Source organism: Salarias fasciatus, chromosome 6 (genome assembly GCF_902148845.1).
Source record: "Salarias fasciatus chromosome 6, fSalaFa1.1, whole genome shotgun sequence".
NCBI classification, from domain to species: domain Eukaryota; kingdom Metazoa; phylum Chordata; class Actinopteri; order Blenniiformes; family Blenniidae; genus Salarias; species Salarias fasciatus.
This window is the reverse complement of record NC_043750.1, coordinates 29,680,733-29,949,916: the sequence shown is the minus strand read 5'-3', so window position 1 is coordinate 29,949,916 and position 269,184 is coordinate 29,680,733. Positions and strand designations below refer to the sequence as shown.

The following is a 269,184-nucleotide window of genomic DNA, read 5'->3' as shown; positions in this document are numbered from 1 at the left end:
GTGTCGTTTCGCACCACTGATGACTCGTACTGCAGAGAAATTTGCCCCCCAGGAGGAGCGTCGTCTGCCTGGGGGGCAAAAACTGGGTAGCTTTGCCAACTCCCCCTCCCCTTTCCCCTCTCTGACCCCATCCTTCCCCTCTCTGACCACACCCCCTCCCTTCTGACCCCGCCCCCGGTCCCGGCTGCACCGGTTTTGACCTCCAGCAGGTTCTTTGGAGCAGATCAGATCGATGAATCTGAATCTGGCTTCCTGCCTGAAGTGTCTGAAGGATTGTAATTTGCGTCATGGTGGTGCAGCCCCCCCCACCCCCACCCCCACCCCCTCCCCGAATCCCCTCAGATTGTATAAAACTTGTGAAACAGCACATCTTAGCAGCACAAAGTCTTTTTGTCTTACTCTCATCCGTCTCTTCGACGAGGTTTTTTCTCACTTTTTGGAAGAATTTTTGCCACATTTTTATCGTCTGTATTATTTATATGTGATTTTAGCACGGGGGGCTGGGTGGGGCGAGGGAGGGGGTGGGCGGGGGGGGGGGGGGGGGGGGTCAAACAGGGTGGGTGGGGTTGTTGTCACGTTTACATTTCCATGTGATGATTCTGTACTTCTGTGATTCCACACACAACAGACATATATACACACACACGCACACACACACACACACACACACAGACGCACACACACGCGACCTATTCATTCTGTTCTCGTCCTAACTGTTACATCCTGTCTGAAGTAACTCGACGCTGATTGAAGTTCAGGTTTTGTGGGTTTCGGTTGTGTGACGGTGCAGAAGAAAGCAGGTGAAGGCAGAAGTTTGGAGACTGGCCATTTTCAGTGTGTGTGTGTGTGTGTGAGTGTGTGTGTTTTCCCGGGGTGCTTGTGTGTTGGTAGGGTGGGCGTGTCCACAGTTTGTCTTCACTGCATCGCCACTTGGGACGTGATAAAACCTTGGAGGGTGTCTGTGATGTGAAGCAGGAGGACGCTGCCTTTTATTTGTGATCATCAGTGAAGCGGCGATCTTTCTGAACAGCTTGGATGTGAGCGGTGCTGCAGGTGGAGGATGGACTTCCTTCAGTTCTGCTCTTTCTGCTCTTCTTCTGCACCGAGGCAGACGTGCTTCATATGCAGCCTTTAAATACACTTCTGACCTGGCATGGTTTCCCTGCTGCTTTAGAAGCCTCTTCCTGAAGTTGCTTCTCGAAGGCTGTTTCCTGGAAGTGTGTGTGGAACAGGCTTGACGGAGGTTTGCGGCGGTTTGCTGTGTTTGTGTCGTCGGTTCAGTCTGTGTGAAGAAAACCAGAAAGGAGACGATTCTCTATCTGCCAGTAGAGACGGACGCAGGTCCTCCACAGGACTGAAGACGGTCAGAGTGGGTTCAATATGACCAGACACACACACACACACACACACACACACACACACACACACACACACACACACACACACACACACCCTCCATCACTCTGAGCCATAATTCTTTGCTCTTTTTCTTTTCACCAACAACATTGTCACTATTTTATTATCAACTTTAAATCTTTGAAACTTTTTCAATGTGAACTCATTTAATTAGAAAAGAAGAGGTGTGTTTTTTCTTTCTCTCTCCTTCCTGTCGGGTGTGTGTGAGCATCAGGTGAAGCTCTTCTCACTCTGTACAAAGATATACATATATGTGAAACAGTGGAGGAGCAGCCGGGAGAAGGAGGGGGTGGTGCAGGAGGAGGCGCAGTCCCAATGTCCTGAGCCTGCAGCTCCCTGCACACAGCTGCATGTACAAACACACACACACACACACACACACACATAAATATACAGCAAGGCTCATAAAAAAAATAAACCTCTGTTCAGGATATTCATACCTGATATGGGAGGTTTTTTTTTATTTAAGGCCTCTAAAGTTAAATTTTACAGATGAATATTTAAAATATTTAGTCTCATACAGAACAGCAGTACTGAGTGTGTGTCTGTGTGCGAGTGTGTGCGCATGCAGCTGAATGAGACGGGATCTGTTGCAGGGAGCCTCCTGTCAGGTGGGGGTCCCGGCTGCGTCCGGTTGGTATTTTTAAGGGTCTAGTTTTACAGTAACAGTATTCTATCATTTCATTGCCTGACAATGGATGTCTTGTCAGTGTTTTTAACCTCAGATAAAAGAAAAAAATAGTTTTTTGTGCACTTATTGACCATCGTGAGCTCTCTCTTCTTATTGGTGTGTAAGTGCATTGAGATCCCGCTGAGGGACCTGTGTATAGTCTTGCAGCATTGGTTATAACCTGAAGAAATAATGATGAAAACGAATGAATTCCTATTATTGAAGATAATCTTATAATACATTAAAAAAAAAAAGACAGTGAATCTAGTTGTTGTTTGTGGCATGGTTATGCATTCAATGGTCATAATTTATTGATGAAAAACAAGACAAAAAAATCTTTTCCACTGGCGCTGTTCTGCTGTTTTCTTTTCTTTTCCATCTTTCAGTGTGCAGTATTGCCGTTCCTGTTGCTAATGGTGTTGCTAAGCTAGCTTGCTTGCTCAGTTGTTTACCACCAGAGCAATATATTGTAGCAGTTTGACAAAACTCGAGGCGAGAGATCCACCCCTTCAATTCCCGGCATACAAGTGCATGAATCTATGATTGCAAGTCTTAAGTGATTCTATGATTATGGTGTTCTGTATTGTTTCTCCTAATAAAGCAGATTTGCAGATGTGGTGTAATGTATTGCTCTGGCCCCCATCCTCCTGCACGCACCTCTGCTCACATCCTCCTCCTCCTCCACCTCGCCTTCCTCACGATTGTCCCTCTGAGATAACTTATAAAGAAACAAACATTAGCTTGTATTATAAAAGCCAAGTCTTACTTATATTAAACAGTGAACCAGCAGTGACTCAGAGCACAAAGACAATAAAACTGTAATAGCATCTTTAAAAAGCTGCAGGTTTAAACAAGATTATGGCAGCTAAAGCTAAACTAAAGCAGACATGCTAGTATTTATTGAGACCTGTGCAATAAACAGTATTAACTTAAGCTAAAGCTGAATGAACCTTCAGGCGATAGTTTGACATTTGAAACTTTTTTCTGACTACTATTTGGTGCAGAAAACCGAGCTGACATATTTTCTCCACATTAACGTGAAAATAATGTATCTTGTATAAGTTGCGATCAAGCTGAAGGAGGATTGTCCTTCGCAGCTTCGTTTCGAGTTAACATTTGTGGTTTTCAGGTGAAATCCTGATTGCTCGAGACTCTTGACTTCATTTAGATGAGGCTAACAGCCACCAGCTCAGTCTGCAGAGAGCCAACATGAGCGCTAACCCGTGCTAACCAGGCTAAATACCTGTTCCGGGGCAGTATGAACGCTAGAGTAAATTCTAACGCTGATGGTGATAAGGGAGAGGATGTGAGCAGCTTGCTCTTCATTCGTTTCAGTCCCAACACCCCCCCCTCCCCTCCAAAATTGCCCCGCATCCTCTGTATCTGACCTTTGACCTCAGCTGGACACGGATCACGTGATCATTCCAGGATCCAGAGCGCTCGCCGCAGGATTCACCCCCGCACCGTGTCAGCGTGAACACATGAATCTGAGGGAGGGGGTCCCAGATGGGTCCATCAGGACCCGATCAAAACCCCCACCCCCTGATCCATGTGATGTGTCCGGTCGGACATGTTGGACGCGTCTTTGTTTTTTTTAATTTTCTGGTTTTATTTCTTTGGTTCCTCCACAGTACTTTGGACTTTTTGTACTTCACTCTGGTTATTTAATCTGAGTCACTCCTCCATTTTTGTACATATCTGTGCCAACAGCTTGGGCAGACAGTGGCTTTTTTATTTGTAAAGACATAAACTTGCTTGCATATATAAATAAAATGAAATAATACACTTGTGTACTTGTTAATAAGGGAAAACTCAGAGTTTGTGTCATTATTTCGCCTCAGCTCTCTTTTCCTTTATCAATGTGGTTCTAATTGTTTCAAGCAGGAGTGTTCAAAGTATGGAGCGGGCCCCCCTCTGGGGACGCTAAAGAGCTTCAGAATGAGAAACAGCAGCAGGAAAGTTCTGTTATGGAATTTTGAGAAGAAATCTGAATAAAAAGAAATGAGTGAAAGTGAAAGTTACAAAAAAAAGGGCATTTTAATACTGTGAAGTCAGTTTACAGAGACATGTAACCTGGAATAGTCGTATCTATTAACAACACAGGTAAATAAAGATGCCAAAACCCACTTGTTTTATCATTGCTGCATTTTTTTTAAAAGCAAATCTCTTAATAACAAGAACTGCCTATCACTGTCCAACAATAGAATGTGTTATTTACAAAAAAAAAAATTAAATGATTCATGTGAAGCAACTTTCTGTGCTCACATGTTCAGTCACAATGTTTTTGTATTTGATTGTATTTTCAACAAAAATGTATGAAATAATTGAAGCAGTAGATGCTTTTCAAATATTAGGAATATTATAAAAGCCACCTTGCATGGACATATTTTCCACACAACAGAGAAAAGTTCTTTAGCACAGTACCCAGTAAAGGTACAAGGTTACCTGTGTGCCGCCACGTGTCTGTGCAGTGGTTTTCTACAGCGCCCCCATGTGGACTCAACGTGAAGCTGGCTGTTTCGACCTAATCCACTGTTTGTTTGTTTTTTTCATTTCTGTTTCTCTGAGTTAAGTAATCTCAGGAAAGGTGCTTTTTTTAATCAGAACGCCCCCATATGGAGGCCGGCTATTAATGCAGTCCAATCATCCTGACACGCATGCACACAAACACATACACACACACACACACACACACACACACACACACACACACACACACACACACACACACACGAGCCTCCTCTCTCTTTTCTTGCTGTGGAATCTCTTCAGGATTTAACAGACAACATTTCGTACTATTTTCTCCACCATCATCTGCGTACATGCAGACACATGCCAAAACAGACACTGAGTGGACAGAAAAGAGGAGCTGAGTTCTCTCCACTATGTTTATGTTTATGTAGAAAAACACCAAGCCAGGCATCATTATTAAGTATAGGATGTTCTGAACCAACTCATGCCATTTTTTATGAGACAAAACATGCTATAAAAAACAAGGTAAATGAAATCTATTATCTTAACACTTGTGGTCTTTAAGGTTCTGGAAGGTTATATGAGTGTAACTGGTAAATTGCATTTAGGTGTGAATGTGAGAGTTGGACAGATTTAGGCATGTGTCCATCCCACAAAAACATCTGCTCTGTAATCTACGTGTTGGCTGAGGTTACATCAGACAATTAGAATTGATTACTACTGCGAACAGACTTAATAACAACTAAAACACTTTCTGACATGTGTGAGTGAAATGTTTCTGTATTTTCAGGCCAGAAAAGGTCCTTCCTGTTTTTTTTCAGGTTTCCGGTTTGATTGTGTTTCATTTGAGAGAAAAAAAAAAACTTCAAAGAAAACATTACATGTTTCTTTTTCTGAAAGTTGAATCTGTTTTTTCTCGTCTACAAAGTAAACCAATCAAATAATGCCGAGGTTCTCATAGATGACATCGTCATCATCATGGGCGGAGTTTATGGCGTTGGGGCTTGGGGACCGTCCTCTTTTGCAGACTTTAGCATAGAGGTGACTGAACGGGTCGGGCGTGGCTTGTTTTGCCGGCTCCTCGTTGTTGCTCATAGGATCGTCGTAGATTGGCTCTGCCGTTGGACGCCTTGCTGTTCCTTCAGTCGAGGACTCGGCAGGATTACTGCGGTTAGGACTGACCCTGTCGTATACCTCCGAGTACTCCGAGTCCATCGGTTCCCCCTGTAGGCCGAAAGGTGGAGGCTGGGCGGTGGGGAGGGAGGTGACGGCTGACCCCGGCGGTTTGAGTGGAAGCACGCTGGCTGGGTCGACGTACAGGGCCGTGGTCGGCTGGCGTTTTATAACCGACTGGATGCAGTCCGCCGGATCAGCGTATATGACATCCAAATGGGTATTCCGGCGACCCGCAGAGGGGCTGTCGTGTGTGGGGACTGATGGGAGGGGCATGAGGGTGATGGGTGCCGGCGCAGACTTCAGTGAATCTTTTGGAGTGTCTTCCATCACAGGCGAATTCCCATCTGGAGTCCCCAGCCTATTCTCCACCGGGACAGCAATGATGATGCCGTCGCCCTCTTGGGGGAGGGGCGATGAGGTTTTGCGTTTGATGAAGCTCTGAATCAAGGAGAAGATTTTCTCAGCCTGCGGTGTCTCAAAGGTGAAAGTTCCCGGTCCAGTTTCGCATCGTCGTCCAGCTTCAATGGTAAATGTTAGCTGGAAAAAAAAAAAAACCACCATAAATTGAAGATATTTAAAAATATAAATTTTCTCCATAGCTATCAGTGGAGGTTCCTTAAAGAGAACCAGATGCTTACTTTCAGGAGGCCTGTCAAAGAATAGATTAAAAACTATAAAGTAAAACGACTGTTCTTCTTGAATCACTTCTAATCAAATAAATCAGCAGAGACCAAACAGTCCTGATGTGGTCTCACAGTCAGCATGAAGATGTTCTGTTCATATTATTCTAGCCGCTTTAGTCCTGCAGTACCAGTTTGTACCAGCAGGTGGTGTATTTAGTTAGTCAGTTGAACGGTTGAAATATGCACATTTAGAATGAGACACCAGATTCCTGAAGACAGATTTAATTTCTAATGTCTCCAAGTTGTGTGTATCCGTAGTTCTGAGTGCCCAAAGAACAGAAGAAAAGATCACGTGAGGTGGAAAAACCAGAAAGTGCGTCCGAAACCGTGTGTACCTTATCTTTTCCGTATCGTCGCAGCAACTCGTATGGCCATTCCCTCACTATTTTCTTCTTCTGTGGTTCTCTAAGCTTTAGAACCTCCGGTCCTACCTCCAACCAGTACGCCCCCTGCAGGCCGCAGCGAGCCGCTGCCTCGGTTCTCTGGATCACTGTCCAAAAGTCGCCCACTGGGAAGAGGAAAGATACGATGCTGTCAGAGCTTCAGGTGTTCTTGCTCTGTAATGAGTTTGATTCTTGAGCAGAGGCAGAGCATGGGTCTCAGTACAGAGGAGGTGGAGCATTCTCAACAGGCCCTTGTGATAGTAATTTTACCATTCAAACAATACCTCATGCTACCATCAAACAACACACTAATTCACAAACTTGTTCTGAAGAACAAATACCCATACGCAAACACACACACACATACACACGCACACACACACACACACACACACACACACACACACACACACACACACACACACACACACAAACAAATGCAGCCTGACAGGTGTCAATCTCAGAGCGTCCGCTGTCCATGGTGCTGAAAACTCAGATTAAAAACTCACTGGCTAAATCTGTGCCATCTTTGATACAGCTTAAATATAAAATGAACACAGCTGGTCTAAAATTACACAATCTATTCAGATAGATATAGACACAGCTATCTAGTATATCTTTTGGAATTCAAATATATTAGAAAAAAAATAGACTCTGCGGCCTCTTATAGTTGAGAGCAACACAAGGCACATTTAAATAGGCAGGTGTTTAAGACCACAGCATTCTGATAAAGATAATATTTCTGAAGGTTTCACTGACTCACCAGTGGCTCCGATGTCAGGTTTTGGGTAGTACCGCTAGCGGCTAGCATAGTGTTTAGCATACTGCTGAACTTCCCTCCAAAGTTCAGAGTTCAGAGTTTAGATCAAGTGCAAAAGAAAAAACTTGTTTATGCCGCACAGCCAATCAGCGCTGGCTTACAGCTCTGATGCATTCATGGACAGTCGTAATGTAAGAATTGGCAAATTGGAGCCCACAATCATATGCGTATACCTTCTTGCACACACTGCACATTTTATTATAATAATTTATTTACGAGTAAATGTGAACACATCACATGAAACGGGGCCCTATGACCTTGTAGGCCCTGGGGCGACCGCCCCCTTGCCCCCACTCTGGCTCCGCTACAGGTCTTGAGCTTGTGGCTGAGAGTCAAACAAACTCAAATAAAACTACAATAATACAGGCTGTGTCTGCTGCCCCCAAGTGGGGACAAACAGGTACAAATGTGATTTATTAATGAGTTTATTGAATATTTTTTTCCCAACCTTAAAACTCAAGGGGATGCTCAATGGCAGGCACACACACACACACACACACACACACACACACACACACACACACACACACACACACACACACACACACACACTTCAATGATGTACCTCGGTCTGAGGAGGCGTAGATCTGGTTCTCCTCCATGTGGAGCTGGTTGGAGGAGCTGTGTCCTCCTTTCTGAAACAGGGGAAAACATGGTACATTGTACACATGGTAAATAAGTACTATGGCTGTTTCCAAAAAAATGCAATTTCTGTGGCTCCAAGCATCGCTGTCATGTAATCGGTCACCCAAAACATGACAAAAGTTTTTGGTTTTCCTTTGAAAGCACTGTGGTGTAAATGGGGCCTCAGTGGTTTGTGTGGTTTGCGTTCGATTCCCACCTGAAATGTGCAGTGACACAGTTTTTCCACCCAGAGCGCTGAATCCTTTTTTTCAGCCGCGAACACCAGAGTGTGCTCCTGCATCTCCACACAGAACGCAGACATGTTCTCCTGCAGACGAGAACAACCTGAGCAGGAGGAGCAGCAGGAGGAGCAGGAGCAGCAGGGTGGCTGCTTCTCCTCTTCAGACTGACCTCTGGGCAGGCCTCAGCGTGAGGAGGCAGTCTGAGAACGCTCAGCAGCTCCGACAGACGGACCACCTTCACTTTCTTCTCCCCATGAGGCCTCCTGGTGCCGTGATCACCTCCTGCTGCACCTCCTCCTGTTGGACAGGCGCAAAGCCAATTTCAACAAAGTAACACTGCTGATGAATGTGCAACACAGTTAGAAACATTTGACACCAGAATGGTCAGAACACAAATGTATAAATGCTGAGTTAGCTGTCTTCCAGGTGCACAATGTTCCTTTTTTTTAAAAACTTAACTTTCTGTTTTAACAATTTGAGAATATTGGTAGCACTTTACTTGAAGCCCCCCTGTATAACACATTATAAGTACATTAAAGCACTGTATAACTATAGTTATAAACACTCATAAATGATCACAATGCTTTATAACATCAGAACCTAACCCTAACCCTAATCCTATGCTGTATAGCTGTGATCATTTAGGAGTGTTTATAACTACTTATAATGTGCTATGCCGGGTGCTTCAAGTAAAGTGTTACCAGAATATTCATTGTTTCTCTGTGGTTGTTGGCATGTTTGGCATCTCAGCACATTTATATCTGGTATTATTTGATCTGTTGCAACACGTTTCACTAATGGAATGAGCAATTCTAACTGTCAGTTTATGATGTGAAAATATCAATGTTTCCTATTCATAAACTATAAACAGAGAATACTCCGTTAGCAAATCCTTTCGCTTGTTTTTTATCTGAGATATTATTCAAGATATTGTCTTTTAATATAAATGTATCATGATATGGAGATACTAAGACATTCACAGAGCATGTCTTAAAACATGTTGTCCAGCTGCAGTTCCTTCACTGTGTTTACTGACTGTGTCAGTAAATAAAATAATAACTCCAATTCATATTTAATGCTTCACTTCAGGCCGCTACTCTCAGCCACGCTGTATCAACATAAGTGATGCTAATGCTAGCTCAACTGGCTAACAGCAGCAGTGTCATCACCCCTCAGTCACAACCTGTCAATCAGTCTGCCAATCACTGACAGGAGCATGCCTTCCTGATGTGTGATAACAGGGCTAATCACTGCTCCACTGTGCCAGCCTTTGTATCGCTGTCAGCACTGGTGGGATTTAGGTTATGGGAGCGCGGAGTGCAGCGGATGTGTTTGCTCACACACCCTCAGGAAAAACACTGGTCTGAACTCTGCACATGATGCTCCCCCAACACAGGAGCGACTCATGTTCACTGGAGATTAAAGATTAATGATTAAGAATAAATGCTGCATGATACGTGTGCATGTGCGGTTCACACAGGCAATTCAGTTTGATTTCTTTATTTATGAAGCACCAAGAACAACGAAGTTGTTGGGTGTCTGTAAAAGAGTCTGTGGACGAAATATAAATAGAATTGCAACATACTGAAAAGGCTTTTAATTGAATTTGGTTTTAAAAGTAACCACCAGGGGGCGACATCCTCACAGTAAATACCAACACTTCCACCTGAACCTGTTTTCAGTTGTGATGCGCGCGCGCGCGCGCGTCGATTGTTTACTGAAACTGAGCTGTAATCTGTTGATCTGTATAATCTGCACTCTGTAATCTGTAATATTCACCGAGTCATTCTTATCTCACATTGAATTATTTCAGAAGTAACTAAAGTCCTCACATCTATTCCTGCAGCTCAGATCATTTTTATTAAATCCTCCTCCTGCTCTCTTCTTCTCCTTCTGCCACATCCCTCCCATCTCCTCCTCTCCTCCTGTTTTCATCCCATCTCCCCCTCATCATTATAATCTCTCCTCCTCTTCCTCCCCACTTTATCTCCTCTTTTCTCCTCTCCTCATCCTCCCCATCACCTCTCCTCCTCCTCCACCTTCCTCCTCCTCCTCCTCCTCCTCACTTCCTCACCTCCTCGTCCTGTCTTTGTCCCTGCACTTCAGAAAGTCTTCATGTCACTTTTTGTCGCGTGGATTATTCATGACCTCCGCTCTGTGTTGGATGTTCACTCAGCGTGCGGCACGTGAGAGCGGAGCAGAGGCAGTGCATCATGGAGCCGTCGACCTTATGTAACAGCGTGTTCGTGCTCCCGTGCTGATCGTGACACACATCCAGGTCCGCTCCTCCTCCCAGCAGCCACCAGGGGGCAGTTTGTCCCTGATGCTCTGTGACACCGCACGACGAACCTCCCCCCACTCTGCTGCTGGCCTCGTACTGCGCGCGTGCGTGTGTGTGTGTGTTTCAACAAAAAGGTCACAAACTAACTCGAGCTGACAAAAAAGCAACTCAGCCTGACAGGAACCCGAAAACAAAAAACAAAAACACAACAAAGAAGACAAAGACCAACACCAAATGAAGGAAATGTTTAGAAACCAACAAAAACAATTAAAAAATAATGGAGAATTTCAAGAACCCAGAAATGATGAAATAATAAAGTAAATTAAAAAAAAAAACATGTATTGTGACATTCTGAACTCTATCATGGTTTTGGGGGTTTTGTGTGTGTGTGTGTTTATTGTAGTTTTATGCTCTATCTATAGCCCACTCGGCTTTGTTTCACTTAAAATATTTGGAATACCCAACAAAGAGCAATGGAGGGAATCATGGCGTTGAATGAGAAAATTCTAAAATGTGTTTCCACTGACAGCATTCAGAGGTTGACTGAGGTTTGAGTCTTACTGAACATGTGGATGAATCTGTACCAAACACATGCTGGAGCTGTTTAGCCCCACATCAGGACATGTTCTGAAGTTGAGTACCTCCAAAGTATTGAATCTCCAGCCGGCCGACTCCACTGCTGCTGGCAGGAAACACAGACAACAGGACGGGCTTCCACTTCTGGGAGAGAGAGGAGACAGAGTCGGCAGCAGGAATCCACCATCTGTGAGTAACTCTGAAGACCGTTGTCAGTTAGCACTTCTGATAATGCTTGTGAAGACCAACGTGTGTGAGATAACCATCGTCTGAATGCTTCTGAAAACCATCGCCTGAAAACGTTTCTGAAAACTATCGTCTGTAAATGCTTCTGTAAATCGTCTGTGAAAACCATAACGAGAAAAAAATTCAGAACAACATAATCTATGAACTCTTCTAAAAACTATCATCTGTGAACACTTCTGAAAATCATAATCTGAATGTTTTTCAAAACTATCATCTGAGAACGTTTTTGAAAGCCATTGCCTTTGAAGGTTTGTGAAAACCATCATCTGTTCACGCTTCTGTAGACCATTGTCTGTGAACGTTTTTCAAAACCATCGCCTGAACGCTTCTGAAAGTCATCATCCGTGATCACTTCTGAAAACCATCATCTGTGAACACTTCTGAAAGCTGTCATCTATGAACTCTTATGAAAATCATTGTCTGTGAATATCTGTGATCATTTTTAGGGGGCACTTCAGAAAACCATTGTCTGCTAATGTTTTTGAAAACCACCATCTGTGAATCCTTCTGAAAACCATTGTCTGTCAACACTTATGAAAACTATCATCTTTAAACACTTCAGAAAATCACCATCTCTTAATGCTTCTGAAAACCACCATGTGTGAATGTTTTTGAAAACCATTGTCTGTCAACGCGTCTGTAAACCATCATCTCTGAACGTTTTTCAAAACTATCGTCTGAGAGCGTTTCTGAAAGCCATCGCCTGTTCACACGTCTGTAAACCACTGTCTGTGAACATTTTTCAAAACATCGTCTGTGACCACTTTTGAAAGTCATCGTCCGCGAGCGCTTCTGAAAACCACTGTCTGTGAACACTTCTTCGCGCTGTCATCCTTGTGATTCTTTCTGATCTGAAGTTGAAAAGCCTTCCTCTTGAGCTGCATAATAAATTTCACAAACTGCCTGCTGACCTTCACACAACATTTACTGCTTTTTGCTGCTAATGCAGAACTCCTCTGGAACCTGCTGCAGTTTGTAAATACAGTCACATGTTCGCCCAGGTGATTTGGTCTTTAGCATGTGAAACTGAATCTGTGATTATTAATCTATTTTCATGTGTTTTTCCTGACACCCGCTGACACACGCACACACGCGCACACACACCTCTATGTGAGTGACTGCAGGAATGCGTCGCTGTGTTTCGACTTGTTCATTCAGATTCCTGCTCTCAGTGTTTCAGTAAAGATATTTTCCCTCAGAGCAGCAGAAACAGTTTGAAACAAGGAGCAAAGAGCTGGAAGCAGCAGAGCTGTGGGAGTCCAAAGACTGAAGCTTCTCTGTGCCGCTGTCCATCAGCAGCATCAGTAATCTTCCACTCTCTGCGTCAAAGAGTCCACCTGACAGCTGCAAAGCAAGGCGGCGAATGGCTACTCACTTTTCCAGGTTTGTGTGACTGCAGGAAAACCTTCCCGGTCTTGATGTGAGAGTCCATGTCTGAAGGAGGAACTGCTCACAGCTCCTGTCAGCTTCTTCAGGTTCACAACGTCTGTGAGAGGAACGGGCGGGGCGTGTCTGAAACATGAGCCTCACCTGGTACACACACACACACACACACACACACACACACATACACACACACACACATTTGTACAGCATTACTCATGCGGCCCTCCTGTTGACATAACGTTGTACTTTCACCATTACAGTTAACCAAACCTTGGACTGAAACAGTGAGTGAACCGTCAGAAACATCCAGAATCTGAGGAGGGCACACATTCAAAATAAGTCCATGAAACCTCGTTTGGCTGTCAGTTTTTACAGAGCACACAGACAGAAGGATCTTAGCAGCAGCAATTAACTTCCATTCCATCCATAGCTGTGTCTGAAGTTCTATTTCAGCTTGTTCCATTTGCTGAATGAAATACTTTGAGGCTGAGTTACACCTGATTCATCAACCCCAACGTAAACACTCTGGCACTCCTTCCAGTCATCGCCAGTTTACCTCACACTGTGCCTCAGTTTCTTGGATATGTATTTGTTTTCTTGTTTCCTGTGATACTGATCAGCTGTTCCCTCTGTGGGCTGGATCTCTGGCCGCTCAGCCTCCAGTGTGGAAGACTCACCTGTCATCAGCTCGAGCCGCCACGCTTCGCTCCTTCAGGCAGCCGCTGGATCCCGGCCCCTTCAAGCCAGCCTGTCCCCCCCCCCCCCCGTCGAAAACTAGAGTTTCAAAATTGGCCGATGGTTATTCAAGACTGAGGGAATGCAAGGAATTTTCCGAATATCTGACATAACATCACGTCGAATATGAAGATGTTACAAACTGGTTCTGTCATTGTAACTACAGTCAGTCATAAAAAGTAAATACTCCAGGCTTGCTGAGTTTTGGGGTCAAGCGTCCTTAAAACTTTCTGAACATCTCTAACAGGAAAAGATAAATTGTCTCTATTGATGTTTGTCAGAGAGTCTGTTTCAGGAGAGGACCCTGTTCATTAAAACGAGGAAGTGTCTCCACTTTATCGGTCGCCTGAACAGACTTAATGGTGATACAAGAGCAAAGTCCAGAGCAGAGAGTATCAGAGGAGACAGACTTTAAAAACTGACAGGGATTTAAACCATTAGCAGTCTGAAACAGAATTCACATTGATCTTTCCTTAATGGTGACAGGATAATGATTTCAGAGCAGCCAAATTTGTAGAAAGCCCGAGTCTCGAGCTGACTCCTTTAGTGTGAGAGACTGACTTGTTCAGATGTTATCCCATCCCTTCACCCTGAACCGATGCATAGAATCAGGTCATACCCATCAATAGAATGAATAAAGCCATCACATGACAGATCAGTTTCATCTAATATTTTAAATTTGAACCCAAATGAATAACAAGAGGTCATTTTCACACACTGAAGCGGAGTATTATTGTGACATGAGCATTTATATGAGAAGTGGCCTGTTTCTGTTGTTTATTTTTTACTGCCTGTCTTTGACTGCGTCCGAGTGTCTCCTCTCCTGGTCTCACTGATGAACTTCTTCTTTCCCACAGAGTCCAAACAAACCGGAGTTGTTCTGACAGAAGTAGGCTGCATTAAGTCGTCACATCCTTTGTTTGCGTCGACCTCCTGCTAACATCTGTCTACGATTCTATACGTTTCCATAGGAAGAACATCTGAGGCTGTGTTCAGAGACGGCGAGTCGGCGAGGGGGGTTCAGCAGGGCACGTCCAAAGGCCCGGGGGCAGATTGAAGAACATCAGAGGGAGCAGAGCTGCAGATGAAACAGTTTATTAAAGACTCAACAACAACAGGAAAAAAAAAAGCCTGATATAAAAATAAATGCGAGTGTTCCATGAATCAGATGTAAATCAGAGCCTCTATTTACTAAAACACACATTTATACGAGAGAATTCATTAGAAGTGTGATGGTGAAAAATCTCAACGGTAACCAAGAGTCAAACTTGAATGACGACTTCTTCTTCTTATTATTATTCTTATTATTCATCAGGTCACATGACTCAAAAATCTCAAAGACAAGAATCCTTGTCCTCCACCTCCTTCTTCTCCTGAGGTCACCTTCACACCAGAGGCTGGATTTTCTCTTATCCAGGTAACTTCGAGCGATGCTGGTTCATGTCTTCCTGGTGTAAATCGCCACGGTAACCTGCTCCTGAGCTGGTTATTGGCTCACTGAATGCTTTGAACTCTGTTTTTGTACTTGTGCTGTCATAGAGAGGAATTAATATTCAATCACAAAACGTGCTCCCGTGGGGTGGGCTGAACTTCAAAAGAACTCCATGGAAGATGTAAACCAAAGGAGGAGCAGTGAGGAAGCTCTGGCCAAAATGTCTGTGAATTAATAAAGTGAAATTGCAGTGATCAGTGCATCCTGTTCGTGTTGTCCGATGATTTCGTTTTCTACAATATCAAAAAATTACACATTCACAGTCAGTGATTTTCTGCTTGCGTTCCTTCCTGGTTTTTTCAGCGTTGCTTTTGGCCTGGATGATGTTTGGATAACGGATATGTGGACGTCCATTCCCGTTGGTCTTTGCTGTGCAATGTGTGAACATGAGTTTGCGGCTTCATGCTGAAATGCTGTCAGATCATCCTGTGAACTCGGATCAGCCCTCCAGAGTTCTGGGTTGGAGCCACATGTTTGATGCCCCACAAAGTGTCCAGTCTGTGACGGACGCTTGACATCAGTGCGTCTGATTGGACGAGAGGTGCAGCTGCGGGAATCTGGTTTCCTGCTCCCACAGGCGAAAATGTGAGTTTCAGCAGCACAGCTGCTCCTCACAGGTGAGAGGAAGCGGCTTCCCGTTAACTATTCATCACGTCGTGTGACATTTCAGCTGCATGCATATTCAAAGACTAAAATATATCACTTACTCTCTTTGGATTTATACAATCTATTACAGTGTGAAGGCAGCCGCAGCCGCAAGGATGAAATATTCATACCCACTAATCCCTCCTGTCTGTTACTGCTGCTGCTTTCCATTATTAAACATACGTGCGTGAGCGCACACACACACAGAACCACACACAGAGAATGATACAAAATATAAAAAATATGTAGTTACTTCAAGTTTGAATTATAAATTACAAAGTGATTTCCCTTCCTTGTTCAACAAAAAGAGGGAAACATCTTCATATCAAGCATCCTGTCAGCTTAAACCTGCTCCGACTGGCCTTTCATGATACAATACTCTGTTTCTAATGGCCATTGTGTTTTGGTCCCTGTGTGAGTTGCATTTAGTGCCGTCACACACACCGAGCGGATGATGTGTGGCAGCTGAACTTACAATAGAAACCTTACTTGTTACTTTGCTGCTTCACTTTCTAATTAATTCAGATGAAAAATCAAGAATCTGCGTTGCATGGACATGTTCACAGCTGTTCTACAGATAGCAGGAGCAGAGGAATGTGGCTCAGTGTGTGTGTGTGTGTGTGTGTGTGTGTGTGTGTGTGTGTGTGTGTGTGTGTGTGTGCAGTGGTACAGAGTGTATTGGGGGGTCAGTGTTAGTTTGTTAGTTTGGAGTGACAGCAGCACAGATTGCGAGCATGAATGATTCCTCTCATCGCTTTAAAGTGGTCAGAATGTCACATGCGCTCGCTTGTCAGAGCAGGCAAACAGCTGCAGGTCACAGTTCACGTGTCCTCGTTAGCTCCTCCGAACCTGCTTCGGTCCCGCGGCTCCAGCTGAGCTCGTCCTCTTCTCACACCTCCAATAAAAACTCTGACAGCTTCAGAGAGACATGGACTCCGTCTTCTGCTCGGAATCAGCTGCTCACCGCGGGATTTTATCTGTCCGAGCAGCAGAAAGACAGTCTGGATCTTATTTGCAGACAAACCCAATCTGACATGTTTTCTAAACCCCGAATCCTCTGAAAGTCGGAGCAAAAAACAAATCAGACAGAGAGGAATGATCCGTCCAGTGAAACTTTTGGCTCCAAAACAACCAGGAGCAAAAAACAAAGGAGGCTGTTATAGAAACAGGCCCGCTGAGCTGCAGACAAGGCTGCATTTACACGACGTTTTCAAGTAAAAAACATTAAACTTTCATTGCATTTCCATTCTTCATTTACATGACTACAGCGTTTGGAGTTACTTGAAAATTGAACTTCTCGAAAAAGTAACAACCTTCTGAACTGAAGCTCCATCTTTCTTCCATCTTCTTCTTCTTCTTCCCATCAGCAGTTTTTTTATGCTCATGTGTGAGGAGATGAACAATAATAATATTTGAAGATTCAGAGAGACTGTGCTGCTCTCTTTGAAGAATTAATCAGCTCTTCTTCTGCAAAGTGAGCATTTCCTCCCATTTACTGTAATTCATCATCTGAGGCAGACTTCTTCAATCCAGATACGGAGTAACAGCGGACACTCAGAGACGAGAACCTGACAGGCAGAGGCGGAGCGTGGGTCTCAGCACAGAGGGGGCGGAGCATTCTCGACAGGCCCTTATGATAGTAATTTTACCATTCAAACAATACCTCATGCTACCATCAAACAACACACTAATGCTCACTTTTATTGAGCCAAGCAAACCTATATGCCTCAGAAAGCAGAATAAAGTGACAAACCAGTTCACAAACTTGTTCTGAAGAACAAATACACATACGCACGCACGCACGCACACACACACACACACACACACACACACACACACACACACACACAAATGCAGTCTGACAGGTGTCAATCTCAGAGCGTCCGCTGTCCATGGTGCTGAAAACTCAGATAAAAACTCACTGGCTAAATCTGGACCATCTTTGATACAGCTTAAATATAAAATGAACACAGCTGGTCTAAAATTACACAATCTATTCAGAGAGATATAGACACAGCTATCTATATCTTTTGGAATTCACGTATATTAGAAAAAAAAATAGACTCGGTGGTCTCTTATAGTTGAGAGCAACACAAGGCACATTCAAATATCCAGGTGTTTAAGACCACAGCATTCTGATAAAGATACTATTTTTGAAGGTTTCACTGACTCACCAGTGGCTCTGATGTTAGGTTTTGGGTAGTACCGCTAGCGGCTAGCATAGTGTTTAGCATACTGTTTAACTTCCCTCCAAAGAGTTCAGATCAAGTGCAAAGAAAAAACTCGTTCATGCCGCACAGCCAATCAGCGCTGACTTACAGCTCTGATGCATTCATGGACAGTCGTAATGTAAGAATTGGCAAATTGAAGCCCACAATCATATGAGTATACCTTCTCGCACACACTGCACATTTTATTATAATTATTCATGAGTAAATGTGAACACATCACATGAAACGGGGCCCTATGACCTTGTGGGCCCTGGGCCGACCGCCCCCTTGCCCCCACTCTGGCTCCGCTACAGCTGACAGGTTTACATCCTGCTATAAAACAGAAACATAGCACCCACTAGTGGACTGATGTGAAAACTATTGCTTTTTTTTAATTTCTTTGTTTATGGCAAAGATTTTTAAAACGCTTGAATGCAAAACATTTCAAACATGTGAAAAGTGTGCTGAAAGAGAATGAAAGTGTAAAGAGAAAACACACAAGAACAGAGATATTTTTCAAGATGTTTCTCAAGCCACACAGTGGACTGTGACGCTTCCTGTGCTAAGTTACCCTGAAAAAGGCCGAGGGAGCTTTGTAAGAGCAGAAGTCAAAGCTTAACCGTGGCTCTTTAATCCACTCCCATCTGTCCCACGCTTCTAAATTTTGGGCGAAATGCAGACGCTGCCTCACTATGACTGTACAGATACAGAGTGCTCAGTCCAGGTTGGGTTTCCTCCCACTCCATAAAAATGTGTTTTGTTGTGTTTATGAGCCAGAGTCCAGACCTGCAAGAGACATCGACCGTTGCAGTTCTGCCGTCGACTTGCTGCTTCCTCACATCTGTCACCCTTCAGCAGCCAAACGTGTTTTTATCCTGTAGAGACTGTGTCTGCTCCCATTTGATTTGAGACAAACTGAATTCCACAGGAGAGGAGTTAATCTTAGACCTTAATTAAAATCAACACCGCCTCTGGAGCAGAACAATTAAATTGAATTCAGTTTTTATTTATAAATACAGCACAGCCTTCTCAAGGCACTGTTACTGACAAACTGCACATGAGCAGGCACAGGAGACAGTGGAAAGAAGAAAGAAACCATATTTTCACAGGAAGAAACCCACAAAACAGAGACTTTCTGCTGTTCTGGGTGGAAGTTAGAGGTATATGTTCGTGTAAAGATAGATCTGTCTGGTCTGCAGACTGTCTTCATTTTTTTCTGTAATAGAATTTGACCTTTGAAGAAAATCAAAAAAATCATTACTGCTGAAGGTTAAAGAGACGCTCCAGAGAGACGTGACTTTTTGACGAGGAGGAATAACAGGCAGCTCTAATTTTGTTAAGAATTTTTTTGGTTAATTAAAGCTTCACTGTATTTCTTCTCAAAGTTTCATGCGGACATCCCTTGATGGATGGATGGATGGATGGATGGATGGATGGATGCTCAGCAGTTGTTCAGTGTCTCTCTGACAGATGGAGCTCAGTTCTCCTGAGTTCTTTTTTTTTTTTTTTCACACAGATTAAACTTCAGCTCCCTGAGCCTCAGAGGGGGAGAAGATCTCCGCGCTGCCTTCAGGCTCCACACGGGGCTCTGAGCTTTAACCAGCCGGCATATGATCCACAGTGATCCACACAGGCTCTTTTACTACAGGACCGCCTCCACACATGAGACCCTGGGTGATGCTGCAGGGGGGAGAGGAGAGGAGGAGAGGAGGAGCAGACAAGGAGTAGAACAGAGTAACATAAGGACTAGAAGAGTACTGAGTGAGTAAAGTATCGGAGGAGCAGAGGAGTACATTAATAAAGGAGGCGTAGAGGAGTATAGGATGAGTAGATCAGGAGTAGAGGAGCAGAATAAAGCATGCTGTCTCTGATTTGACGCCTCGGTAAATTTCTAATTTCAGACGTGGCTCAGCTGGAAAAATTAACAGCGAGGCCTCTGATTGGCTGAGCCAACGTGTCAATCACAACCAATCCCGAGTGGTGGGGGGCGGGACCTTGTTCCTCACGAGGGCTCAGAAAGAGCCGAGAGTGAGAGCCCTGACGCGCGCGCTCCGCTCTCACCGTCATCATCGTCATCTTCATCATCACCACTGTTGTGATTAGAAGTCTTGGTTTTTTTGTTTGTTTGTATTTATTTCCCTGCCTGTTGGATAAATGGAGCTGCGCGCGCCGCGTGTTTTCCCGGGAGTTTGGGGGTCGTGTCCCCGCGGTTCGTTTGTCTGACCTCCTCTGGCGCGAGAGCGGGTCGGCGGTGCTTCAAAGCGTCCAAGGAGGCTCGAGGAGCAGAGATGAACGTCACGCCGCTCCGCGCGGCGGGAAAGCTGCTGCTCTGTGAACTGCTGCTGCTCAGGTAACATCAAAACTTACTAACTTATACTCTGCTCAGTGAAAACACGCATTTATGTACTTTCTCACTGAAAGATTTATTTTATTTTACTCAGGTATTGTACTTGAATATATATATACTTCATTTTACTCAAGTATGTATATTTCATTCAGTAAAATGTACACTAAATTTTACTGGAGTATATGGTATATTTTCCTGAATTGTTTCTGTATTTCATATATATACTGCATTTATTGAAATATGCATAAGTTATATCATTTAATCATACAGATTAGAATTGAATAGAATCTTTATTAATCCCAAAGGGAAATTCTTACACATTTCTATATAAAATGAACAGAAGGTATCAATATTAAATAAAAGGAAAAAAATGTAAAAAAATATACTTAAATATGCACGTAGTTTACATAAATATTTTTCTTAATTAAATATTGCCTAGATGTTTACTTATGATGTTTAAAATTTACTTGTATATTTTAGGTGTGTGTGTGTTTGTGTAGGTTTGTGTGTGCGTGTGTGTATGTGTGTGTGTGTGTGTGTGTGTGTGTGTGTGTGTGTGTGTGTGTGGGGCTGTCACAAACATGGTCAGCAGCTATAAATAGAATCTTGTCTGTAGGTTCATAAATAAGTAAAATAAAAGCCAAAATGTAATGGTAAATGAACTGCAACAACATTGGATTCACACTGGTTCTCGGTCTTGAAATATTTATTTATTTTTTTTGTCATGCTGTGTCAGTTTCCTCTGAAGAAAACCATGTGTGTCTTTTTCACTGTTCGGAAAACAGACAGACTGTTATATCACTGTCGAGACAATTAGACCCCGCTACCCGGCCCTGCCCCCACCCCCCCATGGGTTTGGTATATTTATATTTGTTATTTCATGATGTGATTATTTAAATAAAGTCTGTTTTATTGTTGGATTTTTTTCTACTGAAAGCCTCTGAATTACCAGCATTTATTTAACTCTGATAATCTCTTGTTTATCACTCAGTCACGCTCTCATGTTGGATTCCAACAATAATACACAATAAATCCATCACAGCAATCACACACACACACACACACACACACACACACACACACACACACACACACACACACACAAACTGAGGAAGACTGTTCTGTGGCACTGATGAAATTTGATGTTCTTCAAATTGTTTAAAAATCAAACCATCCCTTTTCTTCTCTGTCTTTCTCTCGCCAGTGGAGGTTGTCAATATGTTTGATGGTTTTGTCAAGGAGTCTGAGGAGAGTTTCAAACATTTGCTCATGGAGTTTTTGGCAGTTGTTCAGTGGCGTTAAAGGACAGTTTGGAGCAGTTGTCCTTTTCGTGGTTTTGGTGTTGCCAGTTTGGAGTGTCAGTCATCTGTGACCGGCAGATTTTGAGAGGTCTTCAAGATGAATGGTGTGTTTATGTTCAGCCTGCTGGACAGAATAGACGCTGCACTCGCAGGACTGGACAGTTTGGAGCGCGCCAGTTACATTCTAAAACACCGGCTTTTCTGTTATTTCCGTATGAAGGTTACACTGCACATACATAAACAGAAATGTGTGTTCTTGACCTCTTGCATGTCTTGCAGGTCACACACACTCCGAGAGCTTCAGGCTGTGACTTTGTTTATCTCATGGAGCATATTGAAGGTCTTTACACACTGAAGGCTTCATTTCACTGGTCAACATTTTGGTTTGAACTAGGGCTGCACGATTTTGACAAAAAAACCTAATTGCGATTTTTCTGACCAATAATGCGATTGCAATTCGATTACCTAATGTAAACTAAACTGACAAAGCTTCAGGCAGCGGCAGCCGAGAGGCCACCATGCGTGTCTGCATCACGTTTGAAAAAAAAAAGAGTGCGTCGTTTTAATGAAATAACAAAAGAATCAAAACCCAATGCTGTAGAAATTGGAATTCAATACTGGTCTTGCTTGCATGGTTCACAGAAAATTACTTAGACAACAGTTTTCAACGTGAAATAAATGGAAATTAAAAAAAAAAAAAGAACCGCAAATAGGCACCACTGTGAAACCAACTTCAACTAGAAAAAAAAAAAGAAAAAAAAAGAACTCGCCAGCCTCTACAGATAAAGGGTAAAAAAATGAATCCGTGTTGCTGTAATATTCTTAGATCACAATCAGTTTAGTAATCCTACTCTGGGTCATCTTCCCTCACATTCTTGGGCTGAGATGAGAGCATCCACATGCTGGATGAAGGCTGGAGCTGTCGGGTGAGAGAGAGAATAACCTACGACTTGTCGACATTTCTGTAATGTGTAGCGGCGAGTCTTCAGGTGTTAGTACAAATTAGACATATTTCCTCTGGATCTGGCTGCTGCACAGCGACACAATCTAGGACATTTGGCTCCACGTCGTTTTTTTTCAAACCCAAAGTAAGTCCAAACAACTGAACTACGATTCTTTTCTAATACCAACTTCTCCGCTCCCTCTTCTGTTGTCATCTCAGCCATTTTCACACCGTGAACGAGTCGCACTGAAAACTTTTTGCTCCTCATGACACCACAAAGCACACACGCAGGGTTTGTTGTTAGCAACCTGATGCTAGTTAGCTGCAGCGGTGCAGTGCATACATACGTGCTTCCTGTTGTCATTTCTGATTGGCCGGTGGCCCGGAACGAGAGACTCGAACGTTTTGATTGGCGGATGGGTCTGTCACTCAAATGCCTCGAAAAACCTCAGCACTGTGTGGTTTGGTTACCGCAGTAGTTAAAACCTCAATTTCGATTAGGTGTCGGCTAATCGTGCAGCCCTAGTTTGAACATGACTGAACAGGAGTCGAGTTTCTCCTCACTAGTGACCAGGAATGGATCAGATTCATGGTCTGCGTAAAAAGAGATATCTGCTCTTCTTTTCTTTGTTCTTTAAATATCAGTCAGCATAATCTGGTACAGTTCAATTTCAACTCTATTTGTTGTGATTTGTTGTGCTTTTCATCGTGATCAATGCAGCAGAGACTTTTAAAAACTGCCAAGCTGCTAAAAACCCGTAAGAGTGTACGGAGCACAAAAAGTGGCTGAAAAACAGAGAGTCAGATCAGATCATACTGTGGTCATCAAATTGGTTTACGGACATAGATAGGAGAGGGAATTATTATTGACTGACAAACCTAAAGACAGATGAACGTAACGAGAGCTCCAATGAGTTAACATCCCTGATACTGAATGTAAAGCCAGTCTAGGCCGATGTAGGAGATTCCTGTGGCTCTCTTTAAGCAGAGGAACAACTGCGGGCCAGCCTGGACTCAGACTACCCAGAGGAACTGCTGTGTTTTCAGCATTATGTCATCAGTGTGAGGAAAAGATATCCAGAGCCCCCGAACCACAGAGGTAAAAACACACAGACTCCCCGAATCAGTGGAGGAAAGGAGGAAGTTGAGGTCACATACAAGAATACAAGAAAACTCCTCACCGTACATGGAGGGTTAACCCTAAGGACAGCATTCTCAGGGTATATATGAAGCCATAAAGAGAAGGCCAAGGATGAGTGAGTGTCAAAGCCACTCCAAAATCCAAGAATACATCAGGAAGATGGCCTCAACAGATGAGCTGCTAAGTGAGTGGCTCAGACAGCAGACATCTGATGAGAATGAGGATGAGCAGGTAACATGGAGAGACGAACCCCAACATGGCATGTACCAGATAGAAAAAGTGACTGAAAGAAGACCTACCAATGGCTAGAAAATGCTGCACTGACGGACACCACCGAGGCAATAATCACAGCAGCACTAGAACAGGCACTGAGCACAAGGGCCACAGAGGCAAGGGTTTGCCATAGTAGATCAGCCTCTCGGTGAACGCTGTGCAAAGATGCCCCAGAGATGTTCATAGTAGCAGAGTGTAAGATGTAAGCAGGATCGGGATACATGGAGAGACACAAGTAAGTGACCGGGATAACTTACAGGAACATCTGTACCTAGTATGGACCAGAAACCACCCAAATCCCAGTGGGACATCGGCTTGGAGTTGGTGGAGAACAGCAGGGCTGAGGTCCTGTGGGATCGCTGCTGACTAACCAACTGGACATCATGGTGGTTGACAATAAACAGAAAAGGGCAACAGTGGTAGATGTGTTTTAATGCTGCCGATGAATCTCATTTCTACTAAATATCAACATAAATATGAAAGCTTTTTTTGTGTTTCCGCTATTGCCACTATAATTGGGTTCATCAGTTGTTTCCCAGCTGTCCCTTCAGCTCCGCTCCATTTATTACAGTGTTCAGTGTTTTCAGTTCCACTTGAAGCCTTTAATCACAATCTTTATCAAACGTATGAGATTTGAAAAGCTGCTGAAGTTCAAAGCTCCTCTCTCTGTGCCGTCCTCGGGAGGTTTGCATTCAGCATTTAGCATTCACACACACATTGTTTATTTTAACTCAGCATATTCCATTTGCTCCATGAAGCCTTTAAAGCTTCAGTCAGTGGAGTGGAAGCGGATCGTTGCGCCCATTGTGGCGATGAGCTGTGCTATCCTCTCAGATCGGATCACGGCGTCTAAACGATGCCACATTGGCCGCAGCGAGGCCAGCAGCAGCAGGTTAACAGGAAGCGTTGGTCTGGACGTGTTTTGTTTCAGTAGAGACTGTAGGGCAGTTTTTCAGCCGCTTGTTTTCAGCTTCCACACTAAAGTTGTGACAAAGTGCACTGGTTTCAAACTTCAGCGTACTTGAATACTGCTGCGGGGAGGATTACTGCTTTGTGACACCTCGATCCGGGCAGCGAAATTAATGTTCACACACACACGCACACACACGAGTCGCTTGATGTGTGAGGTTTTGTTTCTGCCCTCTGCTGCACATGCTGCATTCATACGCTGCGTTCATCTCCCACCAGCTTCTGTGTTTCAGTGTCAGACTCTGAAAAATAAGCCGGCTCTTCCCCAAAAGTTTGAGCGAGCCACAGCTGAACAGATCAAAGCCAGCGCAAATCTTCTTAGAGGGTCATGGATGGATCCAGAGACAGACTTTAACAGGCTTACAGTGTGTGAGCTGGACCACATCCAGCCCCCCCAAACTCTCTGTCACACCATCATTTGGCTTTGTTTCCGCCTTTAGTTAAGACAGTGAGACGGTCAAAGCTCAGACACAAACATATCTGGTTCTATCATTTTTTTTTTTTTTAAAAAAAAAAAAGCTCCTCAGATCTGATATCTGCAGCCATTCGGTTGTTTTCACTTCTGATTAAAGTAACGAGTGACTGGATAGTTAGTTTGATCAGTTACTGGTGTGAGACTGACAGCGACAGCTGAGGTAACGTCCCGTGTTTCTTCATGAGTTACTGAATAAGACGGTGGTTTACTTTGATTTGAAAACATACAAATGAAAGATTATTACTTTGTGTGTCGGCGTTGGTTGGGCTGTAAGCAGCCGGCTGTGCCTCAGTGATTTGAGGCTTCAGGATGTGGATGTGAACATGATAAAAGCAGAGTTTAGTGAGGAGTTTTCTCTGCTTTCTGTGGGTTTGCTGCATTATGCAGCAGGCATGTGCTCACAAACAGACCTGGGTCTCTTTAATGTTTCAGCGTTTGCTTGTGATTACACAGCCTGTCAGGTCGGCCTCAGCGCTTCCCTCCACCCAAAATAACACCAACCTCAAAGACTCCAGAAACTCAGCAGCATGCCATGATACCAGCTGGTTTCTGCCGTCAGAAACACACCAAGTCATTCATTCATTCATCCCTCACTTTCATATTAACTTCTGTAACCTTTTGTCTTCTTCTACACTGTTTTTGGTATTTGCTCAGCATGCCGATTGAGAGCGACGCCCTCTGGTGGATCACATGTTCATGGAAATATGAAGGCAGAGAGGTTCACAGTTTGAAGAACAAGTTTCTGTTTTCATGCATACAGTACATAGACGATGAATGAGACTTAAAACTTACCTGTCAGACGGCTGATAAACTGAAACTCATCAGTGACATGCGGGATGTGACGGATGTTGTTTCACAGTGAAAATCACTTTTAGATGGATGGTTGGAAATAAGTTTCAAATGGTTTTATAGAATTGTTGAAAATGATTTAAGGGTGTTTTTTTGGTGATGTCTTGAGTGTTTTAGAGGTTTGAACAGACTTGAATCTGTTTTTTGAAGTTGTTTTTGTCTATTTTGAACTGTTATTTCTTTGGTTTTGGAAGAAAGTTGTCTCTGCTTTGTTCCTCACTTCTGAGAAGATGTTCAGCGTCTGTTCTTTCGGACTCGGAGGGTTTCTGCTTCTGTCCTCAGCCACCAGTGAACCGTCAGCACCAGTTAGTTTCAGGGCTTTCCCCCCTTTAAACATCCTTCCCAATGCAGGATTTATGCTCTCTGTCACGGTCGTGTGCCATCAGGCTGAACAGGAAGTACCACAAAAAAAAAAAAAAAAAAAAGAAGTGAAAAACAGAGCGTTTTGAAAATGCCTTGCTCATCCTCTGCATGTAACCTTCCACTGATGTTAGCTTTCTGGCACCGTCTTGTATGTCTTTACATCAATATAAAGTATAAAAGAAAGTATTTTTTTCAAGTAAAGAAAAACTTCTTTACAAACCAACAATAATTTTATAATATTTAATCATAAAAGAGATAAATTTGCTTGGTCAAAAACATATGAGATAATAAAACAACAGCGGTATTGTCTGTACAAGCAGTTTCTAAGGAATGCAGATCCCTGTCTGCTCAGTACAATTGTCATTATTTGTACCCTACATGGCACTATTCCCCCTGAGAACTTTGTTTCCAAGGTCATAGCTGCTAACAGCGAGTGTCATTTGTGATATTTTGACCTCGCGGTCCAGTCGTCATGTGGAGGATGAAATGTTATCCTTGGTTTTTCTCAGGGAATACGCTCTACTGGTGAACACCACTTCTATTAACATCAAACATGTCTTCTATGTCATTCCACATGTCCCCGCGGACGTTTTTTCATTCAGGGTTTGTCCATGTTTTTTATCATCAGTGGAAGAAAAAAAAAAAAAAGGATCAGAACATGTTCTGATGTCAGATATTCCTATTAGAGAAACCTTTGTGGTCCCAGAGGTCATTTTAATGACATTCTCTGCAGCGACTCTCCCGTGTAAGTGAGATATTACTGACAAACAAGAGGGAACACCGCTTTTGGATTTGAACACGTGTGAGTAAATTCACAATAACGTTGACGGAATCATACGTGCGACACTCACGCTAGAGAATTTAACAAATCTTCACCAACAAATAAATATTTCCTACCATTTAGTACACTATCATCTGCATATGTGGAGACACTTCGTCCATACAGATGCACACACATACTGATTGGACCAATACCAGAATGAAGGACGGAGGAAAGCAGCTGGCAGGTTTATATCCTGCCGTTCTGTCTGGTTGCATTACTGAAACACAGCGAGCACTGGAGGCCTGGCATTCAAACCTCTGCGTTTTCAGTGAACAGCGTTCATTTTCAAAGAGTTGCTGTTGGTTCACTCAGTTATTTATTTAAAGCAGAATGTGAAGTGAACTCATGTAAAAAAGTGAAACTGAAAGTGTACATGTCCACTCATTATAATCTTAACACACACTTATAAAAATCTACAAAACTTTGGATTACATGTCCATACTGGGGGTTAAACTCACCACTGAGTCTAAATTCCAGTTCTGGTGCTGTGTCACAGAGTTTATCCAGCCTGCTGCTTGTTTGAGGGGTTCCACCTTAAAAGCAATCATATCATCAAAAGAACTGACTCAAGAAAGAAAGAAAAATAATTCATGTACTTGTGCAGACTATGGAACAACAAGCACCCTAGAATATGTATTTCTCTTCTCTACCTGCCCTATGAACGTGGCGGGCTTAAGTTACCCAACATGAAATTGTATTATTGGGCTGCCCAACTCAGATCAGCCATGTACTACTTTCTTACTACGGAGATTCCTGCCTGGGTTCAGATAGAAAACAATGCAATAGAACTCCCACTGTCTCAATACCTCGACTCAGCACAAGCCAAGATACACAAAAAACACAAACAGAATCCATTCCTTAAAAACACTCTAACAATATGGCATGAAGCCCACACATTTTTAGATGACACCCCCAGACTTTCTTGTTTCACACCTATATGGGGAAATGAAAACTTTACCCCTGGGAGGTGCGATATGGGATTCAGACATTGGATGGAGAAAGGACTAAGCAAAATAAAAGATTTGTACGATGAGGGCACTTTAATGTTATTCACACAGTTAAAAGAAAAAATGAATTTACCTAGTGAGCATCATTTTAAATATTTGCAATTAGGAAGCTTTATATATTCCCAAACTAAAACAACCTCAGAACCCTTACTATCAACCATTGAAGAAGTTATGGTCAAGCATGTACATAATACTGGTCAAATTTCCACCCTTTACAGTCTGCTATTAACAACTTCTAAAGAGAACTCTCTTTCCTGTCTATCTGCATGGAAAAATAATCTACAGTCAGATATCAGTGTGGAGGATTGGGAGGAAACTTGCCTTCTAGCCCAAAGTCAAACAATAAATACAAGATGCAAACTTTTACAATATAAATGGCTGCTTAGGACCTATATCACACCTGTTAAACTACATCACTTTAATCCAAATATTCCTGATCACTGCATCAAATGTATGGATGAAGCTGGTACACTGTTACACTGCATGTGGAGCTGCCAGAACCTGCAGATATTCTGGAAAGAGGTTCTCAACTTAATCTCCGTATTTACAGGAAAGAATATTCCAGTTGAAGCTAAAATATGCCTTTTGCACATATACCCTGAAGATTTTCCAGCAACTGTAAAGGAACATAAATTAATCAATTTTTGTTTGTTACAAGCTAAACGTGCAATTGCTTTGAAATGGAAGGAGGTCCAGAGACCTACATCTGACCAATGGATCGCAGAGACGTCATCTAATTTGGCCATGGAAAAATTGGCCTATATAGCCAGAGGAAAGATGGAAGATTTTGACAAGCTGTGGTCTTCTTTCCAAGCCTTCATGAAGGGCCAAAATGTGTAAATACACAGAACTGGACAAGGACTGTTGTAATCGCTTTTATAGCGTCATAATATTCATCCATTTTTTAGTTCCATAGCTGGACTACTGATGAACCAGAACCAAAGATGAAGATGGTGACCGAACTATGGACTTAGAATGCAATGATCGACACATTTGTATACATTGTTTATTGAAATACATGTATGTTGAATACTTTATGCATATACTGATTTAATCAATATTTTATTTACCGCTGATCTTATTTAGGGTGGGTTTATTTTTTTCCTTTTTTTTCTCTTTTTCTTTTTTTTTTCTTTTTTCTTTTTGTGTTTTTTTGTCTTCTTATGTTTTCATTTTGTTTTTTGTTTTGTCTTGTTTGTTTTAGATTATTCTTGTGTTATTTGTGTTGTGCCTTAATTGTTTGTTGTCTGTCTGTTTCTTAAAATGGAAAATTAATAAACAGATTGTGGACTTGTGCAGGCTACCCAGGAAGAAGAGATGCAAATAAAATGAAGCTTAACATTTTCCAGCATCCCTTTTTCCATGTAATTACTGAGAATGACTGGTGGCGAACAAGCCAGGAGACACTTCCTACCATCTACAGGAGACCTGAAGCTGCCCAACATTTTTATTTTGAAAGCTCCTGGTTTTGTAGGTCCACCAGTGTTTGACTTCACTGTAAAGTTAAAGCAAACCAGGGATCATAAAAACTCAAAAATGTGTGTGCACAGTTGAGGAACCGTCACGATCCCCGGCTGGCTCGCCATGATGTGGTCAGACTGGCTTCCTCGAAGCGTCCCACAGGACGCCAGAGTGAGGCCACCTGAAGGTCATGAAAAGCTGCTTCCGTTTTTCCGTAAATAACATTTATCAGTGAAGCTAAACGTCATTTTCGCAACCAGTGAATCCAGAAAGAAAAAAGATATACATCCTTTTAATATTTCTATGCTGAAATTAGACAATCAGATATTTACATCAGCGGGATTCTGATGTTTGCACTGCTCACTGGATGGATATTTTAATATCTATTGTGAACTTTTCATCAGAATGCAGAGCAGTGACCCTGAACGCAGCACTTACAGCCGTCTGCGGCCGTGTCCAGACACAAAGCTCTGTGTGTGTGAGTGTGTGTCTGCGTTTGACAGATATGACCAAAGGAACACTTGTTACTGCTGAAGGAAACATGTGGCTGGAAAACACAGCTAAGTGCTGCAGTTCTCAGCTGTGTGTGTGTGTGTGTGTGTGTGTGTGTGTGTGTGTGTGTGTGTGTGTGTGTGTGTGTGTGTGTGTGTGTGTGTGGTCTCTACACTAAGTGAGTATTTGGCTGAAGGCGGTAGTCGACCCCGTCCCTGTCATAGTGCTGGGCTGTCTGAGGCTGTAATGCCATGAAAGACTCCAGGGGCTGCTGGGAAATGTAGTGTTAAAAAAAAGCTAATTGGGATTAAAAAAAAAAAAAACACACAAAGGAAGTGATGCACATTAATACTGAACACCTGAACAGAGGGGGGGGGGGGGTAGCAGGATCAGCAGGAGGAGCAGGAGGCAGTGTGCTTGTATGGATCATGTGCTGATGACGCTGAAAGGTGTTGAAGTGTGTGAAGTGTTCTGTGTTGAACTGGTGAACTGTTAAATTGGCATTTACAGTTTTGTTTTTTGTTTTTTTTATCCAGTCTGGTCACAGTGAGCAGTGTGTTGCCGTCCTGCTGCTTTACCGCTTCACATCCACACAGTCAGAATGATGGGATGGAGGGGTGATGAGGTGCAGTGGTCAGCTCTGTCAGTCCACTTTTACATGGTTCAATTCCAGGCTGTGAACTTAAGATGTTCTGTGTGAGTCTGTTTGGGATTGCAACGACTTCCCCCGACAGTCGCAGCCTGTTAGATGAAGAGTTGACTGAGTCAGGCCTGTTCAGTGAGCCTCACGCAGCCTCCCGGCCCTTTGCAGGAGAAACACATTTATTTATATATATATCTATTTTAACACATTTCAACAAGGCCCGCTCAAAGTGCTCTGCATTAATGAACATTAACCAAGATAAGTGCCGACGAGACTGTTGAAGGTGAATAAAAATGAAATGCCAGAACGGGAAAATATAAATGCATTTTTCAATATCGGACTCCTCATCCAGGTTTCTGTGCTCACAGTCATGAGGTAGAGCTCCATCTGAAGCCCAGGCAAGTTTTACTAATGTACATTTTCAATAAAGTCAGCGTTCAACGTGACTTTTAGTCAATGACCAGCAGGTCTTTGGATCGAGGGACAAAAACAGAAAAAACTCACCACACAGGCCCAAAGAAAACATGCAAACTTCACCGTAGGAGGCCACAACAACCAGCAGGTTTACGTGACACACACGAATGTGAGGTGACAGTGCTCACCACTGCCCCACCGTGTCAGACTTCACCCTCAGACGTCAGTCTGCCCTCACACACCGAGGACCTTCTTAAAAAAACCTCTGAGTCATCTGTGTGCAGGTTTACGGGTGATACAGGGCTGTCGGCTCTTCTTTACTCCCCCTTCTCCCCCTCCTCCTCTTCCTCCTCCTCTTCTCCCCCTCCTCTTCCTCCTCTCCCCGCTCCTCTTCCTCCTCTCCCCCCTCCTCTTCCTCCTCCTCTTCCTCCTCTCCCCCCTCCTCTTCCTTCTCCTCTTCCTCCTCCTGGCTCAGCCTCTGTCTGCTCTGAATTAGCTCGATTATGTCATGATCTGTCCTGGAGAGAACTGTGTGTGTGTGTGTGTGTGTGTGTGTGTGTGTGTGTGTGTGTGTTCTCGTATTTCTATCCTTGTTGGGGCCAAATGTCCCCACAAGGATAGCAAAACGTGGAACGACGTGCCTTGTGGGGACCTTTTTCCGGTCCTAAGTAGGAGAAACAGTGTTTTCTTGACCATGTTGTTGTTACTGAAAAAAGTAAAAGTGCAAAAACATTTCTTTAGGGTTAGGCTTTGTTGTGGTGTGGGTTAGGGTTAGGGTAAGGGTCAGGGTTAGGGGCTAGACATGAATGGGAGTCAATGGACGGTCCCCACAAGGATAGAAATACGAGACTGTGTGTGTGTGTGTGTGTGTGTGTGTGTGTGTGTGTGTGTGTGTGTGTGTGTGTGTGTGTGTGTGTGTGTGTGTGTGTGTGTGTGTAATGTTCAGACAGTCTGGTTCCTCTTCGTCCTCCTGTGGAGAGCAGAGCTCCTCTGGAGGAGGTGGCTCGGCGCACCGCTGCGTCCTCTCAGCTCCGCGGTTCTGTGTGCGGAGCAGCATTCATATTTCAGTCTGAACATCAGCTCCATTTGTTCTTTTTCTTCGGAGATGAAACATGGAAATGAAGCATCGGAGCAGAAAGGCTGCAGAGGACAACAATAAGCAATGAGACATAACAGCAGCTCACCCCCCCCCCCCCCCCCCCCCCCCCCCCCCCCCATTGCATTACTATTGCAACAACACATCATCAGTAGGGTAAAACTAACCTGTCTCACGACGGTCTAGCCAGCTCACGTTCCCTATTAGTGGGTGAACAATCCAACGCTTGGTGAATTCTGCTTCACAATGATGGGAAGAGCCGACATCGAAGGATCAAAAAATTTGACTGACAGCGTACTTCAACCAATCGGAGCTTCAAAACAAATACGCTGGCTAGCTTTAGCTCTTTAGCTCTAGCTTCTCTACACACACAGACACGCGAAAACGTCTTTTACTGTTAGAAACTCACCAAGCGCAGACCCTTCAGACCCTTCAGACCCTTCAGACTCTTGCTCTTGCTTGATTGTTGCTTTCAGACGATGGTTAAAGTTTATATCTGTAATCAGAGTTAGAAAAAAGCAGCAACGCTGATTGCCGAGGGCCTGCGGGAGGGGGGGCTCAGGGGAACCATCTTCACCGTGTGACGTGAACGTGGGAAACGGAGCGTTTTCATGGGTGCGGGAGGGGCTGCCTCTCTGAGCAGCACAAACATAAGGAAAGCTCAAACACGCAGACACGGAGGAAAAAAATGCTTTGGGGGTGTTTTTGGTGAGTACATAACTATATAACAAGGTTAAAACATACAAAAAGTGAATTTTGCATGATACAGCCCTTTTAAGTGCCAAAATTGTATGAATTTTATTGTGTTGAATCTTCATTGGAGCCTTTGTCTCTTGGTCTTGCTGTTTTTTGGGTTTTTTTTTTACTGCTGGTGGTTGAGCTGTATTGTAGGATATTGTTAAAGTACCTTTATCATGTTCACATTCATAAAACAATCTTTTGTGTCCCGTGAGGTTAAATTTCCCTACATGAAGAAATGCCCTGCAAAGGTCTAAAGTGCTTTAAATGTGGTGTGGCCTGTCAAATATTACTGTAGCTGAAAAAAAAAAGGTTTGATCTTTTTCAACTCATTGGTGTTTATGGCTGCAGTGAAACATGGCAGAGCATCTGAAGGACTTCAGTGCAGATCCTCCATCTTCCACTGGTGCGTTCAGAGGCCGTGGGACATCCTGCAGCTGAGCCACTCTTGGAAACTCAACTGTTTCAGAGACGAGCTGATCACAGGAAAAGCCGTCCTGGCTCTGCAGTTTGCGTCTGAAATCTACTCAGTCCGACAGTTTTCTGGTCCGACGTCAGTGAGCCGAGTGAAGAAGGTCTGTGAAAATGAAAATAGCTGGTGAGAGTATCAGGTCAGCACTCACAGTCTGCAGCGTGAAAATAAATGTAGTTGACATGTGTAGAGGCAATGTCTTTCTGCAGTGTGACCCTGAAGGCAACATCCTGCTGGTTTCCTGCAAAAACATCCAATCCGGCACTTCCTCTGATTTCTGGTTGGTTTTAGGGAACTAGGCAAGCTGGAAATGTTAAAAAAAGGAAATGTTAGTGTGCGACTGCAGCTGCTCATATGTTCCTCTAGACATCGTCGAAACGCCACCACATCAGAGAAAACCTTGAAAAACATCTAGAAACGCTTCAGAAAACAGTCTCAAATAAGGACAAAATTTAAATACTTCCCAAAATATACCAAGATTGGACCAAATGTAAGTAGAAACAGAGTGAACACTGTGAAAACACGTGCAAAAGTCCCCCAGAAAAAAGATTGGTTCTAAAGCAGCAACAAACTAGTTCAAAAATAACATAAAACCCCTGAAAAGTAGTTCAAATATAATCCGAAACATGATTAAATAAATGGCACAAATTATGACTAAAACCACATCAAAGTAAAACCTGTTCATCACCAGTTCACAAGTGGAACAAAAGTACCTTAATAGACCAGTAAAATGGAGAAAGTAGTTAACTAATCCAAAATAAGACAGTCCCACAAAACTAAAAACATCCCAGAAAATCTAAACAATTTTTTTCTCAGAACTCCTCAAAACTGTACTAAAAAGCCTTAAATCCACCGCTTCCTGTTTCCTTCATCACATTTGGAAGTCCTCAGTATTTTGTGTCTGTGTTCCACGTATTGATGAAGCTCCTCTCTGTGATGCATTCACTGACCTCAGGCATCACCGTTCCTCTCATTCAGTCTGAGTTTGACACCCTGTTTCTGTTATTGGGGTTTATCAGATGTGTAGCAACCAACCCATAGTGCATTGCTCTTCTGTTCCTTTGCTACTCAAACTGCTTGGTTGCTTTTTATACTCCAGACGAGCAGAGAGACCTGATCCAGACCCGAGTCCTCCTGAAGTCTGGAGGTGTGTCAGTTCTTCAAGCGAGGGCATAAAGCTCGGTCAGGCTGGGTCACATCAGAATGTCCCAGTCACTCGTAGGCTTCTCTCGTCTCCTTCAGACAGTTACAGAGGTCTGTCTGTGTACCGGGAATAAAAATACATTTCACAAAATGAAGTTAAGTCATAGTGGGGAAATAAGCTGAGTCATGACTGTGGTTAAACTGTGACACATCAAAACAAACACCCAGCAGCGCCTTCTGATGGACCAGCTGTGACACGTGTGTGCTGACGTTAGCCCGCTCCTCTCCCCGGTGTCACCAGCAGCGTCCCGGCTGAACATTCCTTTAGCATCTTCCTTTTCACGTGGCAACAGTTTATGTCTCACGAAGCGCCGTCCTCAGACTGAAGCGCTTTGTGGACGTGTAACGCTGGTTCACAGGTGGAGTTTTTATGTGCTGCCTTGTTATTTATTTCTAACATTACAGACACAAACTGATGATGATTTGACATCTGCACACTGATGCACAGTTCACACAGTTGAGTGACAGTTTGCTTGAGCCTCACACAGAAACGCTAACGACATGGAAGAGAAACAGGGTGGAGAAGAGGAAGAGGAGAGGAGGAGATGTGCAGGGAGACGAGGAGAGGGAGGATGTGGAGCTGACAGATCAGTGACCTAAGCAGCTTATCTTCTGACTGAAGATGCTGCGAGCTGTCAGAGTTCAGAGGAGGAGACAGATTTTATTCTGATGACACTCTGACTTTTATTGTGGAGGCTCCAGCAGCATGGTCAGCAGTGAAGCATGGACTTTCAATCTAAAGGCGAGGCGGCTGTGTTAATCTAACTGTGGTCAGCATCCACCTTCTGCGCCTCTTGACCCGGCTCGCAGTCTCGTGGTTATGGGCTGTGGAACTAAACTCACAGCCACACGGGGAGAGAACATGGAAACTCCACACAGGGAGAAAGAAATCAAACCCAGACCTGTGAGCAAACCACTATGACAAAACGCCTCCCACTGATTCTGCCCAAGCTTCCTGGTGCCCCTAAACCCCCCAACAGACACGCACACCCCCTGCTGACGGTCATGTACTATGTGCTGTGTCTGTGTGACAGTGTGGGCCGCTCTAAGGAGGCAGACATGGCGGCGAGGGCTCGACAGGCTCCGATGTCTCCGTCTGACTTCTTGGACAAACTGATGGGCCGAACGTCAGGATACGACGCCCGGATACGACCCAACTTTAAAGGTGTGTGTGTGTGTGTGTTTAACATGACAGAATGTGCAGTAGCATAGAGACGATCTTGGCAGAGAAGGAAAGTTTGAGGAAATATTCAGAGAAATTTGAGTTCTGATATTATCCAGGCAACTCTAAACTTTGAGTCCCCTCCCTCACACACACACACACACACACACACACGTACACAGCGCCCCCCTGAGGCTCCTGCAGTAAACAGCAGTGGTCCATGTCTCTGCTCCCCCCTCCCACAGGTCCTCCGGTCAACGTCTCCTGCAACATCTTCATCAACAGCTTTGGCTCCATCGCAGAGACAACCATGGTGAGTCCCAGTGACACAAGGAGACACGAGCATCCGCACCCCCCTCTGATCACTGCTGACAAAAGACTTTTCCCAGCATCTTTCCATTATTGATGAATCCTGACATTCAAAAATGTGCAGGACAAAACTCGTGAGGATCAGATGTGATAAATATAGACTCACAGTGAGTTTCACTGTCAAAGCTTCTGACTAGCTCTATCCCTTAGCTGGAGTTTGGATAAAGAATGCAATGTATTTACTTTGAAACTGGGAACCAAAGTATCACTAATACAAAAACATGTGTTGTGTAGCTGCAGTTCTATAGATCTTGGTTGACCTCATTGTGATTACTCACACTGCAGTAAAAGAATTCATCTGTTTAGATTTAAGGTTTCACTTACTTCATTACTTTCAGCAAGTTGTTGTCGGCTATACGATGCTAATGCTAACTGGCTGATGTAAACAGAGGATGGTGTGTATGCCCTGTGTTAAATGTGTACATGTTGTGTCGATGCTGGGTACGTGTCGTGGATGTGTTCGGAACAGCATCAAATTAATAATGTGCAGGAGGAGCAGAGAGGAGACAGACGTCCATAGAAGACGTTTACAGACTTAGTGGAGACTTGGGGGACTTTGGAGACTCAGTGAAGATTTTTATGTGACTGGAAGTCAGACCAGGCCACACACACACACACACACACACACACACACACACACACACATACACACAGCAGGATGATGGTTTTAGTGGTTGTATAGTTTGATGTTTTCTAACCTCAGTGTCCCAGAGTGACGTACATTTAGCCTGACTTTGAGGCTTTGCGTCTGTGTGTGTGTGTGTGTGTGTGTGTGTGTGTGTGTGTGTGTGTGTGTGTGTAGGTGTTGGGAGGTTAAAAGCAGCAGTGAGTTCTGGTCCTGTAGGACCGTGAGGAGCAGACAGAGGTCAGACTGTGGAACCATAATCCACATCACTGACATTTGCACTCAGCAAACACACCGTGCTGAGTTACTTCAGGAGTCACAGCAGTGCTAACATGGCTTTGTTATTACTCACTGAAGGTGCAATAAGGCAGAAATTTGCTATAAAAAGAATTAAAAACACTCCCATGTGTCACCTGTTCTTGAAAAAACATTACCTTTAAAGAACCTGTCTTCTCCAGTAACAGTGTCCTGCTCAAACTGTGAGGTACAGACCGGAACACCTTCAGGTGGGTGGGGCTAGGCTGTCGCTACTTCCTGGTTTCAGAGCCAATTATATTTGAGTTCCTGAAGTTGCCAAACAACAAGAACACCATTCTGTATTTTGTGATCGTGACGCCGGCCGTGCTTGGTGCGACACCGTCTGTGCACGGAGACAACAACTCTGCATCTCTTCACCTGTTTTCATCCAAAAAAATAAGCACTGAGACTGTAGCTGAGTAACTCACTGTATTACTCTTTATGAACAGGAGTGCAGAAGCTACTGGAAGATCTTTTCACATTAAGCGATCATTTTTTTAAAAGTTGTTCTGACGGGTGATGAAGTACAATGGGAGCAGAGCCGTTGTTGTTCAGATGAGGGTCAGAGTCAGTGCCGGGGATGCCGCAGAGCGTGTGGAAGCACAGTGGAGCCTGTGTGGAATCGTAACCGGACAGAAGGTCGAAAATATGAAACTCAGGGAAAAAAAATGCTGAAAAAGGGGAAAAAAAAAAACAACATGGATGAACTGGCAACAAGACAGAAGCCTGAAATACGAGAAAGCTTGAGATTTCAAAATAAAATAGGAAACAGCCAAGACAGAAAATGCGCACTCTGACAGTGTGTCGATGCTGGAGGGATTTATGGAGCAGCCTGTTTCCTTCCTTCCTGCTGGACTCATCTGGAATGAAAAAACAGAACCAAAAATGTGATTTTGATGTTTGGCTGCCACTGTGAACACACACACACACACACACACGCACGCACGCACACACACAGCCATGTATCAGTGTGACTTTAACCAAGTAAGTGTAAACCTGTTTAAAATTGAATGCAACTCAATGGGTGTGTGTGTGTGTGTGTGTGTGTGTGTGTGTGTGTGTGTGTGTGTGTGTGTGTGTGTGTGTGTGTGTGTGTGTGTGTGTGTGTGTGTGTGTGTGTGTGTGTGTGTGTGAGCGTGTGCGTGTGTGTGTGCGCGCGCGTAGTCGAACTACTCGCCATCGGTCGTCTGTGAGGACGAGTGGACGAATGATTGAAGTGACAAGGTCTAAGTGCTTTCTGCCCCGCTGGGATTGTGTGTGTGTGTGTGTGTGTTTGCTTGCCTGCAAAGCAAAAACTGTCACGAGGAATTTCAGAGTGTGTAATATTACTTTCATGTGACTTTTATTATTTATCAGACAAACATGTTTTTTTCATGACCGTGTGTGTGTGTGTGTGTGTGTGTGTGTGTGTGTGTGTGTGTGTAGGGGTGGGGGGATAAGCTGTAAACTGTATGAAAATGTAAAGTTTTGTCGGGTGAGGATTTGAATCAGAGCCACATGCCAGAGAAAAGGTCGCAGCAGGTCCAGAGAAAAAAAAAGAGATAATTTTACTCGAAAAGCTGCTTTGACTTGTAAAAATGTTCCTTGATTCTGCTTCTGAATTTGTTTCCACGCCGGATTAAAAGGCATCTGAAAGTCACATTTGTTTCCTAATTATGCGCTCAGTCACTGTGGCGCGAGTGTGCAGCGTATTGCATTTGTTGTGTCAGAGAAAACTTGCATTTAGTTCTTTACAATCTCTCTGTGAAAAGTTAATGACTTGAGTCAATTACTGAGTTTCCAGAGGATGGTGAAGGTGAGGAGGTGGAGGAGCAGAACAGTGTTGCGGCAGGCTGAGCACACACACACACACACACACACCACAGACAGAGATGCACAGGAGCCATATGTCACACCGGGATTAAGTTTTCACTCCTTTCACCATCTGTCCCCTCCCCGCCCTCCACCGTAAACATGACATAACCTCGGCGATGCTCCTCACATTAAAATGTGCTTCAGCTTCAGTCCTTCCTTCTCTCAGCAAGTATTTAGAATTTATAATTAGTGTGTAGTGATTATTGGGATTAGTTCAGTTGAATCTCTGTGTGACCTACAGGAGACATGATCTGTCTTTCTCTCTGACACACACACACACACGCACACACACACACACACACACACACACACACACACACACACACACACACAGCTGCTGCTCCAACTGAACTCACAGTGGAAACTTTACTTGTTACTTTGTTGTTTTGCTCCCTCATTAATAATAAACACAATTTCAAGAGGCTGCAATATTCCACACAGCTGTTCTACGTGTGTGTGTGTGCGTGCGTGCATGTGTGTTAAATGACAGTGTGCGCAGTAGTTTGGAGGGTATTCAGGGATCAGTGTGGCCTAATGACTCAGTAAATGTTCGTTTTCAGACGCTGAAAAATGCAGAATGGCAAACTGAGGCAGGAGTAGCGTCGGTGCTAACGTTACCCTGGACTGTTTCATGATGCCGATCTTTTCCTTTGTTTTTACGTGACAGGACTGAGAGAGAGCAGACACACACACACACACACACACACACACACACAGAAAGAGGGCCTTAAGCCAGGTTGGCCCTGTGCTACACGCTATCTATGTTGAACAGATTTACCCGTGTAAAAATCTTTTTTTTTTCATTTGTTCACTCACTCTGTCCATCCCTCTTAATCCCCCCTCTGTCTCTCTCTCTCTCTCTCTCTCTCTCTCTCTCTCTCTCTCTCTCTCTCTCTCTCTCTCTCTCTCTCTCTCTCTCTCTCTCTCTCTCTCTCTCTCTCCCTCTCTCTGATTTATTCACCAATTTATTCCATACAAAATGATTGACTGATGAGATGTGTAGTTTTGCAGTTTGGAGCAGCTGACAGGTTAATGAGTGAGCGAGCTGTGTGTGTGGGTGTGTGGGTGTGCGGACACACGTGCATGCGTACATGCGTGCGTGCACGAGGCCCCCGGGCAGACTGAATCACAGCACACTGGAGCTCTATTTCCAGCTCCTGTTAACTTTCTGCCTGACTGAACTGTGACACACGATGAATCTGATGATTCCTCGTCTGCTCTCCTCTGAGGCCTCATTGATGTCTCAGGTAATCACTCTTTTCTCTGATTCGAATAAACAAGCCTCATCCAGCAGCTGAGACGCTGCTTCCGTCTGTTTTCAGAGGTTTCTGTGGACTCTCTGAACGTTTGAATGAAATTCTTTCCGTTCTCTGTGATCAGAGAAACATTCTTGCTGAGATTTTTTTGAGATGTTTGCATCTGTGCATGCTGCTGCACATGCAGGGCTGAATAAACTGTTGAAGACTGAACAGACTGCATTACTATAGCCGTGACACCCGGACAGCTCCGAGCTCCTAATGTGATGGTAAAATATTCAAAAGGGTTTCTAGTTAGTCTGTGAGGAACATTTCAGCAAAGAGATGCTTCGTCTGTCTGTCTGTCTTTCAGAATAAAAGTTTTCTTTCATACACGGATATGGATGCGCTTGACAGGTTGAGAAAATAAAACTTTGTGTTTGTGTGTGCAGGACTACCGTGTGAACATCTTCCTCCGGCAGCAGTGGAACGACCCCCGGCTGGCCTACGCAGAGTACCCTGACGACTCTCTGGATCTGGACCCGTCCATGTTGGACTCCATCTGGAAACCCGACCTGTTCTTTGCGAACGAGAAGGGAGCGCACTTTCACGAGGTCACCACCGACAACAAGCTGCTGCGCATCTTCAAGAACGGAAACGTCCTTTACTCCATCAGGTAGGAGAGAGAGAGACAGAGAGAGCTGCCATAGATGAAGAGAAGTTGAGTAATTCAAAAAGTTCTCCCAGACATGTAAACCTACAGCAGCAGCACTGAGAAAACTCTCCAGTCTGAACTGGAAGCCTCATCAAAGAGGAGAGTTTGAAGTCTGATCTTCACGTAGAGACTGTTTTAGAGTCTTGAACGCAAACTGAGAGCTGCTTCAACATCAGAGGAGTCTGGGAACTCGGAGTAGCTGGATGAAGCAGCTCCGTAAGAACTCCCTGAATGAGGAAATATTCCAAACCATTAAAAACATCATTTTAAGAAAATAAGTTTCGATGATTTATTTTAAACAAGAAATGAAAAACAGTGTGACATGGTAAAAGGATTTTAATTTGAAATAAAAAGAGAAGCCTGCTGTTCTTGAAGTCCAGACATTTTGAGGAAGTGATGGAGCCGACTGCTTCGGCGGTGAGGAGGAGGGCTTTCCATCGTTAGTGTGTTGGTTCTGTTCATGAGACTCTCAATCCAGATGGAGTTCCTATAGGAACACGTCTGACTGTGTCCGTCTCTGCTCTCAGACTGACGTTAACCCTCTCCTGCCCCATGGATCTGAAGAACTTCCCCATGGACGTTCAGACCTGCATCATGCAGCTGGAGAGCTGTGAGTACACACTTCTCCTCGTCCTCCTCCTCCATACCTCGTCCCCGCGGGAGACCTGACACTGCACGCCACGGAATAATGTGATGGTGTGTGGATGCGAGCGTGCGGCACGTGTGCGCACAGGAAGTGATGGACATGCTTGTAACGTGTGGAGCGGACGAGAGGAACAATTAGAGCGCTCATCTCTCACTCACGCATGAGTCCCACTCCATGATATATTTAGTCTGTGAGGTCCCGACGGACACCGCAAACACTGCGTCGCCTCCGATCACGCCCACCCGATGACTCACCGTCCACCCAGCCCCCCCGACCCCCAAACACACACACGCACACACACGCACACACACAAACGACCCGAGGCAGTGCCACTCGGAAACCTGTTTTCACATATTTCCGTTTGTTGGATTATTTTAGTTGCGGTGGAGCCACCGTCTGTGATGTCACGCAACAGAAAAACATGAGCGCGCGCGCACACACACACACACACACACACACACACACACACACACACACACACACACACACACACACACACACACAGCAGAATCAGGAGGTATGCTGTTCCAGGGGAAACAACTGCTGCCTTCATCTTGCATCACCTTCATTTAATATCTAAAGTGTAACACACACACACACACACACACACACACACACACACACACGAAGGAGCTCACATATGCGTATAATGCAGAGCACTAAATGAAATTGGAGGATATCGTGATGCGCAGATTGTCTCTGCTCAGGTAATTTAATCTGACTTAGGGTTTTGCTGTTTTTTCCAGTGATGGCACATATAAAAACATATTCCTCACCTTCTGCAGTTCCTCACATAACAAACACACAATATCCTGCAAACTTTACATGTCTGTCAGCTTCAGCCTTCTCCGACTGGAGTGAAACACTTCGTACAAACATCATGCAGTCCTCAGACAAGACTCCTAATGCTCTGAGAGCCTACTTCAGGAGTGAGTGATTATGAGAAAAATAGAGGTATTCCGGCTCAGACGTCGCCGGGTCAACAAGTTCTGCGTCAGTTGCTAAGGAACCGGGGAAAATCTGATGCAAATGGATTACTGGAAGAGAGTAAACACGGACAGTACAGAACTGATGAGATACCACACGAGCAGTCCTTGAAGAGAAAGTAGGACCTGTGGTTGCTTTGAAACCCATAATCCATACTAACCAAGAAACATCTGGTAAGAACGTGTTGTTGTATCTGTGACCGCTAACTACTATATCACAACTAGAGATCAGTGTAATACAACAGCAGTGCTACTGATATTGGGGAACATGGCTGGACATGGCTTTATGGCTCTCCAAACAGGGCCAGACTGAAATGCAAGTGCCCCCTTGTGTCTGATGTTTATAGTGCATTTCTGTAAACTTCCCACATTCATCTCCTCCCTGCTTTCACATGCTATTTCTGTAGGAAGCGCGCAAAGATCTCTGATGTGTGTTTTTTTTTTTTTTTTTCAATTGCTGAGCATGTAAACACATGTGTCACCATGAGAACTCATACCAGCTCTGATTGGACGCTCAGAGACGTCGGTACAACCGGAGGAGGATTTAAACAATGAGCTGAGCTGAGTGCAGATGTTCATGTGGATGGCCGGAGGCTCCAGCTGCTGTTTGTTCTCTGCTGACACAGTTTCCTCCGAAACTCAATTCGCACAGATGAACCGTGAACACGTGGCGAGGCAGGGATGAGGGCTCCGACCAGCCGCTACCAGCTGGATCCTCACACCTGAACACACCCGAAAACACCTGAACTCATCTGAACTCACCTGTGCACACCGGGACTCAGCCGAACACACCAGAAGTCACCTGAAATCACCACCAACCCAGCTGAACACACCGAAACTCACATCAGCACCTGACCTCACCTGAACACGCCAGAGTAAACCTGGAAACACCTGAACTAATCTGATTACACCTGAGAACTCCTGAACACAGCTTAACCCCCCCTGAACACTCCCCCTGATCTTACCTGAATATGCCAAACTTTTCTTCGTCCTGTGTGCTTCCTGGCATATTTTTTGAACTGCACATATTACAACAAACAGGTTGGAATATGTTTTGTTTTGTTTTGTTTTTTTTTTTTTTGAGATGGAGGTATTCATTGGAAAACGTCCAATGCGTAATATCTATACAGTTTTTATAATTAATTATTTTATCAGACAAAGGAAAAGACTAAAGAACAGAAACCACAGACACACAATAAATACAAAATAAAACAGGTGCAGGTGTATCCTGCAGCAGGCCGTGATCCAAAACTACAGTATGAAGATGTAGTGTGTAGTTTCTTCTATAACTGATTTACAAAATAGATATTATGGTTAGTTTTTTTGTTTTTTTTTGTCTTTGAATTGAAGTGGTGGAGATGATGAAAAGTTGATTATAAATGTGTGTGACTGATTCAATTCAAAAAGGGAAACTGGGTATATCACATAGATTTATTCTAGGCTTTTATTGTTAAAGCTTGATGAGTTTGACGTGCAGCTAATGGAAACCCGAAATGCAGAATCTCAGAAAAATAGAATAATAATAATAATCCAGTCCAAGTCCAAGATCCAATTTAAGTAAAATTTAAAAAGGTGGTTGAGACATTTGATGTTATTGTGGTGGAACGAATGGAGGGCAGCCACAAACAGGTGACTGTTTGTCTCTTTGTATCTGGTTCTTCAGTCGGCTACACCATGAACGACCTGATCTTTGAGTGGCAGGAGAACGGACCGGTGCAGGTCGCTGAAGGACTCACTCTGCCACAGTTCATCCTGAAGGACGAGTCCGACCTCAGATACTGCACCAAGCACTACAACACAGGTACACACACGTACACACCTCACACCACACCACAACAAAACACAGGTACAGGTACACACTGGTGTGATGAGCCGTGTGTGTGTGTGTGTGTGAACAGGTAAATTCACCTGTATCGAGGTGCGCTTCCACCTGGAGCGTCAGATGGGTTACTACCTGATCCAGATGTACATCCCGTCCCTCCTCATCGTCATCCTCTCCTGGGTTTCCTTCTGGATCAACATGGACGCCGCTCCCGCCAGGGTGGCGCTCGGGATCACTACCGTGCTCACCATGACCACCCAGAGCTCCGGATCCAGAACCTCACTGCCCAAGGTGTGTGTGTGTGCACTTTTGGAGCTAATAGCTGAGTAATCGATTACTGTTGTGACCATGAGCCGACTTGTGTCCTGCATCATTACATTTTCAGAGCTGCTGCCTCTCTGTATGCTGTTCCTGATTCAGCTGTTAGCTTTAGCATTATCCAAAGCCGTTGTCCCAGTTTTGATTTGACTAAAGTTCAGTTTACCGAAGGAGAAGCTTCGTCCATCAGCCCTGCTGACAGGAACCATTGACAGGAAGCATGAGCGAAGCATCCACAGTGACTGTGATTAGCATTAGCATGTTGAAATAGCAGTTAGCATGTCTTTCTAAGAGCAGTCTGCCATTTCGCTGTTTGTCTCAGCTGTTTTGTTTTGTGTTGTTGTCATAAGTTGATAAATGTGTGGGTTTTTTTTTTTCAAAAGAGCTAACATTCAGATTAAACAGCATCTTCCTCCCACTCAGTGAGGGAACTTAAGCTGAACTTAATGAGTGACTCAGTCAGACTGACCACACTGTGGTCCACAGCTGTGTGACTGTTGATAATAGCTTTAACTAGTAACTAGTTACTTTGTATCTAGAGTAACTTAGTATCTGTGCTTCTTGCACAGACTGTGACAGACAGGAGGGAGAAAGCCATTTCTGTGGACTGTGAGCGCTGGATGAGATTTATTTCATCTTCGTCTCATCTGCCTGCATCATGATGGAGGAGCTGTGGTGTGAACAGGCCTGAGTGTGTGTTAATTACACACACGCCGTGTGTGCTGGAGCGTGAGTGAGGACGAGCCTCCGTCCTGCTCTGCTATCTGGTATGCATGAGAAGGAATCTGACATGGAGCGCCTCGTTACGTAACCCTGATTAACACACATACCTCCACGCTCCGTGTGTCTGCGTCTGTGTGTGTGTGTGTGTGTGTGTGTGTGTGTGTGTGTGTGTGTGTGTGTGTGTGTGTGTGTGGTGTGTGTGTGTGTGGTGTGTGGTGTGTGTGTGTGTGTGTAGGAGCTTTCTCATGTTTCTGCTGGATACAGAGCTTTGCACTCTGTTGTGTTCCATGTGTGTGAATAAGTGATCAGAGCGGAGGAAGCAGAGTGTTTCCTGCTCACACTCCAGGCGACGATCACACAGCTCAGTCGCTCTGTGATAAATTCGCAGACTGCGGCATGTACAGCCAACATTTGTGTTTGATATTCGTCAATCTGTCCACTGTTCCATTATTCATTCACTGTTTGACCTTTGACATCTTAAAGAGTTTAAAAGGAAAAAAAAAAAATCAGACGTTGATGGCTCCAGGGGGAGCCATCAACGTCTCAGCTGTTCACAGTTGTTCCACAGATAGCAGGAGCAGAACAGAGGACCGGAGATTACAAATTGGAATTTTTCAGATAGTATCCAGAATTTTCTGCTTCTGAGAATTTTGCCTGTTGAAAGTTTGCGGATGTGATTCACGCCAACAGATCACACTGCGCACTGAGCCGGTGATTTAACAAGAACAACAGCATGAGTGACCTTATAGACGCACAGGAGTGCTTAAATGAGGGTCTTACATGCTTTAGGCCTGTTTAAGTGAGACGGATCTGCGTTTGAGTTCTCCACACTCTGATTGGATGGAGCTCTGAGCTGCCACAGGTGTAAAGGAGGATTTACACATCTTTAAAGTGTTCAGAAACAATGGAAACTTTTTTCACCTTCTGTGCATTAAACTATCAGAATGAAGTCCTTCAAAGATTATTAACCTGTGTGTGTGTGTGTGTGTGTGTGTGTGTGTGTGTGTGCGTGCGTGTGCGTGTGCGTGTGCGTGTTTCAGGTGTCCTATGTGAAGGCCATAGATATCTGGATGGCTGTGTGTTTGCTCTTCGTCTTCTCTGCTCTGCTGGAATACGCTGCTGTCAACTTTGTGTCGAGACAACATAAGGAGCTGCTAAGATTCAGAAGACACAAGAGCAAGAGCAAGGTATATACACACACATACACACACACACAGGAATACACAGTTTGGGTAAGTGTTCCTTGGTGTGCTGCTGCCACCTGGTGTTCACGTGTTGTTAATACATTAATCTGCTGCAGCCTCAGACAGACTGGATGCTAGAGCTAGCTGATTAGCTTGCCAGCTTCAGTAAACACACAGAAATCAGTGGAATGACGTTACGACGTGTTCATAAATTCAGTTTCCAAACAAGCTCCAGACATTAGAAACACATCAGCTGATTTATGGTGTCAGTCCCTGAGACCACGCATGTCTCTGAGTCTGCTGACATGTGTGTGTGTGTGTGTGTGTGTGTGTGTGTGTGTGTGTGTGTGTGAGAGAGAGTGCATGATGCAGCATGATGTTTCTGCATCTGTGAGTTTTCTTCACAGCTCTGTGACAGGAGGCCATCCTCTCTGAGGATGAGCATGTGCATGAACAACATGTCTGTCACTCAGCATTCAGTCAACACACACACACACACACACACACACACCACACACCACACACACACACACACACACACACACACAACAAGCTAAAATATTGACTCAGCCTTTCAAACTGTAAAAGTTCTCCAAACTATCTGAATGTCTGCGTGAGACCAGCTGCTGGTTTCTGATTGGTTAGGGTTAGGGTTGACACTGTCAGCCAATCAGAATCGTCCTTATGGACATCAGCTTGAGAAAGAGCCCCTCAAACCAGCCAATAAGCTTCTAACTCGGGTTACCATGGTGATTCAGACAGTGAGCCCGCAAACTCTTGTGTGATTGGTCAGATTTTTCTTGTTTGCTTCCGCTTTCCGCTGGTTCGTTTCGACCAAAATGGATCCTCTGTCGCCTTTTCTTCGTCTCAGTGCCAAATCTTCCTTCTCCTTGGCTTCAAACCTCTGTTTCTCTCCCTCCTCCTCTTCCATCAGCTCATCCACTGCTCTCTCTGCCGTTGTCTCCCCCTCTCACTGTATCATGGCAACATCGGGAGAAGCGTGATCGCGGGTGTTTGTCCTACGAGTTCCCGCAAAATAAAATGTCCTGACGGAAACACTTTTTCTGCCGCTGACTGACGTCATGAAGCGAAATATGTTCTTAGTTTTGGAGTATGAAGAGGCACTAAGCTTCACTGAAACGGCCGTGCTTCTTCGACGACGCTGACCATTTTTAGGCCCTGTTTACATGACAGCGATTTCAAGTGAAAACAGTAAACTTCAGTTGTGTTTTGGGTGTCTGCTAACGTGACAACTGCGCACAGACCCAGTGAAAATGCAAGTTTTTGAAAATGCTTCGACTCCGTCTCCATGTAAACAGGTGAAAATGCAACTTTTCTGAAACGCTGCTACTGTGCATGCTCTTCATGCGCTAGAGAGTATTTTGACTCCAAGTCCATACTCTCCGGGGAATTGGTAGTTTTCTACATGAGAGTCACTCACGACAGCAATCCAAATTTGTTGTCTTTCCATAGGAATGTTTGTGGACTTGCCAATATTATTTTATATAGCTTAGTGTTCTCTGTTCACACGTGTAGTTTCATTCAAAAAGCAAACAACAGCACCCATTAGTGGCCCTGCAGGAAAACTACATTGTTTTCAGTATTTCTGTTGTTTCTATGTTAACAGGGCCTTAATGTGTTCAAGCATTTTAACAAATTGATGCAAATTAATTCAAAAGGAATGTTGGTAAAAGTGGAAGAGGACATCCTCTCCATCCCTTATCTTTTGCATTCACTGCTGATCACTGCGAGCGGCGCTGCCACCCGATGTTCCAACTTATCGAAGTTGTGCTCAGACTCAGTGAAACAGCGACTCCCAGTCGACAGATCTGGAACAGCTGCTTCCATTGAAAAGCTCCACTTGTGTCTGTAGTCCGACTCTGAGAGGTCTCATTCTGGCTGGTCATCATGCTCACATTCAGTTCGACACACAGACAGGCACAGACAGGAGATCACATGATATCATGATTAATGTTTCAAATGTTAAATATCACTTACTGACAGTCACACATCCACACGCGTTGACTGAATGTGTGGTTGCTCCTGTCTCTGGCCTGTGTGTGTGTGTGTGTGTGTGTGTGTGTGTGTGTGTGTGTGTGTGTGTCTCTGCTGTTCCTGCCTGTTGATCACTGGTCTGCATGCTCTGGCCGGTAGCACAGTGGAGGTGCAGTTGATCCAGAAGAGCTGGCTGAGTCGCTGCGTCGCATTAACACTGACAACGGCCTCAGATCGTCCCAGCCTCTGTACGGATCTATGAGCAACATCTACACCAGCAGTCACAGGGTAAATGGCACCATGCATGTGTGTGTGTGTGTGTGTGTGTGTGTGTGTGTGTGTGTGAGGGAGTGTGTACGTTTCACTGCATGACCTCACCTGTTACTTGTTAGCCATTCACATTGTTTAAAACGGAGGAGTTTATTGTTTATTGTCTGTGTGTGTGTGTGTGTGTGTGTGTGTGTGTGTGTGTGTGTGTGTGTGTGTGTGTGTGTGTGTGTGCGTGTGCGTGCCTGTGTTTTGGTGGGTGAGGGTGAAACGGTCTATATCAGATATCCTTTCATAGCTAAAACTGAATGAACTCATTAAAAAAAGCAAATATTTCATGTCAAAAACTGTACTAAAATGACCATGTTCTTAATGTGACGAAACCTTTTTGTGGGATTTAAGGCAGCAGATTGTAATGAACTCACTTCAGCTCAGTCTCTGTGACCTTCAAGAGGTCACACACACATGCACACACACTCATTCACTTGTTTACTTGTTACTTTGTCACTTTGCTTCCTGGTTAATCGTGGATAATATTTCAAGACACTACAATGTCCCACTGTGTGTGTGTGTGTGTGTGTGTGTGTGTGTGTGTGTGTGTGTGTGTGTGTGTGTGTGTGTGTGTGTGTGTGTGTGTGTGTGTGTGTGAGAGAGAGAGAGAGACATCATTAACACAAATCTTCTGGTCACTATGAATTCTTTGTATTTGGGACATTTTACAAGAGCAGAGCTTTAACTCCAGTGTATTCATGAGTCACTGAACGGAAAACCTCACTTAGACGGAAGTGATCACACCTTGGCTTCCTGCCTTGTTGTCGAGTCTTAAAAGCACTTCCTGGTTCTCAGCTTCAGTTCCTTCACCCAGAGGAAGACGCCATATTTCTCTGAGCTCACAAAACAACTGAAGTGTTGAAGCATTTTCTATCAGGCCACGGTCCACGTCAGGACAGTTTCAGTTCCTCACAGGGTCAGAAAAGACGAGCCGAGACGATAAAGCCGTGATAAATTGACCTTTCACCCCTCCACAGGAAGCGGAGGCGCATGAGAGCAGGCTGAGCTCCTCAGCGGCCATCACCTCCACCCCCAGCAACAACAAAGCCTCCAAGGCTGGCGCCAACAACACGGTCAACACGACAGGAACCGCCGGCAACGCCGCTACCCAGAATGCACCTGCAGCAGGCGGGGGAGGCGGAGGGGGAAAGACCACGGAGGAAATGAGGAAGTTGTTCATTGACCGAGCCAAGAAGATTGACACGGTTTCGCGGGCCGGCTTCCCCCTGGCCTTCCTCTTCTTCAACATCTTCTACTGGGTCCTCTACAAGATCCTGCGGCACGAGGACGTGCACAAACCCTAGCAGCACGCCGTGCACGTGCACGTGCACGGGCGTGTCCGTGTGCACATGTACGTTCACGTTCACGAGCCTCTTAGCGTGCACATGCGCGCCCGCGTGCACGAGCGTGCCCCGCTGTCCCTCACGGCCCGTGCACTGTGACCTGGAGACGCGTCCGTGTGACTGAATCCAGAATTAGTAAAGTGAATCTTCAACCGATCAGGGAGCGACTCTTCAGCCACTTTTCCAGCTGAGGAGAAGAACCACCAGTCACAGGTTTACGACCCCCACCCCCACCCCCCACCCCCACTTTTATATCAGAACTTCCAGGTTTTCACTTAAGTCACCATAAAGAAAAACAACATGGGGATTTATTGATTTATTTATTTATGCAGTTATTTATTTTTGCTTTTTTTATGAATTGCTTTAAATGTCAACTGTCTGAGCCTTACTCTTCATATAAACCCACTATGTGATGAAAAAAAAAAAAGATTCACTGATCTGCATCTTTCTCCTACCAACAACAATCAACATTGCATTAGTTTTTATAACTGTGACAGAAATATCAACATGCAGTCAGCTAAGCGGAACGCAACTGCCTGTAGCGAATTAAACATGAGAACTATCACTTGTCACTAACTGTAGCACTGAATTTTAAACCCTGTCCGTCTGAATCGACACGTTTGCGGTAAGTCAGTCATCAGTCAGTGTCATTCAAATGACAGTCGTTTGTAAATAAAGTGAAAAAGTGCTGACAGGAACCGAGAAACTTAAAAACAGGAACCCAGAGCTGCACCCTGTTGTACAACATGTGAAGAAGGAACGCTCCAAGAGAGAAACATGCTCTTTGTCTTTCAGTGTCTCTGCATTTTTATTGTCAGTCATTTATTTTTACTTCTCAAAATCCTGCTGCTATCTTTCCCTCAGTGTGATTCAAACTGTCAAAGCATGAATTCATCACCTTCATTTAATTTGATGTTGTCAGAGGTTTTATTGCTCTCAGCTAAACTTAAAATGATTAATGTCCTCCACCGTCCCTTTAAGGATGACTTTTAGCAGGTGTTTTCATCAAATTTCCGTTCTTTGGGATTTACTCCTCCCTCCTCCATCCCGAGTCTTAAACACGTCCGACACTGTGAAACACCAGAAACCCTGAGACCTGAAGGGTGTGTGGTTTGGTTTTTTTTGGTTTACAGAAACTTTTGGAACTAACAATATGAAAGATTTAACACAGATGAGCTGAACATGAACAGACAGACAGGAGGAAGTTCCTCATAGGTATTAAAAACTAACCAGGCTGGCTCACTGTGTGGCTCACTCACGTCTGCAGATCCTCTTTCAGCTTGCTCTCGTCACATAAGTAACTGATAAGCTGTGAAACACTCCCAGAATAACGCTTGCGACTGTTCACACCGACTGTAGGAGCAACACGTCGCTACAGTCAAACAGCGCAAGATATTCGACTGTTAGTCACACTGTTTATCGACTTATTTTTGGGTTGTTTTTTTCACATGAATCAACATGTACTCTGTGATCAGAAACACAAAGTTTGTAAATAGAACCCTTTAACCTTTGTTAAAACGGAGGTTAACTAAAGGATTTTTCAGATATTTCCAGCATAACTGTGTGATAGTTCTATCCAAGCAGCACGAGTCAGACAGTGTTTACAGCAGGGGTCCCTCAGGGATCAGTCCCGGGTCCACTTTACCTTTATCGCAAGGATGAAGGATAAAAACCAAATCATCTGCGTGTAAACCAGATTTACAGGTGGTTGACAGGCGTACATTTCCACACACACGCAAAAACATTCAAAAATATTTTTGATTCATATTTTCTTTCTTGTGACTTCACCTTCATGTGGGACATTGGTTCCTAACCTGGACCTTGTCTGCTCTGATGTAAAAATCTAATTCACACAAGGCAAAGAAAACCGGAAGAAGACACTTTGAAGGTTCCTGTTGATGAGATGGCGCGTCCACCAGAATGTGTCTTCACTGTGATGTTTCGGATTGTCCAAAGACTTCCTTCGAGGGAAACGTGTCTTCAGGAACACGGACAAACCTGACCTCCAGCAGCTTTGCGCCCTTGTCTGGAAATAATTTTACTTGGTGGTCTCAGAAAACAGATGACCAGCAAAAAATGTGTTTTCCCGGGAGGATGTGTGTGGAGCTCATGTCGTGTTTTTTATTTACTCCTCTGAATCCTGCTCAGAAACATTTCAAACAGACACTGACTCTTGTTTTCTTCACTTCCTGTCCAGATCTGCTGTTTATTACTGTTGAAAAGACGTCTGCCGCTCCTTCAGGGCCGAGTCGCACCCGACTGCAAAACCCAGGCACTGTTGGTAGACCGAGAAGAGACTGTGAGTGCTTTGGTCAGTTTTGAGTAGAATCATCAATCTTTCCGTTTATGCACAGCGACTTTAAGTTTACAATGATTACATTTCCTGCAGACGGACAAACCGAGTTAAATAGCAGCTCAGAACGAAGGATGAAGGGAAAAAAGTGACCTGACCACTTCAAGCACCACTTCATGAGTCACAACATTGAAACTCTTCATTCAGCTGATTCGAACTGCCTGAAGACTTTAAATTTTTACTGGAGGACTCTTTATTTAGACCTGACAGTTCCAAATAAATGAATGGAAGCTTTTTTTCATCCATAGTAACCTTATATATCTATATATACATATGTATTTGCTTGCATGTGCCAATAAATCCAGCTCTTGTTGTTTTGATGAACTTCTGAACTATTAGAAACCAAGATTTAACGCCTCAAACTGTGAGGGTGTGTATTTCTTTTAAAACGCAGTATCACCAGTACTCAAGTCACATCAGTGTTCGAGATTTACAATGAAAGCCAAAAAATCCGTCCAAACCCACCACACAACTTGTGAACCCATCCACCCCCACTCCTAAAAAAAACTCTGCAGCACACGTTAGAAGAGTTTGAGTCCGAGTCCGTGTTGAAACACGGCCAACAGGAAGATGTGAACCTTTTGTCTGTCCTTCATGGTATCGGTCCACTCAGTGTCTGTATGGAAGAAATGTGTCTCTGTTTTTGTTCGTCTACTCATAGATGAGCAGAGAAACTCTGGACTAAGTGTGGAGTACGTGCTTCGGAACTGTTGCAGTTTCCATGTTTACACAGAGACAAACACCGGAGCTTTCAAACAATGTGACACTCTTTTCATGAAGTTAAACCTTCTCAAAAAAACACCAAATGTTTGCTGTTTTCACCTAAGAGCGTGCAAACAGGGACTGAAAACATGACAGAAACAACCTGAAAACTCTGGAAATTATTTCAAAACCCATTCAAAGTTTGTTTTTTACCCTGTTAACCCTAAAGAACCTCTCCAAACGTCTCCAACTCCCATGTTCCAAGCAGCCCACCCAGGAGGTCCGGGCCCGGTTCTGGTGGAGCCTCAGAGTGAAACACTTCTGTTGGTCTTCACTGGTAGGATTCATTATTTCTCATCTCTGAGCTCTCCTGTGAAACGTGTGCTGGCTGAGGACCCTCAGAGTGAAGCATTGATCTCACACACTCACACTGACTTTCAGAACACATTTTACATGGCTGTTTATAGTCTCTGGTTCAATAAAGCTGGTCAACACTTGTTAACACTGAGAGTCCGCCTTTCTTTTCCCTTTGAGTAATCCAGAAAAGTTGGGACACAGAACTAAAGGAACAGGAGGCAACGATGTGGGGAATGATATTAAACAACTGGTCAGATACATAGAAGTTGGGTGTAAAGGTTCAGAAAAGTTAAGGCAGGAACACTAATACAGTTGTGTAAGTCAGTCAGGTGTTGCAATGAGGAGGAGTTCGTCACGCTGAAACAGTGAAACAACGCCACAAGAATGTTCTTCAGAACAGAGAGAACTGAAATAATCTCATTCAAATATTCAGGGGATCTACAGAAATCTCTGAAAACACCACATGGGTTGAAGAAGCATTGTCTGACAGCATTTTATAACAAGCAACAGAATCTTTACTGCGTAAGAAAGCACACCAAACTGCCTGCTTTCCCATTCAGGAAACCATGGGTGTGGAGTCTCTGCTGTGTCCTCCTGATCAAGCTTTTTAATGAGCTGAAGATGTGCTGCAGATGTTTCAGGGCGGCCCTCACTGTCCTCCATATTTAAATTGCATTTTAAACTCACATAATGCCCACAAAGACACAATTTCTCATGCACCCGACGCTCCACGGCGATCAGAGAGGGTTCCTCCTACCACCAAATGTCAAATGAGACAAAATAACAAAAAGAAATAATTCAAATGTTCAAAACTAACTGAAACTGCATGAATGGAAACGCTTTGGATTCCTGAGAGCCATCGTCTGTGAACCCTGCTGGAGGAAGCCCCAGGATGGAGCCCTGAGGGACACCATATCACATCACAACTTGTTTTTACCCGCTCTCGGTATTCCGTCGTCCTCACCTGGAACAGATGTAACTTCCTTTGGTTGCAGGTCACGGGGACAGGTGACGGCATCTCATTGGCTTGTCTGTGGACAGCAGAATGGAGGAAGGATGTCAGATAAGGAGGTCAGAGAGTCCTGGGAAGGAAAGGAGGGATGTTCCTGGAGCCGGAATGTCATCATCTGTCATCATTCCGTCAACAGAAACTCATTCTCTGCATATGTGGGGTTATTTCAGGGATGTCACATGGAAAACAGTTCCACACAGCTCCAAATCCAAACTGTTGCTCTTCCTCTGTGCACCCGGTTTATGAGAAAAACATAAAACTTCACATTTAAAAAAACCCTTTTCTTTACAGTCTCAAATCCTCAATACTGGTGATTCCCAACATGAGGTCTGCAACCCTCTTGGGGAGCAGCATAAATCACTCCGGGGTCCGAGGCCTTGTTTTTCACACAGAACACCAGCATAAAACACTTTTTACAATCAACAAACCAGGAAACTGCCTTTATTTTCCCCGAGTCTTTATCTTCATTGTCTGTTCTGTGTCTGTTCTGTATGAAACAGCACAACACCCAGTGGATATACGAGGAGCGGCACCAACATCTAATGAAAACTGTAATTACTGTTTACTTCCTCGTGACTTCATTTCCTCTGTCTGTGGCCAACAGGCCTCGTGATTGACAGGCCTGCCTATCAGTGAGGGCAAACCGGTATTTTGAGATGTTTGGTGAACGGTTAGCAGCCGTCAGCTCTGGGAGAGAAGCAACATGCAGAGACCTGACTGTAACTGGCTGTCCCAGCGCACAGCTCGGCAGGTTGTGTAACAACATCGCACAGGCACAAGGAGCCAGCAGCGGCGCGGCGGAGAGGTGGAAAAGCAGGGTGGACGGCTGCTTAAAGAAACTGCTGTCAAAACTTTTCTTTTGTTACTTTCATGTGGTGAAAGAGAAACAACAAAAGCTCAGGTGTGTCGCCCCAGAGGAAGGGGGGTGCAGGGAACACGAGAGCTGAACCAAACCTGCAATTATTACCCTACGGAGTTTACTTAACCACTCTCAGCCCTCCTCCCTCCCTCCCTCCCTCCGACACACATGCCGTGTTTGTATAGACTGATAAGGTGAGAGAGAGGGAGAGAGAGAGTGAGAGAGAGGAGGAGGAGGAGGCAAAAGATCTCAGTTAAACACTGCAGAAACACAAGAGTGAAAGGAATGTGTGACTTTGCAGAAGAAGGAGCATAAGAAGGAGCAGGAGGAGCAGAAGAAGGAGCAGAAACGGAGAGGAAGTACAGAGGGGAGGAGGACGTCATGTCTCTGGAGGGAAAGGTGGCTCTGGTGACGGGGGGGCGCTCAGGGCATCGGGCGAGCTGTGGTCCACTCTCTGCTGCAGAGGTCTGTTAAGGTCAGTCTGGGGGGGGGGGGGGCACAGGTCAATGTGAGGGGCTGGAGGGAGGTAAAGGTCAGTGTGAGTAAGGTGTGTGGAGGGGCTGCTGTCCTGCCCCTCTGCCTCTCTGTCTGAAACCTTCCAGCTGTTCTTTGTTTGAAATGTTTTCACCTCTGAAGCTCAAACAGAAGTTTTCAGGCACTTTTTTTTTTTAATAAGTAAGAAGTCAAAACTCAGCGTGGCAGAAAAATCAGCCTGTAATACTGCAGCAAACCACAGGAGGGTGCATCGTCCAGCGTCTGGTGTGTCTTGTGAGAAGAAGCAGAAGCTGCAGGTTGTGGCTCTTTGGGAGAATCTGAACCCCCCGAGGATGATAAGCATCATGAAAGCTGCTCTAAAAGCAGAGAGTAGCCTGAAGCCTGATCAATATCAAAGAACTGAACTCTCTTGAAAACATGAGTCTCAGTTCATATGAAGGCAGACTTTCAAGCAGATGTAGTGAGAGGATCTGATATGGAGTGCAATGCATTTTGGGGTGTAAACAAACAATCTAAACAGCACTAATCAGAAGAGCCATACGCACAAAGAAAGAGCAGGATAATGTCTCATGGGCAGAGGTGGAGTGGTGAGGAGGGGAAGTGCAGGAGCTGATTGCTGTCTGGGCAGATGACTGCACACCGTGGTTACCTGTCCCTTCACACCGGGGTGGGAAAGTACAGGTTCCATTTTGGGTATATATTTCTTCTTCATCAGGCTTTATTTCCTCTCTGATCAAGTGTTCGTTTCAGGCAACACCATCACCAAATGAGCAACTGTTGCCACTGGACCAGTTTACATTGGTGTTTCTTTCAGTCTGATTGAAAACAATGATATTAAACACATTTGCGATCCACATTCAAGCCTCGTTTACAAGGGCGCTGGGTGAAGCGGATTATAGGGTGTCCTCCAAAATGGATGACGTATCTGTGACACACGTAGGTCCTCTCACGGGATTTTCAGGTTCTGATGTTTAGCTTTTAAGTCAGCTGTCCTCAACGCCTAGCAGTGTGTTTTTATCGGATCAACCTGCTCAAATAGTGTCCAAACATTCGCACAACACTATCTTGCGGAGCTGGCCAGCCGCTCTTGTTGAAGTTACCACAGCTTCTTCTGGTGTCTTCACTAGAGCTTCCTGTCGGTAAAGTAACTTCATCTTCCTCTCTGGTCCAGCACTGACAGTGGCTCTCTGCTTCCCCCTGCAGGTGGCAGTGGTGGACCTGAACACAATCTGTGGAGAGGAGTGCAAAGCAGAGCTGGATGCAGAATTCGGAGAAGGGAAATGTTTGTTCATACAGTGCGACGTGTCAGACGGAGCCGCGCTCACAGGTAACCCTGAAGGACAACAGACTCACCTGAAGCATGGATGAATTCACTGCACAGATAGTTTTCATGGTACAGGTACAAAAATTCAGATTAAAGATCCCCCCCACCCCCACCCCGCCCCCAGTCTCACAGCGAGGAGGCTATGTCTGTACTGCAGACTTTGTGTGTGTCTGTGTGTGTCTGATCCAGCTTACAGGAACCAGATTATCTCGTTTACATGAATAACAGACAAATTAGACTGTCTGGGAAAACACCCGTTTGTGTAAACACTCTGTAATACAGCTCTAAGGTCAGGGGGAGGAGTCAGATTACCTGTGTGAATGTGTGTGTGTGTGTGTGTGTGTGTGTGTGTGTGTGTGTGTGTGTGTGTGTGTGTGTGTGCGCAGAGACCTTCCAGAGGACTGTGGATGAGTTTGGGCGTCTGGACATCGTCATCAACAACGCCGGCATCAACAATGAGAAGCACTGGGAGAAAACGATCCAAGTGAACCTGGTGAGCTCATCTGTTGTCTTCTTCATCCAGCTGAGTGTGACTGAAGGCAGGTTCATCTGACAGGTGAGCAGTGCACAAACACAGAGAGACGGTCAATCATTCACGACTGGAATACTTTGATCGCCCACATTCACATAGGTAGAGCATGCAAACTCCACATGGAGCAATCCTTCAGCCTGAACTGGAACCAGTAAGAAACTTGCTGTGAGGGGAGCCCGCTAACCGCTTCTCCAGTGGACTCTTAACGCCCCCTGCAGGACCAACGCGGCATTACAACAACACCGGTTGGACATCGGTGGCCCAGTTTACATGGATCAGTGGAGCAATGGTATCAAACCATTTGTGTGCTGCGTCACTTGTTCACTGCGTCACTATGTACAACGGAACACGTGCAGAATGAATAATCCACCGTATAATCTGTTTCGCTGTCAGCCACGGTTTATATGAGACACAAGCAGATCATTGATCGGTGTAGACTACCTCATACAATCGGATCCGAAATATAATCCACTCCGAGTGAAACGGATCCATTCAGGTGTTTATGTGACACGTTTACAATCCGATTATGAGGGGGAGTTTTTTTAGCCGATGTAAACGTCTCTAGTGAGTGTCACACTGACTCCCTGCAGGTGAAACAGAACATTTACAGAGTCACATTAACTGATCCCTGGAGTCTAGATGACTGCACACTCAATCATGTTAGACACACACTCTCAGGAGCCACATTCCTCTGTTCTGCCGTGGGTGTGTGGTGTGTGCGTGTGTGTGTGTGTGTGTATGACAGCAGCTTTTGGATGAAATGTGTCTCTGTCCTCAGACTTCAGTGATAAAAGGAACGTACCTGGCTCTTGAGCATATGAGCAAAGAGAACGGCAAAGAAGGGGGAACCGTCATCAACGTGTCCTCTATGGCAGGTATCACACACACACACACACACACACACACACACACACACACACACACACACACACACACACGCACACACACGCATGTTTGTACAGCTATATGTTGTGAGGATATTCATTGACATAATGCATTTCCTAGCCCCTTACCCTAACCCTAACCATCAAAAATAAATGCCTAACCCTAACCCAGACCCTAAACCTAACCTAAACCTAATTGTAACCCTAAACCAAAAATGAAGTCTTAACCCTCAAAAAGGCCAAAAAAGGTCTCTGAAATAGTGAGGACCGGCAAAAATGTCCTCACTTTCCAACAATTGTCCTCACTTGTAAGGTTAAAAACCCAATGTCCTCACAACATATAGCTGTACAAGTACACACACACACACACACACACACACACACAGACTTTATGACACAAACAGGACGGCCCACTTTGATGATGGAAAGAAAACCTACTTTTCACTTTTCTTTTGTGTGAGTCAACTCCTACATCTGGATCAGTGTGTGATTCTGTCATGGAAAACAGCAAAATGCTCCCAAATATCTTGGCTTCTCTCTCTCTCACACACACACACACACTTGCACACACACACACCACACACACACACAACACACACACCACACCACACACACACACACACACACCACACACACACACATACACGTTTTTCACAGAGTTGAGCTCTGTATTGCATTAACTTTGTGAAGATTCAGAGTTGCACCATAAACTGCAAACGGCCTTCAGCAGCACAGTAACGCTGCAGTTAGCCTTTAAAAGTAACCAATTACTGTCTTTCTTTATCAAGAAAGTTACACATTTACAATTTATGGTGCATTTGTTACTGTGACTTTTTTTTCTAGCTGAGCACATTGACAAGAAACTGGAGGATATCTTTCTCTAGACTGCAGAAGGCCACAATTATAATTAAAGTTCTTGTTGGACTGAAGTCCTGTTTACTGGAGCCAGAGCCTCATTAGTCCTGAACGAACTCAGTCCTCCTGACAGCAACACGAGACATGTCCCACTGGAAGTAGTACTAACATCAGCCTGTATCCACAGTAGCTGTGTGTGGTTGTGCAGCTGTGTGTGCAGGTGTGTTGCGAAGCGGACTGCAAAGGATGGTTGTGTCGTTTCGGGCATTTGAAGCTCCTGCAGACATCTGGTGATCATTTTTCACGTATCGCAGCTCCGATAGCATCTGTGTCTGTTTAAGTGTGTCTGACGTGTCCTAACATGGTCATGTTGAGGGCTGGCTGGCTTTGGGAGAAAGAATGTGAGTGAAGATTGAAAATCTGGATTCAACCAAAGCAGTTGAGTATACATCGTGAAAGAGAGCAGACGAGAGAGAGAGAGAGAAAGAGAGCACAGACTAATGAAAGACAGATTAATCCCCACTGTTGAAGGTTCCTCTAGTTCAGTGGTTGTCTAACTTTTCACAGTGTGGATGGAAGATAAATATCTGAGGTGTTTCGGATGATGTTCATATTCTACAAATGATCATATGTGGCTTACACTCCATATTTTCACTTCCTGTTTCAGCCTTCCTGCACTCGCCTCATCAGCCCGTTTACACAGCCACCAAACACGGAGTCATCGGCTTCTCCCGAGCGATGGCGGTCAGACTCGCACTCTTTTCACACTCTGAATGTTTGAAAGGGGGTGGGTCAACAGCTCACTGCCATGTCTGTGCAGGACGCGTCGGCTCTGGGCGACTACGGCGTGCGCATCAACGTGCTGTGTCCGGCCTTCGTAGACACGCCGCTGCTGCACTCGGTGGAACACGAGGATAACATGGGAAAATTCGTCAAGTTCAAAGAAGACTTCAAACGCAGCATGAGCAAGTTCGGAGTTTTAAAGTGAGTTCACCCCAAATAACCCCCGAAGCCCCTGATACAACGGTCTTCCTCCCATGTTGCGAGAAGGCGCTGGCGGGAATGTTTACGAGCTGCGTGTGCTCGCCTGCAGGCCGTCGCTGATCGCCGAGGGGATGATGAAGCTCATCACGGACACCACGCTGAACGGGGCCGTGATGAAGATCACCTGCTCAAAGGGAATCCACTTTCACACCTACGAGCCCATGTCCGCCTGAGCTCCGCCCACCTGATCCCCGACCCCCCCCCCCCCCCCCCCCCCCCCCCCCCCCGACCCCAGCCGACCCCAAACTGACCGCTGACTGACCTCCGCCAGCCCGCCGCCCAGCAGGAGGCTGAATCTGCAAGATGAACGATACAAACCAGCACTTCACAGCTGGTTTATATCATTTTTGTAATAATTATTAATATGTGTAACTGGAGCGACTGTTTAATACATGAAGAGGATAGAGGACATATTTATTGATTATTACATGTTGATTACATTACCTTTTTTAAAACTTTGTTCTTATATTACAGTAAACGTCTTAAATGCTGATGTGAAGTGATTTCTTTTGAGGGGTTTCTCACAAACACTGTTTACATCTCAGCTGTTTTGGTTTTTATTCTTTGTTCATTCTTCAGTTATTAGTTCATAAATCTGTCTCTTTCAACAATAAATCACATCCAGATTATAAAGTATCTTCCAGCACAAAAACAACCTTAGCCGTTGTTTTTGTGCTGTAGACTGAACATATTTCTATGATCTTAAAAGAGTGGAGTCTCACCTGGGTATGCTGTAGATTTTTTTAAATTTTATTTCCGAGTTTGTTTTTTTTGTTTTTTTTTACAGTTTGTTTCCTGTGTGTATATACATGCTCATACTTTGAGAAACTCAGCAGGTGTCCCACCTTTCATGATGACGAATGAATTTGTTAGCTACATTCTCATCACGTAACACGCTACGCTAAGCCAATATCAAAAGCTACAAAAGCTATGGTGGGAAACTCAGATGGCCACAGAGGTTTGGAGTGAAGACAACGCACAGCCGTCTTCCTCCCGGGTTAGAAGGGGTTGATGCGGAGTCCCGTTCCCAGAGGCGAGAAGGGGTTGACTTTAGCCCACATTAGTGCATCGTTGAGAGAGATGGCAGATTTACTGTCCTCCAGCAGGAACACTGGACCCTGAGGATGAACACACACATAGGAACAGTGGAGCAGGATGAGCGGAACCTGGCTGAAACACGACGGCTTTATTCTCAAACGTCTCTATTCTTGTTTTGCGGAACTTTTATGACTTTCAAGAAAATATACAAGAATGTGAATGAGATGATCAGGAAGTCACAGCATCTTCACCCACAGTCTGCTTTGCTTCATGGTTTCAAACTCTGACTGTTGATTATGGAGAACACATACACACACACACACACACACACACACACACACACACACACACACACACACACACACACACACACACACACACACACCTGTATCCTTTGCCCGGTGAAGCAGGACAGCTGCAGATCAGAGTGACTTGGCAGGTTGGAGCCGGTTACGTAGTCGACGCCGTGGAGAACAAACACATCTGAGAGAGGAAATCAGAAAATGTCAGAAGTGTGAGCTGAGCAGACTTTCACAGACTGACGCTTTGCTGCCACCTGCTGGTTGGAGATATTTTACCATTTGTTGGCTGGATTCTCTTCTGCAGGCGGCTGAACTCATCTCTCTGACTGTCTGATGGAGGTCTGCAGGACACACATGCACACACACACACATTCTTGAATTAACATTCTTTCCTTGTGAAATAATTTGAGTCGATATTCTGTCAAAGCTGAAAAGGAGAAAGGTTTTTAAAGCTGTGTCCTACATGTTGCTGGTCTGCGTGCACGCCCTCCAGGCATCCAGCTCCACAGAGAGCTGCTCGATCTTCAGAGGAACGGACACCTCCCGCCTCTTCAGCAACTGACTGAAACACAGAGAGAGGAAAAAACCATAAAAAAACCAGTTCACGTGAAAATTACACAAAAAAGTGGAAGTAAAGACAAATTTAGTCTCATCACACTAAATGATGCAATCTGGCCAGACTGAACAGAGAACCACGTGTCAATCTGCCCCCTGCCAGTCACTGGTCTGCAGTGATGGCAAGTAACGAAGTGCAAATACTTCGTTACTGCACTTAAGTAAAAATTTCAGGTACTTTTTATTTTTAGAAGTATTTATTATTCCGACAACTTTTTACTTTTACTCCCTACATTTTGAATCCGAATATTGGCACTTTCTACTCCTTACATTTTCCCAAAAGCTCGTTACTTCTTTAAATATACACAATGCTTCCATAACGCCGGCAAACATTTGATCAGGCGTTCACCTCCCCCCCCCCCCCCCCCCCCCCCCCCCCCACACACACACACACACACACACACACACTCACACACAAACACACACTCACACGGCGCTCCAGCTGAGCGTCAAAAAAGCAGCCGCGGCGCTTTTAGCGGTGAAACACGGTCCATTCCTCATTTTTTGCCATATTAACCTCGACCGAATTATCAGAAAAATCACGGGGAAAAGGCTGGTATGAGGCACTGTAGGCACAAATTGAAATAAGGAGCGCATATATGGCAAAAATGAAAGTGAAACTAAATCGCGTGTTTTGCCGGCTCGACGTTTCTGCCCGCTGGGCAATCTTCAGGCGCTGAAAACACGCAAAATAAAGTACATTTCCCTTCAACACACAATTTGGCTTAATAAAGGTAAGTATGAGGCACAATTCGGCGTTACTGAATTTATTTATTATTTTGGGGGGGGATCTTGGTAAAGACCTGGTATTTAAAGTTATTATAAATCATATTTGATGTCTTACCGAATTTTTGCAAAAAAAAAAAATAAAAAAAACAAAACAAAATCCCTGTCCCGGCAAGGGGCAGGATGCATTACAGAGTACTTTTGAATTCATTATTGTATTTTGCGAGTAATGTGATTAGTCATGATTAATCGCAGAAAAATTATGCGATTAATCGCGATTAAGACATTTAATCATTACCCAGCACTAATTTATTTATTTATTTATATATTTATTTTTTGCTGTGGTGAAAACTGGTTTCAGGGTACCACTAAAACTTTGAAAGACACGCATGACATGGCTGCCTTCTAGGGTTGCCAACTGTCCCGTGTATTTGAGTCAAAAGAGGCGTGTCCCGTACAGGACGTTGTTTGGCCGCATGAGTAAAAAGCAAAACGCATTTTTTCCTCTCTGTGTGTTCTGAAGGCTACGGAGCCCCGGACATGACATGGCATGTAATTCGAGGGCCCAGCCACCAGGGGCGCTAAAACCAGAGCAGTAGCGCACCAAGCGGAGTGAAGAAGAAACTCACTGTAGAGCTGCTCCGTTTGGGTCAGAAGAAGAATACTGACGGTGTCGCTGTGTGGAGTTTGATCCGGTTTCTCTGTCTGTTCGTTCAAGTTCAAGTTTTTATTTTTATCTCTTGATCTGCCGCTTGTGTGTGCGTTCATAGACATGTAAGTTTGTGCCGTTTCCATATCGGGTATGTTTTGTTTATTTCATTGATTTGTGTCTGCTGCTGCAGACTGTGGTGTGTTTTCAGTTTAGATTCTGCACCTTGTTGGTTTTTTGGTTCATAAGGTTTTTCAGTTTTGATCTTGCAGTTTTTTAGTTGAAAATAAAAAAAGAATATGTTAAAGTCCAGAAGAAACAGCAGCTGTTTAATATTATTTTGCACACTGAGCAATAAATATAGAATACAATAGAGTAGAAGACTTTATAAATCTCACAGTGGAGAAATCTCCAGGTGTATAGGCTCATAGAACCCACAGCGGGGTGCAAAAGTAATGAATGGTGCAATAATTAACAAATAACAGTGCAAATCATACTAGGACTGATAATAGAAGCCTAAAGACAATGAAGATCTAACTGTATGTCCAACCTGAATCTTAAACATATGACAGGAAATATATAATATATACAATATATACAATACAATACAATATGCAATATATAATCATACAGTATGATATATAATATGTACAATATGTTTTAGCGGAGTGAATGGATACAGCAGAGTGAATGGATGATAAAGTGTCGCTGAATTTCTTAAAGGGGGGGTGCAGGATACTATAATGTCCAGGATTATTGCACATATTCTACACAGTAGAATTGTACAGTCTGACAGCGGTGGGGATGAGAGACCTGTGGTAGCTCCTTCCTGCACTGAGGGTCTCAGTCGCCACTGAAGGAGCTGCTGAGCTCCTCTACCGTCCGGTGCAGTGGCTGAGAGCTGTTGTCCATGATAATGAATGATACTTGAGTGATAACTGTCTCACTGTGTGCCTCAAATACAAACTGATCATGAGTTATTATGATCTTGTTACTGTAGGTGTAATGCAGTAACCTAATGTGTTTTTATAGTCTATAGTAGGTGTAACTGTGGCAAAATGCTGTTATATATGTATTTTTGACCCCCCCAAAACCCAATTTTTTTCAGCTGCCCGCGAGAGGCATCCCTTATTTCAATCATTGGGAGTTGGCAACCCTACTGCCTTCCCGCCAGTCAGTCACATTTATGCTAGTTTCCATTTTACGCTTGAACAATTCTGTGGCACGCATTGGCACGAATCGAGTCGCAAACAGTCGCAAACCACTCGTAAAGTGGTGTGAAGTGTGCGTAAACCCGTCGTGACTGCGTGTCATGTCGGGACGAGAATTTTGAAATGTTCAAAATTTTAGGCACGACAAAATATCGCGACCGTGCCGTGAACTATGCGCCAACTGTCCGTGAACGCCTCGTGAACTCGCCAGGACAATGCGGGAGGATACGTGCCACGACTGGCACTGTTTGAATTACACAGCAAATCATTGCATTTTATGTTAATCTTATTTCATTTTGATAAAAAAAAAAAAATTAAAGCAAATACATTAATGTATAAACATGTACAGTGTTGCATTGATGTAGGCTACTATTAAAAAACAAGTTGAAGAGTTTGTCACGCCCTGTGCCCCTGTGGCCATGTGGGGGCGCTCGGGTCCTGATTTTGTGTTTGTCTGCCCTCATGTTCTCCTGCCTGGTCACCTGCCTGCTTCTCGTGAAGACTGTGAAGTGCTTTGCCAACAACAAGCCGTGGATAACATCTGAAGTGAAGACAATTCTAAACACAAAGAAGAGGGTGTTTGGGAGGAAAAATAGTGAGAGGATGAAGGAGGTGCAGAGAGAAGTGAAAGCCTGCTTGAAGGAGGCTAAGGAGGCTTACAACAAGAAGCTTGAGAGGAAGCTGAGTGATAACAACATGCGGGAGGTCTGGAATGGTATGAAAACCATTACAGGCTGCAGCAGTAAGAACAATGCTGGCTGTATGGACATACAGAGAGCTGAGGAGCTGAACACCTTTTTTAACCGCTTCAGTTCCCCACCAACCACCTGCTCACTCTTACAGCCTTCCTCATGCCATCCTGATCATCACCATCCTGCTTCTCCTCTATGTGCATCTCTCTCACCCTCGCTCTCGAACACCACTCCCACCTCAACTCTCATCACTACGGTCCAGGTGACAACTGAGCTGCGACGTCTCCATCCAAGGAAGGCCCCGGGTCCGGACCAGGTCTGCCCGAGGCTCTTGAGGACCTGTGCTGCTGAGTTGGGGGAACCTCTACAGCAGGTCTATAACCTGAGTCTGCAGCAGGGGAGAGTTCCTTCTGTGTGGAAAACTTCCTGCATCGTTCCAGTTCCCAAGAAAAATCATCTGTGGGAGCTGAGTGACTGCAGGCCGGTCGGATGCTGATGCTGAGTCTGTTCTAAGCTACTGTACATGTTCTAACACTCTATTGTATCGAGTGTTCTTTTTTATGCTGTTGTGTGCTGGGGGGCAATGCCAAGAAAAGGGACACCCTAAAGGCCTCAGTATGCTCCCCCGTCGCCGCCATGGTGTTCCTACGCCGGCAACCCTACGCCGCTACTGAACATGTCTTGCTTCGCCGTCAAGGGAACACCCTCCTCTGCCAAGCCGCTAGCAGTCACAACAACAATGCGGTTTCCGTAGCTCCGGCTTTACCTAGACATAGATCTGTAGCCATAGATTTCTAGACGTACGTATCTCGACACGCGTGCATTTACCAAACATATATCTGCATATATGACATATTTGGCGACACCGGGCTGTGGTGGAGGAGTGGTCTGAGCAGACCATGATGAAATATTGGTGAAACTAATGAGCTTTTGGACGATTAAAGCCGTTTTCGGAGCGGCTATACACATAGCCCCGTCTGCTAACAGTGCTAACACTGCTAAAAGTATAGGGATGTGCGCCGCTCAATTTTGGATCTAAATTTTTCCTGAAGCACTGTTCGGATCAGAAAAGCATTCCGTGTGAGTTCTACTTTATTCTATAAACAACGCGAAAGCGGACCAATCACAGCCCTCGACGTTCACGTCACCACGCGTCGCCTCGACGCGAAGTCACTTTTTTCGGGAGGCGCACATCAAGCCCCGGCGTAGCCCGTCGTAGGGCTACGACGTCGACGTCGTAGGAACGCCGTCGCGGCGACGGGGGAGTATACTGAGGCCTTAAGGCTGAACAGGCTCATAAGGAAAGCTGGCTCTGTGGTTGGACTCGGCCTGGACTCTGTGGAAAAGGTGGTGGAGCAGAGGACGCTCTCTAAGATCAGGGCGATCATGTCCAATCAGAGCCACCCCCTAAATCCTGTGGTCTCTGGGCAAAGGAAGTACCACTTGACTATTTAATGTTGGATTTATGTATTTATTTATTTGTTTATTTATTATGGCTGTTGCTTTTTGTCTTTTTAACTGTACTTTTTAACTTTTTTTCTATTTCTGGATTTATGAATGTGAGCAACAGACTACACAATTTCCTTTGGGATTAATGAAGTATTTATCTATCTATCTATCTATCTATCTATCTATCTGTTTCTCCATCTATCTATCTATCTATCTATCTATCTATCTATCTATCTATCTATCTATCTATCTATCTGTCTATCCATCTATCTATCTATCTATCTATCTATCTATCTGTTTATCTATCTATCTATCTTGTTCTCCTGTCTGGTCTCCTGTCTCGTTAACTCCCTAATGTGCTGCACCTATCCTGCCCTCTTTATAAGCCCCGCTCTCCTGGTGTGTGTTGTCGGCTCCTTGTGGATCTGTCTGCGTGCTTTGTGGTCCCTGCCTGCACCTCAGCTCTGCATGCCTTGTGTTCCGGTATCCTGTGTTCGTGGCAATAAAAGACCTTTTGAACTCCGCCTGGCTGCCTGCGCGTGGGTCCTTCCACCTTGGATCGTGACAGAAGGAGCCGACCATCTCTGGACCCAGCAGGCAGTAAGTCTTCAGCCTGTCGGTGGCGGTGCTCCACCCGCCCCGGATTGTCTGCCTATGGCCCCCCGCCGGCGAAAGAAGCTCGCCCCCGGATCGTGTGCCGGCGAAGCTGCCCGTCCTGTTCCTGTTTGCTGCCGTGGTGCAGTTCTGTTCCCCTGTTCCAGTTCCCGTTTCTGCTAGGTGCAGTTCCGTCCCGTCCCTTTGCCCCCGTCCGAGTCTGGTTTCTGCTCCCGTCCCGTCTGCCCCCCTCCTCTGCCCGGGAGGGTTGCCTCGTTGTGCGCCAGGAGGCGCACATTAGGAGGTGGGTACTGTCACCCCCTGTGCCTCTGCGGCCATGTGGGGGCGCTCTGGTCCTGATTTTATAAGCCCCGCTCTCCTGGTGTGTCAAAAGACCTTTTGAACTCCACCTGGCTGCCTTCGCGTGGGTCCTTCCACCTTGCATCGTGATAGTTAGGTCTATGAGCATGATTTTTGACACTACAGTTTAGAAACCAGGTCCATCTAAGTTTCATAAGTCAATATTGATACAATGTAGAAATGGTTTCTAACTTTGTAGTGAAGCGGGCAATAAAAATACTTTTTACTTTTCATAATACTTTTGAGTACATTTCAGGGCCTGGACTTTTTAGTTTTACTTGAGTGGACCAGTACTTTCATGTTTACTGAAGTAATTTTTTACACAGATACTTTTACTTCCACTCAAGTAAAGAATTGGTACTTTTGCCACCTCTGCTTAATCTCCCCCTTCCCCCCCCCTCCCCCCTCCCCACACACACACACACACACACACACACACACACACACACACACACCCCGACTGTGCCCTCGCCACTCGTCCCATTTGGGGAAAATGGAATCCCCTTTTTTCCTTTCACTGCTTCTTGCTCTTTCTGCTGTTTCCTTGCATTGCTAGTATTTCTGGATATGCTCATTTTTGTATTTGGGGATTCGGGTTCACCCCCTTTCAATTAAAACAACAAATAATTATACAAACTGCAAGACACTGCCGATTTCCCGGGGAGCTCCACTCCGTGCGTGTCTCACAACATGGTGTCTCCAGAAGTCAATCAGACTTCATTTGGATGACATTTTGGATCTTATCCTGCGGCAAAGCTTTGCACATTCATATGATACTGATGCCGCTACTACTGCTGTGACTATAGCTACCCCAAATGCTACTACTGCCCCTACTACTGCTGCGACTGCAGCAATTCCTACTACTACTGCTGCTGATGCAACTGTTATCACTCCCACTACTGCCGCCACTGCAACTGCTGTGGCTACTACTGCTGTTGCTGCCGACCCCGCTGCCATTACTGCATTGGTTGTCCATGTTGTTGCAATGTCTGTTTCCGTTTCGGCAACTTTTGTTTCGACCACTTCTGTTTCGACCACTTCTGTTTCGACCATATCCGGTTCGGCCACTTCTGTTTTGACCATATCCGTTTCATCCACTCCTGTTTTGACCACTTCCGTTTCGGTCACTTCTATTTCATCCACTCCTGTTTTGACCATATCCGCTTCGGCCACTTCAGTTTTGACCACTTCCGCTTTGGTCACTTCCGTTTCAGCCACTCCTGTTTTGACCACTTCCGTTTCGGCCACTCCTGTTTTGACCACTTCCGTTTCAGCCACTTCAGTTTTAACCACTTCCGTTTCGGTCACTTCTCTTTCATCCACTCCTGTTTTGACCATTTCCGCTTCGGCCACTTCAGTTTTGACCACTTCTGTTTCGGCCACTTCTGTTTCAATCACTTCCGCTGCCCCCACTGCCATTTCCGCTACTTCTGCTTCCATGCAAGAAGTGGGCTCGATGGAAATGCTCCTCGGTGTCATATCTTCTTTTATAATTGTGGTGATGGAATTCTGCAGTTCCAGACAGTCCTCTTCATAAGGTTTCGGTTCCCAGGGTTCTTCCACGTGCCCGGGAAGGCTCACCAGTGAGTCTCTGTCTGGGTTTGTTGTTCCCAAAGATGATGGCATGCTTTCAGATATTTTGAACAAAGTCTCCTAAAAATTAAACTTCAATGAGATAAAAATGCCTCAATCCAGTCGAAGGTTCTACCCGCTCTTCTGAGTTCTAAGTGCGTCTGTGAGTTAATGGCAGCTGGTACCCTCAGCTCTGAAATGTGGCTTTGATGTGTCAGGTTCAGTCACTTTGATGTCACTGGTGATGTCACTTTGATGTCACACTGTCACTGGTTGCTTAGCAACCATGCTGCTGCTGGTCAGTGCAGGCCAAGCCTGTCGAATGATTCTAGTAGAATAGCTTTTCATAGTTTATTCTCACACACACACGCCTCTGATTTGGAATTTTATACACTGTGTAAATAAACTGTTATAAATTCCCTGTTGGTTTTGTGTTTGATGTTGTCAATAGTTTAGTCGGGCATCCCAACTGAACAGCTGTGGGGTCCCAGCAGGACGGGAGTGTGGGAGGAGCTTATCTGGTGCCACTGCCAATTGTTCAGTACATAGTGAATGCATTCATGAATAGAGTGAGTTCATATAGTTCAGTGTCCCGTGCTGACGCGCTGCTGTGCAGCAGAGTGATTGGCTGATGGGAGAGGGGGGCGGAGCTGAGGCTGATTCCAGAGAAGGGTTCTGGTTTTGGAAGAGTGTGATGCCGAGCAGCTGTTTTATGAATGGAGGGTTTTCACGTAGTTTAACCACAGCTGTATCTACCTCGTGTATTCATAGAGCGCAGGCACGATGCTGGAGTATTGTCTTCTGATGGCCAGCAGCCCTCCGATGTAACCGCACAGGATCAAGAGCTCACTGCGGACTCTACGCACACACACAGATGAACACACACACAGTAGATGAATATAGTACAGTTGGTTTGTGGTATATGGTGTCAGGAGGAAACGTTCAGTGGCTCGTACTCTGTGAAGGAGGCGGTGGTGAGCCGGTCAGTTCGGATGTAGCTCATCAGGTCAAGGATTTGGTGAACGCCGTCTACCGTCCAATCAGAACCAGCCAGCTGCTCTGTGAGGCGGACATCACAAACTCAGTCACTGAGCCAGGAGCACACATGTAATGTAAAAAGTTTGTAGTATCTACGATTACGAACACGTTTCATAACTCCTGCTGATCAAATTCTGTGTGACTTCAGCTCCAGCGGACGTTCACTGAGTCCACTGTGTGATTCACTGAAAAAATACACTACAGATGACTTCTGACCAGACTGCTCAGAGTTCAGTCAGCAGCACTCAGTAGGTGCTCAAACATCCACAGGCTGTCAGTAGAAACAATCACATACATCTCAGAAAGCAGCACAGCTGTTTCGTCTGTGTTCGGTTATTTCTCTTCAGCTCTGCTGTGATTGATTCATAAGGATCAGACATTGACATGGGGCCTGCAAGACCCACCACAACAAGATCCCATGCACTTTGCCAGCCCTCCTGCCCCTCTACCCCCTTGTCTTCCCGCCCTCCTGCCCAGCGGTGGGTACCTTTGACATGCTGGATCCCGATGTGCAGAGCGTGTTCCGGCTTAGAGCTCAGCAGGTGGAACTTCACGGCAGCAAACAGATCACCGTCGCTGAGAGCCGCTTCAGCTAAAGAACCACAGTCCTCCAGAGAGGGAAGCTCACACTGAGGAGAACACACACACACACACACACACACACACACACACACACACACACACACACACACACACACACACACACACACACACACACACACACACACACACAACGGGTCCAATGAAAATGAGGTCAAATGGAAACCAGGAGACAGTGAGAACAGAGCGAGACAGGAGCAGCTCAGTGTGGTAAATAGAGAAGGATCTAGTTTGAATCTCGGCTCTGCTGCTCACTTAGAACACGTCTACAACTCATTTTGGGTTCTCCTACTTCAACCGAATTCATTTTGGTTGTGATATGTTTTATTTGATGTTTATTTTTCACTTCACTAGTCAATAAAAATGGTGCAGAAGAAGGAAGTTTTTTATCCCCCGGCTGCCTGGCAGGGTACTCACCCGCTGGTGCAGCTGGTTGACTTCAGCAGCACTTCCTGGATAAAACGCACACAGCTTGGCCAACAAAACATGATTATCAGGAATCATCTGCAGCAGGTTGGCTGACAGCTCCCTGAACACAACACAACACACAGTTTAGACTTGTGGAGCCTGAATTGGTGCGCCCTCTGCTGGTGTGCTTTCACACTACGGCCCTTCAGTGTGTGTTCAGTCCATCTGCAGGATCGCCTGTGCGTCCTGAACCAAGCAGGTGTGAGAGCTCTAATGCCGGGTTCACACCGGATGCGTTACGTCTCCGGAACAGAATTACCGCAACACCGTCCCTCACGCTGCCTCCGGCGGGGCTGCAGTCCGCTCTCCAGATCTCACTCACTGATTCCGGTGAAACCTGTTCAACTCAATAAAACCCAGCCCAAGTCTCAATCTCTGTAGAAACTCGTGATAAAACCATAAAACTCCTATTTGTATAATAAGAAAATTTATCATAAGCACACAACTGCTCCGAATAAACAAGCAGTAAAACAGGCTCCCGCAAACAGTGCAATCAGACAACATTCAAGAAACAATAGCAACCAATCACCTAAATCCAGCTTTCTGTAATGAAATAGATGATTAAAAAATATGCAGGTTGATTTGCAATAACCGATCTCCCACTCTCAACACACACACACACACGCAGGCATGTATACGCACACACACACACAAAACAGAAATTGAACCACAGAACCTACATAGAACCTGACTCCAACATGTGAGGGTGTGTTCCTACCACGTTGCCGTCGTCATGTATTTCCGGGCCAGCAGTTCCAAGCAGTAAGCCGTGCTCTGATTGGCTGCTTCACCGAGGACGATGCCCACACAGGCGGCCAGCTCCAGCTCGTTCCCTCGGATCAGACTGGACATGGCGAGCTGTAGACACACACACACACACAGTACAGCCTGACCGCTCCCTACCTACACACAGCTGATGGTGACACACTGATAATGGTACCTGCACATCGTCCACGGCGAGGTGGCAGCACGCCGCCAGAACTGAACATCCATCCTGAAAGTACCACTCAGCCAGCTCCTTACAGACCGACCGCAGGAGGCTGCAGGAGGAGTCACTGGTTAGATTAAGCGCTATTCTTGCTAGCAAAGAGAAGCTCTGTTACTATTTGATTAAACTCCTGTTTGCCGGAGGAGGAGCCTCATTACCTTTGGTACTGTTGTCTGTTGTCCACGTCGTTCATCGTGTGGTTGACGGAGGAGGTCAGAGGAGCACGAATGTTGCCTTCAACCGCTCCCTGAAAGTTGGAATTCTCTGTTATTGTTTTAACTGTTGTTTTATTAGTGACGTTCCCGCCGCCCACCCTCTACATCCACTCCACCTGCCCCCTCCTCATACCTGAGCGATCAGCACCGCCTCCAGCAGCTGACCCCGCCCTGTGAAGAACGCCACCAGCTTCTTAATGTCTCCGGTGGCAACGCAGTAAGGGATGGCATCGTCATTGTCCTCCGCCATGAGCTGGTCAGCTCTCCTACAACACACACACACACACACACACACACACACACACACACACACACACACACACACACACACACACACACAGTAATTTATACCTGTTCACATGTCTTTTTTGAAAGGTGTGTTGGTGTTTTGTTATCAAATTATTTAAAAATAGTTTGGAATGAAATATCAAATTATTGCATTTCTCTTATTTTGCTTATTTTTTCCAAACGTAATGTGACAGAGGTTGTCTTTAACTGGGTGGAGTATTTGGCTACAGTTACTGGTGACGTGAGAAGAGTGGTGAGAGGACAGGTTTACCTCTGCATGAGTTTCTTCCAGTATTTCATGGAGACTCCAGGAGCCACAGACAGAGCCTTCTCCCACTGGAAACACACAAGTCACACAGAAGCCAGGCGGCGGTCAAACTTCGGTCACACACGTACTGGAAGTCATAATCAGCGGTGGTTTCACTGGTCAGCACAGTCAGAAACAAGCTGCAGATACAACACACTGACCTTTAGCCTGCTGTAAGCTGTCTGAACGAACACTTCATTAAGACAAAGAGCTAGCTGTGAAGCTAAAACTCTTCTGGATTATTGAAAGAAAGCACACACACACACACACACACACACACACACACACACACACACACCTGCCCCAGCTCCACCATCAGCTCACAGTAGCGCTGGATCTGTCCCAGTCTCAGGTGAATATCTGCTGCTTCCTTCAGCTGCTCCTCTTTGCTCGGCGCTCCGATTCCCCCTCCAAACTTGGACATCTTGACGATGGTCAGCTCCTGAGCTTCAGACTGAAGCACACACACATCAGCAGCAGTGTTAGTCGCACCCCACACACACACCCACACAGATACACTGTTCTGCACAGAGAAACTAAATCAGAGTCAGAGAATGTGCTTCATCCCTGACAGTCGCTCTGCGCCTCTCTGTATTGTGTTTGTGTGGCAGTTTTGTGTGTGCGCAGTAGTTTTGTGGCACTAGTTGTGCAGCAGCTGTGTGGCTGTCGGGACTCACAGTCTTGAACTTGAGCAGGTGCTTCATATGCATCACTCCTTTGCTGTAGCTGTTGGGCAGCAGCGAGTCGTCCTGACCGTTAATCACGGAAACCAAATCCCACAGATTACTGCTGCCGCCTGGAGGCTGGGAGGAACACACACACACACACACGCACACACACAAACAAACACACACAAGTTCATTTGTGTATTTATGTAGTAACATGGATTACTCGTTAGATTACTTGTTGGACTGCAGTCACTGGGTTCTTACTGAGAAGCACTCGGAGAACCAGCGCAGCTTCTTCCCGCGGACGTCCAGACTCAGCTTGTCCAGCTCCTGCTTCACGTCTCGGGAAACTTTCCCACAGAGCAGCGGCGGCGAGCCGGGAACCATCGCCATGTCTGCAGAGTGACGCGGCGGTCAGACCAGGACAGGATGCGGCGGAACGGGAAAGCGGCGGGGGACAGGAAGAGGAAGCGAACCTCACCTGTGTTCCCGATGACCTTCTCCCACGGCTGCTCCGTCAGCACGTTGAGCAGCAGTGGCGAGATGAGCGGCGTCAGAGACCACAAACGCACCGTGCTGTCTCTGCTGCAGCTCGCCATGGTGAACGGACGCTGAGGGTGGCACGTCAGACCTACACACACACACACACACACACATCAAACACACATGATAGACACACATGTCAAGAGATACACGAACACTATCCGCGTGTCTCACCGTAAACGTCGGCTCCGTGGTCGAACACTGTGTCCAAACATGTGCCGTCTCTGGTGTCCCACACACGGATCGTATAGTCCCAAGAACCTGTGCAAGTTCAGACACACAGTTTTTTAATGCTGTTTTAGTATGTCAAAAGTTCAACCTGTGTGGTTGTTGTAATGACCCTTCTGTCCACTGGGTGGCAGCAGTGAGTCACATCATATCACCTGATCTCTCAGACTAAATGCAGTTAGAGTGACTCACTGCCCCACCGCTGATACAAAGTGAGAGGTTTAACAGTTAAACCATCAGTTAAACTTACTCATTTGACTGCGAACAAGTAGTAATAACTATACAACTTATTATATATAAACTATAGAACTTTGCTGTTTTACTTGTTTTACTGTCAGGAGGCCACAGAATTCCTCTGAGCTGTTCTACTGATAGCAGAAGGTGTGTGAGTGTGTGTAACATGAGAGTGTGTGCAGAAACAGAGACTGGTCAGTACAGGCTAAAGTGCTGTGAATTGTCAGTAGACGTGTGTTTTTACCTGAGATGAGTAGATACGGGACCTCTGTGTTCCACATCAGACCTCTGACAGGAGCTGTGTGACCACTCAGCACGTTGATACAGGCATCCTGCGTGTAGTCCCAGATACGGACAGTTCTGCGCGCGCACACACACACACACACACACACACACACACACACACACACACACACACACACACACACACACGGATGAACAGGCTGCTGTCTCTCCTGTGTTCTGTGTGAATCTGTTCTCCATGTTATTCATGTTTCTTTTCACCATTCATATCAGCTTTAAGTTGTTCATTTTTTATAAAACTAGTTCATCATAAACAGCAGAGAATTAATCAAACAATGTCTCATAGTGAGTGAATAATATTAACTACAATTTAATTCATTATTTTTCATCAATGAGCCCTGAAAACCAAAATATGCGGTGCATGGTCCACCTGGAGGGGAGAGCTTTAGATGGGGGCGAGGACACCGGGGAGGGTGCTGGAAAGTTCACAATCTATCTTTTAAAATTTTAGATTATAAATCTTCAAGTGTCTGAGTAGATATACAGAAACAATGGAGGGTTCACAGTGTTTTCGCTGCTCACTCTGAAATAAAAAAGTTGATGTTTGTAATGTTTGTAGGTTGGCTGAAAATCGCCACGCTCACCCGTCGTCGGACCCGGAGCACAGGATTCCCTCTCTGAGCGGAGACCAGCGGACATGGAATACTTTGGCCAGGTGTCCGGTGAAGACCTTCAGAGGCTGGTCCGAGCTGGTGGCCAGGTAGTAGACCCGCACGTTCTTATCCTCACAGCCGGTGGCAATCATGTCCCTGCAGAGTCAGGAAACACTTAAAACACACAGTTCTGCCCCTGCAGTTAGGCTTTGAGCCTGGCTGTGAGTGCGTGTGTGTGTGTGTGTGTGTGTGTGTGTGTGTGTGTGAGAGAGAGTGTGTTTGACTGTGTGGGCTCCTTACTTGTTGTTTTGGCTCCAGTCGCACCCGAACACAGCGGCAGGGTGTTTGTACTTGTGGAGGATTTTACCATCGATGGTTCGGATGATGCTGCGCTCAGAAACACAACATACACACACACACACACACACACACACACACACACACACACACACACACACACACACACACACACGAGTGAGACGGCACAGACAGAACAAAAACACCGTCACCGGGGCTCACAGCCGTCCTACCAGAATCCATCTCCACTGCAGGTGGCGATCCTCTTGGAGTCCTTGTGGCTCCAGGAGATGCAGAAGATCCCGTTCTTACCGTGCTGGAGGCAGAAAAACATGGAGGAGCACAGTCTGCATGTTACACATGAAGCTATCCAGAAACTCTCAGTCGCAGCACATTTGTGACCAATTCTAAAGGACGTGACATGAGAATGAATGCGAGTGTTGTGGGAATAACTACAGGTCGGAGTCACCTCGTTAAAGCGGGTGATGATTTTCCCCTTCCTCACATCCCAGATAAACGCTCCGTTCCGAGACGTCGCCCCGGCGATACAGTTCAGATCTCCTTCAGAAAAAAACGCCAAAACACCCGAGTCAACCCCCTCAACACGAGTGTGTGTGTGTGTGTGTGTGTGTGTGTGTGTGTGTGTGTGTGTGTGTGTGTGTATGTATTTAAGGTGATCATACCTGGAGCCCAGGACAAAGAATAAACCACTCCCTCGTTGCCGGGCGATGTGTAAACAGCTGTGAGTGTGTTGGTGTCCCAGATTTTGATCGTGCCATCAAAGCTGGCCGTGGCGAGCAAGTTTGGATCATCCGGCTTAAATTTACAGTCAAAAATGGTTTCTACATGACCCTGAAACACACACACACACACAAACACACACACAGACCCGGAATGAGAAAATGTATTCCTCTATCATTTCACGTGTCGTCTGTCTCAGTCTGATCTCACCAGGTCTCGCAGGAAGTCCCACTTCTTGGCGCCCATGTCGTAGAGGCCGACGCCCCCGTCCATGAAGCAGCAGACGGCGTGGCCCGGCGGCAGGGAGAAGGAGCGGTTCTGGGACAGCGTTGGAGGAGGGACGGCCTCGCTGGTGGAGCTGGTGTGTTGGCTTTTACTGGGAGAGATGGAAGTCTGTGCTTCAGAGACAGAGCACATGTCAGAGCTGCAGGGTCTGGACTCAGAGGAACAGGTCTTCCTGTGGAACGCTGGTCTGACCCTCCTGCTGCACACCCAGTCATCCCTCTCTCACCGATTTAGTCTATTCTCAAAGCACAGAAATCTGCAAAGTACCAATGTAATTTAATTGAACTGAATGATTTACATGAACTTGGCTGTTGAGTTTTAAGTGTTTTTGTTCTTTAAGGCTCAATCTTCATCTTCAGTTTTCTCAAACCTCATCAATAATGACTTATTTCTCTCCCTTTTCGCCTCATCCTCCACTTGGCTCCTCATCTACTCATCCTCCTCTCCTCCACCTACCTTTCTTGGCGAGAGGTGAGTTGAGGACGTGCAGAGCGTGAAACCCCGTTTTCTTCAATTTGAAACTGTCCAACGGAGTCGAGCGAGACACGTTCCAAACCCTCAAAACCCCGACTTGTGAGTCTGTAAACACACACACACACACACACAGAATGAATGAGCATGAGAACGTGTGTTTACCTCAGTGATGAATGAGTGTACCTCCGGTGATGAACATGCCCGGTGCTGAAGGGACCCAGGCCAAACACTGGACTGAAGCTGCAGCGGAGGGGAAGCAGAAGGACGTGATACAAGCCAGCGCTTCGCTGTCCACCAGCCGGATCCCGTTATGGAGGTTAGACACTGCCAGAAAGACATAAAGTTACAGTTACTACTGTCAAAGTAACTAGTTACTTTAGTACCTCAGTGTGTTCTTTTGGTAATTTTGCTCGCATAGCAGTGACTGCAACTGAAACTCATTTCATGACAGTAATGAGATAAATCATCAGTGCTAGAAGCGGTGGAGTAGCAGAGACAACAGTTTTTCATGTCTGGGAAGACGGTTCATTCGGTTCACTCTAACTGATGAGCTGGATACACAGAGAAACATCTTATTTCCTGGTTTGCTGTGTTTGCGTGGCTGACCCAGCAGGTAGTCTGTTGATAGAGGGTCCCACTCCAGAGCGCTGATGGGGTCTTCTTCATCCGTCCCCTCCAACGACTCGGGGCGCAGCACGTGTTTCTGACTCTTACTGCCTGAAGACAGAAGACCGGCGGACTGTTGGTGACTGACCACAGCACGCCACCACACCGGCACATCAAAACGCTAGCTACACATGTCAGTACTCCTGGGTTCCTACCCGGCTGGAAGACGGACAGGCTTCCGTCCGTGTGTCCGAACACCAGCTTCCCCTTCTTGGTGGGATGCCACCTGAACAGGCAGATGTCTGACAGGAAGGAGTGGGCCTCCTTGTGCACGGTGACGCCGGGGTCCGGGCCGCGGAACGCCCACAGATACAGCGGACCCCGCTGGGACACGAAGGCCACGCCATCGGCCGAGTTCCAGCACCAGCTGACCGACACCGGAACGCCTGAGGAGACGCACAGTGACAATCCCGCTCTCCTGACGTCCTCCTCCCGCTCTCCTCCCGTCCCTCACCTTTGGTGTTGTCCAGTCGGGCCACGGCTTTCTTCTCAGCCACGTTCCACACGATGAGCAGGTTGTCTGCGGAGGCGGAAACGAACAGGTCACAGTGATCTGGACTCCAGCTGAAGGCCGTGATGGTCTTCTTATGCTCTGACATGATGGAGCTCAGCTTAAACTCATTGTACTGCTGGTCCAACTGCAGAGGAGGAAGAGGAGGAGCAGGAAGACATCCAGAGGGAGGATGAGGAGGGGAGAAAGAAAGTTCAATTATGTTCCCAACACACACACACACACACAAACACACAGGCACACACGCACACACACAGACCTGGTAGATGTATATAGCCAGAGTAGCACAGTAGGCAAATCGGTCTCCGCTGGCAGCGCACACGTCTTTGTTCCACGGCTGACATCCTGCGGCCAACAGGCCCACCTGCTTAACTCTGGCCATCCTCACCTGCACACAAAACACACACACTTTCATCACAGCCGTGTGTGTTCTCTGTTTTCTGCAAAGCGAACAACAGTAATGATGTTTGTCAACACACTGAAAAAAGAAAACTTTCTCAAATCCTCAATTTGCACCTTTATCACTGATACATCTGAATTGTTTATCCTTTTAGTTTTTTTCACTCTTTTAGCATCAAGGCTAATTAGCATTAGCTCTAGAGGCCCGTCTTCGTATGCCCCAGACTAAATCCTCTGATACAGACGCCACTGCTGTGTTCATTACTGTGTAATGAGATTCATTAGGAGGAGCTTACAGATGTGTATCAGAGTAAAACCACTGATGACCTGTGGCTGCACTGCCCTCTACTGGATGCTTGGCTTACACATGGCATTTAAAACACACCTGCTGTGCATAAACAGAGCAGAAATGGGTCTTGAGGCTACCTGATTCAACATGAATGCTAACACCTATAGCCTGCAGACTCGGTTTATGGCTTGATTCTCAGTAGTTCTTATTCCTCTTACTCTCTCCATCAAACATCAGCAGATGTGTCGCCTCCAGCAGACAGCAAAGCCATCGACCGTGGTCAGGTGGATCCACAGGTTGGGCGTAAGATGATTACAGGAAGGATTGGATTAATCTGTGCTGCGATTGGTTCAGACTGCCGCTGAGCTGCAGTTGATCAGTACCAGTACTCAGTAAGAGTATAGTTACCTCGCTCTCCAAACAATGCTGGAGTCAAACTCTGGTAGTCACTGCAGATAAAAAGATAAAGAGTAGGGGGAAGATGCTCTATAATCACGATGTGAGCTAGTTTAACTTATTGCTAATGGTGGCAGATGTCTGTAATGAAGACATAAAAGTTATGGAACGTGCTCGCGCCACAGCTGTCATCTAGTTTCTATGTAAGACAACAATGTGAAGATCAGTGAGATTACAGTAACGGTAACTGAATGACTGATTTCATGTCGCAGCATCAGAGACAGGAGAGAAGTGGAACGCGTGTTTCCCTCTGGATGCTCCTGAAGCCTGACGACTGATTCTTCACCTGGATCACAGAGAGGCCGAGGAGAAGGAGCGGGCCGTCGCCATCAAAGCTCCTGTTAGCCTGTTAGCTCGTCCTGTAAGGTGCAAATGGGCTGATTTGCATAAACATTTGTTCTGTAGCTGAGATCATGGACACACTAATGACGCGCTGCCACAGAAACCTGAGAGCTCTGACAGAGGAACGGCTTCAGCTGAGAGGGGACGCTTTCCTCTGAACCAGCTCAAATAAATAAGGCTCGGAAACACTGATTCATGAAGACAACATATGTTTCTGTCTGCAGAATAAAAAGAATGAAACCCTTTATACACAAACACACACAGAGCTGCCTAAACTTACAGTAGAAACTACTTGCTGTTTTATTTCCTGGCCAGTTGTGGAGAAAACATCAAGAAGCTACAAAAAATACAATGTTCCTGTGAGGCGTTCACAGCTGCCCCACAGAGAATCCAGAGAAGGTGTGAGCATCTGATGAAGGTGAGACTGATCACAATTGATGACTGTGATAATAAGGCTGACTGTGGCTGATGGTGATGTTAGCTGTGATGCTATGGAGGATAGTGATTATTTTCACTACTGGAAGGACAGTGATGATGGTGATTACAGAAATGACAGTGATTAGTGATGGAGATGATGGTGATGATGATGATGATGATGACAGTGGCTGTTGTAACCATGCTGATGCTGATAACAGTGAGAAACCTGTTCCTATAACTTCAATCAGGTCTTTAAGTTTCAGTGAAGTTATCCATCCTACAAAGGTCCACTAAATAAAGCTGTCTGTAACTCTGGTTCTTTTCACTTCCAGCCCTCAAACTGAATTTCTGCCTTGAATCAAACATCCGTGTCTGGACCGCTGCTCTGGGAGAACATGAAATCTCCACACAGACAGGTCGCTGGTTCGAGCCCGCGTGTCGCCAGTGTACGCCTATGCACTGTCGCATCGGGTCGCGCGGTCTTCAACGTGCGTGACATGCGGTGCGATTCACATGTCGCCGTTTTGTGGACGTGATGAAGAGGAGCTGTCTCACCCGCCCACTGAGGCACGGGGGTGTAGAAATGAAGCGCCCCCCTACACTGTTTGACTCCATTCCCGATGTTATTATTGTCAATATTTATTTAATATTGTTGGGATCAACAGGTTTCACTAATCCGCGTGCACGCGGAGCTCTTCGGGGCTCGCGCTCCGGACACACCTGCGCTCCGTCGGCTCCGTGATTCCGCTCCGTGCTCGCGCTCACCTGCCCGGGGCGCCGGGCGGTCGGTGTCCGGCGGTCGGAGTCTCACCTGCAGCTCATGTGAGCGTCGCCTCTCCCCGCGGACAGGCTCGTGCAGGGCGGACAGCTCCCGGTGCTGAAAGGCGCTCGTGCGCTGCGTGCTGCGTGCGGAGGCCAGTGACGGAGGCTGTGATTGGCGGAGAGGAGGAGGGACGCCGAGCTGTGATTGGCTGAGCGGACTGTCGCTCAGTAGGAACATGATGTGTGACTACATTAGAGACAGCTCCATCTGCTGCCTCCGCAGGACTTATTATCACACCGCCGTCACAAAAAAACACGTCTTCACCTCAACAGGCAGCGATTCCTCCACAGAAACATCTCTTACGAGCAATTACCAAACTTGGGAGCTTTTCCCAAATGATTATTCTCTGCTTGATTTAGTGACTATTTATTTTATATTGGTGGAACGTTTGGATCGTTCCAAGTCATTTTGTAGTTCATTTTTTGTTTTTTTCCCCCATTTTTTTTTTTATATAATTTTCGATATAAACATTTTAACACTATTTTTTGCGGGTGCAATATTATCTCACATGAAGTTTGAAGAAAGAAAAATGTTTTGACCAATCCCTTTAACTTGTACACCACTTCCTGTACTGTTGTAGACTACTCCAGTTCAGTTTAATTCAGTTTCATAGATGTAACTCCAAATACAGTAAGGTCATCTCAAAGACACTTTAAAACAGAAATACCATACATTTCCCTTGTAATCCACTTATGTAACTTTGAAGTCTACTTCCAAGAAACATGTAAAGCACTTCTTCAATTCTTCCACCAGTTTACTCAAAACTGAAGAGATTTTTCTATTCTGCACCATTTGGTTATGCTCATTAGCCAAGTCACGATTTACATAAAACTGGAGACCACATCCTGGGAACTTGTAGCTTGTTGTACCTTCTCTGAAAACATCTGAAACCTTTACAGACCACTTCCTGCACCTTTGGACATCACACTCTGTAGATCTGTGAATTAAATATCATTTAAACTTTTCTTTTTAATATATGCATTTCATGTTATCTAGTTTCCAAATATAAAGAACTAACTTCAGAAATGTTAGAAACTGCAAAACTGACTATTGTTTGATACACCCATAATATTAAACCTCTGACATAGTAGTAGAGCTCCTTTAGGTATGCACTCACTTCAAGTTCTATATTAAAGTTTGAATGTCCTCTTGGCCTTTTGTATTATATGAACTTGTTGACCACTTCCTGTACATTTGTAGAGCACATCCTGGAAACTCAGTCCACTTCTTGTTCATTTTTTAAGCTGCTTCCTGGACACTTACAGCCCACTTCCTGGAAACGTCTTTAAGCATCACCTTCTGTACCTTTGTAGCATGTCAATTCATTTTCATTTATTTAGCAACAAATACAAGAAAGTCATCCCAAGGCCAATTTTACAGGGAAAAACCCAACTTCCTGTAGCTGTGAACACCACTTCCTGTATAGTTGTATGCCACGTCCTGCTTGCTTCTCAAGTCTGAGCTCCAAGATTTATCATTTAATCAACTTCAGTTTTGAACATTTCTCTTACACCATTGGCAGCCACCCCCCCCCCCCCCCCCTTTCAATATACATTAAAATGTGAATGTGAAGCTGTTTTGAGGCTGAGATGTCATTGACCAACATTAAGTTAAACTATTTTGATACCACTACATGAAACAACACCTGTGACTCAAATATCAAATTCAGCTTTAAATGTTTTGACTCCTTTTTCAATGAAATAAACTGAAGAGTATGACGTTTAGAAATCATTTTCAGGATCATCTGAAATGTTTTGTGAAATCCTCACATATGAACATTTTACTGAGTCAGACTCATTTCAGCTATTAAACACATTTGTAAATTGATTCAGACCGAAGTCTTTCAAAACTGAATTTAGAATATTTTCATTTAAATAAATGAATAGCATCATGGCTTTACAGCTGGTTAATACCAGTGGATCTTGTTTTTTGGTGTTTTAACACAGAACGCTCAAAAACTTGTACTCTTATCCTCAAATAGTGTTTTGCATCACACAAAGGATTAATATTGACCACAAATCTTCCAAAGCCTGAACAGTTTTCTGCAGCCATCATTGACTGCCAATCCTGAGCTTCTTTGGGGAAAAAAAGGAAGAGAAATATAATCAATATACAAAATTTTATTAGAAAAAAAAAAAACAGAAGAAAGTCATTCTACAGACGTGTACATTAAAATTGCTGCAAACATTTTACTCGGACTACATATAAACGCTGGCAGTAAAACGACAGTAGAGAACCAGCACCAGACTCAAACATGAGCGGTGCCTCCACAAATGATAACCCGACACCCCACCGCTGTCCACCGGCCGCACAACAAGGTCAGTCCACTGTCTGATCATAACACAGGCTGAGGGGGCTCTACCATGGAACACACAAACGGGGGGTTAAACTACATGGGGGGCCCCCCCCTCACAGCAGCGCCCACTCAGCCACACAAACACAAACTGGAGTTAAGCTCAACATCACTTTCTGTCGTCAGCCAAAATGCTCAGTCGTCATCCTCGTCATCATCATCGTCGTCCTCCTCGTCTTCGTCATCATCATCGTCGTCATCGTCATCATCATCTGCCACTTCCTGCTTCTTGGCGGAGGGCCTGCCGGGACCACTTTTCTTCACATCGCCCTTCGCGGAGCCGCTTTTGCTTTTGTATGCCGCCATGTCCTGAGAAAAGAAAGAAAGAAAAAGTCTGTTACAAACCATCATCATCAAAAAGCACAAATCAAAGTCCAGGTGGCGTGCGCGCACCTTCTCGTATTTCTCCTTGAGTTTGCCAGCCTTGGCCTCATACGGCCCCTTGTCTTTGGCGCTTAACGTAGACCACTTCTCCCCGAGCTTCTTGGCGATGTCACCGATGGAGATTCCTGGATACTCCTCTTTCACTTTGGGACGGAACTCAGAGCAGAAGACGAAAAAGGCAGAGCTGCAGAGGACACAGAGACACAATTTAAACCCGCTCACACACTCCGGACCACATGGAGTTGCAGAATTACACTTACGGGGGCCTTTTGGGGGCGTTGGGATCCTTCTTCTTCTTGGCCTTCTTGGCTCCTTTAGGTGGAACGTAAGACTTCATCTCACGGTCGTAACGAACTTTGTCGTTCTTTGCCATCTCCTCGAACTTAGACTTCTCCTTTGAAGACATTGTCTAAAAACAGCAAGTTTGAACAGAGTTGAAACTACAACCACATGTGGAGAACTGCATTGTTTTCCTGAGTCAATATAACACTTTATGAACCAGGCTGAAATTATCTCAGAAGTTTACCTTCCATCTCTCGGCACATTTCTTGGAGAACTCAGAGAAGCTGACGTTCGTCCCTGGATTTTTCTTCTTGTGCTCTTCGCGACACGTCGCAATGAAGAATGCATAAGAGGAGATTTTTCCTCGGGGCTTGTTTGGATCTTTCGCCATGGTTCCAGTTGACCTGCAAATAAGACATCAAAAATAAATAACAAGCACAACAACTAACACTACCAAACATTTATCAACTTCCTCATTCCTTCAGGTGTGTTTCTGTTTTAAGCATTACACTGTGAGGCCTTCATAAAAATTTTGAAATGACAATTACCAATATATTTTCAAGACACCAGAGGTTCAGACCTTTAAATTTACCACAGAATCTTTCAGTGAATAATCTCCAGACATATTTAAACAGCCGAACAGCAGTTTTGTCTGTTTGGTGTGCTTTAATTAAGGTACACAAACACTTAAGGCCAGAAATTTAGTTATTTCAATAGTTTTCAAGCGAATACATTAAAAAAGGATACAGTTTAAACTGCTGCTCGTTGAATGTGTTCGACTATTAAGTGGAGTGCTCCCACAGTGCTGCAGTAAATGTTATTAAAGCGTAAACAGGCCGCGGCTCTCTCACTTAATCCGATTTCAGACGCGACTCCATTTTCTATCTTCCCGCCGAAACACGACTGCGCCAAATAAACTTCTCCGACACGGTGAGGCGGTTTAAAACCCCTCGTTTGAGCCCAGCGGTGAGCATTTACACGGCTGTAACTCACAAGGAAAGAAAAATGCTTATCGGCCGAGTCCGAATCGAACTTTATGGAAACTTTAAAAGGCGGGCTAAGCTCGTGTAGCGGGCTAAGCTAGCCGACCCAAATGGCGTTTCAAGCGCGTGTTGCGCACCAAGTTTTAGCCCGAGGAAAGCTTAAACCTTACCGTGCCACGCAGGATATCTTCACAACCGGACGGGTTTAATCTGGGGGTTTTTAATATATAAAACCCGACAGGACATAAACGATAGAGACGCTGTACAATAGTAGTTACTTCATTAAATGTGCATTTTACTGCTAAATGGTACAGCCGACACGTCTGCGGAACATTACAATAAACTACCGGACGAAAACCAGGACATGTCAGGAATTAAAACAATTTAAAGAACGTAAAGGGAGCGCCGTGACCCACCTTCTCCGCTGATCAGCCTGTGAAGGAGTGAATGAGGAAGAAAGAGCGACTGTTGTTGTCCGTTCTTGTGGGAGAAAAACAAGATCCTAAGCCCCGCCCCTGCGCGCCTCTGATTGGACATGATGACAACATTTACGTTCAAACGTCAAGCAAACGCTGCTGTGATTGGAGGACACACGCGGACGCTCAGACGATGTGTGTGTGCGGCAGCCGGAGGATGATTGGCTACAGCTGGGATTTAAACGAAGAGCGCGAAACGGCTCTTTGTTTGAACCAAAGAAAAGATGGCGGGTATTGTAGCCCCGCTTCTGCTGCTGCAGGCCGCGTAAACCACTCGACCCGGCCTGAACACAGTCTGCTGGCATCACATTTAATGAATGGTTTATTTCTGGACATATATAATGCAAACACCAACAAATAACATGCTTTTAAAATTACCAAGAAAGGGAATAGACTGAAGCCACTGTTGTAGTTATCCTTATTTATCCTAAATTGTATGGAATAACCTACAAGATCTGCATCTGAACATAAACCCAAAACAACAATAAACAAAACCGTAAGGGCATTCGTTTAGTCTCCTCATCAGTCTGGTCTGTAAATCTTAATTATTCTATTTTGCAGCTTTTTTGAAAGTTAACAGCAAGTTACTGAACAAGGAGAAAGGCAAGAAGAAAAACCCAAAGAATAAATAAAAAGGAGATGGAGAAGAGAAAAGAAAACTAAGTGGGATTCAACCGCGGCAAAGTTAAATTTCATGAAAGGCATAAGTACACCGAGAGGCGTCTAAAGATTGATAATGTATCAGCTGATCTGGCGTATGGGTGCAAGACCTGAATGAGACCTGATGGACTGGAGACCACAGGACCTACTTGCTTGTTTAGATGTCAGCTTTTAGTTGTACACCATCTGTTGCTGATGTACTTGTCTATCATCTGTTAGCTATTTGTCTTACCTTCTCACTTGTTTTACAATTACTGTTTACAGTTACTGTTGTTCTCTCCTCACAAATTTCTCGTCGTTTAAGCCCTGTTTTTATAATGTACTCATGTTTTAATATAGTCTTTTCAATGTTTTTCTTCTATTCCTGTTTTTTATAAAACAAAATGCCGTCTGCAGTAATGTTCTTCATTCAGCCCTCTCAGCAGTTTACCATTTTCTTTCCTTCTGTTAATGCATGAGCATGACCTGCGGCTTTTCTTTTGACTCTTTCAGTTTCTGTTTGACCTAATTGTTGATTTCATTATGCTCAGAGTTCTGCCTTTTTCTGCCTTTGTCTGTTTAAGCACTCTGTGTCTGTTTTTAAAGGTGTTGTATAAATACTGTTATTAATTTGTTTATGATGCTCTTATGGATATGAATCTGAATGTGTTGTTTCTTTTCTATTCAAGGTCACTCCCAGCGTTGAAACAATGCCCCTCTGAAGGCTTGGGTGTTGGTGTAACGTGTCGTGCACTCATATTGGTGCCCTGCTTTTCAAAATCTAAGCAACTGTATGCTGCAGAGAAATGAAGGCAGGCATAGACCAACCTGCATACTGGATTCTGCCGAGTAATGTCAACAAAGTGAAGCCTTCTCCAGGTTGTGAGATGAATTACATTTACGAATTATGAATTACAATTTACGCTGCTTCATCCAGGAAGTCCTTGGATAGAGGACTGGATGATGACACTGACATCAGGGCTGGCTTAAAGACTCATTCAAGGAAAATCAGTACATTGGCACCTGAAAGTTCTATGCAGCTCTCCATAAGGCATGTAGCAAATCTGTCGTTTTAGGTGTGGTGAGGAGTTCAGAGATCCAGTGCAGCCTATCCATGATTGAAATCTCTTGTCTCCATCCGTGACTCTACTATGGATGGATGTGGCATTATCTGTTCGTGACCGGTGCAAATGACCAGTGTAATAAAATGAGTTCCAACAGACCTCAGGTTGCTCTGAAGATTGCTTGAATTATCTGAATGTACACATTTTGGTTCAGTCACATTTAACAAAATATGTTGATCAAAAAGTGGGAACATAGTTATTAAATGATACAGAAAGTTCACCCGATCATGCCTCATAATTTTAACACATTCAAAGTGTGCATCCTCTGTACAGAGGAAAATTAAAAATCTCTCTTGAACTAAATGACTGTAGCAACGGTACTGTGGCACTGCACAGGATAAAGCTGTATGTAAGATGAGTGAACGATAACATGTACACTGTTTCAAATGGGGTTTTAACTACTTTGTAATCAGTCAAAACCCTATTTATAATCCTTATAATCCTTATAAATAAGGTTTATAAGGATTTATACTGACAACACTAGTGTAAATACCATACAATCTTCATTTCAATTTCAAATTAATCAGAAAGTGGTACTTAAATCGTACAAAAAAGAGTTTTAAGCTGTTTTGTGTTGGTTATAATGTGTTTCATGAGGCTTAGCATTACAAACATTGATGGCTCTCCTGCAGAAAGTAACATTTCAGTGAAGACTGAAGTACACCCTCCAGTCCACCAGGGGGCGAAATGCTCTGTCTTACGGCTCCAAAGGAAGGAGCAGCTGGAGAAAGGCCTGGCGGGAGTTGTAGTCCTAACAGAGGAGCCGCAGAGTGAAGTAGAGTGAAAACAACACCAGGCACCGAGTCCAAAAACCACCGGGCAGCCCCTCTTAAAGGACCCCAAAACCCGGCACACAGAGGAGCGCACAGCCCGGCAAGGTTCGGTTCGGCTCAGACTGTTCCAGGATGAGTGAGTCGGTGGACACGAGCACGCTTTGTCTCTTTGACGTGGACGGCACGCTGACAGCCGCGAGACAGGTACTGAGTGTTTTCATTTCCGCTTTATAAACGTGGAAAAGGACCAAGTCAAAGTAACTAATTACGTCCCGTATCACTCAGCATTAATCTGCCAGAGTGGAATCACTGAGCGGACAATAAATCTTCATAAATCTCTGTGCTTGTGAGTGAAATCAATGGACAGCTGACTCCGTCTTCCGGTGTGGTTGCGTCACTTTCGGTACACGTCATTACGACCAAACTGTAAGATTTGTGGATGAATCTGGCTCCTACAAAATCATTAAAAGAGTAAAAGAAATATAATTATAATTTCTACATTGCAAATTATACAGAAAAATTTAAATCAGCCATTGATGTATTCTGCTCGTTTCGGGAACGTTCTACTGAAACAGTGCCGCATTTATTTCCACTCTGTCCTCACTGCAGACTGTGAGAAACATTTTTATAATTTCGTCTGTTGTATATTATCAATCAAGCTCCATTTATATTAGAAACAATTTTCATTTGGCCATCACCAGTGTCGCAACACAAATTCGATGGAAATCAATAGTAACCCGTTGCTCTTCATGTTGCTTCATAAATTTATTTTTTTATATATAGAAAACTCTCTTTTTAACTTTTCTAGTGTAGATCAAATATTGTTTGAAGTTTATAAATTTCTCTATAAATCATAAGACCTTGAAGTCTTTGCAGATCTGTGCCTGATATAAGATTGCTGCATTACACAAGTATAATTTGCTGATGGCACAAACATATTCGCTTCACATCAGTATCCATACTTGAATAAACCATAAATATCGAACTTGTGAAAGTAGACACCTGGTTAAGATGCGACAAACTTTTTGTAAATATCGATTTAAAAAGCTACATTGTGTTTCATACTCAAAATACAACTGATACTAAGCAAATTTCTCTAAACATAAATGGAGATTATATTGACTGGGTCAGCTCTACTAAATTTCTGGGGGTCTTCATCGATGAGTTTCTCAACTTCAAATGTCAATTCGTCAAACTAACAAAAAAAAAAACAGTCTAAATGTGCTGCTTTATTCTTTAAGCTCTGACATTTTCTCTGCTCTACTCACCCTGTAGGAAAATTAATTTGAGCCCCACTTACATTATTGCAATGTCATTTGATGTAACACATTCCCCACCCCTTTAAAATAGTAAGAGGCACTCAAAAAAAGAGTGCATTATCATGGTCTGAGTTGAATCCTCCAACCATTCACTCACACCCTGCATTCACACAGGCTTCCTGATGTTCCCTTGATTTCTCCCATCCAGGTACTGACCACACCTGACTTAAAAAAAAAAAAGATCTGATACTGATCTCCCTTATCAACCCTGACTTTTAGTATATGTTAGGTTATACTATGTTTTTATATAGCAGCACATCAGTTGTTGCTTTGTTAATGTCTTCTTATTTGTGTAAAAACTCTTAGTGCAAATAAAGTTGTTTTTTAAACAATGAAAATATAATTATAAAGTAATATAAATAAGATTCTAAAGATTGATATGTTTGATGAATGGAACAAATAACAGAAATATTTCATTTCTAAACATCCCAAAAACAACATGGCAAAGTTCTGAACCTTTCATTGCAGCTATTTATTTATTATAATACATTTTCAACTACAGGTTTCTAATAACACTTTGTATTGTATATAGCTGATTTAAAAAAGTTCACTCAGAAACACTGAGTGCATTTCTATTTTCCCTCCAGTGAAGCAGCTCAGTCAGTCCTAGAACATGTGTGCAGGACGTGTGGACCGTTACCACATTTCCTCTGATTGTGTGCAGCGAGCAGTGTTTCCTGAACCGCCTGCCAGCTGTGATCTCTGGGTAGCTGTTTGAAAACAGCAGGACGTCACATCCTCAGAGGGGTTAATATGTTCACATGTTGATGCAACACGTAAAAAATGGATCATTTAATGTTCGGTAGCTTCACTAAGACACAATCACAACCACAGGGAGCAGCCAGGGTTCTGTTGTAGATTTAACAGGAAGTCAGGGAAGAGAAGCTGATATTGGGGTGATGTGATCCCTTCTGCCAGCCTCGCAGATGCTTGGGGACAAATGTTCAATCGAAACCACTGCGTCTGCATATGTATTGTGCACGCTGTTTCATCACTGTGTGTGTGTGTGTGTGTGTGTGTGTGCAGTGTGTGACTCCTGACATGGCCGAGTTCCTGCAGAAGTTAAAGACTCGGGTTCGAGTGGGGGTGGTGGGGGGGTCGGACCTGGTGAAGATAAAGGAGCAGCTGGGAAACGATGGTGAGAAGCAAACGCACACACACACACACACACACACACACACACAGAGTCAGCATCTTTACATTTACAGCACACCCAGTGGTGCCTGTGTGTGTGTGTGTTTGTGTGCAGTGATTCAGAAAATGGACTACGTGTTTGCTGAGAACGGCTTGGTGGCCTATAAGAACGGAGAGCTTGTCTCTGTCCAGGTAAGACTGACCACGCCCTGACCCCCCCGACTCCCCCCCGACCCCACCCTGACCCCACCCTGCCCCACCCTGACCCTGCTGACTCAGTCCTCTGTCTGTCTCAGTCCATCCAGGCTCACATGGGAGAAGAGCTGCTGCAGGATTTCATCAACTTCTGTCTCAACTACATGGCCAAGATCAAGCTGCCCAAGAAGAGGTGAACACTGCCTCACTTCCTGTTTGTACTGATGTTTTCTCACAGTAGAGGGTGTTAAAGTAACTAACAACATTGGCAGACGACAGACAGATTACAGATCGCTCTGTCTTGTGTCGCCCTCCAGAGGAACCTTCATCGAGTTTCGCAACGGGATGCTGAACGTGTCGCCCATCGGCCGCAGCTGCACGCAGGAGGAGAGGAATGAGTTCTACCAGCTGGACCAGGTGAGGCCTTCACACCGTAGAGTGGGAGGGACGGGAGGAGGACGAGGGGAGGAGAGGAGGAGGACGAGGGGAGGAGAGACATGTACTGATGCGAAGTGTGTCTGGTTGACAGAAGGAGAAGATCCGTGAAAAATTTGTGTCGGTGTTGAAGGAAGAATTCAAAGGAAGAGGATTGACTTTCTCCATTGGTAATACACACACGCACGTGCGCACACGCACACACAGCCACACACAGTCTCACTCTCTACCTCGCTCTCTCTCTACCTGCAGGAGGACAGATCAGCTTCGACGTGTTTCCTGACGGCTGGGATAAAAGATACTGTCTGAGCATCGTGGAGAACGACAAATACTCCACCATCCACTTCTTTGGAGACAAAACCAAACCTGTGAGTGTGTGAAACACACAAACACCAGCAACCAGAAATAATAATAATATTGAAAACCTTTCACCTTTTACATCAAATGAGTTTAGAATGCTTCACAAAGAAAAGAGAATTGAGAGAAATAAAAACAAAAAAACCCACCAGAGCAGTGATAATGAAGATAAACTACAGTAAATCAAATGTAAAAACCAGTCGATTCTTCAGACAAAAGGGTCTCAGATACTTCTTCAAGTTCCTCAAACTGTTTTTGATTCAGGGAGGAAACGACTACGAGATCTACAGTGACCCCCGGACCGTCGGACACGAGGTCACGTCTCCCCAGGACACCCGCCGCATCTGTGAGGAGCTTTTCTTCTCCTGAGCGACGAAGAGGAGGAGGAGGAACCGTCCGTCCTGCAAAACCTGGAAATGTGTTGACGATTGCGGTGTTGAATAAACACCTTTGGTTGGACTTGAACCAGATAAAGAGGAGGAGTTTCTTGCACTAATGTGGCTTTTTTCATTCATCAAGTGTTTCTCTGGTTTTCTCTGCAGAAACCTGAGAGTTCAGAACTCTCGCTTAAGTTTCTGTTCAATAAAGTCACACAAGTGAAGCTCGACTCAGAGTTTAGTGGCAGTTAAACTGAAGTTTACCACCTGAAATACAAGATTTGAATGTATATGGGAAAAAATCCAGTAAAAAAACGGTGCAAAGTTTGAATTTTATGAATTTGGTCGTCTGTGGTTGTAAATAAACAGGAAGAAGGAAAATACTCGAGTTCCTGTTGTCTTTCTGTCATCTCCAACCAGTCTCATCTGACCCAATGAGGCATTTTATCCAGAGATCACTGGACTTTGTTTCTCACTAAATATTAATTTTCAAATATATAAACACTAAATCAAAAAGTCATCTCAAAGCAGCTATAGAAAAACCCAATTCCACATGAAAAAGCAGAGGAAATGGTGAAAGAGAGAGACAGTGTTCATGAAAAGCATTCTAGCTGGGTAATATGGGACTAACAGCTCTTTACATACGAGCTGACTGCAGGTGAATTTCACACCTGGACACACACACACACACACACACACACACACCTGGACCGTCCATCGCAGTCCCTCAGTCCACATTTACGTTTCATATCAGGACTGTAAACGTCTGTGACGAACCACACTACAGAATGTGCTGAAAGTTCACTGAGTTTTCATTCCTCAGTCAATCCAGGACAACCGTGTCCTCATCCAATATGGCGGACACACCGCAGAGGTCAGTGATGTGCCTGATTCCGACACCGCCCTTACGCCTCCTGCTAGTCGGTTTCTTTTGCTCTGCTGTGATTTTTATTGCAAACAGGTTTTTTAGGCATTTTATTAAACTGAGATGCAGAAAAAAAGGGAATATTAGTATGAAATTTTATTAATAAATCCTTAATTTCTCTGTCCGTCAACACTCAGTTTTTTCTCCGTTTGCAGACGAGACGTTTGAGTCCTCCGACAAAATAATAAATTAGAGTTTCTTGGCGAACTTCCTGCGGGAGTGAAACTGCTGCGTTTTGCTCTTGATGGATTTGACGAGCAGCGACACGCTGGGATCCATCGCCGCCTTCTTCGCCGTCGGAGCCTCCTGCTCCGATCCCTGCTGCGCCCCGGCCTCCTGCGGTGTGGGCGTGGCCTTGCTCGGTGTGGGCGTGGCCTTGCTCTTTGTGGCCGTGGCCTGCTGTGCCCGGCGGCGCTGTTTCTCGGCCACGATGCTCTGAGTGGATTTGGTCTTCCTGAAGCTCGGATGCGACGGATCCAGATTGAAGAGGTGAGACGTGAAGAGGGCCTGAAACCGGGAGTCTGACACGTCCACCTGCAACGCAACGGCAACAGCATCAGTAAAGAGAACGCCGGCACCACACTGCCCCCTCAGGTGCCGGTGAGAACTGCGGCAGTGACCTGGAAGCGGTCCTCTTCCTCTTGCGCCTCCTGCTCTCCTCGCTTCTTAAGCAGCTTCTTCTTCTTCTTCTTGCTCAGGTTTTGCTGCTCCACGATCTTGTCGTAGTTGAAGTGTTTGTGCTGGTCGTCCTCGTCGTCGTCCATCAGCAGCGCCATCTCAGCCTGCACACACACACACACGCACACACACACTGAGTGTGCTGCCATATTTATGTTAGTGTTTATCAACTCACTGAATCCTCAGACCTTCTGTTTCTGCAGCTGCTCTTCATCCTCAGCCGAGCGCTCCTCCTTCTCCTGCTGCAGCTTCTGTTTCTTTTTCCGCCCTACACACACACACACACACACACACACACACACACACACACACACACACACACACACACACACACACACACACACACACACACACACACACACACACACACACAAACACACAAACACACAGTTTCTTGGTCAGAGAAACAATGAGCGCTGGGGCAGACTGAAGCCGGACACATTTTCAGCCGTGTGGAGGAGATAAAAAGTGACCTGTGCCTCGGAGTTCCTCAGAGAAGAAGGGGTCGCTGAGGTCGACGTCGTCGGGAAGCTCGTCGTCGCTCAGAACGTCGTCCTGATCGGCTCGCTGAGGCCACAGAGACACAGCGGTCAGACCGAACCACCGACTCGCAGCACGAGCGCAGCGGTTTGTCACGTCACACCTGGCCGAGCTCACCTTCCTTTCACTCTTCTTCTTCTTCTGTTTGTCTTTCTTCTTCTGCAGAAACTCCTCCCATGGCGTCTGCTGCTCCTTGACCTCGAGTTTCTTCTTCACCAGCCGCTCTGTCGTCTCCTTCAGGCCTGAGCAGGAACGGCAGGAACGCCGCAGTGAGCGTGCATTCTGACAGAAGAGCCCCTCCCCCCACCACCTCCGCCTCCTACCTGGGACCCAGCTGATCTCCATCTCCATGTCTCTGTCCTCCTTCTTCTCCTTGTTCTGGAGGTCTTTGAGGAGCTCTCTGTACCTGGAGATCTGCTCCTCGCTCTTCTTTTTCTTCTTCTCCTCTTTGTCTTCTCCCTGACCTTCGGCCCTGCCGCTGTCGTCTTCCTCCTCCTCCTCTTCCTCCTCCTCGCTGGAGGAGGCCAGGTAGGCCTTGAAGTCCATGTCGAGCAGCTCGTCTTTGTTGAACTTCCGATTGAGGGCACTGACGCGTTCGTGGTCGGTTTCATCCCACGTGAGCTGGACCTGAAGAAGAGGAGGGGGAAGAAGAAAAAGTCGTCAGAAGGCTGAAGGAGAAACAAGAACTGTCAGCTGATCCCTGGAGACCGAAACACTTTGGTGAGCCAGTTTTTCGGCTCTAATTTCATTAATTGCTTCTATAAAACCACTTTAAAATATTTTCTTTTAAATTTTTTTCACTAATTTCTTGGATATCGGCCAAACTGGAGCTTTTTGTGGCCCAGTTTCGACCCAGGGGCCTTATGTTTGACACACCTACCTTAAAATAAAATCACATATTTTTGTTACTTGTTACTGGTCCCTCCACATGTGAGGCCCCGAGGATGCAGCCCAGGTCAGCGTGTGCGTCAATCGGCGCCTGGTCACGCTCCACCGATGTGACGCTGGTGTGTGTGTGTGACGGCGGCGCTCTGGTGGTGTTTCTGAACAAGAACGAGAGGATTGTGGGAGTCGACCCACCTTGGAGGTCGCCGTGGCGGACGAAGTGAAGAGTTTGGGCTCGTATAAAGACACGTTCACGTCTGACGCCGCGTCTCGGGGCTCCTCGTCAAACGTCACGTCGTCAGGGATAAAACTGTCACATGAAAGGTTAAAGGTCATTTAAAGGCAGTCACAGACTCTGCAGCAGGTGAATCCTGTGTGGGGAGTCCGTGTGTGTCCACACACACACACACACAGTGGGCGGTGTGGCGCTCCTACCGCAGGTCCAGGACGGAGCAGCTGCTCTCGTACTCGTAGCCGTCACATTCCTCGTAGATGCGGGCGGCGGTGTTGACGGAGTCGCACTCCAACACGGCGTAGAAATACTTCAGGCGCTTGAACTGGTAGTCTCGCATCTTTTCTCTGTAAACTCTGAGAGGAGCAAACGAAACAAAGCAGCTTCTACTAAACAGCTCTGAAAGCCATCAAAAACGTTTGTCCTGCGTCAGGATTCTTGTAGAATCACAGTGAGGGAGGAGTCTGTAATCGGACGACCTCCGGTTCAGCGCCTCTCTCCTCCTCACCTCTCCTCCTCGTTGTCATCCTCTGAGTCGTCGGGTATTGCCTTGAGCTCCGGTGGACCCTTCGTCTCCTCCTCCTTCAGCCTTTCTTTTCCAAACTGTGAAGGGTAGATCTAGACAACAGTACCCACAATGCACTGCTGTTAGTCTCTGTGCTGTTGTTTAGCTTCTCCTCTGTGAGTGTGTGTGCAGGTTTACCTTCACTGACAGCACAGCGCCTCCTTTCGGACAGAAGGAGTTGAACAGGACCAGCAGGTCTTTGGCCTTCATTCGATCCCAGTCCATGTTACAGACCGCCAGACGCACAGACACCTGACACACACACACACACACACACACACACAAAACCAGGCTATGTTGACCCTGATTTGGTTTGGACTTCAACAATTCAGAAAAGCAGGTATAAAAATGTTTTAACAAATTCGTCAGTTCTAACTTCTGTGACAATGAGAGAGTTTTGAAGCGAGGCGATGGCCGTGACACTTCAGACCTGCAGGGAGTGTTAACTTGTTGAATTTTGTGCGGCCTGTCGACTCCACGCTCGAACCTGTTGGCAGAATCTCACCTCATCGCTCCGCGGAGCGTCTTTGCACAATTCGCCCCAGTCGTGTTCGATTTCCTCTTCCTCTTTCCTCAAGATGTCGTCCACCTCGTCTTCATCGTCTTCGTCCGAGCTCGTCTCCACGTTGCCTTTCCCTCGGGCCAGATCAGGTTCGCTGTCCTCAGACTCATCGTCACTGATTTCCTCCTCGCTGCTTCCTCCCGCGCCAAACTGCTGCTGCTCCTCATCCTCCTCTTCTTCTTCTTCCTCCTCCTCCTCCTCCTCGTCGTCGTCGTCGTCATCATCATCATCATCATCATCATCTAGGGAAGAGAGGAAGAGAGTTGCTGCTGATACACTGAATTCATTTCTGTGAATAAACACTGAACCACTGGATCCTTACACAGCAGCAAAGTAACCAGGAAGTGGGAGGAGTCACATTCCAGGAAATAAACAAACAGATGCTTGAAGTGCTGGACACCAAAACTGGAACAGTATCTCCATTATTCATGATCACACAGTATTGTTATTGTGTTTGTGTAGTTCACCAGGGTTCAAAACCTTGGAAATGCATGGATTCATTCCTGAAATAGAGTCTGAGTGTGTCTGAGAGAATGTTATCGTTCCTGTCGAAATACTGGAAACACATATTTGAAAAAACTTGTCTCACCCTCAACTTCTCCTTTCCCATCATGAATTGGTGCTCTGCTCTGCTTCACTTTGCTCTTCTTGTCCTTCTCCTGGTCTTCCTCCTCAGAATCAGACACTTGGTAGAAGCGCTTCAGGTCATCGGTGGAGCTGTGGTTGATAGGGCGGCCCCGCTTGTCCACGGTGTAGGTGGTCTTGAAGCGGCGGTCGTGAAACATGGACTTGAAGCGCCGGTCGATCGTCACTTTACGCTCTCTGTCAGGCATTTCCCAGAACCGAGGGTCCTTCTGCACCCGAAGGAACCGCTCGTCCCCCGCTGATCTCTTGTTGGATGCCATCACGACACCTACAACAACACAGACAACCAAAACACTGAGTGGTAACCAGAGCCTGACACACAGGCATTGAGTGTCACATTCAGGCTGTGATTCTACACAGACACTCAACCTTAAAAAAAAAAAAAAATAAATAAATAAATTAAGTGAGATGTAATATCTACATATTCAAAGACAAGATAACATGGAATAATTTAGTTATCATAGCAGCAAAACGTAACGTGATGAATGTAATTCAATGAACTCTAATGTCTTGCTGGAATGTGATGGAATGGCATATATTAAATAAATTGTGACATGATGGAACGTAATGTCTTGAGTTGCACTGTAATGAAACTGTAATAAGATGAAATGTACCGTATTAAATTGTAATTTGATAAATCTGACATTAATTGTAATGGGGTCAAATTTGAAACCTTAAAATTTAACGCGATGTAACCTATAGAACTGGAACGCGATAGAAAGGAGCGTGAACTCAGTAGTAACAGCAGGCTCGGGCTCTGTTTACGTCTCCCGCTCACAGCGGCTCCTCGGCCGCAGGGAGCCGCCGTCTGGAGCTCGGAGCCGCTGGAGGAGCTCCGGGTCCCGGCAGAGGGGGGGCAGACCTGGGCTGAGGCACACGGTGCGTTTCTTTCTTTTTTATTGTTATTATAGATTAAAAATAAAAACTTTACCTGCACGCAGCTCTCTGTACACACGTGTTTTCCCAGTGTGCACCTCGGGTTGATCTCCCGGGAGCCCCGCCTGTTTCGGTCTACGGACAGCGCGGAAGGACAAAAGTAGTGAAGCGCGCAAATGCGTTAAATGAAGCGCTTCCTTCCTCCGTTTTACACGGAAATAGTAGAAACAGTTCTGTGGGAGGTAGCGGGCCTTCAGGATATTCCTGGATCCCGGTTTTGATTTATCAAAACCCGCTCCTCGCAGGTCGTGATCCGCTTCCGGTTTGAATGCAGGATCCAGGTCCAGGTTTTCCAGATTCCCCGACAGAGGTCACGCAGCTTAGAGATTCGGGAAGCCGCGGGGTCACGGACCACAACTAGGACCAGAACCAGACAAACCATGAGCAGCAGAGTGTGTTGGAAGCTCCTGCAGGAGGCCGGAGCACCTCCAACTGCTCTCAGTTGGATCTGCGCCTCCTCCTGCCACAGAGTCCCGGCCTGCCTCAGACCTGAACCCCGCAGGAGACTCTCCTCCTCCTCCTCCATGAATGTGTTCAACAGGGCGATGAAGAGGAGGCAGAAGGACTGGGCGGCCTCTCTACAGGAGCGGCATCAGTACGACTACCTGAGGGAGGAGGTGAGACCTGCAGCCGGGGCTGCTAGTCCGGCCTCCTGTTAGTGGGCCCCACTGAGGGGCCGCAGGTTAAAGTCTGTCACTTTTTCTCAAAGCTGTGAAATAGATGATGCTCTGCCTGCCTGTCAGCCTCAGTAAAGCTGGATTCTCTCCTCTGTGGTGGGCAGGTCGGCGCCCGAGTGGCTGATCGGGTTTACGACATTGCGAGGTGGGTTGATGGAGCAGCAGTGTGACAGTGTTCCTGTGGGGAATCGAACCAACGCTGTGGACTGTTGTTGTGTTGCAGGACCTTCCCACTGGCACTGGACGTGGGCGGAGGAAAAAGTCATATCATAGAGCACCTGAACGCGGTGCGTCTTCATCACATTGCTGCAGATCATCAAGCACTGCCAGAGAACAGAAAGGATTTAGAGAGACAACTAACCACTGCTCCACCGTACCATCCCCAGTGACATCACGATGTACTCCAGATTTTCATGGTGATTTAAAAATCTGACTGTGTGTGTTGATTCAGGATGTGGTGCAGCGTTTGGTTCTGACTGACGTCTCTCGGCAGACTCTGGTGGGTCCTCAACCAGAGCACTTCATATGAATCTGCTGTGTGTGTGTCAGTGTTTCACTGTGTGTGTGTGTGTGTGTTTGTCTCAGGCTCACAGGAAACAGACTGAAGTCTCCACTCTCAGCGTTCAGGCCGATGAAGAGTTTTTGCCCTTTAGAGAAAACTCCTTCGACCTGGTGCTGAGCAGTCTGACGTGAGTACAACTGGTTCGAGTCCACACAGTCCCTCCACTGCACCCTCTAAGCTCTGTATAGCACCAACATCTCACACTACTGTTAGATCTCAGTCCATTTACTGCTCTGGAGTTTGTTGTGGGTGTGTGCAGTTGTGAATTAATTTGCCTTACCCTGGGTACTGTCTTGCAGGCTGCACTGGACCAACGACCTGCCTGGCGCTCTCTCTCAGGTCAGTGTTTTTGTGTTTCAGGTCATTTGTTGTGTGTCTGTGATGGTGCAGCTCATCGTGTGGTGTGTCTGCTGACAGATCTGTGGCGTGCTGAAGCCAGACGGTGTGTTCATAGGAGCCATGGTGGGCGGAGAGACGCTGTACGAGCTGCGCTGCTCGCTGCAGCTGGCTGAGACGGAGCGTGAAGGCGGCTTCTCGCCGCGAGTTTCCCCGTACACCAGCATGTCCCAGCTGGGTAACCTGCTGAGCAGAGCCGGCTTCAGCATGCTGACTGTGGTGAGACACACACCTCCACACAGACACACAGTGATGTACACCAACACACACTCTGACACGTCGCTACCTGTGTTTCTGTTTCAGGATGTCGACGAGGTTCAGATTCACTATCCAGGAATGATGGAGTTGATGATGGATCTACAAGGTCTGTATCCACCTGCACCGTGGGCGGAGTCTGTGTAGTCATGTGGGCGGTGTCATGGATAGAGTTGTCATCATAATGTGGGCGGAGTTAGCAGTGGAACATTATGATGGGAGGAGTAACAAGAGTTCCAGAACTCCATGTCATTGCTTCCTGTTGAAAGAAAAAAAAAAGATTTACTTTCTCATGCAGCCTGTTACCAAACTGTTTTTTCTCATCATAACTTTCAGATGTCATCTAGTATCATCAAATTATTAGTGAACATAGTTTTTCACCGTCTGGTGATGAACTGTGACTGTGACTGTGCAGGGATGGGTGAGAGTAACTGTGCATGGAACAGGAGGTCGATGCTGCACAGAGACACCATGTTAGCAGCTGCTGCTGTTTACAAAGGTCAGAACACACACACACCCACACACACAGATCCAGATGAAGTAAACATCAAATAACTGCATGTTAGCATGTTAGTCTGGCTCAGATTTGATCGCCTCTGTGTTTCAGAGATGTACGGGAACGAGGACGGCTCGGTGCCCGCCACCTTCGACATAATCTACATGATTGGCTGGAAGCCCCATGAGTCACAGGTGAGGAGCAGTAAACTGATACTGTTGTAATGACCAGAGCTCATTCTTGCAGACAGACTGACCCCCGACTCTGGCTGTAGATCAAGGGTCTGGTTCCAGGTTTAGTTCCTGGTTCTGTATTCTGTGTCTGGTTCTAGATGCATTTCCTGGACTCTGTTCTGAGCTGTAATGACATGAATGTGATTGCATGGTTTCGTTTCTGTGGCTCAGGCCAAACCGGCACGGCGAGGCTCGGCCACGGCGTCGTTCGGAGACCTGTGGAAGGTGGACCAGCCAGGCGGTAGCCAGAAGCCCTGATGGCTTCGCTGCAACTTGGCTTCTTCAAGCCGAGCTCAGTTCCAGGATTTCACATTCATAGGCCTGTGGAATAAACAGCAGGGTGTGTGTGTGTGTGTGTCAGTGGGAGGCATCCAAAGACCAACAACAACCACATAAACAATGTGAAAAACACTCAGACATGAAACAACTTTTGTCTTCACCGTCCTCAACCTGCAAAACAAGCAAAAAGTGAAGGATGGAAGAGCTGAAAAAAAAGAATTTGGCATTTATTGTTTGTACCACTTAATGTATTGATTTGTCTCATGAGACTACAAACAGTGGGCCTTTCTCCTGAGTTTCGTCACACATGAGATGTTTTTTAATCATTCTGTTGTCTTCTGACTTTGACCTATTGTTCATAGGTCACATTTTGTGCACAGTATGAGGGCATCGCCTCAGGGGCTACAGTGGGATTCAAACCCTGTGCACACGTGTCCTTCTGGGTACCACTGATTGCTTTAGAGCTTATTTCAGTGGTAATAAATCATGTTCAGTAACTTTTGAGGATGTGAATGTTTATTTGTTGATAAAACATATTTATTCTTATAACTGAGTTTTATTTCCATACAGACGATGCAGACTTGAATAAAGTCACAATATGGATAACTGAAGCCTGTGGCCTGCATTCTGTCTTTGTAAACACAAAAAGTGGCTCGTTAGGGAAATGAATTGAAGATGAGAAAATAAAATCTCCAAACAAATCGTTTCAATTGAGAACAAAGTTGTAATAAATTTGTTTCAGAAAGAGACAAGCAGAAACGAACTGCAGACCGAGTGGTTGTGGAGGGAAAAACTCAGGACTGGTCTGGGAAGAGTTTGAGGAGGCCATGGAGGAGGACTACCGGTCGGCCTTGAAGAAATTCTGGCAAACCGTCCAGCCTCAGGGGGAAAAGCAGCTCTCTACTAACACTGTTTACAGTGGAGGTGGGGAGCTGCTGACCTCAACTGGGGATATTATAGGACGGTGGAAGAAATACTTCAAGGACCTCCTCAATTCTGTGGAGGAGTTGAAGTATCTTGGGGTCTTGTTCATGAGTGAGGGACGGATGGAGCGTGAGATTGACAGGTGGATCGGTGCAGCATCTGCAGTGATGCAGTCAATGCATCGGTCCATTGTAGTGAAGAATGAGCTGAGCGGAAATGCGAAGCTCTCTGTTTACCGATCAGTCTACGTCTCCACCCTCACCTAGGGTGAGGAGCTCAGTTACCAGGGAGGAGCTCGGAGTAGAGTCACTACTCCTCTACATTAAGAGGAACCAGCTGAGGTGGCTCGGGCATCTGGTTAGGATGCCTCCTGGACGCCTCCCTGGGGAGGTGTTCCTGGCATATCCCACCGGAAGGAGACCCCGGGGAAGACCTAGGACATGCCTCTTGGCTGGTCTGGGAACGCCTTGGGATCGTCCCGGAAGAGCTGGAGGAAGTAACTGGGGACAGTGAAGTCTGGACATCTCTGCTTAGACTGCTGCCCCTGCGATCTGGTCCCGGACAGACAATGGAAGATGGATGGATGGATGGAAAGAGACGAGCTGACATCTGAAGGCTGGTTCCACCTGGACATGACGAAAGACACACTAATGTCACACCTACAGGACAGTTCACAGCCTTCAGTAAACCTCACATGCGTCTTTTTGGACTCTGAAAGAATACACACACACACACACACACACAAACACATATGCAAAAAAAGGAAAGATCAAGTTTTATGTATGTCTACGTGAATACATTGGCGTCTATATGTTTATGCCATGTCTATACATACATATGTATGTGTTTTTTCCTGTAAAAGTTCGGAGATACGTCCATGCTGTATCTGATGCTATATAAATAAAGCTGCCTTGAATTAATTTGAATTGAAATTAATTGAACTGAATCGACGAAGAAAAGAAAAACACAAGAGCCACGTGACTGCGTTGCTATGGCAACCCCTCCTGTTAGCTCCGCTGGCTAAAAGCTAGTTAGCTCCGGTGATCCAAGCGGTGCCGCTGATGGTGGGTAAACTCTGATTATTATTAGCTTTAACTTAGCACCATTAGCTTCACGTGATGGACTGGCGTAGCCATTAGCCGCTGTGATGCTTCACAGATGATCTTTTTTTCTTTTTGGGTTTCTTTTATTTGTTTCCAGGCTCCGAAGCAGAGAAGCAGGAGAGCCAGGCCCCAGTCCTCCTCTGCGGTGATGGACGGACGGTCCACGGAGGACCTGTCCAAGGAGCAGGTCTGTCCCCCCACTTTCACAACACTGTTACACTGAGAAATCCAGGGACTTTCTGGATGTTTTTAACATCTGAAACTCTCTGGATATGATATGCACACTTGCAAATCCAACAGGGATCACGCTTTGCATTGTGGGGAGTGGCGGAGATGTTGGCCGCTCACTAGTGTAAACAAACATAACAAACCCAGACACGAGCAGGAGAAGGCGTACGATTAGAGCTGCAGAAAGCAAGAAAAAATGCTGAAATGCCGAAAAGGGTCGGATATATATCAGCTTACGCTTAATAAGGAAGCCAGGAGCCGTTATCTTGTAAAAGAAAATCGCAGTTATTAAAGGTTTGAACGGTTATCAACTTAGTGTATTTTCTTCGTTTGTGTTGTTTGCTGTGTTTATAGGATATATTTAGAAATGTTCTCCTTTTATATTTATATTCCCTCCTTTTATTCTGTTTTTCTGTTTGCACTACTGTTATTTGTGTTCCTTTTGAGAGTATTTTTACACATAACGGTGTCTTAATATGCACATTTTTTTCATGTCAAACATTTTGCAAGTTTTACACACACCCTTTTATGTAGTTTTAAAAAACTACTCTGTATTCTGTATTATTAACTTTATTTTCTCCTCTTAACATTATTATGTTTAAATATTTCGTTTGCACTATACGGTCATTTTGACAATATATTTATGACTGCAGCGCTGCATGTGTTACGAGACACTTCATTTCAATAAACACCAAAAAAAAAAAAAAAATCTGAAATACATTTCAGTGTGTTTATTTTAAAAATAGTGGGTAAGGATACAACAGACATTAACAGGTATTTATTTCAGCATGCTTGGGCTCATGTTTGTCAGCGCGCAACAGACATTATATTATCAAGGAAAGTCACATCCTCATCCTTGCAGGGCAAAACCATGTGAATTGTTGCTTTCACAGATAACATAGTGTATTTGTTGCGGAAGGTTCCGATTACCCTTTCGACGTGAACGAGCGCAATTTTTCTGGTGCTCTCCACATATCTTGCATCCAGCTGACGGTGGAATTTTGTGAAGACAGGAGTTTTTACCTCCGCGCACATAAGTCCCATATTAGAATGCAATAAAAGGTTAATTTTGGTCGTCTTACAGCCGCGATCCAAGCGAGACGGCGAGATTTAGTCAGTGCAGAAACTTGTTCTCCTTGATGGCGCTTCCAAGCAGGAAAATTATAAACACAAAGTCTGTTTTGGATCTTTTCAACCTGACGATCGTGTGTTCTGCTATCACAGCCGACAACACAACAACGTCTGGGCAGGGTTGGAATTGTAGATTGAAAAAATAGCGAATGTGTCCGCACGAGCGAGGACAACACACTGCGGTCAAGCCCGCCCTCATTTCAGAAAGCACGGTCAACCTAGCACTCAATTGACTCTGTGGTGCGCGCATACTCTGTGCATTACGGGAACAGCGTTTTCACAGTGACTTCACAATAAAAGTTGGGTTAAGTTGAATGAGATCTTCCTTTTGATTTGGTTAGCCGAGTTAGTTTTCTTAAGTTTTCACGACCTGGAGTGACAGGCACAGTGAAACTGATATTCTACTGCGACAATACAAAGTATCAAAATAAACACGAACACACACCAAACACGAACAGACGCCCAAAAAAAAAAAAAAAAAAATCCTGTTGGCAACAACCCAGTCCACTTCTCACTGAAAGTAGGCCCCCCCAGGGTGCAATTCACCAAGTGTCATCCAGATCTGATGTGTATTTTCAAAGTAAGAGCCCTCTGAAAAACGCATTTTTGACTCATCCAGCCAAATTCAAAGTTGCATTGCTCCAAAACGCCCTGTTGCCGAGCAACAGTTCCACTTCTCACTGATAGTCGCCCCCCCCAGGGTCCCATTCACCAAGTGTCATCCAGATCTGATTTCTAGTTTCAAAATAAGAGCCCTCTGAAAACTCACATTTTTGACTCATCCTACCAAATTCAAAGTTGCATTGCTCCAAAACGCCCTGTTGCCGAGCAACCATTCCACTTCTCACTGATAGTGGGCCCCCCCAGGGTCCCATTCACCAAGTGTCATCCAGATCTGATTTATAGTTTCAAAATAAGAGCCCTCTGAAAACTCACATTTTTGACTCATCCAGCAAAATTCAAAGTTGCATTGCTCCAAAACGCCCTGTTGCCGAGCAACCATTCCACTTCTCACTGATAGTGGGCCCCCCCAGGGTCCCATTCACCAAGTGTCATCCAGATCTGATTTATAGTTTCAAAATAAGAGCCCTCTGAAAACTCACATTTTTGACTCATCCAGCAAAATTCAAAGTTGCATTGCTCCAAAACGCCCTGTTGCCGAGCAACCATTCCACTTCTGACTGATAGTCGGCCCCCCCAGGGTCCCATTCAACCAAGTGTCATCCAGATCTGATGTGTATTTTCAAAGTAAGAGTCCTCTGAAAACTGACATTTTTGACTCATCCAGCAAAATTCAAAGTTGCATTGCTCCAAAACGCCCTGTTGCCGAGCAACCATTCCACTTCTGACTGATAGTACGCCCCCCCCAGGGTCCCATTCACCAAGTGTCATCCAGATCTGATGTGTATTTTCAAAGTAAGAGCCCTCTGAAAAGCGCATTTTTGACTCATCCAGCCAAATTCAAAGTTGCATTGCTCCAAAACGCCCTGTTGCCGAGCAACCATTCCACTTCTGACTGATAGTACGGCCCCCCAGGGTCCCATTCACCAAGTGTCATCCAGATCTGATGTGTATTTTCAAAGTAAGAGCCCTCTGAAAAGCGCATTTTTGACTCATCCAGCCAAATTCAAAGTTGCATTGCTCCAAAACGCCCTGTTGCCGAGCAACAGTTCCACTTCTCACTGATAGTCGGCCCCCCAGGGTCCCATTCACCGAGTGTCATCCAGATCTGATTTATAGTTTCAAAATAAGAGCACTCTGAAAACTCACATTTTTGACTCGTCCTACCAAATTCAAAGTTGCATTGCTCCAAAACGCCCTGTTGCCGAGCAACCATTCCACTTCTCACTGATAGTGGGCCCCCCCAGGGTCCCATTCACCGAGTGTCATCCAGATCTGATTTATAGTTTCAAAATAAGAGCCCTCTGAAAACTCACATTTTTGACTCATCCAGCAAAATTCAAAGTTGCATTGCTCCAAAACGCCCTGTTGCCGAGCAACCATTCCACTTCTCACTGATAGTGGGCCCCCCCAGGGTCCCATTCACCGAGTGTCATCCAGATCTGATTTATAGTTTCAAAATAAGAGCCCTCTGAAAACTCACATTTTTGACTCATCCAGCAAAATTCAAAGTTGCATTGCTCCAAAACGCCCTGTTGCCGAGCAACCATTCCACTTCTGACTGATAGTGGGCCCCCCCAGGGTCCCAGTCACCAAGTGTCATCCAGATCTGATTTGTAGTTTCAAAATAAGAGCCCTCTGAAAAAGCGCATTTTTGACTCATCCAGCCAAATTCAAAGTTGCATTGCTCCAAAACGCCCTGTTGCCGAGCAACCATTCCACTTCTGACTGATAGTGGGCCCCCCCAGGGTCCCATTCACCAAGTGTCATCCAGATCTGATGTGTATTTTCAAAGTAAGAGCCCTCTGAAAAAGCGCATTTTTGACTCATCCAGCCAAATTCAAAGTTGCATTGTTCCAAAACGCCTTGTTGCCGAGCAACCATTCCACTTCTGACTGATCGTCGGCCCCCCCAGGGTCCCATTCACCAAGTGTCATCCAGATCTGATGTGTATTTTCAAAGTAAGAGCCCTCTGAAAAAGCACATTTTTGACTCATCCAGCCAAATTCAAAGTTGCATTGCTCCAAAACGCCCTGTTGCCGAGCAACCATTCCACTTCTGACTGATAGTCGGCCCCCCCAGGGTCCCATTCACCAAGTGTCATCCAGATCTGATGTGTATTTTCAAAGTAAGAGTCCTCTGAAAACTGACATTTTTGACTCATCCAACCAAATTCAAAGTTGCATTGCTCCAAAATTCCCTGTTGCCGAGCAACCATTCCACTTCTCACTGATAGTCGGCCCCCCCAGGGTCCCATTCACCAAGTGTCATCCAGATCTGATGTGTATTGTCAAAGTAAGAGCCCTCTGAAAAAGTGCATTTTTGACTCATCCAACCAAATTCAAAGTGAGATTGCTCCAAAATGCACTGTTGCCAAGCCACCATTCTGACTGATAGTCGGCCCCGGGGGCTGCTGCGTGTGATTTTGCCTGCCGCTGCAAGGCATGATGGGACGCGGGACTGGGTTTTGGGCCATTTCTTGCCGGTTTGCGTATTCTGTGTGGTTTATTTGTGTTTCATTTATTATGCATGTGTTTTGTTCATTGTTGTTCTCTGCTGTTGCCGTGTTTTCCTTCATTTTGTGTTCCTTTTTGTGTGCACCGTGGCTCAGGGGGACCTTTGGGGGAGGGATGCGGCCTTCGCGCCGCTGGGGAGGGCCTGTTGCTTGTGAACCTAAAGGTCAAACTCAGTCTCCTTCGTTGTCTCCGCCGCTCGAAATCGCCACATTGGTGTCAGAAGTTGGATGGAGCCACGGCAAGCTTCAGATAGAAGACGCCCGGAGAACGCAGGAAGGATCGCCGCGCAGTGGGGGACTCCGAGCCGGCCCGACGGGTCCAGCGATCGGCCGAAGCACCGTCCAGAAGCGGCGAGGATGGCTGAGGACGGTGGCGATCGCGTGGATGCGGGAGCTCGCCCACCCACCGCTCCAGCGAGAGCCGCCGTCAAGCTGCCGAAGTATGATGGCGCCGGCTCACTGGAGCGCTTCATCAAGCAGACACGAGTCGCCGCAACGCACAACAGCTGGAGTGGCCAAGACTGAATAACATTCAGTCTTGGCCACTATGGTGCGGCGCTTCGGGCGGCGCACCATAGAGGCCGCTGAAAGGGAAAAGCTGAATAACCGCCGCCGTCGCCAAGGAGAAAACCTGGGCTCCTTCACCACTGACGTCCAGTTATTCGCACGGCAGGGCTTCCCCACCTTCCCCGTAAGCATGCTGGAGTAACTGGAGTAACTCCATGCATTCCAGCAAGGACTCCCGCCCCAGGCGGCTGCATCAGCATGTGCAGCTCGCTACACCACAGACCCTGGAGAAGGCCCTCTGGGAAGCAGAACTAACCGAGACAATCTCCTCCACACTGCGGGTCGGCGCCAAATCACCGCCGCCCCGTGTTCAACTGGCTAACGCCGCCAAAGAAGACGCCCTTCTCCTTGAAGGCGGTGGCGGTTATTCAGCTTTTCCCTTTCAGCGGCCTCTATGGTGCGCCGCCCGAAGCGCCGCTCGAGTGCGGTGATTAATGCGGCCAGGATCCGCTCTTGTCCGGGCACGAAGTCGAAGAGAACTTGCTGGGCCTTGCCTTCCAAGGCCAGGGCTCGATGCGCGGCGGTGTCTTGGCCACTCCAGCTGTTGTGCGTTGCGGCGACTCGTGTCTGCTTGATGAAGAGCTCCAGTGAGCCGGCGCCATCATACTTCGGCAGCTTGACGGCGGCTCTCGCTGGAGCGGTGGGTGGGCGAGCTCCCGCATCTACGCGATCGCCACCGTCCTCAGCCATCCTCGCCGCTTCTGGACGGTGCTTCGGCCGATCGCTGGACCCGTCGGGCCGGCTCGGAGTCCCCCACTGTGCGGCGATCCTTCCTGCGTTCTCCGGGCGTCTTCTATCTGAAGCTTGCCGTGGCTCCATCCAACTTCTGACACCAATGTGGCGATTTCGAGCGGCGGAGACAACGAAGGAGACTGAGTTTGACCTTTAGGTTCACAAGCAACAGGCCCTCCCCAGCGGCGCGAAGGCCGCATCCCTCCCCCAAAGGTCCCCCTGAGCCACGGTGCACACAAAAAGGAACACAAAATGAAGGAAAACACGGCAACAGCAGAGAACAACAATGAACAAAACACATGCATAATAAATGAAACACAAATAAACCACACAGAATACGCAAACCGGCAAGAAATGGCCCAAAACCCAGTCCCGCGTCCCATCATGCCTTGCAGCGGCAGGCAAAATCACACGCAGCAGCCCCCAGGGCCTACTATCAGTCAGAATGGTGGCTTGGCAACAGTGCATTTTGGAGCAATCTCACTTTGAATTTGGTTGGATGAGTCAAAAATGCGCTTTTTCAGAGGGCTCTTACTTTGACAATACACATCAGATCTGGATGACACTTGGTGAATGGGACCCTGGGGGGGCCGACTATCAGTCAGAAGTGGAATGGTTGCTCGGCAACAGGGCGTTTTGGAGCAATGCAACTTTGAATTTGGCTGGATGAGTCAAAAATGCGCTTTTCAGAGGGCTCTTACTTTGAAAATACACATCAGATCTGGATGACACTTGGTGAATGGGACCCTGGGGGGGCCTACTATCAGTCAGAAGTGGAATGGTTGCTCGGAAACAGGGCGTTTTGGAGCAATGCAACTTTGAATTTGGCTGGATGAGTCAAAAATGCGCTTTTCAGAGGGCTCTTACTTTGAAAATACACATCAGATCTGGATGACACTTGGTGAATGGGACCCTGGGGGAGCCTACTATCAGTCAGAAGTGGAATGGTTGCTCGGCAACAGGGCGTTTTGGAGCAATGCAACTTTGAATTTGGCTGGATGAGTCAAAAATGCGCTTTTTCAGAGGGCTCTTACTTTGAAAATACAAATCAGATCTGGATGACACTTGGTGACTGGGACCCTGGGGGGGCCCACTATCAGTCAGAAGTGGAATGGTTGCTCGGCAACAGGGCGTTTTCGAGCAATGCAACTTTGAATTTTGCTGGATGAGTCAAAAATGTGAGTTTTCAGAGGGCTCTTATTTTGAAACTATAAATCAGATCTGGATGACACTTGGTGAATGGGACCCTGGGGGGGCCGACTATCAGTCAGAAGTGGAATGGTTGCTCGGCAACAGGGCGTTTTGGAGCAATGCAACTTTGAATTTGGTTGGACGAGTCAAAAATGTGAGTTTTCAGAGGGCTCTTATTTTGAAACTACAAATCAGATCTGGATGACACTCGGTGACTGGGACCCTGGGGGGGGCGACTATCAGTGAGAAGTGGAATGGTTGCTCGGCAACAGGGCGTTTTGGAGCAATGCAACTTTGAATTTGGCTCGATGAGTCAAAAATGTGAGTTTTCAGAGGGCTCTTATTTTGAAACTACAAATCAGATCTGGATGACACTCGGTGACTGGGACCCTGGGGGGGGGCGACTATCAGAGAGAAGTGGAATGGTTGCTCGGCAACAGGGCGTTTTGGAGCAATGCAACTTTGAATTTGGTAGGACGAGTCAAAAATGTGAGTTTTCAGAGGGCTCTTATTTTGAAACTACAAATCAGATCTGGATGACACTTGGTGAATGGGACCCTGGGGGGGCCGACTATCAGTCAGAAGTGGAATGGTTGCTCGGCAACAGGGAGTTTTGGAGCAATGCAACTTTGAATTTGGCTGGATGAGTCAAAAATGCGCTTTTCAGAGGGCTCTTACTTTGAAAATACACATCAGATCTGGATGATACTTGGTGAATGGGACCCTGGGGGGGCCGACTATCAGTCAGAAGTGGAATGGTTGCTCGGCAACAGGGAGTTTTGGAGCAATGCAACTTTGAATTTGGCTGGATGAGTCAAAAATGCGCTTTTCAGAGGGCTCTTACTTTGAAAATACACATCAGATCTGGATGACACATGGTGAATGGGACCCTGGGGGGGCCGACTATCAGTCAGAAGTGGAATGGTTGCTCGGCAACAGGGCGTTTTGGAGCAATGCAACTTTGAATTTTGCTGGATGAGTCAAAAATGCGCTTTTTCAGAGGGCTCTTATTTTGAAACTATAAATCAGATCAGGATAATACTTGGTGACTGGGACCCTGGGGGGGCCCACTATCAGTCAGAAGTGGAATGGTTGCTCGGCAACAGGGAGTTTTGGAGCAATGCAACTTTGAATTTGGTTGGATGAGTCAAAAACGTCAGTTTTCAGAGGGCTCTTATTTTGAAACTACAAATCAGATCTGGATGACACTCGGTGACTTGGACCCTGGGGGGGGCGACTATCAGTCAGAAGTGGAATGGTTGCTCGGCAACAGGGCGTTTTGGAGCAATGCAACTTTGAATTTGGTAGGACGAGTCAAAAATGTGAGTTTTCAGAGGGCTCTTATTTTGAAACTACAAATCAGATCTGGATGACACTCGGTGACTGGGACCCTGGGGGGGCCGACTATCAGTCAGAAGTGGAATGGTTGCTCGGCAACAGGGCGTTTTGGAGCAATGCAACTTTGAATTTGGTTGGATGAGTCAAAATGTGAGATTTCAGAGGGCTCTTATTTTGAAACTACAAATCAGATCTGGATGACACTCGGTGACTGGGACCCTGGGGGGGGCGTCTATCAGTGAGAAGTGGAATGGTATCTCGGCAACAGGGCGTTTTGGAGCAATGCATCTTTGAATTCGTTTGGATGAGTCAAAATGTCAGTTTTCAGAGGGCTCTTATTTTGAAACCACACATCAGATCTGGATGACAATCGTTGAATGGGACCCTGCGGGGGCGGGGGGGGGGGGGGGGGGGGGGGGGGGGGGTTCTATCAGACAGAAGTGGAGTGGGTTGTTGGTAACAGGGTATTTGTTATTGGCGTCTGTTGGTGTTTGGTGTGTGTTGGTGTTTGATTTGATAGATTTAGTTCTGACATTGTCGCAGAAGATTATCTATTTTACTGTGCCTGTCAGTCCAGGTCGTGAAAACTTAAAGAGCGTAACTTGGTTAACCAAATCAAAAGTAAGATCACATTCAATTTAACCCAGCTTTTATTGTGAAGTCACTGTGAAAACGCTGTTCCCGTAATGCACAAAGTATGCGCGCACCACAGAATCAATTGAGTGCTAGGTTGACCGTGCTTTCTGAAATGAGGGCGGGCTTGACCGCAGTGACAACACGTCTGTACACGATGCGCTTGCGGTCCGAGTAAACAATGGGAGCGAGCGGCCAACATGGCCGCCACTCCAAGTGTTGACGTCACGATCCCAAGCCCTTGTAGTAACCAAATAACCCCCAGACGACTGCTTTTAATTCTTAGTTTTATTCTCCCATATTTCTTTTTATTTTACTTTCAGTCCCTCAGGAGGAAAAAAAAAAATCCTGGGATTCTAAGCACAGCATTCAGACAGAAACAGTCAAACTGTAAAGATCCCTTTTAAAATCAACTACAACCCAAAAATTGGCCAAACTACAAATAATCAGCAGTAAATAAAAGTGTCTACTGGAATGAAAGAATAAAATGTTCTATAAACGTGTTTGTTTCTGTATTTCATCCACTTTGGCCCTCATGTTTGTCATGATAAAGTAAGAAAAAAGCCCTGTTGATCACCATATGGTATTTCCTCTACCTGCATCACTTGCATCAAAAATACAGAAAGTCAGATGCAGCCAGTCACTGGTTTCATGCACAGTCAAAGCCAATGAGAAGCAGGACCAGAGGAAAAGGAGAAGCTTTTTACTGTTCAAATTCACAGTCATGTAGTCTGAATTCAAAGAACAGGAAAATAATAAAAACAAGAAACCCATGTATGTCTTTAGTTTTAAAAATCTTTGATTGCCATCTACACATGTCTAACACACTTGTAACATGTTTTTATAATTGTCTTTACAACCAAAATGAAGGTGGCAGAGCCTTAGCTTTCCTATGATTAAAATGTATTGTTTTGTATTTAAAAAACATAAGAATATTCTGAAACCTGACCGATGCGTGGCTGGTGGTCCCAGGACCTCCTCTGAAGCTTGTAGTCATGTTCTGTCTGCTCCACAGCTGGAGCACATCGTCCGGCTGAGGGAAGAGCTGGACCGAGAGCGTGAGGAGAGGAGGTACTTCCAGCTGGAGCGGGACAGGATCCAGGCCTTCTGGGAGATCAGCAAGAGGACTGCGGAGGCGGTGCAGGCCGAGCTGAGGAGGAGGAACCTGGAGAAGGAGGAAGCCGAGGAGCGCCACCACGTGGAGATCTCTGTGAGCCGCAGTCACATCCGAGCACGAAGTGACTCAACCTGAACTTGTTATCGTCCAGACGTGGAATGAACATCTGGAGACACTCAGCCCAACCTCGCTGCTTCAACAGGTCTACAAGCAGAAGCTGAAGCAGGTTCTGTTGGAGCAGCAGAACAACGTCACCGGGAAGCTGAACGCTGTGAACACGCCCTCTGCAGTCCAGAACGGACACACCGAGTCCTCGCTGGATCTCCAAAGAGACGGTGAAGCCCCGAATGGAGTGCTCAGGGAGAAGAAGTTCCACGAAATGAATCTGAAGGAGCTGAAGCTGGTGAGAAGTTTGAGATCATGATTCACCTGACAGTCAACGTCACTGCATTTTCAGTTTGATGTCAAAATAAAATAAAATGACATCTTTCATTATTGTAGCTTTCAGTCATTTTGTGCTTCATCATTCACAGAAACACCAGGTGGAGTTAATGGAGCTGACCAATGAGTACGAGCGCAGAATCCGAGGTAAACCTCTGGAACACCTGTAAACCGGCTCTGAGTCTGCTCCGCCATGCTCCTCGTGTCGCTCCTCAACACTCCTCTTCCTGGTCCTCCTCAGACTTGGAGGTGAAACATCACGAGAGGATACGCTCTCTGATCCGCACTGAGGAGAAGAGGCGGAGGATGGAGATGGAGGAGGTGGAGAAGCAGATGAGGAGTCGTGTGGTGGACGTGAAAGAGGAGCAGGAGCGAGCACTGCGGGGAGCGGAGGAGCGTTACTCTGCTGCTCAGACCAGGCTGCTGACAGAGCACGAGCAGCTGAAGGTGAGATGTGACCGAGTCAGTCATCAATGCACCGGTCTTTCTCTCGGTTGATCACCAAACACAGTCTTCCTTGTGTTGTCTTGTGTGTTGCAGAAGCAGCTGCAGGAGGCGCAGCAGGAGAACAAACATCTGACTGAAAGCCTGAGAGACGCACAGTCTAAACTTCCTGAACTGCAAACACAGCTGAAGCAATACAACCAGAACCAGGCTGCTGCAACTGTGAGTGTAACACATACATACACGCACACACATGCAGACACACAGATTCACATCTTAGTTCTGTTTGTGTCTCAGAGATGTCGAGCTCGTCTGAAGTTGGTTGAAGTGGAGCTCAAAGAACTGAAGAAGGAACATGAAATAATGCTGCAGGCCTTCAGGAAGGTGTGTGTGCTGTTGTTACGTACTCTGTCTGTGTATTTGTCATTGCCTACGATTTGTGTGTGTGTTGCAGGTGCAGCAGGAGCGTGACGAGCTGCTCAGGTCTCAGCAGTCTCAGGTGTTTGAGCTGCAGCAGCGTCGCAGCCTGAAGGAGCTGCTGCTTCAGTCCAAACTCTCCTCTCTCACACACACGCTGCAGCGGACGCAGCAGGAGCCGAGTGTGTGTGCGAGCAACACACCACACCAACCGGCCGACGCGCAGCCGCAGGAGGCCGCAGAGACGCGGCTGGACACACTCTGACGAGAGACCACCAGCCACCATCTCTCAGAAACACTTTACCACAGACTGTTACCGTGGTTACCATGGCGGAGGAGATGCTTCCTGGTTGGACATAAAACATCTCAGATTTTTAAAGTTTGTCAGCCAGTTTTTATGCCATTTCCATGGTGATGCTCGGCCGTCTGATGGTCTGAATATTTTTCGCTGACTTAATAAAATGTTATATTTTGATAACTTCTATTTGCAGCTAAAAATTTGAGTTTTTGTTTTCTGAGCAAAGAATATTAACATTGCTGATGTATGCCCCGGTCCAACCCCCGAGATCTGTTTGAATACAGCTTGCCAGTCTGAATTCTAAAATGTAAATGTGTGAAACATTTAAAACTGACTCTCAATTCCAAACTTCAAAGTTGCTCGAGAAATGAGTCTTTGTAATTTCATGCTGTTTATTCATCTAGGTGAACGACTGGTTTATTTCAGGCAGAAAAATCAAGCTTTCAGCAGAAACACAAGTCTGATCGATGAAAAATACACACAGACACACACACAAAAAAACTTTTTACATCCAAAAGTAGAAAATTTACAATCTGCAGCATCAAAAATAATTTGAAATAATTGGAAGAAGCAAGACGTCAGGCTGAGAAACCACCGAGCGCCAGCGGAGGCTCTGCTCTGACCTCCAGGCGGTCCTGTGTCCAACCAGACGGGACGCAGAGGACAGACTGGACGGTGGAGTGGAGGACACAGAGGAACCGAAATCACTTTTGTCTTTTACATTCAGCTCAGAGGTTATTGGAGAAAGTTGCTGAATCACAGTGTTTCCATGGCAACAGTCACTCAGGAGGTCAAGTAGAGTTCAGTCTTTTATTAGGTGTCTAGAGGTGTGCACTCCGGGTCCTGGAGAGCCGCAGTCCTGCACGGCTCCAATGCTCGCCTGCTCCGACACACCTGCATTTAATGGATGTATCAAGCAGCACTGCAGGAGTCCTGATGACGCAGCACTCATTACAGTCGGGCACACTGAAACCACAAGGGGCCGTGGCCCTCCAGGACCGGGAGTCCCCACTTCTCGGTGGTCTGTCAGCCAGTGCCGTGGCTGCTGGACTCAAACACGCCCTTCTTGAAGAACGGCGAGAAGTCGCAGATGTCTCGCTTGGACAGATGGAGCTCGCCGTCCTCAGATGGTCTGAGAGGAGAGGACGAAGATGTCCTCATCACCTGGAACAGACCCCTCAGGTAACCCTGCAGGAGGGAACAGCAGGAAGATCTGAGGAACCTGACATTTCCGCATCACATACTAGAACTTTAAGCTAGAAATACTGGAAGGAGTGAGCAGTGATGATTCAATCGAGCCTTGCATTTGGGGAAATGTTAACATGCAGAAATAATTTTGCAAAGAAACTGGAAAAGAAGACCCCATCTGTTGACTTTGCAGGGTTTCCAACTTTGTGTGTTTTGTCTCGCTGTGATGCTGCAGTCGTTCGTACCTCCAGCTGAGTCCGGCGCTCGGCCACCATTCGCTCGTCTTTGTTTCCAAACAGCTTCTTTGGCGGAAACTCGAGAGCGGCCAACTGAATCAAAACACAGCAAAGCAGTCATTGGGATTGTGTCTGGAGTGTTTTGTCTTTTTAAACCATTGTTGAGAACGCAGATAGATGTGGTGGAGGTAAGAGCATGTTCTCAGTGCACAGATGGTTTAGTTTCACATCCAAGCGCAGTCTGAAAACATACAAATGTTTTTCTTCATAGTCCTGTTCTCTGACCTTTGACCCTTAAAACTATCTATCAGCCAACTCACCTCTGGATATTTCAGTTTGAGGCTTCTGTGCATTTCTCTGAAGCGGCTGTAGCGTCTGAACACGGTCCATGTCTCATCCGCCACGCTGATCTGAGGGGATGCAAACACACATTATTCGGTTTTGTCCAAGTGTATCAGAGCAGCGTCCAGTGTGCGTCTGTGGACTCACCTTCACCTCAAACTCAAAGTGCTCATCCTTCCCCTGACCACGCAGAACGTAGCGAGGGATGCTCACTTTAACGTGGTCATGAGCGCCATCGCAGGTCGTCACAGGAAGCCGAGACACCAGGTGATGCTGCGTAAACAGAGTGAGCGAAAGGGAGGGAGGTGGAGAGTGAAAGAGGACACTGAAAACTACAGAAACTGCTGTAAAACTGGAGGGCCAGGGTCCTGCATGGTTTTAATATAAATGATTGTAAACTGCTGTGAAACTACAGTAAATCTAATGTAAAACCTCTATAAAACTACTGTAAACTACAGTCATTTGCTGATCAAACTACTGTAAAACAGTAAATCTACTGTAAAAATACTGTAAACTATTTTAAACCGCCGATGACTGCTGTAACCTGCTGATCAAACTACTGCAATCTGCTGTAAAACTTGAGTGAAGTGCTGCAAAACTATCAAACTGCTCATAAAGCCTTGGTAAACAGCTGTTAAGTACAATAAAACTACTGTAAAATAACTATAAAACTTCTGTAAACTTACCTATGAACGTCTGCAAAGCTACCACAAACGAATGTAAAAACTACCGTAAAGTGCCGTTGAAAAGGTCAAATCAGGACAAACATTTGAGTTTCTTGTTTATTGTTCTGTTCACATAATGCGGCATCACAATGTTTGATATTTTTTGATACATTTTTTTTTATTATAATTATTTTAGTTATATGCTTAAACAGTGAGTTGACAAAATGACTAAAAACTAAAACTTTATTTGAGGATTTTAACATTAAATTTAGAAACATTTCCGTTTGGGGACATCAGTCCACAGATGGTCCACGTGTCTCAGCTCGGCTCACACAGGTGACCGATCAGCTGGTGCGCCTCGGCCGTGCATCCGAAGGATAATTTCCAGGAGTCACTCTTGTGACCGGAGCCCCGCGGTTTTTTATGCTTGAAAACGATTTCAACCAGCAGACAGTCGTCCTTCTGCCGCACGAGCAGACATCTGATGCCAGAGCGCGGGCGGAGCTCCACTCCCTGAAACTGGGGCCAGGCGGGGACCAGAGCGGACCCCCGGGGCACTGGGTGGAAGACGGCGTCCTCTCGGAGAAGAGCCAGGTGAGAGTCAGTCAGGAGGAACTGGACGATGGTGTCCTGAGTCACACGGCTCAAGTTCTGGACCTTGATGCTGGCGTAAAGCAGAGGACGGACGTTGGCCAGGGGTGGTTTGACGGGACCCTCCATGTTCCCGTGGACGATGTAAAGCAGGTCTGCAAGGACCCGCTTGAATCTGGAGGTGACGCACAGGCCGTCCAGGATGATGTCGGAAACCTTGGACATCCAGTCCAGAGAGAGGACCATGAGGTCGCCAGACAGAAGAGGGTGAGCGAGGGTCTCCTCAGACAAACCCTCAGGACGGAGAGCTCTCAGTAAGGCCTTGCAGAGGTGCTGGCTCAACTCTTTGCTGTGGGTGAAGATGGCTAAGACTGAGCCCTCGGTGCGGCCGATTATCCGGACGTGCTGTCCTGCCAAACCAATCTGGATCTCTCCAATTTCACTGAGGCTGAATTGTTGAACCACAGTCAAGGTGTTTTCGGGGTCTGTGCCAGCTGAGACCACGGTTATCGCCTCCTCGGACAGAAGAAGACATGCGGGCTTTGGGATGGGCTGCTCACTGTTGGCCGTTTTCAGCCAGAAGATACTCAGAAGCTCATGACCTTGCATCTGGGGTGCCAGAGATGCGAGTGTTTCCTGTATCTGCTGCGATGAAGATTTCTGCAGCCGAGACAAAGCAGGCAGCTGCTGGATCAACCACTGATGATACACCTGAGGACTCGCGTTAGATAAAGAGGACACCGACCCCACAGGCCAAGCTGCAACTCTGAGGACCACAGAGCCGTCCTGGTTTTGAGGGACATCACGGACACTATCCCTGCAGAGATCCACCAGCTGAACTTTATTGGCGTCCTGGGTGTGAGACTCTGGTTCTTGGGGGGGCTGGAGCCGTTGATAGATCAGTGGAAGCTCTTTGGACATCATGGTCACATACTGAGAGAGGACCAGCTTCATTTCACCCACTCCAACGTGTCCGATGATGTCCCGTGTGCCCTGCAGCCTCCTCCCAGCATCTTGGTACACCTCAGACAGCTTTCCTGCCAAATATCCCAAAACATAGCTGCGACTGGTCGGGCCCTGGTCAGCTTCGGGGTTCTTCTGTGGCGTCATGTGATCAGCAGTAGGTTTGGAGGTAGAGGCGAGACCACCAACCAGAGTCTCTGGTGATTGATCTTTAGCAACATCATTTTCTGCTGTGTCTGTCGGACCAGATTCGTTCTGAGGTACTTTCTCTGAGCACAAAGGAAGCAGAGACTCATCTGTTTGATTGGCCGGTGCAGAGGAACCAGGTTCACCTCTGTGATCAGGATCACACATGTTTTCCTCAGGTCTCAGGGTCTCGGGGCTTGCTGAGGTCCCACGTTCAAAAACAGTTTCTACTGCTCTAACATCTGTGCCTCCTTTGTCACCACTGTGAAGCTCTTGCTGTTTTTCAGGCGAAGCTTCAGCTGTGAATTCCTGCATTTCTTCTTGGAGGTTTATGAGGTCGGACATGTTTTCCCAGAAGCTCAGAGGAGAATTTTCCCCAGACTGTGGGGAAGGCGGCTCACAAAACCAGGAGGCTGTCTGTGAGCACAAGGGGGGAGTCGGTGACTACATCATCCAGAAGGCTGTGTGAATTAAACTGAAGTCCATCATTCACCCAAAGAGAATTACAGCCGCCTCCATCACCAGGTGCACAGGTCAGACGTGATTCAAAATTAATAGATGAGGTGTTCATGCAAATTAGGTCAACAAGAGTTAAAAAAAAAAAGTCTTCATCAAACCTTCAGTATCAATAAAACAAAACAGTCCAGCAATCTTATGTTTCACAACAGCATCATGAACCATGTTTCTACAAGTTCATGTCAAAAACTCAGCTAAAAGATGGTTGAACAGATTCAGATTCATGGTGCAGGCCAGCAGCTTTTCATTTCCTTTGCCAAAAAAAATCCCAAAAGTTGCTGTAAAATTTGGTAAAGCTGCAGTAAACCTTTTAAAACCCTTGAACTACTATTGGAAAACTACAGTAAAACTTCTGAAGAACTAATGCAAGACTGCTACAAACTGCTGTAAAATGCTGTGAATTTCCCTTCAAGCTGAATTAAAACTCAGAAAAATAAAGATAAAGTAGTAAAAAACAAGTCATATCAGATTTCCAGTGATTGATAGTTAAAAATGCATAATGAGTGATAGATGGGCACCTCACCTCGTACTTCACCCTCCGGGGGTTCAGGTTCTGCTTTTCATCATCCTGAAAAGAAAATTGTACTCAGAGTTCCAGAAAATCATAAACACATCACAAACAGCCATGACCCCATCCATCTCACTGACTCTCCCTGATAATCCGATGGTCACAGATGAATCATGCTGACTGGCTTTCTCATGCGTGCAGAGTGGTTTCATCAGCGTAAAGTGAGACAGAAGAATTCACTGTTCCCTACAAGGACTCGTCCAACCAGAGGCTGGTTCAGACAAGTTTGGACCACATTCTAGGCCAATTTGGACGATATTCTAGATGAGTTTGGAAGATTCCAGGCTAGTATGGACTCAGTTGTTCCAGTTTGGACTCGTTTGGAAAAACTTTGGACCTGTGTGGATCATATTCTAGGACCTGTTTGTGACTTACGTGGCCCAGTTCTCTCACATTCCAGGCCAAAACGGACCCATTTGCTCCACTTTGCACCAGGTCTCAGGCCAGTTTGTACCACTTCTGATCAGACCCTAGGCTCGTTCAGACCATTTAGGAGGGAGTGGTTTGGTTCTTACTCTCAGAGAGTCGTAGGACTCAGACAGATGGATGCTGCTGCTGCTGCTGCCACCACCTCCGTTCAGGAGGTTGATCCTGCGCAGGCGGCGCTGCACTTCCTCCTCAATGTAGGCGTTGATCCTGATGGGAACAGCATTGTGTCAGCGAGTGAAGCAGACAAAGTGTTGGCGCCCCATTGCAGGCCGTGGGCGTACCTGTCGTCCGATAGCGGCAGCAGCGTGTTCAGACTCTGCGTCACCGGGGAGCTGCTGTGACTTGTCTTCTCCTCTGAACTCGTCGGCTGAATCCTGCTGTCCTCAACCTCAGAGATCCTCCGACGGAGCTGCTCGATCTCACGCTGAACCCTGAACACAACACAACACAACAAGGGTATATGAGTATCAATTTACAACACACACAAGCTACTAAATGTGATTTTAACAATAAGAGTAACTAAATAGATGGAACTTCATGATTGTAACTATAACTGATTGTAACTATAGCTGTGATTGTATCTATGGTTGAACATCAGACTCCTCTGACCTCTGCTGGTCGCGTTCAGCTTCTGTCCTCGGCGTCCTGCAGGTGGCGCTGTGGTGTCGGTGCTCCTCGGCGTCAGACTCCAGGGAGACGCTGCGCCTGAGGGCGGAGTGCCTCCTCTCCAGCCGGGCCACTGCCTGCTCCATGGCCTCCCTCTGCTGCTTCTCCTTGGACTCCAGGATCTCCTTCTCCTTGCGCCGGACCTTCTCCTCCTGGCGCGCCACGTTGGCGGTGAACTCGTAGGTGTCCTGCAGCTGCTGGAGCTGCTGCGCACTCTGCCAGTGCGCGCTCAGCCGCTCCTCCTTCTCCTCCAGCTCCTTCTCCACCTCGTACAGCGTGTTGTCCAGCCCCGGCGGGGGGTTTCCGTTGGCGGCTCCTGCGCTGCGCTCCAGGAGCTCGGCGGCGCGCTGCTTCTCCTCGGCCAGCGCGGGGAGGAGCGCGTCGGCCAGGCTGAGCAGCTGCCGCTCCTTGAAGTGCAGCCGGCGCTCTGCCTGCTTGAGGAGCTGCTCCTCCTGGCCCACTGTGGAGGCGTCCTGCGCTCCCCTCTCCTGCGCCTCCTTCAGCTGCTGCTGCCGCTCCCTCAGGCTGTGGGTGAGGAGCAGCAGCGCATTGCGCTCTGCGACCACCTCCTTCTCCAGCTGCTCCCTCTGTTGCCGCAGCACCTCCTCCTGCTGGCCCAGCTCCTTCACCTGAGCCTCCTTGAAGTCCACGTACCGAGTCTGGGCGGCGTGCGCCTCGTCGCCGGAGTTGTCCACATCGGGGCGCTCGGCGGCCTCCTTGGCGCGGAGGAGCATCTCTCTGATGTCGGCCAGCGCCCGGCGCTCCTCCTCCAGGCGGCGGGCTTCCTCCCTGGTCAGCAGGGAGGTGGCCGCCTCGTGTTTCTCCCTCAGCTGCTCCTCCAACCTCCCCACCAGATTCAGCTGCTCCCTCTCCTGCTCCTCCAGCCGCCGCCGCTCCACCTCCAGACGGACCCTCTGCTCCTCGCGCTCCCTCTTCAGCCTCTCCAGCTCGCGGTAGATCTCCGTCTGCTCCGCGGCCTCCTGCCGCCGCCGCTCCTCATTCTGCACCTCCTCCCCTTCAGCGTTCTGCTGCCGCCTGCGCTGCTGCCTGCTCTCTAGCTCCGCCCCCTGGATTTCAGAGCGCCGCTCCTCCTCAAAGCGCTCCTTCTCGGCCAGGAAGTCTCTCAGGCGGCTCTCGATGTCCTGGTTGCGTCGGCGAAGGCTCTCCTCCTGACGGAGAATTCGCTGCTGCACCTCTTCCGACTCCTTCCGCTGAGTCTCCACCTCCTGCTGGAGGCGCTGCAGCTCCGCCTTCTCGCTCTGCTGCTTTGCCTCCATCTCCTTGATCAGCCTCCTGCACACAAACACCTCACTTTCAAAATCTGAAGCTAACTTATCTTCAGAACCCAGCAAAAAAAGTTGGAATCAGATGTTAACGTCTGAAGAAAGCTACCGTTTCATCTCCAGTTTCTCCAACTCCTCACGCTGCTGTCGCTCGAACTCCAGCCTGAAGAAACAAAAACCTCTTTTAATGTCCTCCACAGGACAAAAACAAAATAAAAAAAAACAAAAAAAGAACACAACAAGAGGCCTGGGGAGCAATAAGCAGATGAAGACAGGAGGCAGATGAAAACACGAAACAGGTGAGGACAGGAAGCAGGTGAAAACAGCAAGCAGCAGGCATTAAAAAAAACACACACACTGGACAATTCAACACGTTACAAGTGTGAGGGTCAACAGGAACAGGATGGCTGTGGACAGGAAAGTCTACCTGAGGAAGATGGGGCTCTTCTCAGTGAGGAGACTGTCAACAGGACAGGTGGACACGGTTAACGTCTTTCATCACACAAATTGTGACGTCAGTGTAAGTCATCGCCGAGCTCCTGAAGGACTGTCCCAAAGATCCCACCGCCTCTCAGATCAATACAACCCCCCCGTCCTAGTCCATCAACGAGTCTCCATGGCAACGTGAAGACTAGATAAGAGTGATTCAGAGGTCGTCATCGTACTCTGCTTCCCTCAGTTAATCTGTTGTTCTCAGATTAACATGGAGATCTAACCTGTGAAGCAGGTCATGGACCTCCAGGAAAAGACCAAACCTTCTCCTTTTCTGTGTGGAGGAGCAGCTGCTCTCCTTTGCTCAGGGGGAACTCGTCTCTCAGATTTCTGGAGGACACCGTTCACTCTCCCATCATGTCCTCCTGACCTCAGATGAACACCTGCTCCCGGTCCGTGCAGATCCTGAACCAGAGTCCAGACGACACACGGAGCCCGCCTCAGGCTCACACCAAACTCAGCAGTTTGGTTCAACTTGCCAGCGTCTCATCTCACCCTCGCTATGAGGCGGCGGCCCATACAAAAAGTTCCACCTATGCCTTCGGGCCCCACTGGATGTGGTATAGTGTCCTGTTGTGTCGAATGATGGGGTCCTGTGTGGTGTAGTGTTGGACTCACCCGGGGTTGTACAGCATCACAGTAGAAAGGTTCTCACAGGACTTGGACAGATCGGTCATGGACAAGCTGAACGTCGACAGCAAACCGCTCTGGAAGGAGAAAAACACCAACATCCATCAACACAACACACACATCACAAGTTCCGGACTGTGGGATCAGTCTCACCTTACGTTTCTCTCTCAGCCGGGCTGCTTCTTTCGGATGGTTGAAGCGAAACATGTTGGTCCTTCCAAGCAGGATCACTGCACCTGCAGACACCACCGCATAACACTGCCCCCATCAGGCCACTCTAAGAACTACAACACTGTCCCCATCAAGTAAGTCTGATAACTACAACAGAAATTGGAATATGACATCTTAACAAGATGTATTTGCTGTATTTGTATGTATTGTATCGCCAAGTAGTGATGGATCTGACTATGATTAATGCCACAGCTTCAGAGCAAAGAACAGGTCCGTTTTTTTCTTGTCATCTGTACATAATTTGAGTTTGTTTTTTCAATGTGTTGTAGATCCTAATGTTGACTTCTTACCCTGGTTGAGCTGCGTCGGCTCGGCCACCTGAACGCCGTTCACTGAACACTGAGCTCCACCCAGCGGCACCAGAGTCACCGTCCCGTTGTGGTTCTCAAACACGCAGTGATCGCTCTCCAGGTCCAGACCGTGCAGGACTGAGGGAGGAAACACGCCGCAGTGCGATGTTAACAGTCTTCTCACGGAGAGTGTGATTGATAGCAGGGACAGAGTGACAGGCAGAGTGAGTGAGTTTCATTTACTCACTGATGTCCGGCTCTGAGGACGAATCCTCCCGACCCACGAAGGTCCGACCCTCCTGACACACACAGACACACACACACACTTTAATGAATTGCCCGTTTTGAGGCGAGCAGCTGGAGCCGGCAGTGATGATTTCATGACCTCTGACCTTCAAGTGGTAGAGGATGATGCCGGTGCTGAGCAGGTCGTCGTCGATGCCGATGAGGTGAGGGAGCTCAGAGTCCAGAACCACACCGATCCCCTCCTTCCTCAGAGCCAGAGTCTCCTCCTGCATACGAACACACACACACAAATGAGTGTGATCGTGGTCAGGAGGCAAGTCTGTTGGTCCCCCTGACCTCCAGTGTTACCTTCAGGATGTTCTGAGTCTCGTTCCATTTGTTGGTCCACTCTTTGGTCAACTCCAGCACCTGCAGTAATCACAAAGATCAATGAAGGTCACAGCTCAGGCCACTAGAGGTCTTTTAAGGCTGCGTCATGTGAATTAACTGTTTTGAAAGTAATCTTGGATTGGTGAGACTGACTCGGGCTTCGTTCTGGTGAAGTTTCTCCTCCATGCTGAGAGCGGTGGGAGAGTCCAGCAGAGCAATCTGAGGACGAGACAAGCAGAGACAGAACGTCAACAACAGGACAACCCAGCACGAAAGAACAGGACAAACAACAAGCAGGGCTCGTCTTTACAGTCACCAACCAGCTCTTTACTTTGATATGAGAATACATAAACCACAACAGTTCAAATTCAGTGATAAACTGACAGTAGGTCAGATTCGAGAGACAATAAAGAGAAAGCAGCAGCTGTTATCTGCATGATACAGATGTCTGACTGATCTCTTTTTTTTTTTTTTTTTTGGGCTACAGACATTTTCTCGGCAGGTGGGTGACCCCGCGTTTACCTTGTTACCCTGAACCAGCAGCGCCTTCAGCCGGGCAATCTCAGCTCGCAGCTCCCGGATCAGCCTGACGTTGCCATCCTCATTGATGGTGGGCTTGTTGATGATGTTCTTGGCTCGGTTGGCGTAGCGCAGGGTGCTGAGCGTCTCGCCGTAGTTGACGTCTGCCGGGGAAATCGCTGCAAAGAAAACAGTCAATATAACAGATCAGAGTCGTATTAATATGTTTATTTGTTGAGGTGATTATACTACAATGCAGAACAAACTAATAACGTTCATGTGCCAATATCTTAAAACAATGTTGATATAGAAATGGATTTTGACAATGTTGCAAATGCTAATGTGTTAAGATGTAATCCATTAAAGAGTTCATTTAGAAGGTTGTTAACATGTCTCTGTGCTGAAGCTCTGTGTTAAATGTGCTCCTGTGCGAAGAGGCTCGACTTCGTGCTCACTGGCGATCATGATGGTCTTGGAGTTGCCGCCCAGGCTGTCCTTGAGCAGCCACGTTAGCACCGAGTCTCTGTAGGGAACAAAGACCGACTTCTTCTTCAGGTTGGTGTTCACGCTGTCCTGCGCCATGTCGGCTGCACACAAACCAAAACACAGCCGTCACTCGCGAGTCCACAAAGACAACAATCAGGATCACCAAGGTGTGCAAACACAGATGGAAGCCAAGGCTTCTTCTATCTTTGATTATGACAATGACAACCGCAAAGGGTGGGGCAACAGTATTAATCCTGGTACAAAGGTCATACTCTTCACCGAAAGCACACAGAGCTACGAGAGTATTTAACACTCAGACAGACGGCACAGGATGATGATGGTGGTCCTACACTCAGCCCCGTCCCTGAATGCCTCTTGCGTTGCTGTCACACTGCGGCAGGTCTGGCTCCGCCTCTTCGCCAAGTAAAATGGTTTCTCACCTAAAGAGGAGATGACGTTGCCGAGGGTGACCAGGGACTTGTTGATGTTGCCGCCCTCCTTCAGGCGCACGCCGGTGGCTCCGGTGGCGTCGGCACGCTCGCTGCCGGCGAGGTCGACCAGGTGGATCTTACTGAGAGTCTCACTCGGCATCTCAGCGTCAAATTTGGCCTGAAGGGGTCAGGAGAACAGAGTTGAAGGCACATCACGGCACGTCTGTGTGTGTGTGAGGCCTCTGTTCGTGTGTGTGTGTGTGTGTGTGTGTTTCTGTGAGAGACCTGTGTGAAGTTGATGGTGAAGATGGCGTGGGAGCGGCTGCTGACGTCGTTCATGTCTGTGCTCGCTGTGGTGCGGTTGATGTTCCCGGCCTCCATCAGCTCCTCCACATCTGCATAGTTTTGCACCAGGTGCTTGGAGAGGTCTGAGGGTCGCAGGTGGGGGGTCACGATGGCGAATGGGTCAAAGGTCAAACTGCCACTGTGAGGCAGCTCAATTCATTGCACAGAAAACAGTGTGTTTGTTGTTTATTGTGTGTTTACCTTCCACATAGGGTCCGTCTTTAGGATGCTCACGGACTCTCAGGTTGTAGGTTTGTGTGGATTTCCTCCTCAGTAGATCTCTCACCCTCTCGTTGTAGATCTCCAGGTAGCTACATCACACAAACACATCTGCCTCACATCTCATCTCGTCTGCCCCAAGTCTGTCACATCTGCCTTCAGTCTCCCCCAGCATGCATCTGGGCTGCCTCTGTTCCTGCCTGTGTCTTGTCTGTCTCTTCTGCCTGTCTACAGCAAGATCTCACAGCATTCAAAGATTTGAAGTTTTATCTGTGACAGATCAAAAGACTGAAAGCTGCTGGAAACCCACACAAAGAATGATCTACTGTCAGAGTGAAGGAACGCTCACCTAACTTCAGTCCGAAATGAGGCCTCATCCCATCGCGTGGCCTCGGCAACACGAGAGAATAAACCCTCACAGATCCTGGGAATCAAACCTGCATCTCCCTGAAACACACACACCGCCATGTTTGGACTCTTTGTCTCTGTCAATGTGTCAGTGGCGAGGGGTCGATGGTTTTATCTTCTGCAGATAAGAGCCCCACGTTTCTATCGGTGTCTTTCATTGTATGTGTGTGCGTTCTCACTGGAGCTCCCATCATGGTGAACGACTTCCCTGAGCCGGTCTGACCATAGGCGAACACACAAGCATTGTATCCCTCGAACGCCGCCTTCAGCACATCGCAGCCGAGATCTCTGAAAACCTGCAGGTGAGAGCAGAAGACTCAGAGTCACAGAGACACACAGTCTCACTTAGTCATTTTAATTTTGCTCGAATTGAATGAGGTTACAGGGAGGAGACAGATCTGTAGGAATATTGTCCACGAGGGAGTGATTCAGATGTTATCTTTTTTTTTTTGCTATTCTTCTGATTTTCATGCAGATTTTTAACTTCCTGACTGAGTCGATAAAAGCGGCATTTTTACCTTTTCCTGAGAGACAAAAGTGGAGCCCTTACAGTCCATGGAGTCGTAGGAGAAGTCATAAGTGAACGTTTTGGTTCGATCCCTCACAGAATCTCCAGTGATGCCATCGGGAATCTGAGAGGAGACATGAAGTGATTCATAAGCGTGTGGAGGAGACGTGTAGATGTGTGGACGTGTGAGACTGTCGGAACCAGCAGGCACCTTCAGGTTCGTGATGGAGGTTTTAGTTCCTTCCATGCTGATGATGCATTTTGCGGTCAGGTCCTTCTCCCTGTGAAATAAACACATCCAGGCTGAATCTCTCTGCTGTTGGACTGCTCCTCTCCTGCCTCCAATGAAACATCTCACTCACTGATTCATCTTGTTGAACAACAAGCGTTCAGTTTAGATTAGAGTTGGTAATTGATCATCAAACTCAAATCTGCCACAGATTTCTTCTTAAAGACACTGGAGAAATAGAACTGGCAGCTTCAAGATAAGCAGCCCGCAGATGGACAGATCATGTAGTTTATCTCTGACTGATGATGAGCAGAGACTCAATCTGTTCCAAGTCCCCCTCTTTATCAGCACTAACCAGCTTCAAAGCTCAGACATTATCAATCCTGACATGTGAGTGACCACAAGAGCAACTCACACTGAAGACAAATCCGATGTTAAACTTCTTTAAATTTCATGAAACTCAACAACTACACTCGTGACAACTTATAAAGCTGAAGAAAAGCTCCAACAGAACCCTCCATTAGACTCTGCTGCAAATCCCTTTAAATCAATATCAGACTAAGTAAATCTCATTAAACTGTAACTCGGGGCTTTGTTTGTGGAGCTTTCCTTCCCTCCACGTCCCCCACACCAGAACCGTCTCAGTTTGAAGCTCGTGTTTGTCCGACACCGGCCGCTCGCTCACCTCCTGTTCATCGGCCGGACCCGCACAGCCACCCGGACCGAGGCCATCGCCGCCCCGCTGCGCCCCCCTCCGCCGAGCGGAAAGAAGACAAGAGAACCGGCTCTGGAGACGCCGGACCGGGACACCGCTACCCCGCGGAACCGGCTGTTGGAGTGGGCCGCGGGCGCACACGCCGGTGGTGTCGGGGTCCGGTGACACCGCGGCAGACGTCCCGGTACGGAGCGACACGGACTCCGGCTAGCCTGTTAGCCTGCTAGCATGAAGGAGACCGGCTGATAACAACAGAAGAACTACGGAGAGGCCGGAGGGACAAAAAGATCAACCTCGGGACCTTTTGCCACAACATGCGTCACTTCCCTTTTTCAAAGCGCCGTAATCTGACCTTTTATCATAATACACGTTTATAATACAGTGTAATCCCGCATGTGTTTAATCTCTCATCAATAACTTTAAAATTTCTGCGAATAAGTTTCCACCCATCTTTCATCCAGCTCATTCTCAGATTGATCCAAGCAGTGTGAAGGCAGGTTCACCTGGACAGGTGGGCATGTGTGCATTACACACATCTCAAATTCTTAACTATCTCACTTGATATGAAATAATGTCTAAAGGATCATAACTACGTCAATTTTTAATAAACCAACCTAGCAGAAAGTGTGTTGTAAAATCTTGAATTCTGATTGTTTTATCTATTGAAAGATCAAAGATTAGAAATTAATCTACCAGAGCAGAAACACAGTCCTCATCCAAGATGTTTGTTTCATATAATTTTATTATCAACATAAAGAAGCAATCACATCAGTAGAAAAAAACAAAAAAACAAAAAAAACAAAAAAAACACCTCTATTTCGTTGTTACAAATCAAATTCACACCCCTACAGAAAACAGAGGGGTTCACTCAGAGTCTTTGAGGTTCCTGGAGGCAGTTACTTCTTAGCGTAAGTGATCTTCATGGCACAGGTGGCGGTGATCCTGAAGCCCTGCAGGGCGTCTTTGGCCACGCCCGCCTGGGTCTCGCCCTCAAACTCCACAAAGGCGATGTCGTGCTTACCCGGAACCAAACGCACCTCTTTGAATCCCGGAAACCTGCCCAGGGCAACAAACACACCGCAGAGTCAGAAAACGGCAAGAAATACACTGTGAGGCTGAGAAAAACACTGGTGGACGACAGAAGGCGAGTAAAGGAGGCGACTGACTGGTTGAAGAGCATGGACAGCATCATCTCATTGGTTTCCTCTGGAAGGTTACTGAGGAACAGGATGTAGTTTGGAGGATTATCTGGAACCTGAAAAGACGACAAAAAGTGATGTTAGACAGGAAGTCATATCAGGCAAGAAGTCCTCCAGACCAGAAGCAGGGGGGCTGTAGACTTACCTGGACCACAGGTGAGAGCATCGGAGCAGCTAAGCCCTGCAGACAGGAAGCAAAGAGGGAAGACACCAGTTTAGTTTAGACTGGTTCCAACTAGTTTAACTAGCCGGTGGTGCGGAGTACTCCCTCTGATGCTGGACTCACCGCTGCGGGCTTCTTCGGGACGTTAGCTGCGAGCTCCTGAGCTTTCTTCTTCTTCTCCTTCTTCTTCTCCTTGTCTCCGTATGTACCTTTGACCTTGGCGATGACCTCAGAGTCCGTCTTAGCATACTGTATTCTCTGAAAAAACAACAGGAAACAAATCAAAGCTAGAAGATCAAATCTAATTCAAGCCTGATTTCGGCTATTAGAAAAATATTTTCCACAGCTTTACAAGGATGTGAAAAACGTTCATAAAAAAAGTTGAAACTGACACTATACATTTTTTAGGAAAATAATCAACCTAACATTTTTTTCCCATTTCCATTGTGTCTGTTAGTTTCAGATAACAGTTATGTAAGCTAGCGATATTGATGTGAGCTGCGGCCTACCATGGGTTTGTTGTAGAAGGGGAAACCCTGCAGCTGCCTCAGAGCGTTGGTGGCAGCGGTGAGCTCCTTGAAGACGACGAAGGCCTGCCCCCTCATCTTCATCGTCTTCATGGCCACAATGTCGACAATCTGCCCGAACTGTGAGAAGAGCGCGTAGAGCGAGCGCTTCAGCTCTGAGGGGCGGAGACACAAACAGTTATCACCCAGAAGCCTCTGTTTCATCTCAACCTTCCACCTGTGACCAAGGCTGACTGATCCCAGATCAGCTCTGCACCACACGCAGGGACCAAGCTGAGTTTGTGGAAGCCCTTCAGAAGGTCACTCACCTTCCTTCTTGACTTTGTCATTGATGTTGTTGATATAGACAGTGTGGTTGGGTCGAATGTCCATGATGGAGTCTGAGGAAACAGAAAAGAGAGCCTCTGATTGGCCAAAGGAGCCCCGACCAACAAAAATGATTCTCTGTCACACATGCAATCAATGGCAATCTAATTTGAACTTCCTGAAATTTAATAATAGTAGAAGCACAAGGGGGAACATGCGTGTCAAAAATTGGAAAGTTGTTAGGCAACGATATCCGTGTTTTCACTAATGATGGGGAAACAAACATTAAATTAAGATTAAATCTGAAACCCACTCATTTGTAGAGATGTGATCATTTGTCATATAAGTGAGTTGTAGTAATTTTAAATGGTTATAGTGCCTAACCAATTCAGAATTACATTTTTGAATACATAAAAAAAACAACTGTGATTATCAGAGGTTTACTTGTATAATAAAATACAAAGACATCAAATGTCATACCAACTCTGGAGGTTTCTACCATTACAATATTTGTTACAATGGACTCTTGGGTTGGACTATCCAAGGTCAGCAGAGGAATTCAATAGAGTTTTTAAGGTACTGGGAGTGGAGTACGAAGGAGATGGCTCTATCTTATAATTTAGGAGAGAGATCTGTCGATTTCTTTCAATGAACAGAAATGTGAGAAGTTAAGTGGCAGCTCTCAAATGATGTCAAGGGATCTGAAGGTGAGGGAATTCATAAGTTTTAATAGACACCAACTAGGCTACTGAGACTTGGACTAAAGGATACGGCTGCCTGCTGGAAGTGTAGTAGGGATGAAGGTAAACTAGTACACCGGCGTTATTAAAAGGGAGGTTTTGCTTTGTCCAAAATTTTGTTTTTGTAAGACTGTACAGTGCTGTCTTATTTCCCCACAATCACTGAAAACATTTGGCACAAAGTTACCAAGATTGGTTGGCATATCATCGTCGGGAACTGGAAGAAATCTGGACAATGACCAAATGCAAAAGTGGCTGCTTATGCATAAATGGATACTGGACCGAACAGTAAAATATTACTGATGATATGCAAATGTCACAGTAAATATCAGGTGGAGGACTACGGACGCCAACGAGATAACACTAGAGGTATTTTGTTCTTATTCAATTATTCAACATTCAGCCAGCCTATTTATTTTCTGTTGAGATGAAAACCACCTCTGGCAGCGGCTGACCCTTCTTGGCTGTGGGTAGGATGTCAGGAATTTGGTTTGATGGCTTGTATCTTTGTTAAAATGTTGTATTTGTTGATTCCACACTCAAAATATAAATAAAACTTACACGTCATTGAAAAATTCTATCAACATGAATCCAGCTGAATCTGTAAATCGTCTGATCAGCGACACTGTCCGGCGCCTTTGGCTGATAGACTCAATCTATCGATTACTATGAGCAAATAACCCCAGAGTGTTCTTCTGCAGAACCATCCTCACAGTGACTCTACGTGTGAAACATTTAATATAGACATAATAAAGTCAACAGCCCTGCTAGCACATGTTAGCCTAGCCGGAGTGTGTGCGTCCATTCATAGTGTTAGCAAGAAGAGCTAGCTTCTGTGTGAAACCCCGCGGCTCTTCAGGTCCACAAAGTCCGTTTGACTCATCAAACCGCCAGTAAAAAGTTTCACGGGCGGCCGAATCTGAAGCTAAACCCAAAAACACTCACCTGTTGTCCGCTAACAAACAACCCGCCGCTCCGCACACGCCGCTTCCGTTTCTTCTTCTTCTGCTACCCCGTGTCTCCACTTCTTCCGGTTTACAGCGTCCTGCACAGTCCCGCCCCCTACTGTTGAGGAGTGTAACTACAGCCCACGGTGGACGAGCGGCAGCGGCGATAGTACGTAATCATAGAAGCAGCAATATTTTTGATATACTGAGAGTAATCGTTGCTACTGATATTAAATCAATTCAGTGTTGTTTTATTTATAATGAGCCAAATACAAAACAATAATTTCTAGGCACTTTTAGAGAGAAACCCCAACAATTCCACATGACAAAATTTAGATGATGGAAAGGACATTTGAAAGAGAGAGAGAGAGAGAGAGAGAGAGAACAAAATGCAGAAGAGCTGGAGAACGTAGTGTCATCTAATAGTGAAATATTACTGGATGGAGATCAAAAAAGGAAAGAAGATCTCCCAGCAGTCTAAGCCTATAGCAGCTTAACTAGAAAATGATTCAGAGTGGCCTGAACCAGCTCTAACTGGAAACTTTATCAAAAGGTTTTAAGTTGAACCTTAAAAGTTGAGACTGTATGCTAAGGAATTTCCCTCTTAGAATGATGAAGTATATTCTATTCTATCCTATTCTGAGTAGTACTAATTTAAGCTATTCTTCAAAGTTTCCATCTGAAACTCAAGAAACAGAATGTGGACTTTGATCTTCATCCTTTACCAAAAAACAGCAGAACTATCTGAAATCTAATTTCTTTGGATGGCTACCAAGGCAACTTGGGGTCCAGGTCCAGACCCACATTCACATTCAAAGTTCTGCAGCTTTTCAGACCTCACTGGTCATCTAACATCAATGACGCCTCCTTTAAAGTGTTTTAAAGAAATACTTCATTACAAGTAAACATCAGAAAGCTGTTCATCGGCTAAAACAACAGAAACAAACAAATTGAACATAGCAAACATCAAAATGATCACTGTGGCTGTTTCTCTGTTTGACAGGAAGCTGCTCTGATATAAAATTATGTTCTCGAAATTAAAAGGTTCTTTGACACAAGCAGAGAAAAGTGCAGCAGACTTCCTGTGGTCTTTTCAAAATAAAGCCTGCTTCCTGTGGAGGACAGGGAGCTACTTGCTCCTCTTCAGGAAGTCAAGCGCTTCCTGCCGCAGACTCTGCGCCTCTTCCCGCAGATGCTGCGAATCCTCCCGCACGCTTTCTTCAGAGTCAGGGGGCGGGATGTAGTCTGAGTCATCATCTCCGTCCAAGCTCTCGTCATCAATGAAGCTGGCTTCATACTCATCCTCATCCTCCTCCTCATCGTCATCTTCCTCATAACCCTTTCTGGGGTAAGCAGGAGTGGGCTGAGCTGCGACACACACACAGCTTCATTTTAATACACTGTATTCATTTATTTAAAATTGAAAAAAATCAGAACGTCATGAAAAACGAGATGTGTGTGTGTGTGTGTGTGTAGTACCTGAAGGTGTCTGTGTGTGTTTGTACTCCTTCCTATGAAGAGGGTTTTTCCTGCAGTGTAAACAAAGTGAAAAATGAGAGACCCTTTAGAAAACACACACACAGAGATGCACACACTGCAAACTATCACTGAGGTTTCTGACCTATAGCAGTCGGTACCATAGGGACACTCAGGCCGATCCTCTTCCTTCTCCTCTTCCTCCTCCTCTTGGTAGTCGGCGTCTCCTGGATGACTGCACTCCTGAAAATGAAGCGGGTTCTTCCTGGAAGACAAACCAGGATTACTCTAACTGTAACTCCCTGCTGCAGCTGACAGGACAGGTGTTTCCGTTCATGCTGATGTACCTGTAGCAGTCCCTCCCATACGGACATGGCGTCCTGACGCTGGTTGCAGCTGCAGACGTGGAGCTGGCAGGTGGCTTGTTCTGGTACGTGTTTCCGGTGTCACGTGTCTGCACGGAGCCGTTAGTTTTCACAGTGGCAGGCTTGGAAGTGGAAGCTGTGGAAGTGGCAGGCTTAGAAGCGGCAGCTGTGGAAGCGGCAGCTGTGGAAGCGGCAGCTGTGGAAGTGGCAGGCTTGGAAGCGGCAGCTGTGGAAGTGGCAGCTGTGGAAGTGGCAGGCCTGGAAGCGGCAGGCCTGGAAGTGGCAGGCATGCCGGCAAAGACGTCATCTTCATCCTCAGAGTGGTGAGACTCAGTGGCAGATGTGTGTGAGGGGACGTCCTGGAAGTCAGAGACACTAAATCAGATCCATCTTTGTCCTCTAAGACAAACTAAACTAATACACACACTGCATCTTAGTGGGATTTTATTTTGACAATAAAAGGCTTTGAAGAAATATTTCATCAGTCAAAGGAACTTTACTCAACTGATTTTGTCCGAGGAGGTTCTTCGTCATGACTTCTCCTCTTCTTCCTCGGCCTCTCCTCCATGCTGGGCTGCTCCTCCTCCGGGGATGAGTAGGTTTGAGTGGGCGCAGCCCGTGCTGGCTTCCTGCTGGCTGAAGATGTGGTGGCTTTCTGTTTCTGAACTGCAGAGACACGAGACAGATAACAGTGAGACAGCGAGACCACCCCGACACCATCACACCTCCTCAGGAGATGAACTCAAACTGCTCAGTACCTTTCGGAGTCAACGCAGGCTTCTTTGAAATTCCGGTCGCAGCCGCCATCATCCAGTCTGGTAAAACTCTCTTTCTGGGTTCAGCCGGAGCAACAATCACCTCCTTCTTCTCCTCCTCCTGTACTGCCTTTTCAGATGACTCTCCCTGCTGTAAACAGAGTCATATCTTTTTAAGATGTTGTTGTCCAAAGGCTGATAAGGTGCTGAGTCGCCGTACCTGTTTTGGACAGATGCTTGGAGTATCGGGCACCGGCTGATGGGTGCCTGCGGCTGGAGGAGTCTGCTCCTGCTCTCCTCTGCCAGCAGGAGGTGCTCTTCCTTCCTCCTGCTCCTCAAATACCTGGCTGTTTCTGAGGGAAGACACACAGAGAAACTGATCACAGCATGTTTACGACAACCTCCTGGTTTGTAACCGAGGAAATCTGATGGTTGCTTTGGCACAGCAAAAAACAGTCAGCCTGCTGGTACCTGGGGGTGGCAGGGTCCTCGTCCACAACCTCCACCTGGAAGATGAGCTGTCCCGGCAGCAGAGAGAAGAGGTCCCCATGGTGGAGAAGGTGCCACTGGCCCTTCTCCAGGGGGCGGGGGTCATCGGCCAGAGACGTCTGGATGAAACAGGGGTTAAGATGAGTCTGCAAAACAGAAAGATAGAACTCAGTCTGAGTGTAGATTCCAGCTTGTTCAGTCTTCCAGTGGAGCACATCAAATCTCTGTGGAGTGAGGACACAGATGAAGTGTGGTCTGAACGTGCGCGAGATGTTTGTGATGCAGCAGAGGAGTGACGTACCGGCTTGAGACGCAGCCGTCCGTCCACGTTCTCCAGGAGTCCGTGCTGTCTGGACACTCTGCGATCACCAACCTGAAACACACCACAGCTGGGGTCAGTCAACCTTCAACGTGAAATATTGGCAGCAAAACTTTACTGCAACATTTGAAAAAAATGAAACCAAAAGATTTAATGTTTGCTTGGAGTCAGAAAAAATGTCAAGAAATACCTAAAGTTGAACACTGAACTGCACAGACTGTGAACAGACCAATGCTAAAAAAATGTGGAAAGACTCAACACGCCCACTGAGAACAAAACGGATATTACAGATTAAAGACCTTCTATAAAGAAGTATGATTTGACAGCCTGCTGCTTGCAGATGCAAACTAGATAACAGATCGGCTTGATTATACACTACATGGACTACTGAAGACAAAGTGGACGTTAAACTGTCAGGACAGTTTAAAAACATGATATTGATAAAGGTCAGACTGGTTGCTAGAGACTAAGGATACAACTGGTTGTTAATGGACGTAAAAGAGCAAGTTATACTTAACATTATAGAGTGAGGACAGACTAAACGTTAGAAAGTGAAGACAGGCTGGACGTTGCACGGTGAGGACAGACTAACTGCTACAGAGTGAAGACTCAGGACTGGCGACAGACTGGAAGTTCAACCGCAGTTTTAAGACAGACTGGACACCTCAGAGGAGGGACAGCGGTTCACACAGAAGGACTCACTCGGAGGAACGGACCCCGGCCCAGAACCGTCTCCCCGGGCGGCACGTGGACCGGTTCTCCTCCGTCCACCGGCACCAGGTCAAAGCGGGTCATGGAGCTCTGCAGGCGGGGGAGGGAGGCGGCGGCCGCCCGCGGAGTGGAAACACCGGTGGAGACCAAGTTATACAGGAAAAACTGAACCGCTGGACTGCGGCTCCGTGTCCCCCCTGGAGGCCCCGAAGTGGACCACAACACAAACACAAACACAAACACAAACACAAACACAAACACAAACACTCACTACTCCTCCGTCTCCACGCAGCCAGTACAGTCCAAAACTTCCGGGAGTTCGGCGAGCATGCGCAGTAGGTCAGTATATCGCACAAGAACGGACATGTACTCACGAGACTCACGAGACACACACACACACACACACACGCACACACACACGTTTAAAACGAAATATAAAAATAATATATAAGCAAATATAGATACAATGAACATATTCACATGAACGTTTATTTATTTATTTGTTTTTATATAAATTATACAATTTGTTTGTATAAATAAGTGTGTGTGTGTGTGTGTGTGTGTGTGTGTGTGTGAATGAGAGAGAGAGAGAGAGCAAGAGAGAGAGAGAGCGTGAAGAACTGATGTTCAGGCACTATTCGAAAATAATCAGTTTTGATACAAAGTATCAATAAATATCTACAGTACTACATACATACGTGCTTACGTCACAGACCTTTAAAGCCTTTTAAATATTGACCTCGTGCGCATGCGCAGCTCCGTCACCAGGACACGTGACTTGGTTGTGTGTAAACAGCCGTTAGGAGTCGAGAAGCTCGAGCTGTCAGACGCACGCAGACGCAGCGACGGTAAGAAATCAGAATAATTACAAAAGAAAAACAATAAGGCAGAAACCTTCACCTTGTCACCGGCACGGCCAGCTGCCTAAACGTTTGGTTCACAACACCGACACGGGCCGTAGCCTGGGCGTGGAGGAGGGCGGAGACTCGTATCGTGCAATTGACCGAGAGCTGAACGCAAAGACACACGTTTTTAATGTCTGAGAGGCACGTGAGCCGGTCAAAATACAGCTACTGAGACTGACACGTTGTCGAGGAAGCGGAGGAGCAGGAGACAGACGGAGAATGAGAGAGTCTGGAGGGGACTGTGTGGTCCAGCAGGTCAAGTTGAAATCCAGAGTCACTGGTGTGATCTCCACCTCCTGTCCCTCTGCTGAGCAGCACACTGGACCTGGAGCTGCTTCTGGTGGTGCTGAGGACAGAGTGGACAAAATCTGTGAGGACATACTGGACATCACACTGTAATTACAGACTATAGACAGGCTGGACATAAAACTGCAGTTAGACTGAGGTGAGGACAGACTGGACATCTCAGCTCTAGAAGTTGAAGTCGTTGCTGTCTGATTAACAGTGACATTACTTTAAGGTAAAGTTTGTAACATACTCAGGAACATCCTGTAAATGGTCTTGCTGTGTGTGTCAGGCTGACCGGGCAGCTCAGACCTCCCTGGGGATGCAGCCGGACTCCTGCACGCCTCCTGCGGTGCTCTTCTTCTGTGAGGGCGGAGTCTGTCAAGACAACGCCCAGGACTTCGCCGAACTGCTGCCCACAGAAATGAGCGTTCGGATCTTCGGCGAGCTGGACACGGCGAGCCTGTGCAGCGCCTCACGGACCTGCAGGAGATGGAACCACATCATAGAGGGCAGCGAGCAGCTGTGGAGGAACCAGTGTCTCCTGGTTCGAGCCCTCTGTCAGAGGGAGGTGGACGGAGACCGCCAGGAGGGATTGTCATGGAAGGTAACTTTCATGCTGATTTGATTGGTTTTGTAGTTGAGAGGATTCTTTGACAGATCCAGTGTTTCTGGTTGACCTGCAGGTGGTCCTGGTGAGAAACTACACCCGCAGCCGTGTGAAGAGCGCCTGGCTGAAAGGGCGCTTCAGCTGCGTGCGCTCGGCCGACGAGCTGCTGGGATGCGTCATGACGCCGCTGGACGTAGAGTCGTGGGGAGAGATCCTGCAGGCCGAGCTGGACCGCTGACCCTGCGTCGCGTGCACACTCACTTCTGAACCTGAATCCACACACACAAACTAACAGCAGGGGGTCAGACTGACTCCTCCAGCTGCAACATCTCAGATCTAAATAGTCTGAAGATTTTTTTAAAGTTTTTATATTTAAGCTGTAAATATGTGTACAGATGTATTTAGTTGTGAATCGAGAGTGTTGAGAGAAAAAGTTGAGAAAATAAATTTTATGTAATTTGTACATTAATCACCTGTTTACGCAACAACGTTTCAAGAGGAAACACATCTCTTTTGTGTTTTTATTTCAGAAACTTTTTGCCTTTAGATGTATTTTAAAAATTATGCCCGTTTGCACAGAAATGACAGAAAGCTGAAAAGCGTTTTCCTGTGTGGCTGCTATTTGATGCTGTGATTATGTGATCAACTCACCTGTGTTCATCCTGTTAGTCCACTCTGTATTGGTTGTTAATGAGTATGAAAATGTTTCTCCAAATGGTGGTTGACCAAATGGTCATCCACATGATGCTGTTGCAAATGTGCACTTGTGAAGAGCAAGCATTGTATTTATGATTATGAATGAATCCTTCTCATGCATGTGCAGGAGCAGTGCTTCAGATTCAATAGAGACAGAGTCACAGAATTTCCAAAGTTCCAATTTACAAGCCAGCAACAACAACAACAACAACAACAACAACAACATTTCCAGTGACTCCAAGCACCCAGTGTTTTGAAATTACAGCCCTAAAAAGCAAAGGAAGTTTTCCATTTTCACTTGAAAGAGTTGTTGTGTAAACAGGACCTGGATTACAAAGAACATTTGGTTTTTTAATTGTTGAAATATTTACTTTATTATCTTTTAATCACATGTAAAAGTTTTCCAATAAAAACTTTTGTAACAGTTGTTTTTTTAAAAAAATAAATCCAGATGTACTCCTTGACCTGCTTGTCTAATTTATTTCACTCTGCAGAAGCTTTACTTATAGTTTGAGTGTCTTTTTAGCACCTCATCCTTTCATAATACTTTAATTGTGATAAGATTATTCTTTTTCTTTTTTTTTGCTATATTTTTGATCGTTGTGTATGTTTTTGTTATTGTTCTACTGTGACTTCACACTTAAATTAAGAGTTTTTCCAAGCTGCTACAGATGAGCGGTGATGAGGAGGAGGTTTCATTTGCATCCATTCCCCTTAATCAGGATTCCGGTTTTATTTTGAAAGCTTCCTGTCGGAAGCCTCCTCTCTGATCTCCTCCTCCTCCTCCTCCTGCTGCTGCTCCTCCTCCTCCTCAGCATCAGGACCGAGCTCCAGGCCTCACAGCAGCACCATGGACGACGTCCCTGAGATCATCACCCTGTCCATCGCGCTGCGGATCCAGCCCAACGAGGGCCCGGTCTTCTTCAAGGTGGACGGGACGCGGTTCGGCCAGAGCCGGACCATCAAGCTGCTCACCGGCTCCAAGTACAAGATCGAGGTGGTGATGAAGCCCGGGAGCGTGCAGGCCACGTAAGGAGGCTCCGTCCGCATGCACGCGCTTTTCACCCCGAGGATGCGCGGAATAGAAAGGATGCGCCCGTAAACACGGAGCCGCTCCGCAGCATCCGATCCCCGCCTGAATCATTCACGAAGCTGCAGGTTCAGGTTCTCCGATCGGGAGGAGGTGCAGCGGGAGGAGGAGTCCGCGAGAAGCAGACCTGATCTGTCTTCACCAGATCCCACCAATTTCATTTCAATTCGATCATTTTTTAACCAAAAAGGATCGGTTTGGATTATTTTTTTAACGAATTATGACCATTTTAGCTCACTTTAATAAACATTTCAACCATATCTGCACATTTTTAACCAAATTTGAGCAAATATGACCTTTTAAATTTGAAATTCACTGTGAATGTCAATCTAAGCTTACAAACAAATTTTGACCAGTTTTAACCACATCTAACCATTTCTAATGACCCTTAACCAAATTTAACCAATTTTAAAATAATCTCACAGATCTTTACTAAATGTGACCAATTTTAACCAGATTTGACTTTTTCAAATTTTAATCTGACCAAGTTTAATTGAATTTAGTTTTTACAGCCCGTCCAAGTTCTGTAGCATGCAGTCAGTTCTCATTTTGTAGCTTGCAGTCTATCCTTGTGCTGAAGTCACGTGTATTCTGCATTTCTCCTGTAGTAGTCTGTTCAAGTTGGGTCTTTCCAGTCTGTGGATTCAGTGAATGTGAGCTGTCAGTTCTGCTGTCTAGTGGAAGGTTTCATTATGACTCCAGCAGCAAGCTCCCACAAACATCATGAAGTAGACTAGTGAGGTTATTTCCTGTCTCTTCCTGCTCCTCCTGACAGAAACATGAACATTGGGGGCATCATCTTCCCTCTGGAGCAGCAGTCCAGGGACGAGGAATCTGTGGTTTACCACGGTCTGTACGACACGGAGGGCGTCCCCCACACCAAGAGTGGAGACCGGCAGCCTGTCGAAGTCAGCATCGAGGTGAGAGGACAAAACATCCCCACAGTTTTCAATATGCTAACAGGTTTTGTTAGGTTGCTTACTGGTAAATAAAAGGTTATAAGCCGATTGTTAACATTTCGATGGTCATGCTTTTTTAAAAAATTGCTAAATAAACTTAACTTGTAAGTCACTCTCTGCTTCATGCGTATTCACACTGTTGGTGACTCTATACACTGATGGTCACGGTGCTGAGAGTCCATAGCGGTGACTTTCAGATGCACCCGAAAAAGGAAAAATCACAAATCTGGTCTGAAAATCTGACTGTGTTCTTTCCCTCTACAGTTTAACAAGGCAGGGACATTTGAGACCGTCTGGCAGGCCAAATACTACAACTACTACAAGAGGGAGCACTGCCAGTTCGGCAACAAGTTCAGCAGCATCGAGTACGAGTGTAAACCCAACGAGACCCGGACACTGATGTGGATCAACAAGGAAGCCTTCAACTGAGGCCTACACCTGCTGGGTGTACTAGCCATTCCCCAGAGCTCAGAGAGAGAGAGAGAGAGAGAGAGAGAGAGAGAGAGAGAGAGAGAGAGAGAGAGAGAGAGAGAGAGAGAGAGAGAGAGAGAGAGAGAGAGAGAGAGAGAGAGAGAGAGAGAGAGAGAGAGAGAGAGAGAGAAACCTCAAAATACTTAAAGCATTCAGCATTTTTGGAGTGGGGAAACTCGAACATCCAGTCTGTCCTGAGCCCAACAGGAGACAAAATCACAGTTTCACCTGGAATAAGAAGTAAACACTGACGACAGATGGACCCTACAGACAAAGGACAGACTGGATGTTTATTAAAGACAGAGGACATACTGTACACCACAGTCAGCCTGCAGTCAGACTATATTGGGGACGCTGCAGATGAAGAATAGAGTTTTTCTCTGTTTTTAGACAATTTTGTTGACAAATCTCATGGGAAAAGAGTCCTTCAGACAGTCTGTGCATGCAGTCTGTCCTTGGTCTGAAGTCTGTCCTCAGACAGTCTGCAGTGTCCAGTCTGTCCTGTGTCTGCAGTATGCATGAGGGTGTCTGCTCTCTTGGAGTTTATTTGTTTCACTCTGAGCTGTTTGTGTTTGTTACAACTGTGAAATTTGTCAATAAATCTGAAAACAAGACAAGTGTGTTATAACCACTATAACTGACTCTTCTTTGCACTCACCCTACACACACACATATACACACACACAGGCTACACACACTCACCCTCTCTCCTCCTCCTCCTCCTCCTCCTTCACAACATTTATTTGTATGCGTTTGTTAGCGTGCATCGAACCTACGTTCAAAAGTCGCATTTCCTGACGCATATTTACGACACTTGAACGCACCGCCGCACTGAATTGTGGGTAGGAGACAACATGGCGGGACGTTCAAATCCTTGGCGGACTCTGAGCTAAACCACCAGCTAAACCCTGACCTGGGAGCCGCCGCCGCGCAGCATGAGCGGAGCTTTACCACCGGAGCACCGGTGTGCGCGGTCCCGAGCGAGCCGCCTGAGCCGGAGCTTCAGGATGTCTCAGGCGGCGGAGCCGGAGCCTCCGCGGCCCGGTGAGGACCAGTCCCACAGACACCACACTCCATGAAAACACAAGACAGTTCATGTTTTCTCATGGAGCTATTTGACAATCAGGAGTTGACAGAAACTATTTTCACAACACAACGGATTCATGAGGAATATTGGAAGTTACGAACTACACTGTGTGCGTGTGTGTGTGTGTGCGCGCGCGTGCAGTCTAAACCAGTTTAACAAAAAAGATTTCAAATCCTATTCTCAATCTCACTAGAAGCCAGTGAAGAGAAGCTAATAATGGATTTATTTGATCTCTCCTGCTAGATCCTGTCAGTACTCTTGTCAGCAATTCAAATAATTTGAAGACTTCTGAAGCAGTTATTTGTAAACCATAATAAAAAGTAATTACAACAGTTCAGTCAGTCCAGTGGTCAGCTGTTGTTTGAATCTATTGAGTCATGTTTGTGTGTTCAGTTGCAGAGTTTCGGACCCCGTCTCGACTGCCTCGATGCAGAACAGCCGAGTCTCCTCAGCAGGACCCGGATTGTCAGCAGGACATTGTGTGGGATGCCACATCGCCGTCGCCACGCCGATCAGGTAACTGTGGTAGCTGATATGCTGTTCATCTGACCGCCTTATATGTCTGTTGTTGTTTCAAGATCACCTGCGATTCCGTTTCAGGCAATCGGGGCAAAAACCACGTGGCAAGAGGAGTGGACATCTCAGAGATTGTAAGCAGGATCGCACCGAAGGTCAGCAGCGCTTCATCTCCCCTCAGAAACATATCTGAATACCCCAGGCACAGCTGACCTTTGACCTCTTGTGTTACCCCTCTGAAGCATGGCAGGCCGGCAGTACCTGAGCCCACCCTGCAGCAGTGGATTGGGGACAGCGCCACCATCCCCTGCACGCCAGACCTTCAGGCTCCGAAACCCAGGAAGTCTCCACGGTGAGTGATACACGAATGTCAGAAAATTGGAAAGTTGCTGAAGTAGAGCTGAGTCAGCTTCCATCAGAGCCCAACTGCACCTGCTGAAGAACGAGGAGGGAGCACTGAGAGCAGGCTTGTTCTCACAGGAGACCCATGCTCAATTCCTGAGTGACAGCAACAAGAAACAGCTGATAGTGGACAAACCTCAACTTTCCTTCATGTTTCTGAGCTTTTTTGTCAGTTTAAAGGAACTTGATGCTGACTCAGCAGAAAGTTTCTATGTGATTACAGTGAAACTTTTCCACACTGATGTAGAAACAGATCACAGTAGAATAGGTCTGTTACACCTGAGGTTTTATTAAGAGGGATGGCGAAGATGCTTTCACAGCCTAGTTTGGAAATCACAGGTTGGACAATGTGTAAGACAATGTCTTCAGAGTGTGACGCTGACCTCTGAGCCTTCATTCATTTTTTTGTTCTTTTTTCTTTTTTTTTCTTTTTGTCAGGCGGACTGTGGTGGACGATTTGCTGAGACTCGCTAAACAGTTTGACCTCACCATGTTCCGACCCGATGCCCCCGAACCCCCGCTGAGCCCGGAGCTCCTCACTGATGCTGCGTTGGAGTCCACGAATCATCAGACCGCCGTTCATCCCACCGAGGTTGACGATCTGGACTTCCTGTTTGATGGACCGACGCAACACCTGAGCGGACGGCTCAGTCAGCCGTCACAGGTCGGACCCAGTGCTGTTGATGTTAAACCCCTCCCCACCAGCACCGCCTCGCATGGTGCTGAAATCCAGGACGACTGGGAAAACGACCACTTGTTTAACGACTCTTTGGTTTTGGAGATGGCGCATAATCCAGAGATGTTTCTAGCTCCGATCGATAGCTCCACCCAGAAGCCAATCCCTCGAACTGGACAGGTGAGGCATCAGAACTCGTCCCCTGTCAAACTCCGCCAATCAGCAGCCGGCACAGGGAGGCTGAGCCGGGTACCGGGCTGCAGCTCAGACTCGGCTTCTGCTCTCAGATTGGTCCAAACAGCAGCAAACAAGGAAAATGTGAGTCCAGGAGCAAGGGTTGAGTCAGTCTGTGGGGTGAGCCAGGGACCGGACCGCCGCTCAGAGCCGCCGTTCACCACCAGAGACTTTCTGCTGGACGACCTGGACGCTTTGTTCTCGGCCGAGCCTCTTTGGGACGACGCTGAAGACGACGATTTGCTGTGCCAACTGTGCGAAGACCTGGAGAGGCAGGTCGACTCCAATGTCCCTGCGTCCAACCAGAGAGCGGCTCCACACACGCCCTTCAATAAGCCTAAAGCAGACACTACCTGTACGAACTACGCCTCCTCCAGAGGCCCCGTTCCCACCGGGGCCCCTGTGCATCGGAGTACCGCTGGTGAACCTGTCAGGTTCAAGCAGGAGGTTTCAGGATTCGGCAGGTTGGAGACTCCCAGGAGGAACGATGGGTTCCCAACAAGCACACACAAAGACCGGTTCTCCTTCAAGAAGCCAAACAACCCAGTTTCCACGGTTACCAACACAGGTGAGAAACAGGAAGCAATTCACAGTCACATGTGTATCTCTAAATCTGCCGTGTGTGTTTCACAGTCCTGTGTTATATGTGTGTGTTTCAGCGTCTCTGAGGTGTTCGGATGCAGAGATCCAGATGAAAAAGCAGCAGGCGATGGAGAGGAGGAGGCAGAGGCTGCAGGCTGCACCAGGCTGGAGTCGAACCGGCAGCTTGGGATGAGAAGGAAGTGATTGTGTGTTGGACACTCTGAAGCTGCAGCCTGAAAATTTTACAGCGGTGAGCTGAGGACAGAGACAGTGGAGACATGTGGAAACCTCAGCTAAGCTCCTCACCGCTCCCTGTCTCCGAGATGTTTTTAATACCCTCTGTGTGACCTGCAGGAGGCGCCGTCTCTCACACTGAGCAGATGGATGATGTGGGCTGTTGCTCCTCAGCTGAACTTGCAGTGGAAACTCAGTGTAGCATTGTAGATCCTTGGTGTGTTTTCTACTGTTAAGTAGGAGTTAAACAGTTCAGTCTTACGTTTTCAAACCAGTTACACATACTGGGGTTTCTTTCCTGTTTTCACAAATCCCATAAACCAATAAAGTTGATTCTCATCACGAGTTCATTTTATTTCAGTCTAAATTCAAACCTGTTCATGCATCTTTCAGTCGCCACTCTTTGGATTTGTCTCATCTCGGTCTTGAAGAGCAACTCAGAATCAGGTTAAATAGATTCTTCTATGTTCCAAAATAAAAAGAAGCCATGTTTGTGAATGGAAGTGAAGGCTGCCCCCTGCTGGTGGAAGTGCAATGATGCAGTCCCATTCACTGACGTGGTGATATTTTAGTATGAAACATCTCAATTAAGAAGACAAACGTGTGATCAAATACAGTTGTGTTAAAATCTATAAAATTCATACATTCCTAGTATCTTCAGCCTTATTTGCACCGCGGACAGAACTGAAGTGCCATAGGAAGGTGAGTAAGGGGAGGTCACACACAGCACAGGATCATATCTAGCTGTCCATCTGGTTTAATGTGATGCGCTTTCTGATAAATTGAAATTTAAACAGCAAAACTAAACTCACTATTTGATGAAGTGGTGGCTTTAAATACTAGTTTCTGTCTGTGTTTTTTTTCTTCCCTTCAAACCTTCAAATTCTTGTGTGGAGTCTCGATGTGGCGAACCAGTTTTGAGGGTTTCATGTCTTCGGCCGGTCAGCACGTGGATTAGGAGCATTTGAATCATCCGTCGAAGCCATAATTTATTACAGCATTACAATGGGAATTCACTAGGAGACTGGCGGGAGCCTTGAAGTCCTCAGTTGTCTCATTCTTCGGATTTTTCTCCCGATCCAAGAAATTCTGCAGCAACGCCTGCTTCTTTAGGCTGAGACGCATTAAAGAAAATGAGACTGGAAAGAAGTGCAGCCGGAAGAGGAGGCTTTTCCCAAATAAATCTGAGCAGAGATTAAAGGAAATATCAAGATTTTCAAAATAAAACTGCACTCATACTCACACACCCATTTTTTTGTATAAGTCTTGGCTTCAAAAATACAACCAACTTTCTGAAGCCTCTGAAAAAAAGACACAAAACAGATTGTAAAAATATAAAGTTTATATTTGTATATTGACATTTTAGATTTCTCTAGAAACTTTGATCAGCAACACAAAACCACACCGACTACACAAAGGTTCCCCGCGGGACGCCGTCAGGCCGCCGCTTTGTGCTTCCCGCCGCAGCAGCGGCACGCCACGCCGCAGCGGTGACACGCCCTGAGGGGGGCGTAGCAGCACATGCAGGGCGCCAGCAGCGACAGCGCCAACAGCGCCGCCCAGCGGAGGCAGAAGCGCTCGTCGCCGGTGTCACAGGAGCAGGGGTCGGAGAAGTCGCCCTCCGGGTCGGACATGCAGTGGTACAGCAGGCTGTCGGCGCACCACAGGAAGCTGACGCGCCGGATGCACGTCTGCACGGGGTCGGGCGCCTCCTGGCAGCGGCCGCGCCCGTTCTCCTCGTGCTCGAACACGTTCTGACAGTAGACGCAGAGCGAGCGCGAGCCGTCCGCCTTCCGCCTCGGCTGCTCCGTCAGCACCGCCGTGCAGCAGCCGCCGCCACCGCCGCCGCCGGGCTGCGGGCGGCGGGGCTTCCCGTCCCGGCCGAGCGGGTACAAGCAGCCGCACTCGTGCTTGGTTGGCAGTCGGGTGTCGGGGTCGAGGGGTGTGGCCACCTTGTGACGGGTGGAGCCGGCGTGGCGGTAGTCCTCATAGCCGGTGAGCCAGGCACGCTCTCTCCCGTTTATGCGTACGATTTCTGGCTCCGCCACCTGGAAGCTGACGTGGCGTGGAAACATGTGTACCACCTGCACAAACACAGAAAGAACACCCTCGAAATATGGTAAGAACGCTTCGAACATACGGCAACGGTGGTCTCCAGGTTCGACAACCAGGCCTGAGATGGGAAGCTACAGGTTCAAAGCTCGACCCTCATCTCCATCGTCTACACAGAGAAGACTGGGAAACCACTCTGCGTGTAGTGAAATGACATGACTGGTCAACCGTCCTGGTCTCTACACTGTCGTGTATCCATGTCTCCTGCCCAGCCTGGAGTGGATTTGCTGGACTCATGGCAAAGTATCAAAACCGAATCAGATCACAGACGTGGTACTGTTGGGTTTTAATCCACCTGACATGATGATTGTGCCTGCCGGGTTTTTGTGCATGCAGGTTGTAATGGCAAGAAAAGATGAAACTTCACTCAAGAGGATACCCAACTCTTCCAATCTCTGGGATACAAAGAGGGGAGACACTTTCGTTATCGATGCAGTATTAGGAACCCTAAAGCTCTCGACAAATGGCAATGAATATTTTTTACTTTTCTCAAAAAAAAGGTAATGCCTCGAGGGTTAAGGTTAACTAAGAGGATGGGTGAATGCAGAGAGCAGCTTCTTCAAGGTATGCTTTATTACTTTGAAATAACACACAAACCAGGCAGAGAGAGCAGCAAACAAACAAAGAATATCTTGAGAGCATTCAGAGAACAAAACATACCAACAACATTCAAAATACACAAACAAAAACAGGAATGCACAGAGATCACTGAGAAGAACATTCTAAGACAACCGAACTCTCAGAATCATCCAAGCTAGCGCGAACATTTCTATCCCTGTGTTGAGGGGATATGATTGTGCAAAACACACTCACCTGTTCTAGAAAGCTGTGATCTGAAGGGCGGTGCTGCTCGTAGAAATGTCCCAGAACGCAGTGGTGCCGGCGAGCGTCACAAAAGGTGGGCGGGGCCACAGAGTGCGTGGCGTTCTCTCTCCTCTGAGACGAGCTGGAGGAGCTGTCAGTCATCTGAAGGGGAAGGAACCAAACGGGACAGCACAGTGAACCACACTCATCACCAAAAACACACACACACACACACACACACTCTCAAGGTGGAGAACACTGGCGTCTGGTCCTCACCGTGAAGACGTCGTCGTCTCCCAGCTCGGCTTCGTTCTGCAGCGTGGACGAGGATGTGGTGGATCCTGGGGAGCAGACAGAGACTCGCAGTGATCACAAGGTCCTGGTCTCATGTCAGCACGTCCGAAAAACGTGTCGGCTGAGGTCTTCACCTTCCGTCAAGTCCTCCAGAGCCCGCCTCACCCCGCGGTCGAAGGCCCGGGCGTCCGCCGGACTCTGGAACGTCAGACCGCATTTCCTGTTGTCCACCTTCCAGTGATGGAAAGTGGGCGTGGCCTTGGTGTAGACGAGGTCCTTCTTCAGGAAACACTCCAGGATCACCTGTGAGGAAACAACAGGCGGTCACCATGGCGACACTTTTGAAAACCACACCATGATGGCGTGTGTCAGCCTGCAGAGGACAGACCTGTCTGTCTGTGAGCCGCTCCGCGTAGATGAAGAAGACGTAGCGTCCAGGCTGTCCTCCTGGCAGCAGTCTGCACACGCTCACTCTGCTGAGACATCCGTCCTGAGCCAGCCAGCCGCCGCTCGACTCGTCTCGGGTCATCACCACGGCTTTGACTCGCACCATGTAGCTGTCTCTGCAAGGGGGGGGGCACGGGGACAGAAACACAGAGGCCACCACAACACAAAGATTGAACAGTAGCCCATCTTCATCATCAAGATCACCATCATCAGCAAGCTCATCGTCTTTGTCATCTTCATCATGAAGGTGATGATGACCTCCTTCTGACCTCCTGCGGGAGCCAACATCTCCTCCTCCATCTGCCTCCAGAGCCTCATCTGACTCCTGCAGGAGGCTTCACACACTCCTCCCCGACCTCAAATAACCCCCCCGACTCTCAGGAGGAGGAGGAAGAGGGTGAGAAGGAGGTGGTGGAGGAGGACTCCTTCACGGCAACATATGAGACATGTGATCTGTGTGGCTGCTCACAGTTTGTGCTTGTGTGTGCGCGCGCGTGCGTGTGGTACTCACTCGTCTGGACGCGTGTCCTCGGTCATGTTTTTTCGCTTCACCGCCTGCTATGATGCGTGTCCGCCGCAGCGAAGCGGCGCGGTGTCTTCATGTTTTCTTCACAAGAACAGCAGAGGAAACGGGAGCGGCAGGAGCGGCGGGAGCGGCGGGAGCAGCGGCTCCGGTCTCTGCCGCTCCCTGCTCGGTTCTGTAATCCCGCCGTGTGGTACCTGGATACTCGGATAAATGTCCTCCTCCTCTCACTGCTCAATCAGCGGAGCGCATCCAAAGAGCCGCAAAACCTGCACCCCCTCCTCCTCCTCCTCCTCCTCCGCCGCCCTTTTTCTCCCTGCTCCTCCTTCTGCCGCTGCGGACAGGGCAGGGACGCGCTGACCGATCACGGTGCACTGGTGTCGGTGAGGATGGTCCCCGACCAGCCCCATCGCTTCTCACTCCATGTTGGCTTCAGCGCGAGCGGCAGAGCGGCGTGGGTGACGTCAGACCCGGAGGACCGCAGAGTCACGTGCCATCACCACATAATAATAATAATAATAATAATAATAATAATAATAATAATAATAATAATAATAATAATAATAATAATAATAATAATGCTAATCTCCATTTATCAAGTATTTGAAGCATCTCTCATCCTGTACCCACAACACACACATAAACATATTTTGTGTACATAAACACAATGTTTACACACACGCGCGCGCACACACACACATATATTGTTGCGCAAACACGCACGTACACGAACACACGCACGCATGACTCCATTACCCAGAAGTCCCTTGGTGCGGCGTTTCCGGGTAGGCAGCCATATTTGCTTGTGTTTTGCTGTTGTGGCTGCGGCGATCACTTCTACAAATTCTCAACAAAATCGGTTGTTTTTCGGGATTTTGACGCGAGTTTGATTCCACCTGTAACCACCTCCAGCTGCTTTCACTGTAAACACACTCTGTCAGTAGGAGTCGACGATGAATCCGGAATAGTAAGTGCTAGTTTGAATGTCATTTGGCGACCTGTCAGCTCAGCCGGGGAAGCTAAGCTAACTGCAGCTAGCCTGACGGACAGTCAGCTGCTTTGTCCGCGGCCGCGAGCGTCGAGCCGCCCGGTTTTCACATCGTCACTCCGGCCCGCTGACACGTCCGGAGCCGCACCGAGCCGCTTTACCGTGCCGCTGACTCACCGTCTCCTGCCGATATGTGGCCGCTCCCCGACACTTTAATGTTAGCACTGCCGCCTGGCGACAGGCTAGCTGGGAGCTAACGCGTCACATCATGAGACTGCTGTGTTTACAGTGGGATTTACTCCAGGATTTAATCCCGCTCACACTGGAGTTTAAGGCAGAGTTCGGTTTGGGTTTACATTGGGCCTAGATTCGGTTTCAGCACCCCTGACACACAGAGGAAGAATTATTAATGTGTGTCCGTCAGGGCGCGTCTCACTCATTGTGTGTGTGTGTGTCCTTCCCTTCCTTCCTTTTCTGTCTCACTGTGTGTATTTGTCTGACTTTGTGTGTCTATTCCTCACTCTGTGTTTGATTGTGTGTGTGAGACGAATGGCTGGACCCTTTGATGATCTGCCGTGTTTTCTTCTCACAGTGATTACTTGTTCAAACTGCTACTGATCGGTGACTCAGGTGTGGGGAAGTCGTGCCTCCTCCTGCGGTTTGCGGTAAGTGTGTCGTTGGTTGTGGTTATGTTAGGCTTTGTGAGTGCTGTTGACCTGCAGCTGTCCGAGTGTGTGTTCGATTCCCAGGATGACACCTACACAGAGAGCTACATCAGCACCATTGGAGTGGATTTCAAGATCAGGACCATCGAGCTGGACGGGAAGACCATCAAGCTGCAGATTGTAAGGAGCCACCTCACACAGCTGTTTCGAATCCCATCTGTTGCACTTTTACAACCTTTGACCTTTGTGCTCTGTCTTCAGTGGGACACGGCTGGTCAGGAACGCTTCCGCACCATCACATCCAGCTACTACAGAGGAGCTCATGGTATCATTGTAGTGTACGACGTGACTGATCAGGTCAGCACTTCCCCATCATACATCCATCACACATCTGTCACTTCCATCAGTTACAGCAGTATTTTTACAAGACAATCTGACTCTCAAAACCTCATCAGATGTGAGCTGGGTCAAACCAACCGGTCACCACTGTGACCCTGAGCTTGATCCTTGACCCCAGAAGCTCCCTCATGCTGTACTGTGGCCGCTCGCTGTTGTTCATCTGTGTGGTTCATGTACACTAAGATTAGGATGGTTGAATGGATTAATAAACTTCTTTATTTTTCATGTCCTGCTCCTCCTCAGGAGTCCTTCAACAACGTCAAACAGTGGCTTCAGGAAATCGATCGTTACGCCAGTGAGAATGTCAACAAGCTGCTGGTTGGCAACAAGAGTGACCTGACAACAAAGAAGGTGGTGGACTACACAACGGCCAAGGTAACACAACTCCAACACTACTGCTAAAAAACTATTACACAGCCAATGCACAGCTGCCACAGAACTGCAACAAAGCCTCAGTAGTCATCTCTGGTGTGTGCGCTTGCAGGAGTTTGCTGATAATCTTGGGATTCCCTTCTTGGAGACGAGTGCAAAGAGCGCCACCAACGTGGAGCAGGCCTTCATGACCATGGCGGCAGAGATCAAGAAGAGGATGGGCCCTGGGGCCACGGCCGGGGCCTCTGACAAGTCCAATGTCAAGATCCAGAGCAAGCCCGTCAACACCTCGTCTGGAGGCTGCTGCTGAGGCCCCGGACCCCCTTACCCCACAGAGAGGGAGGGAGGGAGGGAGGGAGGGGGGCAGAGGCATCACGCTGAGGGTGTTAAGCCCCGCCCCTACTGACCACACTCAGCGTCCAACTCGCCCACTCCTTATGTCAGTCAAACAGCTCAGTCCAGTGAACCTCTGAGCCTTCAAACCAAGCACACGCTTAAACGTAGGCCACGCCCCCACATGCCCCACCCTCACAGGCCCCACCCCCTCAAGTTTTGACCCAGAGGATTCACTAAGCCCCTCCCCCACCCCCACACGACGCTTAAAGGCCCTGCCCACTGGCCCCGCCCCCTGTCCGATCCACGTGCCTTTGCGGCAGGAGATTCACGTTTTTACGCCTTTGTCGCCAAATTATCCCACCACCATCGCGATCATCATCGTCACCATCAACATGTGCCCAACAGCTGTGTGTCAGCTATTAACATTCCTGTGGGTGTGAGGAGAGGTGGCAGCCCTGACCCCGCCCCCTCAGCTCCGCCCTCCTGTGCAGACTGACTTTGTGGTTCATGGACGAGAACAAGAGAGGAAGCTGCAGCCGTGTGACCTTGTCACGTGACCGGCGGCTGCAGATGGGACGTTTTTGTGGCTATACTGAGTGTCTATTAAAACCATAAAGGAGATGTTTGGTAGCTGCTTGTTTGTTGTGTGTTTTTTTTTTTATTTTACTTACACGCCCACACACACAGAGGTCAGTTTATTAGGTACACCCATCCAGCACAACATCCAGAAATACTGCACATGTTTACATTAAGCTGCTCATTCGCTCATCTGTTTCAACATGCAGGCTGTTGACTCATTACGGGTTGATTCTGCATCGTCACATTCTGTTTGCCGTCACCTTGCACGCCATTAGTGAGCTTATATCAGATGCGAGAGAAAGTTAAGAAGTTTGTATTTCTACTTTAGCATGAAAAAAGTAAAGTGAAGCATTGTTGAATGATGAAAGATGCAGGTTCATTGATCAAAATAACACTGTAAATGCAGGAGTGGAAAAATGGTTATTAGGAAGTTAACTTAGAAGAAAAAATGGATTGGAGCTTTTTGATGTCATAAGACATCACATGGGAGGTGGAGAGTTTGGAGTGGCAGGTTACCCACGAGAAACCATCAACAGAAGGCCTGGTGCTGGACACAGTGGAGTCTCGGCATGACAACTTAGCTACTCCAGTTTCACCAGTGTGTGTGTGTGTGTGTGTGTCTGCAGACTCCTGCATGGATCCAGCTTTGTAAAGCTTGATACGAAACCGGATCTGTTACCTGCGATCACCGACACATGAAACCAACACCTGCTCACACAATGAATGACCTGTGACGCAACATTTAATTGAACCCAATGTCTCTGCAATGATTTCATTCAAAGTGCTTTGTTTTCACTTGTACAATCATTTTCCACAAAGAAGGCAGAACAGTGCATTTATGTTAATTTGTTAAAAAATGTACAACCATTCATGTTACGTAGACTATCATCTGCTACCTGCCCACATTCTGTTTGTTACCCAAGCCCACACCTTGAATGTATGCATTTATTTAACCACCCCCAAGGTTGTTTCACCTTCTTTGCTGTTTACCTAACCCGGTGCAGTACCCTGTGTGCGTGTATGTATACAATGGTAACAAATACAGAAAACACCTCAAATTAAATGCCAACAACATCACGAAATGCCTAAGAGTGCAGTAGTTCACATTTTAGTAAAATGTTGTCAGACAGAAAAAAAATTCATTAGAATGTTGTAGAGAAGCTGACAAGCTGACCAGCTAGCCCCAGTCCACTCAGTCCTGTAATACTCAGCCTGATCAGTCCTGAGTTACTGTGTGGAAGTTTGGCATGCCACCTAGAAATCCTCACTCCGGCCGCTGTGCACACTCCAACCAAAACCAAACTGAGGAACCTTGGGGTGATCTTGGACAGCGCCATGTCACTAGACCACCACTCAAGGCAGCTGGGAAGAAATTGTTCGCTAAGCTCAGACACATGATATCAAAGGACGAGCTTGAATTGATCATTCATGCATTTATATCCTCGCGACTGGACTACTGCAACAGCCTATTCACTTGCCTCAACAAGAGCTAGCTTGTCTCCAGTACGTCCAAAACTCAGTGGCGAGGCTGGTGACCAGCACCAGCAGGAGGTCCCACACAACAACACGTGTTAAAATCTCTCCACTGGCTCCCAATTGCATTCTATGTCCAGTTCAAAATTCTGGTACTAGCCTTCTGAGCCCGACATGGCCAGGCTCCCATGTATGTCAGAGACCTAATAAAACCCTACAGCTCGGCCCAAAGCCTGAGGTACTCTGATCAGAACTTGCTGAGAGTTCTCTGAACTCGTTTTAAAACTGTAGGTGACCACTCATTCATATCCACTGCGCCTCGCCTCTGGAACAAGCTTCCTCCAGACCTGCGCTCCCTGGACTTGGTGGACACCTTCAAAAAACACCTAAAAACATTTCTGTCTAAGAAGGCATTCTAGACCTTCTCAGCTGCACTGTCTTGGCAGTCATTTCTCTTTATGATTTCTTATTGCTTTTTTGTTGTTTTTGATTTTATCTGTGAAGCACTTTGTGACAACTGTTCTGTGAAAAGTGCTATATAAATACATTTTACTTTACTTTACTTAGAAAAGAACCATCAGACTGGTTCATAAGGCAGGTTTCCATGATCACACCAATGCCTTACTTATAAATCCGGCCTACTAAAACTCCAAGATCTGGTACAATTTGAAAATGCTACATTCATGCACACAGCTATAAGCTGTATAAGGGGGGCTGGGGGGGGGGGGGGGGGGGGGGGGGGTATAACTACAGAAGGAATCTGAACTTTAGAACTAAGATTTGGAATAAACTCAGCCAAGAACAAAAACAATGTCCAAGCATTAGACTGTTTAAAAAAAAGGCTCAGACTGCATATTATCAAGATTTACAGGGATGACGAGCAGTCATGATTACACATGGGCGCCACTGTCACAGTAAAAAAGTCGGTACAGGGTGAAGGGTGGTACATCGTTGTGTTTGGTGATATTATTGGTAAAGGGTGCACTGTTTTGGTTACTTTCGGACTAAAAGTTATATTAATTACGTATGCTACTCTGTCTATAAATATGTGATTGAATAACGGTGCTATCACTGGAAAGGGGGGGGGGAAGGTTTAATAAGCTCATGCACCTTCTTACTCCTTTTTGAATATATGAATTTATTTTCTCTACCTCTTTGAATTTTGTTTACAGATTGTTTTTTATGTTCAAAATAAAAAATACTACCTTAAACCAGCAGGTGGTGCAGTGAGTCAGTCGGTTTGCTTCAGTCTGAGCAGTCTGAGAACAACTTGTCATGATAGAAAGTAACTCAGTGCTGCCGCCCAGTGGACAGGAGGGTTGCTTCTCCAAATGGAGAGGTTGAACTGTTGCTGCACCAAGACTCTGAAGCACAAAGCATTTAAAAGTTAGTTGTGTTTATCAGATGATTACACTGAGACATGCAAGCAGTGTACATGTATTTACAGTTAATTTATCAATATCTGTCCATATATTTACAATATATCTCTTACATTTATAACAGGTAAAAAATGCTGTCTCTCTGTCAACTTTGAAGTTTTGCAGTGGTCTGTATTTCACTAGAATTTCATTACCTGGAGCAGTGCCATCTCCAGTCTTCAATAAATGTGAATGTGTGTAATGTTTATAAGCCAGCTGTTATTTTTTTACATTTGCAAAGACTATTATCGGAACAGTTACTGTTTGACTAAACTCCTATTTAAAGAAGGAGGAGCCTCATTAATCCTGAACTAACTCAACTGAGGAAACATGAAACATGTTCCACTGTAGGTCAGATTAGCCTGCATGCACAGTGGCTTTGATTAGAATTATAGCACTTAAATGGTAGTTAGCTCCACTTTCTGAGAGCTGTCTGCATGTCAGTAGTTTAAATACATGAACAGCACCTCCCGTACACTAACTGATTAATTTATGGAGTGAGTTAGACTGACTCACACAGTGCTGACCGCTCAGTTAATGTGTCACAGCAACACTACAATTATACAGTCATGTGAACATTATTAACTTTACCAAGTAACCCTTTGTCTGCTATCATTAGCTTTAAAAAGGCAACTAAATGTTAATAGGCACCACAAGTGAATTCACCATGAGACTCGTCAGTGCTTAAGTAGTAAATTTACTCCTCTACTTTTGAAATGAGGATAGTTGTAACTTATTGATAAAGTGTTAGGAGCTGTGATAAAATGTTCTGACTGTCACTTAAGCTGGTTCATATAAAAGACCAGCTGTAAGAATTTTCTGTGACATTATTCTGTGTGAAAGAGGGGCTGGAATAAATAGTTGTACATTTCAGGTAAACTGTTTCGTGTTTCTTGTAAAATGAACGACTTGTTCCACCTGTACGGCGCACCGCAGTGCATGCTGGGACATTGAGTCAGGGAGGCAGCAGCCGGCTGACTCAACCTTCAGCCCCGGATCGAGCCGTGCAGCCCTCCCCGCAGCCTGTGGACGCTCCCCCGGGTCATGGACATCGGCGGACAGCCTGTGACGGTCAGCCCCTCTCCCGGTCTCGGTCCTTCGGACAGCCGTTGTCAGTCGGAGCCCCATGACGGAGCTAAAGCTAAAGCTGCTTGTTGTGGTCGCTGTGAGCTAGCTGCGCAGTTAGCCCAGTTAGCTGCCCTCTCACTTCTGTGTAGTTTCGTGGTCCTCTACCCGGCGTCGGTTGCTTGTAAACAACATCACCGGCTCGACGATAACCCGGCCGTAGCCCACAGGGAGCCGGGGCCGCGCGAGCTCTGCCCCGGCTCCAGGTCTTCCTCCCAGCTTCACGGTTAAGCTAAGTTAGCGGCTGTCTCAGTGCAGTGGGTCGGCCTCGTACTTTCTTTAGCTGCCTCCGGCCGCTGCTGAGTTCGTGGATCGTCCCGGAGCTATAATCCGATCCATCGGCTAGCTGTGCAACACCCACCCGGACTGTCAGCGCCGGGCCGAGCCGGACGGGGCGCTCCCAAACCGGGTCAGCGCGTCACGGGCTGACCGCCGAGTTAGCATGGCTCTGAAGTTAGCATCAGTTCCAGAGAAAGTTCAGAGAGACCACAGATGCTGTCATTTCCCCACTGACTGCTGTTAATGCCCCTCTGACAAGTGTTATTACCCCTCCGGCTGCTGTTATTACCAATCTGACAGCTGTCATCTCCCCCCGAATGATGTTATTACCCCTCTGACTACTGTTATTACTCCCTGCTTTTATCCTCCCTAGGATGTTATTACCCCTCTGACTGATGCTATCATCTCATGTTATTATGAGTTATTACATAGAGTACGGGCGTCGTGAAGTCTTTAGTTTAGGTGTTATGAAGTCTTTGGGTCACGTATTAAAAAGTCTTTGGTACAGGTGTTATGAAGTCTTTAGTTCACGTGTTATAAGTGGAGAGGTTTGCTACAACAAAGTTCCTCTTTCCAACACTCTCTCCTGATTCGCCATGTTATTATCATCCCTTCCAACTCACAGGCAGGAAGTGGAGCCTCTTCCGATCACATGACCATTAAAAGTTTAAGAGTCTGGTGTTGAGCTGGAGTCCAGCTCAGCACATTGTGAGATCGGCCTCCCTTTTTCCAGGTGCTTTCTGTCAGTTAAACCCCGCCCACTACTGACAAAGTGAACAGAGTTGCAGGCTCCACTGAACATGGGCTGCACACTGGCTATAAAACCGGTTTAACTACTGGTTTAAGAACCAGGGTGATTGTGTTTGTGTGAGATAAACAGAAGGCCACTATCATAGGAATAGATCAATTTTAGTCTTTAGCTCCCTCAGGGTCTGTAGCATTCAGCTGGTATTATACCTAAGCACACTGTGCTTTTCCAGTCACACATTGCTGCCACCTCGTCTCTCTTGCCACACCCCGAACCTGCCTCCATCGCGTGTTCCTCCGTCACGTCTGCTCCGCAGTATCCATCAGTTGGATCAAATTCCAGTTTTCCTCTAGAGATGTTGGAGGGCAGATAAGCTCTCCCATATGGTTGTCACTCAGTTTGTGTTTTTGTCAGATTCGTCCTTTCTGAGTGTGTTAGGTATCAGTTTCAGTTTTTTTTTTTTGTTTTTTTTGTTTTTTGTTTTTTGGTTTGATGGGTCTCTTTGTACTTGTGCAGGCTTTAGTTTTCTGACAGCATCCTCTCTGTTTCAGGTTTAGCCGGACGAGTTGACTCTGGGACAATCATGGAGCCGGATGTGATCCGCATGTACTCGTCCTCGCCGCCGCCCATGGAGGATGGCGCCGAGGAAGAGGACGATGAGTTTGGAGACTTTGGCACATTCTCTGCCGTTCCCAACAGCATCAGCTTCACAGAGTTTGACACGCCGACTACGTTTAACCAGACTCAGGCTCTGACCGCCACTTCGCCACCGGAGCTCCTCAACAACAGAGGCGTTGCGGCGTTGGGCCACGGCACTTCCAACGGCACACACATCCACAGGAATGAGTTGTCCAAGGCTAACGGCGTGACGCCGGCTAATCGGCCGGACAGCACGGTCTCAGAAAGGACTGAAATTAAAAAGGTCCATTCGGGCTCTCCGGACCGACCGGAAAATAACTCGTGCAGCATTGAAACTGCTGACTGCAACGGCGGAGGCCCGGAGCTTATTACAAACGGGTTCATGACCTCGGACGTCCAGGGAAGTCCCTCCTCACAGAGTTCTGTCCACTGTCACATCACAGAAAGCTCCGTGCAGGAGTCGGTGGACGTTTCTGTTGACAGCCCGGAGGAGAAGTTCGCAGACTTTGCGGTTTTTCCAGGCACTGAGGTGTGTCTCAGTCGGACGGAGGAGGAGGACTCAGGGGGCAGCTGGGAGCCGGCGGTCGAACCCTCCGAGGAGCAGCAGGCAGCCTCAGAGGACTCTGTCACAGACACAAACAGAACAGGAGCTGATGTGTCCTTGTCTGGTCCTGACGACACCCCAAACGGCTCCTGCAACACGGACCGAGGCCCGGGTGCCGACACAGCGCCTGCTCAGGAGCACATGGACAGATGTTTCTCTCAGGACGGGACGGAGGAGCTCAAAGACCAGCGTGACCTGTCACCCGCTGACAGTGAGGCGGCTCGATCGGACGACAAGGGCTCTGAGAATGAAACGGAAACCGAGACGGAGACGGAGACGTCGTTTGGACGTCCGTTGTCCACCGATGCACTGGAGGAGTTTGGCGATATGAGCACCACGGCCTCTGCACCCTCCCCGCCGCCGCTGGGCGACACGACCACTCCTGCCGACGATAGCCAGCTGGCAGAAGATGATGAGGACTTCGGGGACTTTGGAGATGCTGGATCATTCGGCGGTCAGGACTTTGCAGACTTTGAACAGCAGGAAGAGCAGAGCACGAGGAAGAGCTCTGCCCCCGCGGAGCAAGATGTCAGCACTGAGCAGGAAGACGATTTCGGTGACTTCAACTCCCCCAAATACCACAGTGGGGTCGACGAGAAGGAGGGCGAAGGAAAGTTCGCCAGCTTCCCTCCCAGCGACAGCTTTGGCAATTTCAGCGTGGCCGAGGGGAGCGAGGGCGTCGGCGGGTGGAGCGCCTTCGAAGGGCAGCAGGAGGAGGAAGGGGAGTCGTGGGCCGCGTTCAGCACAGAGCCGAGCGTGGCTCCTCCCGCAGACGATGCACAGGAGGAGCTGAAGGAGGAGGAGGAGGACGCCGAGGTTCCCGTACGCAGTGATGAAGGGAGGCGGACAGATGGGGCGATGGTAAGAAGGACGTGGCTGGACTGATTGCTGTAAGGTGTGTGTTGGATGTCAGTGTCAGTCTGGAGTGACGTGCCGGTGCTCCTGCAGGTGTCGCTCTCTGGCCGGTTGGAGAAGTTGTTTCAAAACAGCTTCCCTCAGAGTGAAGAGCTCTCGGCACAGGAGGAGGTGGTGACCCTGAAGACCCTGCTGGAGGCTCCAGCAGGAGCCCAGGACGCACACCCGGAGGAGCGCAGCTCGCCATGCAACAGGTGAGCGCAAATCTTCAGAACAGTTCTGTCCAGCCTGTCCTCAGCCTTTAATATTGAGTATGTCTGAATGATAAACTGGTTACAAATCAGATGTGAGCTGGTTCGAACTGGTCGGCAGTAGTTGGTGAACCCCTTCTCTGTGCGCGCAGGTCGCAGCGTGGTGGCGTGTGGACGCAGCTTCAGGACATCCATGAGGCGCTGGGCCTCAGATATCAGTGGGGCGGCTCGCACTGCAACAAGTCGCTGCTCTGCTGCCTCGGCATCGACACCAGGAACATCGTGAGTACATGTGTTGCACCCAGGCAGTCCACTGATCCACATCCTGTCAGTGCAAAGATGACACGTGCAGACACAGACACACACACACAGCTCAGCTGTTTAGTCTATGTTCCAGGCCAGAGTGTGTTAACTCTTTCTTTCTCCATCTGTTGTGTGTGTGTGTGTGTGTGTGTGTTGTGTTGTTTGTGCAGCTTTTCACGGGACAGAAGAAGCAGCCCGTCATCGTGCCCATGTATGCTGCAGGCCTGGTGAGTCCACTGCCCCACTGAACACCGAACACATGCTAACAAGCTACATCACTATTAAACCTCCCTCCATCAGTTTGCATCACGATGCTGTGTGTCCACCTCAGGGAGTTTTGTGTCGAACTTGTGTTTGTGTGTCTTCAGGGGATGTTGGAGCCCACCAAAGAGCCCGTGAAGCCTGTTTCTGCAGCAGAGATGATTGCCTCCATCGGCCAGGCTCCTCCTGCTGCTGCTGCTCCTGCTGCTCCTCCTGCAGACAGCAGCTCCTCCCACTCCGACCCCACCCAGGTCAGCCGGTGCTGCCGTCTGGGTTTGATTTCTTTCACACTGGTTCTTGATGAGCTGTGACTGTGGGCGCAGTAGTGATCCTGTCTCTGTGCCCCAGCAGGAGGCGCTCCCACCCATCCAGTTTGACTGGAGCAGCAGTGGCCTTACTAACCCCCTGGACGGTGAGTGACTCCCTCCTCTATAACCGCTGTAGCCCCTCCCCCACCCCCCCCACCCACCCCGAGGTGTGTAAGATGTTGGAGGAATTGGAAAAACTAGTGAGGACTTTCATGAATGAGTGTGGAAAGTGCAGCGTGCTGATTGGCTCCCTCCGTGCGATCAACCAAGTCCAACGCTTGTTTTGGGCGGCCGTCGAGGAATCTGTGCGTCACCGCGAAAAAACAAGGGAACGGGTATGCACAGAGTGACCGGGATTAATTTAAAGCTGAATGAAGTTATACATGATCGAGGAATTATTCAATTAAGCTTTAAAATCACAATAAACCAGACTCTTAATTTGTAATTAAGTTTAATTCAGAATAGTCATTTTCATTTAGAATTGGGTTCTTAGAAGGTTGTTTTTTTTTCTTTTCAAAGTGGAATTAATTTTTATTCTGAATTAAAGGTGAATTAAAACTCAAATGTAATCGTAGCCAATGCATGACAGCATGAACAGTGTTCCCCGTCTAACCACTGCACCACCGTGTCCTCTGTCTTTCTCTCCTGTTAACCTCAATCACATCAATCACCTGTTAACCCCTCTCTCGCTTCCTCTCTGTTAACCTCGCTCGCTCCTTTCTCTCACTCTGTTAACCTTGCTCGCTCCTCTCGCGCTCTCTAAATTAATTTTGCTCGCCGCTCTCTCTCTCTTTCTCTCTCTCTCTCTCTCTCTCTGTTAACCTCGCTCGCCCCTGGCTCTGCAGCCAGTGGAGGTTCGTCTCTGTTAAATCTGGATTTCTTTGGTCCTGTGGAGGATTCAGCCTGTGGAAGCTCCGCCTCCATCCCAGGTCAGCTCCCCCTCACACCGTTCCTCTTCACTCCGTTCTTCTTCTGCTCCTCCTCACACATCTCTTCTATTTTAAGATCCATCTAGTACCTGAACCTCTCCTGTTCCTCCTCAGATGAACCTTCCTCCTCTGATCGGTTGTTTGTTTGAAATTCAATTTCAAAACTGTCTTTTATTATCTGTTTTTTTTTTTTGTTCGTTCACACTGTTTCCTCCTCCTCAGGCGTGGACCCAGAGCTCTTTGAACTGACCACAGCTAAGCTGGACGCCGGTGGTTCGGGCAGCAGGGTGGCCGACGCCTTTGCCCGCCTCATGTCCACCATGGAGAAGACCAGCACGTCCACCAGGTCAGAGGTCACGCTGGGAGCTGCTGCGGACACATCATCGAGTTGCTGCAGTCTGATTATGTAGTTGTGTAACTCTGAGTGTGTGTGTGTGTGTGTGTGTGTGAGCGCAGGAGGCCCAGGAGAGAGGAGAACCTGAGCGAGGAGGCGCTGGAAGTCATTGCGGTGTTACCTGATCTCACCTTCATGCAGGCCAAAGTTCTTATGTTTCCCGCCACTCTGACGCCACTCGGCTGCCAGGCCACGCCCTCACAGCTACTGGCTCCGCCCACCTCATCCAACTGACCCCTCCCACTTGTAATCACGCCGTCTTTTTTTTTTTCTCTGTTAGTCTGTTGATTTACCTCATTTTTCTCTTCTTTTCTAATTTCTCAAAATAAAGTGAAGCATTTATCAGAGAAGGAGGAGGAGAAGGACAGACGATGAACGGTTAAGGGAGTCATTGTGTACATAATCAGGGATCATTTTCCTTCTGTTGTTTTAGCGCGATTGGATGCTTATTGTGGTGGGGCGGTGCGAGGAAGTCAACGGAGTGCAGACTTTCAGAATAAATCTATTTAAAGCTCTATTTATGGACTGAAGCCACACTGCCTGCAGAGTCCAGCTCAATGTTTCCTGTGTGACATAGAGTCAGAGCACACAGACGACGAACAGCAGCTCCACTGTTAGCTTTAGCTGGTAGCTTCAGTTTAACCAGACGTCCCTGAACGCAGCACGTCTCCGCTGTGTGTGTAGTTGCCCCGACTGTCCGCAGGAGGGCGTCTGTCTGAGCGCGAGCTCTGAAGGAATCAAGGGACCAACTTATTCATGTCTGTGTATGTGTGTGTGTGCGTGAGTGCGTGTGTGTGTGAGTGTGTGAGTGTGTGTGTGTGTGTGTGTGTGTGTGTGTGTGGCTTCAGACTGTGTACAGTTAAACTGGGCTGTCAATGCTGGGGAATTCCTATGGAAAAACGCTGAGTCACTATAAGAGCCTGTCAAAGGGTGAGCGCGCATGTTTGGATTCATGTAAATTTTACTTTTAGTCGACACAAAAAATTAAAGTAATTTAAGAGAAAATCATTTGTTTCTGCTTCATGTTTGAAGATGCTGCTCTCACTGACATAAAACAACAACAGTCATAGATTCATGGACATGCTGGTAATAAGACTCCTGACTGTCGGCCCATATCACACATACATGCATCACATTTGAAATGGAATAATCATGGTACACAGTTCTACAGCACTTCTCCACTGCCTTCATATTGTTAATCTCATTCACTTATTCACACAGCAATGGAGGCAGCCCAGTTCATTGACTAGGAGCAGTATAGTTCACATTCTTGCTCAGGGACACTGTGACGTGGAAGCAGAAATCAACACTGAGAACTTTTAAGCCATTCCAACCATAATCCAGATTTCAATCTCATATTCTTTCCTTATTTTTCTCCTCGCTGGTTTTATGACAGACCCTCATCTTCAGGTCTGAGCAACCGGTGCGGATGTGTTTGTCGTGCTTAACTGCTGAAACTGAAAAAAACGAAGGCTGTTTGAATCCAGAAACATCACTGAATGTCTGTTGTGTCAGTGGTTCTCAAACTGAGGCTGCACCACATCGTCAGACTGTCATCACACACAAGAAGTCAAGAAAAACCTGTTTATTTTGTGTGGAGGAAGAGATATCAACCATCAAGACACACACACACACACACACACACATACTCACACACACGGGGAGGTTTTCTCTGACAGCGGTAGGAACAGTTTGTTTTTCAGGAGGTGACGTCTGGGTCTACAGGTCACCTTCTCAGTGTGGAGCCCCCAATTCGACACTTCCCAACATTCCTGCCCATCTTGGCCTGTCGCTGTCACCAGGCTGCGGTTAGCTGTTAGCCGTTATCTCCCTGTCAGCGGGGACGAGGAGCTGCTGGATGGCCCCGGGCCCCGCAGAGCCTTGTATGGCCATGGCCTGCTAGGTGAGGGCCGATAAGCAGAACAGAGCTCCGCCGCAGCCATGTTTAGAACAAAGTGCGTTTCTGTTAAATTTAGATCTACTATCGAAGGACGCTCTCACTCCTGAAGTCACTCTGCTGTTGCATCAGGTCCAGAGGTGAAACCCACAGCACCAGAACGCTGCCCCCAGTGAAGACAACCTGCAGGAACCTTCGACTTCACCAAACTGCACAGAAGAGCTACGAGGCACCGGCAAGTGATGGAAGCAGGGGGATGCACAGTGAACGACGGTTGTGGAATTGGCGTGCGATAACTTACTGTGATGCTATAGGAATGTTATGGTGATGGTGTATAATGGTAGTGGTCATGGTGTACTGTATGTGATATTTTTCTTTGATCCTACAGGTATATTGTGGGAATGGGGTGGGATGGTCGATGGTCATTTTGACATTGTGTGATGCATTAATGCTGTAGGTTGGCTGTGGTGATGGGGTAGAGTGGTGTTGATGTTGTAGAATGGTTCTCATAATGTTATAGCAATGGGTTGTGATGTAGTAGAATGGCTGTGGTAGTGGTGCGAGATGGTAAGATGAAGTATGGTTGGATCGCAGCGGCTGATGTGGCCAGATGGCGGTGTGTGTGTGTGTGTGTGTGTGTGTGTGTGTGTGTGTGTGTGTGTGTGGCTGTACCTCTGGTTTTAATTCTTAGTACTGAGCAGATCAAGTTTCTGCTGGTACAGTATATGATCGCCAGACTTTTGGTATGGTTTGCCTGACGGCTGCTTGTTATTTTAGTTACTACTATTTTATCTGTTAGAAAATGTGCAGCTGAATGTGCACTGGAATTCATAGATAACTTTCTTTCATAGCTTTACACGTCCTGACCAAAGCCACCTTTCAGTGTTGGAAAAGTTCTTTAGCTTAACATAGCATTTGCATTGGTGGCTTCACTGTCCGCTCGTTTTTCTTGCTCAGAGGGTTTGATGTTCTCTTGCTCTTCGGCCTTCTTTAGTTCCATTCTCTAACTTCTTTTTCCACTCTTTGCAACCCACCGTGGAAAAGATTCTTGTCATTGGCAGGTACATTGTCTGAAATGTTTAGTTAGAGACACCAGGCACCAGAGCGGGTGACATTGAGTTTTGTTTGAAGCTGCTGGGTCCTGTAAGATTGTGTTGTGGTGTAATGCGTTGGTAATTTCACCTGATTATATCAATCGGACGTCACAAAAATGATTGCTGCATCGGTGTGTGAATTTGCAAAAACTTTGTCAGACTCTGTAATTTCCTCAGACTCAACCTGATCAGTGATGACAAATTTAGATGGATATCCTCAGTTAACTGCTGCTTTAGATGGTCTCCCATAAACCATGTGGGCTCCATTAACAACTGGAAAAGTGTTTGGGGAAAGCCTGGTCTGATGAGGAGGGATGGCATCCATCCCACTCTGGATGGCGCAGCTCTCCGATATAGCATTATGGCCAATTTTATTACTCCCTGAACTTATTTACAACCCGGAGTCCGGGCCAAGAGTCACAGATCTGGAGTCAAAGAAAATGTTGCAGACCTCTCTGCTGCTTCCTGGCATCTGTCACCCTCCGACAACCAAACATTTAATCATCTTGTGGAGACTGTGTCTGTTCCCTGACCATTTTATTTAAGTCAGACTGAGTTCCACAGGAGAGGAGTTAACCCTATAAAACTTCAGAAAATCCCAAACTGCTTCTGCAACAGAGCAAAAATTCACAACGATTAAATGCGGGTTGTTAATTGTCTATTTTTTGCCAATCAGATCTTTACTGGAGTAGAAGAATGCAATAAATTATCACAATTTTAACTTATTTTCTCTCAATGAAACCTGGTTAAAGGGGGGGAGAGTATTTCAGACTGAACAACTCACTACTCGTATTATTATATTCTTCAAGAGACTAGACGAGAAGTAGGAGTAGCTTCCATTTATAGCTCTGGTATTATTACCATCAGTCCCAGAGAAACAATTAAACTGAAATAATTTTAAGTCTAACCCTTAACTTCAAGTACTCCTACTGGAAAACACAGAACAGTGTTTTTTTTTTTTTGTCATAGTGTATCATCCTCCAGAACCATACTCCTACGTATGTTTACGGTATCTGAATTATCAGATCTTCTCTACTTCAGGTAGAGACATCATAGTGGGTGACTTTAACTTTTTTGTAAATGTTGACAATGAAAGTGTCATAATTGGCTTTTTGAAGAAGCTGAATAAACCCACTAAGTATTTTAGTTACTCTCTTGATCTTGTTCTCCCTTGTGGTATTAACGTTGATCAATGGATGGTATCAGTTTGATCTCCAGTACCATCACGAGGAACGTCTGAGTTATTTTAGACCAAGACTTATCTTTAGACTCCCACATTAAACAAGTCTGCAGGACTGCTTTCTTTCACCTGTAATGTCTCTAAACCCAGGAACATGTTGCTCAGAGTGATGTGGAGAAATTAATCCATGCATTTATTACTTCAAGACTGTTGTGATTCCATGTTGTCAGGGTGTCTGAAGAAGTCTTCAGTTTATTCAAAGTGCTGCCGTCAAAGTCCTGCCAGAGAGATCACGTCACTCCACTTCCCTTCTTTGGCTTTTTGTAAAAATATTGTATAAAAATTAAATTTCTCTTAGAACTTACAAAGCTTCCAACAACCAGGCTCCATCATATCACAAAGAGCAAAGAGTTCGTCTGATATTACCCCAGCAGGGCACTTCATTCTCAGAATGTCATCGTACTGGAGGTCCCTAGAGTTTCTAATAGCAGATTGGGAGGCAGAGCATTTAGCTATCAGGTGCCTCTCATGTGGAACCAGCTCCCAGTTTCAGTTACGGAGGCGAGCGTAGTCTCTACTTATAAGGTTAGGCTTAAAACTAATCTTAATTAATAAAGCCTACAGTTGGGGCCAGTTCTAGCCTCCTGGGACCATTTTCCAGTGAAGCTGCTATAGATTTAGCCTGAAGGGAAATGAGCTTTCCTTTCTGACTCTCCGTACAGAGAGGTTTCAGTACATGTCACTAACATTCTGTCTCTCTCCTGTAGTCTGTGCTCTCTTCACTATCTGTACCTTCCAGCAGGGTCTCTGACAGTGGAATTTGAAATTCGTGGTCTGAAGCTTCTGCCCCTTCGAATGTGCGTCGAGTGGATTTATGGTCGTCTGTTCCTCTGGTGTAGGATCATTGTGGCAATGGTGCAGGGTGGTTGATGTTATAGATTCCTGACTTCATATGCTTCGTCATGGTGAAAGTAAACATATGAACAAAAAAGCCACACTTCAGTAAGCCTTAGCACAAGATAACGTGCACATAACTGACTTTTCATGGTGATTAAAACACATCTTCACTTCATAACAATGCAACATCATACTTTGTTTTTGAACATTTCCACGCCATTGATACAGACTTTTTCCATCTTCAGACAGTCTCCAGCTTTCCCACGTACTGTCCCCCTGACTTACTGCAATCACTAGAAGGCAACATGACTTTGACCTCCTGGTGTTTGAAAGTGGACACTGTCAGCCTGCTCCCTGGGCCGGTATTTCACACAACACAAGTGCTTCGTTTTCTGCTTTGTTTGAGCTTTGTGTCATCATTACAGAGGACTTGCAGAAAGGGAGGAAGGGAGGGGAGAGGAGGAAGAGGAGGAGGAGTGAGATGTACACAGTGAGGACAGAGCAGTGTTGCTCTCAGCTGTTTGGAGCCTGTTGTCCTTTCTCTGCGCTTGTCAGGTAACATATCCTCTCTTCCTCACCCCCTCTTCTCTTCCTCTTCTCCTCACCTTCACTCTTCTCTTCTTCTTCCTCCTATCCTCAGCTCCTTTCATACTTTCGTCCTCTCCTTTCCTTATCTTGCTGGTTTGGTTGGTTGATTCTGATTTGGTTTGATGTGGTACTGGTTTGATCTTGTTTGGTACTGAATTGGTGCTGTTGGTACCGGGTGTTTTAGCTGTGGTTTGATATTGGTTAGGTTCTGGTTTTGTACTGGTTTTCCGATTTGTTGCAGTTTTTTTAGGTTTAGTTCTGGTCTCATACAGAACCAGTACAGTTGGTGCTGGTTTGGTGTTAGTTTGGTGTTGGTTTACTGTTGGTTTGGTTGTTGTTTAGTGTTTGTTAAGTTGTGGTTCGGTACTGGGTTGCTACTGTTGGTTCTGGTTTGGCTCTGATTTGGTGCTAGCTTGGCATTAGTTTGGTTTTGGTCTTGTTCTGGTTGGTGCTTGTTTGGTGTTAGTTTCTTTCTATTTTGGTATTGGGTTGGTACTACTGGTTCTGGTTTGGCTCTGGATTGGTGCTGATTTAATATTACATTAGTTCTACTTTGGTCCTGTTTTAGTGCTGGGCATTGTTCGAAAAAACTTTAGAGAATGAAGGTATGTTCAAATTCTGGAACTGAGATACTGTATGTATCCATTTGAGATGTGTGGAAACAGTCAGATTTTGCCGTAAATTCACACCAAGTCACAAAATGCTGAATTCTTTGTGAGTTTGCAGAACAAATGAACATCTTTCCATAAAAAATTTTCACTGCCAAGAGCTGAGGATCGTCTGATGGTGGGAATCAACAACAACACACATTATTTTGATAGTTAAAGTTTTGTGTGCCTTGTGGTGAGATTTCCACTTAAGGTCTTCCAGAGGGGTGTTTTTCACTCAGCTGTGTTTTGTGTCTGTGTGAGACATTCAGTTGCTAATGCCTGATTTTTTTGGCCCACAGGTTTCAGGACTTGAGGTTCCACCATGAACCTGCCGCTGCTTCTCCTGCTGGCCGTCATTTATTCAGAGGTTCCCCATTCAGCTGCAGGACACTCTTCTCAACCACTGACGTCTAACATCACAGCCAGCAACCAAACCAAATGTGGCGGGAGCACCAAGTGCACCGAGGGCGTCATCCTGTCTGTGTGGCAACCCGTCAACCCTGTCTTCACCGACCGCATCGCCAGGGCAACCATTTACTTTGTAGGGTTGGCGTACATGTTTCTTGGTGTATCCATCATCGCTGACCGCTTCATGGCATCCATTGAGGTCATAACCTCCCAGGAAAGACAGATTACCATCAAGAAGCCCAACGGTGAGAAGATCACCACCACTGTCCGCATCTGGAATGAGACGGTGTCTAACCTCACCCTGATGGCACTTGGCTCATCTGCCCCAGAGATCCTGCTCTCCGTGGTGGAAGTGTGCGGTCACAACTTTGACGCTGGTGAGCTCGGGCCCAATACAATTGTAGGCAGCGCCGCCTTTAACATGTTCGTCATCATTGGCTTATGTGTGTCCGTTATTCCCGACGGAGAGACCCGTAAGGTGAAGCACCTGCGGGTGTTTTTTGTCACCGCATCCTGGAGCATCTTCGCCTACATCTGGCTCTACCTGATATTGGCCGTTTCTTCTCCGGGAGTTGTGGACGTATGGGAGGGGCTCCTCACACTCTTCTTCTTCCCTATTTGTGTCGGCTTTGCCTACGTGGCCGACCGCAGACTCCTCTTTTATAAGTATGTGTACAAACGATACCGAGCCGGGAAGCGAAAAGGAGTGATCATCGAAACTGAGGGTGAGCTCCCTCCGAAAATTGACATAGAAATGGATGGAAAGGCATTGAACTCTCATGGAGAGGATGTAACTGGAGAGGCTGGGCTTGAGCTGAAGGAGCTGGATGAGGAGGAGGCCCGAAGGGAGGTGGCGAGGCTCCTGAAGGAGCTCAAACAGAAACATCCAGAGAAGGAAACGGAGCAGCTGATGGAGCTTGCCAATTACCAAGTTTTAACACAGCAGCAAAAGAGTCGGGCTTTCTATCGCTGCCAAGCAACCCGGATCATGACCGGAGCTGGCAACGTCCTGAAGAAACACGTCACCGACCAGGCTAAGAAAGCTGTGCAGTTAGACATCTGTTCCGAGGTCACATCCAACCACTTCTCCTCCAAGGTGTTCTTCGACCCTGGGACTTATCAGTGTCTCGAGAACTGTGGCAGCGTGGCAATGAACGTTGTCCGACGCGGTGGAGACCCAATGAGCACCGTCGCTGTGGACTACCGGACTGAAGATGGCACCGCGAATGCTGGGTCAGACTACCAGTTCACAGAAGGGACCATCGTGTTCAAACCAGGAGAGACTGAGAAAGAGATCCGCATCAACATCATTGACGATGACATTTTTGAGGAGGACGAGCACTTCCTGGTTCACCTCAGCAATGTCAGGGTCATATCGGAGGGCTCGAACGGCTGTGAAACCAACCACGTGGATGGGGTTGCAGGCTTGGGGTTGCCATGCACAGCTACCGTCACTATCTTTGACGATGATCACGCCGGGATCTTCACCTTTGAGGAGCCAGTGGTGACCGTAAGCGAGAGTGTTGGGGTAATGGAGGTAAAGGTCATTCGGACCTCTGGGGCTCGTGGAGTTGTAGTGGTACCGTACAAAACCACAGAAGGGACTGCTAAAGGGGGCGGCGAGGACTTCGAGGACACACACGGAGTTCTGGAGTTCGAAAATGATGAAATCTTGTGAGTATTATTTGAAACGTGATAATAATAAACCAAGCCTCCTTCAGAATCTCACAGGAACATCCCATTTCCACAATGAGACACTAAAGGCATCCAGCAGATTCAGAGAGCCAATCAGCAGTCTCTGTTAGCAATAAGAAGCTACTGATAGGCTAACAACTAGCTATACCACACTCGCAAGATGTTACTCTCAGAACCAATCAGCTTGAGCTTCACTCACATCTTCTACTCAAGTCTTTCAAGTCCCAAAACCATTCCAAAAGCGTTCCAAAGCTAGTCCACATTCAGTACCAAAGCTGTGAGGACCCAGTAGGAGGCAGGCTGTATTTCTTACTGTTTAACAACTGGTTGAAGACCTGGCCTTGGACTGTTCTCACATGTCCTTTTTTAAACTAATGTTGGACTGGTTTGAAGCTAGGCCTAGATTGGCTTTGGACCAAACTCAGAACTAGTTCAGACTAATTTTGAAATACTGATCAAGTTTTAGATAAACATCTGAGTTTCAGATTTGGTTTTGGACAGGCTTAGAATGGTTTAAGACCTACACACACAGTCAGACACACACACAACGCACACCACTTGTCGGTTACCATGACAAACATTAAGTTCTGTCAGACTTAGACACCACTAGATTTGTTTAATAACAGCCTACTGAGCCAAATGCGAGATGTAGTTACACACAGTACAAAGAACACAAAAACAACAGAACACACACTAAGAAAGGAGCCAACAGGACAGACAGTAACCATATCACATTCCTATCGATGATAAAAATATCCAGAGATGATGCAGCTGCAGCCTGGAGAAGCATAACGCACACAGTGACTTAAATAACAACAGTTATTACAAAAAACTGAGCAAGAACAGTCTTTTCAGTGACGAGAGAGTTTTAAAAAAATTCAAGAAATCAGTAGAGACATGGTGCTAAAGTGGTAATTTGTTGTCCTGTAAAGCAATTATCATGCGCTCAATCTCCACCATTGTTCTTATAATTTCTTTCCTGACAAAAGCTTAAGTGTTTGTATCTGGTGTGCAGGAGCAGGAACTTCTAGCTGTATAAATGCAGATAGTACAGAGATGAAGAGGTGGTGAGGTTGCAGGCATGGCTGCTGGCCAGCAGAGACCTCCCCAAGGAGCTCTGACAGAACGAGGCGACAATGAGCAGAAACCTGCTGTCAACACCAACCGACCATGTAAGGAAGAGAGCTGCCAGACGTTTATGTCCCACAGTAGGAGTAACGAGGAGAGAGGAGGCGGAGGGGATTTTCAAACACTTAACCCTCTACACCGTGGTGTTGCCCTCCGGCAAAAAAAACAAAAACAAAACATATTTCTGACCCTGCCTCTGTTTCTTTCAAATATTTTTTTGCCTTGATATCTTTGTAAATGTCATGGGATATGTGTCTGTCCCAGAAAACCAGGATTTGAGTTGGGTTTGGGATTTTCTCTGAGGTTTGGATGGCCATTTCAGGAAGCAAAGCTGCACGTGACCCAATGACGGCAAATGGTAAGATTACAATTACATTTCAACATTCTTAAATGTAAATAACTTGGTGAAATGAAATATGTTGAGATGCACAAACATCTAAAGAATTATATGTGATATTATTGTTGTTGTTATGCTCTGCAAGTTAGGGTCATTCCAACAGAGAGTGACTTTGAATGTCTGGTGATAGTCAGTGGTTTAAAATGTTATGTGTAAACCACATGTGTATGCCTGTATGTGTCTGTGCATATCTGTGCATGAACAAGCACTTCAATGTATATTTATGACTTAGAGGCTTACACATGATCAATTTAAATATTTTGTGTCTTTGTTGTCCTTTCTAAGCAGAAGGATCAGAGGATGATAATGAGTCTGCTGAAGAGAACCAAGAAAAAAAAGAGACAAATAAAATGAAGATGTGCCTTCAGTAGCCTGGTTCTACATCGACCAAGATGGAGAACAGCCACCAAAGCCAACTTCAATTAATACTGAAAATTGCCGGGAAGCCTTGAAAGACCAATAGATATTATATCCTCCTTTCAAGATGCCTGTTTCAGACGATATTCTCCAATTAATTTCAGAACAGTCAAATCTGTATGTGGCACTATGAATTTGAATAGATGGGAAGCAGTCAAAACAGCCCTGCTTTCAATAATAATGATGCAGGATACAGGATTATGTAGATCCACTGCACAAAATCCGGCACTGGTAGATCATCTCTAACAACCCAAATTTGTGAGAAGCGCTCAGTGGAATGGTTTTGCTGGACTCTCTTATTGCACTGTTGTACCATCGACTTGTGTTTCACCTCAGTTACATGATGATTACGACTGCCTGGTTGTTGTGCAGGTGAAATTGCAAAGAGTATAACAAGTAAAGTTGATGCTTCACATCATACAAAGTTTGTGTAAAACTGGAAAGAAAATGGAGCACAGGAGAGGTCATCCAAGTCCTCCAGTCGCTAAGGGAAATGAAGACAGGAGAAGAAGAGGATCTGAAACATGTAGTCCCTGATGAGTGTCATGCCTGAAAACAAAGGGTGATGCAAAGAGTTACCAAAATCCAGTTGGTGTCTGAAATGTGGTTCCCAATGCTGTTTCACATCCTGACTGCTTCCTGAGGGTCCGTACAGAATTGCAGTTTGCAGTTTGAAGATTATTTATTTTGTAACTGAAAATTGATAAATCACTTGTGTGTGTATTTTTTGTTTTTACAAATAAAAGAATTTGTAATGTATCTGTTGTTTGTTTCATCATTCAAGTAAGAAAAAACTGGTGTTTTCGCACTGCTTTCAGTGGGAGGGGGGTTATTTCATTATTATATAATAATACTGTACATTATTAGGATGTGTAAAGCTCTCAAAAATTGCTATAAACACGCTCTCTGTGTGTCAACACTGTAACACAATCAGAAACAAAAACCCAATGTCATATAAAAACAATTACATCCAGTCACACAAAGTACAGTGAGAGAGGTCAGTGCATTAAGTTAGTCTCCGCAGTCTAAACCGACAGCAGCCTCACCAGAAAATGGTGCAGCGTTGTCTGAACCAGCCCTACTGTAAACCTTAAAAGCAGAGACTTTGTCAGCTCAGTTTGTTGCATACCTGTTGTTTATGTTCTTGTGCTTTATGTCCCTGAAAGCCTCTCAGGAACAAACTGTTTTAATGAGAACCGTAAACAGTGAGGACACACACACATGATGAAGATCTGACAGGTATTAATATATACAGTATATCTGTTTAACAACTAAATTAACCCAACCGGGAGCCTTGATGCATACATAAATAAATAAACGATATTTAAATATTTAAAGAAATAAAAAGTTAAAACCTTAGAATTCTCAGTTCTTTTCCTGGAAGTGTTCCTTCCTTTGCTCTTGTTTCATGGCAGTTTCCTGCAGCTTCCCCTCTTCCTCCTGCTCCCTTCCTCTCCCCTTATATTTTTTATTCCTTCCCTTCTTCCAATCTCCTGCTGTCCTCTCCTTCTCCACTTCTTCCTCCTCTTCCTCCTGCTCCTCTCTCTCTGTTCCAGTAAAACCATCATTATCAACATCGTAGATGATGAAGAATATGAGAAGAATAAGAACTTCTTCCTGGAGGTGGGGTCTCCTCGGCTGCTGGAGATGACTGAGAGGAAAGGTGGGGGCGTGGCCTCTCTGGGCCCTGAATGCATCACTAACTTTGTAGAGGCGCCCCTGAATGCCTCATCGGGAGGAACTGAGAGAATCCTGAACAATAATCTCACACACACTCTTCCCTGCAGGCAGTCAAGGTCACGTCTGGTCTCCTTACTCACCGATGTAGCTATGGCGTTGCCACAAAGAAACAACCTAACCGTGGAGTGCGGCTCGGTGTGTGTATGTGTGTGTAACGCATGATGACTGACTACTAAACCCAACTCCTTCCACTGTGGCTGTGTGCAGGAAGGTCATAGCTGTTAGAGTAATTGACCGGGAGGAGTACGATAAGAGTTCCAGTTTCTACGTGGAGCTGCTGGAGCCACACTGGGACAGGAGGAGGTGGACAGGTGTGAGGACTGTCTCCCTGGCGACCGTCAACCTTTCCTCCCTCTGTCTGTCCTCCTCCAGTTCACACTTGCTGTCTTCTTCTGGGCTGCCCTCCTTTACTGAGTTCATTGAATGCCTTCAGACCAGCTGGTCGTCTTTGACTGACAGAAAGGTCAGGAAAGAGGATGAAATGAGGGACAGCTAGCGTGGACAGACAGGGATGCTGGCACTGAGACTGTTTGGGTTTGATGTGAAGAGGTGTCAGCTGATTACAGTGTGGTGGGTAATGCACGGATTAAAGTGATTCTGACCTGACCGTTCAGTCACATTTGAATGAGTTGACAAACTGAGGATAAGTTGGGACAGTTTGATTCTGTCTCACAGGACTGGACGCGTTGGACTTGTAAGGATCAGTGTGGAAATGTTGAACTGACCCACTGTCTTTGTCCAGATTTATGCACCAAGTTGACATCTAACTTGCACAAACGAATGACCGCCTCTGAGACATGGATTTGGAAGACGTTATTTGAACTGTCCAATGTGTCTGACCTGGTTCATAACGAGGCCCAGAGGACAGACTGAGGTCCAGAAGACAGTCTGAGGTTCACAGGACATCATGAGTTCCAACGAGGTTTAGAGGACAGAGGTCCAGAGGACAGAAAGTCTACCTGTTCTGTCTTCATTTCTGTTTCACCTTTATTTTTTTTCTCCTCTCCAGCTGTGTTGCTTCAGGAAGTTGGTGAGCTTTCTTTATTCTATTTCCCCTATTTTTCTCCTCTGTCCTCCATTGTCCTCCACCTGACCTCCCTTACTCCTCTATTCTCCTAAGCCTGTCTCTGTCCATCCTCTCCCTCATCCTTCAGCATTTACCTGTCTGTATTTGACTGTCCTCACACTAACATGTTGTTTTCACATTTCTTTCCCCTCTCAGGTGAATTCATGCCCACAGGTAAGAGAACTTCGCTCACTTGCTTTGAGATCCCGTCTCTTATATTTCCTGTTTGTCTGACTTCCTGTTCGTCTGCATTTTGTGTGACTCTTGACAGACAAGAAGCTGTATGGTAAGGCGCCTCTTCGCTGCAGCGTGCCACCACACTTTGGTGTTCAAACACGACTGAATTTTTTAAAAACACGCTGATGAAAGCTTTCTTGCTCAATCACCTCCTGACTCCTCCCACTCTGCACCCACCGCTGAAGCTGATGGGAAATGTGTGCAGGTCACCCAGCATCTTTTATTTTGTTGCTAAAGGCATATCTCTTGTTTCTCACCACTTCACCACCAAACCATCCAAAACTTATCCAGCGAATGTGCTCATTTTATTTAAGAACAGCAATAACAACAACTGACTTACACGCAGTGGCAAACAAGAAGTTGAAACCAACTCATTTGTTTTTATTGAGTTTTTTGTAATTGCTGCAGTTGCTGTTGTTGCTATTTTCGCTGTTCTTTTTTTGCTATTAATGTTTATATTTTTGTTGTTATTGCTAACACTAGCATTATTGTTGTTGGTGTTGTTCTCAGAATGTGTCGGTAAAATCAGCCTGTGTTTAAATGTTCAGGCAGAGATATCTACAGGAAGGTCCAAGGACGAGACCACCCAGCCCCCTCCACCATCATCAATGTCACAGGTTTGTCGGTCCATCCATCCATCCATCCATCCATTTTTTCTATCATTTATCACTCACCCCTCCCTCTCAGACAGGAGCGAGGAGTCCCTGACCAAAAAGGAGGAGGAGGAGCGAAGGATAGCAGAGATGGGACGGCCGATGCTGGGGGAACACGTCAGGCTGGAAGTCACCATTGAGGAGTCGTATGAGTTCAAAGTGCGTACAAAGAAAGCTTGATTTCATGTTAGACCTTTTGACTTCGTATTGGTGTTTTACAGAGAACTCCTGCCAAAAGTAGTAGCCGTTATGAAGCCGTAGTAGCTTCATAACCTGGTCTCTGCTGGTCTCTTTGGTACCAGAACACGGTAGACAAACTGCTGAAGAAGACCAACCTCGCGCTGCTGATCGGGACCAACAGCTGGAGGGAGCAGTTCGTAGAGGCCATCACTGTCAGCTCAGGTGGGAATGTGGACTCTCGTGGTCTGATGTCTGTCTCTGCCCTGCACTGGAAGATCTCCATGAGTCTGGACTTGTTCTCCTCAGGTGACGATGATGATGACAACGAAGATGGCAGTGGAGAGAAGAAGCTGCCGTCCTGCTTCGACTACGTGATGCACTTCCTGACGGTGTTCTGGAAACTTCTGTTCGCATTAGTTCCTCCCACAGACTACTGGAACGGCTGGGCCTGCTTCATCGTCTCCATCTCCGTCATCGGACTGCTCACCGCCATCATTGGAGATCTGGCGTCACATTTCGGCTGTACGGTTGGCCTCAAGGACTCCGTCACGGCTGTGGTGTTTGTTGCGTTGGGAACATCAGTCCCCGGTATGCTCACTTCCTCACACCATCGCCATGGAGATGGAATGTGTGTGTGTGTCTGTATGTAAATGTGTGTATTTGTACTGGATGGCCTTGACAGGTCGTCAGTCTGGGGATTCCTTGCTGTTCGGTAGAAATGTGGATGATTTTTTTTTCTTATGGCGCAGCGGTAGCTGCGACTTGTCATCCATCTCTCTGAGCTGATTTCATGTGACCCTCTGTCCTCAGACACCTTCGCCAGTAAGGTGGCCGCAATCCAGGACCAGTATGCCGACGCCTCCATCGGGAACGTGACAGGAAGTAACGCTGTCAATGTGTTCTTGGGCATTGGAGTGGCCTGGTCTATCGCCGCCATCTACCACCAGGCCAAAGGCGGCAAGTTCTATGTCAACCCCGGAACTCTGGCCTTCTCTGTCACCCTCTTCACCATCTTTGCCTTCATCTGCATCGCCGTCCTTCTCTACCGCCGCCGGCCAGAGATCGGTGGAGAGCTCGGAGGCCCCCGAATCCCCAAGATCCTAACCAGCGGCCTGTTCTTCACCCTGTGGCTGTTGTACATCATCTTTTCCTCACTGGAGGCCTACTGCCACGTCAAGGGCTTCTAAGAGTCCTGCAGGTGACGGAGTCTGACTTGCTCTGGTAGATCAGGTTCCTGAATAACCTCACAGGTTCCTGCAGCAGGTACTTTGGCTGAACTTTGGTGGACAACAGGAGGGAGTGTTGAAGGTTCTGGTGAATCAGATTTTGAAGATATTGAGTGAACTCCTTGGGGTTTTTGTTGATGTGACAGATATTGGAAAATTAATCTTCTGAAGGACTTTGTTAGGTCCTGCTGAGGTGCCAAAACCTGCTTCAGAACATCTTGGCTGGTTTCTGAAGGTCCTAAAGGTTCTTGAGGGACTCTCCAGCTTCCTTGCTGTTCTGATGAGTTTCTTGTCTTCCTCTAATAACGTCTTGTAATCTGTGATCAATGGATGACTCTAGCGGGGAGGTGTAAGTCTTGTCTCGACTTGTCTCTTGTAATTTATAATAATCTAATAATCTCTGTTTCAATACTTTTCAAATGACATCTTACATCTGCGTGGATTGAACTGACCCTTTACAGGTTGAACTGGTTCAGAACATTTTGAAAAGAATTAATTCATAAGTTTTAGTTCCTTTAGTTAATCTTATTAGTCAGAGGTTATAGATCAACGTCTGCAGGCGGTGGCAGGTTCCTATGCTGGTCTCTGAAGGTTGGGGTGGAGGTCTACCAGCTTTTAAAACAGATGCCATAACATTCACTCTGTCTCGTTCTGTCATATTCTTTGAATGTTCAAACAAATTTATCTGGTCTTTACTATGTTTTTAAAGATCCTGAAGGTTCCCGTCAGAGTTTAAAGGCTCTGGTGGGACTCTCCTGATTGCACATTCATTGACCCACCTTTCAAACAAGTACAGATGTGTTTTATGGATTCTCCAACCTCAGTGAAGTGTGAACTGTATAGCTTTCACAATGTGTGGACTTTGAAGCACCAAGCAGAGTGACCATCAGCGGCCTTTCTGGGAACACCTGTAGGACCTAGTTGATCCTGCAGTGTTGCACCGATGTGAAGTTCTACACCCAGCTACTGTTGGATGAACAGAAGAAAAAGTGGAGCTCTCAGACGTTTCAAGAAGCTGTGAATTCTTTAAACAAGATGATGCTGCTGCAGATTCTGCAGATGATTGGATGGCTGGAGGGACCAAAGGTGGCGCTCTGAGATCTAATTTCTTGTATTTTCCTTTCTTCAAATAATAAAGTGCAGTGAGTGACATACCATCATGCCTCCTGTCTGATTCGTCCATTCCGTCTTCTCTCTGACATCTATTTTTTTTTTTGAATTTGTATTTTTTTTTTTTTCCAAACACTGTTTTCTGAGGCAACAGGAATGTAATAATGACAAATTACACTTATAAAATGCATTCAATAGTATAAAACCGTAATTGTGAAATGTCTTACAGTTTTAGGGCTTCATATGTAGATATCCTCTCTGTCTCTACAGGCCAAAAGTCTCGGGCTCATTTCTCAAAGGGCCTTTTTTCTTGATGGACCTAACATTGATCATTTTTTTCACTGCCAAATTCAGCACACATTCACTATTGATGCATAGAAGCTGGCATTCCCTCTTTGCATTGATTTTAAAACTTCTGTTTGTCTGATGTGTTGGTAAAGCAACTATAATCACTATAAAGAGAAAACGGAACCTTTCCGTTGTCGGCCTCTTCCAGAGGTCATTTTGAACTAGCAATGCTCTCCACTAATTACAAAAAGGCAATTATGATGCATTCATTTATAGTGTGCTGATCCAAGCCATCTTTTTTGTTTTTGAAGGAATAGATTTCTTTATGCAGCAGTTCTGACACCTACTGGCCAAACCTCTCTATTGCTCTGTGCTCTGCTCACAAGCATGATTGCTAATTAGAGCCACAAGGCCTGTTTTCAAACACAGAAGACATGATATTGAAGAGCAGGAGTGTTTAAAGAACGATGACAAGTTGTACATTTCTGTGCACACACTGTGTGTTCACTAAAGGCACTGATCATATACAGAAACGTCCAGATTGAATTGTGTGCTGGTAAGCTTGCAGTATGATGTCAACTTGTTTACTGTCCTCTGGCCTGCCCTTGTTTTACTTACTATCACCTAAAACCCAAACACTGCAATGAGAAAGTTGCCAAATGAGAGTTTGGGTCTGCTGGAGTTTTTTCTGTTACAGTTAACAGTGAACAGTCTGTTCAGTTCATCCCTTTCAGTATTACTGCTGGGTTGATCAAGCTCAAAACTTGAGATAGATAAGTTGTAGCTCCACTATAGGTAAAAAATTTAAGACAAAGAAAAACAAGAGATAATTACCTTTTTCTGAGACAGGCAGTGCTTGTTGCCTCAAGGTTGACATCTTTTCCCACTGCCGCAAGTTCTCCAGTGACCTCTGGATCATCCGTGGTTTACAAGAAGCAACAGGCCTTGTTGTTTAGGACATACACCACTAGGAGGCAGCACCTGCAGACCACCACGCTCCGTGTGGCCTGAAGCAGCAGAAGAAGAAGGCAGTGACGTCCTTCCGGTCGCTGGTTCATGTCCGTGCTGTGGAAATAAAACAACCGAACTGTCTCCGCTCCTCAAGACAAGACAACTCCGAGCCGAGTGGACGGATCCGCGGACACAGCTGGAGGAGAACTGAGCGCAGGCTGACTCGTTCAATTAGTTCCAGGAACGAAAAGCTAGTTTTTCAGATTGAGCTGCTTGAAAAACTGAGATGGCCAAGGTACAAGTGTTAAATGTCGCCGTGCTGGACAACCCCAGCCCGTTTGGGAACCCGTTTCAATTCGAAATCACGTTTGAGTGCATGGAGGATTTACCAGAAGGTGAGTTTTATGTTTAGTTCACGTATAATTTTCACTCTTTGTCTAAGCTGTTAACAGCCGCTCAGTCTTTTTACGTTCTTCTTAAATATTCTATGATGGAATTCATTCAACCGCCAGGCGCGTTGTTTTCTGTCGTGATGATTTAACAATAACTGTTATTTTTTTCGCCGTACATGAAGAATTCGTGTGACAAAGTGTTAAAATTTGGCGCTGGCGCGTTCGTGCCCAAAGCCCCGCCTCCGGACCGCACCGATTGGCTGGGAGACCCGCCACGTCATTTTTTTCTTGAAGCTCATTGGTCGACGACGGGACGTTTCTGTAGCAACAAACAGACCCAAAAATTTGCCGCGAAATGCAAAGAACGCGGAATGGACAGATGCGCCATGTGTGTACTCATATTATAAAGCACCAGCATCCTGATGTGATCGAACGGCGAAACGTGTTAAAAACATAAAAATACACGTGTTTTCTTACGTTGATTAGTTTGAAGATCGATAGATCAACTTCTCAAGCATCTAAGCACAATCCTCGAGGAGAGTCCCTAGTATTTCATGATTCTACTCTGTGTTTAACTGCAAAAACAAAGACTTTTTATATTTTACAACTTGACCTTTGACTTTTACACTGTCGTCACTTGGTCTGTGTGTGTGCACAGGAAATAAGTTTCTTGCATATACATGCCCTCGTGCTCAAAATGGAACAATATGACCAGCTTCTCCATTTGACCTCTCAGAGGCTGTGATGGTGCTGCAGATGAGAGTAACCCGAGTCGTCTCGCTTATTTCTCTGCTAACTGGACTCTGTCAGATATACTGCAATAAAACTCCCTCATTGACCAAGTTGGAGCATCTTAATCACATTTTAGTCTGTATATCTAATTTTCAAAAAACAATTAACACTTTTTTGGCTAAAGACTTGCTAGCAATAGTCTAAAACAGAAATAAAGATAATAAAAGGTACAGTGTCACAGAGACATCATGTTTAACCTGAATGAATAGGCTTTGTGACATGTTAGGTTGTAAAACTGGGTGATTTACAAGTTGATTTTGGTTAAACAAAGTTAATTTTGTTTTATTTTAGGAGTTCAGTGAGGGTAGGTCATTTTGACCTGATGGACACAGTTTATAAACAGACTATCGGGAGGCAGAGAGCATTCATTCTGTTATCATTTGGAGTTTGACAGTGTTGCTGTGAACATAATGAGCACTGAGACACCAGCAAAATAAACTGGTTGTTGGAGGAGCGTTTTATAGAAAGTAATGAAGCAGCTGTATTTAATGTGAATCTTCTCTGGCCAATAGCTTAAGATCAATTTTGGTTCAGTAATTTCTATAATATTGTCAGATAATAATACACGGACATGTTTTCTGTGTAGCATATGATAGTGATCAATGAAGTGTTTGATTTTAAAATGTTCGCTCTGTCACAGTGTTTTTTTCACAGATTTATCCTCTTGTTTGAAGAAAAGTCTCATTTTCTCCTCTTTGTGCCGGCAGATCTGGAATGGAAGATAATCTATGTGGGTTCAGCTGAGAGTGAAGAGTACGACCAGGTTCTGGACTCGGTGTTAGTCGGCCCGGTACCAGCTGGCAGACACATGTTTGTGTTTCAGGTGAGTGTTTTGAAGTCGACGTTCATTCATGATACTTAAATTCGTCTCCTTACAAATGACAGTGTGAATAAACATGATTGAGGATGTGTTTGATGTTTCTGTCTGTGTCACGTGATCGCTGTGGTTTGATCTTCTCTCTTCATCCATCTCATTAGGCTGATGCTCCGAACACGAGGCTGATCCCAGAGAGCGACGCTGTGGGAGTGACTGTGGTTCTTATAACCTGCACTTACCGCGCGCAGGAGTTCATCCGCATCGGTTACTATGTCAACAATGAATACACGGACCCTGAACTGCGAGAAAACCCTCCCAACAAACCAGACTACGCTCAGGTAATACACAGCACTGGTGGAAGCTGCTGGTCGAAACATAGCTTTCTGCTGCCCTCTAGTGCTCAAGTGCAACATTCATCCATCTTCTACACTGCTTTATCCAGCTCTGATGATCAGCACTGCAGCCAGTTTTCAATAGAAAGACAGGGAACCACACACACATTAACACCTTTGGGCAATTTAAGGCCACTAATTAACATTTACCGCTTGTTTTTGGACCTATAAAGTTTACCTAGAAAGTAGGTAAAATTGGCTTAACTTAAGTTATTATTATTAAAATTGTGTCAGTCATTATTTAACATGCATGTTTCCAAAACATCAATAATGTATACATACATCATGTAAAATACAAGTCGGTTATCTATTCGTGAGTTGCAAAGCTGAGAGTACATTCAGTACTTCAGGTAAATATAGTAGAGGAGCATGTCGCACTTAATCGCCCCACCGTATCAAATTGTCCTTGTCCTCCTAAATCAAATCAATCACTTAGTATCTGTGTTAATGTATGCTTTATGTCCCTTCTGTTTAGCCAGTTTGATTGAACGATTTAACATTTCAGGTGCTGCTGACAACTTCTGTTTCACAGTGATGACCTGCGATCGAATGAATGAATGAATGAATGAATGAATGAATGAATGAAAAGCATCATGGTTTCATATGCTAGCCAGTTTCACAGGAACGTCTTTCCAAATCGATGTACTTGCATACTTGTATGTTGTTGTTTTAAGAATGTTTAGTCAAATTTCCCCGTGTAAACATTTGGTGCAGTCGGTGACAATAACCGCCTGCAGAACTGAGAGCAGTTCAGTCCCAGTGGTCAAGCCCTCTTTCACAACTGTGCCATCAATATTGAATAGGCAGTGGCACCTTAGTACTTTGCTGTAGTTTAAATGTGAAGCGGCTCTGTTAGTGCTGATCCTCTGTGTGACGTGATGCAGCTGAGTTAAAATACTCGATTCTGTTCCAATTTTAAATGACTTCTGCTATTCCATGAAAGCATACCTCCTTAAAATGTTCTATAATACATTCAGTGATACAGCTCCTGTCACCACATAGTCACGTCCGTTTTATCAATATCATTTTCAAACCAAACTGATGGGTTTTTTTTTCTGTTTTGCTTTGCAGCTCCAGAGGAACATTTTGGCCTCCAACCCCCGCGTCACCCGCTTCCATATCAACTGGGAAGGCTTGGCAGACAAGATGGAAGACAGCGAGAACGTGGATCCGTCCCCCAACATCAGCGGCATGCTCCCGCCGCCCTGTGTGGCAGGGAAGATGCCGCCTCTCGGACTGATGCCGGAAAACTCCATGGACTGCATTTAAGGATAATTGCATTAATCTGAAAGGACAAGGTGCCCCTCTCATCGACACCGTCACCAACATTGAAAATGCATATTTTGACAGGGAGGCCATGGATGTGTCTGTCACGGCTTGTGGACATTAATAGGGAGCAGGACACACCAGCAGGGATTTCATTTTTATACGTATTACAAAAAAGAAACCTACAGGTTCTGTCTGGATTGTTGCCACATTTGGTTTCTTTTCTTTTATATTTTTTTTTCAACTTGATTGAATCTGCTCAGATGGAATTGCCTTAATTTATAGTCTGTTTGAGGTGGAAGTTTGAGTCACCAGGGTAATCTTAAGACGGGATCGCCGTCTCCTCACAGCCTGGAGAGAATCGAGCAGACGGGGATTTTGGTAACCCGGGTGTGCTGTTAATGTTGTCCTCTTGAGCACAGATCAAAGCCTCGGGCGGTTCTTTGTGTGTCGGAGTAGATGTAGCACTCGCTGCTCATTTTAAAGCGCTCCATTGTTCTGAAGGTTTCTCTCGCCGCATGCCTACCTGCGGAAACGGATACCCAGCCGAACATATGGGTCGTGTCACTGAGCTGGCTATTCGGCGTCATCTGAAGCCCACGCAGAATGCAGCCATGCGGTTCAAAGATTTGCTGCGAGGTTTCCCAGATTACTCAGTAAACCCGTTTGCATACTGCTCCTTGGTGTAATGTTACATAAAACACCTGCTTGTACAGGATGAACAGGTGCCATGTGGCAGTCAGACTGCAGGTGATGAAGAGTCACTGTTAATGTTTTCCCGGCGCTTTCATGGTCTTCACGATGAAGACACGTTTTCTTTTTGTAACTGAAGTGATTGAGTTAATAAAGTTGGCTTTGTTGACCTTGTGCTGCTTACTGGGTAAATCTCCGCATCTTTCTTGCAGCTTCTATTCTGCCTGGACTATTATGGGAAGGAGCACAGCAACAGCAGCAAGACTTAGCACGTGTGCGCGTGCATCAGCCCACTCTTCACCCTCCCCTCCCCGGCTCCTTTCTTTTTTTCCAATTTCATTCATAAAATGCAGCAGCATCACTCCACCATATTCACTCTAGCCTCACGTTGCTTGGCAACTGCGCTACAAAAGGGAGGGGAGGCTGTCTGCTCTCACCCATTTTAGTTGAAGGGACTAACTCCCCCATCCATCCATCTGTTACCTCTGTCTGTTCCTCACATGTCTGAGCTGTTCAGCACAGTGAGAAGTGGCCGCGTCTCTTGTCTGCATATTTTTATTTGGCATCGGAATCCAGCTGTCCCCCAATAGCAGCAGTACTGAATGCTCTTTTATGTTATGACGGTGTATTTTTTTTTTCTCCTGTTAAAATGTCAAAAGTGTGCTTGCAGTTTTTCAATCAGACTGCTGCAGTGTAACCTTCAACTTGTTCTTTGATGGATAATTTGATATCTGCAGAAGAACAATATTAGATAATTGTAGGAGTTGCAGAATTGTTTTTTTAATCATTATTTTTTTGTGTGAACCTGAGGTGGTGTTTTAGTGTGATGGTGTCACAGCCTCTATTTATAGGGCGGGTGTTTGTTCATGTCTAGGTTTTGTTTACGAACTCCAATTATTATTAATATGAGGTAAAGTATTGATATGCACGTGTCTGTGTGATGGGGCTGCTCGAGGTGATCCAGATGCAGGGTGTCATCAGGAGGCTCGTGCTGAATGACTGCAGCGGCGGAGAGTGTTAGCACACCGCAGCAGACACGCACGCGGGGGCCTGGCTCCGCGTCCCGCGCCGCTTCCAGAACTGATATTATCGTGTGATATTAATTCCCACCAAATCAACTCATCGCTCCGTGCACGAGAGTCTGCGAGATGTTCAGAAGCGCTGCCAGCCAGACCGCGCCGCGCGTGCATTAAATTCTGACCAACATTTCTAAAAATAGCTCGCGGTTGACGTCACTCAGCCAAACGTGTATCAGTCGCTTGGCGGAGGCTGGGGGGAGGAGAGGAGGGGTATAAAGGAGGGTCTTTTTCTTCTATGGAGGGGGGGGGGCATTCTGTCAATCACCGGTGACAGCCAATAGACGCCCGCGCATTCATCGAGATTCCCACGGTTCGTCCGCATCAAGCCAATGGACGACGGAAACCAGAGGAGGTGGGCGCATACGTCGTCGGGAGGAAAATAATCAAGTAACCCCCCCCACACCCCCCTCCCCTCCGTGAGCTCGCTTTATGTAGCCTGGTAGGATGCCGCCGCTGCGATGGATCGCGAAGAGCCAATCAGAGCGGTCCGTGGAGCAGCCGGCCAATCAGCGCGCCGCCTCGAGCTGTCAGTCAAGCCCGGTCCTCGCTAGTGGGCGGGGCGTTCATCCGACTGTAGTTCCGTCATCTCGCTCGTCTCCGAGGCTACGGGGGGCCAATGTTGATTTTGGTGAATTCCCGTCGCTGTCGGTCCCCGCCGAGGTGTAACTTTTAGAAAGCTGGGTTCGGTCACTAAACGTGGGTGGCTTTCGGTTGAGGGTGTTGCAACCCCGCCTCTGGTAGCCTTGTTTTTTTTTTTCGGGCTGGGGAGAGGTGGGGAGCCGAGGTGGGGGGGCTCGTTCGGCGGGGGCTGCAAGGAGGGACAAGGCGAAGACTGGATCCTCCGTGTTCAGGCCGACAGTGCCGAGCTCGGCCAGACGGTCCAGTTTGAGCGCCAGCGACAGAGACGCCTCGCCGGCATCTCCCCCGTGGATTCCAGCTCGGCATCGGTCGCCGGTTGTCCGCCGCTGAGCCCGGGCGAGCCCGCCTCTCCATCCCGTCTCGCCGTGGCACCGCATCGGCGGCTGTCAGGCTATTAAGCACCGAGACGTCGGAGGTAACGCTGCTGCTGGATTTAGGAAACACCGGACCGCGCCGAATCGAGATTATCCCGGCTTGAGGAGGCTGCGGGGCGGCCACAAAGCCACGGATCGCCCGTTGACAGGTTGTCATCATGGGCAACGCGCCCACGGCCAGAAAGGGCAGCGAGATGGAAAGCGGTGGGTACAGTCGCCTGTACACACAACACCTCGTCTGCTACAGTCTTAGAGCCACAGACGATCTGACACAGCAAGATGTCTCAGCTCCACATAAAATACTGCATAGTGGCCTGTTCCTCTTCCTGCTGGCTAATTCCACACCAAGTCCTCATTGTAAACGAATTAACTTGTTCCATTCAGGCTCCCAGGTTTCTTGAAATTCTAAGCTGCCCTTCGGGTCAGAGGCGTCCTGTGTAATATTCTCACAAAAAATGATGCTCGGTATTTATATCCTACAGAAAAAAAAGTGTATTTCAGCAGACTAAGGTAATGTAAAGATAGAAGAAAAGGCAAGAATATGGTACAGTTTGTCCATGAGCTGAATAACAGACATCAGCAATTGTAAGCTGCAAGAAATCTTGGCATGACCACATCCTGTTGTACTCAAATCTTGGCGATATCACAGTACGCTATGTGTCAGATATTTCCCAAACACTGTGTGCCTGTTGCTCTTTGGAAAGTGATGCTGCTGAGCTTGTGTGCTGTTTGGTGGACTCTGTGAGGTCTGCAGGTGTGCCACAGCTGGCCTGTTGGCTGCAATGAAGGCTTATTGTTATGCAGAAGGATGAAAGTTTGCAGAATAGTCATTCTGTTCTATTTCCACCAATATTACAAGAACATTTTTAATTGGCATATTAAAAATAGACGTGTGCATGTGTCTTTAAGGGAAGTTATGATTATATTCTTACAGTGTGTGGGCATCTTGTTTGTACATCAGCTGAAAGCTTTTCAACTAACTGAAGTCTATAAGCTGAGGAAAGGAATAAGTGAAACCTGGAAGCAATGGATCATATACAGCAGTGAGACAGTTACATGAATGCTTTTCTAGTTTTTTCCATGAATTTGCTCAAGAAATGTTTAGTACAGGTGAACATATCCATCAGATATTTACTGTGATTCTTGAAAAGGTAAATGAATCCTCAGGCTAAAGAGTCCAGAAAGAACTTCTGGTTTATTTTGGGATCCTTATGCTTAAAACAACATCATCAGAACACTTTATCAAACTGCTCTTTTAACACTGATCTGCTGATGTGAACATATCAAGCAAGTAGTGATTTCCAAAGGCTTTTAAACAAGAATTGTTGATTTATATAAACTGGGAAAAGGTTGCAGACTGGAGCTGTTCACCGGTCAGACTTTGACCGAATGTTTACAAATGGAGATAATTTTCTGATTTCTTAAACACAGAATCCGGAGGAATTATTGAACAGCTAATCTAACCAGACAAATAGAAATTCTTTCTATTAAAGATAATTACTTTTTGACAGCTTTGCTGTTGCCCACTGCTACAGGAATTGTTTAATACACAATTCTCTAATTTAAATCAACATCCATGCATTTGATACTTTTTTTTAACAAACACAGTAACCTGGTACTTTGGAGTAATCTCATATGTCTTTAAAATGACTGCTATCTGTGATGCAGAACATGTATTCCTTGTTCCAAATTGTATGGATGTAATAGTACTCCAGCTGAAGCAGCAGTTTGTTTACTTTTTGTGTGACACTGTAGATATAGATATAGATTTCACTCAGTAATCAAAGAAACCTTGGGTGAATGCATTAGAAAGGATTGTAGCATTCTTTAGTGATCCCATTTGAGAAGTCATTTCTCTGTATTTAACACATTCCATTCATAGTGAACCTTACTACAGATATTGGGGGAGTTCAAGAGATCAAGGGGATTTGAACCTTCAAACTTGAGCTTGATTCTCTACCTCTTGTCCACCCTGCCCGTTATGTTGACTTAGATCTCATGAAGATGAGGCTTCCGTGTCTTTTTCAAGGAGTAATTGCCTCTGAGGAGAAATGTTGGAAGTTAAATGGGTTTTTCCCTCCAGGCAGCTACGTTTAAGTTGCCTGTTATGTATCTTTCCTCACACTTTAAAATAGTTTTTTTATGTAATAAGCTAGCATGTCAAGATACACATTCATATTCATGTCCTAACTCATTCTCTTAACTTCCCCAGAAGCCATTGACTCTAATTTATTAATATTTGAGAACTTAAAATAACTTGATTGCACTTGATAATGTGAACAACATATTTTGATATAGTGATAAAATGATGCATCATCTGAGTTATTTTTTGTTATTAATAGATTTGACTGGAACTTCAGTCTCGGGCAGTGGTAACTGAGCTTTACTGAGGTGCACATCAATCTACTTCCAACCAGCCTGGCCTTTTCCTGCACACTTTCCTCATCTTGACTTTAATCTCAGTCTCTGTAAATGTTGTTTATATCATTAAATCACAGAAGCAAAGGGAGATAAAGCATATGATGGAGAGAAATGTAAGTGTGAGCTGCTCAACGGAGCATCTCCACAGTTAAATTTAGAAGTTGCTGTGGTGCTTTCTTTCATTCAGTACACACACACACACACACACACACACACACACACACACACATATCAGTAGAAGCGTGTCTTTTGTAAACACTGCTGATGTTACCTTCCACAGTCAAGGAGTTCCTTGCTAAAGCCAAAGAGGACTTCCTCAAAAAGTGGGAGAATCCTGCACAGGTAAGCTCCTTCCTCAGCCTGCAGTATGTCTCTCCAATAGCATGACAACAAATGGCACATTTTAGTTCTTCTAATTCAGATGGTTGCTTTTTTTTTTTACATATATAAATAAATAAGAAACACTTTTAATAGTGATCTTATCTGAACATGTCTGAATCACACCTGGGCCTTTGTCATTTTTTCTTTTAAATGGGGTTTTCATTTGTTTCTTTTTCTTTTTCTGTTTAATCCAACATGATATGAAAATATAACTATTTCTATGGAGTCTAATATATTTTGACCATGAAGTGAAAATAAATGCTTGAGAAGAGCATCACCTTGATGATCATAAAGCTTTTCTTGGGAGCCTGCGCTCGTACCTTTTACCATTGGAAATAATTTTACAAAGCCTGTCTTCGCTTATAGACAACTTTTCTGTTGTATTGAGTGCCAAATAGAGTTTTTTTTAGAGTGAAACACACCATTCTGCTTTTCACTATTTGGATTTGATCCATTCAGTTTGCTGCATGAAGATGGTTTTCATTCAACTTAAACAGGAAGTGGGCCTGACTGGGTTAGGTCTCCATGGTGTCTTTAAACTGGAAGAGGGGATCTGTATGTAACGTGCATTCACTGTGTCCCAGTGGCTTTAGGTCAAAGCAAAGATAAAATCATCACTTCGTCTAAGTTGCTGAAAGTGAACCAGTGACAAATCTTTAAAATTCCTGACTGGTTCATCTTCATTTTTTAATGTGCGCACCATTTCCGCTCTTGTAAAATGCAGCCTTCCCCATCGCTCTTCCACATAAGTCAGGGAAACGTTTTTTCTGTTTCATCTGTTCAGAACACTGCTTGCCTGGAGCAGTTTGAGAGGTTGAAAACTCTGGGCACGGGCTCGTTCGGACGTGTTATGCTTGTGAAACACAGAGAAACGGGACAGCATTACGCCATGAAGATCCTCAACAAGCAGAAGGTCAGTCTGGGTCAGAGGTCGCCGTGCGTGCACTCGCTGTGAAACGCAAACGGGTGGATATGGTTGAAGGAAATCATTTCTTTAGAAAAGACTGAAATACAAATGCAAGTTTTGCCTGGATACAATATTTACATCATAGATGAGACACTGGGGTGTGATTTTCTGTGTACTTATGGATAATATTAATCAAAAGATGACTGAAAAGAATGTTTTTAGATTTTTTAATGAAGACATGCAAGTTAGTTTTCAGATAAAAATGTGAACTGTATGTGTAATTTAAGTGGCTCCAATTTTCCTTACGTATACTCAGCTCTACAACACAGGAGAACTTTAAAGTTTAAAAGTAAAGGTTATTATTGTCACACTATTTCACCGGTCCAGTCCACTGTGGATGAAAATATGTCGTCGATGAACTAAAAGCTATAAGCAGGTATAGAGAAGGAAATATTTTGGTTACCGGTTATTTGATCCTCAAATGTAGTTGACATCCAATTAAATAGTTGTTACAAATTTTCAAGCAATTTTAATGAAAATAAAAAGCAGCGCTGTGTACTCAAACCAGTATGGTTCAAGATGCCACAGCCTCTGATCTTCATACAACGTTTTTTGTTGTTAGTGCCTGATTAGAATGTCATAGTTTTGTTAAAATATTGTGAAGCCTTGCCGATCTCTCTGTTTTCTTCCTCAATCTCTGTCACTTTTGTTTCAGGTGGTGAAGCTCAAGCAGATAGAGCACACTCTGAATGAGAAGAGGATTCTTCAGGCGGTCAGCTTCCCCTTCCTGGTGCGGTTAGAGTACTCATTCAAGGTACCGACAACTGCGTGTACACAAACCTGTGTTTGATGTGTGTGTGTGCTCTGTTTATCACGAGATTTAGAGTTTGTGGTACATTTTTTGTGAAGGTGAAAACGCAAAAACATTTAACCACAGGACTGTTAATTTGTGGGTGAGAGTGCTGAAATACATGGATGATGTTTAAAATGAAAGGTTGAATTCTGTAAATTCAAATCCATGAGCTGAAAGAGCCTGAAGTGAGAGCGTTCACTGTCAGTGCAGTGGTTAGTGCTCTTGCCTCACAGCAAGGAGCTCCAGGTTCGATCCTGCTGTCCCTGATGGGGTTTCTTTGCCTGTGAATCTTCCTCTCTGAGTTGGATGAAGCAGCTCAGAGGATGAATGGCTGTTTGGAGAACAGAGCTTTTGACAGGACTTCCTGGTTGAAACCCCTCGATCGGTTAGAGACTGTGTGGGGATAGTGAAAGCTGCTGCTTCTGGCCCCCGACTGCTCCGCAGGTGAAGCCCGCTCCTCTCAGTGTGTAGTTCAGGCTCACCATGAACACCATGTGTCAAACGCAAGAAGAACAATTTACCACGACGAGCGCTGCTGCATCAAGCTGTCATTTCCCTCATCGTGTCGTTCTCCTCACTTTGATCATGAATCTGGAGGATTCCTCGTGCCGGTCCAGAGTGAGGTGAGCCGGTCAGCAGCTCTAATGCTGGCCGCCATCTTAATCAGTGGCTGTTTGTACTCCGACCAGCTCGCCCAGCTGACGGCCTTACCCCAAATACGGCCTGATTCAGGTTAAGCTGTTTAGACGCACCTGGATGCCCGGGGGATTGAATATCCTTAACACCTTAAATAAACTTTTCAGACCGTGTGTGTGTGTGCGGCGCACAGATGGAACAGTCAACAACAGACACAATCAAATCAACGTGTTTAGAATTAGTAGGTTAGAGTCTTGTTTCCTCACCATCTAAAAACATTCATAACACAGAGTGTCGGAGTCACACACGTGGCGTTTGGGCCGAGATGAGTCGCTGAACAGCGCTTGACAAAAGATCGTTTGAGTTCTGTTGACTGTTTAATGTGCTGAGGGCTCCTTCAAGTTCCTTTTTGTGGTATTGTACTGTGTGTCACATTTCCACATTTCTTCTTAATGTTTTAACAATAATAAAATAAAATAAATAAATGTACTTAAAATATCCCAAGAGCACAGATATAATCCACACCTGCTGTAGCTCATTCTGTGTGTGTGTGTGTGCATTAATACTCATGAGTGTGTGTGTGACCTCTGGCTCTCCGTCCTCAGGACAACACTAACCTCTACATGGTGATGGAGTACGTCCCAGGTGGAGAGATGTTCTCCCATCTACGGAGAATCGGCAGATTTAGGTCAGTGGTTTACAGTCAGGAGGATCGTTTTCCTGACGCCTACTGAAACAAACAGGGGACTCTCTGTTCTGTTCTCTTGTATTTTACTCTGTTCTATTTACGTCGCTTCCCAACTGTACGGTCAAACGTACTCTTTGTCCTCCTCTGTTTTTTTGTTTTGTTTTTTTTAAATACTTAGCTTTTATTGGAATATTAAAAAAACAAAACAAGTTACACATTTAAGGAAACGAAGTTAAATCCCGCAGGGGGCAGAGAAGTGAGAGTTGAAATTGAGGATGATGGGGATGATGAAGACCACCGACCACTTCCTCATTCTGCTGGATATTCTCTCCTGATTCTCCCCTCTCCTCTGCTGTGTGTGCAGTGAGCCCCACGCTCGGTTTTACGCTGCTCAGATCGTTCTGACCTTTGAGTACTTGCACGCTCTGGATCTGATCTACAGAGACCTGAAACCTGAAAACCTGCTCATAGACCAACAGGGCTACATACAGGTGAGAGGCATCAACGAGGAAACATTGATGAATTGATGGAACAGTTTGGCATTCGTCAAACAAGAATCCACATGAACTCAGAAATGGAGGGAGTGCAAAGTCTGAGTGAAAACAGCACGGCACGTTAAAAAAAAAAAAAAAAAAGCGTCTGACACACTTTCCTTTTTCCCAAGTTGACATTCTGAAATGTTTTGCCCCACCAACAGATGACCGAATACCACAGCCACTGCAGTTCTTCCTATTTTTAGCATGCAAACCTGGATTCGGGGTCTTTGTTTGACTTTAATGCAAAAGCACGAAAGCTGGCGTGAGGCTGCTCAGAGCAGGTGGTTCAACTCATTCAGTTCAAGCAGCACCATCCTAGTGAGACCATGCTGCTGAAGATTTAGCAATACGACCAGCACATACCATAGTAGAAAACTTGATTCCCTCCTTTTTGATTTACTGTAAATGTCGCTATTACCTGAAAATGTTTATTGACAGCTTCTTGTGTCAAAGCAGATTTTCAGTACCGCTTTAATTCAGTTCTAACTTCTTCTTTCTTCTTGCATTTCCCCAGAGTTTGTTTTAGAAAATATAAAAAGAGTGTCAGGGTGTTCCCTCCAGCAGTCACATCACTGTGTTTACAAATCATTTGGAAACGTGAATGATGCTCCAGCACATTGACAGTTTTTAGCCCGGATCGTGGCGCCCTCTAGTGGTGAAAAGTGACATTACAGCAGATCTTTTTTCTCAATGCCTCTCAAATGCGTGGTGTGATTTGTCATTTTCCTTCTTTCTCATCTCCTCGTCTTGCTGCTTTTCTTCTCCATTCCTCAGGTGACAGACTTTGGCTTTGCCAAACGTGTAAAGGGCCGAACCTGGACGCTGTGCGGCACCCCAGAATATCTGGCCCCAGAGATTATTCTCAGCAAGGTGAGTCAACCGTGTCCCACTTTTCATCTGCACGTTCAGATGAGGTGAGCTCAGACATCGGCCTCATTCGCACCAAGGAATCCATGATGACACTTTTTATAAATCATAAACTTTCTTACATCAAAGTTCTTCACACAAAAGAGAAATTCAACAAAACTAACACAGTCGTGATAAAAACATGCATATACACAAATAACAATCAAAATGATGAAAATACAGTTGACACCTGAAGAAAGCTGTATTCAAATAAAAAGGCTGTTGCTGCTCTGTAAAGCTGAGAATTTACTGATTAGGGTAGCAGCTGCCAAATATTTTAATTAATGAAATAAATGTGTATTTTCTGTGCACGAAAACAGAAACTTCTTTCGCCAGTCATTTTGTTTCATTACAGGAACTTTCATTAAGGCTGAATCATCTTCAGTTCTGCAGTTAGAAATGTACAAAGGTGTTTATCCATGAATGATTTAATGACCGTTAAAACGTTTTGAAACCCTGTATAAAACAGGAAGGATGCTGAAAGACCTTATTTCTCCACAGGGATACAACAAAGCGGTGGACTGGTGGGCTCTGGGCGTCCTGGTCTATGAGATGGCAGCAGGTTACCCACCCTTCTTCGCTGATCAGCCCATCCAGATCTATGAAAAGATCGTATCAGGGAAGGTGAGTTGGAATGTGTGGGGTTTTGAGGTGTGATGCTGCTCTCTTGAACTGTCTGCAGACTTTGATTGGTGTGTTTTTTTTAAACGTAGGTTTTCTTTTTCACTTCTATTCTCAGTAAAAACTTTTTCAGACATTGGTCTTTACATCTATTTGTGGTTAAATTCAAAATGTTTCACACCCACTAACTTGGAAGATTGGAAGTTCTGATTATTTTCCTCCTGAATGGTGCCACTTTTTTAGGAACCATGCATTTGTGGGATGAGCAGCAGAGCTATGTGGGTTTGCTCCCGTGAGGAATTCGAAGAGCGTTCTCCACCAATGCCAAATAGAATTCTGTGTTTTATTGTTGCTATTGATTGTTTTATTCTCCATTTGGTGTCAACAGAAAGTACTACAAAGCCAACGATCCACTAAACAGACATTTCCTTATATTTTGTGCAAAATGTAAATAAAACTAGAAAGACGACAGCTTTCTTAAAAAGCTGAACTCAAGTTCAGCAGGTTTTGGCGCCGTATCACATGATGAAAGTCAGTATTCAGTACTTTTTAACAAACTGTTTGACATGCACATTTAATTAGATCCCGGGCGTTCAACACATTTTAGTTCAGTTCCCACATACAGTTTAATTTCGTCTTGAGCCATAATTTCTCTGTGTTGCAAAATGTATGTGATGAAAATGTCTGTTTTCGCAAAAAGCCATTCAAACAATCTCATTTATGCCACAAGAGACAACTCATTTGGAGCTTCTCTGCTTACATTTACATTCACGCACGGCGCATTCACTCAATAACATCTAATCGAATTGTCAGTCTGTCAAGGAAACGATTTAAGCATGAGACCGAGGGAGATGTCAGAACAGCAAGATAGCACGAGATAAGACAGAAGATAAAGAAGATCAGATTAGAACAAGATGATAGTAGATGACAGTAAAAACAGCAATAAAAGCAATAAATAAGACACGAAGTCAACTGCCTTCACCTCACTCTGCCTCGTCCCTCTCTTCTCCTCTGTCCTCAGGTGCGTTTCCCGTCTCACTTCAGTTCAGACCTGAAAGACCTGCTGAGGAATCTGCTACAGGTGAAAACGAAGCGTCTCAGCCGATCCGCCGTCGTCGGCTCTGCTCCTGTGTAACTTTGATGGAAATGCGTCGGTGTCGCCCTCAGGTGGATCTCACAAAACGCTACGGCAACCTCAAGAACGGCGTCAACGACATCAAGGGACACAAGTGGTTTGCAACAACTGATTGGATCGCCATCTACCAGAAAAAGGTGTGTGTGTGTGTGTGTGTGTGTGTCTACACAGTTTTTTTTTCACATTCGGCTTTAAGCTGACGTTTGAATCCTGCATACAGGTGGAGGCTCCCTTCGTTCCCAAGTTCAAAGGCCCAGGCGACACCAGCAACTTTGACGACTACGAAGAGGAGGAGATCCGCATCTCCTTCACTGAGAAATGTGCCAAGGAGTTTGCTGAGTTCTAGAGTTAAAGAGCAGGAGAGGAAGAGAGCTGGAGGTAGGGAGAGTCGCTGGAAGGCTGGTCGAGTGGGAGACGTACACGCGGCGAGCACGGTCTCCTGTCCAAACACAAGCACCAGCTACAAAAAGAGGGGGAATGGGATAGAGAAGGGAAAAAAAAAAAAAGAGTAAGGAGACTGATAACCAGCAGTGTTGCCTTTTCAGTTGCATTTTTGTTGTATTTTATTTATTATTCTGTCTTATTTATTAATCCCTTTATGATGAAGGTTTGCTTCGGATTCAGAGGTGGCGAAAAACCCATAAATTTAGAGTTGCCTCGACGCGTTTTGATCCCAGACTTCCCTTCCTTTTTAATATTTTTTTTTTCTTAACATCTTTTTTTTTTCACATCATAAAAAAAATGTGTTTTCAGATCTACTTCAGTCTTTCAGTCACTACATGAAGCCCACTGAGTCCTGTGCAGGTTTGAGGACGGGTGATTTTGAGCACGTAAACGGTAACTCAGACCCACACACACACTTTTACAGCATCAGAGTGACATTATGCAGTTTTCTCTTGGTGTTTTTTTTTTTTTAACGCCCATATTTGAACGTTTCCTCTCTCATATCATTAACGGGATTGTTTAAGGCGTATTTGGCCATTAAAAAAGAAAAAAGAAAAAGAAGTAGATTGAGTCAGTTCAGTTTACTGTAACTCCATCTGTCGTTCTTTGTTAGCTCGGCCAGACACCGTGCATATCTACAGTGCTCCGTCTTTAAATGTCGTTAGACACTAGTGGCTTCGAGAATACGTCACGCTAACAAACAAGAAAATAGGACTAAAGGAGTGAAAATATCTCAGTTTCAGTGGTGTTGTGAAGAAACGCCGTAACGTAATGGTATCTCAGGTTTGAACATATCACTCAATACACATTTTATCAACACGAAGCGTCGGGATGAGCGATGGACGTTTGGGAGTTTGAAGTCCTGGTTTTCAGTCAGGAGGAGCTAAAGGGAATATTTAGACTTTTGGTTAGCGTCTTCCACAGTTTGCCCTTCCAGAAGATTTGATTTTTGTGGACTCGAACATCTCCGTTTCCATGAGAGCACTTCCTGTCTCAGCTGCGAGCTCGCCTCTCGCTCGCTGACGCCGTTCCGTTTTCGCCCTCGATAGCTCCGACTAAAAAAGAGAAAATCCGAGCCAATCGGCCGCACCCTGCTGCGGAGCCGTCTGAGTACCAGCCGCTGGAAGCAGTCCGGGTCGCCAGCTTCACTTTTTTTGTGTCCATCCATTCCTTTGACCAAACCGGGACGGCTCCACACACGACAGCAGCTCTGCTGGCAGGTCGAACACACGCGCTGTTTTTATGTTCCTGTGGTAATAATGCCAAGAGGACAGGCTCGCCAGTAAAAAGTTACAAAAAATATATATATATTTCGCTGCTGCTGGACATGAATGGAGCTTTCTGTTGAGGAGAAACCAAACAGTCTTAGTGCTGATCATGACATTGGCTAATCTGAAAGACAGAGTTGTTAAAAATGCTCAAAAGGTGTTTATTGTAAGATCTTTCATTCAGAAAGTGAAGGTGAGCCCATTGCCTGTTTGAGACATTAAAATGCCTTCTTTATCGTGCCACCATGATTAAGACGTCCTGATTTGGTTCCTACGGCCGCTCTGGTTTTTCTCATGTTTTTAATCTTAAAATAAATAATAATAATAATAATAATGTTCATCCAGATTGGTTCAGACACAGCAAAATACAACAAACCTTCTGTCAGAATTACACTTTTGTGACGTGTAATCGTTTGTGTGTATCATTTGTAATATGGAATGATGTTTCAAACGGCCCAACATGAAGGAATCTGCAGCGTTGAGTTGTTTATCGTCCGACACGGCTCAGTGTCCACGGTCCCATTTGTCCGCTCTGGGGGTCCGGGGCCTCCTGCCCTCCTCACAGAGCTGCAGCCTGATCATTTGAATTCGGCACAGATTGACACTCGAATATGGATTACACAAGCAATGGGGGTCTCAAAAGCGCCGCCGTGGTGATTCGCTGTATAACGTTTTAATGAAGCTGGCGAGAGACGTGGCCGTTGAGATGAAGGCTGAGATGACCTGACGACGAGCGCCTTGTGTGGGTCAGCCTCAAAATAACTGATCCAAGAGCAGCTGCATGCAGCACGCCATGCAGGCTCTCCTTGATTAAAAAGGGCTCATTGATCAACCCAAACATGAACTGTAAATGAAGCAGAGTTCATATGAAAGGTTGATAATCAGAAGAAATGTGATATTCTGGAAAAATCCCATACAAAACAAGTGTGTAAATATGAAAAGTGCCGCAGCGTAACACAGTGTAGGTAGAATGTGGAGATAGGGGCTAAAACGTGTGGGTCACACTGGTGCATTCTGACTCCATATTGTGCTCATGTATTACATATTCTGCCAAAAAAAAAAAAAGTTATAGAGAATTCTCACAAATGAAGCACTCTGGTAAAAATGGGACAAATGTTTCTGATGGTCACATCTTCAACCAAGTCATGACCAAAAGATTTCTTTTTTTAACATTATTTTATTGTTTATTTAATGAACAATAAAAGCATTGCACAAACTTTTTTTTTCATTCCAACAAATGAAACCACTTAAAAAAAACGTATTATGGATATAAAGCTGCAAGCTGATCGGCTGGCTGTGACGAATTAATTTACAACCTGTTATATTTATTTCTTTTACATGGTTTGTTGAGACTTCCCATCCGCTGTATTTCCTCCATGTCAGGTTTAATGTTGACTATATCATCAAAATGTTCTGAAACACTATAATTGCGTGTCTCCTCGATGTTTTTTGCAGTGAAACAACTTCCTCTCAACGCAGGCACAATGCTGGTACCTACTGTCGCACTTTTTAGGGAAATGAGACCCCAATGTAAACCATGTTAACCCTTGCCACATACACACACACACTCTCTCTCTCTCTATTACACACACAAACACACACATGCATACACGCACACACACACACACACATCGCAAAGGGAAGCGTCTAAAGTCACGAGAACAGTGACAGAAAAACACGAAGTGTAATATTTTGCAACATGAGTATCATTCCAATAAAGTTTTACTTGTAAAATTCCTTGTGATGTGGTGTGTGTGCGCGCGCGCGTGTAAGTTCACACTGGGAGTGTGTTCCTGGGGAGGAATCAGAAATGTTTTCAGAGGAGAGGTGTTTTTTCTCAGCTTTGAGACCGGACGTCCATCAGAGCCTCCAGATGCGGGATGGAGCCTCCACCCGGCCCGCTGCTCGGCCCGGTCCTCGCGCGCGTCGCCGGAATCCGGCTGTTATCAACCGCGTTCCGATCAGATTTAAAGACTGTGAAACAAAGAACGCAGCTCCGTGCGGGAGGGGAGGAGGGGAGGAGGGGAGGAGGGGAGGAGGGGGGGGGGGGGGGGGGGGGGGGGGGCTCCAGAAGCGTTTCCATTCCACCTTAAATGCAATTTGCGTGTGTGGCCGCGGACGAGGCGCCTGGCGCCATCTTCAGTCCACCTTAAAAGCGCACAATTCGTGGCGAACCAACGCAAAGCGGTGAGGCAGCGAGGCTGCCGTCCTCATTCTCCGGCTGGGGATCGCACTTTGGCTCCCCGGCGTTGACACAGCGCCACTAGTGAAACAACAGAGGGGGAAAGACGCACTCGGGCCAAACCGCATCCGCAACAACCCGGGGGAAAGATGTCCGAGCCCAATAAGTACCGGGAGTGGATCCTGGAAACAATCGACTCTCTCCGCTCGAGGAAAGCCCGTCCGGACCTGGAGAGGATCTGCCGAATGGTCCGGAGGAGGCACGGGTCAGACCCGGACCGAACCAGGACGGAACTGGAAAAACTGATCCAAGAGCAGACGGTGCTCAAAGTTAGCTACAAGGGCTCCATCTCGTACCGGAACGCGGCGAAGGTGCAGAGGAAAAGCCGAAAGAAGAGTGAGTTTACGGCCGCTGGCGGCGGCGGCGGCGGCGGCGGCGCGGAGGCAGCGAGGGAGCGGACCAAACACGACCACCTCAACAACAACAACAACGGCGACAGTGCGCACAGCTTCACCGACCAGGAGGAGGGAGAGGAGGACTCGGAGCCCAGCCCAGACGCGCACGCACAAACATCAGCCAGCGCCTCCGGCAGGAGGCTGCAGCCTGCCTCCAGCCCGAGTAGCGGAAACGGGCGCCTCGGCTGTGGCGCAACACCGGGCTGCGCTGCCGGGAGCGGCTGCAACGAGGAGAAAGCAAGTGCACCGGGGGACGGGGGATTAGGACCGGAGGGAGCGGAGGAACGCCCGGCGCCCGCTCTGAGCGCGCGCGACGGGGCTGATGCCAGCGGGACAGCGGGGAGCGGCGCGGCGGAGCCCGGCGGGTCCGGAGCTGACAGCCCCAACAAAACTTGTTCTGGGAGCGCCGGCAGCCCCGCGCCGCCTCACAGGCTCAAGCCCAAACTTCGAGTCTGTGCAGGAGGCGGAACCAGAGCCGCGGGGAGCCACGCCAACTCCGACCTGGGCGACAGGCTGGTGGCTTCAGTCCGCAGCCTGTCCGAGAGGAGCCTGCGGGGGGGCTCCGCCGCCAGAGGCCACATGAAGCCGCTCGGCTTGAAGGAGATCCTGGGCTACCTGAGCAGCCAGGAGCGCCTGTCGGAGGAGAAACTGACCCGAGGCAAAGTCAAAGTGGTCATGGAGCGAGAAGTGGCGAGGGGCAGGCTGCGCAGGACGCGCTGCGGGAACATTACTCTTCCTCTGAGGGGGATGGTGCTGGAGGAGCCGCTGCCCAAGAATGCGACCGCTGACAGACTTGCGAAGAGCGCACTGCAGGACAGACACACGGCCAAAAAGGTGGGCAACGCCAACTTAATATTTTCAACACGTCCCGTCTTTTGACAGGGGACAGCGAAGAGCGGCTCGCAGATAAATTAATGACACACACACACACGCACACGCCCCGTACCGGGACGCGCTCGCCTTTTGCGTTATTCCTCCTGGTTGAACCTCGAGGTTTGCGGCGCAAAAGTGTGAGAGGCGGCTTTATTGTTGCTTCGCAGTGTCGGCGTTTAGTCAGCGGGATGCAACTGTGTTCTGCGCCGATTTCTCTTTTCAAGCCGCGGTAAATGTGTGCGTGTGCACGTGTGTCTGTGCGCGCGAGCGTGTGTGCGTGTGTAGCTTGGCTTCCTGCACAAAAGGTGCGGGTTACATGGAGGGAGCAGACGGCTCCGGAGCGGTAACCCCCCCCACCCCTCCCCTCCTCCACCACCACCACCTCCAGCTCGCGGGACGAGCGCGCGCACCATAAAGAGCGTCTCTGCATGGCGCGAGCACGAGAGCCGCCCGGTTTCGCGTCCAGATGAGTGTTTTCGGTGTGATCTGGCTGGCAGGAACTTTGGCGGAGCGCGGAGTGTCTGGGCCTGGCGCGCAGTAGGCGGTGTCTGTCTAAACTTGAGACGTGCCGCTGCCGCGCTCCTGTGCGCGCCGCCCGGCCGCGCAGGCCGGCGGAGACCTCACGCCAAACAAAACAAAAAAAAAAAAAAACACAAAAACTGCCGGGCATCACTGCTCGATCACGCATTTTCGATGTGATTCCTGCTCTGTCCCGACCCCGCTGTTTCCTCCCTGTAATCCGCCTCTCCGGTCTCTTCCCGCATCCCTCCCGCTTCGTGCCTCATTAAATCCTTTGTATCGCCTCTCCTCCCTCCCCGCCTCCCCGGTGGGGACCGCAAACTTGAGTGGGCTATACAGTAGGCGGCTTTTGTTATTTTTGATATTTCAGTGTGTCTCTCTCAAGTGGGAGGTTTTTTAAAAAAAAATTTTTTCAGTAACAGTATCCGCCCGAAAAAAGAAGTGCGGCAGGCCTAATATCACCAAATCACTAAGAGCCACGCCGAACAAAAACTTGAACAGATTGAAACCGAACGGAAGCGGCCGCCTCGCCTCAATTCACCTTTTTAAATAACGGAAACCGATTTCTTGTACAACTTTATGTCAATGCAGCCGCCGTCGCCCTCTCGCAGAGAGAATGAGCCAATGGAAACAGAGGAGCGGGGAGAGAATGAAGAAGAAGAAGAGGAGGAGGAGGAGGAGGAGGAGGAGGATGATCCCCGGAGTTCTGATGAGGAGGGAGGACTATCCCTGGTAGCCATGACAACCGAACCAGGGCTCATTGAGAAATCCAGAGAAGATGCTGAGATCCAGACAGCATCAAAGCAGGAGAGTCCCCAGCAGCAGCAGCAGCAGGGTGGCAAAGGTGTGTGTGTGTGTGTGTGCACGTGCGTATGTGGACTCCTGACAAACACTAATTAAACAGGCAACTGTTGTTATCATCTTCCGCTGCTTATAATCGTCATCTGGCTCATTAAACTGTAGCTGCAGAATCGATTTCATTTAATCCATTTAAATCCACATCGGCCTTCCTTCACATTTTAGCCTTCACGTTCGTGAACACACACATTTCATTTTAACTCCAGTATGAGTTCTGTAGTAATGCTGAGATGAATGAGAAAGAATGCAACTATGCAGAAATCATCCGTCAATCCCTCATTGGTTGGAGGAGGATGGAGCCTAGCAAATCATTTAAGACTTCTTTTTAATTGGAAATAGAACACACACACACACACACACACACACACACACACACACACACACACACACACACACACACACACACACACACACACACACACACACACACACACACACACACAACTGATCTTAAACACAGATGCTGATGCTTTTCTTTCCATTTATGTTTTCCATTTATAACTTTTAAAAGTGAGCCATCGGATTTAAGTTGAGCATGAACTGGTTTTATTTTAACTTTTAATGTTATTTTCATTTTTAAAGATTGAATGATTTTATTCTGGGAGTTGCATTGCTGTTGTTTTAATATACTGTGTGGGAACACTTGCTGCTGCTTCCTCCTAATCTTCTGACTCATACTGCTGGTTTTTCAGAGACTTCCACGCCCGATTTCCACCCTAAGACCGAGCCTCCACCTGCTCCGGGAGCGCCGCTCTCACAGTGTAATGGCACACTGGAGGACAGAGCTTTTTCCCCTGAGCAGCTACATATGGAGACGCAAGTGAGTGAAACATTTACATCTCTTTTCTTGGTTTTTATTATGATATAGTACTTTTTCACATGCGTTACCAGAATAAGTGAGTGCAGTTAGGATTCTCATTGGCTCAGGTTCTAGTTCTTTCTGTGTGGAATGTGGATGTTCTGATCCTGCGTCTGTTTTCTTCAGGCACTCTGGTTTCCTAAAACATGAACATGCGGTTCATTAGTGACCCTAAATTGAAAATTGTTGTAAATGTGTGTTTTTTTCTGTGATGGACTGGTGACCTGTTGAGTCTTTCTGCAACCGTAATTTGAAGAATTAGAATAAGAACAGAGAATAAGAAAAATACATTTATTTGCATGTTTTTTCTCCTTCAGCACTTACTGATATAAAAATTGAAATGCAAAACATGTAAAGCAAAAAGATTTCCACATAAAGCAAAAATAACACCATGGTATTACAGACAGTTTGTGTAGATGAATGTAATCAAATTAAGGCCATAGGAGAAGAAAATGAAGCTAAACTAAACCGTAAAGTTGGATAAAGTGTAAATTAGATGAAAAATTGCAGTGTGTAAGTATATAATAGCAATTTGTCTTTAAGAAGTACTTTAAAATGCTACTTTTCAGTGAGTTATGTTGTCACTGTGTTTTAAAGCTGACTGAAATGTGAAGTTGTATTTATTATGGACAAAAGCGTTTGTGCTTATCAGGTCAGTTTGTGAAGCTCAGAATCTTGTATCATACTGATATCAAATTTACTTTGTATCCGTTTTTCTTTCCACATCATAAAATTTCCATGCATAATTTGACATTCTGCTTGTTGTAACATCATCCACGGTCAGTGTGTGTTCACAATTCCCACTGCTGCAAAAGCAAACGTTAATATCACGCTGTAAAGCTTTAAGCTCTATCTAGGAGATTGAATCGTTAATATGTGCGCTGCGTCTCAGTGAGATAATCACAAAGGTCAAATCTGTGTCTGTGCTGTCATTTCACCGATTCTCCTTAATCTCTTTACTTGTGGAGTTTTGTGTCTTTTATCAGTGCTCAAATAGAAAAAAAAAATCTTCAAAACAAATCCTGTAATCGAGATGACAAGAGCAGAGAATCTCACCTCAGATTACAGAAAGTCATCAAAGTTATTTCTGAATACAGTTTAGTGCAGAATTAGATTATTATTTTGTGTAATTAACTTCATGTTCTGTAATCTGATTGAGAGCTCATCAGGATCAAATGAGCAACAGCAAAAGAAAGAATATGAACAATAAATAATAAGTAACAGTGACAATAATATAGAATGGAGAAGATAACTGTGACATTATTTACATTCTTTTAGAGTAATGTTGGTATTAACTGGTAATGAACCAGAGATGATTTAGATCTCATGTTCAGGGCCAAAAGGAAACTCATTAGTGTTACAAATTAAACCTGAATCCCATCAAAAAATGTCTGTGAACAGATTGAAGTCATGATTGTGAGGCGTTATGTTTAGTTTCATGGAGATCTGGAGCACATGTCAAATCTCCAGCACTTCGCCCTCCACCGGGGTCCTGATCGAGAGCAGCGGTGGATCATTTCTGCACAGAGGAGTCGAGAGGAGTCAGGCTTAAACGCTTCTCAAAAGCAAAATGAACAGAGACTGGAAAGTGTTTACTCTGCTGGGATGCTGTTCCTGTTTTAATTCCAAACCTCTCAAATCAAAAAGACTCTGCTGGATAAAGTAGTTAAAAATTCTACAAACTGCTAAAATTGCTAAAGACCAGAGAAAAAAAAGTGTAAGGAGGAGTGGCTTAGAAAAATTTGTCAAAATGTTTGAAATGGACAAGAATGGAGCAAAACTAATCAAAGGATTAAACTGGCTAAAATGACTGAAAATTAATGGTCACAAATGAGAGTGGCTAAAACAACCAAACTCGCTCAATCAGGCTAAAAATGGCTGCAGAAGCTAAACCATGAAAACTCTACATTGCAGTCATGAAATGTTGAGAAACACTACATAAACATAAGCGACGTGTGTCCTCTTTTATGATTAAAGGAGTTTTGTTTGTTTGACAAAAATGTCTCTTTAGATAGGAGAGGCTGCAGAGCCCTGGCCTCATCCAGTCACCCCACATCCAAACAGAACGCCCATGATACATGCGCTTCTGAATTATTTTATTTTATTTTTTTATTATATTTTTTCCTGAGACAGCAGCTTATTATGACTGTGTGAGAGACCCTGTTACATCCATGTGCACTATGGAGCTCTGTGGGTGATGGAAGCTGAGGATGACTGAGGTAGTTTTTTTTAGTCTTTCAGGTTAAAGTGACAAGAGTTTTCTCATCGGCGCCAGGCTCCACTCCTCCATCAGTCTTCTAAATACCTTGCACATCACCGTTTACACCCTCACAGCAGATGGCCTGAAGTGTCCCAGTGCAGTTTTGCTCCCGCTCGCCTCGTCCTTCATCTCAGGTGGAGGTCAGATAACAGTGACTCTTTCAGCAGTCCTCTGACTCTGTCTCCTCTTTTTTGTTTTTTCAGAATGGGACCCAGCCAGATGGCATAAATCACTCATCGTCGGGCTTTAACAGTGAGTCCCGCTCTTTGCGATGCTCTCTGAATTTACGACATTGTGGTGTTTGGAGTCACAGCTGGCTGTGAATGTGTTCCTAACAGGCTTGGAGTGTAAGACGGAGGTTGGAGTGTCGTCGTGTCTGCTCACTCCCACTGCCTCCCCGAGAGACTCGGGCCCGCCTGAAGAGCGAGGCTTCGGCGGAGGGTGAGTGCAGAACAGATGCTGGCATCGCTGATGCATGTCTCTGCACAGGTGTCTGAGATCTGCTGGAGTCCAAACCTAATGACGGATCACAGCTCGCTCTTACGTTAAACACATTCTGATCTCAACAGCATCTACGCTGTTATCTTTGGCTCGTGCGTGCAGCTATTTCCGCAAGTAAAAGTATCTGTATCGTAGCTACAAAAGCTGACTCCTGTTCCACGGCTTGTGGCTTCCAGGCTGATGAAGAGTGAGGGGGCCAGCGGCAGCCCGGCGGACTGGACGGTGTCTGACGTGGTCAGTTACTTCACCGCAGCAGGCTTCCCCGAGCAGGCCGCCGCCTTCAGGACCCAGGTGAGCCCGCAGGCATCACTCATGGCCGTTAGGGGGCGCCACCGGCAGGCTGTAACCCATCCTTGCTCTCTTCATCAGGAAATCGATGGGAAGTCTCTCCTCCTCATGCAGCGGAACGACGTCCTGACAGGCCTGTCCATCAGGCTCGGCCCCGCACTCAAGATCTATGAGCGACATGTCAAGGTGCTGCAGAAAACACACTTTGAGGACGAAGACTGCTAACAACACACACACAATAACACAGGACTCGTGTGTGTCTATATATAACTCAGCTAGTGTAAAAATGCATGCCTGATATAGAAAACAATACACTTCACTCTCATGTCATGTCAGATCACACACACACACACACACACACACACACACACACACACACACACACAGTTCCCTCTGTGGACGACAAGGCGTTTCTGCCAAACGGAGCACAAACTGATGGAGGGAGGGAATAAACTCATAAACGCGGCATTTTAAGCAGCAGAGATGCAAAACAATCATGCAAGTACACTTTTTACCTTTTTTTTTAAACTAAAATCAAGCACTTTGCTGTTTTTTTATTGATTGATCTGTAGACGGTTTGTGTTTTGTTGACCCTCATGCACATTTTTGTCCGAGACGGAGATTTTGCTTTGCTGAGGTTGGAGGAATTGGCATCTTTGTGACTGTGATGGGTGGGGGGTGGGGTGGGGGGGTGGGGGGGGGGTTGCGCTCGTGGTCCAGTGTTGGACGAAGCTGCTACAAGTCAAAGGTTGGGCAGATCAAACTTATTTCCAGAGGTTGCATTAGGTGATTGGCATGCCGACCCGTCATCGTCATCCTGTCTGCAGAGGAAATACAATCCTGCGCAGAGTTTTCTGACCTTTTGCACACAGTTGCTTGTTCGAGCAATAAGCTGATCCTTTCTGCTTTAGAGGTTCTTTGTAGCCAAAACCTAAAATCATTGAACGGAGCTGTTTGTTTCCCGCTCTGGCCGATATGCATCACCTCTCCAGGGCTGGTTTCACAAAGACAGTGGTCTATGGGTTGACCCTGGGGTTATGTGGGAGAAATGAGCCCCTCCCCTCAGAGCTGGAATCGCAGTGTGACCAACTGATTTAAAGCATCTTCTCCTCGGCAGGTGTCAGTCATTGCTATCGTGCACAGCTGGATCTCAGTTGTGTTCAGTGACTTCTGAAGGCCAGGGGTGTAAACGTAAGGCTGATCAGACGCCGAGAGCACGTCTTTGTGAAACCAGCGTCGGAGAGCGCGGCAGAAATGTTGCTCGATCTCACCAGCGAACTGAACCCAAATCAGCAGAACAATCAACTCTCAGCTCCTCGGCCGAATGTAAATATATTAAAGATACATTCATTTTATGCATTATTTGTTTATGAATTATGGAAATTCCATTATCAGACGGAGAGATGTCATTGCAGGGTACAGCTGAGTCAATCAATCAATGAATCTCACACCACCAGCACTTTTTACCAGTTTTCAGTGGTTATTACCGTTACTAGCAACCAAATGCAGTCAGACTGTCTCACATCTCGTTCCCATCTCAACTCGAACTGCGCACATTCCAGGTCTTAAATTGCTGTTATCGTAGTTTGTCTTTTCTTCATCGCACTGGTTTCATTGTGTTTTTGCTGAGATCAGATCCGCGGTCTGCTTCCAGACCTCCTCTACCTCTCGCTCTCTTCTCTCTCCATCGACGTTGCTGCAGAAGTCCTCCCATTCTCTGTTTTCCACACCGTTTCATTCCCATCTTTAAAATCTGTTGGCGAGATCGTCCCGGTTCTCACAAGAGGAATGTACAGTAATGCCTTTGTTGCTTGTCTCCTGTTTTTTTTTTTATGTTAAAGGACAATTTTAGTAATAAAAGTTTACATTGAAATACCAGCATGTGTGAAAGCTCAGTTGCTGCAGTTGTGTTCGGGTGTGTCCCTGTGCTCTCTGGAATATTTGCATATTTAAATAGGGTTCTTTAAGGATTTTTACAAACTTCAGAATCATCTCCAAGAGTGTACGCATACAATTCAATAACACAACCACACAAATGTTCCAGATGCCTTAAAAAGTCCATGTAGACCATTAAATTAAGAATACAGTTTTTCTACGGCGGGACTTGAGTTTATTTCAGAGCCGAAATGTTTCACTCCTGGAGGTGAAACAAGGAATATGTGAGAACATTTTGGAGAGTAATCCTTTGGATGCGTCACAGCGGCCGGGACCTGCTGGCTCCCACCCCCCCATCACTGGTCGGTGTTGGGGGAGGAGGAAATACTACGCTATATCTGTTCTGGGACTCTCTCCAAGGTAAGAGCCTCTGATCTCTGAGTGTATATGAGCATGTGCGACCATGATGGAGTTATAATAAGACAGGGAAGCAGATGAGCGCAGTGCGCTGCCTCTGATAAACAGGACTCTGCAGCTCGGAATTAAAAAAAAAAGATGGTTTAAAACGAGAGAAGAAAGCTTCAAAACATCACCAGGACGGGTCGGACGGGCTCAGATGTGAAATCTCTGGCAGGGTCAAGACCCGAGGTCGACCTCCGAGTTTATCACGGCTAACAGGAGAGGAGGCCGGTGAAGAAGTGAACCCTGAGGGGAGGGGAACCGAGGGCTTCTGAACTCTGAAAAGACAAAAAGGAGCAGTCATGCCAGGCTCGGGAGGCGCAGAGTGAGTAAAACACAGCGTGTGTGTGTGTGTGTGTGTGCTCTCCCTCATCCATATTTGAACACACAGCAGAATACTTCTCAGATCTGGCGAACTGACGTTTTCTGTGCGGTTGTTTGTCTTGAAACCACTTCTAGTGATAAATCAGAGCGAGGCTGATCAACTCTGCAAACAGATGAAACGTTTCAAACAAACCACTGAGAAACGATTGAGGGAGTTTTTTTTTTTAAAAAAAAATGTTTATAGATTCCAAATTGTTGCTACGCACAGAGCAAAAGAGGGTCTAAATACAGCTCGGTGTCACATGGGGAAATTAGAGCCTGCCTGCATGTGAGAGTCATAACGCGCCTCCTGTCTGGAAGGCCGAAGGGTGAAGACTTCTCCACGGCCATCCTGAGGCAGAAACACCGGCCCAACAGACTCATCGTGGACGAAGCCCTCAACGAAGACAGCAGCATCGTCAGCCTGTCCCAGGTGTGTGTGCGTGCGTGATTATCCACATTAAAAAAAAAACAAAACAAAAGAACAAACCAACAAAAAAAAACAACAAAAAGCTCCATATTGTGAGCAAGTTAGTCAGAACAGAGGACCCACGTGCTAAAGCCTGAGCTTGACCCTCCTCCAGAGCAAGACGGAGGAGCTGCAGCTCTTCAGAGGAGACACGGTGGTGCTGAGGGGACGCAAGCGGCGGCAGACGGTGTGCATCGTCCTGACGGACGACACCTGCGGGGACGAGAAGATCCGGATGAACCGCGTGACGCGCAGCAACCTGCGCGTGCGGCTCGGTGACGTCGTCAGGTCGGTTCAGGAAGCGCTTCATACGATAATTAATAATAATAATTAATGATTTTAAATCTTGTGCCAAACTATGACTGCTGTTAGTTTGTCTAAGTTTATATAAAGTACCTATACAAATAACGCCGTTAAAAAGAATATTTCAGTAAAAGAAGAAAATACAAAACAGGAGTTCCTTTCTGTGTTTGCATGTTTTCCTATTGTGGTTTCCTCCCACAGTCATGCACGTGACGGGAATTGGTGACCCCAAATTCCCCGATTTTTTTGACATACCAGGTGTAATTTTACTTGGTGTAGGAAACCATGTTAATCAGAGCAAATACACACCAATTTCCTAAACAAACGGAATCATTTTAAGACATTTTTGACTAGAACACATGAAAATCAAAACTGCAGTATCCCAATAGATTATTTCACAAGATAAATGTATCCTTTTTAAAAAAGAAGGCCATGATTTTCACAGTTAATACAATGACAAAACAAATAATAAAGCATAAAGGAAAAGCTGACAAAATATTTCCATTTTAATGATATTCTGATACTTTAAGATGCACCAGCAGAAATAAAATGACATATGGTGCTTCAAAAATGATCCTGATGACAGAAATGCAAGTAAAGTCATTAATCTGAAAATTGTTGATTTGTCACTTGCACTCTGTCTTCTCAGTGTCCACGCCTGCCCTGATATCAAGTACGGGAAGAAGATCCATACTCTTCCTATAGATGACACCATCCAGGGTCTCACAGGGAACCTCTTTGAGGTTTTCCTCAAACCGTACTTCCTGGAGGCTTACCGGCCCGTGCACAAAGGTACAAAACAGCTCTGATCGCTGTAGAAAAGAATCCGGTGATCCCACTGAAAAAGCACAACCTAAACTGGCCTTTTCTCTGTGCTGTCAGGCGATATATTCTTGATCAGGGGGAGCATGAGGGCGGTGGAGTTCAAGGTGGTGGAGACGGACCCCAGCCCTCACTGCATCGTGGCCCCGGACACAGTCATCTACTGCGAGGGCGAGCCCATCAAAAGAGAGGCGAGTGAGGGACAGAAGCCAAGACTATACCCACTGTTTACTGTTCAGCTGAAATGTGGATATTGATGACAAAAATCTCATGACAGTTCACGTGAATAAATACTTAAATAATCCTGTTTGGAGAATGTCTGTCCTGACCGGTCTGAGTTTCTGCTCGGTGCCAGGACGAAGAGGAGACTCTCAATGACATCGGCTACGACGACATCGGAGGCTGCCGGAAGCAGCTGGCTCAGATTAAAGAGATGGTGGAGCTTCCGCTCAGACACCCGGGACTGTTCAAGGCAATCGGGGTGAAGGTAGGACACGCAGCAGCTTCTCTCCGTTGCACTGTGTCGTTTTTTTTTTTTTCTTCATGGCACAGCGTGCTCTCCTATCCTCTCTCTGGTTCAGCCTCCCAGAGGGATCCTGCTCTACGGCCCTGCAGGTACAGGGAAAACCCTCGTGGCTCGAGCTGTTGCCAATGAAACGGGAGCTTTCTTTTTCCTTATTAATGGTAAATGCTTTCATTCATTCACCCTGTTTTTGCTTTGTCATAGTGAGAAAGCACGATATAAAAGAAAACTTGTGTTTTTCAGTAGTTCTTATAGACAATGACTCTAGTATTCTTTTATTTTCCTTTGAAATGGAACCATATTTGTATGGAAATACATGTGTGGGATGATCAGAAGAGGCACACAGATTTATTATTCAATTATGACTGTTGGAAAACCTGCTTCTCTCTTTTTAAATACATCAATGACTGTAATAGAGAAAGTAACAAAATCCAAATACTGTCACCAATACAGTTCACTGAATGCTCCCACATCAGTACGGCTTACATCCTGTAATCTGCCTCACTTTTCTCTCTTGGTGAAATAATGAAGCGATTTGGGGCTTTGTGCAGGAATTACTCAACAAAATGTGTCTTATTCTGCCACCAGGCCCTGAAATCATGAGCAAACTGGCAGGAGAGTCAGAAAGCAACCTGAGGAAGGCCTTCGAGGAGGCGGAGAACAACGCTCCGGCCATCATCTTCATCGACGAGCTGGATGCCATCGCTCCCAAGAGAGAAAAGGTGAGGCAGCAGGAGGAAAGTCGAGAAGCAAACTGCGCGGCCCGGCTGCACAGGCTCTTCTTTTGTCGCTGTCAGTATGCGGACGTGCCAGACTCTGAACCTCTGTTGGGTTTTCTACACGCGCGCAGACTCACGGTGAAGTGGAGAGGCGCATCGTGTCCCAACTCCTGACCCTGATGGATGGCTTGAAGCAGAGAGCTCACGTGGTCGTCATGGCAGCGACCAACCGGCCGAACAGCGTGGACGCCGCTCTGAGACGCTTCGGTCAGGACGGCCGCGCGCACACGCTCACACGCGTGCCGAAACGCACACACTTCAGCTACAAAGTTACAGACGCGTGGGTGTCTGTCTTCAGGCAGGTTTGACCGGGAGATCGACATCGGAATCCCAGATTCAACTGGACGACTGGAAATCCTGCAGATCCACACCAAGAACATGAAACTGTCAGATGATGTTGACCTGGAGAGAGTGAGTCCCACACAGACGTCCGCATGCCCAAAACACTGGTTTTATTAGGAAGATCGGCTTCAGGGACATAGTTTATAGCATATTTAATCAAAAATGCATTAAAAAACATCAGTATTTCAAGAAAACATGATTAGAACCTAACTTGACTCAATATAACATATCAAAAATGTACAGCAAAATATTTACTTTGATGAAAAAAACTGTGATTTGCAGTTTGTTTTGGAGGATTTTCATGTTTTCCTTTTCTCACATCAGAGATGTTTCTGAATCCTCACTGCGTACTAGAAAGATTGCAAGATCTGACTTTCAATTTCTGACACATGCAGACACAGTTCATCAGAAAATGAAGAATCATTGGGACTAATATCAGTTTTATTAAATGACTGAAATTCCTCTGACTTGACACTCTTCATAAAACTCAAGAAAATAAAGAGGGAATCTTGAATCTATATAATTAGAAATGAATAAAAATGCACAATTTTTGACAAACAAACCTTTTTCATAAACACACACACACTCACACACACACCTCTTGAATTATGAAACTGACATTGGAACAACAAACACATAAAAACATAAATTATCATTTATTTCACACTAGTGAACAGTTTTCTTTCATAAACAATATCTTGTGTGAATTCTAGCTCTAAATTGCCTCAAATATTTATTTTAGCTTCGTTCAGCAATGTATTCGAGGTGAAACTCAACATTTTTTCTTGGCATCTTTTCCGATGCTGCAGTGGTGTTTTCAAATAAATGTTTATCATCCCAACTTTTTTTTGTTTTTTTTGCCTATTTAAACAAAAACAAATCCCAGATCGCCACAGAGACCCACGGCCATGTTGGCGCAGATCTGGCCGCTCTGTGCTCAGAAGCCGCGCTGCAAGCCATCCGCAAGAAGATGACCCTCATCGATCTGGAGGATGAAACCATCGACGCCGACGTGCTCAACTCCCTGGCAGTTACCATGGACGACTTCCAAGTACAACACCCTCCCACGTGCTCCATATAGTCATACTATAGAAACTTCAGCTCCTCCAGACTATATTTTAGTGCAGAAAACTTCATGCTTGTGAGACAAACATCAATAATAGTTCATGAATGAATACAGATGCGTTTCCATTCCCTGAAGCCGCGTTTCCCGTCCTCAGTGGGCGTTGAGTCAGAGCAACCCCTCGGCTCTGAGGGAGACGACGGCAGAGGTGCCTCAGGTCAGCTGGGAGGATGTTGGCGGGCTGGACGAGGTCAAGAGGGAACTGCAGGAGCTCGTTCAGGTAGAAGGAACACACTCCAGACGGCTCGGCACGCAGCGGCAGGCACGCTCTTCACCGAGCCTCGTCTCGCGCTCCCCAGTACCCCGTCGAGTATCCGGACAAGTTCCTGAAGTTCGGGATGACCCCGTCTCGCGGCGTGTTGTTTTACGGCCCGCCCGGCTGCGGGAAAACCCTGCTGGCCAAGGCCATCGCCAACGAGTGCCAGGCCAACTTCGTTTCCATCAAAGGCCCTGAGATGCTCACCATGTGGTTCGGAGAATCTGAGGCCAACGTCAGAGACGTGTTTGATAAGGTGAGAACGGGTGAAGTGAGGGTGAGGTCAGTGTTCGGCAGGCGACAGTCTGAGCAGCATCACAGGAATCCAACCGTCAACACCACTTTCTGTCCCGTTCTTTTCAACATCCTCAGGAAGATTCTATTGGGTGTACGTCCGTCTCTGAACAGTAAATCTTACCATCACTCCGACTGTTCCTGCAGGCCAGACAGGCGGCCCCCTGCATCCTTTTCTTTGATGAGTTAGACTCCATCGCCAAATCCAGAGGGGGTGGTGCGGGGGATGCAGGCGGCGCCGCGGACAGAGTGATCAACCAGATCCTCACCGAGATGGACGGCATGTCTGACAAGAAGAACGTTTTCATCATCGGCGCCACCAACAGGTGTTCAACACGGTCCATGACTGTTTTTTTTGCAGAGCTGTTGATTTCATTTGAGTCTTTTCTGATTTCTCCTCCCGTCGCCGTCTCCCCTCCACTCATCACGTCAGACCAGACATCATAGACTCGGCCATCCTGCGGCCGGGCCGACTGGATCAGCTCATCTACATCCCACTGCCCGACAAACCCTCCCGCAGAGCCATTCTGAATGCCAATCTACGCAAGTCTCCTGTTGCACGAGTCAGTGAAACACGCACAGTTTGAAATGTCTCTGTAAATCCCTCTTCCTTAGAAACACATTTCAAAATACAGGCTAATGTTAAACTGATGTCTGTGTAAAGCATATGTAAACTGTCGTCAGCCTAATCAATAAGAACCTACCGCCAACATTATGTGCTCATTGGATTCATGGATAAAGGCTGAGACAGCGAGATTTAGGCTCCATTTACACGATGTTTCAAGTGACAAAGCATCGATTTTGAGTTTTCGTTTCAGAAAAATTTCATGTTTTCATGACAGAGTTTTGAAAATGAAATTTGTTTACACTAAGAACAATGTAGTTAGCATGTAGGGCCACTAGTGGGTGCTGTTGATTGTTTTTGTAATGCAGCCACACACCTGCTATAAACATGAACCATGGAGAGTACTGACTCTATTGGCTTACTGTTTCCATGGAGACGGGTTAAGAAAGTTATTGGAAATTTCCACCTCTGGGAGCTGTTTTCAAAAAGTTATTTTCAGTGGCTCTGAGCACAGTTGTAGAGTAAACAAGTCACCAAAAACTCAATGAAAGTTTTCTGTTTTCACACTGCAGTGTAAACAGGGCCGTCGGCAGTATCACCAACGAACTCACGAATCCCTGCTGTTCCCGTTTAAAGCTACTAAAACATTCAGGGATCACTACTAACAATGCAAATCTAAACATTTAACATTAACACAGAGCTTCAGCTCATGCCTTTTGTTTTCCACTCTGTCTGTAGGACGTGGATCTAGATTACCTGTCTCGCATCACCGAGGGTTTCTCCGGAGCCGACCTGACAGAGATCTGCCAGCGGGCTTGTAAACTGGCGATCCGCGAAGCCATCGAGGCCGAGATCAAGGCTGAGCGCCAGAGGCAAAACAGACCGGGCATCCCCATGGTCAGCAGCAGCGCCGCCGCGCCGCCTCATTACGATGCTGCTGTTCCTCACCTGGTCGCCTTTTGGGCAGGTGGAAGCAGTTTGTTGTTTTTGTTTGAGAAAAATATCAGGCCCAGATGGTAAAGTTTTGAAAACTCCTCATGCACACAGAAAAGCCAAACGTTGAAATCCCAGACCAGTAGTCAGTCCAGGTATCTGTATGTTGGTGATAGTGAGTCTGTCCGCCTGCATTTGGCTTCACTGTAATGTTTTGGTAAAAAGACCACAGGTTAGAGTTTGAGGTCCACCGTCTCTCTGAGAGGGAATCCAGACAGCGGCCGACCGAGTCGGAAAGCACGGTTATAAAGTCTGAAGGGAAGATTGGACTTTCTATTGATCCACAGAATCACATCTCAGAGTGGTGCCAGGCTGTGTGTGCTCGGTACAGACAGAGACTGTGAGAGATCAAAAGTTCCCGAAAGGGCGGCTGTGCGTTTTGTAACTCATAGCCTTTGGACTGGGAGCATACACACACACGTGCACACACCCACACGCACACACATCCACAGTGTACAGCTTTTGTGTATTTTCTGCCTACAGGATGAGGATTTTGATCCCGTCCCGGAGATCAGGAAGGACCACTTTGAGGAGGCGATGAGATTCGCTCGGCGCTCCGTCAGCGACAACGACATCCGTAAATATGAGATGTTTGCTCAAACTCTCCAGCAGAGCCGAGGTTTCGGAAACTTCAGGTACACGCAAAAACATGCCCCAAACAATACTGATCCCTTTTTTTTTGTTGCGCTCCTGTTAGTTACTTTTTAAATTTGACCCTCCAGGTTCCCGTCTGCTGCTGGCGGCCAGTCTGGAACCCAGGGCTCTGAATCGGGGAGGCCGGGTCTGCACAGGGAGCACGGCGACGACGACCTCTATCAGTGACAGAAACGCTGCTCTGCTCATCCCCTTTAGCTGGAATGCAGTGCAGTCTGTTCCTTTTTCTTTCTTGGAAGAAATGTGAATGTATGAATATGAGTGTAAATTTAAGGTTAAGTTGCAATCAGTTGATACTACCATCAATACCAAGGAAGTTTTTTTTTTCTTAGAAAGGCCGAACGTCATCACAGCTTTGATTTTAGGAGTGACCAGTTTGTTCAATGAGGGTTACGTCAGGTGTGTGTATGGATGAGTTGAAAATGTAATCAGTCTATTTATTTCTTTATTTCCAATGACTTAATGGATTCTTGAATTCTGAGTATTTGCATATATCAATATGCTGGTATAAATCGATCAATTTGCAACAACAACAAAAAACTCCATAAAATTCCCTCATGTGTTGTTGTCAAACTATTTTTACAAAAAAAATCTGTACAAACTACTAGATTTGTGACAATGATGTTTTACTGAAAAAAATTTGACAAATCATGCTATACGAAAATCAAACCAATCAATAATAAAGTTAAGAATTACTGAACTGTATTTAACTGCTCTGGAAAGGTTTTTTGTTTGTTTGTTTGTTTTTTGTTTCTTGTATGTTCTGTTATTTTCTCTGTGGGTATTTTCTATATGTAGTCATTCTTAAGTATTTTTGTGGCTATTTTTTGTCTCCATTCACAAATGTATGTACTTATGACCTTCTAAATTATCCACAACTTCCGCAGAGTCTGTACAGTATAAGCTCATGTATGCTAAATCAGGTTTTACAGGTGGCCTTTGTCACCAAAACATAATGAAGGAGCAAGAAGCTATAGCTGCAGATTTGGTTTTTGACCGCGAAACAACACCATTTTGAAAAATGTGTTTCCATCGTGTTTTAATAAATGATAAAAAATAATATACATGTATGTTTTTCACAATTTGCTTGGTGGGTTCCTGGGCCAGATGGCAGGTTCTAGGAATAAGGTACCTTTTGTTAGTTTGTTTGTTTTTTCTGTGAAATTAACATAATCGGATTGCACAAAATGGGTCTTTTTCTTGTTATTCTGTTTTTAGGTGAAACAAAAACAGAAAAAAGCTAAATTCAACTCGCTTTTTCATTTTTCCATTCCGACTGACAAAACAGATTTACCACTCAATCGTTATTGACAGGTGGGCGGGGCTTAACACTTCTTGCTTCTGATTGGCCCATTTTTGCAATATACTCTTCAGAGTAAAGGTCTAACTGACTGCTGATTCTCCTTCCTCCTGTCAGTACTGTAACTCTCTAGTGAAAACCATATTATTGCGATACACACATGCTAACACCGTGAATTAGTCCTATATAAAAGTGAGAAACCACTGCTGAATTCTCCAAAAGCTGTAAGATCCAGCCTGTAGCGGAGCCAGAGTGGGGGCAAGGGGGCGGTCACCCCAGGGCCCACAAGGTCATAGGGCCCCGTTTCATGTGATGTGTTCACATTTGATTGGAAATAAATTGTTAGAATAAAATGTACAGTGTGTACGAGAAGGTATACTCATATGATTGTGGGCTCCAATTTGCCAATTCTTACATTACGACTGTCCATGAATGCATCAGAGCTGTAATCCAGCGCTGATTGACTGTGCGGCATGAACGAGTTTTTTCTTTGCACTTGATCTGAACTCTTTGGAGGGAAGTTAAACAGTATGCTAAACACTATGCTAGCCGCTAGCGGTACTACCCAAAACCTGACATCGGAGCCACTGGTGAGTCAGTGAAACCTTCAAAAATATTGTCTTTATCAGAATGCTGTGGTCTTAAACACCTGCCTATTTGAATGTGCCTTGTGTACAAGAGACCGCCGAGTCTATATTTTTCTAATATACATGAATTCCAAAAGATATAGATAGCTGTGTCTATATCTATCTGAATAGATAGTGTAATTTTAAACAAGCTGTGTTCATTTTATATGTAAGCTGTATCAAAGATGGTCCAGATGTAGCCCGTGACTTTTTATGTGAGCTTTCAGCACCATGGACAGCGGACGCTCTGAGATTGACAGCTGTCAGGCTGCATTTGTGTGTGTGTGTGTGTGTGTGTGTGTGTGTGTGTGTGTGTGTGTGTGTGTGTGTGTGTGTGTGTGTGTGTGCGTGTATGTGCGTGCATATGTGTATTTGTTCTTCAGGATAAGTTTGTGAACTGATTTGTGACTTTATTCTCCTTTCTGAGACATATAGGTTTGCTTGGCTCAATAAAAGTGAGCATTAGTGTGTTGTTTGATTGTAGGATGAGGGATTGTTTGAATGGTAAAATTACTATCATAAGGGCCCATCGAGAATGCCCCCCTGTACTGAGACCCATGCTCTGCCTCTGGATCCAGCCATACAGGCTCCTATGTGATGGATCTAATGGAGGGAAAATCAGCTGGCAGATGAAGACCTGTTCATCGGGCCAGAGACCACAGAGTTCATCAGAAAGGAGCTGAAGTCTGACACCTGCAACGACAGCAGGTCCTTGGGTGACAAAGGAACAGGAAAAGGGAGGACCTAGACACACACACACACGCACACACACGCACACACACACACACACACACACACACACACACACACACACACACACACACACACACACACACACACACACACACACACACACACACACACACACGCACAGTCTTGTATTTCTATCCTTGTGGGGACCGTCCATTGACTCCCATTCATGTCTAGCCCCTAACCCTGACCCTTACCCTAACCCTAACCCACACCACAACAAAGCCTAACCCTAAAGAAATGTTTTTGCACTTTTACTTTTTTCAGTAACAACAACATGGTCAAGAAAACACTGTTTCTCCTACTTAGGACCGGAAAAAGGTCCCCACAAGGCACGTCGTTCCACGTTTTGCTATCCTTGTGGGGACATTTGGCCCCGACAAGGATAGAAATACAAAAACGCACACACACGTGCACACACACGTGCACATACACCTGCACATGCATGAGCCACCTCCTCAGTCTGATTTAGAATCAGTAATTTATGACAGCATTTTTTTGTTATTGGCTTTACATATATATATTTGTATATTTTGTATTCGACTGCAATTAATACTAAACACACTGGCTTCAAGAAGGCTGGAGAGTAATTTTAAAAGGAACATTGTTGCGCTTTTCAGTGTCTCCATGGATTTGAGGCTCATTAAAAGTCATTTTGTTGACACTGGAGTGGAGATGTTGAGAGTGGAGCATACTAACTACTCTGAGATAATTACCATTATTTCTTAGCTCAGTGTTAGCAGGTATATGTTACTGAATATTTTGGGTTTTTTTTGCAGGATTTGTCCTACCATGACACAATTGCCTGGTTTATTGGGTTCAGTAAATTTGTTCATTTGAAGCCCATTGTATATTTGACTCTATTTATGGTCAGTAATATTCCTCCGAGTCAGGGCTTCTCAAACTAATCAGTCCGTGCTGTTTGTGGCTTAATACCAAAGTTTCACCACCTGACAGTGCATGAGCTGCTCCAGTCTTTTTTTTTCATCCTGGCATTGTCAAATAGAGAAAAGTTCAAAACAAAAAGCACTTTAGCTTGATCAAACTCATTTTACAATCAAAGTGCTCACAATCCAAATACTCACTGTTGTTGTTGTTGTTGTTGTTGTTGTTGTTGTTGTTGTTGTTGTTGTTGTTGTTGTCGTCACAGCAGCTCAGAATCACAGTTCAGCAAACACATGAAAGTTTTTGGCGACATGCAGAGGTGAACGGGGAGGTGAGTGGGCAGAAAATAAACAGGGACACTTATTATTAACAAGGAAACCTTTTAAATGTGTCTAACACACTGCCATCGGATGCTGGAACATATGGTTTAAAGTAAACTTTTTTCCCATGTCAAACTGCCCCCACAGGGGCACACGACTCTCATCAGAGTCACAAATGACCTCCTGATGACCTCTGACTCCGGCTCCACTTCCCTCCTCATCCCTCTCGACCTCTCTGCTGCATTTGATACTGTTGATCACCACATCCTCCTTCACCGCCTCCAACATGACATCAGTATCTCTGGCACCGCCCTCCAATGGTTTCACAGGAAGGACTGAGTTCGTAGCCCTGGGGGACGCTAAATCCCGCCCCCACGCTGTCACCTGTGGGGTCCCCCAGGGCTCTGTCCTCGGTCCTACCCTCTTCACCATCTACATGCTCCCCCTCGGCTGTGTCATCAGCAGGCATGGAATACAATTCCATTGCTATGCTGACGACACTCAACTCTACATCAAGGTCACCCCCTCCTCCCCCTCCTCCTCCACCTCCCCATCTTCTGTCTCTCAGCTGAACTCCTGCCTCAAGGAGATAAATGCTTGGATGAGCGAAAACTTCTTAGGGCTGAACAGCTCCAAAACAGAGGCCATTCATATTGGCACTCCTCACCAGCTCCATTCCTCTGCCATTTCCTCTGTCTCCTTTCTCTGTCACAAATTTCCCCTTTCTCCCTCTGTTAATAATTTGGGTGTCAGGTTTGACCCCGATCTTAGTTTTGACCATCGTATATCTCATGTTTGCAAAATCTCCTTCTTTCACCTCCGTAGCATTGCCAAACTCCGGCCATCTCTCTCCCGTCCCGCTGCAGAGAAGCTCATCCATGCCTTTGTCTCCTCCAGGCTGGACTACTGTAACGCTCTCCTCCGGGCAGGAGCCTCCAAAGGCTATGAAGGGCGTAAACATGACCACATCACCCCCATCCTTCGCTCTCTGCACTGGCTTCCTGTTCACCTTCACATTCAATTCAAAATCCTTCTCCACACCCACCACTGTCTGCACGGTGCAGCCCCCACCTGTCTCACTGAACTCCTCCACCCAAATACTTCAGCTAGAACCCAGTCAGGCCAGCTGCACCTTCTGCACCCGCCCAGGACTCGGCTCAGGACCATAAGTGACAGGGCCTTTGAGGCTGCTGCTCCCCGTCCGTGGAACGCCCTCCCCGACCACCTCAGGGCTCCACAGACGGTGGACTCCTTCAAAAGAGGACTAAAAACCTTTTTGTTTCACATTGCTTCTCCTGAGTGATCTTATTGCTCATTGTTTTTACTTTTTTTTCTTACTGTTTATACTGTCTTGCTGTTTTCTGTTCTTTTCTGTTGTTTTTATCGCTGTTTCTATTATTTTCTTGACTGTGCACTTTGAGATCTGCCCTCAGATGTAAAGTGCATTATAAATGAAATTCATTATTATTATTATTACAGGTGACTGCCCCAAGAGGTGATGTCGCTTGCACAAACATCGGTGGTTTGAACCAAGTGCTCAACCTCCGCTGATGAAAAATTCAGGGTAGGGGCTAAGCCTATACGCTTGAAGCCCCTGCTTCTACCCGGATTGTCGGTTGACACGCCGACACCCTTTATGGCCTGAATGATGTGGCTGATCGTTTGCATGTTGGAAATATGTCCATTTATTTTCCTCCTCACAAACTCCACCACAGAACACAAATCATACACTACGGCGGTGGCGATGACAGTGCCGGTCAAAACCATGTTTCCTCTCACGCAGCAACACCTGCAGGCCGTAACTACTTCCTTTAATACATCTGGTGCTAATTGGCTCCTACATTCAGTCAATGGGGAAGTGCAGAGAAGCTGTAATACCAGGGAAATTCCAACATTGGGCAATGATGTTGGCTTCAAAAAGAGTCTCATTGGAACCCATTAAAAATGCCAATTTTCAGAGTGCAAATAAACACATACAGCACTCAGTTTCAGAACATGTTTTGGTATTTACCGTCTATGGTTTCAATGAGACCCAAGCTCCACCTGAAACCAACATCATCACCCTCTGCTGGAATTTCCCCGGAATTACAGCTTTTCTGCATTTCAGCATTATCTTCGTGTTTTACCAGGGGAAGTTGGTGCTTGGTGGTATCTCGTAAGTTTGGTCTATCTTTATAAACAGTCAATGGTTTGAACCCCATAAGAGTCACAATGTTACATCCTACTGCATTGTAAACAAACAAACAAACAAAAAAACTAATTCAAAAACCTGATTGGAAGTTGGTCCACAGCCAGGATCAAACTTCCTTTTCTTTTTTCAAACATGCTGTCATGAAAACTCAAACCATATCAGGAAGTCATCTCACAGCTCACTGTTTTGGGGAAAACAGTTCATTTTGTAACATGTGACTAATGTGGAGAAAATGCACTGTCTCAAATTTTTTAAACTGAATAAATTGGTACACACATATTTATGCTCAATGGTGGGGCAATTACCTTAAAATGCTAACAATAAATGACAGAAAGTCGTTATGGCAAATATCTCTCCTCAAAAGATCACAGGATTTTATAAAAATGGTTAGCAGGAACCAAATCTAACTAACTACATGTCAGTAACTGGACCAACACAAACCAACAAAATAAAAAGAAAAACAACAATTTTACATTTCTTCCACACACAGGGCGACCCCTGCTTTCCATTTTTTGTAACTACTTTTATTAAATTGGGGACAACAGAATGCAGTTTAGCTTCTCTTGGTGCCAAAGAGTAGCAAAGCACAGAGTAAGCATGTTCAAAGAAGTAAGAATTTTAGGATATCTACAGTACTGACAGGAGGAAGGAGCAGCAGCACTCAGACAGCTGTAAATTGTGTTAAGATAAAACTTTACTCTGAAGAGTATGATGCAAATATGAGCCAATCAGAGACATGAATGGTGTATGCCCCGCCCACTAGTCAAAAAGGAAATACTGAGTAGTAAATCTGTTCTGTCAGTCAGAATGAAAAAATGGGAAAACAAGAAAACAACCAGTTTTTGTAGAATCTCATTATGCTAATTTAACAGGGAAACAAACTAACAAAAGGTACGTTTTCTGTTTTTCTAGCGGACTGGTTTTGGTCCACGTCCCTTCTGTTTGACACCTGCTCATTGCATGTCAGGGTCACTATAATAATGTTCCACATTTCATACTAAATACGGCAACAGTTGTTTCTACTTTTCCCTAACAGTTGCTGTTAAAATTGAGACATTATTCAAGATTAAATATTTAGAGTCACAAATACGTAAATTCATTTTGAAACAGATATTGACAGTATTTTTTATTTATTTATTTATTTTGCCCCTGCCACTCGCGAGGCGGCGGAACCTTGTATGTTTGAGCCGGAAGGTGTTTCCGTGAGGGAGCGATTTGGCGGTGACACACGGAAGTTGGTACTGGGGTTTTGTGGAGGTGACCGAATGGCAGAAAGCAAAAACCTTTAGAAAACATTGCTTAGTGCCAGTACAGAGTAGTTTATTTTACCTCACGGTGTGTGAGCATCCTTAGCGCCATGGGAGCTCACCTGGTCAGACGGTACGTGACCGAGAGGGACACGGAACCCGACCCGGCCAAGAAGTTCGAGTTCGAGCCCGAGTTCGGCTTCGAGGACAGAAAAGAGAGAGGTTAGTCCCCCCCAAAAAAAACACCTCTAATTCACCATTTGAAGATAAGCGTCAGGCTTTGTTTTTTTATCAATACACAATGTTTACCAGGTGCACGGACAGTCACTCCATCTAGGCTCTGATTCAGCCGTCGTTAGCTTAGCATCCAGGTTGTTTATACGTCAGTCTTGTTTATAATGCTGCACTAAAATGTCCTGAAAAGATAATTTTGTGATCACATTTAATCAACACTGTCAGTAACAAACCTTAAAATTAATTTATAAGTGTAGCAATGCTACTGTCACATTAAGGTTGCATGTGTTGACATTATTCAAAGGAACAACTGCTGTGAAGCAACATTTTTGCATTTTAAATAAACGTATTGGCCAATATAGTGCAAAGGGCTATGAATATTACTTGAAAATGTACACGCTTCTTTTAGTGCCATTTGAGCAACCATACTGTTAACAACACGACAACAATCACCCATTCACACACCAGTGGAGGCTGCTGAGTGGTGCTCAGTCCATCCAGTGAGACCAGCTTGGGGTTCAGTATCTTGCTCAAAGACGCGTCAACATGTGTGGACATGGGCAATCAAACCTGCAACCTTTCTACCGACAGAGCCAGAGCTGCCCCATACTATTGAATGACAGAAAAGGAAAACTACATTAATCCCTTCTAAAACTTTGTTCCACACTGAAGAAATAGGAAAGAAAGTTACATATCAGACAAGACTGGATAAATAATAATAATAATTATTCTATACATTTTATATTAACAACACTATTTACAGGTTATAGAGCCTTGTGGCCATAGGAAGGAAGGTACATCATAAAGCACTCTGGTGGCGTGTCTGTTGCTGAAAGTGTTCCTGCTGTTGACCAGGACATCTGATACTTTAAATTTAAATAAAACAAACTTCTCACATAACCTGGATGAAATAGTGAATGTTCACTTGAATAATAAATTCCTGGTGGTGTGTTTGGTTTTTGTCATGGTGAAAAGCATCGAAACTGTCAAAGCATCAAGAAACCAGTTTTCATGGAAGGCTGGAACACTGGAGGCTTAAGAGGGATCATCAAAGACGATGAAATCCCCGTTTTTAATGTTGTGATCAAGTTTTGAGAAGCTTTCTGAAATTAATAGCAACATATTGATGTTTTCATGATGTGTGACTTCTTACTATTGAAAGAATTGTCTTTTTAAAGTATCAATGCTGCAGAATACAATTTGCAAAACATAAAAAAATTGTGTTATTTCAATAAAAAAAAATGTACAGGTTTGTGGACAAATGTCTAATAAATTTGGATATTTCCATGATGTGCTTTGCACTAAAACACGGGGTGAACACTAAACTGACTAAAATTAGTTTAAGTGTTTCTAGATTTATAATCTGAACCTTTATTGGTTCACTGATACTCAGGTTTGTATCATGTACAGTAGCGACGCAGCTTCACTGCTGTACTGAAGTCAAAGTCATCATGTCCTCTGATTGACCTTTTTTTTCCCTTCCGGTCTGGTCAGAGATGATCGCGACCCAGGAGCAGATGAACTTGGCCCAGCTGCCGGTGGAGCAGAGAGATTACTGTGCTCACTACCTGCTCAAGCTCATGAAGTGCAAGAGAGACAACTGGCCCAACTTCCTGGCCTGCAAGCACGAGAGGCACGACTGGGACTACTGTGAACACCAGGAGTGAGTGTTGAAACAAGGATCCCGTGTTGACTTGTGGGCTTAAATTACTTTGCCTTTAAAACATGCAACCTCCCTTAAAATTCAGAATGTAAAACTAAATCGGTGTGGCTGATCATGTGAAGCTCAGAGACTCCTAAAATGTCTAATAATTCCACAATAGTGATTCGCTTCTTTCTCTCGTTTGTATCTGCAGTCACCTAAATCATTTACTTTGTGGTTTTCTGACTGAACTTCACAGCCAAAGACACCATACTGGTTAAAAGTAACAGCTTTAATATTAGAGGTGGAAAAAAGTTCTAAACACTAAATTTTTAAAATCATAAGTCATTTGAAGAAAACTCAATGCGCTCCCTGTAGCTCAGAGGTTGAGTCATCTATGTTGTCATGTTGAGGTAAACACAACCACATGTGTTTCTGCCTGCAGCTACGTGATGCGCATGAAGGAGTACGAGAGGGAGAGGAGGCTGCAGCTGAGGAAGAAGAGAATCCAAGCTCAGGCCGAAGCTGCATGATCACAACGTCCTGTAATTCGACTTTGTACATAAACGCTACTGTTCACAATAAACAAGATTGTTGACGCTCTACCACCCCGAGTCGTGCTCATGTCGGGTATAACGCTCATTTTGTTCAAGTGCCGGGAGTGAAGTGAAATCAGAAGGGTACAGTTGTTCCAATATACACCATTCAGCCACAACATTATGACCTCCTGCCTGGACAGAAACCACTAAACCTCTGAAGGTCACAGTTTCCCTCACTCCAACAAAAACTAAAGAGATAGAAGACAATACATTTCAACAATTGTTTTTTATTATTTTTTTAATAAATTATTACTTCAGACATCAACAAAGTTTGCTTCTGCCGTGGTTTCGGATGAATATTGATGGATGTCACGACCGATCAGCTCAAGATGCGTCGTACGCTACACTCTTTAGCGTCGGGTGAGAAGCTTTGTTCTGATGTTGATTCACTGCTCTGGGAGGTGGAACAGAAACATCCAGTAACCAGTCAGAATGACTTTTGTTTGTCTGCCATAAAAAAAAAGTGAGAGCAAATGTAGCGTTTTACATTTTCACTAAACACAACAGGAGCTGATTAGAGGGGGGCGGGGGGTTCTGCTAGGCGGCCTCAAACTCTTTCAGTCAGTCTATTAAGTTCCAGTGTTGGGGGGAGGGGGGAGGTCCTCTACAGGACGAAGGGCAGGATGGGCGAGCGCAGCGGAGGGTAGTCGCGGAACTCCTTCAGGTAGCTGCGGTGCTTTCCCTTGGCCCACACGGTCATCTGGATGAAGCCCACCAGGGTGAAGAAGGCCACCGGCAGACACTGGGTCATCAGGGTGAAGCCCAGCCAGGAGCCCAGCTGCAGCACAGGAGAGAACAGCAGACGCTGACTGGAGGCGCCACAATGTGTTGATGACACTGTCTGACCAGCAGAGGGCAGCAGCAGGCGCAACGTCAACAGACCAAGAAGATGGAGTTTTTCCATATCTGCTGTTCAAAGTTGCATTAAAAACTTCATTTGTACAATTTAGAGCAGTAAACATTAAAGTTTTCATCGTTATTGCGGCAGCCTTTGGCTGTTTCATCCTTTTTTTTTTTTTTACATTTTTAAAGGTATTTAACCACTGTTTTTGCTTTTTCACATTTTTTTTAGTTTAGGCTGTTTTAGCATTTCACTGTTTGAGCTGTTTAATAGTTTTTTACTATTTTAAAAAAACATTTTATGAGAAATTTCATTCAACATAAGTCTTTTTTTCTTCACATATTTGCTTGTGAGTTTTAGCTATTTCTTTCATTTTTAACAAAATTAGCAATTTTAGGTATTTTCTTTTAAAATTCAGTGCTTTTTTTGTTGCTCTTTTTAGCAAAGACAAAAGAGACATTTAGAATAGGAGTCTAGAGTGTAAATAAGAGGAAAAACATGATAAAAATGTTTTAGCTTCAGAGGAGCCGAATTGCAGCGATCTCTGAACGTCACTTTTTAATGTTTCCCTTCCTTCTTTACTTCTAAAATTCAAATGAGGAAAATGTGTTTTGTGTCTTCAGTCACATGTGAGAGGTAAGACATGTCACCTCGTAGGTGTAGTTGGGACAAGAAACCAGCAGGAAGATCCAGGTGAAGGGGTTCTTGGTTGGATACGGGATCTTCCGGGTCTTCGAGCCTGGATTCAGGAAGAAAGAGAAAATGAACAAAAGACTTAAAATATGATGGATGTGAGCATGTAAACAAAGTGCTCCGTTGTCGCTGTAGCAATAAGTGTTTTAAATTTAGTGACAGTGTGGAAGCGGAGCGCTCACCTGGTGGACGGAGGTTCCTGAGGGCGATGTGGATGGAAAAGTTGCCGATCTGACAGAACTGAAGAAGAAACATTGATGAAGGTGTTCAAGTCATTCACCACTGAAAATGTTAAGATCAAAACATGACTAAATTGTTTTATTACGAGTACACAAAACAACTTAAATAGATTAATCTTAAGTACGTTATGTAACAGGTGTATTGCTGCGATCGTTTGCCAAATAAAATCAACAATTCTGTCTCTATTTAATAAATTACTTTGTAAAATATCAGCCAATAAACTAGAATGCCACAAAAAAAAAGCTTAAATAAGAAGTGAACTATGAAAAAAAAAGCTCTTACCAGGAACACGATGAGAGCGAGTCTGATCTGTTGCTCCCCGTAAACTGAAAAATACACAATGAAATAATGATTAAAAGTCATACAGCATGACGTGTATCACCTTTATTTTATGTTTCTACTGGGTTTCTCTGAAAGGCAGCCCTCCGGCATGTCCGACTGGTGCGTGCACGTGTGTGTGTGTGTGTGTGTGTGTGTGTGTGTGTGTGTGTGTGTGTGTGTGTGTGTATGCAGACTCACTGGGCGGTGTGTACAGAGGGTGGTTGATGTAATAAGCCATCCACGCTGCAAAGCCCCAGTAGTAGGTACAGTTCTGAAACAGTCAAGGGAACAACGCTGTCACTTACCTGGAAATAAAACACACTTAAAAAAAAAAAAAAAAAAAAATCACTTGTGTGTCTCACCTTGAAGATGTTGCGCAGCGGCATCGTCCCGTGAGAGAAGCGGTGGACAAACAGCGTCTCAAGGAGCCTCTTCACGTAGTGGAAGGAGTGGCACATGCAGGCCAGACTGGAGACATGAACAGAGGAAAGTCGATGAACTCTTAACAGTCCAGAAGCAGGAGTCGTTCTGTAGATTCAGGGATCAGCAGGAAATCAATGTAAGGTCTGAAAGACGTGACACTCACTGCACGACCCAGTGTTTACTGGTGGTGAAGTCGTATTTGGGCGCGTAGATAAATGGAACCCTGAAGTAGAACATCAGGTAGATGACCAGAGGCCCGGTGTACTCCGTCAGGAAGACCTGGTGAAGACCAAACAGCAGAAGAAGAAGAGCGGACTGTCTGTCAGTGAGTTTGGGGTGTGTGAGCTGAAGCCTCTCCTTCAGCGTCTCTGCAGCCACTTCTTGGAACTTGAAATCAAAACTTTACTTTGAAAAGTGTAATCCAGAATAACTGAGAATTTAGTGAACTAAAATACGAGTCACATGTCTGCAGCATGAATGTGGAGTTTCTGATCTGGATTCCACTATATTAAGTAAATATGTGATAATGTTATTGAGTGCTGCCAAAAATAATGTGCATCTGCGGTTTTTCAGTTCCAATTCTCAATTTCCCTTCATTTCTGCCCTGTGGCCTCTAGATATGAAATATCTTTGTTATATTAAAAAAGATTGGCTCTCCAAACATTAGATCTAATTTTTTCTTGCATTAAGGTCATCCATCCATCTCTTTGAGATTTCACTTGTGGATAAGTGTCCACACACACACACACGCACACGCACACAAAATGGAGCTTTAGAAAACAACAAGGCTTTCCTTTGTGATTTAAATAGTAAACCGTTTTAGATCGTTTGAAATAAATTGACTCTCGTTTCAGAAATCAGCCAAATCAAACTGGAAAAGCTGATTTATGGTTTCCACGTGCCCGTGTCCTCCCGCATGTTTCGCTCACTGCAGAGCTAAAAACAAGTTCAAGTGTAACAACAAGCTCCTGTGTAACAAATTAACACGGAGGTCAGGGGGAAACTTTTGACCCCACATGCTCATTCGGCCTTTTTACGCAGTGAGAAATCTCGATATAGCCGAGCTGGATGTGTTCGGGCTTGCTGGGGCTGTGGGTGCTGCTCTCACCGTGACCCAGCTGATCTGAGCGCCCAGGTCTCTGAAGTAGAAGGTGGCCGTGGTCCCGACAGGAAGATGCTGCAGCACATCCTCGTCCTTCAGCGACTTCCCCTCTGAAACACACACGGATCGCTCAGTGCTGGAATGTACTGGAAGTGCAGTTTATTCGCTGTAATTAGTCTCAGAATGAGTGTGGTCGACATACTGGGGTCGAGGCGGATGGACTGTCTGGCCGGGTACCACTGAGGATCTGAAACACACACACACACACGATTCACACACGTCTAAAAACGGCACATTTGGTGACTTCTGTCACGGGGTGTGTGTGTGAGAGTGGCACTCACGGCTCTTGTGGAACATAGACTTGATCTCCCCGATGGTGGCATTTGGCTCGACCTACAAATAACAGCACGGTAAATAAGAGCACACAAAGGGACAGATAATAACCCTGTTTTCCATTCAGGAGGATGATTGGAGGTAAATTTAGCTGCGGCTGTGCTCCACGCCCAATGGATGTGCCTGATCCAACAGCTGGTATTAGGGGTTTAAAGTCACCCAGCACACACACACACACACACAGACAGAGAACAGAGTGTTGTGCCAGGCTGCCAGCCATCGCCCAACAACACCGACTATAAACACAAAGGAAAACACGGAGCAGTGAAGTCCTGAGGATGGGAGCCAAGTGGGATGGTTCAGACAGTGACGACCACTTTCTGAATGATTTGACTCAAAGGCTTCATTGATCCACCCAGACGACGTTGGAGTTGAGATAGCCAAGCAGGCTTCATTAATTTTCTTTATAATGGAGTTCTGGCACACTTCACACTTCCTCCTCCATGTTTGACACTTCTTGTCACACACTGTGGACCCGCTGTGTCTCTGATTCAACGGCATTAAAAGATCCCGTTTGATGAACTGAAGACTAACTTTGATTAATCAGTTCATTCTTCCAGGCTTCAGTCGTCCAGTAGCGGCGTCTGACGGCCCAAACAAAACCTCTTGGCCATATTCTTAAAGTCTTAAAGTTGGTAATTAATTTCTTCTTCCGGCTTTGACTAAACTGATCTCTTTATCTCACCTCTGGAAGTTCATTCCTCATTTCAAGCTATTCACTCTACTTTAATTGCAATAAATAACTGGAATATCATGTTGTTCTAAAACTGGTTTTATATCTACTTATTCATTAAACTCATGAAACATTTTTTGAAAGACTTTAACTTTTACGACCAGTTAATCTGCTCTCACTGCATTTCCAACACATTTTCACAGGCTTTGGTTTGAGACAAACAGCAGCCATGTTGTAACAGACTCAGAAATGTTTGATTAGGACAGTACCTGAACTTATGTCGGCTCTCAAGATAAGATAGGCTTTATCTAGCCCAGAACAGGCAAAGTGCAGCATTTGTAATAGATACTATAAACAAACGAAACCACAAACAGCGCCCACTAGTGGCACTGCATGAAAACTCCAGTTTTTTTTTCCTTTACCGTTTCCGGGTATCATTTTCAAAACGTCGCCATGTAAAGGTGAAACCTTTCTGAAATGACAATATGAAAACGAAGCGTTCTCACTGGGATTGTTGTCGAGTAAACTGGACCTCCTCAACATGTGCAAAGCCACATGATCAATTAACTGAACAAAGAGGACATAATATTTAGTGTTGGGTTTGAAATAACGTTTAAAATAAAGCTCCAGCTGTCTTCAGAAGCGTTTCATGGTTAGTGTCAGACATTTAATCACACGCACAGGAAGACGCCACGACCAGCTGCCCTGCACGGTGCCGTCCACCAGTGCCAGCAACTGAGCACTCAGTATCTTGCCCAAGGACACTCTGACAGGTGGAGATGGTGCTCAAACCGCCAACCTCGGACATGGAGGATCGCCTAGCGCTCCAACCTGAACCACAGCTGCCACTGATGCCTCGCGTGTTTAGGAATTGAATCATAAAAACTAAATTTAGAATATTTTAAGGATTTGCGGGGATCCTAATTAAGTGGTAATGAATACGGCTTTAATCATTCACTGACAAACTTTTAGTTCAGCGGGAGTAAACAGGAGAACGCTGAGCTTTATGCGACCCTGTTCCAACTTTTTTGAGACGTTCTTTGTGAACAAAATATGGTTTTTCTCTACTTTTAAAGGAGCCAAACCATCTGGGCTTTGGCACAGTAAATCAAACCAGTGTGTTTTACAGTCGGTCATTCTCTCACAGTGGATTAACCTTGTGCACAGCAGGGAGGTACGACAGTTAAACATGTGATACGCGGTTATGCTCGGCGTTACGACCTCCGTATGACTCGCGGTAAACAAACAACTCATGAAGCGTGATGTTGATGCGGCTGTGGCTTTGGGTTTGTGTTTTTCTAGCAGCGGTGCCAGACCGACACTTCAACCAGGAACACGGTTTGATTTGGAACTCTGAAATACGGTGCAGCCCACATTCACAGTACTGCATGATGAGTCCTCACAGATAGTTACCGAATTATATTCAAGCAAAAATAACCACAAATATCACCGCAGAAGAAAGCAAAATCTAAATTTTCCTAAAAGTAAAAAAAAACTAAACAAAACAAATCTCAGTGTGAGAAGGCTGACATTTCAGTTTACCTCCTTGTGACTGTGACTATGTTTAGTTCTGATAGAGTGCATATAATTTCATATTGATATATTATATACTGGATCAGTATCAAGATACTGACCTTATGAGAGAAGGAGCCATAAATATATACCCCCGACTGCAACTGACTAGAAGAGACTAGAATCAGATGAAATTATTGCACTGTATGCTGTTATATTTCTGTTATTTGTGTGAATTGCAGAAAAAAGATACTATTGAGAAAATAATGGCAGGCATAATGAGGGTAAATAAAGGCTGTGTCTTCCTGTGCAAACGGAGCTCTTTCCCTGGCCGAGACGACGACAGCACAGATACCTCTGAGAAATGTGTGAGGCAAGAGGAAACTCCTGCCAAAAATTTGGAGAGCATCTTTTTCTATATTTGTTTTGCTCTCAGATCAAATGCTTCCTAAATGAGTTCATCATGTGACCATAACCACCCAGACAGCATTAAACGCTGATAAAGTACAGCTGAGGCGGGTTGTCCAGGCCTCGATGATCATTCTGAAGACAGAGCTCAGGAAACCACCATAAATACTGAAAAAATACCCAACAACAAGATCAAAATGTTTTCTTTCAGTAAAAAAGAAATCCAAACATAAAATGTAAGCTGCACACAATTATTGGCAGCCTTCGCCAATATTTGGTTTCAGAAGCTGCAGCGAAGTGGCAGCTTCTCAACATCTCCTGTATCCTTCTACAAGCTTCTTGCACCTGTCTGCTCCTGGTTTGGGAGCCTCGTCCACCGTGATGAGTTGCAGCTTTTTTAAGGTTGTGGATCCCTTGCTGCGAGGGCAGATTTATTTAACTCCCTCACTCTGATTTGATCGGGATACTGATAGTTTCTAAGAGTCGATCTTCTAATTTTCAGCCTGTCTTTTGAAACGCAGGTTTGTCTTACTCAAAGACCTAAAACCTTCTGCTTTACCGACTCTTTCCTAAAGGTCTCAGTAATGCAGCAAAGCAGCCCGCCAGCATGATGATGCCACCACCATGTTATCAAAGGTGATTGAGTGAATGCTTTATTTGGAATGAATGAAAAAAAAAAGCATTCCTTGAATGTTCACTTCATTGTGTGCTGAAATCACTCAATCTGCAGGAAGAAAAACATCCTGCTCCTGTCAGAACTGCAGCTTTGGTCTCTGTTCATCCTCTCCTGAAGGCGACGAGCCGCTCTCAGCGGGGTGAACCTGGACGTTAGCGGACCACCTCTCAGTGACCCCACAGGCTTTCAACAGGGCTCGTTCAGCACTGAAACCACTCAGCATGTCTTACACACACACAAACTCTGACACTTCAAAGGAGACGGGCTTCATTTTTAACTCGGTCAGTCAGTGTGACTCAGTGAACCTAATTGAAGCAAACCGGTTCCCTGAAGAGAGCCTGCCCGTCCACATCCAGATTTATATCTGTCGTGTCTATGAACCTGACCTTCCAGAGGTGATAAGATTGGGACGCTACAGCCATAGAAACTCTGCTAAGCCGACAAGAGAGCATAATCCAGTAAGGATAGCACCTCACGCTCTGCCGTACTGAGGAGTGACTTTTGATAAGCAGAGTCTGACCCGGCGCGGTGAACACGGCTAATGCAACTGAATACACCGACAGGACTCACACCAACAATGCTCTAAACCCTCCTGGTGCAACAGCACAGACCTGCAGGACTAATTCAATCTGTCTGACAAAATAGACACAAAGTACAGGCCGAGCACTGCGAATATCCCCAAAATAACAACAGGCTTACACATCAAATTAAGATAAATATAACTAATGCAACAGGGACATCCTTCAGTCCAGACTGTAAACACGACAGACCGTCTCACCAGCAAAAGCTGAGAGCACCTTAACTGTGCTGAAACTGTTTCATTTTGAAAAACTACGAGTAAATAAAAGGTCAGGTGACAAATGAGGATTCATCAGAGCGGTAAAAAGGTTGATGAAAGAGCAAACTGTACATGTGAACATGTGGAGGCAGTGGTGGCCTCGATGTTAAAGAAGCAAGCCTTCAACCTAATGTCCCATGGTTCAAATCCCACTGCTGTGGGTCCCTGAGCAAAGATCTTCACCTCAACTGCTCAGTTTGTGTCAATCAGAGCTCACCTTCTACTTAGTATGTTGGAAAGGGCAACAAAGGGAAAAATGCAGTTGTTTAGCCTTCAGATGCCTTCGTTTTCTGGCATTCAGACATGCAATATGAACACTGTAACTGATATTATTCACAATATCACTGGGGAACACATTTCACGCCTTCATGGTGAGACAGTGCACATAAACACCTGTACCTCCGCTGCGATGGTGTCGTAATGGCCTATACTGTCGGTGAACTGTGCCGTCAGCCATATATAACTCTTACTACAGCCTCAAAAATAACACAGATTTAAATCCTGGCATTTCAGTTGTTTGATCCCTATTTAACCAGAAAAACTACCCGCAACACAAAAATACATTTAAACAGGTGTGCTTGGTTGAAGACATGCTGCAGCACAACAAAAAAATTAATAAAATGAAATAAAATAAATACACCTTACAATGAGGAGTGAACTTTTTGCTGGTGCATACACGACCTGACTCAGATAAGTGAAGCACAGCTGCACTATGAGGCACGTATGAAAGGCATCGGCAGTGTGCGTCAGAGTGACAGTTCCACATCCTCTGAGTGACAGAGCAGCTCTGCTGCGTTCTAGAAAACACCAGACTCTCACCAGACTTTTTACTGCAAGACAGCATTTACAGACACACGGGACAGACACCAGAACGACCAAAGAGTCTGAGAGGCTTCTCAGGGCGCTGCACACACACACACACACAAACAAACAAACAAACACGCAGTGTGATTAAACTTGCATCAAGAGGACAATAACTGATCACGTGAAGACTCTGAATGGGTTCTTACCTTGTCCAGGAAGCAGAGCTTGTCCTTGGTCTTGGCATCCAATATCTCCACCTCAAAAAAAACAACAGCCTTTTTAGCTTTTTTGGCGGGTTTGCGTTTGACCGGGGCTGGACCCGGCAGTGGAGCAGGTACGGCTGCCCCGTTGGACGTCTTTTTACCGGTGGTGGCCTCTAGCGCTAGTGCATCCATGCCCACGGTTCTCCTCCTGCTCTTAGTTTACTCCCCTCAACTCTTCCCCCCCAGTCGTGCGGCGACTCCCCACCTCCCAACTGTCGATGTCAGACGGAGCCTGAGAGCAGAGGGGCAGCACTCAGCTGTGGAAATAAATCTGTCTGCTCCCCTGCGCGCCTCCCTCCTCCTCCCTCCTCCTCCTCCTCTGTCATTCTTTCGCTCTCCCTCCCTCTGTCATTCCTTCACTTCTGGTGTTGCTGCTTTATTTAACCGCCAGCCGACCCCCGCGGTGCAAGCGCACGCCACATGTGTGAGCACACGCGTATGTAGGAATGTACGCCATCCACAGTGGCAAACTGTCATCTACGTATACGTCTGCAGATAGAAACTTCCAGACCTGCAGCACCCCCCTCGGAGGCTTCGTTTTGAAATATAATTCCACCACCGTGAGCAGCCCCCCCACCCCCTGGTGACCCCGGCCACCTCTGAAGTGGGAGGACGGAGGACAGACACTGAGAGAAACAACACTTCCCCTTGTCTGACCCCCCCAAGGCCCCCCACCCCCTGCTAATTTTAAGCCTCCCCTGCAAACTCTGCATAACCGGGCGTCTCCCAGCAGACCCCACACCTCTCCATGATGTCATGGCTTTACTGCCGATCACGCCAGGTGCACCCCCCCCCCCCCCCCGAAACCAGACGGCACGGCTTCGTCTCTCAGCCACTCGCAGAGGGAGTCGCCTTTTCTTGATACCACAGGGCGATAATACTCCAGACTGAGAGGGCTTAGCCGGGGTATTCCCCCCCCCCTCCATCTCTGGTCAAGCCCACCCCCGCTCTCCCGCTGCCTTGTGACGAAAAGACGGGATACAGTTTCCATAATGAATGAAAGACGAAAGACATACAGTCACAAGTGGCAACGGGGAGGTTTGGGCCGTGTTCTCTATTTATGGACGAGAAGCTATAAATACAGAGAATAAAATGTCGTGGGTGTCCATCAGGGATGGAGCAGCTTTGAACCACAAAGTTAAAACAAAAATAGGTAAAAACTTTTTTATTTTAATTAGTTTACTCCAAAAAATGGCTTATAATTTATATATACACAAGATACAATGATGTTTTATATACATTTCAGAATAAGACCGATTATGGTTACACATCATTGTAACTATTGGTCTGCAGTTCTGGACGATGTATGTACTGTTGAATGCATTACAATATTTTTCCTTTCATTGTTGTTTTCACTTGTTAAAGAGAAAAAGTATGTCCTCATTTTTGACCGTCAGCACTTGAATCTCGCCGTCTATTTGTAAGAGATTCATAGTACTGAGCATATGAGGATTTACTTGTATTGTAACGGCAGATGGAGAGACTGTAGCAGTTCCAGATTTGAGAACTGCTGACAGAATCTTGCCACAATTTGTCTGCGGTCCTGTTACAGAAATATTTCAAAAACATACTTTTATCTGAAGGTGAAAAACTCCCCCTCCATGCTGGAAACACTTAGCAGTAGTGAATCTCATCGATGCACAATGAGGTAACATTCACACAACAACAACTCACGTGAAAAACGTATCGTTTTTACGTTTATTTCGTTGGAGAAGTTTCACGTTGAAGTCGCAACGTTTTGTAAATGATGGTTGTACGGAAATGGCAGAAATACTGAAAATGATGTTGTTAGTATACCAGGAAACAAGAAAGCGCCGTTTGTTGTTGGAAGGCGCTGTTTCTGGTCCTGCCTTCCACTCACGCATGTACAGAAGAATTATTCACCACAGCTGTGCACAACAGCAGCATTACAGAAGAGTAGCGTTTTACCCCATTCACATGGAGAATGAGTCGGAGCTGTGATCTTCAATAAACCCCAATAAATTTCTGAACAAATTAGTTGACCTGCTTTAACGGGATGCAAATCAAACATCCACATAAAATTAGCGGACCACATGACACTGCAATCGAGACTTCAGGGAAATGATCCCATGTCTTCCTCTGAGCCAGGCATACCCGACTCGACAGTAGCTCCCCCCTCATCTGGTCTATATAAAACCTCTGGCAGTGACAGCGTGTACCGGCAGCACACTCCCCAGTGAAGCTGAAGCAGAAAGAGCAAAAAACTCGTTCAACTGAAACTGAAAACACCGAATGTACGATGATGACCCACAATGCTTTGCTGGTTTAACTTCACCTTCAGCTACAAGATAAGGTAAGATGATTTTTAGCATGTTTTTGACAAAAATTCAGTGTTTGCTTTTAAGATGTGATTTATGCACGCTCTTAAACATTAGCAACGGCTAAGAAGTTCTTCAGTGCTACCTGGTGGAAATGCAATGAAAAATGATTTAGTCAATGAAACACATGAACAAAAATGATGAAAAAACCTGTTCTAGACGAGCGTTCATGGAAAGTTCAGAGGGACCATCAATTCGTAAACCACCGTGGCATGTCTCAGTGCTTCTTCTCCATATAGCTGTGGTGTCAACTCCCTCATATCCCTACAGATTTTTGTATTTACCTGAGTACCTATTTCATTCAGTTTAACAGGAACCTTTTTCTGTGGCCTACAAAGCCCGGTTACCAAAACTAGAAATTGTATTTATTATTGGAAACAGTAGTGGGTGAAGAGACTGAACACATCCCAGCACAATCCCGTCTAGTTTCACTTAGGGCGATAAAACAATAAATATAGATATCGCAAAATAACCTTTCCTCGATTAACTTATGAAACTTGGTCGATACTTCGACACACAATACGAATGGCCAATGATAATGAAGAGCTGCTCTGTGCTGAGCCAATCATGTGGCTGGAGCAGGGACTTGCCAAGTTAGCACAATAGCAGTTCGTTGCAAATAAACAGGTGCTCCTGTTTGTGCTGCTGCAGCCGTGTGTCTCAGCGGTAGGGTGACCACTCGTCCCAGGACGCACAGCACCCCATCATCACGTCCACCGTCCCGGAACCCGAGACTGCGCCCCGCCTAGCGATGCCTGAGCACCAACCCATCACCCAAAACCCGGTCAGCCAGCCCGCCGACAGCTAAGCTCACAGTCTGACTGGCAGGGCACGATCCCTGTGGAAATGGAACAAAAACGCTACGTGTCCCAAACAGAATGGGACAGGTAGCCACCCCAGCAGTGGGACACTGCTGAGAAAGATAAAAGAGAGTGTGTTTTCTCGGTTTTTATACTACCTGACACAACTGTGTAGTGTTATGTGTTATGCTCAGCTTTTACAGAGAATAAATATTTTAATAATTAACCTTTTGATATCTTCAAATCTCACTTAAAACTAACAGGAAACATTCAAAACGGACAAAAATAGTGATTTGATTTATATGGTAATAAATATCAAAATCAACTTATTGCTACAGGACTTTTCCCATATCGAGTAGCCCTATTGGATAGGTTTAAAATGTGTGAGAGCTTTAGAATGAGTGACAGTTTTCCAGTGTTTGACAGTTTGAGATTGTTTCAGATGAGATGTTTAAGCTGAAGGAGGTGTTCCTGAAATGAGCCCCAGAGTGACACAGATAGATCAAGTGACAGTAAGAACCACTGGGAGCACACACAGGAGTAAATGAGGTCAGGGTTTAGTGCTCAGTTAAAAAGAACAAAATCTAGCAGAATGAGACAGAAAGATGTACGATAAATATATCAATCCTTTTCTATTTATTAACTAATCAGAATTTACGAATTCCCTTAGGGAAATTCCTTTTTTCATTTTTACCCATCCCAATTCTAGGATGTGGTGGGCAACCACGTTAGGCAAACTATGCTTTATAATCTAAAATAAGAAATAAAAATGTCTACAACATGCACTGGTGAAAGTGTACAGAATGAATTTTTCCACTGTATTTTTTTCCCCCAGATCTGCAACCAATTAAAACTGAATCATTTATTCTGACATTTGATTTGAGTGCTACTAAACAAACTTCAGGATCATATACATGTTTTTTCTTCCATGTCTCCTAGGTGTCAGCTCAAGCCATGGAGAGAAAGAGGGGGAACCAGGGCGGACACTGGTTGGTTCAGTTTCTGTCAGACTGCTTCAAATCCTGTCTGATGGGTTTAGCTGCTCCGCAAACTGCCACCATTCAACAAAAGGTGGTGAAGCCGTCCAGGACTGAAGCCTGCATATTTCTGCCACCACTAACATGCACTTGTCACATGCCATTGTCTCTGACTGGTTGGGAAACACACACCCAGGCCAGCAGGGTTCATTCTGGAGAGCAGAGATGGCCCACTTGACTGTTCACCTGCACTGCTGGGTAAGGAGATAAGAAACGCCATGAGTCACTCCGGCCACAGATGGCGACAATGCAGAGCTTTATTCAACCAATTCCGCCCATTTAGAAGCGTACCAAGCGTCGATAGATGAGTAAACACGCCGCGCACGTGCGATGTGTGTACAGGTTTTGACAGTGGTGCCGTTTCAGTCACGTTAGTTGGTAAAACCCTCTGGCAGCTCTCAGAACCAGGCCCCGGCGGCTCGGGCAGGCAGCTCCTGACAGGCGCTGCAGCAGCAGCATGCCAGCCTCTCCATTCTCATTCACTCCTCCGGATTTCAACTCATTCCGCGGAGTTCACACTTACACAAGTACCTGGGGAATGTCGTACGTTTCTCATTTGTAAAATTATGAACCCAACAGGCGTCTGTCGATTGTAGTTAGATGAACACCACTCACCTCGTAGTGCTTCATCTTGGCAGCTAGCACCCCTTCCTTGATATCCCGGATGAGTGACAGGGCGGCGACCAATCACAGGAGAGGACCGGAACTGCTGAGGACGCGGTGGGCGGGGTTTAATGCTGACCGTCAGCCAATAGAATGCCGTATGAGGCACGCGGACACGCCCACACGTCTGTGATTTGACCAATGAGATGTGTGAATACGGAGAGCTAACATAATGGGATTTATTCATGTTGACTGAATGGAGGCCCTGTCTGTGTTTACTGAATGCTACATTTAATGGTCTCATTCTTCATTCTCATATTCATGCCTCTATTACTTCCTCGTTTTTTTTATTTATTATTTTGTAACTTGGTGCTTTTCAATGTTATTCATTTAGAAAATAGAAACCCTTTATTATCAACATAGAAGCTACAACAAAACTCGAAAGAGACTGCCGTCACACTAGAATGTCACAAATAAAATCCAGTATAACTTTCAGCTTCTGATTGTCTTTGTCTTTGCTTTGATACACCTGCAGTGTCTACCAGAGGTCAAAAGGTCAAGCAGGTGGAAACCTGGGTGTGAGGTGTATTCAGTAATGTTTTGTGCTCTGCTGAGGTATTGGGAGATGTAAATGTCCATCAGGGAGCTTCCCTCCCTGTGACTGCTCTCTCTTACCTCAGTGCTTGCTGCTCTTGATATATTCAAGTTCCAGAACCCTCTAGATTTTTTTTCTTGATTCAAATACAAATGTGTCTATTGCTGTATGAATAAAGTTTGCTTTTTCTTATTACAGTGTCGCATTACTGTTGGTAAACAAAGGGCAGTTGCATTGTAAAGGTGCAATTAATGCTTTTTTTTAACCATTCCCGTTCTGTCTGGAGTCTCTGTGATCTCTTTCATTGCTTAACATTTCTAAAAGAGTGTTAATGAGTCGAATGTTTACTTTTTTTGTATTCTTATTTTAAGGGACTAACTAGGTAAACATAAATTGAGGGGATTTTGGAGAAAAACCTCACAGACACAGGAAAGAAGTGAAAACTCCACACAAAAAGATAAGAGCCCATCTAAAGCGAAAATGAAAGCTTTTCCTTTTCCCTTTTTTCTTTTAAATATGTAAAAATGGGTCAACGTCCATTCACCTATCCTATTGAGGGACACAGCCAAGGGAGGTACCCTGAAAAAAACCCTATAAGATCCATACTCAGAACTCAAACTATGGCTGTTCTTCCAGTGAGACAACCATGTTCAGCACTGCAACACCATGTAGCTCAATTATTTTATAAAATAGTAGGAAAAAAAAACATTTTGGTGGTAACCTTGTGAAATTAAATGTGCATGTAAGTTCCTAGTACGGGAGTTTGATTTAGAGGATCCTATTTTGTTTGCTTTTTTAAAAATGCTAATTCATTCATTCATAGTCATATTCATCCAGCTGTAGAGCCATGGTTTTCTCCCACAGTCCAAAAACATGTGAGTCCAATTAGTGACCTTCAATTGCTTCTAGGTTTGAATGTAAGTGTGTGTGGTGGTCTTTTTAATAATATTTGCATATCTAATTATTGAGAAAGTCAACAGCATGTAGCTTCATATTACTTATATAATACACAATTTGGTTTTTAAAGGATATAAACTTGTTTTATTGATATAAATATGCTTTTAAACAGGTGGAAATACTTTAGCGGTGGCGTTTATTTCCGTGTTGGGTCCCAGCTCCCCAGCGTTGAAATATTTCCGACAGCTCGCGAAGGCAGCACGTCATGACGTTGAGGTGGGCGTGTCTCGGCTGGACGTCACGCTGGAGAAGGTTCAGGCTGCTTATAGAAAACTCTGGAAGTTTCTACATTGTTTATAAAGAAAACGAACCGGGAGAAGTGTCCTCATTCGGGACGGAGGAGTGCTCGCAGCGGTTGCTCTCCAGATTTCACCAGCTGCCAGTTCCAGTATCTAGTAGGACGGAAAATGGGTAAAGACTACTACGACATTTTGGGAATTAAGAAAGGAGCGTCGGAGGACGACATCAAGAAAGCTTATCGTAAACAGGCGCTGCGCTACCATCCGGACAAAAATAAGTCCCCCGGAGCCGAGGACAAATTCAAAGAGATCGCAGAAGCCTACGATGTATTGAGCGACCCCAAGAAAAAAGACATCTACGATCGTTTTGGGGAAGAGGGTGAGCTTTTAATTCATTGTTTTTAGCGTTTGAGTCCGTGAACACATCAGCTGGGTTTATTCCTGAAAGCACAGAGACCCTGGCGGGACGAAGCGCTGTCCTGTGTGTGAGTGTGTGTGTGTGAGTGTGTGTGTGTGTCATGGCTGCCCCGTCCTTCAGTTAGAGCTCCTCTGGCCCAGGAGAGGAGAGGATAATGGCAGGAAAAGTCGCATTACAGGTTTAAACTCAGCAGAAAAATGTGTTGGTCTGGATCCAGCAGTGGAGCGAGAGGTGGGAGTGGTTCACTGCCAGGGAGCCATGAGTGTGGAGGAGAGAACTGAGTGGTAGAAAACTCAGCTTACACACTATTACGTTCGATTGCCATCTTTTAGCATTTTAGTATGATCTTATGCAACAAAAATCCTAGTGAAAGTGTGGTTGAGATCATGTGCAGAAGAAGAAGGTGAGACTCTGCATGCTTGGTATGCAGAGGTGAGAAGAGTACAGCTGCCTTTACATTGTGAATTGTTGTTCAGCATACACAAGATCAGTACAGTATCTCCCTTTTTAAAGGGCATTTCTCAGAAGGTTGTATTTTGTTATGGACATGTAGATATGAATCAGGAATTTACTTTCTGTTTGATGACCACCACGCCCACACAAACACCTCAGACATGTACTGTGAAACATCTGTGGATCTATTCTCATATTGCACGACTTTTATGTCTTACTTTTAGTTCATTTACACTGTGAGAGGCGCAGTACTCCAGTGTTATTGTACAATGCACAATGACAACAAAAGCTTTGGGATTTTTCCTCTTTGCTCCGAACATTGCTTCCTCAGTAAGGTGTAAAAATTTCATGGGTAAAGTCGATCACGTAGATGGTGAGATAGATGATGTGAGATATGTGCAGTACGACACCCTGTGTGGATTAAATAATCTCTGTTAGCATGCCACAGATTAAAAAACGTCAGTAGTAAATGTAGATTCTGGGCTTTAAATTTGGATTATATCGGGTCATTTAAAACGCAAATCATTTGATTTAACTGTTGAGTACACTATATATTCCTCTTTGTGTGATTTGAGATTCTAAAATAAGAGCTTTGGGAAATAGATTAATTCTTAAAAATAGCTATAATATAATTTCTCTTTCAAATATTCTAAATTTTCATCTAAAAAAAATCCAATAATAAGATAATAATTAAACCTGAGATCAAAATTTTCAAAACTGCTTCAGTACTTTCTCATAAAAGAATGTTTAAGTGGCCTTGTTTTCTCCTCTCTTATCTGGTTAGTTTTACCAGACTTAAAGTAAGTCAACCTACATCTGTGATGATGAAAAAGACTTTTAGTTCAGAGCTACTGAGTATTTCCATTCAGTTGCTTTCTCTTTTCCAATCAGTTCTTTCAAGACTGAGCCACACCTCCTCCCTTATCACTGATAAGGTGACATGACTTTCAAAGATGGAAAAAGACATAAAAGTATTTATGGGAACTTGAGGTCAGCGGTATAAGTCCATTTACTCTAAAGGCATAACCCATAATCGGCTGTAAATCATTTTCTAAGAAGCTCATGGTTTGGTGTTGAGCTGAAGTGTGTGAACCTGAAAGGCGCCCCTGTCATTGGAGTGGAGATCATTAAACTGCTGATCGGAGGCCTGTACTCCCATCGCATCACATATCGCTCAGTTATCTATTGACAAACCCAGACATTTGCATTTCTTGATAAGAGATACTTCAAAGCTTGTTATCAATTCAGTAATTCAACCCAGGCTTTTCCAGCCCTGATCATTGCACGTTGACATGAAAGGGGAGGAGTTTGCAGCGTCTGACCAATCGCAGACCTGGAGAAACCCTGCAGAGCAGCTTACTTTACCATAGAAGAGCAAACAATTATTCTTTGAAAATATGCGGAATTCAAACATCATGCAGGCCAAAAGCAACAATGTCGCTGCTGCGAAAGCCACAAAAAATGCTGGCAGAAATCCGTTGAGGCGTAACTTTGTGAGATTATCAGTGGACAAAATAAACAGACGGCACTGTGATCACTCTCTTTAGATTCATTACTTCCTCAGCTCCCTTCCCCTTGTTTATACTTTCCATTGAGTCCTTTAAGGCTGTGTTCAACAGTGTGAGCACTTTCTGTGTTGGAATATTAATTCCTCACTGTGATCGCACCTGTAGCTGTGCGTTCTATAAATTCATGTCTCTGCAGGTACAGCGGGTGTGACCATCATTATTTCAGATGCAAAAGGACAGAAAATCCAGGGTGAGTCCCTGATGCTACCTAGATGAGGCCTCGGGTCCAAGTCTCTGTTCCAAGATCAGAAATAATATCAACTCTGACAGGTTCAAGCGAAACGACTGTCTCTGTAAAGACAGGGTTCATTGTATCAAACCGTGTTAGATTGCACGTGTATGCTGAAAGAGGTGATCAGTCAGTGCCATTCGACAGTTGAACTGCAGACGCTGTGAGATTTTGAGGGTGTGTGTCACATTTTTTATGATGGTGTGTGTACACAGTGGGTTTCCTGAAGCAGGCGCCGCACTCATTCCAAGGTTTTGTTAAATGCAGTTTAGAAATGTAAGAAAAGAGCTTCAGCTATTGATCACTTTAATTATTGAGCAATATGTTTATCCCAAAAATTGATTTGAAATATTTGTCATTGATATTCAACTGAAACTCCTCAAAGAAACCAGATAATATAAAAATACAAAAAAAAAAAAACAACAAAAAAACCAAAACACATATAAACAGTTTCTGATCTACTGATTATAGCTAGTCATTAATGCTTTTTAATTGTTTTTTTACAACATATTTATGAATGTCTACATTTTGGCCCATAAACATTAAGCATGAACACAAACAGGAAATATCCAGGTTTTGTTTGCACTCATTCCGTGGAACTCAAATATTCATGCCTATTCTTTTTTCAGCATTGTTTTTTTTCCCCACATACACAAACCTAACAAATAAAAATGGTTCTTTTCGTCTTTTCCCCTCCAGGTCTGAAAGGCGGCGGCCCCATGGGCGGCGGCGGCGGCGGCACTGGCGGCCCTGGTAATTTTAGCTACACCTTCCAGGGCGACCCCCACGCCATCTTTAAGGAGTTCTTCGGCGGACATAACCCCTTCGAACAGTTCTTCGGCGCCAATGGAGGCATGGATGAGAACATGGACACCAGCGACCCCTTTGGCCGTTTTGGGATGGGGCAGGGGGGAATGGGCGGCTTCCCCCGCTCCTTCAGCTCGGGCGTGGGAGGCATGGGAGGCATGGGCGGGATGGGAGGCATGGGCGGCATGGGCGGGATGGGCGGCCACACCAGCGTGGTGAAGAAGCAGCAGGACCCCGCCGTGGTGCGCGACCTCCCCGTGTCTCTGGAGGAAGTTCTGACGGGCTGCACGAAGAAAATGAAGATCTCCCGTAAGAGGCTGAATCCCGACCGGCGGTCGGTGAGGACTGAGGAGAAAATCCTGGAGGTGCACGTAAAGAAGGGCTGGAAGGAGGGCACCAAGATCACGTTCGCGAAAGAGGGCGACGAGAGCCCGACGAACATTCCGGCCGACGTGGTGTTTGTGCTGAAGGACAAGCCGCATCCCACGTTCAAGCGCGACGGCTCCGACATCGTCTACACCGCCAAGATCTCGCTCAGAGACGTAAGTTAGCATCAGAAACGTTTGAATACTACAGAACCTTCAAAGTGAGGCCAGTGAAGCTCATTTTTCTTTGTCTCCTCAGGCTCTGTGTGGCAGCACGGTCAACGCCCCCACGCTGGACGGCCGGTCGGTCACCGTCTCGTCCACGGATATCGTTCAGCCGGGCATGAAGCGGCACGTCAGCGGGGAGGGGCTGCCCTACCCCAAACGGCCCGAGCGCCGAGGCGACCTAATAGTGGAGTATGAGGTCAAGTTCCCGGAACGGCTCAGCCAGAGCGCCCGGGACACCATCGGCCAGGTCCTCCCTCGGTCCTAAACCAGACGGACAGCCGGACTCGCACTCAGACGCCAGGAATCTGTTTGGTCCGGGTCAGATGGAGGTCAAACCTCCCCCAGACAATAAAGGACGGACTCGCGAGGCAGACCATCCGGCGTGCGCCGCAGTCGTTTATAGCGTGGGTTTTCAGAGTGAGAGGCGGGCCGGAGTGCTTCAGGGAGGTCACCCCAGGAAAGGCCTGGGGGTCGGGGGTCAGGGTGGGGGAGGGGGGGTTGTTGGGTATCATTTTCTAGTAATTCCCTTTCATTCTTGTAAAAACAATTTTGATTAAATGAAAGTATTAGGTAAAATTTTTTACCACTTTTTCAATTTTTTTTTCCCCTTTAATTGTCAGTGTGATGGAGATTGGAAAAAAAAATAATAATAAAGAACAAAAGTTGAGTTAATTACCTAATGGATCCACTCGCCATCGTTTGGAACTTTGAGAAGTCACATATTACACTAATAACAGATCATCTGGCATGAACTGAAGGCACGCGCTGTGGTTGAAGCGTTCTGAATCGGGTGCAGGTTTGAAAACCGCTGATCCTGGGTGTGAACTTCACTCCAGGGGGGAAGGATCACTGTCAACATGTGCAGTATTTCTAGACTGTAAATACTTGAACAGTTTTGTGTGGTGTTTGGTGTAGGAACGAGAATATATTTTGTTTAAAAAGCTGTTTTACATTGTTAAAAATAAGCGCACTATTTTATGGAAACTGTTCTGTTCGTAATAAAAGCTTCCAGCACGAATGAAGTTGTATTTTTTTTTTTTTTTGTTATTTTTTGTTTGGTTTTTGGGATTGCAGCAGGAAATGTTGGCGTGACACGTCTGTCCAAACAGCCCACACAGCGAGGAATCGCAAAACGTCAAGAATGTTTCCACAAAGGGGAATAAAGTTGTGTAAATGGAACATGAAGCCGGTCTGTCTCTTGTTATCTGGTCTGGGATCTGATCCCAACTAAGTGCATTTCACACACGCTCAATCATGAGACGGCTTCCCTCTAGAAGAGTCAAAGGGCTTTTAGTCGGGATTTAAAAGAACAAACCACGACGTTCTCCTAGTCTTTGATATAGAAGCAATCTCTCGGCTATACTTGTAACGTTAGATCCCAGCGCTGCATTTTGACACCGCTGATCAGAGTTTATTACAGCGACTGGAACAAGTCATCCGGATTACACTGATTCCACTTTGTTCCTGCCAGTTATATATTAGGACGTATTAATCCTGGAGTTTATCCTGTATGATATAGATGCGCACGTTTTTATTTTCCACCTGCTGAATGAGAAATGGACCAGACTGTGCTCCACACACAGTGTTCACTCTGAAGGACAAACAACAGAATGAGCCGAGACTTTACCCCGTTTAACTAAAATATAGGAGAAGTCATTTTATTTGCTCTTCAGCACTTCAGAAACAAACCTTTGAACCATATATTTATGATGTACGGTGTTTTCTCTTCCATAACCTCCATGAGGAATATCTGATGTACATGTATGTATTTTTACATTTATCATTCATTTATTATGCATTTCTTTCTTACATAATGGAATTTCTACATTGGCTCTCTTCACAATGCACAATGAAATCAAAACAACTCCTGACAGCCACGTTAACAGATGGCCAAAACCTCAAACTTGACGTTGGTAAAGTTTGGTTTCAGTTATTCACCTACAAGATATTTGAGACGTGATCCCCAGCATCATGTCAGTGTCATGTAAAACCATTAAACTTAATGATTTCTCATTTTGTTTAGGTTGCTCAAATTAAGTGTCTTAACCAATTTACCCTTCTGAAGCAACCACCTCATTGTTTGCCAAAATAGAACCTCATCATTTGATGATCGAAGTTGAGCTCGTGATTCAAATCAATTCAGTCCAATCTTATTTCATTTATACAGCACCGCATGCAACAGTCACTTCAGCTTTCAGCGGTGGAAAGAAAAACCTTCCAGAAACCTGCAGAACCAGACAGATAATGGAAAAAATGTGACCTAAGTCCAAACTAACAAAATGAAAAAAAAAAAACAAACCAAAAGTGCACAAGTGTCAGCTTTGTTTGAGAAACACCTCACCTGTGTTTGTTTTCTGAGAGGAAAATAACTTTCAAACTTCCCCTGAACATGTGGGTGTCATCAGTTGACGAACGAAACTCTCCAGCATCACAATCATCAATCATTCTCTAAAACAAGAAAACGAAACCCATCGTGACATTGAGTATTGTGAAAATAATGAACTGTGCAGAGGCTGTTTTTTTTTTTTGTTTGTTTCTTTTTGTGTCACCAGTAGTTAATATTAAAAGGATATTTCAAAGATCAAGCCCTTGTCTGGATCTGTCAGCGCCTCAGGAAAAGCCACTGAATGCTGTTTTTGGATCATTTCCCAGCCTTTCTCCTATTTCCTCTCTCCTAATAAGTCATCACATGATTTTCCTCGGCCTTCCCATCGCATTAACTTCAACCTACACTGAGCCTGTGAGTGACAATAAACCATCTCTCCATCTGCTGTAACTCTTCCGCAAATACCACACAGAAAAAATGGAGTTGATTTAATGAAGGAATCCTCCTATAATCAGTTACTCAATAAATGAGTTTGAAGTAAGTGTAAGCGCTCAGTTATTTCCTCACTGTGGGATCGTCTTAGGATAACAGCACCATCTTTTGCCTGCTAAGATTAAATACATGACTTGTGCCGGTCTTTATGCCCTCGGGGGTATTGGTCCAAACTAAACCAGATTTACTGTCCCACATATGGTCTGAGTGGCTATTTTGCTGCCTGAAACTCAGTTTGCCCCCTGATCCCCGTGACACAGTCAGCAGACGGAATGCGTGTCGATGCCGATGATGCCCTCCGGCTCCACGTTCCGAGGCCGTGCTGCTCAAGAGCCCGGGCAGACAGAAACGCCTGACGTAAACACCGAGCAGCTCAACATCCCATCGCAGTCATGAGCCGCCGCTTTCAGAAGAGACCCAGGGAGGGCGGAGAGGGATGGAGGACTTCACTGAGCTGTAAATTCCCTGAGAGATCCGGTTAGAGGAGCGCCACGAGACACAATCACGACTATTTAGGAATGACAGGAGTTGAAGACGAACAGGCCGCTGCAGTTGCTTTTCTTTTTTCTAAAACACAATCTCATTTCATGACAGCAGGTCAGGTGACTGATTTGAAGCAGACTGCTGCGTATTTCTGATTCTGCTGCACTGCTGTCTGGCTCGCTCCCTCGTTTGGATGACAGGATGAAGTTTCTTCTCCTGGTTGTGTTTTGCTGCGTCGTCGGTGAGTTCTGGCTTGTTTCATTCGGAACGTTGGTTCCACGAAGGTGCAGCTTAGGGTTACAGTCGAAATTCTGAAAGATACATTAGTGAATGTAAGTGTGTGAATGTTTTACTGCTCTGCTGATAAATATCTTGTCTCTTTCTCATATAAAGTCTGAAAAGTCTTGAATCATCTCTCTGCTTTTCTCTGTGCATCAAAAATGCAAGAAATGTTTTTAAAAAAGTAGAATCTGGATGGTCTTGGTAAAGATAAGGTTGAAATTCTTTATGGTATGAAATAAGTGCCAAGTATAAGTAAATAAAAGGCAAAAATTCAGTTGTATTATAAATCTATAAACTCTATTTAAACTTAAACTCTTAAGGACTAAATAAAAATAGGTAAAAGTCTTAAAGATTGTTGTTCCAATGTTATTGCTGATGTTTTGCAAGCTTGTTGTAAAGTTAATGACGCGGAAAAAGTAAAAATTTTTATGGTTTGACATTTATATGTTTATTTTAGTGGTGTTATCAGATGATTATCTTCTCAACCATAAAGTAAAGTTTCCATTTTATCGCCTCTTTTTAATGCAAAGACAGTTTTTATCACACAGTCTCTTTTGTTTGAAGTGTGCTTCGGCTCGTGTTCGCCACGTCGCTGCATAATTCAGTAAAATCTAATCATATCCAGTGATTTGTTGACGTGTTTTCCTGCAATTAAATATCAAAGAATTAATGTTGCATTTCTTGGAATGACAATTACATTATTCCCAGAATAAAGGAAGCTTCTTTACGAATGTAGGACAACTGCAGTGTTAATGAACCAGCAGAACAGCTGTGACTGCGCGGGTTGTGTGTTTCTCACTGCAGCTGTGTGTGTGGAGGCCTCATCGCGGCTGGAGGTGAAGGGTCACGCCGGAGGAGAGGTCTCCATTCACTGCTCAGGAAACTGGACGGCGAGCGGCGGCTCCGAGCGCAGCAGTGTGTATTTCTGCAGAGGCGTCTGCTCGGGGGAGAACGTCCTCATCCGGAGCGAGGGGAGACCGTCGGGTGTCACACAGCGAGGGAGGTACAGCGCAGACATCGACAGGCGAGCGGGGGTCTTCACCGTGACCATAAAGAACCTGAGGAGCGCAGACGCCGGGCTGTACCACTGCGGAGCGGGGACCGCATTCAATGTGACGCACCAGTTTGAAATCAGTCTCACAGTGCTGGATGGTAAGTTTAATGACAACTGGAGGACGGTCTCTCTGACCAGGTCACCGAATGGTAGTTAAATGTTTACAGCCTCCAGGAGTGTGTATTCAATGGAGCATTTTATCTGCTCTGTCTTTCCTCCGCCGGCTAAAAGGAGCCTCACAATGTTGATTGATGTGAAGAGAAGAAACCACAAAATGAAGCCACTGTTTGGCCGGCAGCCGTTTGCACGCAGTTGTTTCTCAGATACTTGCTTTGCAGCTGATGCATGCAACCTGTGTGTGGTGCACATCTTGTGACGCTCCTCCGCTTTCCTTAAACACAGAGTCTGCATTATGTGAGCGAATGTAAATATACGTACATGCAGATCAACACATTTCTCACCACTCGCTCTCCTCAAAGCTCCCACTGTTCCTCACGGACCTCCTCCCGTCAGCAATAATACCCCTCAGTCCGGGGCAGACGCTGGACCCCGGGGCAACTTTCTGTTCAGCTCCGAACCGTCAGAAGCGACACTCACACTCCCCCCGTCAGAGGAGAAGACGAACCAGCGTGGAGTGACCAAACTCACAGGTACTTCCAGGCTGCTTTGGATTTTGGGGAGACGGACGTGAAACAGACTCAGTATTCACTCAGGCACAAGCAGAGGTGGTTGTTCGCTTAATAAGGAAGATTAAAAGTTAAACACTGAAGATGTTTGACTTCCAGCCTATATGGTGATGCTTGTGCAGTTGTTTGTCAGTTATATTCACATTCATCACCCAGACGGCAGGTTGTGTGTGCTGTATGTGCGCTGTGTGAACGTCGGGCTGAATTCTGGGGATTTCTCTGCCGTTCGCAGGCACCACAGTGGTCATCATCGTCTCGGGGAGCTTAGCGTTTCTGGTTTGTGCCATTATCCCCTTTATCTTCTATGGACACTGGCGGAGCAGTCCAGGTAGGTGAGAGGAAAACACACACTTTCATTTGTGCCACATGTTTGATGACATACACACACAAACACGTGATGTATGAAGAGAAGAGAGAGAGAAGCAGGAAGATGCAGCAGGCGACATATATGTTTAAGGAGAGGAGGGAGCCAGTGTATTTACGTCATTTTGCCGTCTTCCAGGCAGTAATATACATTACTTTAACTTCATTGTGATCTGATAACATGAATCTTCCTAAACACAATTTGAAGAGCATAATGTAAGAGCAATATAATGGATATAAATGGATCTTCTGGTTTGCTGCAGATGATCAGAACAGACTTGATGGAGACAAAGACGAGGTGAGTGACTGTCATTTCAAAAGTGATTGTGATATTTCCTTCTTTCACGATTGTTTTTAGCTCAAAAAGAAACTGATTAAAGTCTGAATTTCTCCACAGGGTGAATACAGTGAGCGGAACGCAGAGGTTGCATCAGCTCAGGCTGCAGTGCAGCTGCAGGCTTTTGAGCCGAAGGTGGAGCCTGAGAGCAGCGTTCAGGACTCCTCACAGTACGCCGCCATCTACCAGGCGCTGGACCCCAAAACCCTGGACTGACCAGGACTCAGTCTGATCCGAAACTCGCCCTCCTCTCTCTGTTTGGAACTGAATAAAAGTCAATGTGTGGACTGTACTTGTGTTTGCATTATTCAGTTTGAATCCATTTGATTACAGTAGAGCTGTCTCACTGCATTTATTGCTCCTGTAAAATATAAAGAAAAGACACATTTCCTCATGAGCCACCGTTTGCTAGACCAGGAAACAAAGACTCTCTTTGACCAGGATGAAACCAATAGTCATTGGTGTGAAACGTGTTTAGTTCAGGAGTCACATAAAAATCCATCTGATATCGATCAGGCCAGCCCAGTAAAACGAAAACATGATACACTGACGATATCAACAGATAAATTGCAACAACAACAACAACAACAACAACAACCATAAAAAACAAGCACTTCTACAACTGTTATTGACAAGTTAAAACCATTTTTACTCTTTATCGTCATCCAGCAGACCAGACTGGATGATTTTTGAACCTCCACCAAACCATAAGTTTGACATTACTGCTCGAGGCAGCTGTGGTGAAACACTCCATAAATAACAGCAGGGATGGGGCGCTTTAGTCTTATAAACACACGACAACGTAAACAGCTGTGATGAATGAACTCCTGAAACAGCTGCACCTTGACCTGAGAGTCAGCAGCAGTGATGCAGTGAAACCTGCAGAGGGGGATACACGTACATCGTAATTCATCATGCTTGGCTATTTTCTCACCAGCACTTTCAAAGCTGTATTACTGCTCTGCGCATGGACATTTTAAAATCATCTACTAAGTGACATCAGTTAGGGCCTGAAGTGTTTTATAAAACCTTTTAAAGTATTAATTATCAGCTAGTTTGCTATTGCAGTGAAATGGAAATGTACTGGGGTTTTCAGATTAATTGAGGCTACAGCGTTTGGTTTCACGTCTCTCTTTCAGCAGCTCCCTTCAGGGCTCATCTACTCACATCTCACACTGTCCCGTCTTCTCTCCCGTTACTCCGATTATCTCCACGACATCCACGAGTCTCCTCTGAGATCTTCCTCCTCTCCTTCCTGTCAGCCCAGAAACCCTCTGTTCAACACAGGCCCTTCTGATGTCCCTCTGCATGTGAGAAAGCCTGAGCTGACTGATCCTCTTCACTTCCTGGTGCCTCCCAGTGAAAACCTCAGCATCGTCTCCCCTGCGTTCCCCAGTCCAGCCTCTCTATTTAAATATGTCACAATCTCCAAACCATAAACACTAAATCAGCGTTTCCACCAACTCCATCCGACACGTCCTTCATCACCTTTTACTTGAGCTCATTCATCACCCAGTGCAGTGCAGACCTCCTCCCCTCCTGGTCCTTTCCCACCTGCTCCCTGCTCTCTCCACTGATAGCGTCGTCGTCTGCAAAGCATCAGTCACACTTTCATGTTTCTGCAAGTCTTCCTCTGAATCACGTCCTTTCTGAAGAAGATGTGAGGGGAGCACAGTTAAAGTTCACTGTTGATCTCTGTTCTCACCTAGCCTGCAGTGTGTTTCAGTATCGTCTCTGCTCAGCAAGAAAAGGTAAAAAAGAAAAAAAAGTCAAACCCTTTGTGAAAGTCACAGTGAGTCATTCTAGCCTGCCAGACGTGTCCATGTCTGGTGCCTGAGTGTTAACTGGCAGCAAAGTTCATACAATGGAAACAGCTGAGACGGCGGGGTTGCTGTTTTTGACAGAACACACACACAAAAAAAAAAAATAAATAAAAAAAAAATAAAAAAATACAAGGAAATGAATTGAAATTAGTTGTTATTTGAGACATATCTGGAAATCAAACTTACAGCATTTTTCATGAGTGTTGAATGTAAAAATTGAGATTTGTAGACAATCTACAGATCAGGACCAACGTTTTTCATGTATTCCCTCTGAAAATGTAAATCACAGAAATCAATTGGAACAATGATGAAAGTTCAGATGCATGAAAATTTATATTAAAAAATAAAAAAACAGACATTTTTGTCTTCTGTTTCCAAAAGCCAGGGAACTTACAGACTTTATCTCAGTACAGATACTAAAAACAGATCTTGTTAAAACTGAAAGTACAACTACAACTTGTTCGCTTGATAAACAAACAAACAAAAAAAAGCTGTTTCTTAAATGTATACAAGTGCAAATGTGAAAATGGTTGTGGATTTTTGTTTGGACATGACGCCTCTTTTCAGACAAAATTAATTTTTTTTGTTGTGTTTAAGGGGCTCACACACACACACGCGCTCGCACGCACACACGCACGCACGCACGCACGCACACACACACACACACACACACACACACACACACACACACACACACACACACACACAACACACACACAGTTACCAATGACGCAGTTCGTAATTCAATATTTGTCAGGTCTGAGTTCTAAACTAGATTATTCAGAGAAAGGCAGCTCTTTATATAACTAAATGACGTGTGTTGGAAAACCTTCCACGGTTTGGATAAAAGAGTCGTCACTTCAGCGCTGTCAGGGTCAGTCATTCCACTTCTGTCGCTTCAGTGTGGATAAACGTCACCATCAGCAATGTGGGACTCTGAATCTCCTGATAGAGGTCAGAATGAACCAGTTTGAAGACTGTAAGGAGGAGGAAAATTGTGAATAACAGTATAAAAGCGTAAGAAAAACTCTTTAGTTAAGTGTTAATACAATACAATCTACTTCACAGTAACACTGTCCGAACCCTGCAGCTTGCCTCCCGTAGATCAAACATCTGCTGTAAATGTGCTGCGGTCATTCTTGTAAGACAAGACAAGACCAAAGAAGATAAGACATCTACAAAGAACTGCAAACTGGCCCTCTCTCTCTCTGGTGTGCGTTACGTTGTACGCCCTCATTCAGAGAAACCCACAGGAAGAGAGTTGTCAGCTTGTCTGGATCGGTGTGTGTGTAAGCCTCTGCTGTAGTAAATCTTCTCAGTTTTATTTACCACGCAGACTGAGACCACCCAGAACAGGAAACCCGCAACGCCGACACTTAGCAGACAGAATGGTTCCCTTATCTTTATTTTACTGTCTTTTTTATGGTAAGTCTCCTTATTTTCTGACTCAAACACTCATTTAAAACAAGAGCGCCTTCCATCTGTTCACACTGATGCCTGTTTTCCAGCCGTCTTGACAGAAGGAACCACAATCAGAGTAGAGGGAGTGGAAGGCGGGAGCGTCTCATTCCAGTGCTCACACAGACTTGCATGGGGCTACAACAAGTACTTCTGCGTGGATCCATGTGAAAGCAGCAGCAGCGTGCTGGTGACTGTGGCGCCCGGGAAACAAGCGGCGTCTGGGCGAATAGCTCTGATGGACTCGGGGAACGGGGTCTTCACGGTGACCTTCAGTCAGCTCCGGCTGTCGGACTCACAGAAGTATTTCTGCGGAGTGGAACGGACCGCAGCCATCGATACTTACGTTACTGTATATCTGACTGTCAGAGAAGGTAAGCGCATCCTCCCTGCATGCTCACAGTTTGAAACACGTTCATCAGACAAAACAGGAAAGGAAAATACCTGAACTTGTGGCCGCAAGTATTTCATGATGGTTTTCACCTGTTATGTTCTCACTGATTATCTTCTTTTTAGCTGAATTAAAAGTAACTGAAGTAGCGCTCTCCCCTCCAGACCCTCACACACACCAGCCATCAACTCCCACACCTGAGGTTTCCTCTACGTGGACACATGGGGCCGTCAGCAGCTCAGCACAGTTTACAAGTGGACTGAAGCCCGCTGTGTCTTCAAACCTCTCAGCAGGTGTTAAAATATGGTTTGAGCTCAGTTCTAAGCCTTGTGCATGATGAGTGCTTTAAAGGAAGCTGAAATCTGATTGTGCCTTGCAGCCCCAAACTTCACACCCACAGGAGAGCAGACCAGCAGAAGCACAGGTGAGACTTTGTTTTTCTGTGAACTTCGTTGAAACAACATGAAATGAGAGTTTTTCTTTTGTTTTCGTCAGAAATCATTCTGTATGCCTCTATCGGGGGAGCTGTGACCGTCGCCGCCTTGATTCTGGTGATATGCATCAGGAAGTGCACGCAACTATCAAAGCCTCGAGCACCGGTTTGCTGCACCAGCAGGCATGAGAACGATGCACATGAAAGAGAGGTATGTGGTGAAGACTGGAGAGCAGCCTGTCAGGACGTCTTTTCACAGCACAACTCGTCTCCATCAGATACTCGATTTAACAAGGTTCTTATCCTGGTTTTTTTTTTTTTTAATGCAGTGTTTTTTCCCCCCCAGTGCTCCAGTTCCCTTTAATTGATAATTATTGGTTTAAAGTCACAAATGTAAACGTAGATAAATGGAAATAATGTGAAATAAAAGGTTGACGTGTTAAGAGAGTATGGTTTGTGATGACAGGAATTGGTGAATTTTCTGTTTTTACTGAAGACACATCTGAGGCAGATCAGCGCTGAAATAACACAATCTCTCTGGATATGCATGTAAAGTGCATTAAATTAAGGGTTTGGAATAAATATATACATTTATAATAACTCTCGTTTGAGTTTTTAGGCAAAAACCTTGAAAATTAAGCAATTAAGAATATGTCAATAAACAAATTAGTTATGAGCAGCTTTTTGGTTCGATACAGTCTTTCCTTTATAAAGAAGAAGCTCTGGTCTGGAGATGGCGACATTGTCTTAATGGGCAGTGACTCTGGCTCAGCTGGTAGAAACAGAGCTTTGGGAATGCTGCTGCCGCCCTGACATAAAAGAAAAAAAATCTATTTAATATTTACTCATGGACAAAGAAACAAGAAGACAGCAAGTGAGGCATTTTCAGATTCTGGTGGGTCTGGTCTCCTGTTGGAGTGGATGTGCGTCTGCAGATCTCTATTCACACCCTGCCTACTCACTGTTCTTCCATCCAACCACTGCATTGTAGAGCCATCGTGTCTTCTCTTTGCCATCTTTCCACAGGTCGACTATGAGTACGACGACATCGATGATATAAAACTTTATGTTCGAAATGTCTCTCAAAGTACTGCCGGTGCTCAGCGACCGCCGAGGGATTCACCTGCATCGTCCTCCGGAGCGGCTGGATGCCCCGCTTCGCATCACATCTATGAAAATCACTCTTTATATAAAACTCCCCCCAGATCAGCGTGTTCCCCGGCCACTGCGGCGACGTCTCTGTCAGCTACCAAAACAAAGAGAGCAGGAAAACCCTCACATCAACCCAGACGACTCAACGACGCACAGAGGCGTAAAACCAGTGCGTTGTACAATGAATCTGATGAAGCCAGTCACATTTCACTGTGGTTTGGTTTAGAGATATCTGTCTGAAATTACTTTATATGTAAACCTGCGTGACAGTGATTACTGCATTTCTTAAGAGAACAGAATGTATCTATTATATCTTGATGCTGGATCTTGCACACTATCCTGTGTTGTTATTGTGTCATGCATTTTTATGACACTTTTTTTTAATTAAATATGCACATTTAATACAGCTGTGTCCTCCCACACAAGGTGTAATGTTATCATGTCAAAGGCAAGTTTTGAGGTAGTGAAACAAATGTGTGAAGTGATGCACACGGTCTTATTAATGTCTTATTAACATATTATAAAGTGAGAGCAGAAAATAAGTGTCTGCAAACTGCATAACAGACAAGGAGAAAGAAATCTGAAGGACGTCATACTTCATTTCTCTCCGATTTATTTCAACAGAAAATACACAAGTTTTGATGATAATAAATAATAATGATAAAATGATTGGAATCTGCCAAAAGACTAATTTGTAGGACAACTAAGCGCACAGATACTATCTATCTATCTATCATCTATCTATCTATCTATCCATCTATCTATCCATCTATCTATCTATCTATCTATCTATCTATCTATCGTAAAACATTTAAAATACGTAAAATGTGCTGTTCCAACCTTGACGATTACATCAATCAGGTGAAGAGACAGAGGATGATTATTCAGAGCAGCAGGGCACTGATCACAAATTAAATATTAGTGTGTACTTTAAAAAATTAGACAGCTTGTTGCATAATTTATTTATGTTGATCAAGCAAGATTGTTTTTTTTTAATTTTATTGTTTTAATGTAAAAAAACTGTGTTTTGTATTTTTAACAAATATTTCTGACTGCAATACTAGATTTATTTCTGCAAAGATACTATTTTATTGTTGATTTCACAGACTCAGTTGAGTTTATTTACGTCTCCTCAGATTTATTTTGGTCAGTGTGTCATCAGCAGCGCCTCGCTCAATATTAAGCATAACAGTTTAATGATGCTTTATTTGACTATTGTCAATATACCATAATTAATTTGAGAGAAATAGAGAGAAGGTCAGAGAAGTAACAAAATTTGGAAACTTGTAGAGAAAGAGGTATTGATCCTGGTTACAGTCATCATAAGCTGTGCGATGTGTTCTGCTCTGTTATGCTTTGTGAAATACGGTTTCTGCCATTCCTACCGTTATTTAAATATTCACACATTTAGTCGATTTCCAAACGTTTCCAGCTTCATTCTTCACTCAGCAGCGTGCACTGTTGACCAGAAGATACAGAGAACTAAAACTGCAGTGAGACTCAAGCGAAAAGGTCAAACCAGAGTCAGCAGTGGTTTTTTAATGATCGCAGCAACTGAGCGAGTTCATGCTCTGAGTTTTAGAGAACTCCATTGTGGGAGGATTAGAAGAACAAAAAAGGGTGGAATTATTCTAGTCTCCTTCAAATGTTTGTGTTTTCCTATTGTCACTAATCTTTGATTTCAGAAGCAGGAACATTTTGATTGATTTATTTATTGAGGGAATTGCTGTAAATTTAGTATTTTGCTGGAATTTTACACCCAGAAAGAAAAAATATGCTCACTGTCAGTTAATGGAAAAAAAATGAAATATTCACATAAGAGCACAAATCAAATTGTGAAAACAACAGATTAAAATAGCAAAAAAATCAATCGATCAACTGCAAACTAAATGACTACTCTGAATTATTGTGCTATTGAGATTTGAGAATGACACAATAAGGTAATATCTTGATGCATCTTTCTCAGTTTACCACCACTGACTGAGACATTTCTTGTTGTGCGCAGTCTCTCACTTTTAAATCCAGCATTTCCTGTCAGATGGCCTTCATCTTCAGCACTGAAAAACCTCCAAATAGTTGTTCTGTGAATTGTTTTCTGATTTTAATATGATCAATCTTGGCTTTAGAAAAAGTCTATCTCAAAATGCAGTTAGCTTTTAGAACGGTTTCCTGAAACCTGAACATATAGTGACAAGATTTTTTTTTTTTTCATTCATGAGCTTCAGCTTCAATTGTAGGACATTGTTTCAGTTCACTTCCCTTTTTTTTCTTCTTTTATATATTAATCAATCTATCCATAAACCTGCATAAATCCTTGTGGATTCCCATCTTTTCATCCCGATGCAGCAGCTTCTCCGTTCTGCTGCTTTTGTTTGTCGGGCCTTTGATGATAAAGCCTTACATGCTTTCTGTGGTTCCCCTCTTAAAGGTCATAGATAAAGTTGGCTCTCTTCTGAAAGACCACATAATACGATGGGCCAAGTTATGAATTAAAAACAGATTTACTCGACATGATTATTCCACTTGGTGGAGGCAGAATGTCCCGTGATTTTGATGAACTGCTGTTGCTGTTCGGTGCAGTCACGTCCGGTCAAGCTGTCCCAGCAGGCACTTGACGTTGATGTAACGTTGGAACAACGTTGTACTCCAACGTTGGATTACCATTGGATTATGATGCGAAAATGAAAGTTAGGTTTACGTTAAATCCTTACGTAGCCTTGACGTCAACTTCCAACGTTAAATAGACATTGAATATTTGTTGGACTTCCAACGTTGGATTACCGTTGGATTATGATGCGAAAATGAAAGTTAGGTTTACGTTAAATCCTTACGTAGCCTTGACGTCAACTTCCAACGTTAGATAGACATTGAATATTTGTTGGACTTCCAACGTTGGATTAGCATTGGATTATGATGCGAAAATGAAAGTTAGGTTTACGTTAAATCCTTACGTAGCCTTGACGTCAACTTCCAACGTTAAATAGACATTGAATATTTGTTGGACTTCCAACGTTGGATTACCGTTGGATTATGATGCGAAAATGAAAGTTAGGTTTACGTTAAATCCTTACGTAGCCTTGACGTCAACTTCCAACGTTAGATAGACATTGAATATTTGTTGGACTTCCAACGTTGGATTAGCATTGGATTATGATGCGAAAATGAAAGTTAGGTTTACGTTAAATCCTTACGTAGCCTTGACGTCATCTTCCAACGTTAAATAGACATTGGATATTTGTTGGACTTCCAACGTTGGATTAGCATTGGATTATGATGCGAAAATGAAAGTTAGGTTTACGTTAAATCCTTACGTAGCCTTGACGTCAACTTCCAACGTTAGATAGACATTGAATATTTGTTGGACTTCCAACGTTGGATTAGCATTGGATTATGATGCGAAAATGAAAGTTAGGTTTACGTTAAATCCTTACGTAGCCTTGACGTCAACTTCCAACGTTAAATAGACATTGGATATTTGTTGGACTTCCAACGTTGGATTAGCATTGGATTATGATGCGAAAATGAAAGTTAGGTTTACGTTAAATCCTTACGTAGCCTTGACGTCAGCTTCCAACGTTAAATAGACATTGAATATTTGTTGGACTTCCAACGTTGGATTACCGTTGGATTATGATGCGAAAATGAAAGTTAGGTTTACGTTAAATCCTTACGTAGCCTTGACGTCAACTTCCAACGTTAGATAGACATTGAATATTTGTTGGACTTCCAACGTTGGATTACCGTTGGATTATGATGCGAAAATGAAAGTTAGGTTTACGTTAAATCCTTACGTAGCCTTGACGTCAGCTTCCAACGTTAAATAGACATTGAATATTTGTTGGACTTCCAACGTTGGATTACCGTTGGATTATGATGCTAAAATGAAAGTTAGGTTTACGTTAAATCCTTACGTAGCCTTGACATCAACTTCTAACGTTAAATAGACATTGAATATTTGTTGGACTTCCAACGTTGGATTACCATTGGATTATGATACGAAAATGAAAGTTAGGTTTACGTTAAATCCTTACGTAGCCTTGACGTCAACTTCCAACGTTAAATAGACATTGAATATTTGTTGGACTTCCAACGTTGGATTAGCATTGGATTATGATGCGAAAATGAAAGTTAGGTTTACGTTAAATCCTTACGTAGCCTTGACGTCAGCTTCCAACGTTAAATAGACATTGAATATTTGTTGGACTTCCAACGTTGGATTAGCATTGGATTATGATGCGAAAATGAAAGTTAGGTTTACGTTAAATCCTTACGTAGCCTTGACGTCAACTTCCAACGTTAAATAGACATTGAATACTTGTTGGCCTTCCAACATTGGATTACCATTGGATTATGATACGAAAATGAAAGTTAGGTTTACGTTAAATCCTTACGTAGCCTTGACGTCAACTTCTAACTTTAAATAGACATTGAATATTCGTTGGCCTTCCAACGCTGGATTACCATTGGATTATGACGCAAATAGAAAGTTGGATTTACGTTAAAACCTAACATAGGCTTGAAGTCAACTTTCAACGTTAAATAGACATTGGATTTTGAATGTAGGTTTGATGACATCCTCCAACATTAAATAGACATTGGATTTTGAATGTAGGCTTTTTGAATGATGGGTTGACGTCAAAATCCAATGTCGGGATAACATTAACCTCAAACACTGAACAGACACTTAAAGGTATAATGGACGATTTTCTCGAAAAAGTCGAAGCCAAATGTCTCTTACTTGCTTTTTGAAAAACGTGCGTGCGCCAGACCATCCTACCGGCTCTGCTGCTCCTACGAGCACGCTTGACGGCGTTACGCAAGCATTTCTCCAGCATGATTGACATGTTAGAGGACCAATAGTTGAGACTCGCATCACGCCAGTCATTGGTTAAAACATCGTCTATTATACCTTTAAGTCAAGGAAAAAAAAAAAGCTTGAGCACACAAAAATGTAGGTCACAAATTTACTCTTTAGAATTCTTTAAACAGTGCAAATAATGACTATAAACTGCGCATATAAAACAGCATTATATAAAGCTAGCTTCTTTGTAGGTCCCCTTCCACATAAGTTGAACTCCGCCTGGACTTCTTGCGTCATCAACCTGTGGGAATAAGGATACAATTATACATTAACTTAGCAATTATCTAGTGTTCCAGGGCAAATCATGGATTCTTAAAATGTATCTGGTCGCCAAATCTGTGCAAGGCTTGATTTACCTTATCTTCACAATTTCACATGTGCACAAGTAACTGTGGTGGGGTGGCGAGTGCCTGGTGGCTACAGCTTGTGTAGGCGGGGCCTATGGTCTGATTCTACAGAAAGTGTACAGCTGAACTAACGGCTTGCTACACATGCATCGCTTAAACTTACTTGTCCATGACCTATTTGACATTGGTTTCCATACTCGTTCCTCTGTCTACCATTGCCAAGCGTTGAATCTGAAATTGGAGAAAATCTGTGTTAAACAAGGTGAGTGTTCAGTATGTCCCCATGACTGTGTTACAAGATGATTCAAACAGTACACATGAGAAAATGCATTATGTTGTAGTCTTAACATTGCCAGTAGGATTGGGCACCGAACCACGGTGCTTTGTTGGCACCAACCGAATGATATCAGTCCACCTATGACCAAACAATAGTTATAAATTCGGTGCTTATCTTCAGTACTTTAAAAAAAAAAAAAAAAAGGGAAAAAATACACCACCACAAAATTACATCAATCCCGTCCTTAGTGCACATGCAATCAGTGAGGAATGCTCAGAGGAGTCGGGTGTGCCAAGATCGGATGATATTTTCCCTAAGGGCAGTGTTACAGCAATGATTTGTGTTGAAACCCAATGCCTAGGTTTTGTGACCAATATTGCTTTCAATCTAGCATGTAACTAAACTACAAAAATCAGTTTGTCACCAATTTCGACAAAACTGTTGGAAATTATTTGCCACAAATGAATGTATTGAAGGGTCATTTTTCATGTTACGGAATTCCATTGCAAAGAGATAATGATTTATGTTTTAAACAAAATATTACCAATGTGTTATGGCCACGTTATTTGAATAATGCCTAATAACAGCATGTCTCTAGTTTCTTTTGCAGGTTGTTTTGTGAAGATCGAGCCACATTTGACCGAATGACGCCAGCTCTGGCGAACCAATATGCTGTTACAGAAATTTGTTTAAGACCCAATAATGTTGTTTATTTGTCACATTTCCAACCACTCCAAGAAGATATAATAGGAATTATGGGTTTATTATGTGCATTTGTTTGTAATTAATAGAAATATGACCAGTCTTTATCACCAAATACGGTGAATGCGAAAAACTCTCCACTCATCCCTCAATTAGTGCAATGTGTAAAATAATTTGTAGTGTCCGTCCCCCGAATGTTCTGTCCTGATTCACATGTAATATCAAGAAGGATTGGGGAACTATGGTTGTTCATATGTGCATCTTTGCTTAATGAATAGCAACAATATGTTTGAAAACATGATTCCCCATCTAATTTTTGAAATCGGGGCCACATTAGTCGCTGTGTAGTGTCCGTCCCTCAGTAGTGTCCGTCCCCTCTTATTCTCTGACCTTCAATTACCAGTTGTAATTGGTGCATTATTTATCATTGTTTATTGTTGAAGCACAATTTCATCAAAATGCGTTGCTTATTTCTGTGTCTGGAAGGCATTTGTGTTAAATTGTGTAGTGTCTGTCCCTTCCTTTGCATGGTCTGTTACATGATGTTACATGAGCTGTGATGGAAATTAAATAAGGGTTAAAGGTTCGACTGGAGAAAAAAATTAATTGTTGTCTGATATTAACTGATTTAATGGCAGTAAGATACACATGTAACTAACTGTGGTGCGTTTAGTATGATTCATTGACCGTGTTGACAACATGATCACATGATGATACTCATCAACGATGCAAACGACACTCAATATCAAATGATATTTTATAATTTACTTGAATATTGACATTTTGAAACACTGAAAGCTTGCTTTGGGACAAAAACTTGCAGAAAAACACCATCAATCCCATTGAGATCACTGTTTAAATGGTCTTTGTACGAATATGTCATCAGGCGTAGCGTCCGTCCCCCTTTTCTTGTGAATCGTTACTTAAGCTACAATTGATAAGGAACATAGTTAAATGAGGAATAAATGTTTAAATGGAGAAACTGAAAGGTTGTTGTTTGATATTCAACTAAATTAGAGCAGCGAGATTTCACTCTGACGAACAATGGGGGCAGATATAGTCTATTCACGGCATGACATTTTTAAATTTTGTGAAATTACTCATAAAATCAGTTGATATTTTGCAAGTTTCTTGCATTTTGGTGTTCTATAACACGAAAAGATTACTTTGGGTCACAAACATGTAAGAAAGACACCATCAGTACCATGATGAACACCCAGCAGTTGGTCTCAATAGGATGCATGTTCGTGTTGGAGTGTCCGTCCCCTTAAAAAATGCGGATTTGGGTACCTGCGTTCGTTGCCTTTTTATGCGATAATGGTGTATGGATACTACAAATCATTGGTGCTTCATTATAGAAGAGGTGTTCAAGTACATGTTGCACCAACATACATGGGAATTTGCCAACATGAAATTTTCAGTCACCCTGTCCTGAAAGTCATGATCTGATCTTGGCACACCCGAATGCATTATTATATTATTCTCACTGCGCAAGACTTCACAACAGATATGAAACCTACCAGTTTTTGTCTTTCCTCCACCGAGTTCAGCGACTCGTCAAGACTTTTAAGTTCTTCAACTGTTGTAGCCTTGTCAGGAAGAGCTGTGTCCTGCGGCTATGCTTGAATGACCTTCAGCTCCTTCAACATGTCTCGGATCTCCACAAGCATCTGCATAACTTTTCTGTGAAATCCTAAAGCAATGAAACAAATGACAATTGCAATTAATCAGAGCACAACCTTACCAACTCAGCACTTGCCCCCATTAGTTTTATTTGTTCCACTTTACTGCAGTAAAACTCACTGGAGGGGTGTACCCTGGTCCAATTTAAAACGCATACAATTTTGGTGTGGATCCGACTCATCAGGCAGTTCCACTGGCCATCCAAACTCGACCTTCCGTTGACCTCCATTCATTTTTTGGACCAGGATTACACCTCATTTTCATACTTAAATTTGTTTGTCAATAAAAATTGTAATACATAAAATGTTTGTATACATATTTGCTTTCACCATGTTAAGTTTCATTATGGTGGGAGTAAAGGAAAAATGGCCGCCATCATGAAATTTTTGGTGGCTAACGGCTTTTATCAAAAAAGCAATGCCCAAGGAGCATGTGTGCCAATTTTGGTGCTTGTTTCCACAAGTGAACGATTCTCCTGTAATTTGCAGTTATCTGCCCCACTATCTAGTCTGTGTCGGGGTTTGAAAGTCACCGGTTCGAGGGTCCTACCGGCACGGCAGTGATAAAGGTGAGGAATGGGGTTGTTCCTCCACCGGGGGATCAGGATCAGGTTCAGGTTCTGGGACAGCTCGTCACCTCTTTGGTCAAGGAGGAATCCATGTTCAATCCAGGGGTTCAGCGTACCAGTGGTTATCAACCAAGGGAACAAAAGAAAACCCAGCCTGCATGACAATAAAAACCTTATTGTACACAGGATGTTACAGAGCATATGGCCATTTGTGTTATTCAAATTTCTGCATGCTACTTAGTAAAGAACACAGTAACAATCATTTCTATTCACTCCTTTCAAGACTTACTTGTCTTTATGAACCAATACATCAACTCAAATAGAATATTTTTTTAACCTATGAATTGATGATGGGTTCAGTTTCTTTTAAACCATGAGTTATGATTACAAATTTTTACCATGAAATCCATTGTTTGTATTTCAAATCATGAACTAGAATATTTTTCTAGCACAACCTCTAACAAATTAAGTTTTTATAGTTATTGCAACTTTTTTGCACACAAAAACATTATAAACCCATATTTTACAAACAAACTGGCAAAATCTCTTCACAAAACAATCAAACCAGTTAATTCAAATCAATACTCAAGAAAATTGCACTGGTGATTTTGCAAAACACAACTGAATTAAGCTACAGCTCACATCAGAGATCCCAAAGTATAATCAAACCACAATAAAATGTCTTTTAAAATTAAATAAATCTATCTATCAACTGTATCCTAGCAGTAACTGTCGTTTCAGCAGATGAACCAAGATGACAAGAAAAAAAACACATGCTGCAAGCCCGCCATCAGCAGGGCGCAGCAGCTAGCTTGATCAGACACGTGCGCTCATTAGCTGAGCTGAGAATATCACTCACCAAGAATTTCGGAGAGTTTTAGCATCACTTCCTGGATGCTTCCTCGCTTCCAAGTGCATTCATGGATGGCTCAAAGCTTTTCCAGCTCTTCATTCGTCCTTAAAGTAATGATTTTTCTCAGTTCGCCTCCTCCTGTGTGTCTCCTCTCTGCTCGTCCGGATCAACTGCGCTGCTACCGACGGGGTGGGAACTAGCTTCCCTCCAACCAATAGGATTTCAGTATTTCTACATAGCAACCAATGAAATGAATGAAGTCTCACAGACATCGTGAACAACCAATTAGTTTCTTTTTTTTCTTCACAGTGTCTGAGAATAAATGAATAAAAAAAATAAAAACCACAATATAAACGAAAATAAATTAAAACACATTTATAAAATATACACACAGTATGAAGCTCAGTTCTACTGGGCAACACTGACCAACAGAGATCGTAAGCGTCTGAGAGATGAGTTCTGCGACCTGATGAAAGTCTCAGACTTTTCACTCATGGTGACTGTGACAGATCAGCATCGGTATGAAAATAATCACTTGTAAAAATGGCCAACATAACAGCAAATTTTACTCTGGCTCTCTTCACTGCTGGGCATGATGGGTAATGTGGAGCCATCTGAGAATAGCTGCACTGTAAAAGCGACCGCGACCATGAAGCTGTGATATTCTGCTGTGATGGAGATCCTCTCTCACTGTTTATAGTGGATAGCATGAGGACGTTGTAAGTTTTTTTTCCCCCTAAATTACATCCTATAACCAGCAGACACTTTCGGACGTTAATTCACCAAAGAGCCCAGGAGGGCTGACTGTCACTGACTTTTTTTTTTTGGGACGATCTTTGGACATAATTACTCACTCCAGTCACAGAGTCTCCCTCAAGACAATAAGACGATAAAATCACATTTAATAGCATTGTGGAATAGAATGTGATAAAGAGATTATGAGGGAAAGTTTGTTGAATCAGGTCACATGATCACAGCAGGTAAACAGCAGACCTGCAGTTCTCACACCTGAGACACATGCGCTCTACCGTGGGACAATTATGCACCAAACATCTCCTTCCACTGCTTTGCTGAAGATGTCCAGTTATATCTCCCTATGAAGAACTCCTTTGCTACTACAACCCGTTCAGAGAGCGGCAGTCAGCTGACCAACGGTGTTTAGTGTTGCCAAAGGCCAGGCAAAAGGCCAAGGGAGACATAGCCTTTGCGGTCGCAGCCCCCAAACTCGAGAACACACTCCCACCTCACATCAGAGCAGCTGAGACCCTGGAGGTCCTTAAATCCCTCCTCAAGACCCACCTCTTCTCATTTGCTTTTAAATAAGTGTCCAGCCACCAGCCCAACCCATAGATAAGTTAGGCTTTTTCATTATTATCATCATATTTAATTACCCTCTGTATATATATTTTATCAAGCTCTTTATGCACTGTTTTTATGTGAAGCAATTTGGTTTCAGCTGTTGCTGTCTGTAAATGTGCTATAGACATAAATTTGACTTCACTTGACTTGATGTTAGAATTTAATGTTATTTTGACGTTGTCATTGTGTAATGTTCAGAGGATGTTGGAATTTGGTTGTATACCCTACGGCTGAATGTCAGCATTCTACATCAATTTGACGTTAGCCTTTAACGTTGACCAGACGGTGGATGTTGGTTACTTGCCAACACAACTTGAAACCAACTAAATGAGAACGTCAGGGTGACGTTGGAATTTAACATTGTTTGGAGGTTGTCAACATAACATTTAAAAGATGTTGGGCTTTGGTTGTAAACCCAAAAACTGAACGTCGGTATTCTATGTCAATTTGACGTTGGCCTTTGACGTTGACCAGACGTTGGATGTTGGATACTTGCCAACACAACTTAAAACCAACTAAAGTA

The 269,184-nt window shown here is 45.4% G+C and overlaps 27 protein-coding genes and 1 long non-coding RNA gene across 57 annotated transcripts in view; 18 read left to right on the top strand and 10 right to left on the bottom strand.

Annotated features, from left to right (window-relative positions):
• The window catches only part of LOC115391086 (docking protein 1-like), a 14,729-nt gene extending 1,662 nt beyond the window's left edge, over positions 1 to 13,067 (bottom strand). Inside the window, exons 1-7 of one of the 2 annotated variants that reach the window (XR_003931721.1) lie at positions 12,965 to 13,067; positions 11,409 to 11,487; positions 8,656 to 8,783; positions 8,462 to 8,572; positions 8,186 to 8,255; positions 6,753 to 6,925; positions 4,762 to 6,271 (exon numbers count right to left, since the gene is read on the bottom strand). Coding sequence is in view for 1 of the 2 variants with exons in the window: in XM_030095190.1 (XP_029951050.1) it covers positions 5,495 to 6,271; positions 6,753 to 6,925; positions 8,186 to 8,255; positions 8,462 to 8,572; positions 8,656 to 8,783; positions 11,409 to 11,487; positions 12,965 to 13,021 (1,395 nt within the window). In the remaining variant the exon portion in view is untranslated. Of the gene's footprint in view, positions 1 to 4,110; positions 6,272 to 6,752; positions 6,926 to 8,185; positions 8,256 to 8,461; positions 8,573 to 8,655; positions 8,784 to 11,408; positions 11,488 to 12,964 lie in introns of those variants that run through there. The other variant, XM_030095190.1, reaches the window with a different exon arrangement.
• Positions 13,068 to 20,185: 7,118 nt separating this feature from the next.
• On the top strand, positions 20,186 to 50,683 carry LOC115391085 (glycine receptor subunit alphaZ1-like). 2 transcript variants are annotated; one of them, XM_030095188.1, is made up of 10 exons: positions 20,186 to 20,407; positions 36,102 to 36,232; positions 36,475 to 36,542; positions 41,062 to 41,285; positions 41,852 to 41,934; positions 44,620 to 44,757; positions 44,855 to 45,069; positions 46,860 to 47,006; positions 49,158 to 49,286; positions 50,294 to 50,683. In XM_030095188.1, exons 1-10 carry the CDS (start codon positions 20,346 to 20,348, stop codon positions 50,618 to 50,620), a joined length of 1,524 nt encoding a protein of 507 aa, XP_029951048.1. In that variant the 5' UTR covers positions 20,186 to 20,345; the 3' UTR covers positions 50,621 to 50,683. The 2 variants fall into 2 exon arrangements, with proteins under 2 accessions (XP_029951048.1, XP_029951049.1); XM_030095189.1 differs by lacking the exon at positions 49,158 to 49,286.
• Positions 50,684 to 56,158: 5,475 nt separating this feature from the next.
• On the top strand, positions 56,159 to 61,569 carry LOC115391088 (15-hydroxyprostaglandin dehydrogenase [NAD(+)]-like). The gene is given in 8 exon segments (XM_030095192.1): positions 56,159 to 56,356; positions 56,358 to 56,417; positions 57,641 to 57,764; positions 58,148 to 58,254; positions 59,072 to 59,168; positions 60,700 to 60,776; positions 60,853 to 61,016; positions 61,126 to 61,569. Coding segments are annotated over 8 exon segments (786 nt in total). The 5' UTR covers positions 56,159 to 56,323; the 3' UTR covers positions 61,250 to 61,569.
• A 196-nt stretch (positions 61,570 to 61,765) lies between these two features.
• On the bottom strand, positions 61,766 to 82,533 carry LOC115391084 (WD repeat-containing protein 17-like). Its single transcript, XM_030095187.1, has 32 exons — positions 82,446 to 82,533; positions 79,991 to 80,119; positions 79,675 to 79,858; positions 79,376 to 79,606; positions 79,161 to 79,271; positions 78,738 to 78,878; positions 78,537 to 78,659; positions 78,006 to 78,193; positions 77,738 to 77,906; positions 77,524 to 77,615; positions 77,288 to 77,370; positions 77,058 to 77,144; positions 76,749 to 76,913; positions 76,106 to 76,221; positions 75,574 to 75,660; positions 75,338 to 75,487; positions 75,121 to 75,251; positions 74,866 to 74,991; positions 74,487 to 74,642; positions 74,153 to 74,217; positions 73,727 to 73,859; positions 73,537 to 73,625; positions 73,331 to 73,430; positions 73,109 to 73,248; positions 72,340 to 72,451; positions 71,810 to 71,951; positions 71,241 to 71,343; positions 71,041 to 71,142; positions 62,880 to 62,978; positions 62,693 to 62,757; positions 62,500 to 62,597; positions 61,766 to 62,194 (listed from the first exon to the last, which is right to left on the bottom strand). The coding sequence occupies exons 2-32, from the start codon at positions 80,111 to 80,113 to the stop codon at positions 62,075 to 62,077; spliced, it is 3,831 nt and encodes a 1,276-aa protein (XP_029951047.1). The 5' UTR covers positions 80,114 to 80,119; positions 82,446 to 82,533; the 3' UTR covers positions 61,766 to 62,074.
• Positions 82,534 to 84,589: 2,056 nt separating this feature from the next.
• LOC115390737 (high mobility group protein B2-like) lies at positions 84,590 to 86,979 on the bottom strand. Its single transcript, XM_030094726.1, has 5 exons — positions 86,876 to 86,979; positions 85,721 to 85,880; positions 85,455 to 85,603; positions 85,204 to 85,378; positions 84,590 to 85,119 (listed from the first exon to the last, which is right to left on the bottom strand). Exons 2-5 carry the CDS (start codon positions 85,865 to 85,867, stop codon positions 84,946 to 84,948), a joined length of 645 nt encoding a protein of 214 aa, XP_029950586.1. The 5' UTR covers positions 85,868 to 85,880; positions 86,876 to 86,979; the 3' UTR covers positions 84,590 to 84,945.
• Positions 86,980 to 89,448: 2,469 nt separating this feature from the next.
• On the top strand, positions 89,449 to 93,665 carry LOC115390333 (phosphomannomutase 2-like). The gene is made up of 8 exons (XM_030094163.1): positions 89,449 to 89,675; positions 91,817 to 91,928; positions 92,040 to 92,116; positions 92,221 to 92,312; positions 92,437 to 92,536; positions 92,649 to 92,724; positions 92,807 to 92,922; positions 93,176 to 93,665. The coding sequence occupies exons 1-8, from the start codon at positions 89,604 to 89,606 to the stop codon at positions 93,278 to 93,280; spliced, it is 750 nt and encodes a 249-aa protein (XP_029950023.1). The 5' UTR covers positions 89,449 to 89,603; the 3' UTR covers positions 93,281 to 93,665.
• A 698-nt stretch (positions 93,666 to 94,363) lies between these two features.
• Positions 94,364 to 99,317, bottom strand: LOC115390779 (ESF1 homolog). Its single transcript, XM_030094777.1, has 13 exons — positions 99,252 to 99,317; positions 98,265 to 98,588; positions 97,619 to 97,917; positions 97,252 to 97,365; positions 97,057 to 97,166; positions 96,752 to 96,904; positions 96,512 to 96,626; positions 95,755 to 96,058; positions 95,549 to 95,673; positions 95,365 to 95,458; positions 95,080 to 95,159; positions 94,834 to 94,995; positions 94,364 to 94,747 (listed from the first exon to the last, which is right to left on the bottom strand). The coding sequence occupies exons 2-13, from the start codon at positions 98,578 to 98,580 to the stop codon at positions 94,403 to 94,405; spliced, it is 2,217 nt and encodes a 738-aa protein (XP_029950637.1). The 5' UTR covers positions 98,581 to 98,588; positions 99,252 to 99,317; the 3' UTR covers positions 94,364 to 94,402.
• A 99-nt stretch (positions 99,318 to 99,416) lies between these two features.
• Positions 99,417 to 102,751, top strand: LOC115390780 (arginine-hydroxylase NDUFAF5, mitochondrial-like). Its single transcript, XM_030094778.1, has 11 exons — positions 99,417 to 99,873; positions 100,038 to 100,078; positions 100,157 to 100,220; positions 100,385 to 100,432; positions 100,519 to 100,622; positions 100,795 to 100,834; positions 100,913 to 101,110; positions 101,195 to 101,255; positions 101,562 to 101,645; positions 101,754 to 101,836; positions 102,047 to 102,751. The coding sequence occupies exons 1-11, from the start codon at positions 99,637 to 99,639 to the stop codon at positions 102,131 to 102,133; spliced, it is 1,047 nt and encodes a 348-aa protein (XP_029950638.1). The 5' UTR covers positions 99,417 to 99,636; the 3' UTR covers positions 102,134 to 102,751.
• A 1,340-nt stretch (positions 102,752 to 104,091) lies between these two features.
• LOC115390354 (dynein regulatory complex subunit 4-like) lies at positions 104,092 to 116,135 on the top strand. Its single transcript, XM_030094196.1, has 9 exons — positions 104,092 to 104,142; positions 104,279 to 104,368; positions 114,153 to 114,347; positions 114,457 to 114,657; positions 114,788 to 114,842; positions 114,937 to 115,142; positions 115,236 to 115,361; positions 115,437 to 115,523; positions 115,594 to 116,135. The coding sequence occupies exons 1-9, from the start codon at positions 104,140 to 104,142 to the stop codon at positions 115,819 to 115,821; spliced, it is 1,191 nt and encodes a 396-aa protein (XP_029950056.1). The 5' UTR covers positions 104,092 to 104,139; the 3' UTR covers positions 115,822 to 116,135.
• Positions 116,136 to 116,251: 116 nt separating this feature from the next.
• LOC115390353 (kinesin-like protein KIF16B) lies at positions 116,252 to 129,833 on the bottom strand. 2 transcript variants are annotated; one of them, XM_030094194.1, is made up of 27 exons: positions 129,576 to 129,833; positions 128,873 to 128,942; positions 128,672 to 128,785; positions 128,333 to 128,449; positions 128,095 to 128,192; positions 127,728 to 127,837; positions 127,467 to 127,609; positions 127,191 to 127,359; positions 126,720 to 126,851; positions 126,268 to 126,443; positions 125,899 to 125,964; positions 125,725 to 125,784; positions 125,523 to 125,642; positions 125,378 to 125,429; positions 125,131 to 125,268; positions 124,763 to 124,845; positions 124,598 to 124,686; positions 123,915 to 123,947; positions 123,597 to 123,650; positions 122,148 to 123,497; positions 121,820 to 121,969; positions 121,625 to 121,745; positions 121,065 to 121,109; positions 117,768 to 117,893; positions 117,599 to 117,688; positions 117,288 to 117,371; positions 116,252 to 117,042 (listed from the first exon to the last, which is right to left on the bottom strand). In XM_030094194.1, the coding sequence occupies exons 1-27, from the start codon at positions 129,620 to 129,622 to the stop codon at positions 116,881 to 116,883; spliced, it is 3,999 nt and encodes a 1,332-aa protein (XP_029950054.1). In that variant the 5' UTR covers positions 129,623 to 129,833; the 3' UTR covers positions 116,252 to 116,880. The 2 variants fall into 2 exon arrangements, with proteins under 2 accessions (XP_029950054.1, XP_029950055.1); XM_030094195.1 differs by lacking the exon at positions 123,915 to 123,947.
• A 502-nt stretch (positions 129,834 to 130,335) lies between these two features.
• On the bottom strand, positions 130,336 to 133,556 carry LOC115390297 (U2 small nuclear ribonucleoprotein B''-like). The gene is made up of 7 exons (XM_030094103.1): positions 133,486 to 133,556; positions 131,803 to 131,874; positions 131,477 to 131,649; positions 131,091 to 131,225; positions 130,950 to 130,985; positions 130,772 to 130,860; positions 130,336 to 130,661 (listed from the first exon to the last, which is right to left on the bottom strand). The coding sequence occupies exons 2-7, from the start codon at positions 131,864 to 131,866 to the stop codon at positions 130,502 to 130,504; spliced, it is 657 nt and encodes a 218-aa protein (XP_029949963.1). The 5' UTR covers positions 131,867 to 131,874; positions 133,486 to 133,556; the 3' UTR covers positions 130,336 to 130,501.
• A 166-nt stretch (positions 133,557 to 133,722) lies between these two features.
• On the bottom strand, positions 133,723 to 137,986 carry LOC115390375 (aprataxin and PNK-like factor). Its single transcript, XM_030094221.1, has 11 exons — positions 137,874 to 137,986; positions 137,594 to 137,692; positions 136,874 to 136,945; positions 136,555 to 136,718; positions 136,304 to 136,436; positions 136,087 to 136,234; positions 135,834 to 135,994; positions 135,311 to 135,687; positions 135,109 to 135,228; positions 134,967 to 135,016; positions 133,723 to 134,855 (listed from the first exon to the last, which is right to left on the bottom strand). Exons 2-11 carry the CDS (start codon positions 137,684 to 137,686, stop codon positions 134,617 to 134,619), a joined length of 1,557 nt encoding a protein of 518 aa, XP_029950081.1. The 5' UTR covers positions 137,687 to 137,692; positions 137,874 to 137,986; the 3' UTR covers positions 133,723 to 134,616.
• Positions 137,987 to 138,367: 381 nt separating this feature from the next.
• Positions 138,368 to 140,562, top strand: LOC115390409 (F-box only protein 48-like). Its single transcript, XM_030094269.1, has 3 exons — positions 138,368 to 138,450; positions 139,085 to 139,399; positions 139,479 to 140,562. The coding sequence occupies exons 2-3, from the start codon at positions 139,115 to 139,117 to the stop codon at positions 139,638 to 139,640; spliced, it is 447 nt and encodes a 148-aa protein (XP_029950129.1). The 5' UTR covers positions 138,368 to 138,450; positions 139,085 to 139,114; the 3' UTR covers positions 139,641 to 140,562.
• Positions 140,563 to 140,876: 314 nt separating this feature from the next.
• Positions 140,877 to 142,632, top strand: LOC115390311 (CB1 cannabinoid receptor-interacting protein 1-like). The gene is made up of 3 exons (XM_030094116.1): positions 140,877 to 141,127; positions 141,964 to 142,108; positions 142,412 to 142,632. The coding sequence occupies exons 1-3, from the start codon at positions 140,949 to 140,951 to the stop codon at positions 142,574 to 142,576; spliced, it is 489 nt and encodes a 162-aa protein (XP_029949976.1). The 5' UTR covers positions 140,877 to 140,948; the 3' UTR covers positions 142,577 to 142,632.
• Positions 142,633 to 143,512: 880 nt separating this feature from the next.
• etaa1a (ETAA1 activator of ATR kinase a) lies at positions 143,513 to 146,607 on the top strand. The gene is made up of 6 exons (XM_030093386.1): positions 143,513 to 143,662; positions 144,099 to 144,221; positions 144,306 to 144,376; positions 144,464 to 144,573; positions 145,062 to 146,101; positions 146,193 to 146,607. Exons 1-6 carry the CDS (start codon positions 143,554 to 143,556, stop codon positions 146,306 to 146,308), a joined length of 1,569 nt encoding a protein of 522 aa, XP_029949246.1. The 5' UTR covers positions 143,513 to 143,553; the 3' UTR covers positions 146,309 to 146,607.
• A 1,118-nt stretch (positions 146,608 to 147,725) lies between these two features.
• On the bottom strand, positions 147,726 to 150,815 carry LOC115389736 (sprouty-related, EVH1 domain-containing protein 2-like). Its single transcript, XM_030093279.1, has 6 exons — positions 150,518 to 150,815; positions 149,948 to 150,122; positions 149,694 to 149,862; positions 149,542 to 149,606; positions 149,275 to 149,427; positions 147,726 to 148,433 (listed from the first exon to the last, which is right to left on the bottom strand). The coding sequence occupies exons 1-6, from the start codon at positions 150,541 to 150,543 to the stop codon at positions 147,786 to 147,788; spliced, it is 1,236 nt and encodes a 411-aa protein (XP_029949139.1). The 5' UTR covers positions 150,544 to 150,815; the 3' UTR covers positions 147,726 to 147,785.
• Positions 150,816 to 151,316: 501 nt separating this feature from the next.
• Positions 151,317 to 153,919, top strand: LOC115389737 (ras-related protein ORAB-1). The gene is made up of 6 exons (XM_030093280.1): positions 151,317 to 151,496; positions 152,110 to 152,182; positions 152,267 to 152,362; positions 152,444 to 152,539; positions 152,825 to 152,956; positions 153,066 to 153,919. Exons 1-6 carry the CDS (start codon positions 151,483 to 151,485, stop codon positions 153,261 to 153,263), a joined length of 609 nt encoding a protein of 202 aa, XP_029949140.1. The 5' UTR covers positions 151,317 to 151,482; the 3' UTR covers positions 153,264 to 153,919.
• A 3,783-nt stretch (positions 153,920 to 157,702) lies between these two features.
• Positions 157,703 to 164,457, top strand: LOC115389735 (aftiphilin-like). Of its 5 annotated transcripts, XR_003931629.1 has the most exons (11): positions 157,703 to 157,830; positions 159,463 to 161,015; positions 161,103 to 161,263; positions 161,413 to 161,542; positions 161,734 to 161,790; positions 161,932 to 162,075; positions 162,173 to 162,236; positions 162,978 to 163,061; positions 163,284 to 163,407; positions 163,518 to 164,219; positions 164,265 to 164,457. XR_003931629.1 is itself a non-coding variant. In XM_030093275.1 (10 exons), exons 2-10 carry the CDS (start codon positions 159,495 to 159,497, stop codon positions 163,687 to 163,689), a joined length of 2,454 nt encoding a protein of 817 aa, XP_029949135.1. In that variant the 5' UTR covers positions 157,703 to 157,830; positions 159,463 to 159,494; the 3' UTR covers positions 163,690 to 164,457. The 5 variants fall into 5 exon arrangements, 4 of the variants coding, with proteins under 4 accessions (XP_029949135.1, XP_029949134.1, XP_029949138.1 ...); XM_030093275.1 differs by having other exon boundaries at positions 162,176 to 162,236; positions 163,518 to 164,457; XM_030093274.1 differs by having other exon boundaries at positions 163,518 to 164,457.
• Positions 164,458 to 170,254: 5,797 nt separating this feature from the next.
• LOC115390158 (sodium/calcium exchanger 1-like) lies at positions 170,255 to 178,881 on the top strand. Of its 22 annotated transcripts, none has more exons than XM_030093893.1 (10): positions 170,255 to 171,843; positions 175,363 to 175,469; positions 176,556 to 176,576; positions 176,769 to 176,786; positions 176,884 to 176,898; positions 177,398 to 177,466; positions 177,537 to 177,661; positions 177,805 to 177,904; positions 177,989 to 178,270; positions 178,493 to 178,881. In XM_030093893.1, the coding sequence occupies exons 1-10, from the start codon at positions 170,318 to 170,320 to the stop codon at positions 178,867 to 178,869; spliced, it is 2,640 nt and encodes an 879-aa protein (XP_029949753.1). In that variant the 5' UTR covers positions 170,255 to 170,317; the 3' UTR covers positions 178,870 to 178,881. The 22 variants fall into 22 exon arrangements, with proteins under 22 accessions (XP_029949753.1, XP_029949755.1, XP_029949754.1 ...); XM_030093895.1 differs by having other exon boundaries at positions 177,398 to 177,470; positions 177,541 to 177,661; XM_030093894.1 differs by lacking the exon at positions 176,884 to 176,898.
• A 2,466-nt stretch (positions 178,882 to 181,347) lies between these two features.
• On the top strand, positions 181,348 to 185,762 carry LOC115390004 (histone chaperone asf1b-B-like). Its single transcript, XM_030093654.1, has 4 exons — positions 181,348 to 181,652; positions 183,149 to 183,264; positions 183,420 to 183,596; positions 184,722 to 185,762. The coding sequence occupies exons 1-4, from the start codon at positions 181,544 to 181,546 to the stop codon at positions 184,917 to 184,919; spliced, it is 600 nt and encodes a 199-aa protein (XP_029949514.1). The 5' UTR covers positions 181,348 to 181,543; the 3' UTR covers positions 184,920 to 185,762.
• A 1,882-nt stretch (positions 185,763 to 187,644) lies between these two features.
• Positions 187,645 to 197,484, top strand: LOC115390003 (cAMP-dependent protein kinase catalytic subunit alpha). Its single transcript, XM_030093653.1, has 11 exons — positions 187,645 to 187,905; positions 190,403 to 190,464; positions 191,288 to 191,416; positions 192,126 to 192,224; positions 193,505 to 193,587; positions 193,952 to 194,078; positions 194,898 to 194,993; positions 195,531 to 195,653; positions 196,672 to 196,731; positions 196,818 to 196,922; positions 197,006 to 197,484. The coding sequence occupies exons 1-11, from the start codon at positions 187,860 to 187,862 to the stop codon at positions 197,129 to 197,131; spliced, it is 1,056 nt and encodes a 351-aa protein (XP_029949513.1). The 5' UTR covers positions 187,645 to 187,859; the 3' UTR covers positions 197,132 to 197,484.
• A 3,263-nt stretch (positions 197,485 to 200,747) lies between these two features.
• Positions 200,748 to 207,524, top strand: LOC115390002 (atherin-like). The gene is made up of 7 exons (XM_030093652.1): positions 200,748 to 201,968; positions 203,118 to 203,370; positions 204,077 to 204,204; positions 206,707 to 206,755; positions 206,842 to 206,944; positions 207,181 to 207,295; positions 207,374 to 207,524. Exons 1-7 carry the CDS (start codon positions 200,829 to 200,831, stop codon positions 207,515 to 207,517), a joined length of 1,932 nt encoding a protein of 643 aa, XP_029949512.1. The 5' UTR covers positions 200,748 to 200,828; the 3' UTR covers positions 207,518 to 207,524.
• Positions 207,525 to 209,716: 2,192 nt separating this feature from the next.
• Positions 209,717 to 218,164, top strand: LOC115390001 (transitional endoplasmic reticulum ATPase-like). Its single transcript, XM_030093651.1, has 18 exons — positions 209,717 to 209,951; positions 210,311 to 210,422; positions 210,574 to 210,746; positions 211,411 to 211,553; positions 211,644 to 211,774; positions 211,939 to 212,070; positions 212,165 to 212,267; positions 212,695 to 212,828; positions 212,957 to 213,092; positions 213,184 to 213,296; positions 214,114 to 214,278; positions 214,448 to 214,570; positions 214,650 to 214,862; positions 215,048 to 215,226; positions 215,334 to 215,463; positions 216,204 to 216,362; positions 216,942 to 217,093; positions 217,181 to 218,164. The coding sequence occupies exons 1-18, from the start codon at positions 209,929 to 209,931 to the stop codon at positions 217,278 to 217,280; spliced, it is 2,421 nt and encodes an 806-aa protein (XP_029949511.1). The 5' UTR covers positions 209,717 to 209,928; the 3' UTR covers positions 217,281 to 218,164.
• Positions 218,165 to 224,382: 6,218 nt separating this feature from the next.
• On the top strand, positions 224,383 to 226,912 carry LOC115390343 (NADH dehydrogenase [ubiquinone] 1 beta subcomplex subunit 7-like). Its single transcript, XM_030094181.1, has 3 exons — positions 224,383 to 224,653; positions 226,160 to 226,328; positions 226,753 to 226,912. The coding sequence occupies exons 1-3, from the start codon at positions 224,542 to 224,544 to the stop codon at positions 226,838 to 226,840; spliced, it is 369 nt and encodes a 122-aa protein (XP_029950041.1). The 5' UTR covers positions 224,383 to 224,541; the 3' UTR covers positions 226,841 to 226,912.
• A 534-nt stretch (positions 226,913 to 227,446) lies between these two features.
• Positions 227,447 to 240,956, bottom strand: LOC115391054 (very-long-chain enoyl-CoA reductase). 2 transcript variants are annotated; one of them, XM_030095150.1, is made up of 12 exons: positions 240,885 to 240,956; positions 236,037 to 236,087; positions 230,868 to 230,919; positions 230,729 to 230,773; positions 230,533 to 230,636; positions 229,588 to 229,703; positions 229,364 to 229,469; positions 229,200 to 229,272; positions 228,963 to 229,006; positions 228,623 to 228,680; positions 228,398 to 228,486; positions 227,447 to 227,684 (listed from the first exon to the last, which is right to left on the bottom strand). In XM_030095150.1, the coding sequence occupies exons 1-12, from the start codon at positions 240,897 to 240,899 to the stop codon at positions 227,511 to 227,513; spliced, it is 927 nt and encodes a 308-aa protein (XP_029951010.1). In that variant the 5' UTR covers positions 240,900 to 240,956; the 3' UTR covers positions 227,447 to 227,510. The 2 variants fall into 2 exon arrangements, with proteins under 2 accessions (XP_029951010.1, XP_029951009.1); XM_030095149.1 differs by lacking the exon at positions 240,885 to 240,956 and having other exon boundaries at positions 236,037 to 236,288.
• Positions 240,957 to 242,665: 1,709 nt separating this feature from the next.
• LOC115391015 (dnaJ homolog subfamily B member 1-like) lies at positions 242,666 to 247,218 on the top strand. Its single transcript, XM_030095101.1, has 3 exons — positions 242,666 to 243,042; positions 246,031 to 246,680; positions 246,763 to 247,218. The coding sequence occupies exons 1-3, from the start codon at positions 242,832 to 242,834 to the stop codon at positions 246,994 to 246,996; spliced, it is 1,095 nt and encodes a 364-aa protein (XP_029950961.1). The 5' UTR covers positions 242,666 to 242,831; the 3' UTR covers positions 246,997 to 247,218.
• An 8,719-nt stretch (positions 247,219 to 255,937) lies between these two features.
• On the top strand, positions 255,938 to 258,395 carry LOC115390669 (uncharacterized). The gene is made up of 6 exons (XM_030094607.1): positions 255,938 to 256,002; positions 256,086 to 256,409; positions 256,591 to 256,719; positions 256,806 to 256,850; positions 256,922 to 257,070; positions 257,886 to 258,395. Exons 1-6 carry the CDS (start codon positions 255,966 to 255,968, stop codon positions 258,249 to 258,251), a joined length of 1,050 nt encoding a protein of 349 aa, XP_029950467.1. The 5' UTR covers positions 255,938 to 255,965; the 3' UTR covers positions 258,252 to 258,395.
• Positions 258,396 to 262,959: 4,564 nt separating this feature from the next.
• LOC115390759 (uncharacterized) lies at positions 262,960 to 265,990 on the bottom strand. Its single transcript, XR_003931707.1, has 3 exons — positions 265,719 to 265,990; positions 263,383 to 263,450; positions 262,960 to 263,113 (listed from the first exon to the last, which is right to left on the bottom strand). It is a non-coding gene; the product is annotated as an uncharacterized LOC115390759 (long non-coding RNA).
• Between the last annotated feature and the right edge of the window lie 3,194 nt (positions 265,991 to 269,184).

What these genes read in the sequence shown, in the direction of transcription:
- LOC115390004 (XM_030093654.1), top strand. Translation starts at nt 181,544, where the DNA reads ATGGCCAAGGTACAAGTGTTAAATGTCGCCGTGCTGGACAACCCCAGC. An exon ending in CATGGAGGATTTACCAGAAG is followed by an intron (nt 181,653 to 183,148) that starts GTGAGTTTTATG and finishes TTGTGCCGGCAG; the next exon opens with ATCTGGAATGGAAGATAATC. An exon ending in ACAAACCAGACTACGCTCAG is followed by an intron (nt 183,597 to 184,721) that starts GTAATACACAGC and finishes TTTGCTTTGCAG; the next exon opens with CTCCAGAGGAACATTTTGGC.
- LOC115390297 (XM_030094103.1), bottom strand. Translation starts at nt 131,866, where the DNA reads ATGGACATTCGACCCAACCACACTGTCTATATCAACAACATCAATGAC. An exon ending in TGCTCTCACCTGTGGTCCAG is followed by an intron (nt 130,861 to 130,949) that starts GTAAGTCTACAG and finishes TCGTCTTTTCAG; the next exon opens with GTTCCAGATAATCCTCCAAA. An exon ending in CTGTCCATGCTCTTCAACCA is followed by an intron (nt 130,662 to 130,771) that starts GTCAGTCGCCTC and finishes TGCCCTGGGCAG; the next exon opens with GTTTCCGGGATTCAAAGAGG.
- LOC115390311 (XM_030094116.1), top strand. Translation starts at nt 140,949, where the DNA reads ATGGACGACGTCCCTGAGATCATCACCCTGTCCATCGCGCTGCGGATC. An exon ending in CCCGGGAGCGTGCAGGCCAC is followed by an intron (nt 141,128 to 141,963) that starts GTAAGGAGGCTC and finishes TCCTCCTGACAG; the next exon opens with AAACATGAACATTGGGGGCA. An exon ending in CTGTCGAAGTCAGCATCGAG is followed by an intron (nt 142,109 to 142,411) that starts GTGAGAGGACAA and finishes TTCCCTCTACAG; the next exon opens with TTTAACAAGGCAGGGACATT.
- LOC115390003 (XM_030093653.1), top strand. Translation starts at nt 187,860, where the DNA reads ATGGGCAACGCGCCCACGGCCAGAAAGGGCAGCGAGATGGAAAGCG. An exon ending in TGCTGAGGAATCTGCTACAG is followed by an intron (nt 196,732 to 196,817) that starts GTGAAAACGAAG and finishes TGTCGCCCTCAG; the next exon opens with GTGGATCTCACAAAACGCTA. An exon ending in TCGCCATCTACCAGAAAAAG is followed by an intron (nt 196,923 to 197,005) that starts GTGTGTGTGTGT and finishes TCCTGCATACAG; the next exon opens with GTGGAGGCTCCCTTCGTTCC.
- etaa1a (XM_030093386.1), top strand. Translation starts at nt 143,554, where the DNA reads ATGAGCGGAGCTTTACCACCGGAGCACCGGTGTGCGCGGTCCCGAGCG. An exon ending in GCCGTCGCCACGCCGATCAG is followed by an intron (nt 144,222 to 144,305) that starts GTAACTGTGGTA and finishes ATTCCGTTTCAG; the next exon opens with GCAATCGGGGCAAAAACCAC. An exon ending in TTCCACGGTTACCAACACAG is followed by an intron (nt 146,102 to 146,192) that starts GTGAGAAACAGG and finishes TGTGTGTTTCAG; the next exon opens with CGTCTCTGAGGTGTTCGGAT.
- LOC115390375 (XM_030094221.1), bottom strand. Translation starts at nt 137,686, where the DNA reads ATGACCCGCTTTGACCTGGTGCCGGTGGACGGAGGAGAACCGGTCCAC. An exon ending in GACGGCTGCGTCTCAAGCCG is followed by an intron (nt 136,719 to 136,873) that starts GTACGTCACTCC and finishes TCTGTTTTGCAG; the next exon opens with ACTCATCTTAACCCCTGTTT. An exon ending in TATGGGAGGGACTGCTACAG is followed by an intron (nt 135,229 to 135,310) that starts GTACATCAGCAT and finishes TTTGTCTTCCAG; the next exon opens with GAAGAACCCGCTTCATTTTC.
- LOC115391054 (XM_030095149.1), bottom strand. Translation starts at nt 236,225, where the DNA reads ATGGATGCACTAGCGCTAGAGGCCACCACCGGTAAAAAGACGTCCAAC. An exon ending in CCCTCTGTACACACCGCCCA is followed by an intron (nt 229,007 to 229,199) that starts GTGAGTCTGCAT and finishes TGTATTTTTCAG; the next exon opens with TTTACGGGGAGCAACAGATC. An exon ending in CAGGAACCTCCGTCCACCAG is followed by an intron (nt 228,487 to 228,622) that starts GTGAGCGCTCCG and finishes TCCTGAATCCAG; the next exon opens with GCTCGAAGACCCGGAAGATC.
- LOC115390669 (XM_030094607.1), top strand. Translation starts at nt 255,966, where the DNA reads ATGGTTCCCTTATCTTTATTTTACTGTCTTTTTTATG. An exon ending in ATTTTACTGTCTTTTTTATG is followed by an intron (nt 256,003 to 256,085) that starts GTAAGTCTCCTT and finishes CCTGTTTTCCAG; the next exon opens with CCGTCTTGACAGAAGGAACC. An exon ending in ATATCTGACTGTCAGAGAAG is followed by an intron (nt 256,410 to 256,590) that starts GTAAGCGCATCC and finishes TCTCCCCTCCAG; the next exon opens with ACCCTCACACACACCAGCCA.
- LOC115390737 (XM_030094726.1), bottom strand. Translation starts at nt 85,867, where the DNA reads ATGGCGAAAGATCCAAACAAGCCCCGAGGAAAAATCTCCTCTTATGCA. An exon ending in AATGTGCCGAGAGATGGAAG is followed by an intron (nt 85,604 to 85,720) that starts GTAAACTTCTGA and finishes TGCTGTTTTTAG; the next exon opens with ACAATGTCTTCAAAGGAGAA. An exon ending in TCAAGGAGAAATACGAGAAG is followed by an intron (nt 85,120 to 85,203) that starts GTGCGCGCACGC and finishes TTCTTTTCTCAG; the next exon opens with GACATGGCGGCATACAAAAG.
- LOC115390354 (XM_030094196.1), top strand. An exon ending in AGGACCTGTCCAAGGAGCAG is followed by an intron (nt 104,369 to 114,152) that starts GTCTGTCCCCCC and finishes TCTGCTCCACAG; the next exon opens with CTGGAGCACATCGTCCGGCT. An exon ending in GTACGAGCGCAGAATCCGAG is followed by an intron (nt 114,843 to 114,936) that starts GTAAACCTCTGG and finishes GGTCCTCCTCAG; the next exon opens with ACTTGGAGGTGAAACATCAC.
- LOC115391015 (XM_030095101.1), top strand. Translation starts at nt 242,832, where the DNA reads ATGGGTAAAGACTACTACGACATTTTGGGAATTAAGAAAGGAGCGTCG. An exon ending in CGATCGTTTTGGGGAAGAGG is followed by an intron (nt 243,043 to 246,030) that starts GTGAGCTTTTAA and finishes TTTCCCCTCCAG; the next exon opens with GTCTGAAAGGCGGCGGCCCC. An exon ending in CCAAGATCTCGCTCAGAGAC is followed by an intron (nt 246,681 to 246,762) that starts GTAAGTTAGCAT and finishes TTGTCTCCTCAG; the next exon opens with GCTCTGTGTGGCAGCACGGT.
- LOC115390409 (XM_030094269.1), top strand. Translation starts at nt 139,115, where the DNA reads ATGCAGCCGGACTCCTGCACGCCTCCTGCGGTGCTCTTCTTCTGTGAG. An exon ending in AGGAGGGATTGTCATGGAAG is followed by an intron (nt 139,400 to 139,478) that starts GTAACTTTCATG and finishes GTTGACCTGCAG; the next exon opens with GTGGTCCTGGTGAGAAACTA.
- LOC115390343 (XM_030094181.1), top strand. Translation starts at nt 224,542, where the DNA reads ATGGGAGCTCACCTGGTCAGACGGTACGTGACCGAGAGGGACACGGAA. An exon ending in CGAGGACAGAAAAGAGAGAG is followed by an intron (nt 224,654 to 226,159) that starts GTTAGTCCCCCC and finishes CGGTCTGGTCAG; the next exon opens with AGATGATCGCGACCCAGGAG. An exon ending in GACTACTGTGAACACCAGGA is followed by an intron (nt 226,329 to 226,752) that starts GTGAGTGTTGAA and finishes TTCTGCCTGCAG; the next exon opens with CTACGTGATGCGCATGAAGG.
- LOC115389735 (XM_030093274.1), top strand. Translation starts at nt 159,495, where the DNA reads ATGGAGCCGGATGTGATCCGCATGTACTCGTCCTCGCCGCCGCCCATG. An exon ending in CCCACTCCGACCCCACCCAG is followed by an intron (nt 162,076 to 162,172) that starts GTCAGCCGGTGC and finishes TCTGTGCCCCAG; the next exon opens with CAGGAGGCGCTCCCACCCAT. An exon ending in CCTTACTAACCCCCTGGACG is followed by an intron (nt 162,237 to 162,977) that starts GTGAGTGACTCC and finishes CTGGCTCTGCAG; the next exon opens with CCAGTGGAGGTTCGTCTCTG.
- LOC115390001 (XM_030093651.1), top strand. Translation starts at nt 209,929, where the DNA reads ATGCCAGGCTCGGGAGGCGCAGA. An exon ending in CGGCTCGGTGACGTCGTCAG is followed by an intron (nt 210,747 to 211,410) that starts GTCGGTTCAGGA and finishes CTGTCTTCTCAG; the next exon opens with TGTCCACGCCTGCCCTGATA. An exon ending in TTTCTTTTTCCTTATTAATG is followed by an intron (nt 212,268 to 212,694) that starts GTAAATGCTTTC and finishes TTCTGCCACCAG; the next exon opens with GCCCTGAAATCATGAGCAAA.
- LOC115390002 (XM_030093652.1), top strand. Translation starts at nt 200,829, where the DNA reads ATGTCCGAGCCCAATAAGTACCGGGAGTGGATCCTGGAAACAATCGAC. An exon ending in GCAGCAGCAGGGTGGCAAAG is followed by an intron (nt 203,371 to 204,076) that starts GTGTGTGTGTGT and finishes CTGGTTTTTCAG; the next exon opens with AGACTTCCACGCCCGATTTC. An exon ending in CTCATCGTCGGGCTTTAACA is followed by an intron (nt 206,756 to 206,841) that starts GTGAGTCCCGCT and finishes TGTTCCTAACAG; the next exon opens with GCTTGGAGTGTAAGACGGAG.
- LOC115389736 (XM_030093279.1), bottom strand. Translation starts at nt 150,543, where the DNA reads ATGACCGAGGACACGCGTCCAGACGA. An exon ending in TCTGGAGGACTTGACGGAAG is followed by an intron (nt 149,607 to 149,693) that starts GTGAAGACCTCA and finishes TCTGCTCCCCAG; the next exon opens with GATCCACCACATCCTCGTCC. An exon ending in GAGACGACGACGTCTTCACG is followed by an intron (nt 149,428 to 149,541) that starts GTGAGGACCAGA and finishes CTTCCCCTTCAG; the next exon opens with ATGACTGACAGCTCCTCCAG.
- LOC115390333 (XM_030094163.1), top strand. Translation starts at nt 89,604, where the DNA reads ATGAGTGAGTCGGTGGACACGAGCACGCTTTGTCTCTTTGACGTGGAC. An exon ending in CGCTGACAGCCGCGAGACAG is followed by an intron (nt 89,676 to 91,816) that starts GTACTGAGTGTT and finishes GTGTGTGTGCAG; the next exon opens with TGTGTGACTCCTGACATGGC. An exon ending in AGTTCTACCAGCTGGACCAG is followed by an intron (nt 92,537 to 92,648) that starts GTGAGGCCTTCA and finishes TCTGGTTGACAG; the next exon opens with AAGGAGAAGATCCGTGAAAA.
- LOC115390780 (XM_030094778.1), top strand. Translation starts at nt 99,637, where the DNA reads ATGAGCAGCAGAGTGTGTTGGAAGCTCCTGCAGGAGGCCGGAGCACCT. An exon ending in CGGGTTTACGACATTGCGAG is followed by an intron (nt 100,079 to 100,156) that starts GTGGGTTGATGG and finishes GTTGTGTTGCAG; the next exon opens with GACCTTCCCACTGGCACTGG. An exon ending in AGCTGCTGCTGTTTACAAAG is followed by an intron (nt 101,646 to 101,753) that starts GTCAGAACACAC and finishes TCTGTGTTTCAG; the next exon opens with AGATGTACGGGAACGAGGAC.
- LOC115389737 (XM_030093280.1), top strand. An exon ending in GCCTCCTCCTGCGGTTTGCG is followed by an intron (nt 152,183 to 152,266) that starts GTAAGTGTGTCG and finishes TTCGATTCCCAG; the next exon opens with GATGACACCTACACAGAGAG. An exon ending in TGTACGACGTGACTGATCAG is followed by an intron (nt 152,540 to 152,824) that starts GTCAGCACTTCC and finishes GCTCCTCCTCAG; the next exon opens with GAGTCCTTCAACAACGTCAA.
- LOC115390779 (XM_030094777.1), bottom strand. Translation starts at nt 98,580, where the DNA reads ATGGCATCCAACAAGAGATCAGCGGGGGACGAGCGGTTCCTTCGGGTG. An exon ending in TGCTCCGTCCTGGACCTGCG is followed by an intron (nt 96,627 to 96,751) that starts GTAGGAGCGCCA and finishes TTCATGTGACAG; the next exon opens with TTTTATCCCTGACGACGTGA. An exon ending in AGGAAGAGGACCGCTTCCAG is followed by an intron (nt 94,748 to 94,833) that starts GTCACTGCCGCA and finishes GTTGCGTTGCAG; the next exon opens with GTGGACGTGTCAGACTCCCG.
- LOC115390353 (XM_030094194.1), bottom strand. Translation starts at nt 129,622, where the DNA reads ATGGCCTCGGTCCGGGTGGCTGTGCGGGTCCGGCCGATGAACAGGAG. An exon ending in GTCCGGCCGATGAACAGGAG is followed by an intron (nt 128,943 to 129,575) that starts GTGAGCGAGCGG and finishes TTTATTTCACAG; the next exon opens with GGAGAAGGACCTGACCGCAA. An exon ending in TCATCCTCTACCACTTGAAG is followed by an intron (nt 125,430 to 125,522) that starts GTCAGAGGTCAT and finishes TGTGTGTGTCAG; the next exon opens with GAGGGTCGGACCTTCGTGGG.
- LOC115391084 (XM_030095187.1), bottom strand. Translation starts at nt 80,113, where the DNA reads ATGGCCAGAGTTAAGCAGGTGGGCCTGTTGGCCGCAGGATGTCAGCCG. An exon ending in AACAGACAACAGTACCAAAG is followed by an intron (nt 73,431 to 73,536) that starts GTAATGAGGCTC and finishes CTCCTCCTGCAG; the next exon opens with CCTCCTGCGGTCGGTCTGTA. An exon ending in TACATGACGACGGCAACGTG is followed by an intron (nt 72,452 to 73,108) that starts GTAGGAACACAC and finishes TGTTGTGTTCAG; the next exon opens with GGAGCTGTCAGCCAACCTGC.
- LOC115390158 (XM_030093892.1), top strand. Translation starts at nt 170,318, where the DNA reads ATGTTTCTTGGTGTATCCATCATCGCTGACCGCTTCATGGCATCCATT. An exon ending in TTCGAAAATGATGAAATCTT is followed by an intron (nt 171,844 to 175,362) that starts GTGAGTATTATT and finishes TCTCTGTTCCAG; the next exon opens with TAAAACCATCATTATCAACA. An exon ending in ATCATCAATGTCACAGGTTT is followed by an intron (nt 177,471 to 177,540) that starts GTCGGTCCATCC and finishes CCTCTCAGACAG; the next exon opens with GAGCGAGGAGTCCCTGACCA.
- LOC115391085 (XM_030095188.1), top strand. Translation starts at nt 20,346, where the DNA reads ATGAACGTCACGCCGCTCCGCGCGGCGGGAAAGCTGCTGCTCTGTGAA. An exon ending in CCAGAACCTCACTGCCCAAG is followed by an intron (nt 45,070 to 46,859) that starts GTGTGTGTGTGT and finishes TGCGTGTTTCAG; the next exon opens with GTGTCCTATGTGAAGGCCAT. An exon ending in GACACAAGAGCAAGAGCAAG is followed by an intron (nt 47,007 to 49,157) that starts GTATATACACAC and finishes TCTGGCCGGTAG; the next exon opens with CACAGTGGAGGTGCAGTTGA.